Consider the following 214,160-nt stretch of genomic DNA (forward strand, 5'->3'; position numbering starts at 1 on the left):
CCCAGGCTGGCTTTCTACTTGCTGGGGCCCAGGCCCCACCACCTGTGGCCGAAGCCCAAGCCAGAGTCCTGGGCAGCATGGCTCAGGCTTCAGGTTCAGCCCTGAGTGGTGGGGCTCAGGTTACAGGGCCCCCACCCAGGGCTGAAGTCCTTGGGCTTCAGCGCCCCCACCCCGCCAGGGGTGGTGGGGCTTGGGCGGGCTCAAGCTTCAGCCCCCTCCCCCTCCTGGGGTTGTGTAGTAATTTTTGTTGTCAGAAGGGGCTCGCGGTGCAGTGAAATTTGAGAACCCCTGCTCGATTCTATCTTGCCATGGATATGTACCAAGCTTCTGATATCTCTGCCACTGGTGGCTTGCTAGTCTCAAATGCTGCGTTTTGATTGGTACACTAGTAGTCCTGGTCTTAGTGACATAGAGGACTGAAGGCAATAAGGCCTCATTTAAAGGCACACTTGTGGCAGGTTAAGTCATGTTTTTATTAAACAGGCTCCTCACCTAGGAGTAAATAACACCTCTGGTTAATAAAACTGAAAAGGCGTAATCTAAAGTGTCTTTCATGGACCCAACTGAGAGACATGTATAAGCAATGAAAGCAGGCTAGTGATTATAATCAGTTTCTAGTCAGTTTCACTTTCAGGCTCTCAGCCACTAACACAAGGATGCAGTGTTTGGGTTGCAAGTGTCTTTCCAGAAATTATTTAATTCATATGGAAACACGTCTGTTGATCTTACAAAAGCCTGGATTTTGAGCCAAACTTTTCCAGACAGTGTCCCGTTTAAAAACATACTGCCTCACTCTTAGTTGCCCTATGCATTGTCATCGCTTGCACCAGTGCAAAGTGGCGGGGGGGGGGGGGGTATAACACTTCCGCTCCGCTCTGCTTTGGGAGCATTTTACACATGCTTTGCACTAGTGCAAATGACCACATAAGGCGCAGGGCAATGGAAAATTGGACTCATGTTCTCAATAGAAGTAGGACTGAGTAGTCCTTCCATTGTGCAAATGTCAGCACTATTCAAGCCTGTGGTTTTATCACTCGCAGCCAGCTCTTTCTTACCTTTTTGAAATGTACCAAAGATCAGAGCCTTTTCCTGCTTCAGAATTTAACTTGCAGGTGTACAGCAGCTGTGAGGACCAATGCAGCATTCCTGTCTGCCTTGGCCCCTCTTTACCCAGCTTGTCCTCACAGAACTGACTAAGGCCTGCTTCGGTGGTCTTTACTCATTATCCAGCACATCACTCTTTGGGAGAATAGAATAGGGGGCTGAGGAAATGGTGTAACTTGTTTAACGTTTCAAAGCAACTAAATCCTCAGGATCTGTTGTGGCTTTTACCTCATACGTATCCCTGGAACGCTGTTCTGGAGCAGAGCAAACAGCATCTGGACTGACGTGCCAAGTCCTTTACCCTGCCAGAGCTTCTGACCCTATCCAGAGCTCTGGAACTCCCCCCCCCATACTGAAATGTGCCTACTCTGCGTATACACTTGTATTCCAGTTTTTATTAATGGAAGAGTAAATTGCAGTTGAACAGTGACAGAAGACTTCGGTCTTTGAGAACATGGTAAGCCAGCTTGGACTTCTTGTATTCCAGTACCTGACCCAATGCCGCCCGTTCGGCACAAGCCAAAGCATTACTTGTATGTTTGGAGATGCACTTTTATGAATGTAGTTTATATCGCTCTTTTTTAGCTCTTTTTACATCATGTAAACATTGATGCCTCATACTTTTATTTATATCGTAAAAGATCATATTTGGTGATTTTTATATATATCGACTCGACTGTTACAGGGGGGAAATAAATTTGACACCTTTATGAATTTAAAAAGGAAAAAAAAAAGCAGCTGGTTTTGCAGAGAATTTGCTGATGGTTTATAACGAGTAGTGCCAACCCAAAATGCCGCCTTTGGTTCCTCACTGGGCCTGTCAAGCACTCACCCCCATTCATGCAAACTGAAAATCTCAGATCCTCAATCTGTCCCAAGTGGAGCAACCTTGAGGACTGACTCTCATTTACACTAAGCCTGGTCAGCATAAAGGGGCCTTAGGGTGGGCATCAGTTGCATTTGTATCCACTCTTTTAAGGCGTCTTGGCATTGCCAGAGCTGCGTAAATCACAGTGGAGACCATTTGAGGGGTTTGTCTGCCTAAAATTAAGCAGTTGTGACTATCCCAAATCTCATTTTACATCTTCAGCTGCTCCTCCCAGGAAGGGAGGGAGACTCAATGCTTGTTATGAGCTCTAGGATCCTCAAGTGAAAGGTCCTGCAGTAATGAAGAGAATTAGAATCGCTGAAGGATAATCCTATAGTAAACCATTGCTCCTGGGACAGTTAAGACCTCAAATCATTAAGGTGAAATATCTGCAAAATCCCCATTAGAAAGGAGATTGCAGAATGCCTCACCTGCATGTTCCATGCAATCAACTAGCATTGGAACAAACCAAGCGTGGAGGGGATTTAATACCCATTGAGCTTGTGAGGAAACAAAAAATTGGCATTTTGGTCTTGGTGTGACGATTCTGTGCATTCTAGGTTATCCACTTGCTCTCCAGTAGATCTGATTTCTCTCCCAGTCACTGTAAATTTCAGCAATTTGGCTTCTGTGCATGACACAAAATATTCCAAAGGGATTCAGTGAAGCTGCAGATCACAAAAGCAGTTCCTTTTATTTTGCTGGTAATAAGCAAAACAAACTGATCCATAGGGGAATTGGTGCCTGCTTTGGTGACGCACATTATTTCTGAGGTACCAGCAGGGCCTGTATAATTGTTGATGCCTCAGGAAATGTATATCCCCACTGTGTAACTCCTGCCTGGTATGCAAAGGCCAGGTGTCCAGCACCATACAGCAGATAGGACGAATGCCCAGTGATTGGTGCCTAATCACTGCAGCTGCTGTGGGCAGTTAAGTGGCTGAATGTGAACTGAAACCTGTGTACAGCACCCAGGCCCTGTCCCTGCAATTGGGAATTGACTGGGTTTTTTTTCAGAGGCCTAAGGGAGCTAAATGCCCAGTGGGATTTGGGCACCAACTCCCAGAGGCTCCTGTGTCTATCCCAAGCACCATTAGGCGCTGATCACACTGAATGGGTCTGAATTTCCCAGCTGGGAGGGAGACGTGCCTGGGAAGCAGTTTAGAGGATTCTGGAGTCCGTAACCACGTGTTTGACACAACATATGGATAGCAGGGAGATATTACTGTCTTAACCTGGATTGTGCAGAAGACCTTGAATCAGTAGTTTATCTGATTATGTATACCGACCGGGGGCTTGCAGTGCAAAGCCAGGCCAATGTATCATTTATTTACAATAAAATTATCATTTATATGAAAGCTGGCTTCTCGGGTGATGTAAATGCTCATGTGCGTTTCTTATAAACGGAAGCGAGAAGGTGGGTGACATAATATCTTACTGGACCAACTTCTGCTGATGGAATTGACAAGCTGTCGAGCTTCATAGAGCTCTTTGAAGCTCAGCTTGTCCTTTGCATTAACAGAGCTTGTCCCAGTGAAAGGTATTGCCTTGGCCACCTTGTGTCTCTCGTATTTTAGGCCTAACGTGGCTACAACAACACTACAAACAGCTCCACGTGCTGACGTACTTTCATCCACAAGGCCAAGCTTGGTCTGAGGAAGTGTTTTGCCCAGTGACTCTCCTGGGGGATAGAGGGAGAGAGATCCTTACTGTGAAGCATTGAACAAGGATCCAGTGATGGAGCCAGGTTGGTCTGTCTCCTCTGGCCAAATCCCTGCCACTGCAGGGGGTGGTGAGCATCTGCCCTTTCTGTCGTCTTGTTTCTACAACTCCAAGGGAGGTGACAGAATGGGACAGAAGAGTGTCTGCACCTCTCTAAGTACTTCTGTGGTCCCCATCACAATGGTATCTGAGTGCTGTCCGAGTATCGAAAATAGAAATACCATTCCCTTCCTCTCCAGCTGGCAGGAGAACAGCTTGACTAGTTTATCAGGCTTTTAACTGAAAGGTGTATTGAGAGAAAGCAGAGTCAGATGACAGGCTCTGCATTTAGCTCTGAAGGGGGTGATCCCTATGTTCCCATCCCCTGTGACAGGGAGTTCCATAGTCTAGGCCTGGCTCCTATGAGAGCTCTGTCTCCTGCACTATTTAACAGTGTTATGGCTGTGGGGGGAGGTCATAGTCGGGAAGGGAGAGGGGGTCTCTTGGAGAGCTTAGGTCAATCCCATGGAGGACTCTGAATATCGGAACAGGCACTGAGCTGGACTCTGATCCATGGTGAGACCATGCGGAGACCTGGGGTGATGTGCTTATGGCACCCTGTGGTGGTGAATTGGCTGCTGTGTTTGGTCCCAGCTGGAGCTCTCGGGGGAAGTAACCTAGAGAAGCCTGTGGTGCTTCTAGGGCAGTTCTCACCTCAAGTCAGACGCTGCCCACTGTGCACGTGACCTAAATAGCCAGCAACAATGGCAATCTCCAGACCTGCTTTCCCGTGAAGCAAAAACAAGGAGGAGTCCTTGTGGCACCTTAGAGACTCACAAATTTATTTGGGCATAAGCTTTTGTGGGCTAAAACCCACTTCATCAGATGCATGGAGTGAACAATACAGTGAGCAGTATAAATATTAGAGAACATGAAAAGATGGGAGTTGCCTTCCCAAGTATGGGGTCAGGGCTAACGAGGCCAATTCAATTAAGGTGGAAGTGGCCTATTCTCAACAGTTGACAAGAAGGGGTGAATATCAAAGGAGGAAAATTACTTTTGTACTGCTAATGAGGCCAATGCAATCAAGGTGGATGTCACCCATTTCCAACAGTTGACAAGATACAGACTAACAGGGGTAGCACTCTGAAACCTTTCCCTTGAAGGTTGCTAGTTGGTCCTTCCGGGAATCAGAGTCCGAGAAGCCAGCCCATTGTACTTGGAGCAAGTAAGGAGACTAGAGAGCGCATACAACAGGGGCTTTGGGCTCGAAAGGGAGGAATCCATCGGTCTTGTTGGAGCTTGCTAGCCATTGGAATGAGACTTTTAAAGCTGCCTACAGGATTTAGATGCCAGCTCCCACTGCTGTCAATGTGTCTAAATGTCTTCAGGCTTGACTTTCATTTACGGTACCCCAAGAGAAAGCAGAACCCTTAATCCCCTGGGAAACTCGGCTCAAATTGTCACTGGCTTTTTCTGGTGTCTTTTCAAACTGCTCATCATGTTCTGCTCTTGTCTTAGTCACTTCAATGGTGCCAGGTTCTTCCTTTGAGTTCCCCTGGCTTCCCTGAGCAGGACCCAAATGCGTCCAGGATTGCTTTTCTCCAGATTGTCCCAGGCCAGAGCTCTCATGCAGTGCAAGAAATCACCCCACATCTAACTCTGTTGTGTGTCTCATTGTAGGGTGTCTGTCTCCAATGTGGCCAAATAACATCTTTGTACCACTCCACCGTGGTCTAGTCCCCTGGGAACTTCCCATTCCTGAGTGTTCGTCAGCCCCTCCAGGTCCTCTGGACAAAATACTGTTCTGGGGCTAATTTTGATCCTTAAATTCCTGGTCTTGCAGAATGAAGAACCTGGCACCTCTAGGGATGTCACTAAAATCAGGAACCCTCTTCTCTTTCCTCTTATCTTATTTTAGGTCTGGACAATAGACACTTTCTGTCCCTCCCATAACACTGGCAGCTTCATTCTACTTGGTGTCCAGTAAACATGACTGGTAGCTTTTTGTGGTATTAGAGCACACTTCACAACTGTGGTCCCTGAGTCATCTGATTCTTCTACCAAAGTGTAGGTGACCTCACCATCATTGTCCTATTTCTTAAATATTTGCCCCTTTCCTACTACCACGTGTGGAAGTGAAGATACGGGGGGAAATCACTGACGGGGGGGGACGGCAGTGAAAGTGACTGGACACCGTGCTGATAGATTCATACATGAAATAATTTCTCTGCCTTTTGTTTCTTGTAATGGGTAAGTATTACGAGTAACAGTGATACAACTATGCAAGTGGGTGATTTTAAGGTGACTTTCCCTTTAAATACAGCATTCAATTGCTCTGAGATTAAGGCAAATGTTATAAACCTTTAAAGTGCTACTGTAGCTCACGAAAGCTTATGCTCAAATAAATGTTAGTCTCTAAGGTGCCACAAGTCCTCCTGTTCTTTTTGCGGATACAGACTAACACGGCTGCTACTCTGAACCCTAATGATTGTTTCTAGTGGGACAATAACTCCTGAATTGGGAACCCTTGTTTTCTGGCTTTAATATGGCTTTGTGTGTATATATGCATGCCCATCGACAGCAATTCCGGGCCCCAGGGCAGAACAGTCAATGGGCCCCCTGGAAAGGGATGGCTGAGGTTTATGACACTACTTTTGATCCTATTGATAACACATTAGAAGAACCCACTATACGTAAATTGTGGTGTTGCCTGATGTAGTTACAGCACCGGTGTCAAACAAATTGTGAGCCTAAATATAAGATGTAGAATTGGTTATTTTGAATTATACATTTAAATTAAATAAATACATTATGGAATGAAATTGGAGAGAGTCCAGCAGAGGGCAACGAAAATGATTACGGGGCACATGACGTACGAGGCGAGGCTGAGGGAACCAGGCTTATTTAGTCTGCCCAAGAGATGAGTGATGGGGGGGTTGATAGCAGCCTTCAACTACGTGCTATGAAATTCATTCTTTGTAAGATCTGGAGGATCGCATGCAGTACATCTGCTATGGAAGAGGAAGTTGAAATAAAACATACAACACATTTTCATTACTAAGAAAAATCTCGAGAGCAGAAGTCATTTGTTTGCATGTGCTGAATGGGGGGCTTTGCATCTTTGGACAGAGACCAATCTTATCGCTAGTGATCTACTCAACTGCCTGAAAACATCACAGCCAAAGCTGCTTTCTTGGCTATTGCTAGATATTTTTTTAAGATACGGATATGTGAAGTGACCATGGCAGTCACTGAATTGTGCGTGCGCTGTTGCCGGCTGCACCGCTGTTCTCCCTCATGCGGCTGTGATCTTCGCCAGGGGCCTGGCTCTTGTCATGACTCAGGGTTAGCTCTTGACAGTATAAACATTCAGCAGATTCTTATTATTTTTTCCCTCTGAACTCGACATGGCTGAGAACTGGAGCACTTTCCTGTTTCTATCCAGAGTGTCTCATGGCTTGGCTTGGCTTCGGATCTGTCAAAATCCCTCTGCCGGGCAAAAACCAAGGCATGGAAAGGGGAGGGGAAGCTTGAGGCTTGTGAGGAATTGCAACAGAAAGACCCTGTGCATGAAATGAGCTGCCATGAAAGGGTTAGTGTGTTGCTCGCAGTTGGATCCCACGACAGACACAGAAGGCGCAGCCCAGGAGCAGGGGAGGCCAAGGTCGTGTTATGCCACCTTTTCTGCCTCTCAGATTCTGGGCCACTTTAGGTGCTGCAGCAGCCCCAGGTGTAAGATAGAGCAGCCCCAGGGCTGCTCATACAGCAGCCATACGCAAGCTCCATCTCTACTGCTCTGGAGCCCCAAACTCTGGGGCTCATGGTGTCCGGCTCCTCATCTTTCACCCTGGCAAGCCTCTATGCTGGGGGCTGTGCAGAAATGTAGCATACGTCACTGCTGCATTGGGGACATTCCTGTATGTGCCCTTGCAGCCCCCTTCGCTGTTGGGCTGGAATGTGGCTCCAGATGCTCCCCTTGAAGTAACCTTTGCAGCACTATTGGGGTCTGGACTCTCTGCAAGTACCTTGAGTCAGGAGCCAGGTCCGCCTTTCTCTTCCCCCAGCTCTTGTTCTACTCGGCAAATACTGCCAGTGGCTTTCCTCGCTGTGGATCTGAAATGAGCGTTTCTCTCCCAGCCCAGCAATGGGACTCCCCTTAGTGCAGAGTGGCTGCAGATCCACCAGGGGAGCACAAAACTCACTTTTCCTGTGCTTCCTGGATATGCTGGCTGGCTTCCAGCTCAGAGATGGAGTTTAAAATGAAAAGCCCAGCTTAGGCGTTGCAGCCTTCAGCAATAATCCCTGCCGAGCTGCTGCCCTCCTGAGAGGCAGGATCACTTTTCATGGTAGATCTTGGCCATTTACACGTTGGCCTAATTTAGGGACCCACAAAATCCTGACCACACTCTTTGCTTCCAGGCTTTGGCCGGCACCAATTATAAGCAGCCAGCTAGCGCTATGTTACAAGCCTGCAGGAGCCTAGGGAGGCTTCTTATAGCTGGAATGGGGTAGGATGAATTCATGCTTCAATGTCGAGGCTCAGAGCCAATGGGAATGACCATCTGAAATAGAGCAAGCACTCCCAGCTGTGGCATTAGCTGTTAACGTGGCAGGTAGAACATGTGAGTTGAGCCGAAGGGGGGAGGGATCTCAAAGGTGGCTCTTACTTGAAGTTGACAGCTTGCTTCTCCTGGCTGCGAGTGCGAGGGATGGTGTGGTTCAAAATCAGACTGTAGCTTAAAGCGGTGGCAGTATCTTCCACACCTGGCCATTGAGAAGACTCCTGCTATAGGGCCACCTGTATTAACGTAGTCCCCATTTTACAGACTGAGTGACTGAGCCCAAAGGAGGTGCCAGTGGGGGAGCCAGGGACTGAGGCCAGGCCTCCTTGTGCTCCGTTAGCCGGAGGAGCAGAGCAGCGGGCTAACAGATGAGAGGTCTGAGCCTGCTCTCACTGGGGTCAACTGTGTCTGGGCCTGTCTAAACATTGCCACAACGGTTGCCTGTCTAAACATTATCACAAGTCTCATACTAGTCAGGGCTTCTCTTAAAGCCCCTGCTCCTGGAGTCGCCTTTCATTTAATGTAGAATAAACTAAGTTTCTAGTCCTCATGAAGAAAAGAACTTGAAAATGTGACCCAAGGGTGACCTAATCTCTCCACAACCAGAGGGCAAATTAACCACTGCCCCACTTTGTAACTGTGTTGCAAGGTGACAATGAGAGAGAGAGGGCGGTCTTGGATCCAAAGACCATCACAGACCTCATTCAAACTATCTAGTAGGAGCAGGGAGCTTGTTCTGGGGTCCCTAAGTCAAGAAGGAGGTTGAGAAATTGGAGAGGGTTCAGAGAAGAGCCAAGAGAATGATTAAAGGATTGGAAAACCTGCCTTCGAGTGATTAGACTCTAGGAGCTCAATCGATTTAGCCTAGTAAAGAGCAGGTTAAGAGGTGACTTGACCCTTGTCTATCAGTTCCGATAGAGAGTACTGAAATTAAATCAGAGGGTTCTTCCACGGAGCAGCCAAAGGTCGAACAAGCTGCAATGGCTGGAAGTTGAAGCTAGACAAATTCAGACTAGGAATAAGGTGCAAATGTTTGAGAGTGAGGATCCGTAGCCATTGGAACAATGTACCAGAGTGAGGGGTGGTTTAAATCATCCTGGGGGTGTTTTCCTACAAGCTGTGCCCAGGAGGGAATGCAGGGCAATCCTATGGCCTGTGCTTGAGGACGTCAGCACCGATCATCACAAGGGGCCCTTCTGCCTTTAGAATTGCTGGACACCACGGCGTGGGCCTAGCCCCTCTTTCAGCCTCAGCAGAAGGAGCAATCGATCCCCTGGAGGTAGTAAAAACAGCTGAGCCGTGCCCCTGGGGCGCAGGGCAGGTCTCCTGGGCCAGGGGCACGGAGGGGTTTCCCAAGGGAAGGGCTAGGATCTGGGGCGCAGGCCCAGTGTGCCAGGGGAGGAGGGCGAGTCCAGCCCAGAGGTAGCTGGAGTAGCAGAGGTGGGGATTTCTGAGCCAGGAAACGGCCTGCTTTCTGTTTCTGCTCTGCTCAGCGAAACGAGCCTTCATTTACAACACCACGAACGCAAACCCGTTTACGGGGAGACCAGAGCTGACTCCTACCGCTGTCTTCTCCTCCGTGTGCACACAACCCTGCAGGGGCCCGAATTCTGGCTCTGGGCCAATGGGAACCACTGTTTTAAGTCTCTGTTTTAAAAATTCCCTCCTGATGTATCCTGAGGTGTGATGGGTGATGTTGGCAGGTTTGGGGCTGGCCCCGCTGATCCCTCGCTCCCTGGTTCTTGCTGATCCTCTAAAGGAAACCTCCCCAGGTTACAAATGCAGTGGGGGAGATGATGCAAGCAGCGGGGCCGAAATTACCCCCCTTCCCACCCCCAAGGCCTTGGTTTTCCCCTCACCAGCCCAGGTGGTGCCCCTGAGGGGCAGCAGGGCCTGTGGGGGTTTCAAACTCTTCCCCTGCATAAGGCTTCTACTCAGCATGTAGCTGTCCTCTTCGTCAGTCTTGGTGTCTGGGGCTGATCGCTGGATGCTGCGCCCGCCCCAACCACAAGCTGAGGATCTCGTGCTCATGGAAGCAGGGCCGGGGTAGGTCCGCTCTCCTATTTCTCATCCGGACATGTACACGTGCTGCTCATCCCCCAGTGCCCCATGCGAGTTCCCTGCCCACACTGAACGGGAGTGGACAGACGCTGCACTGGGGGCAGGATGAAGAGAGAGCGGGGTTTACTGCCGTGGTTAAGAACGAGGGCTCGGCGTTTTTATCCCTGTTCTTGATTATTCTTTTGGGGGGGGGGTGCGGGGGGGTCAACTTAAGGCCCCAATTTCTGCAATGCTTTCTTCCTTCCCTGCCCCGCCCCGCCCCCGGAGCTGTTACAAAATCTAAAATGACGCAGAGTTTTTCAGAATGGCAACAAACGTGCACACTCGCTCTCTCTCTCTCGCTCTCTCTCAAATCCTCCTTGGCTGTGTTGAGAAACCCCACCAGCAGTGCCCTGTGTGTGCCAAGTGGGAGGATGTGAAACAGGCTTTTGAAACTATCTTGTCTGCTTTCATCATCCAAACCAAGAAAAGGTAAATGAGCTCCACGGAAAGTAAAAAACACATTTAAAACCTCCCCCCTCTCCCTCCGCCCCTATTTATTCATCTGAAATGGGGTCACGGGCACCTGGGGCATGTTTAAATTTTTTCTTCTAGACGCAGACGTTCCATGAGAGGCGAACCTTTCGTCCACCCAGCTTTGGCAGCGTTTATTTGCAGTTGGGTTCTGGTAGCACGGATCTGTTCCAGACGAGCCCATGGCCCCACTTGACTCGGGGCTGTCAACCACAGAGCGAGAGAGAGACCCCGGCCTGGAGAGTTTACAATCTAAACAGACCAGCCCGAAAAGGGTGGGAGGTAAGAACAGCACTAAGCTGGGACATGATTTACCCCAAGTCACCCAGCAAATCGGTGGCAGATGCAGGAAGAGACCCTGGGTCTTATCTCAGGCCAGTGCTCAGCTATATTACAATAAAAAACCCGCCCTACGGAGTCTGAGCCAGGGTGAATTGATTCAGGCTTGCGAGGCTCTGGCTGCAGGGCTAAAAATTACCATATAGACATTTGGGCTGGAGCCTGGGCTCTGAGACCCTCCTCCCAGGATTTCAGGGCCCTGGCCCGAACATCAAGGCCAGCTGACCTGGGCCAGCGGGGCCATGCTACAGGTCTTTCAGGGCCGTACCCGAGCCACACTGTCTCCCTGTTGAATCTCTGCATTACTGCCACATGATTCACGTAGCCTTGACCTCAGAGGGTTAATTTCCACTGGCAAGAAGTTGTCCCCCATTTGTATATTTTACAGCTGCATCCCACGCCTTCCCAACACGCCGAGGTAATTAGGAGAAAAGCGTAGCTCCCATACAGAACGGGCCTTTTGTAGCTCAGCGGCAGCCCAGAAGCTGTGATTCGTCTGCCATCACCTCTGCAAGTCACCGCAAATAAGACTTTAGTCAGCCCCCGAACGCTCCTGGGAGTCAGCTGCATTCCCACGAGCCCGCAAAGTCAGAAAGGCAACTGGCCAGGGACTGACCCTGCTGGAGACTTCGGGAGCGCTGAGTTCGATTTGCACGTCTCTCATGAGGTGGGCTAAAGGTGAAGCTGCCTGTGGTACGGCTCTGACCCTCTCTCGCTGTGGCATCCGTACATCTCCGCTTTCTTAGCTCTATTAACCCCCCTTTGAGGCGGGGCAGGGTTACCAGCCCGACCTCACAGCTGGGGCGCTGAGATCCAGCAGTGATAAGACCAAGGTCACCCACGCAGGGTGTGGCAGAGGGAATGGAACTGGGGCCTCCTACGCTCCAGCTTAGCATCCTAATCACGGCAACGAGAGTTGTCTGCGAGGTGCCTCATGGGCTGGGGAAGATGGACCCTGCAACCCCTCAGTGCCACCATGTTTTCTCAGTCAGGGGACAGGGGGTGCAGTTGCACCAAATGGTTAGTGGCTGAGGGGCACCCTGCCAATATGCATGCCAGCATCCCACCCCTCTCCCCCTCCCCGGATTGGAGTTCTGTGCCCAGGCTGGGGTGGTCAGCACGTGCCCATACCACACACCCTGGGCAGCACCATCCCAGAAGCTGGTGTCGAATTTCTCATGCCTGTTGTATGAGGAGGAAGGGGCTCACTAAAGGGGTGGAGAAGGGGCAAGAAACAACTTTCCTATACGTGACTCAGAGCCCAGTCCTGTGAGATGCTGTACACCTTCACTTCCAGCTGCAGTCAATGACCCCTTGGGCTAAAGGGGACTCCCCAGTGGCAGTACAGGACCTATGACATGCAGCTCAACTGCACCAATTCCATCCACTAAAGCACAATGATATACATTCCCCCACTAGCCCGGCAGTTACACTATCATCTTCTAGTTCCATGGGTGGGGGCACAGTGATCACAAAGGGCCCTCCAGGGAGAGGTGAGAGAAACACCTTCCTTGTGGCTCAGAGAGCTGTGGATGACAAGGATAGGCCTGCTTCTGGCCAACTCATTTGCTTTTCCCGTTCTGTGTTCCCTTCCTCCTGCCTCCATGATGGATTCCCAGCCAACACTGCCCTGCACTGACCTCCGGGGCCATCCAGCTGCAGAGCCGAATACTGCAGCTGCCCCAGCTCTGCCGAGAGTTGAACCCCACCGAAGGCGCTGTGGGGGGTGGGGGGGGTTCTGGCCCCTGAGGCAGAGCGGGCCGGGTGTGGCATGGCCCTAGCCCAAGGAATGCGTGTGCAACGGAGCCAGCGCCCGGAGCGCGGGGCCCACGTCACGCGGGCCTGCTGGATGGGGCACTCTGGCCCCTGCTAGGGCTGGCGGCTGGGCATAGATAGGGTGAGGCGCCCGGGCCCCCCTCCACCAACTGAGCTGGGGCTTTTAACTGAGCCAGGAGAGGCTGCTGCGGTTGGATCCGGCGGGCCCAGGTTTAATCAGTGCTGCTGCCCCAGCCAGGGGGCCAGCATTCACACAGGGCTGCTGTGCGCAGCGAAAGTCAGTCATTCAGCACTCCTGCCTGGGCCAAGGCACGGCCCCTGTAGCACGGGGGACGCTCAGGCCTGTCTCCAGGGGATGCGTGCTGCAGCTGGGCCCTGCCCCAAGCATCTGAAATCACCTGCCCCGCAAATGGGGCGTGAACTCCAAAGACAATTCCCCCCTTTGCTGGGTGCCAAGCCAATCGGTGTCTGACCAGCACCAGTGCCTGCCTCTGCTCCCTGGGCATCCTGGAGCATCGGCCTGGCCCCCCTGGCCATTACATGCACCCGCTGCAGCACTCACGCTGCGTGACCCAGGCATTAGGGGTGGGGGACGGCGAGGAGAGCAGGCTGCCTGGCCCCTGCACCGAGCCCAGCACAACCCAGTTAGCTCAGGCCCTGGCTGGCCTAGCCCCAAGGCTTTAGGACACACGGCGTGGGACCCAGCACTGGCCAGGCAGGCCCACCCTGGAGGTTCAGGATCCCTCGCCCACCCCCCGCCGGAGCTGTGACAAAGGGAGCTGTTTAAAGAGCTTCCGCCCCTGACTGGAGCTCAGCCCAGTACATACAACGCTGACGCTGACAGACGCTTGGCATGTACTGGGCAGCGCCTGGGCTGGGCTCGGCCCTCATACAGCCCGTGCGCCTTCCGGGCTTGGGCCGAGCCCGCGGCTTAACCTAATGGAGCCTCACCGCTGCCCCTGGAAGGTGGGTCGGGCTCACTGCGCCCCAGTTTGGTGATGGGGAAACTGAGGCACAGAGCGGCCCAATGACTTGCTGCAGGAAGCCTGTGGCCACACCCTGTAGCTACCTTGGGCTCATCAGAAAGCCACATGGGTAGGATTGGGTCGTGATACTGTAAAACATGGCTTTGGCGAACAGGGAGAGGGCTGCAAACCATCTCCCCCGTCCCCACCAGGGGCTGAGCTGTTCACGGGGGAAACGCGCGCTGGTCTGCAGCTGGTCTGTCCAGCGGTTCTGGTTGAATGGGGAAGGGGGGGGGGAGCCTCTCTGGCACGCCAGTCTCTCTTACACCAGCGCCGCGCTTGGGTCACGGCTTGGCCTCTAGCCGCTAGCCAGCCTCGCCCGTCCGTCTCTAACCCCGTCAGGCACCTTGCTCTGCGCGTTCTGGAGGGCAGCTCTTTGTCAGTAGATTTGTTCTGCTTTGTCTGCACCCACCCTCCGCCAGAGGCGCATGTGTACACTTGTGCGTGCGCACACACCGTTGTGCAATGCACACGCTGCAGCCTCCACCACTTCGCTTGCTGCCTGGCCCCTGCTCAGACACCCTGGCTGCCGTTCCGGAGACGGGCTCAGCGCTTTGTGGCACCCGTCGTGACGGCCAGGTCAGCCCAGCGCAGTCATGGGGAGTCTCCCCTGTGCCTCGCTGGTAGAAATGCTACCTGAACGGTCCTGGTATGAATGCCAGGCAGGGGAGGCACCAACCACCCCACCTCCCGTCCATGTGGCCGGCAAAGCGGGGGCTCTCTGGGGCAGTCAACTCTAGCATCTGGCCAGCAGGAGGCAGCCACACCCACCATCGGCTCTGACCCTCCGCAGAAAGCAAAATGAGGCAGGCAAGGCTCAGAAACCTTGTATTACAAAAATAATCAAAACAAGCGCGTGGCCGGGGCCGTGTGCGGCAAGCCGCCAGCCCGGGCTCTGGTGCAGAACGTACCAATCAACGGCAAATAGAAAAACCAGACAGACAACGTTAAACAGGCACGGGGCAACATCGTGACGGCTGATCAACCCCAGCTGACCTGAGCTGCTGCAAACCAAAGAGCGACCCGCCCCCCCGCTTCTCCCCCCTCCTGCCAGCACCAGCAGGCAGGACGGGAGTGGGGGCGGGGGGGCGGTTGACACCACGGCACTGGTTCTGTGGACTCCAGCTGCCCCCTTCTCCAGGGCAGCAGACACCTGGGCCTCGTGAATGGGGACGGGGGTTAAAGGCAGTGCACGTTGCATGCTCGTCTGGTGGGCGCCCAGTGGCTCTTCCCTGATTTCTGTAAGGGGGGGCCCTATAGATATTAGCAGAACCACCACATATGCCCAGGCCAGCCCTGACCGTCTCCCACCGAGCACCTGCTCTCAAGGCTTATGCTCAATTCAGGTCGGGCCCCTCCAACCGTCCCCACTGAGCCTTGCGCTTCCCAGAACCCTCCCGCCCCAGTCAGGTCCTTCACCTGCCAAAGGACACCCCACCCCGGCCGCGGGGCTGCTTGGAGCCAAGTGGCGTCTGCCTGGCCCCAGCCGGCTCTGCGGGTCGCCTTTGCTTTACATCAGCTCAGTCAGCCCTCGCTTCAGCTTTACGCTCCACGTTGCCCCTTCTGGGTTCGGTGCGGGGGGCAAGGGGGCGGGAAGGGGCCCCATCACGCCGTCTTGGTCCCGCTCTCCACCTCCTTGTGCACCCACAGCTCCTTATGCTGCTTGCGCCCGAAGCCCTCGTCGTAGTTGCCTTTGCTTTTGAACAGCTGCTGGAAGTGGGGCTTACAGTAGAACTCGCCGTGCAGCGCCGCGTAGCTCCCCAGGCTGAAAGGAAGGAGGCTGGGATCAGCAAGCCCTTGGCCCAGGGGGGGTCAGCCGAGCGCCGGGAGACGCCGGCAGGCCACAAGGGGGCGCAACGGGAACTCGAACAGTGACCGTGCAGCAATTTCAAAAGGGAGAAGGCGAGGCAGAGGGGAGCAGGGAGGGAGCAGAGCAGAGGGGCTTGGGGAGCGGAGATGGTGGAATTGGTGAGGGGTAAGACGGGAGAAAAGGCCTGTCATGTCTCTGCACTGTCACCGGGCACGCAGCCTCCACCCCCGGCTCGGAGACGTGGCCTTGCTCCCAGCGGGGGCTCGGTTTTTAGGGTAGGGTGTCTTGGAAACATCCTTCCAAACTCCTGACCCAGCCTTTGGAGAACTAGCGACGCTCCCACGACTCCCGGCTTTCCCTCTGACCCAGCGCAGGCTGGCCTGGGACCTGGGGCGCGTCAGTGCTCGGAGGCCCACTGGTCGCATTCAACCAACATTCGAGTTTCCTCCCTTAATACCTGTGCTCCAGCCACGCCAGAACACCTGGGCAGGCCACTCCGGCCGGAGCAGCGTTCCGGTCCTCGGGCACCTCCGGGAGAGCTCTGGGCAGTGCCTCGCCTGGCACGGCTTTTCTTAGGACTCCAGCACTTAATCCCGAGTTTGAGCAAAGGGCTGTGACTCCGGGAGGCTCAGCCCAACCTTCTCCTGCCCACCCCCCTCCTCACCTGAGCTTGGCATGGCAGTGCTTGCAGCAGAAGCAGGCGTTATGGAAGACGAATTTATCGGCCACCAGCCGCTCCATGGGGTAGACGGGTTTTTGGCAGGTCGCGCACATCTCCTTCACCTGGGCTTTCAGGCTGAACGACTGAGCCGCACAGAAACCAAAGGGAGACGCTGCTGAGCACCCGACAGCATCAAGGAAACACGGGTGTCTCGCCACCCCCACAGCCCTCCCGCTGGGTCCTTATCACCATTTCAAATTAGCCTGAATGCTGGGGCACTGGGCCTGTGCAAACCAGAGCCATCCACCCCCTCCAGCAAATAGCTCTTCCTTGGAGGTTTCCATCCCAACTGTGACCCAGCCCAGCCCCGCTTCGCTTGACAGTGGCTATAGGCCCAGGGGACAAGGTGATGTGGGTACCGGCTGCCTTGTGATCTGTTCTTTCCATATATCACCTGTCACGCTCGCCGGGCAAAAGCCACCCTGCCCCAGCCCCCGGCACGCCGGACCCATCCATTGCCTTTGCGTTATGCCTCCGCATTCTGAGCGCGCGGCGGCTGCCCCGAGCGTGGGGAACGGGTATGAGACGCTCGTGCGGGTCAGGTACCTTGGAACGCTGCACCGTACTGCCCCCAGAGGTGCCCTTCGCCTCCTGAAAGGGGGAGAGAAATCAAAGTGAGAGACTCCCCCAACATGCAGCAGGAGAAGGAGCCGGCCAGGCAGCAAAGAGACACCTCCTGCCTGGCTGGGAAGCAGGGAGACCGTGGCAGATTAGACAGGTGTGAGAGGGCGTTCGTTTTATAAGGAACTTTTAGGTTTGATGACACACCGGGCTTTATTTTTCACGCTCCATGCAAGGAACAACCGACTTCCTCCTAAGGCTTCTGGGTAACGTAGTCCAACGGGCATTTCCTGTACTAAGTAGTACTGTAATTGGAACTACCACTAGAGGGCACTCAACATGCTCAGGTCAGCATTTTCAAAAGCTCAGCCCCCCGCAGTCAGGGCCAGATTTTTCCAGGGCTCGGCATGTTGGGCCCACTTTTAAGAAGTCTGGCCTTTACTCTGACCCCTAATTGGGATCTGAGCGCTTTTGAAAATGTGCCCTCACCCCCAATCAACACGGGTACCAGACTGGCAGACACAGCCCTCAGCCTCTGAATCCTCAGGCATTGCAGGCCAGAGTTTGGGGGCTAGAGGCTTCACCCCACTCTACCTGCTGTCCCTCGTCATACAGGATTCATAATGAGACAGGCCAAGCAAGAGCTTAGTGTATGATGGCCACCCTTAATCCATGGCTCGGGAATTATGCTTGTTGACACATTCACCCACGACTGCAGCCCATAATCCGGCCAGTGATGTGACTGGCTGGCTCCTCTTATTCTTTCGTTGTATTACAGCCGTGCTGAGACACTGCAGCTGAGCTCAGGGCCCCATCGCACTAGGCGCTGCACAGACCCCCAGTTGCTTCCCCAAAGAGTTCCCCAAAGCCAAAGAGAGAAACCGGCTGAAGGGTGAGAAAAAGGAAGTCTTGGAAAAAGGAAGTCTACATTTTACAGCTGAGGAACTGAGCACAGATCAGTCAAGTGATTTGCCCAAGGTCACCCAGCCAGCCTGTGACACAACCGAGAATTTAACCTAGAGCTCCTGAATCCCAATCCATTATCTCAGCCACAAAAGCAGCCTTCCTCTCTGACTCCTTCACTCCCCCGCCCCCCCCAAGCACAGACATTAACACAGGCACTACTCAATGTCAGCTGCATTAAACAGACGGCAGCTCATTGGAGAGTTACTTGCTCTGCTCCATTTGCCTCCCACCAAAAGGATCGACCCGGTTAATAATCTCAGCGAAAGCACAGACACAAAGGAATATAGGGAAATGCGTCATTCAGCTATTACCTGCAAATAAAAACATGCTAACAAGTGCTAGGTCTAAAATATATCTAACAGCCTATCACCGGTACGACGTTTTTACAGGCTGGTCCCCGACCTCTTGGGGCACATTGTCTATTATGTCTCACCCGTTACTAGTTGCGTTAATATTGTCCAGTGTTTGCTTGCTGGACGTGTTGTACGTGCTGTTGAACAAAAAGAATGTTTGTGAAATTACAACCACCAGCTCAAATGGCCTCTCCGGATATTGCTATGAACCAGTTGTATAACACATGCCCCCCTCAAGAATTGGTCTTCAGGGATCAAAAAGGGGGCCAAGCAGTAGCAAAATTTTATATTTTGTATTTTGTATCATTTAAAATAAAAAATAATAAATTTCATTATTAAATGTAGGTTTCAGAGTAGCAGCCGTGTTAGTCTGTATTTGCAACAAGAAAAGGAGTACTTGTGGCACCTTAGAGACTAACCAATTTATTTGAGCATAAGCTTTCGTGAGCTACAGCTCACTTCATCGGATTAGTCTTCATTGTTAGTCTCTAAGGTGCCACAAGTCCTCCTATTATTAAATGTATTAATGTATGATTTGACCATATCCTGCCAGCCCCCGTTTTTGAGTAGCAAAAAGGAATGGCCTAATGTGCCATTGGTAGAAATGTATCAGCCAGAATTTCTTTGTGTCTGGACTAATTTCAAGGCAGTAACAAACCTTTAAGGGTCACCACTTTGTTGTAGGTTTAGCATTTTAAAGTAAGTAAAAGAATGACGTACTTGTTTTTCTTTTGCATTGCAATTTAATGTTCCTGTTCAAAATGTTTTGCGTAGATTAATTCTGTTTTGTGTGTAAATGAAAAATGTATATTAAAAAGTAAGTGCAAAGGCCATCACTCAACCAAATATTCAAAAAACAACAAAAAACCCAGAGACAAACGCAAGAGCGCCAGGAGGCTGCAACACGCCCCTATTAAAATGTCAAAAAAGGGCAAATTAACAACTCAAAAAATAAAACAAGCACCTATCAATAAAAACAAAATAGTTATAATCAAAACCAGTGTAAAATAACTCCCTTAAAAACTTAATAAAAAAACAAAAACAAAACAAAAGAAAAAGCACTTGTCAAACAACAATTAATGACGTGCAAAACTCATTGGTCCCAATAAAAAAAAAATCACTATGTAAACAGGGTGCCTTGCCATAAAATTTTGGGTTCGTCCTGCCAAGACTTCCCCGGAACATCGTGTCGTGAGCGACAGAACCCAGGTCCTCCCTACCCGTGATCAACCGAGCTGGCCGCTAATTGATCCAGACTCTGGACTGGTAACTATAACATCGACTTGCAGTGCTGTGTGTGTGTGTGTAATGTAATTAAATGCATATGCTAATTGTTGTATCTTCAATAAACGTGGTGTACTGCCTTTTCCCCTGAAAAGGATCCCGTGTGCTTAACAACACTCCGGTGGCACACAGGGCCCTGCACCCTGGGGCCGCCGATGTCAGCTGTATCATCTCCCCCAGCCCTGGTTACCAGAGATTCTACTGCCACTCCACCCCTGCTTCATCTGCCCCATCACCTCACCCGCTCCACCCAGTGGCCTGACTCTGCTCACTGACAGTGCAATGCGAGTGTGGCTCCCAGTGGGATCTGGGAGAACTGGCGTGAGTGACTGTGTGTTGCGCGTGGCGAGTGGAGAATCAGGCCCACAGAGTTCATCGCTCAAACAGCCGTTCAGGAACAAAGGAGTTAATGGGCTTCTAGCAAGTTACTCAGCAGCGTAACTCAACTCAGGATGCAGGGAAGTCAATGAACTGGGTAATGAAAATATGTCAGTTTCAGCCCTGCTTGCTATAGTTTTATAACTCCAGGCTTGGCTGCTGCTTCAAAGACACCCCTGACCGACTCTCTCCTTCCCCTCCCTCCCCAGCCTCCGCTCTGTCCCCCCACAAGAGCCTGATACTGAAAGAGTCTTCTCTCCAGTACCTGCTGTCTGGAGCAGCCTCCCCCTCTCTCTCCAGCCACCCCCTTGGTTCTCCCTCTCCTTTCCCAGCACCGCCTCTTCTCCCTCTGGCTCCATCGGTATTGTGGGGGAAACAGTTTGTGTAACACACATGCTGGAAATGCCCATTTCCAGGAGCCGCCTCTGCAGACATTTCCCAGCTGTTCTCAGTGCCTGGCACAATACAGCTAAGGCCAGGGGCCAAATTCCTCTCTCAGGCCAGGTCTACGCTACAGCCCTATATCGGTATAACTATGTCACGCAGGGGTGTGAAAAATCCACACCCCTGAGCAACGGAGTTACACCAACCTTACCCTCCATGTAGACAGCGCTGTGCCGACCGGAGGGCTTCTCCCGTCAACATAGCTACCACCTGTCGGGAGACGCCAACGGGAGAGCTGTGCTGCTGTAGGTGAAGACAAGCCCCCACTCACACCAGCCCAAGCCTGGAGTCACCCACTGACGATAATGGAGAGAGATCTGTAGGAAGGAGAAGAGAATCAGGCCCTGTGAAACCAGATGGACTCCCCTGGCTGGGCAGAAGCAGCTGCAGGATTTAGAAAAGAAGCTGCCCCTTTGCAAGGGGTCAACTGCAGAACGAAACCTCCACGCAGTCCCACAGACGCCCATGTAACTGACCTGCACATCTCGTCATTGATGGGTAAATGGGTCCAGATCACCCTGTGCCTGGCTCCCGCTCAGACTACGCACAGTCTGCCCAGACATCTCTGTGCCTGGCCAGCCCACTCAGTGCCCCCAGGAACAACTTCGCTGAACCGGGAAAAACATCATCACTTTGAAGCTGAAATACACCCCTGGGCAGATCTAACGGCAGTGTCCCATGTCTCAGCGCTTCTCAGCAGCCTCCGGTCAAGTGCACTACGTGTTAATATCCCCGGGAGAAGGACTAGCTCCTGTCCTAGCAGGGGATGTTCTCAGGTCTTTTTCCATCTCTGCCTAGTCTGATCCTAAATGACACATATGCTCCTGATGGAGGTCACAGACTGCCATGGAAACACAAATAAGCACTCAGCACCAGAAGGCAGGAAAGGGGGGAGCGGTAACATGGCGGGCCGGCCACAGACCCAGCTAATCAGATTTCTGCTTCCTTGGGGTCAAATTTCCGATTGCTTGTCAGTCGCAACTGGGGGGCAGATTTTCCAAAGTACTCAGCAGTCCCCACTGTGATATTTAATGGCCCGATTTTCACCAGTGCTCAGCACCCAACACGCTGAGCTCTTGTGAAAAGCTGGCCCAAAAGGCACCACCTCTGGTCAAACCCTTCCTAAAGACATCGCTGATCCCGATTCTTTTCTAACATGGTCGGTGCTGGACAGTATCCTCCAGATAGCCTGGGCCCGTTGTTTGCAGCCAATGGGACAGTAGCGTAGGTGCTGGAACTAGGAGTGCGAGGGGTGCACGCTTGAAGTGGTTTCTATTACATACAGGGTTTGCAGTTCGGTTCAATGGCTCTCAGCCCCCCCCCTATAAAAACTGTTCCAGCACCCCTGGATAGTAGTGAATTTGTTGCTCAGACTAGTCACCGTCCCTGTTGTCTGGACGGTCAGCCCAGTCACGTGGCGTCATCTCTGCTCCCTGATTGGATGACTGAAACATGGTCAATGGTGACCGATGCAGTTTTGGAAGAAGACACGGTCATGCTAAAGAGGGTGAAAATGCCAGGGATCACGGCCACGTCGCGACCAGAGTGAGGAATACAAGCCTCCAGCCCAGGGGGCACGCGAGCAGATTTTTAATGGCTCACTGCTGCCTGCCGGGTCCCAGCCGCCGGCCCTGTTCAGCCCACTGCCAAACCCAGGCTGGGACCCCGGCAGGCAGCAGCGAGCCATTAAAAATCCTGCCTGCCCCGACCCGCTCTTCTCCGCCCCCTGCCCCCCACGCGGGGGCAGGGTGAAGAAGCTTGGTCCTGCCAGCTGCTGCTGCAGGGCAGCCAAGCTCCCCCCTGCCCCGGCCTCTTCCCCCAGCCTGCTGGGGTCCTGCCCCTCCTCCTCTCCCCGCTCCCCGGCCTCTTCCCCCAGCCTGCTGGGGTCCTGCCCCTCCTCCTCTCCCCGTCCCCGGCCTCTTCCCCCAGCCTGCTGGGGTCCTGCCCCTCCTCCTCTCCCCGTCCCCGGCCTCTTCCCCCAGCCTGCTGGGGTCCTGCCCCTCCTCCTCTCCCCGCTCCCCGACCTCTTCCCCCAGCCTGCTGGGGTCCTGCCCCTCCTCCTCTCCCCGCTCCCCGGCCTCTTCCCCCAGCCTGCTGGGGTCCTGCCCCTCCTCCTCTCCCCGTCCCCGGCCTCTTCCCCCAGCCTGCTGGGGTCCTGCCCCTCCTCCTCTCCCCGCTCCCCCTCCTCTTCCCCCAGCCTGCTGGGGTCCTGCCCCTCCTCCTCTCCCCGTCCCCGGCCTCTTCCCCCAGCCTGCTGGGGTCCTGCCCCTCCTCCTCTCCCCGGCCTCTTCCCCCAGCCTGTTGGGGTCCTGCCCCTCCTCCTCTCCCCGTCCCCGGCCTCTTCCCCCAGCCTGCTGGGGTCCTGCCCCTCCTCCTCTCCCCGCTCCCCCTCCTCTTCCCCCAGCCTGCTGGGGTCCTGCCCCTCCTCCTCTCCCCGTCCCCGGCCTCTTCCCCCAGCCTGCTGGGGTCCTGCCCCTCCTCCTCTCCCTCCCTCCCTGCTGGGGTCCTGCCCCTCCTCCTCTCCCTCCCTCCCTGCTGGGGATCAGCTGATGGCCCTTGCCAGGGAGGGGGAGTAGCGGAGCCGCAGAAGAGGCAGGGGCGGGTCTTGGGGCATGGGGGTGGAATTAGGGCATATCCCCTCCAGCCCCCTGCCGTGAGCTGCTCTGGGCAGGGGGCTGGGAGCACCCCCACAACGCTAGCCCACACCCCCCGCCCTGACCCTTACACCCCCCCACATTCCCACCCCCACCCTGAGCACCAGACGGGAGCTCCTGCACCCCCACCCCCACATTCCCACCTGCACCCCTCACACCAAATGGGAGCTGCCCAGGAAAGCACTCCACACCCAAACCTCCTGCCCCAACCCTGAGCCCCCTCCCTCATTCTAGCTCCTGGCCAGACCCTGCACCCCAACCCCCAGCCTGCTCCTTCACCCCCAGCCCTGTGCTCAGTGCACTCCCACCCTCAGCTCAGTGCGGAGAGAGGAAGAGAATGGGCTAGAACCAGGGAGAAGGTAGGTACCCCTCTATGTGGGCAGGGCCGGGATCCCAGACCAGCAGCGGGGCTGAGCGGGGCCCTGGCTGGCAGGAGCCGGCGGCTGGAACCCCAGACCAGCAGTGGGCTGAGCCGCTCAGCCCGCTGCCGGTCTGGGGTCCTGGCCACCGGCCCCTTGCCAGCCGGGATCCCGGCCACAGGCCCCGCTCAGCCCCCTGCCAGTCTGGGGTTCTGGCTGCCGGCCCCTTGCCAGCCGGGGTCCCGGCCGCAGGCCCCGCTCAGCCCCCTGCCAGTCTGGGGTTCTGGCTGCCGGCTCCTTGCCAGCCGGGGTCCCGGCCGCAGGCCCCGCTCAGCCCCCTGCCAGTCTGGGATTCTGGTTGCCGGCCCCTTGCCAGCTGGGATCTTGGCCGCAGGCCCTGCTCAGCCCCCTGCCAGTCTGGGGTTCTGGCCTCAGGCCCCGCTCAGCCTGCTGCCGGCCTAGGTGAACGGAACCCCAAGCCAGCAATGGGCTGAGTGAGCCGGCGTCGTAAGATCAGCGTTTTAATTTAATTTTAAATGAAGCTTCTTAAACATTTTGAAAACCTTGTTTACTTTACATATGACAATCGTTTAGTTATATAATATATAGACTTATAGCGAGAGACCTTCTAAAAACCGGTAAAGTGTATGACTGGCACGCGAAACCTTAAATTAAAGTGAGTAAATGAAGACTCGGCACACCGCTTCTGAAAGGTTGCCGACCCCTGCTCTAGTGTCGCATCAAGCTGCATTCCCCAAAAACGCCTCCCACATGGAGCACTCGCCCTGGGTGGATCAGCGGGCATTGAACCTTGGACCTCTGGAACTAGCATACCCAGCGCTCTTAGCGAAGACTGCAGCAGCCATGTCAAACTTGGCCCAGCTGCCCCTAGATGGCATGACACTGTACGTTTGCATTACACCTAGCAGGGTTTAACTATTCAGCCAGCTGCAATAATGGCTGACTGATCACCCATGACCTGAAGCATCTTCCCAAGTGCTCAGTGCATGCTCTCTGCCCCTGGGAACCGAAGGACACGCCGTTCCTTTGTGGGAAGGGGGTTTCCGACTCTTGCTGTGTGAAATAATAACTCCCAGGGGGGAGGACACTTACATGAGCGGAGGTCGCGCTGGCTGGTCCCTTGGCCTGGAACATGCTTCCTTCCCACTCTGTCTTTTGCCTTAATCCTGAGGTTGATGTTGGTGGCCAGGCTGCTGTGGCTATGTCTGGCCCCTCGCGATATCTGGGGAGGAAACGTCAAGAGGAGCACGGCTCGTTGGGGCAGACCCGCTCCCTCGCCCCAGACAAGCTGCCACCCGTTCAAGGCTTGGCAGGGTCGGTGCATAGAGCTTGTGTGCTTGACCCCGACCGGGTGACTCCGCAAACGGGGTCCCGGGCAAATATGCAGAGCAGCCCCGGGGGGCAGCAGCTCCAGGCTTCCACGGTGTGACGTGGGGAAAGGGTGCTGGTAACTGAGGGGGAGGGGGTGGTTCAACTCCTCAGTACTGTCCCTGGCCTGACAACACCTGCCTCCTTCCCCAGGGTCCAGCCTCTAGGATCACTGAGTAGCTGCACTGGGTCACTGGGCTTTCCTTAATAGGGGTCAGTTGGAAAAAGGCAAGGGCTCTAGATAGTAGCCTCCCAACATGCCCTTGGGGGCGATTGTACGGTACCTGGCCCATGACTGGGGCTCCGAGGTGCTACAGATAAATAATAATAGCAGGCCATGGCCGAGCTATTCGCAGTTCACATGCCAAGTCCAGGCTCCAGGCCGGAGTCACGCAGATGTTCTGCCCAGGCAGGGAGCCTGGCCATCAAAGGGACACTGGACGTGGGAGGGCGGGGGAGTTGTGAGTGATCTGTCTGTGGGGAGAGCAGGCTGACATGGAGACAGACAGGTCCTGTGGGAGCATTGGAAGCGGTGGGGGCCTTGCCCAGCCCCCGGGGGGTGCTAAGCTGTGGGGAAAAGCAGGCACGCCCACAGACTGTGTGTGGTTTTAAGAGCCCTGGTGCTGAGAGCACCAGGAGAGCTGGGGTCGCCCCCTGCACAGACCCTCAGCTCTAGCTCTAGGAGGGGCCAGGTGGCCGAGGCCTCGCCCCGCAGGCTCCACGCTGTCCTCAGGCTGAGCGCACAGGATTTGCAGCCCCTGAGAAAGTGGCTCCAATTTTACGCAACTCATTTCCCGTCTCCTCTGTGGTTTGCTTGTTATTTCCTGCTCCACCGAGCCGCGCAGCCGGAGTTACACTTGGCCAGACGCACGTGCTCAGCGGGGTCAGAGCAGGCCAGCCACTGCCCGCCGGAACCAGGACCCTGGATCCAAATGCCCACTAACAAGGGGGTTCACAAGCCAGACCCACCTTGTGGGGCTCAGGCCCCATCCTGGGGCTTGCCCTAGGGCACGCACCCTTGAAAAGAAAACCAGGGCCCTCTCTCTCCTTAGGAGCATCAAAGGGGTCTTTGGACCTCCCGAGAAGCTTCCTGTTCCAGCCAGAACCAGGGCTGCAAAGGAAATGAAGCTCTTACCAGGCTCCGCCAAGCTCCAGCAGAGGCCGCGGCTGGGATGGAGCCAAGCGACAAGCTGGGCCGCTTTGCCCCTAGTCAGGAGATTGGCCCTCTGGGGACGGGACGTTCTCAGCACCAAGGAGACGCTCGGGGCTGGGGAGACCTACAGAGAAAACACAGAGATAGTCTGCCCTGGTAGAGCAGTGACAGCATTGCCCAGTGCGGTGAGGGGGGCGCGGGCTCCGATGCCGGGGGGCTTGGCACTGCCCAGTGCCCCACTGCCCTGATGTAAACCCACTCCAGACAGGGGGGCCTACCCTGCCTGTTCTCTGGGGTCATGGGAGTGTCATCCCCGCTGTCTCAAAAACATGTCCAAAGAGCGAGACACCAACGGATGGGGAAACAGCTGCCAAGACGTGCAGAAAGCCCCTAGGTTTCTCACCTACCCCCGCCCTCCACATACCTCTCACCATGCCCCACACCTTCAATCACCCCTCTGCCTCCTCTCCTCACACCCCTCAACCCCCGCCCTACACATACCTCTCACCATGCCCCACACCTTCAGTCACCCCTCTGCCTCCTCTCCTCACACCCCTCAACCCCCGCCCTACACATATCTCTCACCATGCCCCACACCTTCAATCACCCCTCTGCCTCCTCTCCTCACACCCCTCAACCCCCGCCCTCCACATACCTCTCACCATGCCCCACGCCTTCAGTCACCCCTCTGCCTCCTCTCCTCACACCCCTCAACCCCCGCCCTACACATACCTCTCACCATGCCCCACACCTTCAGTCACCCCTCTGCCTCCTCTCCTCACACCCCTCAACCCCCGCCCTACACGTACCTCTCACCATGCCCCACACCTTCAGTCATCCCTCTGCCGCCTCTCCTCACACCCCTCAACCCCCACTCTACACATACCTCTCACCATGCCCCACACCTTCAGTCACCCCTCTGCCTCCTCTCCTCACACCCCTCAACCCCCGCCCTACACATACCTACCCTTAATGCCCCATTCCCCCACACCTCCTCATCCCCACCCCCTCCACACCCCTAAGCCCCACCCAAACACTCCCCTCACCACTCCCTCATTTGCACCCCTCAACTCCCACCCTCCACACACCCCAATGCCCCACTCACAATACCCCCCTCAACTCTGCTGTCCACACTCCCTTCAATACCCCACTCATACACACACCTTCAGTCCCTACCCTCCACACCCCCCAGTGTCCCACTCACACACACACCCTCGGACCCCACCTTCCACACATCCCAATGTCCCACTCACACACACACCCTCGGACCCCACCTTCCACACATCCCAATGTCCCACTCACACACACACCCTCGGATCCCACCTTCCACACACCCCAATGCCCCACTCACAACACCCCCCTCAACTCTGCTGTCCGCACTTCCTTCAATACCCCACTCACACACACACCTTCAGTCCCTACCCTCCACACCCCGCAATGTCCCACTCACACACCCCTCTCAGCCACCTCCCTCAATGTGCCCCCACACTTTCAACTGCCCCTCAACCCCACACTCCCATCAACCTGCTCCTCCCCCTCCCTCTCTACACCCCTCACCTCCCCAACCCATCCCCCTCCCTGCCTCCGACCTACACACCCCCTCAACGTCTACCACTCCCCTCACCCCACTTCTCCCTCTCCACCCAGATAACCCTCAGCCTGCCCCCCACACTCCATATACACCTCCCAGGCCCTGCTCTGAGGCTACTTGTATCCCTACTTGACCTCTCTGAACACCCTCATTCAACCCCCCCCACGTGCGCACACACACACACACACACACACACACACACACGCTTTATTCAGCCTTCCCCTTGCACCTCTCCATCTCCCTCCCTCCTCATCTGCCCCCACCACGTCTACCCCTCTCGCCCTCCTTCCACACATCTCACCAAAGCTGCCCCTGCATCCCCTGCCCTGCACAGACCCCACACAGAGACCCTCCCCTCTGTGCACGTACCCAGTTCGAACCCTCTTGTCTCAGTAACTTAGGCCCAGTGGAGGGGCCCCTCAGGGCACAGCTCTGCGGGGATTGAACAGGAGATGTTGCTACACATCCTTCCTGCCAGAGGACCGGGAGGCAGCCATGAGAGCAGCAAGGGGAAGGGTGTGCTCAGGAGTGTGGGTCAAGCATCCTGAGTTAGGTCAGGCCCCACAGTGCGGCAGCTCCCACCAGGGGAGGCGCTAGTGCAGACCGGGCTCAGGGGTCGGGGTCAGACGATACAACAGTAAGAACGCCGGCTCCCTGTCTACACTACGGCCTCTGCTGCTGGGAGCTGCACAGATGGTGGCTGGCGGGGCCCATACTTGCCAGCGTAGATGCCTCCAGAAGGGTTGTCGCTGTCCCAGCCCAGAGAGGCTTTACCCATGTCTCTAGAACAGCCTTTCGGGGCATGGCCCCGCTGCTCTAGAACAACCCTGCCGCTCTAGAACAGCCTCTAGAGCAGCCTTTCCATGCACGTTATCGTGGCCAAGAGCAGCATTACAGGGGCACTCCCCCAGCTCCAGAACTGCCTTCCAGGCTCCATCGTCTTCCGAGCCATTCCAGAACAGACTTCCCATGTGCCACCCCCTCTGCTCTAGAACCGCGGTCCAGAGCACAGTGCTGCTGCTCGAGAACAGCCACCTGCTCCCTGCGCTTTGCCCACGGCAGCCACTCATCAGTCTGTGGGACAGATCTGGCTAGACATCCCTGGTGCGCAGCAGGCGGGTAACGTGCCGGGATCCTCCAACCGGCCTGGCCAGTCACACAGGGCCGATCGGCCTGGCAGCACGGGGCCGGCACGCTCAGCCACGCTCTCGGGCGGGACGACAGCCTTAAACAAGCAAACTCTGCGGGTGGCATCAAGGGCCTGGGTTTTCCAGGCTGGATCATTCCCAGCTGAACTTAGTTGCTGAGCCCAAAGACGTCACCTGGCAGGGTCACTCCAGGGTCTAGCCGCTGGGCCGCACTGCCTCTCAGTTCCTATAGTTTTCCAGCGTTATTAGAACAGAAAGAAATAGTTATGGAGCAGGAAGGAAGCATGGTGCCGTGGGCAGGGACCCCACTCTCTGCTCCTGCCACTGGCTTCCCGTGCGATCTCGGGTAAGACTCTTAGCCTCTCTGTGCCTTGGTTTCCGGTCTGTACAATGGGGCTAATAGCACCGCCCTGCTGCCCAGGTCTGCTGTGAGGATAAATACACTAGAGACTGCGAGATGCTCAGACACTACAGCAACGGAGGGCCAGATAAGTACTTAAGAGCATGTGTGGGAAAATGACAGCGGGCGAACAAGAGGGGCTGAATGAAAGAGATGACGAAGCAGAGAGAGAGAGAGACAGGCATGGCAGGAAAAGGCAATCCTGTGTGAGGGAGAGCAGGTCAGCGTGAACGGAGGAGAGGGAGAGGAGCAGCCATATGCAGAGTTGCTACCTGTGTGGGTGTGCGTTACACACCGAGACGTGGGACTGAGTTGCGGGTCCCTGTCCACACATCGCCCTATGCCCTAGCGAGAGCGAAGAGGAGGGGGATTGCGACTTGCTTCCACCCACTACAGGGGACACTTCGCTCTTAAGGTCACTCCTGCTGGAACAAGGCCCAGCTATCAGTGATAACGCAGGAAGTAGCAAAAACCAGCTAGGTAACGGAGCTTGTCTTTTCATGGAGGTGAAGGGGACTGGGCCAGATTCATCCCTGGCTCAACTCCACTGACTTCAGTTGGGCCCCCAGTCTCCCAGCACAGGAGGTTGCCCAATCAGGGTTTGGCTGGCCTGTGAACCGGCATTGTCATGCTCTGCAGCAAGAGGTGCAGGGAATCGGCAAGTCATGCACATTAGAGCATACAGACAGCACCCCACTTGTGCCTTATGGGTCCGCCTTTCAAGGGCTCAGTGCACCCACAACGGGAAGGCTGCATTTCCCAAAGAGGCCCGCACAGCGGGTGCACGCTGGATGCTGGGCTCTCGAAAACTCGAGTCCTTGTTGCCTAAATGGGAGTTGATCTCTCTGGAAAATGGGGGTGCAACTGTAGGTGCCGAGCACTTGGAAACCTGGCCCTTAGCGCTGTCAGAAATCTGCCTCCCCCCCCGCTGCCCCCCAAGGCACTGGGCTTCTCTCTTATTTAGATTAAGGCCCATGCTACACCCCTCTGGCAGTGCCATTTACACCCCCTTTATGTGCAAATGAGAATCAAGCCCACTGCAGCCTAGTGATCACGGCTGGGTTTGCAGTGACTTCTGCTAAATCCTATCGTCATTTCTATTCTTGGCTCTGCGACTCATTCACTTTGACACCTTGGGCAAGGCATCTTCCCGCCGTCTGCCTCAGTTTCCCCACCTACACGGTGAAGCTTGTGATAGTAACCAATGGGACCTCACATCGGGGGTGGGGCGTGCTTTGCCAGGCTAATTCTGTCTGTAGCATACAGCTGGTCAGGAACTTTTCAACAAGTTGTTTTCTCGTCAATAGACAAAGAGTCGACACCGAAACAAAATGTTTTGAAATGATCAGAATGTCCTGACTGACTCAAAGCGGGGGAGAGGGGATCAGTTTTTTGTTTCAAGAATATTTTCGAGATTTGGACTTTTCATCCCAGTCCGAGACAGGGAAAAATGTCAATATATATTCATGGGACTGGAAACCTGTTTTCCACCAGGTCTAATGTAGAGCACTTTGAGATGCGGAGATGAGAGGCTCTCTGTTAGTGAGTGCTAATTAACGATCGATTATCCCGTCGAGCCCGGGCAGCTTGACACACTGGCAGGAACAAAAGGAACGACTTTATTATTTTGGGTTTAATAACCAAGCAGACTCGGTGCCGCTTTCTCATGGCCCCCGTTGACGTTCTGCGTCGCATGCTCTTGGGAAAGGGAGGGCTGTCGCCCAGCTGCCGCTGGGAGTGGATTCCCCCGAGCCAGGAGCAAGTCTGGGCTGACCCAGCAGCAGTCAGGGAAGCTTGTCAGAGAGTAAGCAGGGCTGGCCGTGAAGGGGAGACATGGGAAATGTCTCCTGCGGGGATTCTCACCCTGCGGAGCCCCTCGGGGCTTTGGGGCATCTTAAGTCCTAGCACAAAATCTCTGCCGAGGAAACTACGTGTACCCCACTTCTCTTTGCCAGCTGGAACATCCTCTCAGGCCAACGGTTGCTGCCACCGACGCCTGTTTGGGAACCTGTGTGGCATGAGTTGGTGGGTGCTCAGCGCAGACCCCACAGTGGAGCAGTCACCTCCAGCCCCTTGTCAGGAGTGTCACCAGAGAGAGGACAAATGGAACAGACAGTGGTGACCGACCTGCCCCTTCACCATTACAGGGCGCCCCTCCAGGTCAGGGTTTTACAAAGGGCTGGAGGGGGCACCAGGACAGCACAAAGGAAGCCTGTGCTCGTCCATGACAATTCGCCAACGCTGGACGTGCTCAGGGCAGAGTCCTGAAGTCCCGGCTCCAGCAAACTCCCAGAGACTTCAGCAAGGGTGCGCCAGAGTCAGGCCCTCAGGGTCTGGCCCTTCCGTTCTTTTATTTAATTATTGCCTCCGTAGACAAGCTGAAGGTATCTGCAGGGTGGGAGGGGCTCCGGCAACCACGAATGCCGTGCGACAAAGCCGAGGCACCACAAAATGAGTCACTTTCTGCTGACGCTGAACAAGGAACTTTATTCGAATAAGGAAAACAGCCCGATCCCTTAAGCTGCTCTGCCTTTCCGCTTCACTGCAGAGTTTCTGCCTCGCATCTTTCCCACCTCCCCCCCTCCCCACCCCCGGTTTCCTGCTACAGATTTAAAGAAACAGGGCCCGATCGTCACAACGAACAACCTCCACACGCTCACGGGCACACAAACTCGGTAGTCTGCTCACCGTCGCCCCACGTTGGCGTGTCACTCGGAGGACATGATCGGCCCCGCCACAGTGAAATCTGCACCTGCCATTTACTCCGACAGGACTAAGGAGACTTCCTGCAGTATATTTGTGAGGGGCAGTGGTACCTCTCGGCACGGCAGAGACGAAGATTTCCGCCCTCCCCTCACTGTGTTCTCTTCTCCCAGGCCACTCGGCATAGGCCTGGAGCAATCTCTGGCCAGCTGGTGAGCGGCCCTTCGGAAAGCCAAAATGCTTCCTGTAGGGCCAGCGAGCCAGGCACCGGGCCCCTCTCAAGCATATGGTTCCCATTACAAACACTGCGAGGAGTATGTTTACTGGTGGGATAATCCTGCCTTTGCGTCAGACTTTCCCAAGGGTAAAGCGGAGGGCAGGAAGGCTCCCCCGTATTGCAGGTTCCATGAGAAACAGCGCCACGGTGAAGGGCGCCTGGCCTCATTTGCTAACTTTGAGTGAATTTCCGGGTGGTGAAAGGCGGCAGGGATCCAAATCAGCACAGGTTCTGCCAGAACAGGGGGCTGATTTGCACTCAGTACCTTAGACGCAGCTCTTCCCTCTGCACCAGGGAGGCATCTGTGAAAGAGCCCTGCCTGACGGCCCTTGGGGTTGATTTTCCTGGCTTAGCCATTGTGTGCAAGCAGGGTCAGTGCAAATTTCACACACACACACACACACACACACACACACACACACAGAGTCATAAGTGTGCCTCTGCCCACCCTGCTTCCAGGGCCCATCCAGCCCTCGCCCTCTGTGCCATGACTGCCAGCCAGGGCATCAATTGACACCAACTGAATTTTTGTGACCTACGGAGCTGATCTGAGACCCACCAAACTCACTGCACCCCGGGCAGAGGTGCCCCCCATTTCTATAGCGTCAGTTTTGGGGCCTTGACTGGCCGGGGCTAGATCGTCCACCCTGAGTGCCACAGGGCTGGGAGGCTGCACTAGCCCGAGCATACGCTTTGCTGGGTCCAGACGGACTCGCAGAGGGCGAGGGAACACATTGGGGACCTCACTGAGTATCCGCAGCAGTGAGGTTTTCCTTCCGGCCCCCCCACATTAGTGCAAGGTGGGAGAGAGCCTGGGTCTGAGCACACTCAGGGCTCACGTGCGAGCTCTCACGGGACGCTTGGAGGGGTGGGCGGGCGGGCGAGGGGGAGGATAAGAGCAGCTGGAGCAGGTCGCAGAAGGGCGGGGTTAGACTGTGGCAGACTAGGAGCGCCCCCGAGTGCTCTCTGACCTGTACTGCATGTGAGGCACTGGGAATATGGGCCAGGAATGAATAGCAGATGGGTGATTCTCCTTTAGAGCCAAGGTGGGGAGACCAAAGATGCGCCCAGTGGTGAGGGCCCTAGGCAGGAGATGCGAGTTCAAGCCCCTGTGCTACCAGCTTTCCTGTGTGACCTTGGGCAAGTCACTTAGGCTTGCTGTGCCTTGGCTCTGCGTCTATAACATAGGGATAATAGCCCTGCCCTACCTCAGAGGGGTGCTCAGATACAACAGCGATGAGGGCAGATGCTAACCCTGCAGCTACCATTGACTTCAGCTGGAGCCGCTCAGCAATCTTGCAGGACTGGGGATGCAGATACAGTGCCCCAAGCTCACACTTCCACCAGTTCATCCCTCCAATCCCTTTTCCAGCCACATCTTGCTGCCGAGTTGCCTCTTGAAAGACTGCCCGTGGGAAGGAAATCTGCAGATGAGCTGCTGAAGGACGCTGAAGAGAAATAGGTTTCTAGGAGAAACAGGGCTGCCTTTGTCAGGGGCGACAATGCACCAACCACCTTGGAACGGAGTGAGAGGAAAAAACCCTCCCACTCACCCCCAGAATTATCCGTGGAAGCAAAATGGGAGAGGCTGGAGCAGGTGTCTTTGGAAGGACACCAGGCAGATGGGAATGTTGAGATCCATAGCAACTGCCTTTCAACAGTGGGATCTCAAAGCACTGTACAAGCCCCTCAGCTCCCTGTCAGATGGGGGGGGGCGGGTTTTATACTCCCCTACTTTATGGCAAGGGGATACTGAGGCACAGCAGAGAGGTCATTTTTTTAAAAAATGACTGTTATAATTTGTATTGCAGTAGAGCCTCAGCACTCTGCTCAAGGCTTGGGAGCTCACTGTGCTCGGTGCTGAGAAACGGGTAGTCAGAAGACAGTCCCCAGAGAGCTCTCAAGCTAGGTTTCTGACAAGACAACAGAAAAACTGGGGCAGGAAGAGGGCAGATGTGCTGGCACTAAAAACGCAGGTTTCCCAGAAGTACTGTTCATCTCCGCTCGCCCCGGGCCCAGCTGTGGGCATCCTGTGGGCACTGCAGCAGAGACGAGTCTTAAGGAGGGGTCTGGAGAAAGCGCTGCAGTTGATGGGCGCAGCGTCAGCTGGACGCCCGTGGAATTGGCGGAGTGGAGCAGGGCTTGCACTGAATGCAAACACCAGCCACCAGGAAACCAGGTGCCCGTAATCGACGCTGGAGGGATGGTGGGGACAGTCTGGTCACCGGGGGAAGCAGAGTTGCTTTGAGGAGATTTGGGACTTGGACATCAGACTGCAATGTGGTAATTACTGCGGCTAACTGACTCTCGTGAAGAGAACAATTAAGGGCACTGTGGCTCAGTCCGTGCCATAAGGCCCAGATCCTCAAAGGTATATAGGCTCTTGATGCCCATTGATTTCAGTGGGATTTAGGCATGTAAATACCTAACTGGCTGGTGAAGGTGCTGGGCCACATCTGTTTATCGTAGTTATCGCTGGGTAAAGTCCTGACCCCCCCCACCAATGTGGCAGAAGGATTTTCTACCCCCACCGCCAGGGGGGGTCAGAGGAATTTGGAGCCAAGAGGGGAACCCCCACACCAGTTCCAGCCATCTCGCCAGGAGGAGGCCAGAGGTACCATGGGGTTTGGAGGTGAATCTTCTGCTGGAGTTGACACTTTCTGATGTCTGTCCGATAAGCATCAAGACACTGGCACGTTCCTACTTGGGGTGCCCCAGAGCTCTACGGGACATGGGGCTGCCCCGGAGACAATCCCATAAACTCTAGACCACTTTTGTCCTTTTTCACTCCTCCTTGCATCACTGTGCCCCTCCCTCTGGCCAAGATGGACTGCACACTGCTCCCCCTAGGCCCACTGGCTCCCCAGAAAGTGACCCAGGACTCCCTATGCCCCTCAGAGGCTGAGGAGGCTTCCCATGATAGCCTCACCGGCTGATCCCGAGAGAGAAAGATTCCCCCCTAAGCAATCGCTCGGTAAAGCCTCCCGGCAACCTTTGGGTGTCACTGCAGGGAAACCATCTCCTTGGGAGGGTCCACACGCTATCGTAGCTGCACTTGGGACTATTACCAGCCAGCTGCAGCCCATCTGGGCCTGATCCTGATGGCGGACACTGAAGTGAGTGGGAGTCAGGAGTGCTTGGCTCATCTCAGGATTAGGCCCTTGTTGTGTAGCTCAGCTAATTAATTAGACACGAGCCAACCCATAGAGCATTAGCTTTGCCATGCCAAAACACTGCTCCATTTGGTGTTCTGCTCTTGGCAACAGCCATTACCTAATGCTTCAGGGGCTGGCAAAAGCAATATACCTAATGCAGCCAGACTGGCATACGTTGCTGTTTATGGGCGCACGGGATTTATTCCTGATCCCCATAGCTGCTCTCAGCGCATGCCGTGCGCCCGGCAGTTTGAATACCACAGTGCTGCAAATTACACTGGCCACAAAATCATTCGTCCCCTTTTAGAATCTTCCAGTGGTATCGGACTTTCAGTCATACTGTGGCTAAGAGTTCCACAGGTAGATGATTAGCTGCATGAAGAACGAGAGGATCTGCAGTAGTTGGGTACAGGCAAATGGCTAAGACAACGGGACAGACAAGGCATTGAGCGGTTAATTTGCGGTTCTCTCTATGAGCCTTTCTGACATATATCTTAAGGTAGAATGTACTGGTTTTCTGGCACTGAAAAAAACCCAAATACCACATTCTCCTAAGGTGCATTAGCAGAAGCCACTGGTCCATCCTGACAACAGTAACTAGATCTTAACAATGTTTTTGTCTGGGAATTTCCTTAGTTTTTTCAGAATGTACCTAAAGATGCTCACATATGAAAACACACTCAACACTTATACTTTCTTCTGCTAGAGAGATTATAAATAGATACAGGCTTGATTTGTCAGACATGCTGAGCACTCACGAGTCCCATTAAAGTCAATGGAACATCGGAGTGTTCAGGACCTCAGAAAAAAAGGCAAGATTTTCCATGGCGATTAGTGGTTTGGGATCCTTCATTTTTGGGTTGTCCGGCCTGAGACATCTTAAAGGGGCATAGTTTTCAGAACATGAGCTCCTGTCCTCTGATAATCAAGCCTCTTCCTGGGTTCCCACTAGTTCCCACTGAAAACCTTGCCCATCATTTGTAAATTCCACATGAGCTAATGGCCCTTATAAACTGTCTGAGAGTCCCCCTTCAAACACCATGACTGGGCTTCTCTTTGGCTCCAGGCCATCTCTCCCAGCATTGGACCTCTCAGAGTTCTTCAACTCCATCTCCAGGGTGGCTCGGCTCCATTCACCCAGGCTAGCGTGTCTCCCAACAAAGGCTTGCAAGAACCCAGCCAGCCACTGATGGGAGTTCTGGAGGGTCACAGTTTGCAGGGCTATGCTATTGAACTAAGCCCTGTCCCACACCTCTCCAGTACGGAATGGTACCAGTGCTGATGAGACCAAACACAAACCACTTGGGATTTCTTGACCAAGGTGATTTGGAGACTAGACACGAAAAAAAAAAAAAAAAGTAAGAGACTTTAGAGAGTGTGGAAACCCAGTCATTCTATAAACTGGCTTAATTCATCTGAAACTCCCCTGTCCCCTTCAACTTTGCCGCTCTCTGCTTTTCTACTAAACTCTCTCTGCTTCGTGGTTCTCACCCTTTCACCCAATGGGTCTGTTGCATCTGCCAGTTGCATCCTGTCTAACATGCAGATGGAGCACTCTCAGGGGCTGTCTTCTTGGTTTTTTGTTTGCACAGCAAGCTAGCACAATGGGGACCTGATCCTTGACTGGGGGTAACAAGCCTACAAGTTGGGCCTATAAGTCATTTCCTGTCAGTTTCAACTGGACTAGGTTTTAAATGATCCATTTGAATCAAATGGGTCAGTGTGTCATCTCTCTGTGCTTCCTTTTCCCCCCGATCTGTAGCATGGGGATAATGATCCTGATCTCCTGGGAAAGTGTTTTGAAATCTATGTATGCAAAATGCTAGATATGAGCAAGATTTTATTATTAAAACTCTTAGACCTGGAACAATCTCCCAAGGGAAGCCATGAAAGCCCCTCGCTCAAGGGGTTTAAAGCTGGACTGGATGAGACATTAGGAAATGCACTGTCAGGAATAATCCTGCATTAGCCAAGGGGGATAAACTAGTTATGACCTAACAGCTCATCTTCCATCTCTGGTTTCTCTGATCACATTAAAAATGAACCCCTCCAGCCCCTCCCTGGTGTGTACTGCAGCATGTGACAAAGACCTGCTGAAGAGGTTACAGATCAACCAAGGCTGGGAAATTCAAGGGAGGAAAAAACAACCATGCAGTGCAGACAGTGGGGGTGAGGAGGGCTAGCTGGAAAACAAGAAGGGGGGGGGGGGGAAGAAAGAGCATGAGAAACACCTCAATAGCCCTGGACTGTGGGAAAACCAGATTCAGTTCCCTGCTTTGAATTAGGCAGAGCAGGACCTTGAACTCGCATCTCCCCTGACCCATGTGCAGGTCCCTACCACTGAGTGGGGGGTGGTCCAGACAAGCTAGCCAGGACCCGCTGACGTTTCCATCACAACCACTACATTGCCACCAAACGGTTCAGTTTGACCAAGAAGGCATTTCTGGTGGACCACAAGTTGGAACCAAACCGTTCCAGCCGGCTTCAGGGCTGAGTCTCCAGCCCAGCCGCCCCCCAGCCCAGCATCACCTCTGGCTCTCGCTTCTGCTCACCTCCAGGCCAGCTCCTGGCCTTGCAAGCCCAGGCAAGGCTCGGAGAGGTGTCCTGTCCATCTCCCCAGAGGGCTAAGGGTTCACGCCGCCCGGCCCCTGGCTGACCCCATGTCCCGGAGGGGTCCCCCAGCAAGGCTCAATTTGTAATGAAAGCGGTGCCGGGGCTCAAGCAATTGTTTTACTTTCATAACTGACGCGGCAAGCCCAGGGGTGCCGGGGGCTCTGAACGGCCCGGCGCAGGGGTGCCGGGGGCTCTGAACGGCCCGGCCCAGGGGTGCCGGGGGCTCTGAACTGGCACATATTGAGCCCTGACCACTGGCCAAAACCAGACACCCCTTGGGGTTCATGCAGCCTGAAGACTCAGCCCCCAATGGCCACCCATCTGGACCTCCTCCGAAACCCTCCCCGGAGAGCAAAAGTTGTAGGCGGCTTCCCCTTACGTCTGGCCTGTCTTATGAACCCCCCTGCCCCGAAATCGGTCAGGGCTGGAGCCCCCCTTTCCCCTGCTGTGCAACACAGTCCATGCGCCTCCTTCTCCCCGGCTCGGGGTCTGCCTCCCTGTGCATCTCTCCATCCCTCTCCCTCCAGCCCTCCGGCGCCGGGGGGCTGCTCCCCGCTCCCTCCCTCCCTCCCCCAGCTGGGGGCAGAGCCGGGGCTCGCCGAGAGCAGCAGCTCCCCATCACCCCCCAGCCCGACGCTTTGTCTCCTCCGGCCGGGGAGCTCGGGCGCCCCGTCGCACCCCGCAGAACGGGGACTCACCCTGTGCCCGGCACGGCTCCTCGCGGGAAGGCAGAGCAGAGGGAGGCTTCCCCGGCAGCGTCTGTCCGCCCCTCCGGCCAGGAAGCGGGGGGTTGGGGGGTTTGTTGGGGGGGTTTTCTGCCCAGACTCAGCTCTGGGAGCTGCTTCCTGCCAGCTCCCTCCAGCCGCCTTGCTCGTCCTTTTATCACCAGGCTGCTGCCTGTGATTGGCTCCTTGCTTTTCTCCTTTGTGTGAAGCAACCTATAACCCCCAACCTCCTCCGAGCCCCCCCTCACCATCCTCTCTCTGCCCCCCCGCCCCCGCCAAAATAAAACTCCAAGTGGCTTTCCTGGCCTGTCCGCAATGTGAGCCTTGCCAGAGCAGATCTCTCCAGGGCACATGCCTCAGGTCCCTGCCTCTCTCTAGGAGGGCCAGGGCAAACAATCATTCCTCCTCCCCTGCTGTCAAGATGGGGCCGGTTCTCCAAACAGCCCCCACCCCACAAGACCCCCTGGCAAAGTTCTGGGGTTTGGGCTCAGCCATCTCTGGAGAGGCGGTCAGCAGTGCCCTTTGGCTAGAGACCCTCAGGCCCCTTAGCAACACTATGGGGCACGATTCTCTCTGCTCATTGCGGCCCCCCTGACTCCTCATGGCAGCCCCCCACCGCCCCCAGAAGTTCCCTCCTTCCCATAGCCCCATTCCCAAGTTCCAAGGCTTGCTAAAGCTTGTAGGGATTGGGGGACCACAGGCACAGCCGGGGGGTTGATGCATTGCCTTGGGAGATCCCTCCCCCTAAGGTTCACAGCAGACACGCTCCCTTCCTAAGGATCAGAGAAGGCATCCATCGAAGGTGCTTACTGCTGCCCATCTCCGGGGTGTCTGAGCACCTCACAAGCTTTAATTCATTCACCTTCACGACCTCCCTGTGAAGACAGGAAGCGTTATTATCACCCCTCTGCGCTGAGGCACTGAGAGACTAAGTGATTTGCCCAAGGGCACCCAGAAAGTCTGCGCTCAGCTCCAACAGCTCTTTTGAAATTCGCACTTTGTTCACTTCTTTCCAGTGTCACACACCAACCGGTCGTGGAGTTTTGCTTTGTAAATGTATTGAGAGCCCCAGTAAAAAACTAGTGATAAAAACGAAGCTTGTTTCACGTAATGGTCCCCAAAGGAGCCTTCGTAGTAGCATGGTTACAGTGATAGATCTGTATGAGGACTCATACCATTTAAGTATAGTTTGATGCCATGCAGGAAGTCCCTGGTGTGTTTAGATGAAACATCCATCTGCAAATGCATCCAGGTGACCTAACAGGGGCAGAATTTGTCTACAGAACAAAATGCAAAAAACAGGAATGAATTTCCAGAGGTGTTTAATGGGCAGGGATGTAATAACAAAACAATACATCACACTGATACAGATACAGATCCCACTGTATGGCCTGAAAGACATGTATTACACAAAGTCCCATCCTTCCCCCCTATGACTACAGCGGTGTTAAGGGGCCACTTCACCTTGAATGAGCCCTTGAAATATGTGTTAACAAGTTATACTAAACCATCTGTTCCCCCTTTAGCTGTGACACTGTGAGGATGTTTCCCAGGCCTGAAGAGGAGCTCTGCGTAAGCTCCTAAGTTTGTCTCTTTTATTAAAAAGATATTACCTCATTCACCTTGTCTCTAGTCTCTCTAATATCCTGGGAAACTACATAGCTACAATAACACTGCATACATAACGTTCCCTTATCACTGACACAGCTGAGCTTGACTGGATGGTAAAATTAGACGTTGCTGAGCAAATACAGACACTAAATTACTTGGTTAAGGATATGATCACTATAATAAAGTCCACACAGTGTAAGTTCAGAAATACTACGCATAATCCACAGTGCCCATCTGGGTAGTGAGACGTAAGAACAGAGCAGGAGATGCCTCATTATGTCGTGAATGCTGCCATGAAAGAGAAGATATCATAGAATCATAGAATCATAGAATCATAGAATCATAGAATATCAGGGTTGGAAGGGACCCCAGAAGGTCATCTAGTCCAACCCCCTGCTCAAAGCAGGACCAAGTCCCAGTTAAATCATCCCAGCCAGGGCTATGTCAAGCCTGACCTTAAAAACCTGTAAGGAAGGAGATTCTACCACCTCCCTAGGTAACGCATTCCAGTGTTTCACCACCCTCTTAGTGAAAAAGTTTTTCCTAATATCCAATCTAAACCTCCCCCATTGCAACTTGAGACCATTACTCCTCGTTCTGTCATCTGCTACCATTGAGAACAGTCTAGAGCCATCCTCTTTGGAACCCCCTTTCAGGTAGTTGAAAGCAGCTATCAAATCCCCCCTCATTCTTCTCTTCTGCAGACTAAACAATCCCAGCTCCCTCAGCCTCTCCTCATAAGTCATGTGCTCTAGACCCCTAATCATTTTTGTTGCCCTTCGCTGGACTCTTTCCAATTTATCCACATCCTTCTTGTAGTGTGGGGCCCAAAACTGGACACAGTACTCCAGATGAGGCCTCACCAGTGTCGAATAGAGGGGAACGATCACGTCCCTCGATCTGCTCGCTATGCCCCTACTTATACATCCCAAAATGCCATTGGCCTTCTTGGCAACAAGGGCACACTGCTGACTCATATCCAGCTTCTCGTCCACTGTCACCCCTAGGTCCTTTTCCGCAGAACTGCTGCCTAGCCATTCGGTCCCTAGTCTGTAGCGGTGCATTGGGTTCTTCCGTCCTAAGTGCAGGACCCTGCACTTATCCTTATTGAACCTCATCAGATTTCTTTTGGCCCAATCCTCCAATTTGTCTAGGTCCTTCTGTATCCTATCCCTCCCCTCCAGCGTATCTACCACTCCTCCCAATTTAGTATCATCCGCAAATTTGCTGAGAGTGCAATCCACACCATCCTCCAGATCATTTATGAAGATATTGAACAAAACCGGCCCCAGGACCGACCCCTGGGGCACTCCACTTGACACCGGCTGCCAACTAGACATGGAGCCATTGATCACTACCCGTTGAGCCCGACAATCTAGCCAGCTTTCTACCCACCTTATAGTGCATTCATCCAGCCCATACTTCCTTAACTTGCTGACAAGAATGCTGTGGGAGACCGTGTCAAAAGCTTTGCTAAAGTCAAGAAACAATACATCCACTGCTTTCCCTTCATCCACAGAACCAGTAATCTCATCATAAAAGGCGATTAGATTAGTCAGGCATGACCTTCCCTTGGTGAATCCATGCTGACTGTTCCTGATCACTTTCCTCTCCTCTAAGTGCTTCAGGATTGATTCTTTGAGGACCTGCTCCATGATTTTTCCAGGGACTGAGGTGAGGCTGACTGGCCTGTAGTTCCCAGGATCCTCCTTCTTCCCTTTTTTAAAGATGGGCACTACATTAGCCTTTTTCCAGTCATCCGGGACTTCCCCCGTTCGCCACGAGTTTTCAAAGATAATGGCCAAGGGCTCTGCAATCACAGCCGCCAATTCCTTCAGCACTCTCGGATGCAATTCGTCCGGCCCCATGGACTTGTGCACGTCCAGTTTTTCTAAATAGTCCCTAACCACCTCTATCTCTACAGAGGGCTGGCCTCTGTATCCAAGTGTGAAATCTACAATGAACACAGGAAACAACGCCAAGCTGAGTAAGGGAGAGAGAAGGCTGGATTTCAAACAGAAAGTGTCTAGCAAGCGGCAAAGGCCACAGCTGTAGCAGCCACCCACACCAAGGTGATGTCAGACCCACTGCTGTGGGAGACCCCTGCAGGAGGAATAGAAAACACCGAAACAAAACTCTATCCATGGTACTTATCTGAGCCCTGTGACCCTGCTACCCAGGCACCTCTCAACCGTTAATATACGGATCCCCATCACACCCGTGAGGCAGGGCAGTGCTGCTATCCCATGGCGCAGGTGGGGAAATGAGGCACAGAGAGTAGGTCTACACTGCATTGTTTACCTGGGCCTGGGGGCTTGTGGACTCAGTGTTTCCGAGCCCAGGCTTGAGCATCTGCACTGCATTGTCAACCCGGGTCTCCCACATTGCACTACACAGACCTTCGGACTCGGGTCTGCAGCTTGACCTGCATCCACACTGCAAAATGACCGGGCTTGGATGTGCATCCTAGGGCCCTTCCCCTGGTGAGTCCGAGGACCCAGATCCAAAGGGCTTGCTGACCTAAGTCAGAAAGAGTTGTGTGTGGGTGGTAGGGAGGGTTGGGGTCAAACCTGAGTCTGAGCCTTGGTTTACAAATGCAGTGTAGACATACGCAAGGTCACACAGAGAGTATATGGTTCTTGAGGACATCCAGAACGCAAGCAACTTTGCTCAGGTGCTTAGAGAGGAAGCATATCTCCCACGCACATACCGTCATCAAAAAACAGCCAAAGCAGCAAACCCAGCCTCTAGGACGTGGCCCCACCTCAGCGTGGGAACTGAGCGCGGCAGAAGGAACTGTTCTGAAAAGAAAGAAGCAGCTGTTTGATCAGAAAGCCACTGAGAGCTGTTCCTGACAGACACCCAATACAAAGCAGAATAAGGAAGTTCCAGAGCTGCCCTGTACCGTATGTCATCGTTTGCACCAGTGTGAGGATGTAAATTGTTACCCTTCTGTAGCGTTTTGTGCTCCCATTGTGCTGTGTAAGTGATGACAAAAGGTGCAGGGCAATGAAGAATCAGGCCCCTTGGCTCCGGTGCAGGAGACGTGTGTGTATTTGGGTGTGTTTTACTACTTGGCCAGGTCAATTTGTGGGCAGTGGTTTAGGTTTTGTGTTAGGAAGCTGGAAGCATAGCCACTGGCATGAGTCAGACCCCTGCCGTGTGCTAGGGGTGTCCATTTTTGCACCCTGAGCCATCCTACATGACTGAGACATGGAAACCGATTAATAAATAAAAATACCAGGCTCTTACACAGCATGTTTCATCAGATGATCGCAAAGCACTTTACAGAAGAGGCCAGTATCATTAGCGCCGTTTTACAGATGCACAGAGAGGGGAAGAGACTTGCCCAAAGCCCCCTGGCAGGCCAGTGGCAGAGCCAGGACTAGAACCCAGATCTCCTGTGTTACACTGTGGCCCCAAAAGGCCAGGAGCATTCTAGACAAGGGGACCCTCCTCAGCTCATTAATCTGATCTCCGGGTGCTGGCTGCTCTCAGGCTGAGTGAATGAATGCACAAAGGGCAGCATGGGTCCGCGTTTATATCATCTGTGTGGGAAGGACCTTAGCTAGAAAGCGTAGCAGCCCACCCCCCTGCTCTGCTCCACACCCCTCTACGCCAGGACACCCTTCCTTTTCCACTGTTAAAGGAGTCGGGGGGGTGCTCCAGGGAGACATGTTGTGGGGGGCTCACCCAGGTCTCTGACAGCAGGGTGGGGTTGCAGGTCAGGATTGAAGTGGGGGCAGGGAGGATTGGGGGAAGGACCAGAACAGCAGTGGAAAGGCTCCAGATCAGGAAATTAGGTGCATCGGCAGGAATTGGGGTGAAGGAGCCTTAGCCACCCAGCTAAGACAAAAGGGACTGAGTGGCCCTGCTGCGTGTACAATAAAAGGCATTCAGCATCTCCTCCCCTGTTACACAGGGCATCCTCGAGAGCTCGGTAACCTGGCCTTTCCCCCTTCACGGGGATCCCAGGCTGGATTCTCATGCCCCATGGCAATTCGTGGTTCCTGCCCTCCTCTCGCAGCCCCAGCAAGGCTCATTCTTCCGTCTCAGCCTCCACCGCACCCAGCAAAGCTCCAGAATGATGCTCAGCTCTATTACTTGTTGCTATGGTGACGAGCAAGGTGCCGGCCCTGGTGCATGCTGAACAGCAGAGCTGGGAGGAGGTGGGGGGGGGGGACGTGTGTAAATCGCATCCCACGTTCACCTGCACACGCTTCTGCCTTCCTGATACTGTCCTGCCCCAGCATCTTCCCCTCCCCAGCAGGACGGACACCATAAACATCCATGCGATGGGACGGTGCTGGTCAGAGAACTCTCCACCCTGGCCAGAGCCAGCTTTCCGCTGTGTTGTGGCTTCCAGGAGAGACAGAGAACACAGAACAGAGCCAGGACGCCTGGGTTCTATTCCCGGCTCTGCCACTGACTCCTTGGTGTGACCCTGTCACATCTCTCTGTGCCTCAGTTTCTCCAGCAGAAAAACGGGAGTAGAACATAAAGGTCAATGAATGTTCATAAGGTCCTTGGGTGCAGAGGGTTAACACAGTTTGGATAGGCCTGGGTTGGATGGTGCTTACATTCTCCTCACTGTTACTGGCCAACAAGCATCCTGATCTCTACTCAAGCTGGTCCAACCACAGGGGAGGAGTGGGAACAAGGTAACCCAGGGGATGTGTTCTTCTCTTTTGCTCCTTTGTACCAGTTTGTCCTGTGATTGTCTCCTCCCCCTATTTGCTCGCCCCTGTGGTCATATTGGGGAAATCAAGCAGGCTTGGAGCCGCCACAGTTCCACCCAGAGGTCAGAGAGAGATTTCATCAGGTCAACAGGTGTGTATGTAAATGGAGGGGGGGAGGAGGGAGATTTGGGTTGTGTTTCTCCCCTTTTTATTGTGGCCCCTTCAGAAGCTGGCTGGTGGTGGTGGTGTGAGCTTTTGAGGGGGTCGTATAGCTTCCAAGCAGAAATTACCAGCCCCTGGGCCACTCGTTTTCATGTGCCCTCCTCTTCCCTGGGAGTTTCTGTTGGCACATTTATTTGCATCAATTTGTGCTGTTTAGTTTGTTGTGCATGGGGGGGGGGTGCATATACACACAAGACTGAGAGAATCCATAGCCCTGCCGTTTGCTTCCCCCAGCCCCACTGAGGAGTCCTGTGGCTGCAGCACCCACTGAGGAAGCCAGAGCTCAGGCAGGCTGCCAGCAGTAGGCGCAGCTCTCCTGGGAACAGCCATTCTTAGAGGTTGCTCTTCAGAGCCCCGCCCTTCAGACCCTCACTGAGACAATACTCACCCCCCATTCCCAGGCCAGGAGCCCCACAAACCAGCGCATCTGAGCACATTGTCTGGCTTTGTTGCTAGTGGGGATGAAATTATGGACCACGGACCTGCTTATTACAGGAGGGCAATAAAAGGAAGAACCAGGGAGTGACAGATGGTCCTGAGCAGTCCATTGTTTGATCAGAAACCTGCTCAATCCCTAAATAGCTAAAGCCCGTAACATCAGTTAGCGGGAACACGCTGCACCTTCTGAACAGTGACAAGGCCAGATTCGTACACATTTCATTACAGCAAAACAAGGCCAGGAAGAAAGGATTCAGTCTTGTTAAAAAAGAGGGGACTGAGGCCAAGCCTCAGTGGGGAACCCAACTGAGTTTTCTAAAGAACCAAGTGTAAATCTGTCTGAGAACAAAATGGAAAAGGATTCTGGGGTTCCTACAGAGACATGGTAGATGAGGGGATATCTTTTATTGGTCCAACCTCTGTGGGAGAAAGAGACAAGCTTTCAGACTACACAGAGCCGTTCTTTAGGTCTGGGAAAGATACTCAAAGTGTCACAGCTAAATACAAAATGGAACAGTTTGGCATAAGTAGTTAACACATATTGTAAGAGACCATGCAAGATTCCTCTCTGTTTTATATTAGTCCATCGACAGAGGTTACTCCAGAGGATGCCTGCATAACTGACATTAGAATCTAGCCCTTTTTATAGTCCTTAGCGGGCATGATCCACAACACGACATGAGAAAAGTTCAGGAGGGTTCTGCTCAGATATTACAGTGGTGGGACCGTATAAGCACCAGAGAGGGAGGAGTGAGGTGCATCGGCTGAACTGAGTAAAAGCTCATGATTGGAGTATCCGGGGATGCTGTAGGTCAGAATGAGATGCCTGGGCAGAGGCCTTGGGGCTGGAACAGCACTGGATACTGCAGATAAGGACTATGTGCCTTGGCAGAGCTGCGGTGGCTCTGAACTAGAATAACAGAGACCATTGCAGTCCAGGGTTGAGGTGCATTGGCAGAGCTGTATCTGAGGGCTGTTTACAGAGCACCTGACCACACAATGTCAAGTGAGTGTTTCCAGTCTCTCTCATACCGGGCACTAATATACCTTAAAACTGGGCATCTCCTCTAGAAATGAGAATCAACACCTCTAGGAATGAGAGATCCCACCTCTAGAAATGAGCTTCTGTCCTTTGTACCAGCCGCCCTGTTGGCAGCAGAATTTGGACACGTGTCCACGGAACCCACACACCTTCTGGGTGTGGTGTTCCGTCCCATCTAGTGGCACCGAGACCACTTAGAGAGCAATTAATGAGGCTGCTTTACAGCCTTAGCTAACGGCCGGTTGGCTTTTAGCTCCTGTGGTAGAGGCTCATGCACTAAGCTCCAGAGGTACCCGGTTTGATCCCGCACACCAAAGACTGGGGTCTGTCAGTGTTACAACTGCTCTTAGCAGAATGCACCAATTTATTTCACACAGGACACCAAAGAAGAGAAAGACTTTTGGTTACTTCTAGGGCGACCAGATAGCACATGTGAAAAATCCGGATGTGGGGGAGTAATTAGGGTGGGTAATAGGATCCTATATAAGACAAAGCCCTTTATATCGGGATGGGCCTGATAACATCAGGCTATCACCTTAGTTACTCCTGACCCAGAGACAAAGGGAAATAAAACCCACCCCTCTCCCAATTCTTTGAGCCATCCAGGATCACCAATAAATCCCCTACCAAAGACACTAAATCCTCTGTACTTGAGAATGGCACCCCATGCTGCCAGCCACGCTCTTTGCTTGAGCAATTCAAGATCAGGAACCAAATGATGTGCATTGGCGAGGCTTTCTGCTCACAGGAAGTGAGGCAAGGCACAGAGAAGAGAGGGGTGGTGGAGATGAGACACAGGTGCAGGGAGGAGGAATTAACCTCTCAGATGCTGCAGGCATCGTGGTACACATGCCTCCTCAGCATGCATTTAGCAGGCTGGAAAACAGTAGTGTTCTTAATATTCAGAAACAGCTGCTACTGACTCAGTGTAGCCTATAATAATCCCTTCTATTAGCACCTTTTGTCCAGGGACCGCAAAGAGCTTTACTAACCCAGACACGGAGATGGGAACGCAGGCACCTGGAGGCTGGGATGTGGCAGCTGTCTCACAGGGGCAGCAGCTGGGAATTGGCCTGCTGTACTGTACCTACAGGGGGGCGGGATGTAATAGCCAGAGGTGGCATTTGGCCAGGACAGCCCGGCTAACACCCAGCACTGTACCTAGAAGTGCCAGGGGATCTTTCGTGGCCCCAAGTGGCCAGGAGCTCGGCTGTCCCCCATTCAGAGGAGAGCGGCCCTGGAACCATGGAGGTGCTTTGCTTCAGCACGGCCCCAGCGGGAAGGAGGCCCCCTCCTCACGGCACACACGGCTTGCACCAGCCACTCTCACCTGCAGCGGTGGGGTGGGGGGGCATTTCCCAGCCTGGCCCCTTGGGCTAGGCTCATTAACGCCCCCAGGAGCCACAGCCTGAATTAGAGCCTCCCCGGGGGCTGCGTCAGACCCACCCGGTGCTGGGCAGGGAACCTGCCCCCTCTGGGGCAGCCCCTGGAAGGTGAAAGCTCCCTCCTTGGGGCCCCAGTTTCTCCCTCCCCTCCCCGGGGAGCTCCTGCCCCCTCCCCTCCCCGGGGCCCCAGCTTCCCCCTCCCCGGGGAGCTCCTGCCCCCTCCCCTCCCCGGGGCCCCAGCTTCCCCCTCCCCGGGGAGCTCCTGCCCCCTCCGCTCCCCGGGGCCCCAGCTTCCCCCTCCCCTCCCCTCCCCGGGGAGCTCCTGCCCCCTCCGCTCCCCGGGGTCCCAGCTTGCCCCTCCCCGGGGAGCTCCTGCCCCCTCCCCTCCCCGGGGCCCCAGCTTGCCCCTCCCCTCCCCTCCCCGGAGAGCTCCTGCCCCCTCCCCTCCCCGGGGAGCTCCTGCCCCCTCCCCGGGGCCCCAGCTTGCCCCTCCCCTCTCCGGGGAGCTCCCCGGGGCCCCAGCTTGCCCCTCCCCGCCCCTCCCCGGGGAGCTCCCGCCCCCCCCCCTCCCCGGGGCCCCAGCTTCCCCCTCCCCGCCCTGGGGAGCTCCCGCCCCCCCCCTCCCCGGGGCCCCAGCTTCCCCCTCCCCGCCCTGGGGAGCTCCCGCCCCCCCCCTCCCCGGGGCCCCAGCTTCCCCCTCCCCGCCCTGGGGAGCTCCTGCCCCCTCCCCTCCCCGGGGCCCCAGCTTGCCCCTCCCTCCCCGGGGAGCTCCTGCCCCGCCCCCTCCCCTCCCCGGGGAGCTCCTGCCCCCCCCCCCCCCGGGGAGCTGCTTGCTCCTGCTCCGCTCCCCCCTCCCTGCGGACACTGCTCCGCTCCCAGACAAGGCGAGCGGGAGGCGGAGGCGGCGGTTGCGGTTGCTCCTCCCCGCCGCGAGGGGGCGCCGCGCGGCGCTGCTGCCGGCCGCTCCCTTTCCTCCAGCCCGGCCAATCTCGTTGGCGCCGGTGGGTCCCTCTCTCCGCCGCCCGGCCCGGCCCGTCTCGTTGACGGCGGAGGATGGCGGAGGAGACCCCAGTCTGCAGCTTCCTGTTCAAGAAGCGGGGCCCGGCGGCCGGCAGGGGGCGGCGCAAACGCCCGGGCAGCGACCAGGAGCAGGGTGAGGATGGGGGAGGGGCCGAGCCCCGCTCCGGACCGTGCCATTGTTCGGGGGGGAGGGGGGGAGGGTGTGTTTCCTGCTGAGCCCTTATCACTGATGGATTCTGGGCTATACCATTTGTACCGCGGGGGTGGGCGCTGGGCTGGCCCATTACCTTCGGGGAGGGTTTCTGGGCAGGCCCAATATGACGGGGGGAAGGGTTGTCCCATTATCGGGGGGGAAGGATTTCTGGACTGTCCTATTATCACTGGGGAAGGGTGGGGGACGGTTTCTGGGCAGGACCAATATGACGGGGGGGGAGGGGTTGTCCCATTATCGGGGGGGAAGGATTTCTGGACTGTCCCATTATCACTGGGAAAGGGGGGGGACGGTTTCTGGGCAGGACCAATATGACGGGGGGAGGGGTTGTCCCATTATCAGGGGGAGGATTTCTGGACTGTCCCATTATCACTGGGGAATGGTTCTGGGTTGTCCGAATATTATGGGGATGGGGAGGGGTCTGGACCGTGCCACTCTCCTGGCAGGTGGGGGAGCCCTGACAGACTGGATGGGCCTTGGGGGGCCCTGCACTGTGCGTAGCCCCATGATGGGAGCTGAGCCAGCTTTGCCCCGAGAAGGGGCCGGATCCCCCTGCAGCCTGGTGCCCAGCCCCCATACAGGCTGAGTGGCCCCCAAGAGCCCTGTGCCCAGGGCCTGGCCTGTGGGGAGCGCTCCTTGGGGGGAGGGAATGGGGCCCCACTCTGAAGACCTGGCCTGGCTACTCCTGCCCCTCCAGTTGACGGCCTCTTTTGCTCTGCAGGGAGCAGCAGCGATGAGGGGAGCACGGTGGTCCGGAAGGAGAGGCGGCGGGAAGCCCACAACCCCATGATCCAGAAGGTGACAGAGCTCATCGCAGAGATGCCCAGCTCCACGCACTGTCCAGTCACTGCATCCCACTCCCTGTGTAACAGGCCTCCCCGTGGAGTGCGGGGCGGGATGGGTCCCATGTTCGGACCCAGGAATCCTTGGGGGAGATCTGCAGAAGGCGCTGTGCACCAGCACCACGAGACTGCCCACCAGCATCCTCGCCGAGCCATGGCGGTGCCATACGCTCCTCTGGAGTGGATCCAGTCAGTTTATAAGATTTATCTGGGCCCATGACAGATTCAGATTATGCAGGATTCAGATTCTCACTTAAAAAAAACCAAAACAACCCTATGTTTTGGGCCCTTCTGGTTGTGGGAAAATCTTTTCAAAGGTGACCAGTCAGTAACTCGTGCAGAATTGTCTTTCGGGGTCTGCAGGCATCCTCGGCCAATGCCCTGCTGTGAGAGAGGAGAACTTTCCGTCTTCTCTCAAGGGTGTAATATCTTTTAAAGCCTAATGAGGACACCTAAAGGACCTGATTTTACAAATCTCGGTGTGCAAATGCACAGATTGGGTAGATGCATATGAAAATGACCAACAAAGGGCAGTAACTGGGAGATCTAAAAGTGCCCCATGTGACTTTTACCCAGAGGGATGCAGTATGCCACAGTAACTTTAGTAACTGAAAATTTAGGCCAGGGCTACACCGGTAGTGCTTTGCCAGTATAACTATACTGGTATACTATACCAGCAAAGGGCTTCTAGTTATTTGCAGCTTATATCAACACAGCTCGCTCTTTTACCAGTATAGCTTATTTCACCCCCACCCCACTCCAACTGAAAAAAAAGTTATACCAGCACCAACGCAGTTTGGCCTGAATAGCGGCATCTACCCTAGGGGCTTCTGCCGGCACTGCTATAAGGGTCAGGGATCACACCCTTGATTGACAGAGGCATGGTGGCAGAAGTCTGTAATGTACGTACAGCTTTAGTTATTGTGTATGGGTGCTATGGCTCGCTTGATCTTTTCACAGACCTCCTATTGTTACCCATTGGAGATGCACTGTAGATTGAGGGAAATGAGTGGTTCTGACATTGCAGGCCCACAGATCCAAATTAAACCTATCACTTGGCTCTCTTAACACAAGAATTTAACTTTGTGGTGCCCCTCTCTTGGTCTAGGAGAACCAAAGGTGTTTTGCTCCGCCTTCCTTCCAGCCCAGAGGTGGCTGCATTAAACCAGTGCTGTGTCTATATGGGCCCTGATTTCGACAACTCCACTGGTTTGCCTTCCTGGGCTGCAGCACTATCTCTGGCCAACATGTGATGGGGAACGTGTCCGGGTGTTGCTGGTGGTGGATCTTTCTCGGTTCTTCAGATATTTGCCCTCCCATCTTTCAGACCAGGAAAAGTGGTAAAGAGAAGACCTCGTATGGGGCAAGCAGCAGTGATGATGAAGGAAAGTCTCAAGGAATCGGGGTCGCTTACAAATCAACGAGATCAGCGGTAAGCACAGTGCAGCACGTGGCTTTGAAAGGGGCCAGAAGGGAAAATTAGATCACTTAGTCTGCATAACAGAGGCCAGAGAGTGTGTTTGGTAGGTTTTATGATTGGCCTCAGGATCAGGTTTTGTTTTTGAAACTCTATTTAGTGTCCATCTGGTGCTTTTCTCTCTCTCTAATGTCTATCTTATCTGGCCCCCATCACCATAGTATTTGAGTGCCTCCCAGTCTTTAATGGATCTATCCTTACAACACTCCCATGAGGAAGAGCAGTGCTATTATCCCCATAGTACAGATGGGGAGCTGAGGCACGAGGTGGCTAAGTGACTTGCCCAAGGTCACACCGGAAGTCTGTGGTGGAGCAGGGAATTGAACCCAGGTCTTCATTGTCCTAGGCCAACACCCCAATCGCTGGAGCAAGGAACTCAAAGAACTTTACAAGAGGTCAGTAACTTTATCCCCATTCTGCTGATCGGGAAAGTGAGGAACAGAGAGGAGAAATAACTTTCCTAGGGTCACACAGAAAGTCAGTGGCAGAGTGGGAAACAGAACCCAGGAGTCCTGATGCTCAGTCCAATGCCCTAACCGTGCAATTACAAAAAGAGATGTGTATGTGACTACAAATCCTTATTGGTGTAGAAATTTTGACTGTCTTCCCAAATAAACATCACTAAAGGCCTTTTTGCTTGTAACATAGACTCTTCTCTAGTACTGGAGATCCAAACAGCGTGGTTTAGTGCAGGAGAAGCAGACACTGCCCTATCTAGTTTAACTGCCCTGAGCTGAACAAAAGCCTAAAAGGAACAGTCTACTCGTATGGGAAATCAATTGGATTGAGTTTAATCTGAGGAGGTGCTAGTAATGCAAACAGACTTTTTTAATGCTTGCCATGTTGTGGTAGCTGAGTTGGTCCCAGGATATTAGAGCGACAAGGAGGGCGAGGTAATAGTTTTCATTGGACCAGCTTCCATTGGTGAAAGAGACAGGCTTTCGAGCTACACAGAGCTCTTCTTCAAGGCAAGAAGTGGTACAGATCTCGGCTTTGACATGCATTCCCGCTCACTTCCCCTCTCTGTGCCCCCATTTCCTCCTCTGTAAAACAGGGATAGCGCTGAGCTGCCTCCCACAGGGGTTGCAATTATCTATTAGTTCATGTTTGTACAGTGCCTTGTGACGAGCTCAGGGCTGCGATTATTATTCACCGCTTGGGTGTCAGGGAAAGGTCTGTGGCTGTCAGTTTCACACCCCCCAGCAGAAAGTGGGAGGTGCTGGAGAAGAATGTGGCTTTTTGTTCATCTGCTGGAAACTCCAGAGCTCAGTTTATTTGTAATCAGAGGCCGGGAAGCTCCCACCTGGATATAATTGTACTTAAGTCTCTGCACTGTGGGACTGTTGATAAAGGGTTGATGAAGCCCAGTATTAATAGAAATGTTTTCACGATATTAAAAAAACAGATGTATTAACTAAATTAAATGGTAAACCTCCCACAACTGGGTTAGAAATCCAGACAACAGCCTTTGTAGGAAGCATGGTTTAGTGGTTAGGGCACTGAATTAAGAGACCTAGGTTCAATTCCTAGCCCTGCCATCGGCCTCCTTGGGCAACTCCCTGCAAAATAGGGGTAAATGCTTCCCTATCTTCGGGAATAAAATCCATGAATGAGTGCGAGGTGTGATAGAAGGACCGAGATGTTAAAGAAGCAGGAAGTGAAATGGGCTGTAAACACAAAGTGACACCAGCCTGGTTAGGTTCATTGTCAAGGTACCAGAGTGAAGTGCAACAAGCAACCAACTGATATCAGTGGAAAGTGACTGCCATAAGAACATAAGAATGGCCCTACTGGGTCAGACCAAGGATCCATCTAGCCCAGTATCCTGTCTTCCAACTGTGGCCGATGCCAGATGCCCCAGAGGGAATGAACAGAACAGGTCATCATCAAGTGATCCATCCCCTGTCACCCATTCCCAGCCTCTGGCAAACAGAGGCTAGGGACGCCATTGATAGGTCTATCTTCCATGAATTTATCTAGTTCTTTTTTGAACCCTGTTATAGTCTTGGCCTTCACAACATCCTCTGGGAAGGGGTTCCACAGGTTGACTGTGCATTGTGTGAAGAAATACTTCCTTTTGTTTGTTTTAAACCTGCTGCCTATTAATTTTATTTGGTGACCCCTAGTTCTTGTGTTATGAGAAGTAGTAAACAACACTTCCTTATCTACTTTCTCCACACCAGTCATGATTTTATAGACCTCCATCATATCTCCCCTTAGCCATCTCTTTTCCAAGGTGAAAAGTCCCAGTCTTATTACTCTCTCCTCACATGGAAGCTGTTCCAGACCCCTAATCATTTTTGTTGCCCTTTTCTGAACCTTTTCCAATTCCAATAGATCTTTTTTGAGATGGGGCGACCACGTCTGCACGCAGTATTCAAGATGTGGGCGTACCATGGATTTATATAGAGGCAACATGATATTTTCTGTCCTATTATCTATCCCTTTCTTAATGACTCCCAGCATTCTGTTCACTTTTTTGACTGCTGCTGCACATTGAGTGGGTATTTTCAGAGAACTATTCACAATGACTCCAAGATCTCTTTCTTGAGTGGTACCAGCTAATTTAGACCCCATCATTGTATATGTATGGTTGGGATTATGTTTTCCAATGTGCATTACTTCGCATTTATCATCATTAAATTTCATCTGCCATTTTGTTGCCCAGTCACCCAGTTTTGAGAGAGGCCCCATTCCTTCAGCATCGTGCATTTATCCTGTGCTCCTGACGGCAGGATCTGAGCAGCTTTCTGCACCGGGGGAGTCTTCTCTTGACTGTGAATGGGGAAATGTGCTTCTTGCATTTCAGAAACCTGTAGGTCCGGAGGACATGGGAGCGACGGCTGTGTATGAGCTGGACACTGAGAAGGAGAGAGATGCCCAGGCCATCTTTGAGCGCAGCCAGAAAATCCAGGAGGTCAGTCAGCCATCACGTGTAAAGCTAGAGCTCTGCGGGGGGAGATGATATGTTCATCTGTTTAGTCATACACTTTACCCTGTCTTCTCATTGTCCAGGGTTTGCTGAGGGCTGAGGGGCTGCTTCCCAGTTGAAGTGTGTGTGGGGTGGGGGTAAGGGGTTAGTAGGGGAGAAGGGCCCGGTTTCAAATCGACCTGCTTAGTGCAAGCAGTGGGAAGCAGTTTAGCCACGGGTGCCTGGTCATTTACATGGGACCTGTGGTTGAGAGGTCTAAGCCTGGAACAAGGGATGCTGCAAATCAGGCCGAAGCGGCTTTGGCAGAACTGACTGGAATAACAGGGTTCTGCAGGTGTGCTGGCAGAGGGGTGTGTGAGAATGTGTTGGTGGACAGGACTGAGATAGCAGTGGGGGCTGCAGGTCAGGAGTGAGGCGCACTGGCAGAGCTGGGTGTGGGGAGCCCAGGGCTGGGATAGCAGGGGGCTGCGGGTCAGGATTGAGGTGCATTGACAGAGCTGTGGTGGGCAGCCAGTCCTGTTCCACGCCTTTCTTCCAGGAGCACCAAATTCGCCCACTGATTTTGAAAAATGGAAGTCGGGGGAAGCTTTATTTTCCCTAAGTTTGACAAGCCAAGTATAAATCCCTTTCCCTGGTTACAGTGGTCACCTCCTGGCTTTCATGGCCATCCCTCATGCTCTGAGAAGGGAGTTGCGGGGGAGGATGGATCGCAGAGAAGGTTGGGGGCTGGCGGGGCCGGGAAGCAGATCTAGGAGACTGGGAAATGGAGCTTTCTTCCCTGTTTTCTTCCTCTCCCTATGTAGGAGCTACGAGGGAAGGAGGACGATAAAATTTACCGGGGGATCAATAACTATCAGAAGTACGTGAAGCCCAAAGATACATCGATGGGGAACGCCTCCTCGGGAATGGTCAGGTAGGTGGCCTGACTTTTTAGATCGGGGAGCCATGCTGTCCGGGCAGCATGTGGAGAAGCTTGCAGCATGGGCAGCAGACATGCGTCTGTTCTGGGGACAGGGCGTCAGTCTCCAGTGTAGCAAGCTGGCCCCTTTCACCAATGCTACCCTCCTTTTGAAGACTGATTCAAACCGGAACCTGACTGTCGGCGTCTCAGATGCACCCGTTCTAAGCATTCTTCCGCCCCTTTCAGGAAAGGCCCGATCCGAGCGCCGGAGCACCTGAGGGCCACCGTGCGATGGGACTATCAGCCCGACATCTGTAAAGACTACAAGGAAACGGGCTTCTGTGGCTTTGGAGGTGAATGGACCTTTCCCTTTCCGCAGCACCCCAATCCCATCCTGAGTTCCAAACTAACTAGCTGGCCCCTTTTTAAAAAGAACATCCAGGCCGGCACAAGTTCTCCAGACACTGCCAGACTCACAAAGTGGCGTCAACCCAGCCAAACGCTTGTAGAGGCAAACGGCAGCATTTAGATGGCTAATGACCTGAACTTGCAGTCCATGAGTAGAGGATGTCTACGGATCTAAGCAGGACATTTCTGGAGGATGGCCACAGACTTCAGACAGCCTGTCTCTTTGTTTATATAGTGCCCTAAATGCACAAGGCGCTGAGTCAAAGGCAATTGATTTCTACAACTTGAAATACAGTAATCACCTGACAAGGTGGATCTTAGCCAGAGGATCTCAGCATGATTGTAAGATAAAAGATGTGCTATAAAAAGAAGAGGAACCTGTCCATTCAGTGGGTATTATTGACCGGGGTGACGGAGTATGGGTGTGTGGTTACAGCTTTGGACTGGGAGTCGGAGGTCTAGAGTCTATTTCCAACTCTATCACTGAGTGTCCCTCTGTAACGTTGGGCATGTCTCCCCTGGCAGGGAAGAGAAGGTGTGAGGGGATGTGCTCCGCCCATTCCTTAGCGTTTGTGTGTCCCATTTGTGGCCTTGTTCTGCCATGACGGGGTGAGGGTTACATGTTGGATGTGACACTTCAGTGCTTGGGAGCCCCATTGATCAGATCAAGATGTAAACTGGGCTCTGTAGTCTCCATGAGCCACACCCCTGCATTAAACAGGAGGGGGGGATTGCACGCTGATAAGTTGCACCTCTCTTGGGCAAAGCACAGTAGCCCCTGCAGTACAGCAGCCATTTATAAACCACTTGCAAAAGACGGTAACTGAAGAGTAGTGGGAGGGAATGCTAACTCCTTGTCTGTTTGTCCTGCTGCAGACAGTTGTAAGTTCCTCCACGACCGCTCTGACTATAAACACGGCTGGCAGATTGAACGGGAACTGGACGAAGGACGCTACGGAGTCAACGGTACAAAAGCAGTCCTCTCCCTTCTCTCCCTCAATTCCATTCTCATGTGGTCTTGCAGCGTTGGTATTTTAGAATGGGCTAGACTGAGGGCTCTTAGGTGATGACGGGTAAAGGAGAAGTGATCAGTGACTCTTTCCCTGTCTCAAATGACATGCTAAGTGGTGGGTGACAGGTTTAAGTTAAAGATAAAAAGGACAGTCCTTCATTGCAGCGGGTCACAAAACTGTGGAACTCCCTGTTGCAGGACTGTAGAATCCAATCCTGCAGCTGGATCGCTATGTCCAATAATTGCTGCTGTTCCGAGAACTAAGAAAGCACTGAACAACTCTGCTGCTTCAGGATGATGGCTGGTTGCCACGGGGGCTGGAATGAATACCCCTTCCATGAGCAGCATTGCCCAGTGGGCCAGGTTCATCTCCCGGGGGATGGGGGCAGAGGAATTAGGCTTTCTGTGAAGTATCAGGTATGCCCTAGTGCCAGAGGCAGACTGTGGCCAAGAAGAATTAATGGCCTGATCCTCTTTCTGAAAACTTCACCCCAGGTAGTCTTACCCCTAAATGGGTACTGATCTGCTGTTGCTCACGGCCCAGGAGCGAGCTATGGGTGGGGCTGGTGGGACATCTCCCTGCCTTTCGGCTGCACTCTGGCTGCTGCACGTTCACATGTATTTCCCCACGTGAAACAGGGCTATTCCTTGCCGCTCCGCCGCGCAGGTGCTGGCAGTTGCTGCGTCTCCAGGCCACGGGCTGCGTGGCGCTTCTGACCCGTGGCAGAAAATTCCAGGGGCCAGGCTGTGTGTTCAGCGGATGGGTTTGGAGCCGAGTGGTTCAGTGGCAGCTAGTCTGGGAGGAGCACGCGGAAGGCAGCCTCGCTGGTGTCTGCTTATAGGAGTGAGTGGGCGAGGCAGAGGAACCTGCTCCTTGGGGGATGAGCAGCGAGCATGTTCGCTCATTAGACCTAATTATATCTCCTTACCACGCAAGCTGCTGACATCCGAGACGCCTAGCTGCCAGAGCTGGGTTATTTCTGGCCAAGGACCGGGCCCACCTGCTGAGTGATTCCTGCGCTGGGGGTAGTGCGTGCGCCGGGCTCTGGCGGGCTGACTGGGGTGCCCCTCTCTGACCACAGTCAGGCGGCAAATTGTTTTCTCTCCTGCAGACGAGGAAAACTATGAGGTGAGCAGCGATGACGAGGACCTGCCCTTCAAGTGTTTCATCTGCAGAAGCTCCTTCAAGAACCCTGTGATTACCAAGTAAGCAGCCGCCTCTGGTGCTGGGATGGGGACACAGTGATCTGGCTTTTAGATCACTTACTGAGTCCATCCCTCGCTCTCCGTGGCCAGTGTTATTGCCCTCCTCAGGGTGACGCTGCATCTGGGCCTTTCAGTTTCTAGCTGTCTGGACCCTTCCCTGGCGTTTTTCCAGCACCTTCCCTCCAAGGCTCCCAAAATGCATTCATTGTCCATTGTAAAGCACTTCCCATTGTGACAGCAGCTGTTTTATTCTGGCTTTTATCACCAGCCTTGAGATTTTTTTTCATCCCAATGCTTTACCGGTGCTTCATAAGCATCATTATCCCTACTGTACACATGGGGAAACTGAGGCACAGGGCAGTGAAGGGACTTGCCCAAGGTCAAAGAGTGATTTGGTGGCAGAGCTGGAAATAGAATCCAAGTGTCGTGATGGGCATCCCACCCTACCATCCCGGCAGTGATGAGCTGGGAGATCTTTGTGCCTCGATTGGGAGCCTCTCCTCTGATTTGACAAGGTCTTGTGAGCACGTCCAGGGGTTTGGTCTCTGGAGCATCAGCCCGGCTTCCGTGTAGGACTCCTGGGTGCAGTTCTCAGTCATGCTCCCTGGCCTGGGATCACTGCAGAAGCAGCAAACCCAGTTCTTGGGAGCAGGGGCAGATCTCTTGGGTGTAGCACCTTGTGCCTTGTTCTCGTGCGGGAGGGTCTGCAGCTGGTCCTAAGGCTGTGGGACGTTTCTTCTGCTGCATTTGTACTGTAACAACCCCCCAGGCCAGGCCTTGCCATAATGCCCTTAGCAGGTGCAGGCTTGCTGCTATGGGCTAGGGAGAACGCTAGCTGCTCGGTTCCCCCCGGGTCCCAAGGGAGTGAGCCATCAGTGCCCTCCTGTCTTCAGGTGCCTCTCAGAGATGGTGACTTTGGGTCTGTCCCCTGCAGCCACTCCTTTGTGGGAGACTTACCCTGGCCCCCTTGTTCCCTCCCGGCAGGTGCAGACACTACTTCTGCGAGAGCTGCGCCCTGGAGCACTACCGCAAATCCAAGCGCTGCTACGTGTGTGACCAGCAAACCAATGGTGTCTTCAACCCAGCCAAAGGTGCCTCACCCCTCCCGCCCTGCCCCCTTCTGGGATCACAGGCCTTTCTTTAATGCCAACCGGGGTGGATGTTACTGCACTGAGTAGGGAGAGCCACCTCCTTCTCTCCAGGTGGCGTGGCTGAGCTTAGCACAGGCTGGATCACTCCCCTTGCTAAACAGATCGGAAAATACAGATGCCCTAGTGAGTTGGGTTAAAGCTCTGAGCTGGTCTCCAGCCTCCATCTTGAGGCGCCAAGAGCTGCATGCTCTTCCCCTGCGAACAGCTGGCCAAGTGGAGCCAGCAACAGAGAGGACCGGGAAGACCTTCTGATGGGCCGGATCCAGTTTTCTGCCTTGGGTGGGACGTGCTGGGCAGGGGAGCAGCCTGACTGGACACAGTAACCAAGAGCATCCAGAGGGTCAGTGCTGTATATGCCTTTAGGTCACCTTGTGGCAGGAGGTGGTGGAACGTCCTAGAAATCATGTTTCCCTCTGTCTGCTGGGGATTACCCAGGAGCCATGAGGCGACTGCTCCCACCCCTAGCCCTGCCTGAGCGATCGCAGCTGTCTGCCCGAGCCCGCCTCTTGGAGGCCCCAGCCCCTCTCCCAGCTGGCCCGACACCTTGATAGCCCCTTCACCTTACTGGATCCTTGCCTGAGAGCAGAGCTGCAGTTCCAGGGCTCGTTTCAACCCAGCTGCACCTCCCAACAGCCAAATCTACCTTCCATGGCTGCTGCTGGCCCGGTGAGGGCCTTAGCTGGCACTGAGGGCTATTTACGGTTCTTTGGGGAGAAGCAGCCCTTGGGAAGCTCAGGGCCTGTTCAGAGCCTCACCCCTGCTCCTCTTGTCTTTTGCAGAGTTAATGGCAAAGCTAGAAAAGCACAAGGGTGAGGAGTCGGATCCCTCGGAGCATGGAGATGAGCCACAGTAGCACAACTCTCTCCCCTGTTCTTCCTCCCACACCCACCCCTCAGGGTTTGTAATTATCCCAATAAAAGTTTGTAGAAAAGACCTGTCTACTTTGGATTTTGCTTCGAGGAGACTGTCACAGGCAGGTTATTAGCTTGTTAACCCAACCACAAGGATCACTAGGGCACCCCCTTGCGCTGAGCTGCCAGAGTAGGTCCTTTAGGTGTCAGCGCCCCAGTGGTCTCAAAGTGGGAGACTAAGGTGAGGAGGGTCTCCCAGCCAGGCTAATGCACAACACAGCCTCCAGTCAGCTGCTAGAGAAAACGTGCCAGCCAGGCCCTTGCTGTACTGCCAGGACTCAAGTGGCAACTTTCCTGTGCTAGAAGGTGGTGGTGGGTGGGCTCCTGCATGCTGGGCTGCAGCATTCCCCCCACCCTCCATGGCTGTAGGACCACGGTGAGGCTCTATCACCTCCAGGCTGGAGCAAACTGCATTTTAAATCACACAATGAGACCCTCACTTTACAAGGAAGCCTTGATTTGCCCGGTGAGCATGAGACACTCGTGGTCTCTGCTCCCTGCCAAGCATGAACCCAGAGATGCTTCTTCCCCAGCTGGTCCTAGTGAGGTTTCTTTAAAGGGTGATGCCGCTGGGGTGAGTGACAGCCCAGGAGCGAGAAGTTCTCGAGCTCTTTTAGAGCAGGGGGAGGAGGCTAAACAGGTCGAGTAGAGCAGGCTGAAGGATGGGAAGAATTTCACAAATGTGAAGGTGTTTCCAGTTCCCAGGGTTCAAAATGAAACTTTCAAAAACCTCAATCCCTTGAAATTTCAGATGTTCCCCCCTTTCTGGCGTCACTGTGAGGGATGTCTAAAGGATTTTACTTTGTCCATTTCTCTTTCCCATCTTGCTTTTAAAAGAGGTGCCAGTCTCACATTTATTTATTCACCCTGCTCTGCTGTGTGTGTAGCATTGATTGTGCCTGTTAGCAACCACCCCTCTGCTCGGTCATATCCTACAGCCTCTGGGCTTTGCCCTCGGTGTACCTGCTTTTGAACCCTCCACAGCATGAGTCAGGGGTTTAGGTTTCCACAGCAACCTCCTACATGTTGCTCACAACACTATAAGAAAACAGCCTAGCACTCCACTCTTCATTGTCCTAAGTGCAGTGAAAGGGAGCTCAGGCTGGAGCCTCCCACTGAATTTAATCTGGTTGCTTAGCGCTCTCCCCGCCCCACCCCCCAGCTACAATTTCTTTGAGCATTTAAAATCTAAACTCAATTACAAGAGTAAAAGGGCATCCGATCAATCTTCTTCAGCTAGACGGGCTGTCACCACCACACCCAAGCCAGAGAAACTTCAGCTCACAGGTTTGGGGAGCTTTATGCCTCTGAGAATAGGGGTTGGGTATCCTAAGGTTTTCACTTGGACTGTGGAAGTGATGCCATAAACTGAGGGAGGGGGAAGCAGGCTGGATTTGTCATGCACAAAGGATTATTTCTGGCATTTACTAAACTAAGTTTAATCAGTGTAATTTCCTGGGGCTCTTTTGTTCCCCGAGATATCATCACAGGCTGGTTCGATATGTGAGTTGAAGAGCCCTTTCCCCCCTAATTCCTAAACCTCTTAAGAGTCCCAAGGCAGGGTCTTGATTTTTCCCCTTCAAGAAAGCCCCATGATGATACAGTAACAAGGGTCCCACTGTTGGTCATTAGCTGGAAGTTTTAGGTCTTCCTACTTCTGACTGCTGCATCAGTACAAGGCCCATTGCCGCTGTGGGAAAACACAGCCCTTTGGTTTCCACACAGGTTCAAATAAACCACCTCCCTTCCTGCACTGTACTGTGCCCCTGGCAGATGTCACAAGCTAAGCTAGTCCTTGCGGTTAGAGCTGCACTGCTTTCCTCCTCCAGCAAGTGCTTCCAGGCTGGCGTTGGAGAAGGAGGGGGCTGTGCTACTGAAACGGCCATCATTTCAGGCAATACAAGCTGACCTCTGGCCAAGTCTGTGCTCAGCCACGTCCCCTTGCTCTTTTTGCAGAAAGGGGGGCTCTGGACTGTGTCCTGGGCATGTTCCAATTCATGAAATTACGTTCTGCCTCTAAACTCCCCCTCGCTCTGCTGCAGGTTGAGTGGTGCTGTCAGGGAAGAGTTACAATTTAGCTAAGAGCAAAGACAAAATCTGCAGAACAAGCAGGAATGATTTTAGTAGCTCGAAAGGCACTGACCATTGTAAACCGCTGATAAGTTTATGCCTGCCCAGTAATACAAATGAAGATCACAGGCCACATTATTCTGTAGCGATTAGCATGTATTATACAAGTCCGGGTCTGTTTGAAACTGCATTTACAATTATTTTTCAAATGCTAGATAGTAAACAAAGCTAAGCTTGAAGGGGCAATTTCAAATGTAAGTGCCTCTTGTAAAGACATTATGTATCTTAAACTCCACTTCAGTGCGAGAATTCTATTAAAATGCAGTATTCTGAAAAAAAGAAAAAACTCAGTTCTTAGAACAATGCTAACCCTCCCTTCACAACCCACTGGATATCTGTAAGCACTCATCCCTCCCCTGCCTCCTTCCCCTGCAAGGTAGCCATAGATGCTTGATGCAATAGGATGACCTCTCTACATATGTACTGTTCTTAGTTTTATCTTTGTTTAGGGTTCTCTCTGGACTTGTAGCAATGCCTGTCTCTGTATGTGCAGATAAATGCAAATGAATTGATAAGAGAATGTATATAACTGGCCACTGTGGCACCATATCTTTGAAGCTGCTTGTCAGTCTTCCCGGTACCGGGAATAAACCCCCTTCGGTATTGTCCGTGCTTGCCTGATTCTTGGGGAAAAGAATCTTTCTGCCGAACAGCGTTGGTGCAGCGAGCAGGGTGTGATTGGGAATCCTCAGAGAGTTTCTCACAACCAGGGATAGAGGTGAGTACCTTTCTACTTCCCACCTCTAGCGCACACCTTGGTTTGGGACTCCCTGAGGCACCCCTCCGCACCCCTTTTTAATACGAACCACACATAGGATGCACAGGCAAGAGGACTGAACGGGACTGTGTTTGTGTCCAGACACCGAGCACCAGGGTGTGTGCTGCAGGGATCGCTGGAGGCGAAGGCTGCATCGCCAAGGACTGAGCACCTGAGCGTGTGGTGCAGTAAACTGAGAACAAGGGGGTGCTCAGTCAGTCTCCCCTGAAGCGCCGCTTAAGTGGGTTTCAGGAAGCTGGGATACAATGTCTTATGAACCCAGAATGTGTCAACGATACCCCAGGGTGCACAAGTGATACCCTCCAAAGGAGGGACACTCATTGACTGGCTCCGGGGAACATCAGCGATGCCCTCCACGGGAGGGAGACTCGTCGAGTTTTTGAAAGGGAAACATGAGAAGGTTCAAAAGATGATGGCAAAAGCTGGCTGGAACGAGGGTACGAGTACAATGGATAGCATGTGGTGGTCTGGTCAGACGAAAGGAAGGTTAGGGAAAGGGATCGTAATAATGTATTGCGAATATGAAAGGAAATTACAAGAACTGGAAACACTTTACGTCAGAGCTGAATCAAAAGACAGATTGCAGCCGCGAGCTTGAAGCAGAGAACAAGGCTTCAACAGCAAAACTAAAACAAACCAACGCCTCTGCACGTGTATTGTTGACAGCACACAACAGAAGGGTGATTTTACTGACCCTGACTCAAGCAGCGATACTGGTAAAGACCAAAATGAAATGAATTGGGAACTCCTTGAGAAACAAATTCAAAATTGGAATCTGGCACACATGGGGGAAGATCAAGATAATTGTCCCCCCGCCCCAACCCAAAATTAAGTGCCAGTGCTCCCTTGGCCTCTCTCCAAGTGACCACTCGGTGGTCAGGGACAGGTGAAAACAGAGTGGCTCATAATACTTATAAGCACACTCCTCTCAGCACAGAGGAAATGAGGGGCTTACTAAAAGATCTCCCTGATTTAAAGCCCAAAGACCCAAATTTGATATTCTGGAAAAGAATAAACCAGATGATTACCACCTATACGTTACATCCCATGGATCTTCGTTTCTTAACAAAAGCTAAATGCCCCGACCTATCATGGGCCAAGGTCCCTGCAGAAGGACACCGAAAAGGCATTTGGGCCTCTGTTAAATTTGAATCTGAAAATATGACATGACCTGTGCCTGCACTGAGTTTAAGGAAGCTGTCCAAGAATCCTTGGGGAATGGAGCCGGTAATTGGGGACTGATCGTGGGCTGCGTACAAGGCAAGGACGAGCCTGCCTCTCAATATTGGGAGAGAAAGTGGGAGATGTATTCCAGCAATGCAGGGACTGCAGGCCCAAAGAAACAGATCAGGCATTTTTAAAGATGTTAAAGGAAGGTTTTAACTCCCACCTGCAAACAGCCCTTACTTTGGGAGTGAACCGAGGCTCTGATTATGAATCCATCTGTATGAAGCCAGACAGGCCAAAGAGATAAAAAGCCGAGTCAGGGGCAGAATCTCGGCCAGTTGAATCCCTGCGGTACCCCCTTGCCCTTTCAATCTGGTCCTGGTCCCGTCCCCACCCTCCCCCTACCTCACAGTGTTCTGTATGTGGGGAAACCGGACATTGGGCAGCTGGATGTCCAAGCCGAGGAGCCCTGGGCAACCGGCCTCAACTGGTATCTCAACCAGCTGCCAACCCTTACTCACACCTAAGCAAAGAGGAAATGGCCAGGCTTTTAAATTCCATAACCCGCGAGGATCCAGCGGCCCCCCCTTGCCTGTCAGTACCGATGATGCTGATACAAATCCCTCAAGGCCACACTTACAGGGATAGATAAGGGGCCAGCCATGCACAATTCTTGTGGACACAGAAGCATCTGTTTCCATTACTGACCTCTCCCTCCCCGCTACTAAATATACTATTTCAGGGGTAGGAGGTGCACAACTCATGGCTTACAAAAGCTATCCTGTTCTTGTAGAATCTAATCTATTCTTTTGGACCCAATCCTTTTATGTAGCTCCAAACGCAGATGGGACTGTTTTGGGCCTGGATGCCCCCTGCGACCTTGCAGCAATTCTCAATCATGCTCAAAGTAGTGACATTTACTGATAAACTTATGCATACTCAGACCATTCCCCGCTGCAAGGATCCATCCCTCTCTTCGGTTGCAACTGCCAAATCTGTGGCTCTTACTTGGGACACACCTAACCCTTTTCAAGACCTTATGTTCCAGATTTCCCTCTGTTTGGGCAGAAAATAAGCTGCCTTGCAGTTCGATGCCTGGTCATCTTTGCCCACCCATCCAGGTTACCAGTCAGCTCCCTCCACCTACCAAGCAATACCCTCTCAAACCTGAAGCCGTGGATGCGGTAGGTAACAGTATTTACTCTTTACTTCAGCAAGGCATACTAGTTCCTTATGGAAGTGCACCCTCTTAAGCCCAGGACCCTCCAGAGATCCCGTCTTGGGCGGACGTACAGGGGGGAGATCAGGTCATGGTAAGAACATACAACCCCAGAGTACTTCTGTCAAAATACTCCGGCCCGCACATGGTATTGGCCCATACAAATACCTCTGTGAAAGCGCAAGGAATTCCAACATGGGTCCATAAAACCAGAATTAAAATGTATAAATAAATTCATTTTGTTTATATTGTATCCTTTCAGGTAACAACTGGGACTCCCCACGTTAATCCTCCTGGCAAACATACCTGATGCAGCCTCCTGGGACTCGCCCTTGGTGCGTATCACACAAGATACCTGCTTCAAAGCTGGCCAGTATGTGCAACTTCCTGCAGGAGGCAGCAGCGAATGAGTTAAGAAACCAGACACTTGGCTTACCCCCAGACCGGACCACCTGGGACCTATCGTGGTTACATCTCACCTTCAGAAACACCCAGGCTCCAAAACCTCAATCCGACTACCGCAGCCGGGAGCAGCCTTCGGCTCCCCCCATGCATTTCGCCAAATTGGGACTGTAACTGGGTTTTTGGCCTTACGGGATGTGGGCCCACACACATAGGACCCCCAATTCCGGGGTGCCCTAGCACAGAGTGTTGGGAACAGGACCATGGGACAGTGTCAGTTTGAGAACACCCCGCTAGAATACTTAACAAATTATTTTATTTCCAGGGCCTTGGATAGATCAGTTGAAATTCACAATATTTATGAGGCTGCAAATGGGTTGGGAGAACATAGGTGTCAATGTGAGCAAGAGAACGTGGTTATCAGTGCCATGACAACCACTATAGCCGCTAATAGTCTGACAGTGTCTGTACATGCAGGATGGATGGACATTCCCCCTCTGTTATGGGAGCCTGGGATGGAGGGGCACTACTGTCAGGAATACTGTGTACACCCGGTTAGACGTTTACTGATATACGATGTTATAGTCTGGCCACTTTTAGATACTCCCCCCCTACTACCTGTCCGATATTGTACCTTACCCCCTCAGACGGCATTATTCAAGTAGGCCCGAACAAAACACTTCTGCATGATGTTCTCATGGTCTCTGGTCCAGTTATATATGATTTGTCCAATTTTTCGGCGCCCTTGCAAAATGTATGTTCAGATCACCCTAGCTCGCTGCAATGGCTGCAGGACCAGCTACGTTTTTTAATGCACCATTCGAGCCCATACAGCCAAAAGGCTGAAACGTAGCATTCTAGGGGATGTTGGAGGACTTTTTGGAAGCTTCAACTCTATAATTCATACGATTAATTTAAATTCTGAGAGATCATACAACTCTAGGGCCAAGCCACCCAAGCCCTTAGACATACCAACACTGGGTTGTCTTATGCTCTGACTGCAAGAGAGGATTTTTACAAAATCATTGAGAGAACCTCAGATGTAATAGTCAACCTGGCCAAGTCACAGGCTAAAGGTCGTGCTTGCGATTTGCTTAACATTGCAAAAGAAGATACGTTAGATGTATGCCTGGGTTTTCCTCCGTCCCCTACCCTTTCCTCCCCCACTCTTGCCCACATTGCAGGTATTCCTACACAATAGTAGCTTCTCTACTTTCTCCAGACTCACCCTTCACCTTCAATTTCCTTCTTGCGTATCCCTCTGTTGTTCCTACTCACGTGTTTCCTTCTTCTTTTTGTTTTAAGTCTGTTGGATATGTGGCCAATACTATGGTATATAAAATAGGGCTGTCTGGATACTGGACACCATCCCCTGACAATGCTACACTGATGACAACCTCGGACTGTTGCACAGAAACAGACAATTACATCGTGTGCTCCTCTTCTACCCTTTGCCCTTGTCCTCTTCTGTGGTTGTGAATGTACTTCCTCTTGCAGATGGTGAAGTTGCTATAGGAGTATCCGCTACTCAGTGGTGTTTCCTCACCGCTGCATCTTATTACATGTACGGACCCTTATTATAGCGCCAGGCAAACGCTTCCATGTGCCTGCAGATTACTGACTCATTGACCCTAGGTGATATGCACTTCCCTGGCTGTGTGTCACTGGAATGACAACAGCTCCTCGGTGGTAGAACAATCTATACCTGGACAATACACCGGTTCAACTGGCCAAGAAGCTACTCCTCAAAGTGGTCCTGGCTGCTGTGTCTGCGTTTACCACCGTTCATAACCACATCACCAAAGGTAGCATTCAAGTCCAGCTCTCCAATCAAACCATCACCCCACTGAAAGATCCTATTCGTAATGCATCTGTGATGAAGTGGGGCTGTTCTTAATGTTTCCTCTGAATACTGTAGGGGTGCCTCGGTTTCCCCTATGCATTTCTTAAGTCTCTAGGTGGTGGGATAAGGCAGGGGGTGTAATTGTTGCAGAGCAAAGGGCCGGTGTACATAAATGGCCGACACTCTGTCTCCTGTTTCAGAGTAACAGCCGTGTTAGTCTGTATTCGCAAAAAGAAAAGAAGTACTTGTGGCACCTTAGAGACTAACCAATTTATTTGAGCATAAGCTTTCGTGACCTGGGCCCTTCCCCCCTGCAAGGTGATAGCTAAAGGGTTGGAGAACAAAGGAATCAGGAAAAGAATCTTTTTGCCTAACAATACTGTATTTGTTTCCTGTCCTTCACACTGCTATGTTGTTAAATGACTGCATTTCAGTGGTGGGCAAAGTTACCCTTTCCTAGTACTTTACCCAGCAAAAGTGAGATGTTTAGTATATGTACAGTACCCAACAAAAACGAGAATCTCTAGCTCTTTTATAGCACTTATCAGTCTCTCTCTCAGCGCTTTGCAAAGGAAGGTCAGTGTCATGGTCCTCATTTTAATATGTTGCCACGTATAATGGCAATATCCGCCCACCATCACCCACCGCATTTCATTGCAACTTGCTCCTTCAGACCAACACGATTCACAGATTAAGGCCAGAAGGGACCATTGTGATCATCTTGTGTGACGACCTGCATAACACAGGCCAAGTTGGGCTGGTCAAGGAGGATAGGGACCCTTCAGCACCTCCACAGAGCTACGGAAATAAAAGAAACACTTCAGAAATACTTACATTTTTATTTGTTTTGGCAACAAAACTAGAGTAACAAACTTTATTTGGGTTCAAGTACAGTTTATACACACAAAAAGGACCTGTTGCCAGCACCACTGCTCTCGGTGACCACCAGTACAGGACCGGATTCTCAGTGCTTCATTGAGAAGGAAGATCGATGATGCACATGGTGCTTAGAAAGGATGAACAAAAGGCCTTAAAATGCAGTCTGGAGAACCTGAACGCCACAGTGAAGGGAGAGCTGCCACAGCAGCAGAGAGGTCTGCCAATGGCAGGGCACAGAGAGAGCGCAAGCTCCAAACTTACCTTTCTTCCTCCCATGGTAGGTTCTCAAAAACAGAAACTGGCCAGCACGTTTCATGCAGTGACATTAGCCTTGCTGCAGTATGGGACCAGCCAGATAAATGGCATTTATTGTAAAATATAGTATGGTGCAGTTTCAAAGACTTTCAAAACTACATCTTACTTTTAAAAAATGCAGCTCATCCTGGCTAAATGAAGAGACAGGAACAGCTGGTTAGTTCCAGAAAATTGGGGTGCCCTTCTGACCTGCACTTCAGGGCATTCAGCACCACATGGCAAGAGTTTTAAAAAAACAAAGATCTACGGGTCTCCTTAAAGAGACGAATGCAGCCTTGCAGAGGAATCTCCTAACCTCTGAGCATGGCTGGAATAGATAGGGGACCCCTTTTTCCAGTGCTGTCTGATCTTCCATTTTCCTCTCAATAAAGCAGCAGGCTAAATTTGTTATTGCCAAAAGAGTGACCCCATGAGAAGAATGCCACAGTGAGAACTTGGCGGTCTAGAAGAGAATGTCCAAGTCTAAGAAGAGTTGCATTCCTTCTCCCCTCCTCTACATTTGTCTCAAAGGCACCCTTGTAAAGGAACAAAACAAAGGGTTTATCTAAAGATAGGCTAAAGACACACAGAACCCTCTGAACTAGGGACATTAGAGAGTCAGTAACAGGGGAAAACGATGTGTATGGAAACCAACAAATCAGGATTGCCTCAGCTCTGGTGAACAAAACTCCTAATACAGCCTATCCCTGGTGCTCAACTGCAAGAGCTGGAGGGCTCCTGGCACCTAGGAGGAAACATTCAGCATTTCCTACAAACAGATCCCTTTTTCCAGCTAATTTCTGTCCAAGGGTGATTCCAGGCTCTGCTCAAGTAAACGACCAGGTGAAGTTCCTTACCACAGTCATGTAAACTCTTCTGCATGTAACATTCATCCCGGCTTCATTTGAGAGGGGCCAATAAATTACTATGTCCAGAAAGCTCCTTCAAGGGCTTTAGAACCGTATATTTGCCACATTGCTCTAGAATTCCCAGTCATCCACCTCTAGCTGTTCCAGACTGGATACCAGTCCAAAAATGCCACTGGGATCCTGTGGCCGCGTACCTTCAAAGTTGGTGATTGGCGTGACAGGGCGCAGTAGTTCAGGAAGTGCTTCGGATGCACGGCGTTTGATCTGGGGGCAGAGGGAGAGTTAGTTTTGGTTTGAGCTATTCTCACATGGGGAGGTTTTATGGCATTAGTAACATTCGACCACACGTCGGACATCACAATATAGACTGGGCTAATAGGGGCAGCATAACATACCAGCAGGCCCGGGACGTCAGTCAGTCTAACCCAATCTTCTGTTGTCCGAGTTAGGAGTGCTGCAGGGTTGGGCACTGTGCCCTCTAAACTTGGAGATAAACCTCCTCAGTCTTATTCTAGTGACACCTCCCTGCCAATTCAGAAACAGTGCTGGTGGCACTCTGCCACTAGGAGAGGCTGGCAGAGTTTGGGGGAGGGCAAGATCTTTGGCACTGCTGCCAGAATACCCCGTCCTCCACTGACCCCAGGACTTAATGAAATCGAAAAAAGTCATTAGGAAAGTGGGGGTGGGGGGAAGAAGGGAAATCCAATGAGATTTCTTTTGAGTACAGATTATAATTGGAGAAAAAAGCTAAGAAGATTTTGTGCAATAGTAGGCTATCCCCAAACATACCCATGTAAGCCAAGCTCTTTGAAACTTGGTCCTTCCTGGCTATAGGCATTTAGCCAGAACCCCCAGTCTAAATGGTGCTTTCAGTGCTGAGCTATCCAGAGGTGAGGAGTCAACAGCAACATCTTCCCACCCCCGTCCTCAGAACTCTGCTCCCCACAGCTGAGGAGGCAGCAAGGGGGTTACCATGGGAAGGCCACTGCCCTCTACCAGAAGATTAAATGAACCACTTTACCTGCTTGAAAAAGGAATGATTCAGCAGGGTGCTTGCACTTGGCCTGTACAAAAGAGAATGAGAAGGGAATGAATCATCATACAGGAGACCTGAGTGTGATTAGCGTAAATGCCATGACTTTCTAACAGCTTTCCTGTGTCTTTACAAGCTCTTTACAAACACTCACCACCCTGTGAGATATAGGTCAAGATGATTCTTATTTTACTGAGGGGGGAAATTGAGGCACAGACGGGGAAGCGACTTAACCAAGATCACATAGCAAATGAGTGAAGGTGGGAACAGAATCCCCGTCTCCTGACTCAGGACTGGACCTCAGCCACGGGCTTCACCCTTTTATACACAGTAGTAGGAACTTTTATCCTCTAGGCATCCCCGGGGGGGTTGACAAAGGAAGGAGTTAAGCGCCTTTGCCATTAGAATCTGCTTCACAAGAGGCAAAGTTGTTGGCCAGAATGACCAGGTTATCCCCCAAAGATTTCTCAAAGTGCCATGGGATCTGTAGCTCCTTTCGTGAGACAGCAGCATGAATCATAGAAGATCAGGGCTGGAAGGGACCTCAGGAGGTCATTTAGTCCAACCCCCTGCTCAAAGCAGGACCAATCCCCAACTAAATCATGCCAGCCAGGGCATCCCAGCACGACTGAAGATAGCGCAATCAATTAACTGAAAAGCCGTGTGATGCAGTTATCACAGGGACAAGCATTGCCCTGTATACTCCTCTCCCCTGGACAGTGAAAGAAGCTATACACGGGGACACAGCAAAAACTTCTGCTAGCCAAATTATGAATAGCCTATTATAGGTACAGAGACGTTTGCCACAGAGTAAGATGACAATACACGGTCCTGGTGAACTAGAAAAGGAAATGCTGTTCTTGCTCTGTTCTCAGCATTTATTCACTGAAGTCTCAAGATGAGCTCTCCTGGTTGGAGAATGAAACTGCTTCTGGGACAATGTGGTCTAGTGAGAATGGGAGTTGCCAGTCCTGAGTTAGTTTCCCCAACGTGCCACGGACTCGACGTGTCGCATTGGGCAAGACATTTAACCTCTCTGCCTCAGTTTCTCCACCTGTAAAATGAGGATAACACCTCCCAAGAAGCTTGTGAGGCTTAATAACTGAAATTCTTTGGGTTCTCTGATGCAAGGTCCTATCAAAATGCTACATATTCTTACGGCTTTCAGGCTATATATTTATAGCTATTCTGGACAGCTCTTTTGCCGTACATATGGGGCATCTCTTCACACAGCCATGCTTTTAATCAGAGATCACTGAACAAAACACCAATACTGAGACTCAACTCAAAAGCCATGGTGAGAGATCGGGATTAAAACAATCTTTAAACCACACAGAGTCCACAGTTACAGTACCCAGGCCCCGAATGGTGTTTAGAGCAGATCTGTAACCAAGCATTCCCATTATGGCTGTACCGCAAGTCGGAATTACGCTGCAGGCACTGCTCCACGAAGTGATGGAAGTGGGGTGAGAAGGTCCGATGGTAAGGGTGCAGTGTTGACTCCCCATTGGCTGCCCTCACGTTGCTAACTGCCATCCCTTCACCAATCCCGGAGTTAGCACATGAGCGGGATGTTTTCATGGTCAGCTCCTCAGCCGGGATCGTGGTGGTGTCTAGCAGGCATGGAACAGTTCCGTTCAGCTTCTCCAACAGCATCTGAAATGGAATTGGATGAAACGACTCACATGCATGATACAGAGTAGACACATTTAAGAGAGCAGGCAGGACTCTCTACAACAAATGTATTTAAACTTCAGATACTCTATGCAACAATCTTCAGTTGTGTCCTGCAAGTGGTCCAGGGTCTGCACGTGTTGTATGTTCATTCAGCATTACTCTTGCTGCAGGACTTAGACACCAGTGTCCTTAGTTGCTATTCTAACATAGATTGTATTACGTGAACTCTATGGGCCAAATTCCCTTCTCACACACGGCCCGATCGTGAACGTTCCAGAGCGCTCTCAACTTGTCAGCAATTCACAGTATCAGGCCTTTAACTGCTGCGTGGTTGCATTAAGTCACAGCAGTTACACACACGTTACAGTGCAGCATTTGGCCCCTTGCAGCAGTCATATTTGATGACAAGTCTGTTAGGTCTCCTACTCCAACTGGCAGGCAAAGTTCTTAATTCTTTGTTATAACCTGGAATGATGCCACGTCCAGTTGGTCAGGGCAAGGGCTGAGGTGGCTGTAGGGAGATCAGGGCACCTCTGCTTTCATATTAGCTTCCCCTGATTTTGGATAGTAGTTCTCCCAGAGCACCTGGGTATCCTGGTTCCCTCAGCAGCATTCAGACCCCTTCATTCCTGCACCAAGGTTTCATGAAGTGGCTCAATGTGAAAGTTGATTTGGGTTAAAAAGCAGAAAGGGGAGAGTAGATCAGGTGAAAGCAGCATGCCCAGGCCCCTTTTACATAACAAACCTCCAATAACCCTACACTTATCTAGGAATGCACAGAACAATGCTTTCTGTTTGGGAGTGATGTTATAATCTGGACTGGACAGCAGAGCTCAGGAAGCATGAATGCTCTAACTTGGCACAGGTGACATGTAGCAACCCATGTACCACTGCTCTCAGTAACCTGTGTGCAGAAGGTTGTTATAAAATGTTAATCAAGTTCTGTACCTGGACTTTTCTAGCGGTAGGATGGTACATTAGAATCATAGAATATCAGGGTTGGAAGGGACCTCAGGAGGTCATCTAGTCCAACCCCCTGCTCAAAGCAGGACCAATCCCCAACTAAATCATCCCAGCCAGGGCTTTGTCAAGCCTGACCTTAAAAACTTCTAAGAAAGGAGATTCCACCACCTCCCTAGGTAACGCATTCCAGTGTTTCACCACCCTCCTAGCGAAAAAGTTTTTCCTAATATCCAACCTAAACCTCCCCCGCTGCAACTTGAGACCATTACTCCTTGTTCTGTCATTAGCTACCACTGAGAACAGTCTAGAGCCATCCTCTTTGGAACCCCCTTTCAGGTAGTTGAAAGCAGCTATCAAATCCCCCCTCATTCTTCTCTTCCGCAGACTAAACAATCCCAGTTCCCTCAGCCTCTCCTCATAAGTCATGTGTTCCAGTCCCCTAATCATTTTTGTTGCCCTCCGCTGGACTCTTTTTAATTTTTCCACATCCCTTGTTGTATGGGGCCCAAAACTGGACACAGTACTCCAGATGAGGCCTCACCAATGTCGAATAGAGGGGAACGATCACGTCCCTCGATCTGCTGGCAATGCCCCTACTTATACATCCCAAAATGCCATTGGCCTTCTTGGCAACAACGGCACACTGTTGACTCATATCCAGCTTCTCATCCACTGTAACCCCTAGGTCCTTTTCTGCAGAACTGCTGCCGAGCCATTCGGTCCCTAGTCTGTAGCAGTGCATGGGATTCTTCCGTCCTAAGTGCAGGACTCTGCGCACTTGTCCTTGTTGAACGTCATCAGATTTCTTCTGGCCCAATCCTCTAATTTGTCTAGGGCCCTCTGTATCCTATCCCTACCCTCCAGTGTATCTACATTTCTAATCTGTCTTTCAAGGTGTGCCCCAGAACCCTACTAGTGTTAAAATGTTTCCCTGGGAGGGTGACACCAAGATGCTCTGGTCAATCTGCAAAGGAGGACTGACTTATTTTGAACTGAATGGACCTGCTCCTGCTCCCACTGAAACCAGTAAGAGATTTGATAGAGACCTCAATGGGAGCAGGATCTTGACTGGTATTGGAGGAGACTAACTGTAACGATCTTCAATTCTCTGTCTATTGCACTGTTTGTAATATCAGATTCTCAGGTTTTATAGAAATCCACACAACATGTGGAGAGAGGTATCCCTTCGAGTTGTGGATTTGATTAAGATTAACGGAATGGCTGTAGGAAAGAAAGGCAGCCCCAAGAGGGGAAAAAAGGGAAGGTTTTATTACACATTAAAAAACTCCAAAAGGTGTCAAGTCAATCTATAATAATCCTACAACAGAGGCCTTCAGAAGAAACTCCATATTTTGGAACATTTAAAAGAAGACTGGAGACAGAGCACTAGAAAATTTACTATAGGGAACTATTCTGCGCTGGTGAGGAGATAACCTAATAGATCTCTTCCAATGCTAATTTCTATGTATGCCTTTATGTACCTCAGAGATGCAGCCTCTGGTAGAGTGGAAGTCAGCAGTAGTTTAACAGGTAAGAAAGGAAAGAAAAGAGGTGAGGGTTATTACCCTTACTTTTGTGCAAAGAGTGCCATTAGAGATCTTTCATGACCTCAAGAGCTCAGAATCTGTCACATCTCATTACAAACACAGCTGCCGCCAATAACTCGGTTCCTTGCATTTAAGTATTATTAACAGATACACAACTCAATTTCCTAACTCCACAGCATGCAGTTATAAAGCTGGGGTGGAAGGAGCGCCCAAGCAGCTTGTAAACCCTACCTGAGTAGCAGGCATATCCTTGAATGGGACGTGTCCATTTGCCAGTTCACAGGCCGTTATCCCCACACTGTAAATGTCGGATTTTGCATCATAACCCTGGAGATTCTAGAACCAAAGAGCGGGATGGAGAGAATTAGCTATAAAGTCAGTTATGTGTTATGCTTATCCTTGCGGGAATCTGATCAGGTACCTGAAGGGGAAGGACAAAAACCAAACAATTAAACCAAAGTGCCCTAGTGCCCACAACGGAGTACTTGTACATGTTTCACTACCAAGGCAACAAGGTTTGCGGTGTTTGTTTTTAAAAGAAAATGTATCTGTCTCAGTGTTGGTGATCAGTTTCTTTGGAAGGAGACAGAAGGACTGCCCAGTGGTTAGGGCACTAGCCTGCAACTCGGGAGATCCAGGTTTAGTTCCCTGCTCTTCCACTGACTTCATGTGTGAGCTGGGGCAAGTTACTTAATCTTTCCATGCGTTAGCTCCCCATCTGTAAAACGGGGATAATAGCACTGCCCTACCTCACAAGGAGTTTGCAAGGACAATTAGACTGTGAGGTGCTTGGGCACTTGGTAATGGGGTCCAGATAAACACCCAAGATACATTCTATTAGATACACAAAGAGAATGACCATTTAATGTAAACCGTAACACAGAAACTAGCATTTGGGGAGAGCTCCATGCAGTTCCCCTCCATTTCACACAACTACGCAGACTCCCCTCTGGAGCTTAGCCCCTGCACTGGCGCAAAACTCCATACCCAGCGCTCTAGTACGGACCTTTCTGAAGGCTTATTTTGCCCCCATTGAACACCCACTTCCCCCTCAGGCCGGGCTGATTACACTGCTGCTATTTTTAAATGAAAAAAAAAAGAGAAGAGAATGAATGAAAACTCATCAGGAGGAAAAATGATGCTAGAAGTCTCTGCGGGTTTAAACTTAGCACAGCAGCTTTAAACAGCGAGCAGCTAGAAACCCACTTATCACTGAGCAGTGTCACAGAGAGCCATGGGAACAGACTGACAACATAAGGGAATGCGTATAACGAGATCAGAGACTAGCATTATTACGCTCGTTAACATGCTACGGTGACAGCATGAGTGCTGTTAGCAAGGCCTCAGCGACAGACCTGGCATTCAAGATTCCATCCAGCTTTAAGAAGTCTGTTTTAGCTGCTCTCCTTCCACCCCAGGTGCCTATCTGTGGGCGAATAAACCGTCTTCCTCCCAGTTGCCATGGAGAGACCGCTGAATACAATGTCCTAGGGCAGGGGTTCTCACCCTTTTTCCTTTTGAGGCCCCCCCAACAGGCTATAAAAACTCCGTGGCCCAACCATGCCACAACAACTGGCTTTCTGCATATAAAATCCAGAGCCGGCATTAGGGGGTCGCAAGCAGGGCAATTGCCTAGAGCCCCATGCCCCAGGGGCCCCCGCCAAGCTAAGTTCGGCTTCAGCCTCGGGTGGCGGGACTCAGGACCCCAGACTTCAGCCCTATGTGGTGGGGCTTTGGCTTTTTTCCCTGGGCCCCAGCGAGTCTAACACTAGCCCTGCTTGGCAGACCCCCTGAAACCTGCTCACTGCCCCCCCCCCAGGGGGCCCCAGACCCCTGGTTGAGAACCACTGCCCTACAGAATGAAAAGATGCCTCTGGGTGCAACTCAGAAGGCTCACGTTCAGTGTTATGGGGGCAGTACGGCTAACGGGCTGCGCTTGCCACCAAGATATGAAATGTTGAGTTGACATGAATGGGTGTCTGGCATGAGGGTCCAGAGCAGTATGACCCACTCAGGACAATAGGCCAGTTTTGTCATTAAAATGCCAAAGGCCCAATTCTCCTGCTTGCCGAATCAGAGTAGCTCCCACTGAAACCCATGGTGCGGGAGAATCAGGCTCCAAGAAGCTCTGTTCTGCCTTTTCCAAGAACCATGATACAAGTTTTGTTACACGATCAGATGCTCTCCTCAGGCTACAAAATTAGCCTGAAAATAGTTCCTTGCTTCTTGGCAAGAAATTCCAGCAACAGTGAAGGATGTGGGGGGGGGGGGGGTCGGGGGAGGGGGGTCTCTGTCCACAAAAGTGAGAAAGTCAACAATGAGGAAGAAGAGGAGAGTGACCCATAAAATGACATACCTGCTGTAAGACTTCAGGACTGAGCCATGGTAGCACCTTGATACTATACTTGGGGAAGTCGTGGACAACTCTGAGCCGCTGCCCGTGGTTGATCATGCTTAGGTTACTGCGCAGGCCTGAGAGGTACACCTTCCCATCCACAGAGATCAGGATGTGGCTGGCTTTCACACTCCTTAAAGCAAAGGGGATCAGAAGTAGGAGGTCAACACATGGTCAAGGATCATCATCTACCTTAGAAGGACTTTAAATTCCTTCCCAGCATCCATGTGAGAAGATTATTCTATAGGGATCCTGTACAGGATTTAAGGAAGGCATATTCTGAAGCCTAGGCACATTGAGCATCCAGTGAAAATATGTGACAGAGTGAGTACCAATAGCCTAGAATAATCAGGTTTTGAAACTTACGTCCAAGTATGTGTGGCAGCCATGTTAGTGTTTATCAGGAAAAACATAAATCTTAATAAGGGTCTGGAGGCACTGATTTAAGAGGAGAGATTAAAAGAGATAAATATCTGCTGCTTGGCCAAGTGATATTTGCATAAGCATAAATAAAGCCTCACCTCTTAAAAAAAATAAATGCAACTTTGTACCATTAATCTAAAAAAGCTAGGAGAGAGAACTAAAAGTGAAAGTACGAAACTGTAATTTATTGGCCATTCCACTGGATGAAGGAATAGGCTATCACCTCCCTAACATGACACTGGGACTGTACAGCGAACAATGATGGAAGGATAGGAATAATGCAACCTGCTCATTCCCTTAGAGGTTGCGCTTGGATGTTGTGTGATGTCATTACAACCACCATAAGATACAGATGGACCTGCTTCACTGAAGCCTCAACAAAGAGGTGTAAACTACATCAGAAAGACCCCTCTGCATGCCAGGGATACAGAAGAATATTCACCCAAGGGAGGGCAGACGGTTGCCTATCCACTGGAAGGGGCAGCTTTAATTCCAATCTGGAGCTCCATGGAAGTTAGTATATCCCTTGAGTATGCCCTCTTCCCAGCCCCTTCCAACTTCCCTGGCAAAAAGGAAGATGCAGCTGTTTTCTGCTGTCACAACTTCCCTCCTCTCATCTTCCCACCTTGGGGACCCCATGGAAGGATTTACTTCAGCAAAAGCTTAACCTAGTCCTAAATTACTACTACACTTTGCCTCAGGAACATTTTGCGATTTGCTTTTTTAAAGTACTACTTCTGTGGTAATGAGAAGTCCAGGACCAAGGGCATGGACAATGAAGCTCTCTACAGCAGCAGTAGGGCAAGCTAGATGCAAACCATATTCTTATTCCAAATCCCTTGAGATACCTAGTCCCAGCTGGATGAATATTGTTTGTAAGCATTTCCTACAGAAAGTAGGATAAGTGATAAAGAGAGTGATTTCCTTTTTACCTATGTACATAGCCCATATGGTGAATGTAGTCAAGAGCCTTCAGAACACCCTGGAGGATATAAGCAATAGCCAGTTCACTCATTCCATCCATGAAATGGGTACAGATTAAATCCTTTGCAGAACCTAAAGAGACAAAGAAACGTTTTTTGATGGAGCAGGAAAAACAGAGGACACTTCACCTAAATAAAGATGATTTAACAGAAGCTAAAGCAGCCTGGTCAGATAGCAGACGTATTCTCCTCTCCACCTACCATAAGCCATGAAGGAGGTCACTACCCATAGCTCATTGTCAGCTATGAAGGTTGCTTTATATGGCACAATGTTAGGGTGGTTGAAGAGTTTGGACACATGAAGTTCACCCTAAAAGCAAAAGGATATTTCAAATCAATACAAAATAAATAAATACAAAACTCCAGATATGGTACAGAGGGTCAGCGCTCTAGGAAGGTTAGACTGGACAAAAGGTAGCACTTTAAGGATTGTCTGCCAAAACACTGACTTGAACCTTCTCTTCATCTGAGAAGTTCCTGTCTCTCCTTTTGCAGATAAAATGGGAAGATATGACAGCTAAAATAATCTCTCACCAGAGTTAGATTTTCCTGGCATGAGGTCTGCGCATAGGCAACAGTTGCTTAGCACTGAAGTCAGGAGCTCCTATGTCAGTGCAACATGTCTGGCAATCCCAACTTCCAGCAAAAAGGAATGGTCATGCAGGGACATTTTACATAAATTCAAAGAACACACATACTAAACCCCTACCCCAAACAGCTGTTCTGACAATCTCTGCACAAGGGCTACTTGGTGTTTACATCATGATGTGTCAACGTTAATACCTATTTGAATGAATTTGCTGGAGAAGGATAAACAAATTATGGCATCAGAGCGCCTGTGTTTGGAACTTGATACAATATTTCCTTGCACTAATCTTATTTTGAAACTGAGGAGCTCATAGGATGCTATTACAGCAGTTTGGTATGGAAAGATCATTGGGTTCTTCCTCTTCAAGTGCATCCTTTAGAAGAGAAAGGATTAGATGCAAGTCTTGATTTTAACCAGAAGAACAATCCCCTTAGAACAATGGTTCTCAGTCAGGGGTACACATACCAAAGGGGGACGCAGAGGTCTTCCAGGGGGTACATCAACTCATCTAGATATTTGCCGAGTTTTGTAACAGGCTACATAAAAAGCACTAGAGAAGTCAGTACAAACTAAAATTTCATACAGATAATGATCTGTTTATACTGCTCGATATACTATACACATATATATATTCCAATTGATTTATAATTCTATGGTAAAAATGAGAACATAAGCAATTTTTCAGTAACAGTGCGCTGTTACACTTTTGTGTTTTATGTCTGATTTTGTAAGCAAGTAGTTTAAGTGAGGTGAAACTCGGGGGTATGCAAGACAAATCAGACTCCTGAAAGGGGTAGAATAGTCTGGAAAGGTTGAGAGCCACCGCCTGAGAATAACACTCTGCTTTCATAGCACCTTCCACCTCGGACCTCAAAGTACTTTACAAACATGAATCACCTCACAACATGCTCATGAGGTGGGCAAAGATCCCCATTTCACAGTTCAAAAACCAGGCATAGAGAAGTGACTTGCTCATGACCAGACAGCGGCTGAGCTGGTTCCAGAGAACCCAGAACACTAGAAACTCAGTCCAGTGCACTAATCCCTAGACACTCCACCATCAGCTTCAAAATAATTTTAGAAGTATCAGCCAACTAACATTTACAAAACTATAACTCAGTCTGAAGGAGTATCTACTACCAGCACCTTATAATGATTTATTTTTTAATTTGACCATTTCTTCATTAGGATAATTGGTCTTTGTGGGCCAGTAATGCAACTACTATGTTAAAGTTGTACATCATCCAGATGCTTAGCAATGGGCACCTTAGAAAACATTAAATAACCTGAAGCTGAGATCCTAGGAGTCTTGTTCTTTCAATATACATGAAAGATGCTGTGCCCCATTCTAAAGATTGTAGCATCACCTGCAAGAATGTCACCATCTCATTGGTGCAAGCTTCCAAGTTAATCCTTCTGACTGTGACATACTCTCCTGATGGTTTATACCTGGCCAGGTTCACAGTCATCAGCTCCTCAAAGCCATGACCTGAAAAGAGAGAGTGAGATTAACCCCATAAGCGCGAATACAATTGACTATGTGTTGTGCGAGAGCTTCCATCAACACTTCCTCCTTAGCAATTACCCTCATTCCCTCTCTCACCTTAACTGTTGTTGATGGTCTTGTCTAATATAAAAATTTGCCTGTTCTACATCACCTTCCAATTTCAAGTACTCTACATACAAAACCAATTACTTAAAAACCTGCTGGGAGATAGGTCAGTAATATTCCTATTTTACAGATTTGGAAACTGAGGCCCAGAAAGATTCAGTGACCTGCCAAGAGCCATACAGGGAACAAATGGCAAAGCCAGGTATGAGACTCAAGAGTCCTAGCTGATACCCTTTTGCTTCAAGCTCAAAACCATGCCTCCTCTCATCTAGTATTTATCTTTTACTTGGATTGTAAGAGCTTCAGGACAAGAAACCACCTTAATTTACTTTTTAGACAGTAATTTTACTACTACTAAAACAAAACAAGAAAGAAAGGATATTTTGCATTTTACATTTCAGAAAACCACCATACAAGAAAAATTCAGTACCTTACAAAGGAAGCATACATGGAGAATGAAAATTAGGTGTTTTTCTGGGAACATTACCTATTATGGTGAGCAACTCATAACAGCTGCTGTCTGGTAAAAAGGTGCTCATGGTGTCCCTTTTAGGGGAAGATGCTATCGACTCGGAGCTCGCATCATTGGTCTAGAAAAGCAAGATAAAAATCAGAAACGGATATTAATTACATCTAGTAGAGAGATCTGTTCCACATTATATTTTTGCACATGCTCATAATATCAGGACATATCTGAGTATAAAAGCTAGCTGTGTCTGCTGTAAATATCTTAATACAAACTGAAACCCAGGAGATGTCTGGGTTTTCTGGAATGAGGTATCTGCTTTCTATGACATGTAACCAAACAACATAATTTACCATCTACTATAAACCAGGTGGTCTTTTTTAAGACACATGACAGCACTACTCCACCCCTTTGCAACAGCCACCTTTCTCCCACGCTTTACAAACTTCTGCATCATAATCTGTTTGCTTGTGCAGCAGTGACAGACTGAAGACCTGTCTATGGTGGGTTTTTTTGCACTCTGGCAATAAGCTTTTCCTGGCTGAGGTTGCTACTTTTCAGCCACTTATCCATTCATGCTCTCTCTGTGGCAAAGGCTGACAAAGTTGAACTTGTTTTGCTGCAGGAAGAAGCGATGAACCAACTAAGAAAACCCCAAGATGCATAGATCAGACACACAGGGAAAGAAGCTCCAAATGGGAGCAAGAGTTTAGCTGCAGCAAAGAGCTAGTACAAATGAACACAGGAGCAGCACTCCCACGTCTGCCAGCCTGCTTGAGAGAGGCTGCATCTTTTCACTACAACTGAGAGAGCTCCCTGCCATATCCATATGCACAAGCTGAAAAGAGAAATGTTCTTCTCTGTTCATGCTGACTCATGCTTAAAACTGATTAAAAACAAGCTGTGCAATTCAATACAGAGGCATTACAGTCCGAGTTGCATTACAGGAGCCTGTCACAAAAACTGACAGATGATTTGATATGCACAATCTCTGGCAGCGTTGGCAGCACAGTTGAATTCTAATTCTCCTTGGTGGGGGGTTTCAGAGGAGCAAGAAAAGTCTATACACAGTGTTCAGGCATATTCCATTATTGCAGTGTATTTTGTCCTTCAGTTACGCTTATAGTTAGATGAGTGACACAGGGAGGCTCCAGATTTCTCTCTCTGCAACAGACAGACCAAATCTGTTCATTTTATGTCAACTTTGAATTAGGTGAATTTTTCCTAATTTGCCAGAAACACTAACTCCATCTGGGAACTGGAAACCCAGGCGTGTTCTTTCTGTCTCAGATCACCAGCCATAAATACTCTACAATCAGACTTTCCTGACAATTTTGCTACTGATGCATGCAGCAGGGAAAAAAAACAAAAAACAAAACACAACTCATTTTCTCGTAGCTGCAATGGAAGTGGAAACACAAACTTGTTTCGGTCATTGAAGGAAGGAGGTATGATGCAATGACAAAGAGCTATTAAGTAACAAGAGGCTATTCTAACCATATCCACACTATGGCTTGGTCTACACTACAAAGTTCTGTTGGCATAACTATGTCAGCTAGGAGTGTGAAAAAAAATCTCACACCCTAGTCAATACACCCGTGCCGGCAAAGCCCCTGGTGTAGAGCAATTACATTGGCAGAAGCGTACTTTTGGTCGGTATAGCTAATGTCCTTTGGGGAAACGGTGCAGCTATGCTGGCAGAACTCCTGTGGCTGCTATATGCTGCATCTCCACTAGGGGGCTTTTGCAAGCATACTGTAGCTATTCTGACAAAAAAGCTCCATAATGTAGATAAGCCCTAATTGTTTCTCCAACTGGGGTCTGCGAACCCCTGGGGGCCTGCAAGGGTGCTCCAGGGGGTCTGCAGGCCCCGCTGATCAACTCAACTCCCCCCCCACCCTCCCCGCACTGCCTGCACACCGGGAGCAGCTGTTCAGCGGGATGCAGGAGGTGCTGGGAGGGAGGAGCGGGGATGGAGCACGCTTGGGGGAGGGGGGCGGAATCATATCCAGGGCCACCAGCCCACTGATCAATTCCTCCCCCTCTCTCCCAGTGCCTCCTGTACACCAGGGAACAGCTGTTCAGCGGAGTGCAGGAAGCGCTGGGAGGGAGGGGGAGGAGCGGGGATGGGGTGTGCTCCGGGGAGGGGGCAGAAAGAGGTGGGGAAGAGGAGGGGCAGTGGTGGAGCAGGGGCAGGAAGAGGTGGGGCCTGGGGCTGAACGGGAGGCTTCAGGGTCCGCAAAAAATTTTAAATCAAAATGGGGGTCCTTGGGTTTCTAAAGTTAGAAAACCGCTGCTAAAATATATTCTGAACACTTTAGTTATAACTTATTTAAAACAAAACCTACTCCATCTCCTAATGATTGTTTTTAAAGCATTCTTGATGCAAATATTAAATACTTGCTTCTTTAAGCAACAGCTGATAAGTACACTACTGAGAAGTAAAGGGGTCCTAGAAGCATCCTGAATCCACTGGTTCTAAAGACAAAAAAGTTTTTTTCAACACCCTAACATTAACAGCTGACACCACTTATGTGTTAGAAAATGGAGTTCTCTTTAAAATGTTATGCATGAATTTGGAAAATGATTTTAATGTTCTGAAACTGGATACATAAGCTTCCCAACCCCATCCACATACCTTAGTTCTAACCCGCAATGCCCTCTGTTATTCCCGTCCTGGCCTCACTTCCCACAGATCTACAAGGCCACCTCATTACTGAGTGCCGCATTCTCTAATATTACAGTTCTAGGCTCTGTTAATGCACCTCCATCCCAAGCCGAAGCTCCACCACCTATTCCCCCAGTTCTGGAGACTCTGGCTCACAATTCTATTAAACCTGCAGTGCTCGTGTTCCAATTGTGGGGCTCTCTTAAGCAGATAGCTAGAACCTGTGGCAAACTGACTGAAGCTTTGGCAAGATGGATAAGCGTCCACTAGGAATTAGGTTTAGACCAAACTTATCTTCATTTATGGCTTAACGCAGTTTTAGACTCGAGTCTGAAGAAGTCTTAAGAAAATCCGATTTGGCATAAAAACTTGGCTGGGACAAACTAGAGACTAACTGACAGCTTCTGAAACAATTATGCTGGCTAGAAAGGCAGAATCCCTAGAAAGTTGCAGGCAACAACACAGCTTTTGGAAAACTTCAACATTCTTTGATGATTATGTTAGTTACATGAACATATGATCCCAATTTTTCTACCACAATTAAAGCACTGGGAGGCAAGGAAACCAGCAGTTTACTCTTAAGCGGGAAGAGACAGTTTAGCAAAGGGTAAAAGTTTGCCAGAAGTCTCCAAGGGCACTGAAGAGAAATGAAAAAGAACGCATCTACTGTGCACTCACTCATCTGTGTTTTGGCCACATGGCAAGGCAGTACATTTATATGTAAATACACTCTTACTAGAGAAATGCTAAGGGCTCCAATTCTAATTTTAGGAACATGGGTGAATAGGCTGTAGCTTGTAAAACCTACTGCAATGCATTCACAAGATGTAGGCTGATTGTATAGATTATATACCCTGTGTGAGATCAGACACTGGGCCACTAGGTATATATGAGATTATACTTCCAGCTGCTGATAAACTAATGGTCAAGAGGGGAAGCTACAGAACGGGCAATTTCACACCTGCCATTCGAACAGGAAAAACAAATTGGGACTAAAACGTTTCAAAGGTTAAAGTCGTGTTTCAACCAAACCAGAACCAAACAGATTTGACACTTCAAATTAGAGTAAAGAGATCAGTGGTGGAAGTTTACTTGATATCGGGAATCAGACGAAGGGAAAAAAAAAGAAAGAAAAAAAAAAAAAAGGATGGTAGTACGGTATTCAAGCTCTGCTCATAATTCCAGAATGGCTGGTTGTTTCTGCTAAGATGATCGACAGTGAACCAGTAGACAACAATGGCATTATTGGATATCAGAGTCAACACTCTGTTTGAGGGGAAGGGGAGAGTATAAACCTCAGAGACCTATCGTTTCAGTCAGCCTACATACTTCAAGACAACATTGTATCAAAGGTCTGGAAGCTTAGTTTAAAATTAAAAAAAAGCTGAAATACTGAAGAAACTAATGGCACCACCAAATACTAGCTTGATCCAACACCTGCTTGGAACTCAAAACCTCACATCAATGAACAGGCCAAGAGTGACCGTCACTAATAGAAACTGAGGAATCTGAATTGTTCAAATTATCTGCACATTTTAAAATGTAAGCTAACTAGAGTTATCAAAATACAAATTATTATTTGGGGCATGTAACCCTTAGATCATTTTAACCTTGAAAAATTAAAAAAGAATTCTTAAAATCTCTTATCCTCGGTGTCTAGGGCAATCAGTGCTGAATTAATGCATCAAAATGATGGAAGATTTCCCCTATGTCAGGAATTGTAGAATCACTAAAGTTGGAGATGGGAAAGATCCATCAGGTCATTGAGTCCACTATCCTTGGCCACTGAAAGTTTGTTTCCTACCATAAATTAGCCTCAGTTCAGATGAAGCATCTAGTTTTCTATAAGCTTTCTATTTTTCTCTTGAATGGAACTGGGAGTCAAGACCCCTGGGTTCTAATCCAAGCTCTGTTATACAGACACACTATACCTCCCTTTTCCCATCTGTAAAATGGGGATAATGCCTACCCCAATGAGAGAGAGGACAAGGTTTAATTTTTGTAATAACCTCAGTGAAAGGCACTATATTATTTCAGCTCATGCAACTGAAGCACAAAGAGGTAAAAGCTAATCTCTGGCTCAGCCATGATTGGAATCTAGAATCCCAACAGTTCCAAATCTTTTGCTCTACCCACTATGTCACACAACACTATCATTTGGCTATGAATTGAAGGCTGCTACCCATTCTTATTTCTAGATTTCCATTAAATATTCCTACCAATTCTGACTTTCACAGTTAATGCCAAGTTCATTACATTTTCCATCATCTCCACTCACCCCTGTCAATGGCAGGACTGACAGGAAAGAAACAGAGGCAGATGGAGTCCTGTGAAGCAGAAAGGCACCACCAAGAAAATGAAAATTATTCTGCAGCAATGACAGCTGCTCTGAAACTGTGCATTATGTAGGTGGTTTGCTTTAATACAATGCACTCCAAATTTAGCAGAAGCCAACACATGCAAAAAAATGAAATAAATCTAACACGTTATTTTTTAACTATGGTGCAGGCTGTTTCAACCAAAATAGAACATATCATCTGCTCCCTTTAGCAATAATTCAGTACATTAGAGACCTTGATTCACCTCTCTGCAGATAAACATTGAGTTTGAAAACTCTACAACTAACCACATTATGCAGAAGGGGCTCTACTCAAAAGTTAAACACTGTATGAGATTAAAAAAAAAATTAAAAAGAAGTTAAACTGAAATGTTATTTATGAAATATTGCAAAAAAGCTCCTCGAGAGTTTCACACAGGATAACTTTTGGTGTACAGTTAAAAATCATGAAAGCTGTAAAATGAAGAAACGTGGGATTAGCTGCATGAAGTATGACATTCACTAAGGGCTAACATTTCAGGCCTTTTGGTTAGGTTTTAAATTGGACATATGTTTAAGGAAATTAGTTTTTGAAAGATAATTGTACTGTCAATGCCATTAGGAAACCAGAGCTATGCAATGCCAGCAATGATTTGCATTTGCCGAATCTAACTCCGGTGGATTATATTTTGGATTCAATGCCTGGTGGAAGATAGGTGGTTTGGTTTTGTTTTTTACTTCCCAAGTTTCTCTTGCTCACTTTTGACTCAAACTACAAAAATTTCCTTTCCCTGATTAACTAACTATTGCCTTGTTTCTACAGCTATCTAGGGGAATAAGATTTGTTTTAAATGAAAGAAAGTCAGCATCAATACCGCAAAGATGTCTAAAAGCCCAGAATAGCCTCCCATTTAGGCTATGTCTACACTGTACACCACTGGCGCTTTAATCGGAACCATGAATATGACATAGATTACAGGTAAAGATTCAAACTGTCCTGTTTTGGACTACACTACGTATTTTTAGATGGCCATTTCATAGCTCTGTAGGGAATTAGTCCTCAAGCAGAAAAGATTTCTCTAAGCAGATAGCAGCACCTGTTGAAGGCTTAAGACTGTTCCTGTGGGCTCTGAAGGGAGTCAAACAGCTATGCCAATGGGTTTTCAGCAGAAGGTGAAGTCCCATTTGAAACTGAAGATTATCTAATTCTCAGTTTGATGCTGGGGTCTCTTTTGCAGATGTGGCATAGAGAAGAGAAAGGAAATCAAATTATTTAAAAAAATGGGGACTGGTTTTGAATGCCCAACCTGAGACAATTTGGGCCCTGTTTTCAGAACCACTTTTGAAAACATGAGCCTAAGGAATTAAATCTCAGATTTACAGCTAAAACGTCACATGCAACAGCTTCAAAACCACACACCAAAATCTCCTTTCCAGGGTGAAACTTGTTTTCACACATGTAAAGCTAAATATACAGATGAAGTATAAATAAGGTAGAAAGAAAATCAAACTTCCACAAGGAATAATCTCCATGCAATGGACCACAGCACCACAGCCTGCAAAAATCACTTACTTTTCTCCGAGAGTCACCCGGAGGCTGCTCTGGAGTAAAGAAATTAATTGTTCACCATGTTTTCTTCAACAAATACCCATTCAAAACATAGTTTGAATATATATATTTATGAAAAATAAATAAATTAAATACCCTCAAACCATAGTTTAGGTACTGGATAGGTATAAGGATATATTCCCAGGCAAAATCTTTAACTTACAATTAACATCATAACAGTAAGTAACAGACATTAGAAAACATATCAAGAAACCCAATTCTAAAAGTTACACAGATTCAATTAGCCTTAGGTTAGGGAGATTTGTTTTGTTTTTAGATTGTGAACTTAAACTCATTGTTTAAAAAGAAATAGATTAATACATCTGATGGATTTAAATATTTGGGATAAGCTATTTTGGAAGTTTAATGAGGAATGCAACCCGTGAAGAAAGTGGCAGTTAAATTCTACATAATTCCAAATTTCCCGAGGTAACAAAAATCCACATTTCGACAAGGACACTTATAACAAGATTTCTGTGTAACTAGGGGCTTAGATAAAATGGTCCAAATTTAGCCCTGGTATAAGCAAGTACAATTCACACTGAAATCAAATGAAACAGTGCTCTTAATATTGGGATGAATTTTCGTTTAACAGCTTCATTTCAGGGCAAAGTTTCTAATCAGATTTGTACATTAAAACATGCAGATATTTTTTAAATGTATTTTCTTCCTAGAAGTGCAGTTAAGTCAGAAGAGCCACTGCAAAAAACCACCATCCACATCAGGAGCAAAAAGATACTAGCTACAGCTAGGTTTGAAAAAAAGATTCTGGTAGACCCATCCTTAAACACGTCTGAAAACTGCTGCAGCTAAACTGTTTTCAGTGACTGGTTTTAGGCAGGGATTAATTTTAAAAAACAGTGCTAGCCAAAACCATGCATAGCTTCCAAACATGGTAATAAGAAAAGGAGTACTTGTGGCACCTTAGAGACTAAGTTTGTAACCATGGTGAGAATGGACATAGTGTAAAAAAGGTTTGCTAGAAACCCCATCTGAAATGGTTTCAGAGTAGCAGCCGTGTTAGTCTGTATCTGCAAAAAGAAAAGGAGTACTTGTGGCACCTGAGAGACTAACAAATTTATTTAGCTCACGAAAGTTTACGCTTAAATAAATTTGTTAGTCTCTCTTTTCTTTTATCTGAAATGGGGTTCAACATAACTACAAAACTCAATGTGGAAAGGCAAATCTGCAGAATTTACAAGTCAAATGGAAGATTTTGCTAACTACTAATTCCACCTGGGATCTAATCATCTAGCTAGCTTCTTTTACATCGTCTGTCACAAAGATTCTGCCATCAGAATTTAGCTGACAATTTTGCAAATGATGAAAGTAGCAGATTAAAATCCAGTTTACACTGTTGTCTCAACCCTGGAAAGCTAAAGTGTTACTGTTTTAAAACTTTTTTTTGCCAGTGAAGTCAGCAGGCCCAATTCAAAGATACTCAAGGAGCAGATCTATTGTGTAAGGTGGCACCATATTTACATAGTTACTTTACTGACCACAGTTACACTTAAAGGCTTCTCTTCTATCAGCTTTAATACTTTATTTTAACTAGACTCAGCAACAAAACATTTGGAAAATTTTCACTTTCTGTAATTATCTTTTTCAAGTTCAAAATCTGTATTTAACAGAGGAAAAAAATGGTTATTCAGGAAAGACCAGACTGCACTAATTTACTGCATTACAAGGTTCTGAAGTTTGTACTACTACTGACTTTAAAATGAACTGCTGTACAAAATCTAAGTTTTTTCTTTTAAGTTTACTTTTGTTGGCCAATTTGAAGACAGTGCTATAAACCAATTTCTTCATTCATGTAGCACATTTACTTATACCACACTAATGGGTGCTTTCAAGTTTAAAGTAAAAGATTTCTACTGAAGCGTCTAACGAATGGAGTACTTACCTCCAAACAGTTCAAATTCTCTCAAGCCTTCTACAATGAACTTTTCGGACACCCACCGCTAGAGAAGAAAGTCCAAAGCCAATTAGTTATTTCCTCTAGACATATTCCACAGCTCATCCATTTTTATTTTATGTCAACCAAAACAGAATCATATAGATCACTCCGACCATTCTAACATGTGTCTCCTTTGCAATGAGGGGAAATGAGCTAAAATTCATTCAGTAGCTGTAAATATTAATATTTAAACAGTAACAGACAACTGATAAACTGTTATGCTTTCATGTTCTGGAAGAAACTAAGTCAAACAATGTTTAAAACTCAGAGCACCATAAAGGCTGCTGTGACACGATCTCTATCCACTCAGTTCAATTTTCGATTCACATCAAGATAGATTAGATATTAGAAATAAACTAAAATCCTGGGGGCACGGACTATGTCATCATAAGCTTGTATAGTACTGAGTACACTGTTAACGCTCAGTAAATATTAGTCATTTTACTACTCATTTATGGCAAAAATCTTGGTCAGCTTGCTGAAGCAATCAACACGTTTACTTACATTTATGTTAAACTACCTCTATTTGAAGAAGGCTGGTATGAGAAAAAGTCCACATTCAATTGAAAAGTAAGCAGGATTTCATTGTATCAGTATTTAGCACAATGTGAATGACGTTAAAATTTCAAAAGGGTCATTTTTACACCATTCACAGTGATCACGTCAGAGATTCTCTTCTGTCACACACACACACACTTTGCTGCTGACTTATGAACCTTAAGGGACACCAGGTTTCCAATCATAAATAAATACATTTCCTTAACTGCGTTACTGTTGCTTTATATTAAAAAGCCTTTTTAAAGTGTATTGTCATCCTCTGCACATTTCATTCTCAACAATGTATCTTCACTACTTAGTTTACTTCCTGTTTAAGTGCTATACACAACAGCTTTGTTATGGAATTCCAGCATTTAAAAGGAAACATTAAAAAAAAAAAAGGACTTCATTTTAAGTTTAAAAGACACTTTAATATATACAAAATATAAATTAAAAGACACTGTCAATTTAGTTAAGTTTCAAGACATTTCCTCCATCTCTCTTTCAAAGGTACCATCAACTCAGTTAAGTTTCAGCATTTGTTTTTTCTGCAATTTCTGTACATTATAAAACAATAAGTGATAAAATCATTTTGTATAATACATAAACAGAAAAAAGATGTATTCAACAATTAGCACTATCTAAAGAGAATGAACACTGAGCTAAATGCACATAATAAGCATTTGGCAACACATCTAGCTCACAGATACATACCTTTTAAAAGTAACTCTCTCTCATACATCAAAATAATTGTATTTAATTAAAAATCTAGTTCTCCAGCAACAAGATAGAGTATGGTCCCAATCCTGCAACAAGAACTGTGCAGGCAGGCCCCTTTGGAGCTCCAAGGAAGTCAATGGGATGGGCTCCACCCCACACAAACTGTTGCAGAATCAGAGCTTATCTCCGTGTGTATGGAAAGATTTACAAAACCAGTTGCTTTTTGGAATAATGCTAGAAGCTAACACTCACCCTAATTCGTTCTGGGTTACTTACAAGAAAAGACATGGAATCCAGATTTGTAATGCTACTCCAAGTTCGTGAAATTAAAAATATCCTGAAAATGAGAGCAAGACAATTGTTTTAAGAAGGCAAAGCAAATGAGTTGTCTCCACAATAAGCCTTTCCCGCAAATGAGTTACTGCTCTTGTTCCATTCTATACAGCATGTCTCCAGTTGCACACATCAAAACCTAGGTAGCTCTGCTGACTGTTGAAAGATTAGAGCGCAAAGGTTTTGTATGAATTAACTTTAAGAAGCTCCGCCACAGTGACAGCAAGTTTTGCAAGGTGAATTTTCCCCAAACAGGTTCAGAAATATCTGAACAAACCATTTAAAAAAAACTTTAGAAAAGATATTTCACAGAGGTGGATATGCAGTACAATATTTGGTAGACTACAAGTTCCACAGGGTAAGGACCCTTACCCTACAGCAGTACTGCAGCTGTACAAACAACAGATTACTGTTCTCTGGCGATTCAAAAAAAAATAGGGAAAAATCATTTCAGGCCAAACTAAACATTTAGTTTTGATTTCAAGCTTTTAAATTTAAAAAAAATAAAATTAGAGGAAATTTCTAAAAGGAAAGTCATTTTAAATAAAAAACCAAAACATTTTATTTAAAAAATGTCAAAACAAAACATTCTGATTTTGAGGTGTTTTTTTTTTTAAAAGGCTTCCCACCCACCGCTACTGAAACAAGTAAGTGAAATTCACATAAATTTGCAAAATGTTTCTATGTAACCTGCATTTTTCACCAGTTTTGTTCAAATACTTCATCCAGTTCTAGCTGTACAGAACCTCACATAATGGGGCCCCAATGCTGTTTAGTGTGTCTAGGTCCTACCATAATACAAATGTTTAATAATTTCCCAGAGAGAATAGCAACAGAAAGGTACACAGCATGTTACACAACTGTTAAGCAAGTAGCTGGGAATAGGAATATCTGACTCCTAATTCTTCTGACTGAGTCCTAATTCTGCTATTGATTTGGTGCATGACCTTGGGCAACTCACTCACTTGTCCTGCTCCTCAGTTTTCCCCATCAGTAAAATGGGGATAAAAACACTCATCCCCCTTTGTAAGGCCCCTCAGATTAAAGATGCTGTATAAGTATCATTATCTTGCAGGGGATACACAAAGGAAGCTTTATAAAAATAGAACTGCTGCAGTGTCTCAGCGTCCAGAATACAGTATATATCGTCCCCACTGACAGTTACAAGAAAAAAGTCTGGCCGCTCCCCAGTGGACAAACCCACACAAACTTACTTAATCATAATATCAACTGCTCCGGGGGGAAAAAAAAATGAAGTGAAATCCTTAAACATGACATCCATCACAATCTCTTCACCACCGAGAGGATAGCTATACACTATCTGAAATCCATTTCATCCTCACCCATAACACCTTTACATTAACACTTTGGCGAAACCATGGGAACAGCCATGGGTACTAGGATGGCTCTCCAATATGCCAACCTCTCCCTGGCCACATTGAGGAAGAATTTCTGGAAAAATTCACTGCAAAACTAATGCTATATCTAATATACATTGATGATATTTCATCCTCTGGACAGATGGCCTAAACTCCCTCATGGATTTCTACCACCACTTCAACAACCAACACCCAACCATCAGACTCTCTCTAGAACATGCCAGCATCAACTTTCTGAACACCATGATCAGCTTCAACAATGGAAACCTACAGAAAACTATATACAAGACGCCCACAGATCACCACACTTACCTCCACAGATTCAGTTATCATCCCAGACACAACAAGAAATTTGTTATCTACAGCCAGGCACCCAGATACCATAGAATACGCACCAAAGTCCAGAATATATATCTTAACACAGTGGTTCTCAACCAGTGGTCCGGGGCCCCCTGTGGAGCCATGAGCAGGTTTCAGAGGGTCCACCAAGGAGGGCCTGCATTAGACTTGCGGGCGCTCGAGGCAGAAAGCCAAAACCCACCGAATGGGGCTGAAGCCTGGGGCTTCAAGCCCTGCCACCCAGGGCTGAAGCCAAAGCCTGAGCAACTTAGCTTTGTGGAGCCCCCTGTGTCATGGGGCTCTTGGAAACTGCCCTTCTTGCTACCTCCTAACACTGGCCCTGGCTTTTAGATGCAGAAAAACAGTTGTTGTGGCACAGGTGGGCCATGGAGTTTTTTTTGGCATGTTTGGGGCGAGGGGGTGACTCTGAAAGAAAAAGGTTGAGAACCCTTGCCTTAACACACTTAAAACAGCCTTCACTAAACAAGGACACTCCACCAGAGAAGCAGATGACATCATGGAATGGGCCGTCCAAATACCAGGGAGAACCTGCTTCAAACTCGGGGGAAAAAAAACCCTCCACTGATCACACACTCCTAGCTGTCACCTACCACTCCAAGCGAGATACAGGGTATCATCAAATAACTACAATGCATACTTGATGGAGGCCACATCCTGCATGAAATCTTTCCCAAACCCCCTCTTCTGACCTTCAAACAACCCCCCAATCTTGCTAAGCTCACCTATCAGAAGCAAGCTCCTCACAGACCAGAACACACCAACTAAAAACAGCACCAGACCCTGCCAGAACATATGCAAAACCTACAGACATATCTTCACTGCTATGATGATCAACCCCCCTCCCAAAACACACCTTTCAGGACCCATGAGTCCCACATGTTGTGATAGGCCTGTGTTGTATACCTTACCCAGTGCATCAAATGCCCCATCAACAACGTGGGTGAAAAGAGACTTTGCTCTCACATGAACTCACACAGAAAAATGATAAAAGACAATAACACCCTATCACCCACAGGCAAACACTTTTCACAAAGTGATCATGCGATATCAGCTCTCTCAGTCCTCATCCTTTAAGGAAACCCGCACAACACCTTCACAAGATGAGCCTGGGAACTTAAATTCATAACTCTGCTGGACACTTAAAAACCCTGGACAGACCAGAAACATTGGTGTTATGGCCCATTACAACAATTTGTAACACGCTGTGCCGCCTACTAACCCTCCTTTGTCCTATAACTGCAAAGATGTTAATTACCCACTTCACTTTAAGTAGTTTCCTACACCACCTGTGAATCTCCTATGCTTAATAACCTGTCCCACCTTATATTTAGCTTAGGGCTTGACTACACTGGCACTTTACAGTGCTGCAACTTTCTTGCTCAGGGGTGTGAAAAAACACCCCCCTGAGCGCTACAAGTTTCAGGGCTGTAAAGGGGCACTGTAGACAGCGCTCCCAACGCTGGTAGCTGCAACTACACAAGCCACGCTGAAGAGCTGCCGCAGCAGCGCTTTAACGTTGCTAGTGAAGACATGCCCTTAGACATTGTGGCTACCTTTTCCAGACCTGAACAAGAGCTCTATGAGGCACAAAAGCTTGTCCCTTCCACCAACAGAAGTTGGTCCAATATAAGAGATTACCTCACTTGCCTTGTCTCTCTAGAATAAAAGGGGACAGGCAGAAGCTTCCCTCAATCAAAAAGAGCAAGATGGGGTGAGAGGCCCATGACAGCAGTGGCTCACACTGTCCAACCCTGCAAAAGCAAGCTGGGCTCCGAGCAGGGGTAGGAGCCCAGGGGGACAGCACTGAGCGGGATGCACCATGCGCTCTGGGGAAGGGGCAGCAGCGGGCAGGAGAGGTATAGGGGGCAGGGGGCACCCAGTGCACGGGAGAAGGGACAGTTGTGGGCAGGGAAAGAACAGGGGGAAGGTGCACACAACAAGCTGCGGGGAGAGAGGCAGGGACAGCTATGGGCAGGGAAAGGGCAGAGGGCACCCAGTACGCGGGGAAAGGGTAGAGATAAGGGGGGGGGGGCACCCAGCACGCTGAGGAGGAGAAAGGAAAGGGGCATGGACAAGGGGGAACACAATGGGGGGAGGAGAAGGAAAGGGGCGGGGACAAGGGGGCGGGGAAAAGACAGGGAGGCACACAACGGGGGGGGGAAGGGGCGGGGACAAGGGGGCGCACAACCGGGGGGCGGGGCACCCAGCGCGCTGAGGGGGGAGGGGCGGGGACAAGGGGGCGCCCAATGTGGGGGCGGGGCACCCAGCGGGCTGAGGGGCGGGGACAAGGGGGCGGGGCGCTGAGGGGGGAAGGGGCGGGGACAAGGGGGCGGGGACAGGACAGGGAGGCACACAGCGGGGGGAAGGGGGCGCCCAATGTGGGGGCGGGGCACCCAGCGCGCTGAGCGGGGACAAGGGGGTCGGAGATGAAGCGCAGGCGGGGGGGGGAGAGCCCGCCCCGCAGGGAACACGGCGGGGGGGGGGGCTGTACGGAGACCCCCCCGCCCCACTCACTCACTCTCTCTCTCTCTCTCCTCCGGCTCCAGGCGCCGCTGCCGCTTCCCCGAATCCCCGGTTACCTGGCGAAGGGGAGACGCTGGGTGCGTGACACGATGACGTCACCGCGCAGCTGCGTGGCCTGCGCACTGGGCCTCTGACCCACCCAGAGGGTGAAGGGGGGGAACAATCCCCAACCCCCGCCCCCCCCGGGTAAATAGGGGGGGCGCAATCCCTGAGCCAGGCCCATAGCCGCCCCCTCCTACACAGGGTGTATGGGGGGAGGGGTGCACTCTCTGAACCAGCCACATAACTAACCCCCCCGTGGGGAAATGCGGGGGGGGGGGACAATCCTTGAGCCAGCCCTATAGGAACGCCCCCCCCCCCACACACAGTGGGTAAATGGGGGGGGGGGCAGTCTCTGAGCTAGCCCCATAACACCCGTGCCCACACTCAGGCTGAATGGGGAGGGGAGGGGTGAAAAGTCCTCAAGGAAGGGGGTGCAGAGAACCCCTGAGCCAGTTAAATAACTCCACCCCCATTGTGGTTTGAGCATTGCCCTGCTAAACCCAGGGTTGTGAGTTCAATCCTTGAGGGGGCCATTTAGGGAGCTGGGGCAAAAATTGGACCAGATGACCTGAGGTCCCTTCCAACCCCGATAGTCTATGGTCTCCATGCTCCAGTGGACTGAAGGGAAGAAACCCAAGCTTCACCCCTAATTGTGGAATCCTTTAGGTGAAGCTCCAAGGGAGATCTGGCATTTTGCCTCGGAAAGGGTTGCAGGATTGTCCAGCCTCCTATGTCTGAAACCAAATATTGCAGCCACCGGAGGTTGAAAAGAAAAGGAGTACTTATGGCACCTTGGAAACTAACAAATTTATTTGAGCATAAGCTTTCGGGAGCTACGGCTCAAAGCCATCTCAGGTTTGTATGGATGGGATAATAAACTTTCTCTGCACACTTTTGTATAGTAGTAGTCCAAAATAATGCAATAACTGCAAAACTAATGTTTTTCAGTATTACCAACTTTTCTTATACCCCTAGCTTCTAGCGGCATATGGGAGAATTTCAGTTTCCCTTTAAAATAAATTTCCAGCCCAGCTGAGGGCAGAATAAACAAAAAACTGGAAAATGTGAGTTCATTGAGTCTACCTAAAAGCACATAAAAAGAACCCCCAACCTATTATTTTTAATCTTGTGATGTTCAAGCCAACCATGATTTTAGGTGGCCTGATGCATGCTTTTGAAGGTGTGGACTGTGACATCAGAGTATGCTAGGAACTTTTGTAAAAAAGATAGCAACAATTTACAAAATCGTGTTCATGGACGTAAGTTTCAAATATACAAAATATTATTCAAAATAATAATTGTGGATAAGAAAATGAGCATTGGCTAGTTGGGATTATTAAAATCTCATACTTCAAAAGTACATAGATGAACACTCCACGCTGCGGTCAAAATTCCAACTTGAGTAGTTATTTCCTATAGTAGTACCCTGGCAGTTTTTGATTTACAGCAGGGGTGGGCAACCTACAGCCTGGAGGCCGCATCGGGCCCTTCAGACATTTTAATCTGGCCCTTCGAGCTCCTGCCCAGGAGTGGCGTCGGAGGCACTGTTCCCTCTAAGCTGTGTGCGTGTACATAGATCCCAAACCCCGTGCACACGACGAAACACCACGCGCACAAAAATTTGCAGGAGAAATTTTTTGCGCATGCAGCCTGCCAAAAATTAGAGGGAACGTTGGTCAGAGGCTTGCTCTGCACAGCTCCCGGAAGCAGTGTCACGTCCCCCCTCCAGCTCCTACGTATACGGACAGCCAGGGGCCTCTGCACGTTGCCCCCGCCCCAAGTGCCGCCCCTGCAGCTCCCATTGGCCAGCAAATGGTGCCAATGGGAACTGCAGGGATGGCACCTGCGGACAGGGCAGTGCAGAGCCGCCTGGCTGTGCCTCCATGTAGGAGCCAGAGGAAGGACATGCTGCTGCTTCCAGGAGCTGCTTAAGGTAAGCACCGCCAGAGCCTGCACACCTGACCTCCTCCCGCCCTCCGAACCCTTGGTCTTACCCTCCTGCACCCCAGAGCCTCCACCCCCAGCCGGAGCCCTCACCGCCCTACCCGCACCCCAACCCGGAGCCCCCTCACATACCCTGAACTCATTTCTGGACCCACCTCAGAGCCCGTACCCCCAGCTGGAGCCCTCGCTCCCTAACTCCCAATTTTGTGAGCATTCATGGCCCACCATACAATTTCCATACCCAGATGTGGCCCTCAGGCCAAAAAGTTTGCCCACCCCCGATTTACAGTATTCAGTATTATTCCCTTCCCCTCAAACTGTATTCTTGATGCTATGAGTTATTAAATACTTCAATAGCTGCCACATTCACTAGAGGGGGTGGTGTTATGGAACCAGGCAATGACCTTTATACCCTCATAGCACATTCCATTGAAGGATCTCAATGTACTTTACAACCAAGAGGACGAGGTAAGAGTTTGCCCAATTTTACAAAGGTTAAATTTTTTATCCAAGATTACATGGTCTGCATCCAGGGCTCCTGCCTCCTAGTCCCCTTTCTTCAGCACAGGCTCTCCTTCATGTTAACAGTAAAGCTTGTAAAGGGCTGCAAGCATCTTTTAGAGGAAAGATGTAGAGCAAATGCAACTGACTGCAAACCAAAGCACTCAGAAAAGAATAAAGACAGCAAGACACCAATGTGACTGTAGAGGTTCGTAATGCAGGAGAGCCCCTCTGTGATTCAAGAACCATCAACTTACCGCAGCTCTCTCTTCCAAAAAAACTGGTAGGGACACAGTACATGAAAGACATGCCCTCAACCCCTAGGTATGGGTTGAGGGCATAAAAGGGATAAAAGACCTGTGGGACAGCTACAGTTGGCGCAGGTCAGCTGTCACGCTCACAGGGCTCAAGTTCTGGGGCAAAAAAATCACCCCACCTTTGCAGGGTCCCAGAGCTTAGGCTCCAGTCCAAGCCCAATGCCCCCGCCAGTTCTTATGTTCCCCTGCTCCCCACCAATTGTCTTTTCTCAAGACTAAACATGACCAGTTTTTTTTATCCTTTCCTCATAGATCAGGTATTCTAAACGTTTTATCATTTTTATTGTTCTCCTCTGGACTCTCCAGTTTATCCCCATCTTTCCTAAAGTCTGGTGCCCAGAAATAGGCACAGTACTCCAGCTGAGGCCTAACCAGTACCGAATGGAACAGGACAATTATCTCCCATGTTTTACATACAACATTCCCGTTAATAAACCCCAGAATGAGTGTAGCCTTTTTCACAGCAGCATCACATTGTTGACTCATTCAATCTGTGATCTACTATAACCCCCAGATCCTTTTCACCAGTACTCAGCCCATCGTGTAGTTGTACATTTGATTTTTTCTAAGTATTTTGCACTTGTCCTTAATTAATTTCATCTGGTTGAATTCAGACCAATTCTCCAACTTGTCAAGGTCATTTTGAATTCTAATCTTGTCTTCCAAAGTACTTGCAACCCCCCTCCCAACTTGGTGTCATTTGCAAATTTCATCAGCATACTCTCCACTTTATTATCCAAGCCCTTAATGAAAATACTGAATAGAACCAGACCCAGGACTGACCCCTGTGGGACCCCACTAGCAATGTTCTCCCAGTTTGACATCAAAATATTGGTAACTACTCTTTGAATACCATCTTTCACCCAGTTGTGCACCCACCTTACAGTAATTTCATATAGACTACATTGCCTTAGTTTGCTTATGAGAATATTGAAATATACAAAAATATTCCAAGAAGCAGGAAATTCAAATCCTCCAATTCTCTGCCTATTTACAAGAATAGCCTGGTTTGCACCCAGAGACCAGCACATGGGGGTATGTCTAATTTTAGGCCTTTGATTCTTGGTTTCTTACAAGGTCCTAAAGCGCCTGATGTTTGAAAGGCTACAGCTTACGTTCTCTTCCCCACATCTGGAGAACAGGAGAATTGAACCTGTGTTTAGAGGGCATGCAAGATACTCTACCTGCCTAAGGATTTTAAAATCACAATAGATAAATCTTAAGAGGTATGGGTGGGCCTACATATGGAGGGTGGGATTGGGTATGGGAAGCAGAGTTAAACTGGTGTCAGAATCTCAGCTGAGATGAATTCCCTGACTCAAATAATTATGAACCCAAAAATCTTTTTTTTTTTTTTTTTTTTTGGGGGGGGGGGGGGGGGAGTTCAACTTAAACAGAATATGAACCACCTTCCCTGGATCCCTCCCCTCCCTACTGTGGGAGTACTAGCACCATTTTGAATTTAATGCAAATGGATTTTAGATTTGGGGTCATCAACCCTTGATTTTGCAGTGTTCTGGCCTATCCTCGGAACTACTCAAACTTCCTGAAAGTTTAGACACAACCTCTAGGGATGCTACGTCTATTTCTTTAATAAAATACTGTTATTTCTTCCAAGATCAATACTCCATGACTAATGAAACTGGAAAGATTTAAGATATCTAGTGACTGAAGAGAGATCCATTAAACTGTCCTGTGACTAGTCTTACCTCCCAAAATATTAATACTGTTGTAGATTTCACCCATGCCCTTGTCATCCAAAGATGGGCTGTTGCCTAATGCTCTATATTCTAGAATCTCATTTTCCCCCGCAAGGTCTCAGCACGACCAAGTGGAAAGGGCTAGGACACTGGTATTTCATCTATGGCAAGCAGGATTATATACTGTAAGGCTGACAAAAAGGTAATAGCTTCTCTTAGGAGACAGCACTCTTGACAATGACAAGTTTACTGGAGCAGAGTGGAAAACCAGAACTCTAATGAGCTGGTTCAATGTAAATTTTTTAACATAACAGGAGTACTCATAGAAGATACGAGGGTTTAATAGAGGCTATACTCAAAAGGAACAAGGAGTCCACCAAAGTAAAGAAGGCAGTTAAAATGTTTCAGTTATATTTTACTCTTTTCATAGATAGTTCGTATGAATGTTCATATTACAAAATTAGCTGCCATGGCCCAAAAGGGTATGGAACTTCAGCAAAGCATTGTATTTACTCAAAAGAGCACAAATGCTTTCTTTAAAAAGAATTTTGTGAAATTGTATGACTTGCACCCTCTCAAGCTAAATAGAGCTAAAAGAGTAAAATTACACATAATTTTATGCTATTTTTGGCTTTAAATTACTTTTCATCAGCTGTTATAAAATGATTATATTTGTATGTCTATCACATTACAGATTTTTGCACTCAAATCAGTGTAAGATGTCTCATGCTGTAACAAAGGCTTTTAGCACATGCTGTTTCAACAGCAGCTCATTGTTATTGCCTCAGAACAAAATTATTTACACAAAGCATCAAACAAGAAAATGCAAGAGAAAGACATCCAAATTATTTCCCCAAAAAAAACAACTGCAGAAAGTAGGTTACAAAAAAAAAACAAAAACAAAAAAAACAAAACAATAAAATGCTTTCTAGGTAGGAAACATCAATAAAATGCAGCAGACAGCAGCGTACTAGTACAATTGTGTCCATTTCTTCCCCCTACCTCCACATGCATCTCTCTCCCCACCTCAATCTTAAAATCCTGAAATAAATAACTATTTCAACAGATCAAAAAACTATATAACCTCTAAATATTTTTTTTCCTTGCTTAGGGAAAAGGGAAGTTGCACAGATATTTAATTGCAAATCTAGCCTCTTGCTGAACATTAAATAGGCAGCAGCTGCTATCAAAAAGAGGAAAATATTTAAGAGGCAACTTTGTACAGTTAAGAGTATTCAAATCTAGATGAAGTTGCCAACTCACCATGCATTCGCTTCTGAAGAAGAAACACAAAGTACAGAATTCACATTGTATTACACTTTCAACATTCACAATTACAGATAAGAAACAGTACTTATGTATGCCATTCCCTGATATCTAACCAATCTACAGCTTTTATCTTTATGCCAACCATAGCATAGATTGTGCAATACTGTTTCAGTGCCCTATGTTTGCAAAAAAAAAAAAAAAAACCACTTATCTTTCTAAACTATACTGGTTTTAAATCCCTGAAATATCCATACCATTTTTGGAAGGCTCTATGTTTTGTACCTTTACAAGCTTGATGCAGATATAGAAACACACCAATGTTTATTGTGCAATTTCACTAACATGGGGGGGCTATTTTCCTCCCCCTAAATTAAGTGGAAAAAATTACCTGTAACATTAAAAATCTAAATCAAAGCACTGATGTAAAGTTACTGGTAAAGATTAAAAGTTTTATAATCTTTTTTTTGTTTTAAAAATCACAAACGGCGGTCACGGGATATTGCAAGTTTGAGTTTTGTTTTTTTTTAAAGCATCAGAAGTAGCAAAATAATCAAACCACCTGGAAGAAAGTTGCAGAGACAAAACACCCTCTATACATATCTGTATGTTGCTGTAATACCCAAATTAATTGTTAAGTAGTGTGGATGCAAAGAGCATTTCTCTTAATGGCCAATAGCGTTTGAAGAAGTGTAAGATTATGAAATTAACTAGTTCTTTGTACCCTGTGAATTAAAAGTCTACACATGGCACTGAGATAGAGTTTCCCACAACGGTTTCACATGGCTTTCACTTTTATTTGCTTCATCTTCATCTGCTTCTTCTCAAGTTTTTTCTGCTCACGTCGCAAAGCAGCTTCCTGGAGAAAAGGATACAGAGAACTGAATGAACATCAATACTCTCACTGAAAAAGCAAGCTGACAATTTGAGAAGGTCAAGATAACACAGCTAATTAAGGTATTGTGTTCAGGATGCAGTCTCCTCTAGAGAGACAGACTGGCAAACAATTAACAAATCAATAAATAAGTGAAAGCCAGCTCCACTTTTATGCCAGATCTCCAGCAGGACAGAAGATAATACACTGCCATGCTTCTGGAATACCTACAAGTGAGCCTCAATGTATGGGAGACACTTGCTGTTAGTTCTTTAGCTGTTCTGAAAATCCATTATACCTCCAACCGGCGCTGTTTCTCCGGATCTTCCTCGTTCATAATTCGCTCCTTCTCTGCCCGTTTCTTCTCTTCCCGGCGGGACTGGGCAGCCTCCTGCCTTTGCACGTGAGTCAATTTAAGAAAGTTCTCTTCTACTCTGGCCCTGTTCTTATCAGCTTTTTGTTTACCCTTTCCCCCAAGAGACAGAAATAAAAACAGTTAATACAGATAAATGATTGGCACTAAGGCAATGTTCCAACAAGCAAAAAGAGGGACAGTGTCTAGAATAGCTACAGACACTAAAAATAGCTCCTCTCAGTATTTAAATGGCAGTTCTACTCTGAAAGAGTGATTCCATATGTATCGCCTCCAGATTAAACCTGTCTGGTTTATGTGTTCCCCCACCCTTCTCCAATATTGGTCAGCTGTACAAACTCAGGACCTAAGTATTAAACTGGATTCTTTCCTCATTATTTCAACAGTAGTAAAGATTCTGCAAGTCAGGCTAGGCCCACAGTCACACAAATACAGTCCCATTGCACCAGTGTAGTTGACTGGAACCTAGTTCTGTGTGCCTTATACATGGAGGAAGAGAAGCCAGTTAACTCTCAGCTGTACTGGCTTTGCAGAGCTAACAAGTGTGAAAAGCAATTACAAAAATTTTGTTACTAAAGCAAGTGGGTCTGACTAATACATGTATGGAGCAGATCTGCTGCTGAATAAAATGGGGCTACTTTTCTTTTTTTTTTTTTTTTAATATAGTAACTTTTCAGAGTGGAATCACACATTAGTAAGATATGGGCAAGTATATTGTCTCTTTTACTTCAAGAAAGCTTTAAAAAGTTTAAGAGGAATTTTCCTTACCACTATGCATCCCAGGTATGGAGGTTTATCATCTAAAGGCAATAAATGTAAGATCCTTATATACCGCCTTACATCTAATTACCTCTTAAAGTTATTTGCAATAACCTTTCCTATGGTCTTTGTGTGCATTGGTTCTTGATCATCTGAACTCATCACCTTCTCTTCAGACTGAACTACCTCTTTTTTTTGCAGATACTCAACTGTACATAACTGTTGCCATTTCTAATCACCTCTCCCTGCCTCCCATGGCCAAGTAAGACTGTGGCTGTATCAGCTTCCTTGAGTTAAGTGTGCAATAGTTTGAATGCTTTTCTTACGCAACAGGTAGCAGAGAATACCAAATCCAACTGATATTCCCCATATGTTTTAAGGCAAGCAGAATGTAATCACCATAGATGTTACAGTTGAATTTTAAGGCTCCTCACCTTACAAAAGTTATCATGGGACCTTTAACCATAAGTAGTTTTATATCTTATCTGACAGCAACACATACAGGAGCATGTGACTTACTTCTCTATTTAGACGGAACTTTTTCGCTTTGTCAATAGAATAAATAACCATGTTCATCAAAGGCAGCAAAGCCTCCATATCCTTTGGGGAAGTGTTGCCTGAACCAGGCACTGTAAAGCAAAGACATTTTCTTCAGATTAATTCAGGGACATTGGCAAGGCTTTTGCTATTAATTAGAACGTCCTCTCCACATTGCTCAGCCTGCTTATAAAAGTCTGCAAAGAAAGATGCTCTAATCCTCCTTTTAAAAATGAGTTAATTAACAGAAGTATTTGCTTTGGAGATTAAATTCAGATTCTTCAGATGGCAGCAGGCACATTTCTCTCATACTATACTTCCAGACTGATTAAGAATACAGGCTGCAACCATGTTTTTATACTGGTATGAAATTGCTGCTTTGACCATTGCAAAATACAATTTAAAGGCCACGGCTTTGCCCTCTGACATGCCCACAGCTTCCTCTGTAGTTAATGGGAGGTGTGTGTATTCATTTGTAGGAAAAATGTGGTCTTTGCTGAAAATAACTGGAAGCCCTGTAGGTTAGTTTTTAAATTTAAAAGGTGCTAAGCCTGGCAGCCCTGACAGCTTCTATTAATCCAAAAAAAACTAGCACAGCACAGATAGCAACAGGCATGACCATAAGCTGTCCCCCACTGTCCTAATACTGACCTACTGGGATCACCATTAGGGATGACATTCCATTCTTGACTTTTGGCAAGTTGGTTGTTTAGCCCTCATCGCCACTTGTGGTGATGGCTTGTGGAATATGGACATCTGCCCACAAAAAGTGGACAGAAAACAAATTCCTTCCCCAAATACCATAAAACTGCAGTCAGACCAGAATGACTTTTGATCATTATTGACCTGGGCTGAATCTGAACTGGTGACCTAGAGAACTGAAGCTCCATTATCACTGTCATATACCACTCAGTCCCTTACGGTGCATTATTGCATCCCTTGTACTTGTTACTCAGGGATCCTGTACCTTTATCTACTTGCATTTAAGTCACTAGAAATACTGTCTACTATCCCAAAAGTGACATGCTTTGGGCACTGTGATCAGACTTTGCACAGATAAGTTATTGGAAACCTTTCCTTACCATTAAATGTAAACAATAGTGTCCTTTTAGTGTCGGGCAGTTTTAAAGGCTGACCCTCCCTGGCAGAAGAGAGGAAATAAAGGAGTAGTTGGAATAAGAGAACACAAAATACGGACATAACATTGTACTGTGTATTTCTTAACACACACTTGACCAGTGCAGAACTGATAGCCACTTGCAAACGGCTGGTAGCATTTAAAAACAATACAACTGATATTCAATTATTTTTTCATTGACACAAACAAGGTTTCAAACAATAGTTTCCCTGAAGTTAATTTTCTCCCCCATCCAAAAGACATTCATAAAATAAGTGTTAATGTTTAAGTAGGTAGGCAGCACCACCCATTCAGTAACTGATGGAGGCAATCCAAGATCTGATGTGCTACTGAGAAGATTCATACATTTGCTCCATTTCTGGGCTCTATGACTCATGTCACAATCGAACACGATGAGAGACATAGGTGCCAGAAAATTAGAAGTGAACAACTCCTATAAAATCCAAGTCTCGTCTATCACATAACCACGCTCTCTTCATTCAAAGCGCCCCTTAAGGCCAGCTTCTCCAGGAAAATCCAAATGCCAATCCACCACAGAAAAATACTTCATTCCTGTATGGAATACTGTACCTCCAAAGGGCATTCCATCTGTGTACTCCTCACCTCATGCCTTTTTGTGGTATCATCAGCCTAACTTTAGCTTGGTAGCCCCTGGGCACAGGGAGCTTGTCTTCATATTTATCAAGTACATACACCCCATGATACTATGGAAACCAAGTCCCTAAATTTCCACAGGACACTCAGGAGCCTAGCGCTTTCAGTATTTTGCACACATGCTCATTTATATTTGGATCAGATAAAGTTGTTTGTTCTCTTATTGCAATGTGGGAATTATATGGGCTTCATAATAAATTATTCACAGCATATCGGGCCCGTGTATTGGTGCAGCATTTGCTTCAGATTATTGGATATATTGTTAGCAGGTGCCCCAAGTGACATCACTTTGAAAAAGGAGGCCTGACGCCTTGAAAAAGTCAGCGAGTCTGTACTTCTACAACACAGGTGAGAACCATGGAGGAAAGACAAAGCTAAGATAAGAAACCAAGGGCAGAACGGTAAAGACAGCTTCACGTGAGAAAGGGTAAGTGACCCTTGGTTTTCTTAGAATTGTCAACCTCAATGAAACAAAGAGATGCAATATCATTTCTAGGATCCACAATGCACGCAAACCATGGTTTTCCAGCCACGGTGTACATGGTTTGTGATTGGTATTTCTAGGTTCTTCATCTTTACTTGACCGAGACCCTTTGCTGTCAGCTGGTCACTTCCCAAGCAGCGGTGCATGCTATACCTGGCAATTGTTAAACTGGGTGGAGCAACCCAAGTTCCAGTGAAGTCAGATCACACAACTGAATGGAGGGCAACAGACACCCTGATCTTAGAAAACTAGTAAAGCATCTGAAAACGTTGGGAACTTCTTGTTACCTGCTTCACCTTTACGTCCTATTTCTATACGTGTCCCCCAATGCAACAGGTAGCCTGCTAGAATACTCTCACAAGTATGTCAGTCTATACTTTGTCTGCTGCTCTGTTATAAAGCTATTAGAAGATGTCTAGTTTCATACATACTCTTGCATAAGTTTTGGACCGGAGAACTGGTCTGAAAAATGGACGGACTCGATCTTGTCAGCATAGTGTGTGAGGAAATGTACCATCTGAAAGAGAAATAGAGGTTAGTTTTTCGTACAACCAATTCATCTCCGACCTGTTTCCTGAAATGGTTTGCTTATAGCGTCTCTGCGTCCTGCTTTTTGACAATTCTTGTGCTCAAGTTACCACCCTGACTTAGTGACTCTTGCTAGAGAAGAGCGCCATGCGGATAAACTACATCCCAGTCCTGAGTGAATGTTAACAACTCAAGGACGTAAGATGGAGAGTTCTCATTTGGGGCATGACATTTCATCCAATGATCAGCCACAACTTCAAAGGTGTATACTGAAGGTCCTTAACACTCCACCACTTTGGCAACGCTTCTCTGCCTACGTCAGCATTGCAAATGACAGCTTAAGTCCCAAGTTTACAATGGATATGCTAATATATAAAAGTTAATACAGATGTTTTCTCCATTGACAACCGTATCCATTTTCTGTCTCTTGCATTTGCTTTGGGATCTTTGTTTCTCAGGATTCTCTAAGGGAGAGAACTATGTGGCATTCAATTCCCTGCTGTATCATCTGTGAGAGATTCCACACTGAACTCCAGCCTTAAAATGGCCAAGCCCATCAAGAAAATGCCTGAGAGTTTCTACTCGTTCTTTCAAAGTTACCTTTGTGTCCATCATTCCCTCTGTGATCTCTCCCATCTCTGACAGGATGGCCAGCGACTCTGGAAGCCCATACTTTGCCCCAGACTTGGGTTTGTCACTACAGAACTCACTCTATTGGAAGGAGAAGAGAAAAAAAAAAAAGTGTCTCTTTTATTGGGGTTGAACAGTGCCTAGCACAATGGGGATCCTGGACAGTACTGAAATACAAATAAACATGATTTACTGTTTCTTAATTCCATCTGACTGAGGACAGACATTTTCAGCATGAAGTACACTCCCACAATACCATAACACCCCAGATGCTAACATATATATTGTATTCTTAATTTAGTATCTTTTTTTAAGTTTTGAGAGGTTACTTGGAGTTGATTTTTACAGATGAGATGAAAACTGACTGTAGGGACATGCTGACATGGATATATCAGGGAACTGATGCATCTTACATTGGTTTTGGCAATATAGCAAAGCCTGTACAATGAAGTGCAGCAGAAAAACTGACCCACATCTTGCAATTTCACTTTGCTGCTGCTGTTTGGGGAAAGTTAAAAGCAGCAGCAGTGGCTCTAGAGTAGTCTAGAGAGTTGGTCACATCAGGAAAGATTCTTTGAAAGTATCAAGACTTAAGAGTGGATTTTTTTTTAAAAGAGGGGATTGTTAGTGAAAATTTAAATTCTGCAGAAATTAATGGCTTAGGCTAGCTGACTTGTCAGAGAAAGTTCCCCATTCATCACTAGTGAGTAGATTTTTCGAAATCGGACAAAGTAATTGGTGCTGGATTAAGAGAGATCAAGCAAAAATTTAGAGCACCTGTCGACATATCTAAAACTCGATTTCGAGAGACCCCTTGTAAAGGTAACAAAAGTTTCCTTTCCCTTCTGCTAAAATTGCCAATATAGAAGCAAATCAGTGCCAGTTTTAGGATGTGGATACTTGTCCACTGGGAACAGGACTGAGAATGCACTTCCCAAATTAATTCTAATAGGCCACTTAGCCTTCAGATAGTAACAACTTTCAGTTATTCCGAACTGGCCCTGGACTTGAACAAGCAACCTAGAGATGAAAGACTTTATACCTCATTACCAATCGCCTGAACTATCCATTTACTTCCAACTTGAACACACACATACCAGGTCCTGCATTTCCTTCTGAAGTCGCACTAAGGCTTTTCTTGTTCCAACAGCAAACACATAGGTATCCATATCTTCATCATTCATTGTTACTTTTATTTGCTGAGAAAAAAAGAGAAACCAGTAGTGACTGGATTTATACTATTATTAATTATAGCATGGCACCTAGAAGCCATAATCATGGACTAGGCCCTGACAATAGACTCCCCCAGCCATGGAGCACTTGCAATGGACAGATCCAAATCTTACTGTGGAACAAATGTTTTCACTACAAAAAGTTAGCTGTACATTTTCTTTTGAAATATCCAGGTGTTATTTCAACAGGGATAAAGCTATTCTGTTTATGTCTGGACTTAATGGCTTCTTTTCTCACTCCTAAAACCATACGGTAACTGTCCAACAAAATTAGAAAGCAGAGTTCCCAATCTCAGGGTTTATTGGCAATGGGCAACATAGCAGAGCTGAAGAACGACTCAATTTGAGCGCATACTAGATAGCCAATAGCAGACTATTTGCATGCATTTGCCACTTCTAAATGAGATAGAATAAAGAATACATCAACAATATAAAAACTAAAATATAACAGAAAATATATTAAAAAGTAAAACCTAGTAAGTACTAGCAGAGCATACCCCCCCCCCCATTTTTCCTTACAGCATGCCTCATAGATACTGTGTCCACTGTGTGGATACTGGCATTTATACTTTGACATGATGATATAGGCTCCCATTGTCCCTAACACTAACAGCTGTTCAACACCAATTAGCTTTATAAGATGCACAATACCGGGCAGATAACAGATTACCGAATGTGATTAGGCTACACTCATAAAAGGGTTCAAAAGACAGAACAACTGTTCCAGAGGGCAAGTCACAAAAGCAAGTTGTGTCAAGATGAAGTCGAAGCATGACAGACTTGCTTCACAAAACCACATGAATAATAAAACCCACGGATACACCAAACTTCTGATGACTGGTGACTTGTTTGTGTATCATGAAAAAAAAAGAGAGAGAGAAAAATAACGTGAATGGTGTTTGCAGGTCGTTTCACAGAGTTACTTTGTTTGAAGGAAGATGGAAGAAAGCTGCGTTTCTCTATGAAGCCACTGTCCGGCTAGTTGTGGGAAAGACCAAAAGCCTAGTGGAGTTGAAGGAATGCAACAGGAACTATGCACAGTAAATCTAAAGAACTGAGTGCATACCACTTGGTCACAGGCTGGCCTCATCATACGAGCAAGTACATTCAGAAGGTCTTGCCTCTTGAGAAACTGAAAGAGAGAATGTTTTAGTACAGTAGACAGTGCTGCAGTTTTTGCATATTTAGCAATTTACTGGAGCGTAGTAGCATCTACAGGCAAGCTAAGGTCTTGTCTGCATACACAAAGATTCACTAGATTAACTTAAATTTGCTTAGTTAAACTGGTGCCACTTTGTGTGGACTGTTGGTTTAAAACTGGTTATATCAGTTTAGCTTGAGCCACACAAAGTTGCACCAGTTTAACTAATTGGTATAAAAATCAGCTTTAATTAAACTGGCACCGCTTTGTGCAGAGACCAGGTCTTAGAAACCAACAAAGCTTTCCATTCTGCATTTGCTCCAGTGATCACAAAAAGCATGTATTTAGCACTACATATATGAATCAAATATTCAGCTTTTTAATATGGAAGACATCTGAGTTTCTTCATTTCTCATTGGAATCTGTTTCTATAATACTAAGAGCTCCTTCTGCTAAGATGGAAATAAATGGACATTAAGATAAATAAATGTAGTTGTCAAAGTTGCAAAGGGACAGATAATTTGGGACTGGCTATCCTGTATCGTCTGATGGGAAGTTTGTGGAGGCATTAGTTAGAAGTTCAAAGGTTAAAAAAAAAAAAATTTGGCAAAGGCAATTAAAATGGAAAATTTTAAATATCCAGTTTACTTTTGACCATTTTATGCTATTTTTTGGACCATTTTCATTCTCCAAGCTAAACATAAATGCTGCAAACACTTACTACTGGGGTGCTTATTATTAGATTCATGGTTTCATTTTTTGGTTCTCAAGTGCTAGCTCAAATCTGTAGTGTTCAGCCTGTAAACACTGCAGGGAAATATTTACATCCAAGCACAAAACTTTTCATTGAAATAGGGGAAAAAATCATGGAAATATTTCTATTGATCTTAGGTTGGACTGGCTCTGCCAAACTAATAGGAAAAAGACAAGTTCTCCCCTCTCCAGGTGATGAGTATTCCACTGGTTCAAAACCCAGGACTTGATATATTCAGTGACCAAAAAAAGCCCTACTAGACTGAAGGACCACTAACAGTTTTACAGTCCAATCTCTTATCCACCATCATGACCAGGAACAATTGCCCCACAGCACCAGACAGTGGGAGTTCTCCACTTTCCAGAAGTATTCATTGGTACTCTTCTCAGATCATGACAGATTGAACATTGGAGAGATCTTAAAATGCTGGTATAATAATAAAAGTGACTATATAAAAATGGCTACTACTCATTCAGCATATCTGCTTTCTGAGTGTATTCAGAATCCAGTCTGCTGACCTGAATGATTAAAAAGAAAAAGCTGTACCGAGGCCTCTGGCTACCCAACCGGGGGGGGGGGGGTGCGGCCACCTGGCCAAAATTTGAACTTCCACATGTTAGTTAGTGGAACAATACTGCAAGATTCCCCCACCCTTACCTTTAGCTGAATAAGCATTCCCTCACAGCACACCCTGCCAGAGCACCATAAGTTGTATATGTGTTCGTTTTCTTGGTTGAGCTTCCCTGTGCTTGTGGCTTCTTTATTTGTCCCATCATCCCCTGAAAGTAAGAATATATTGGTTAATAAAAGGAAGTATAATCTAATGGTCGGTGACAAGTAGTGAAATGGCATCATTAGGATTAGAATGCATGTATTCCTGGGTTATTCTATTGGACTACAGTGCCATCTTAATGCTCGCTTATGCAACTTATTCTACACCATTATGGTCGCTGCATTTAGATAGCTTTTCAGCATTGGAGGGGTGGTATATTACTTCACAACATGCAGAACTGCCATTAATATTAACAAGTGCTGCCAGAGGAAAGGCTATTCCTCTCCCCAGCCCATTCTCATCAGTAATATAAACCAGTCACATTCAAAGCAGTGAACAGTTGGGCATAGCAACTGCAAATACTTACCAACAAGGGCGAAGTTACTTTCCAGCAACTCCCTGTGAGTGTTGAACCAGGCCTGAGCTAGCCGGTTGTTTTTATTCTTCCCAATGATGTAGTTCATGATGTAAGCAAGAAGACCAGTTACCATCAAGATCTCCATGTAGTAACTCTCCCAACTGTTTTGAAGATGTGCAGGGACCTGTGGTGAGCGAATTAAGTAGTTTTATTACAGGATGTAATGGATTCTGCACAATCATGTGTTTTGAAACGTGTAAGTTACCAGAGAAGCTTCATCCCTGAATGACAGTGATAAGCTTTGCTAAAGCTTAGCTATAGACCAGAGCCTGCTTAGGGCCAACTTCGTTAGTGACACATGGCTTATTTTGTACTAGCAGCAATCATGCTGGAAGATAGCGGATACAGTATTCTGTGACCTTAGGCTCCAAGCATTTACACTCTATAAACACTACTGCAATAATATTTGTACAAAATATGCCTTGTGTGGTACCATATGAAAGCTAACACCATTCTGGTTATTAATATAATTGTAAAATGCTATAATGTTATATGTGAAGTTACGAATTCCCTCTGTATGAAGTTTCTAAAATGTGTTTGAACCAGACAAGACTGGGGAATAGGTAAACAGGTTTTTCCCCCAAAAGAAAAGCCTCAATCCAGGTGCAATCACAGACAATTGGCCATCACAGTCAAGTGATCCTCCATTAGCATATTGGAAGCTGAAGGGACAGATCAATTTACATTGCAGAGAGTACCTCTGGGCAAGAAACCAGCATGGAAAGTTCTCCATCAGACTCCATTGCACTTTTCGTCAAAGGAGGGGCACTGAACTTTGAGAACGATACATTTCAAAAGTTCACCGGACAATAAAAGAGAGGGGCAAAGAACCCCAAATTATCTTTCAACTCAGACAAAGGAATTGAGCACACATTGAGTATTTTGTGGGAGATCCTGACCAAGCTGATGATCAGCCATCTTGCTGGAAGGAAGTGTGGTAAGAACCGTACCTTGAACCAAGACTGTAGCCTGTTAAGTTTTAGTCACTAGAAAGTGTTTTTACTTTTGTTTGTAACCATATCTGACGTTATCCTTTATACCTGACCTCACGTAAAATCTCTCCCTGATTAAATAAACCTGCTTTACTTTTATTCTAATCTACCGAGTACTATGTTTGATTTGAAGTGATTATTAACTCCAGTTAAAGCAACAAGCTGCTGTGCTTTGGTCTCTTTAGAGGAGCAACGGACCTTATTACTCCTTTGAATATTCCAGAAGAGGGCTGGACATTTCTGGGCACACAGTTTTGGGGTCATTTGGCTAGTAGCAACCAAAGCTAGTGGAGACCAGAGTGTGACTTTGGTATTAACAACCAGGCTGCTGATATCAGAGTTGCTGAACAAGAACTGCTCAACACACAGACACTCAGTGCATGCTTGTACACTGGCTGGAAGTGTCTAGACAGGGAGCTACAGAAGCAGACCATTTTAAGGCATGCAGGATTACAAGACAAGCGGTGACAATGTCTCGCTGGTCTGAATTGCAGTCTAGAACATAGCATATGCCTAACACAGGTTCCCTGACCAGTGTGAAGAAAAGATTTCTTTTCCAAGAGCCAGACTGTGCTAACTAATAATCTCCAGTGTAGTCAGCCTAACACCTCATCGCAATTGTAACACTACTCTGTTCAGGTTCTTACATCATGCCCATCACTGCATTATCTGAGCACCACCAAAGGTGTGACTGAAAGATGCATTACAACTGTGCTGTAACCAACTTTTGAAAGTGCTTTCAGAACACAGTTAGGAATTCTAGTGCAAATAGTGACCAAAATCTAATAGGAAGATCCTGCTGTCTCTCTGTGGAGTTCTCTTTTTGAAGTCATTAGAGGGTGGTTATTAGTTTTACTGCCAAGATATTGCCCCTCAGTCAAAAGAGATGAGGTATTTCCCACTGGCACATTTGATTACAACATTTTAAAAAAATGTAACTCTGCCCTTTTTGTCTCTTAACTGCTTTATAAAAGCCTCAGGTTTTTTTGGAATCAAGAGGACTCAATATTGTATATTTCAAATCTGCAATGTTCAACCCCCGTTACGCTTAAAACACCCAAAAATTTAAATACAGTTGTTATAACTATCATTAGAACATGTTCTTTTGTTGCCTGTGTAATCAAGATACACAAACATGTTAGAGAACCATGTTTTAGCTGTGGTACACACTAACTAAAACATGATTTGTACTATGGTTATAGCATGTTTTCTCTCTCTAACGTAAGGATAAACCATATTCAAAAATGCTTTGGCCAAAACCCATGTTTAAAATATGGTTACTTTTGTTGCAGAGACATTTGCTGATCACGGGCATAATATTAAGGCAATCTGTATTCCATGTGATAATAAACTAGACCAGAAGATGACACCAATTCAGTTTGAGTGTACACGAGTGGGAAGTACTAGCAGTTTTACATAGTTGTTAACACATTAAGGAACAAGCCATCTACAGTTGAATACGTCAGTTTCAAATGTCATGATATTACAATCTGTGACAATCAGCATAATCCAGTGCATAGGAGCACTGGAATGGAACTCAGGAGACCTGATTCCAATTCTGCTACTAACTGGCTATGTGATGTTGGACATGTAACATCTCTGAGCAGTTTCCTTTCCCACCCTTTTTCTTGTCAATTCAGATTGTAATTTTTTCAGGACAAAAGACTACCTTTAACTATGTCTGTACAGCAGCTAAAACAATAATGCCTTGTTCTCTGCAGGGCCCTCTAGGCACTACAATACTACAAATAAATCAGAGTGCTGAATGGAAAGACACTCAGACATTTATACCTACATCAACAATTGTTATGGGGTCTTTGCTTTTGCTGGGAGATGCGTCTGTTTTTTCTTCATAGCCTTCAAATTCCTCATCATCATATGGCTCACTCTCAGTATCTCCTTCCTAAGGGATAAGAGCACAAGCCGCCTAAGCATCTCAAGCCTGATAAGCAAGCGGCAAACACAACAGAGGTGGGACAGAAAATAAAGGGATATGCATCATCCCTCTAAAGCAGCAGTCTCTTTTACAATGTTACAGCTGAGATTTTAAAGTTAAGATAAATGAAAATTGCTGGGGTACAAGTGTTTTGTTTTGTTTTTAATTTGGGACATTTTTGAAATAAAATGTTTATTCACAATTTTATGAAGATTTAACAGCCATTTCAACCCCAAGGATATCAAAGTGCTTTATAAACCAATACCCAAATGATTCTCAAAAGACTGTTATATTTATCACTGAAATGCACCTACCTCTGCAGTGAATCATAGCAACCTCTCAACAGGACACAGCAAAGCCTTACAAAGTTTATGATGGGAAGAGAAGATGACTACATGCAACTGAAACTGTATGGGACATTTAGGGTGATTATATATTGCCTCCCAAGTTAGACCAGGATGCAGAAGTTAACATCTTTACTTCTGCAGAAGTGCCATGGGATCTTTAATGACTGCAACTGGTTGGATCTCTGTTTTACAGTTCACTAGGAAGACGTTACATCCAGCAGCAGAGCTCTCCCTAGCACCACAATGGGTTCACTATCTACTCTAAAGGAAGAGTACCACTGTCTGAAGACCTTAGGTGCTCCTTTGAAATATTCCATCTAAATATCGACCCTGCCAGACTCCACATAGCTTGGAAGATCTGATGGGATCACAGCATAAGTACTGCAGTGGGGTATAGTACAAGAACAATCATGGATCTTGGTTTGATAACTGAAAGAGCATTTCAAATGAGAGGCTAAAAGGGGCAAAGGCATGAATTTGACATTACTTGTGCATCTGCATCATCAAAGTCCTCCTGATTTTCATCTTGACCTTCAAGCTCTACAGTAGCCTCCTCCTCATCATCTTCTGTAGTTATGATCCTCTGGGGAGATTCTGTGGTTACATCTTCAGTAACATCTTCAAACTCAGCAAAGTCATTATCATCGTACTCCACAATGTCATCTCCGTCCTCAAATTCATCGAACTTGGCCAAAGAAAAGCCCCATGGGACGAATAAAACAGTAAGGAAGATCCACAAGCTCTTCATTGTCACTGCAAAAAATTCAAATACAAAACAGGTTAAAAGGGGGCATTTATTTAGTTCTCCTAAGGTCCTAATGCATTAAACATCTGCCCAATTATGGGAAAGCAGAACAAGGAGGGTACAATTATAAGACATTGTCTAATCAATTTCTGAGCTCAGGCTCCCTAAAAGGCAAAGAGGGGGGTGGATTGTGAAAATATATCTAATGATTAGCACGACAGACAGACAGAGACAGGACTCCTGGGTTCTTTCCCAGCTCTATCAGAGATTTTGGGACAAGTTACTTATCTATCAAAGATGGGTGAACTGAGGCTTACAGAAGGTAAATCATATTATACTTACATCACATAGAGGCTCATTTGTAAAATGCTTTGAGATCCTGGCATGAAATAACACTATAGAACTGCCAAGTCTTAAATTAACAGGCATTAGCCCCAAGGAAAGAGAGACATTCTCATACTCCTATTCCTCCCCACAACTAAGAGGAGTTCTAGAGATTCCCCCCCCCCCCGCTTTTCTTTTAAAAAAATAATAATAAATAATAATAATAATAATGCAATTCTTTCTCTACTCAAGTTTTCCAACATGCAACTCACACCTCTCAGGTTTGAGACGGGGGTCTTTGCAGTTCAGGATAAATGACACTGACATCCTAGTCCCTATATACTAAAGGCACTTAAAAAGTATACAATGGATCACATTAGCAACTTACCATGAGCCTGAAGGCTGCATCCAATTTGCATGGCATGTAGCAGACCCTCTTGCTTAATATGGAAGTGCAGATTGCAGAGATTCCCTCCCAGACAATCATAGCAAGTAACTAGGACTGACAGAGCACTGAATTCGGAGAACTGTGGTCCCACAGACCACAGTCTGGCTTCTCCTGCTAAAGTCTCTCACCAAGTGTTCAAAGAGGAGGCAAAATTCCTTTTTATCTTCATATACACACACACACATATACACACACAGACCCTCAGACAAAGGGTTGAATAATGGAATGGAGGATGTACAGGTGTCTGACCCGAGTATGCATGCTTCTGGTACCTTTATCAAGTGTTTGCTTAACACCCAAGTATGGGTTCCCTCTCTGCGTTGGTATGGTACATCATTTAAATACACATCTGATAAAGAAATAAAAACAGTTGTACAAACAATGCCTAGACAATTGGGAAGCACAGTCTGACCTTAATCAAGTCAGTTTGCTTACTAACAGTGGTGACTTATACTGAAAAACCTTCCCGCACCAGATTCCTGATCTAAAAGACACACAGCAAGGGAATGTGCACATTAAAATTAAATAATAGAGAAATCAACACAGATCATTGAAGCTAAAGGTGGAGTATTTGCTACTGTTTATTTAGCAAATTTGCCTATCACGGTGTCCTTGGGAACATATACAATATGTAAGTTAGATAGCTACCACTTTACCCATGTCCGGATAAAAAGATGGACTCCCAATAAGACACTCTCTACAATAGTATCACTCATCAAATGTCCAAGTGATCAACTCTCTCCATTTTTTGTTCATTTTAAAGAACATAAGAGACTGCACCTGCGATGGTTATTACCCAGGTATTCAGGTCACTAAATGGAAAAATTAGGTAGCAATAGCACCATCAATATCACAAAATACACTTGATCTAATCATTTGAAACAGCAGAGCAGCAATCGTGTTCTGTTACTTTCAAACAACATATCCTTGATCATTCTAAGATGTGCGTTCAGGAATGGGTCCTGCTGAGCAGTTTCTGCTTTTCTTCTGGACCCATTTGTTATGTGTTTAACAAAGAAAACTGGGAAGAGTATGGCTGTTTCACTGGGAGGCAATGTGGGCCATTGAATAGAAGACTGGACTGGGACTCAGGAAACTTGAGTTTTGTTCCCAGCTCTGCCACTAGCCTGTGGTGTGACCATGGGCAAGTCACTTCACTTTCAGTTTTCCCGGTCTCCACTTTGTTTTGTCTACTGATCATAAACTCTTAAAATAGTACAGTGCCTAGCATAATGAGGTCTCAACTGGGGCCTCTAAGAGCAATATTAAGTCAACCACAGCACTTCACAGACACTCGTGGAGAATTACCACCGAGTTTGATGGAAGTAAAGCTCATCTTCTCATTCTCACTGTGGCGCTGACTTGAATGTTGACTTTTGTTTTAGTTACCCGAAACTAACAGAAACCATTTTTTGTTACCATAATGTGCTATACCTTTGAGTACTACTTGTATGGCACCCAGAGCATTCCAAGTATTTTAGAGATAACAAATGAGTCCCTTTCTTGAAGGCCTTCCATTCTAGATAGACAGCCTAAATACGAAGTGTACAAGGGTGCGCATGAGCAAGATACAATGCAACTAGATAAAGCACTGAAGTTTAGAATATTCCTTAGGAGCTCCACAAATTTTATGTGAATTGAATGAAAAAGGTGATGCCACTTACGAAGAGAAAACGAGCATTGTAAGGGTAGAAACATTAACTCAGCCGGGCTATATGATCAGCTGAACATCCCCCATTCCTTTGGAATAAGGAATCCTGAGACTACTAAAGCAGATCCAATTACCAAGTACCCTGCCACTTCTGTAAAGTTAGATACCTCTTGGGAATCACAGTCATAATCCATTTTTCATATGGCTTTACAGATTTGGGTGTCACAGTGAATATATTTTCAGCAATGGAGGCCTAAGCACAAAACTGCTTGAAGCGCCCTACTTCATAGTGCTTCCTGTGTGGTCACCACAATTCATATGGTGCACAGTTTCCCCCTTCAGAGGGGACAATTTACCAATTGATCTGCCTCTGGTAGAAAGAACAGAGGTGGCAGTAACTCACAGCTTCCACCACTGAAAAATGACTCATAGCAATGCCCTGCTCCACAGGGCACAAAGCCACAGTGCTATCTGGAATTTAGGACCATATATTATGGGGTGACACTGTTTCTTGTAGGGAGTGCTTACTGCTCCGATATTAAATCTTTTCCCTTCCAAACAAGACAAGTTTCCAGGATCTCATGACAAGTCCCTAAAGGCACACAGTCAAGGTTAGAGTACCTAAAATTAGCTGTGCCCTAGTTCTTAGGTGCACATCACGCTCTGTTCCCACCTGTCAGCTCTGTTCTTAGGAGCAGGCAGGGTCCCAAAAGACATTGTTGGCTCACCCCAATGGAGCAGCTGGGCAGAGCAAGGCTCCACATGCCCAGGGCACACCCACCATGGCTCAGAACCCCAGCGCCCTTAAGGGGGGGAAGGGGGGGCACTGCCACACATGGCCCAGCAAGAGAAATCAGGAGTTTGGAAGTCAGCATCATTGGAAGTGGTGGGGGTAAGAGAAGAGATTTCTCCAGAGCAGTGTTTTTCAAAATGTGGGTCACGACCCAGTTCTGTAAGGCACTAGGTCGCCTTGCCCTAGTCAGCACCGCCAACCGGGACGTTAAAAGTCCCATCGGCTGTGCTGCCCAGCTAAGACAGGCTAGTGCCTACCTGTTCTGACACCACGCTGCGCCCCAGAAGCAGCCAACAGCGGGTCCAGCTTCTCGGCAGGGGGGCCACAGGGCTCCACGCGCTGCCCGTGCCCTGAGTACCGGCTCCATGCTCCCACTGGCTAGAAACCGGCCAATGGGAGTGGAAGAGAGCAGTACCTGCAGGTGAGAGTTCCATGAAGCCACTTGCGTGCCTCCACCTAGGAGCCGGACCTGTTGCTGGCCGCTTCCGGGGTGCAGTGCGGTCCACGGTGCCAGGACAGGCGGGAAGCCTGCCTCTACACCCCAGCTGCGCCGCTGAACGGGAGCTGCCGGAAGTAAGTCCATGCCCCAATCCCCTGCCCCAGCCCCCCCCAAGCTGGAACCCCTTCCTGTACCCCAAACCCTCCACCCCAGAGTCTGGACCCCCAGCCCAGACCCCCTCCCGCACCCTATCCTCCTGCCTCAGCCCTAGGCACCCCCCCAAACCCAGAACCCCTTCCTGCAACCCAAACCCCCCTCAGCCCCAGCCAAGGCTGCACCCCCAGCCTAGACCCCCTCCCACACCCCATCCCCCTGCCTCAGCCCTGAACCCCTTCCCGCACCCCAAACCCCTCATCCCTGGCCCGGAGCCCCCTCCCGCACCTCGAGTCCCTCTGCCCCGGCCCAGAGCCCCCTCCCGCACCCCGAGCCCCTCTGCCCCGGCCCAGAGCCCCCTCCCGCACCCCGAGCCCCTCTGCCCCGGCCCAGAGCCCCCTCCCGCACCCCGAGCCCCTCTGCCCCGGCCCAGAGCCCCCTCCCGCACCCCGAGCCCCTCTGCCCCGGCCCAGAGCCCCCTCCCGCACCCCGAGCCCCTCTGCCCCGGCCCAGAGCCCCCTCCCGCACCCCGAGCCCCTCTGCCCCGGCCCAGAGCCCCCTCCCGCACCCCGAGCCCCTCTGCCCCGGCCCAGAGCCCCCTCCCGCACCCCGAGCCCCTCTGCCCCGGCCCAGAGCCCCTCTGCCCCGGCCCAGAGCCCCCTCCCGCACCCCGAGCCCCTCTGCCCCGGCCCAGAGCCCCCTCCCGCACCCCGAGCCCCTCTGCCCCAGCTCCGCTGGGTCGCGGGCATCAACCATTTTCTTCAAACTGGGTCCCCAGAAAACAAGTTCTGAAAACCACCTGCTCCCGCGGAGAGCGCAACGGGGGTCAACCTGGGGCCTGTCGACCCCGCCCCGCGGGGAGACCGCGCCAGGGGCGGGGCTGGGGGGTCCCCACTGGACCCCACAGGCCTGATGCAAGTCCAAAGGGCTCCCCCCGCAGGGAGGGGGGGCCCAGAGCCGCTCCGGGGTCAACCCCCGGGGCCGAGTCCCAGCGCGGGGCGGGGAAGCCGCGCCAGCCGGTCCCCCCCCGCCGCCGCCGCCGCCGCCGCCGCCGCCTTTACCTGCGTCCGGCCGCCGCTCCCGCCCGCCACCTAGGCCCAGCCTCGCTGCGCTCAGCGCCCCCCTCCGCCAGCCGCGCACCCTGCGCGCTTTGCGTAAGTGAGCGCAGGCGCAGTGCGAGCGGGGAGGCGGGGTTCCGGGTCCGCCGCCGCTCCCGCCCTGCCCCGCGGCCGGGGAACAGCTGCCTCGAGGGAGCGGGGGCCGGTGCCTGGGGCCGGGTGACCCGCGCTCCTGCCGGCCACGCACACAACCCAGCACGCGCGCTGCCCCCCCCGTTCAGGTTGCCAGGCAACGGCGCGGCCCCTTGACATCAGTGCCACCCCCAATCCCCACGCTCCGCAATCCCCGTGGCGCTATGACGTTACATCAAGGCAGGGCTGTGACGTAAGGGAATGCGGTGACGTCCCATCAGCGCCACACCTTGTCACGCGGAGTGATGTCACTGAGAGGTCACCAGGTTGCAGGGCAGCAGCGTCAGGGCCTGGTGAGCGGTCGTAGGCCCCACGCTGGCTTTGTCCCACCTGAACCCATTCAGAAGATACTGGGTGGGTCAGACCGTTGGTCCGGCTGTCTTGGCTCCGACATTGGCCAGTGCCAGGTGCATCACAGGGAACGAACAGAGCAGGGCAAGAGCGTGTGAGCCATGCCCTGTCATCCAGGACCAGCTGTTATGTGAAGGGGAAAGAACGCTTCCCTGTTCACTTTCTCCGTACCGTCTATGATTCTATAGGCCTTTCATCGTAACCCCCTGTAACGAGGCGTTCGCTTGCCTTCTTATTTGGAGCTGGGCTAACGGGCTGGCTCAGGACTTCCTGGCCAGCACCGCCTCCCCACTTAAGAGCCACAAGGTCCGGCTGACCTTGGCCCCTCTGCCCGGGGGGCTCCTCTGGGGAAGTTCCCCACTCTTGGCCAGGCGATCCCCGGCATCCTCTTCTGTGGTTTTCTCCATCCCCCTCCCGCAAAACGTACACTGCTCGGGGAGTGGCTGCACCCCTAGTTCCACCTCTGCCTGAAGGATGTCACACCAGTTGCACCCCCGTACACCCTTCCCGTGGGTCTGCTTTCTCTGGGCTCTGTTGTCTAGGGTTCACTTCTTTGTTATTTCTGGGACTTTGCTCGTCTTCCCCACTTGGGATCCTTGGTTTAGGGATATCTGCCCCCTCCTTCAGGGCACCCCTCCACTTCTTTTTAGGTAGTGGGGCCCAGTCCTTACCTAATACCACTGGGTATGGTAGCCCCTCCAGCACCCCAAACCACTTCCATTTGAAGTGGCCCCTCACTTCGGCCCGAGGAGGACCTCTTGTCCCCATGGATACACTCGAGGGCCATCCTTGCCCCCACAATCAGCCAGTGCGGCTTCACCAGCCCCCTCTGTACAAGCAAACAGGCTGACGCTTGGGGCCTGTTTGGGGGTTCTGCCCAATCCTCACTGGGATGGTGTACAGTTTCTGCCCCCCTTTTCGCTCCCCAACTTGAGTCCAGCCACAAAACTCAGCCCACCCACACTCCATATCAAGGCAGTCATGTTTTGTGTGTCCAGGTCTCCCACACTGCCAGCAAACAAGCTTGGCGGACCTCTAAGGTGCTTTTTGGGGCTCCCCTTTCTCTCTGGGCCTTTCCGGGAAAAAGGTTCCGCCAGTTTCTTCCCCGACTCCTTGTCTTTCTGGGGTCGGTCCTCCCTCTGGGGACCTTCTGCCTCGATATATTCCTCGGTCAACCTGACGGCTGCCTCAACAGTGACAGGCTGGTGACGCCTCACCCAGACGCGTATGTTCTCGGGGAAGCTCTGCAGCAATTGTTCTGGGACCAATGTGTCCATCATTTCTCCCACCGTGCGCATTTCTGGCCTCAGCCAGCGTGCGGCCCAGTCCATTAGTCTCTGGGCGTACACCTGGGGCCGCACTGCCGCCGTCCATTGGGCCGCCTGGAACTTTTGGCAGTACCGCTCTGTCGACAGGCCCACCCAGTCTAGAATGCCCCCCCGCACCACCTCATAGTTCTGGGCTTGCTCATCGCTCAAGGTCATATAGGCCACTTGAGCCTCTCCTGTCAGGTATGGAGCCAGTCGGAGGGCCCAGGTTGCCTTCTCTCACCTGGTGCCTGTGGCTACCCGCTCGAAGGTCCTGAGAAAGGCGTCCGGATCATCCACTGGGCTCATTTTACAAAGTCCCCAGCCCGGCAGCCGGGTGCCATCCCCTCCCACAGGACTCACCACTCGTTGCAGAAGCTGTTGTTGTACGCCGGTCTGCTGTATGAATTCTCACAGACTCTGCTGTTGCTCAACTTACCAGGTCAGTAAGGCCTGTCTCTCGGCCTGGTGGGACTGCTGAAAACTTTGCAGGACCTGCTGCATCTGCTCCTGCTGTTTGACCAGCCATTGCAGGGTCTCCTCCATATCCAGGCTGCCAACCGCGTTCCCTGGCTCTTGGATCCTGGACAAGCCCCCACGTGTAACGAGGTGTTCACTTGCCCTCACAACAAATCAGCCAGAGACCTCTTCTGAGTGCAATCACCAGTGCTTTTTATTTTCAGTGTCAGCTCCCACTACCTTCTGTTTACAGTCTGCTCCAAACCAGCAACCTGGGGGACAGCTAGCATCTCCAGCCGGCAGGGCAGGGCAGGGCAGGGATGCGATGCGATGCGATTCTTTTCTCCTCTCCTCCCCCTGCCTGCCTGCCTTATATAGCCCCCTGGCTAATAAGGCCCGCAGGTGCTTCTAGCAATTAGGTGTGGCATACTCAGCCAGGCCCAATTAATGCTTATTAACTGGAGCTGGGCTAACAGGGGCCTGGCTCAGGACCTCCTGGCCAGCACCCTGTTACACCCCCACTTAGTCATCTCTGAAGATCCTTGAGGGACCCTACTATTTACCTTCTTTCCTTGTGAAAACTGACCCTTTATTTCCCTTATTGACCTTTGTTTCCTATCTTGTAACCAGTTACTAATTCATAACAGGACCTTCCCTCCTATCTCATAGAATTGGAGGACTGAAAGGGACCTTGAGAGGTCATTTAGTCCAGTCCCCTGCACTCATGGCAGGACTAAGTATTATCTAGACCATTCCTGACAGGTGTTTGTCTAACCTGCTCTTAAAAATCTCTAATGATGGGGATTCTACGACCTCCCTAGGCAATTTATTCCAGTGCTTAACCACCCTGACAGGAAGTTTTTCCTAACGTCCAACCTAAACCTCCCTTGCCGCAAATTTAAGCCCATTGCTTCTTGTCCTATCCTTGGAGGTTAAGAAAAACAATTTTTCTCCCTCCTCCTTGTAACAACCTTTTGACTCATGACTGCTTAGTTAGGCTTTCTGAAAGTCCAAACACACTATATCAACTGGATCACCCTTGTCCACATGCTTGTTGACACCCTCATTGATCAGGGAATGTGATATATCCCCAGGGAGAAGTATGATGACACCCACCAGCAGCAAAGATAGGTGGTAGCCTTACCATGCAGAATCCTGCTCATCATGTATTAAAATCGCACAGTTACATTTTCTGTTCAGATTAATTAAGTAAAGTTTGTAAAAACACTTTGAAAATCTATAGGACAGCATAATAAATCACTATGATTTTAATTTATTTTCACTGGTTTTTGTGGTACAGCCAGGCAGAATTTATTCCTGCAACATAATTGCTCCTCATCACTCCTATTTTTGGTTAGGAATGTCTTTGTGTGTGTAGGGATCCTAATCTGACTATAACAGCTAGGTGTTAATTTTTATTGTTTATTCTAATTAATTCATTATTTATTAATATTGTTGGCTTGCCCTGCGATAATCATATCGGGCCATAAAGGGAAGTTAATATTATTATTATTATTATTTAAGTCAAGGCTGAATGACATAGAGTCTTGTGGTTCTCCTACTCTCATTCTGTAAAAAACAACAGTATTCAGTATTGCCTACCTGTCAAATATCATGCGTCGGGCCTCAAAAATCAAGAATTTTTTTTAATCGCTTTTGTGTCTTTTTATTTGTCTTCTAGTTTTAAGCCTTTAGGGTTCACATTTCTTTGCAACCATGAGGGATAAGAACATCTTTAAAACAAAAGCTGAGATTCTCACATATTTACAAAAACAACAAGGAGTCCGGTGGCACCTTAAAGACTAACAGATTTATTTATTTGGGCATAAGCTTTCGTGGGTAAAAAAACCCACTTTTTCAGGTGCATGGAGAAGTGGGTTTTTTACCCATGAAAGCTTATACCCAAATAAATCTGTTAGTCTTTAAGGTGCCACCGGACTCCTCGTTGTTTTTGTGGATACAGACTAACACGGCTACCCCTCTGATACTTGGTCACATATTTATGTAATTTCAGGATCTGGGGCTGTGAGAAAAATGCTAAATCTCGTGACACTCAAGATAAATTGAGATTTGGACACACTATGTTACTGCCCTATTTTGGGCCAGGGCAGTAAGGGCAGCAGCAAGCCTCTCAGCATGGGTCCACAGACTCAGGCTCCTACTAGTGCTCTAAAAATAGCGGTATAGACAGTAACTGAGAAGTCGCAGCTGAGGCTGAAGCTCGAGCTCTAAAGCCCACTCCCTTCCCTAGGCTGCAGAGCCAAAATGGCCATGTCTATGTAGCTATTTTAGCACGGCAGTGCAAGCCCAGCCTGCCAACCTCGGGCTAGGAGGCCCACTGCCACAGACTGTGAAGACACACCCTAACACCACTGCAAATTAGCATAAGGCTACTACAGACTGGGACAATTGTTGTAGACTAGTCTGGCTTTTATATATAAGGCCCGGTCCAGCTCCTTTAACCAATATCTATAACGAGGCCTCACACTTCAGCTATATTTTGCAGGCTCAGGGTCTAGGCAGGACTCCCTGAAACTGGCTTAGTGTCACATCTGTTTGAGACCAGACACTGAGAGACATCCGGCTGCTGCAGAGATGAGGGGGAGAGGTTGACGTTTGTGTCCCACATTCACCCTGGTGTGGGGGGTTATAGGGTTTTTTAGGACTATAGCTCCCTCCCACTCACCCCAAAGGGGAGGGGGAGCTATAGGGCTGCCTTAAAGTTCATGCCTCACTCCCACTCATCCATGAGGCTCTCTGGGTTTGCTTCAGGGCCTGTGCCTGCCTTCTCATCCAACCTAATAGAGCAGTGGTTCTCAAACTTTTCTACTGGTGACCACTGTTCCCTGTAAGCTGTGCGCATGTGCACACGCACACAGATCCTAAACCCTGCACACACGGCAAAACACCGCACGCACATTTGTCCCGCATCCCAACCACAAATCGGTCGGGATGCCCTTTGTCCCGTTACCGGGGACCACTCACCATCGCCACCAAAGTCCCAGGGCTGGTGTGGCGGCGCTTCCTGGGGCAGCTCCCGGTGGCACGCCCGCCCCCCGGCAAGAGCCCGCAGTGCGGGCAGCCCCTAGGCACAGATGCGGACGGGGTCTCAGTGTGCTGCACCGGCTCCCTCCTGCCCAATCAGAGCTGCGGGGGCGGGGCTTGCAGGCGCTGGCAGCGGGCTGAGAGCTCTCTGCACCCCCCCCCCCCCCCGACCCAACCCGCTGGCTCCTCGGGTCTCTGTGCGCTGCCGGCACCTGCAAGCCCCGCTCCGTGGCTCTGGCAGCTCCCATTGGCGCTTTTCCCAGCCAATGGGAACCACGGAGCTCGCGCTTGTAGCAGGCGCAGCATGTGGAGAGTCTGGAGATACTTCCCCCAACCCTCGCCGCTCTGACCCTAGGAGCCAGAGACCTCCCAGCAGGGCTGGTGAGTGCGGCCAGGGAAGGGGGCACGGTGGGATGGAGTGAGTGTCTGGGAGGTCTGTGCTGGGGTGCTGGATTGTGAGGGTGTGGAGGGCGCTGAGCAGTGGGGGAGGTTTGTGTGTTTTGGGGTGCTATGCAGTGGGGGCCTGTTGGGGGTGCTGGGCAGTGGGGGAGATCTGTATGTGTCAGGGCACTAGGGGTCTGTGTGGGGCACTGTTTAGTTGTGGTGGGGCTGTGGGGAAGGGCACTGGGAGGGAGGGAGGAGAAATCTGTGTGTATTGGGAAACTAGTGAGTGGGGGGTTCTGTGTGGGGTGCTGGGCAGCTGTGGTGGGGCTGTGGGCGGGGGTGGTGCTGGGCAGGGGTGGTGGTGTGCACAGCACTGTGCATTTGTGGTGGAAATGTGGGAGGGTTGTGGCGGGGCTCTGGGCATAGTGGGTTCAGGGGTTGCAGGGCTGGGGAGCTGTGTGGCTCTCTTCCTCCCCCCATCCCCCCCCCCCCCGCCCAATATTTCCTGATATTTCACTCTTGCGATCGCCTATTTACCTGCCATCTATCACCCTATTTACCTGCCATCTATCAACACAGCCAGATTCTACTAGCTGGCAAGGTGGGGAAAGGGAAAGGAGGGCAATGAATCATACCCCTCCTCACCAGCATTTTGAACATGGAATGTTGATCACATCAGGACCCACACATCTCCTTGTAGTCTGTTCATTTGGCTGTGTACAAACTCAAGTACGTACGAATAAGTCAAAATGTCTGGCTGTAGTTACTAAGGAATTGCAAAGATTTCCCAGAAATGAACAAAGGTAAGTGTTGTTTTCGTGATTGAAATCTTTCAAAGGCATTGGACTTCATACATTTACTTGTGATGTTTTACCATTTTCCCGTGTTTTTTTGCCACAGATGCATGGACATGATCAGAGCTATGCACAAACTTCCCATTTGCCCTTTTGTCGAGTGACGCTGTTAAGCGCATTGAAATAGTAGCCATATAATAAAAGTATTAATTTTAAATAAACCAATCTGGTAAAAAATCAATCCCAAAATGTCACTGTCTAGAGGTCTAAAGCGTAAAAGAACAGCGACTTCATTTAAATCTGGAGGGCTGGATGAGACTATAGAGACAGTTACACCGAGGTCACATAGTGTAATGCTTGTTAAACTTCGTGAAATATTCACACATGATGAAGACAACAGAGTGGTTTGTGTATATTGTCGAGATGCCAGAGCTTCGGGAGAATTTTCAACAGGAAGAATGTGGAATGATGTATGGAAGTTGGATTTCTTAAAGTGTCATCTGTCAAGTAAGTCTCATATAGATGGGTTTCAGAGTAGCAGCTGTGTTAGTCTGTATTCGCAAAAAGAAAAGGAGTACTAGTGGCACCTTAGAGACTAACCCATTTATTTGAGCATAAGCTTTCGTGAGCTACAGCTCACTATCCACTACTGCTGTTGCAGACATTGGCCCGGGGTCCGGGTCCATCACCTCTGACCAGGTCCTGGTAGAAATTTCCGGAACAGCGCTAGGCGTGACGGCTGGTTTAGTCTGGCTGCGGGTGACCATTCCCACCCTCTTGGCTGACTTCATATGATTGGCCAAGTCTTCCCCCAACAGCATGGGGATGGGATAATCATCATAGACTGCAAAAGTCCACGTTCCTGACCAGCCCTGGTACTGGACAGGCAACTTGGCTGTAGGCAAATTGAAAGAGTTGGATTTGAAGGGTTGAATCGTCACTTGGATCTCTGGGTTGATTAAATTGGGGTCCACTAAGGAAGTATGGATAGCTGACACTTGTGCTCCGGTGTCCCTCCACGCGGTGACCTCTTCCCGCCCACACTCACAGTTTCCCTCCGCTCCAAGGGTATCTGGGAGGTATCAGGGCCTGAGGACCTCTGGTGTGATTCCGGTGCAATGAACTGTAATCTGTTGGGGTTCTTGGGGCAGTTGGTCTTTACATGCCCCGGCTCGTTACATTTAAAACATTGTCCAGCTGACGGGTCACTGGGGCGAGGTGGGTTGCTGGAGAACGGTGTGGCGGGACGATAAGGAGGCTGGAGGGTTCCTTGGGGGGTAGGTGGGGCCTTGGGCGGCCCCCGGTAGTAGGGTATGGTCTGAGGTTGTCCCTTCTGGTATCCGCTCCAACTGCGACCAGTTTTTTTCTTCTCTGCCACCTCCACCCATTTGGCTCCAATCTCCCCCGCCTCGATTACAGTTTTGGGTTTCCCATCTAGGATGTATCTTTCTATCTCCTCAGGAACACCCTCTAAGAACTGTTCCATTTGCATTAGGAAGGGCAAATCTACTGGAGATTCAACACTTGCTCCTGATATCCAGGCATCCCAATGTTTCACAATGTGGTAGGCATGTCGGGTAAATGACACGTCTGGTTTCCACCTTAGGGCTCTGAATCGCCGACGGGGATGGTGTAACAAGACTTAGAAACAAAAAACCTTCATTGTGGAGCGGATTGCTTAGCATGATTCTTGAAAGTCCAGCTGAAAAGCAGAGGAGGCAAATTAATCTTGAACGCAAGCGCTCAAACCCAGAAGAAATCAAAGTACTTATTGACAGTGTGTTGTTGGCTATTAAAATGAACAGCTCAAAGCTTTCTGTTCAGGATATTAATGACCATATGGAAAAGTATGTGCGCATACCAGCGAGCTGGAGAAGTAAAAATTATGCTTTTGAATTTCTTGAAATTATCAACTGCATTGTTCAGAATGACCTCATCCATGAAATAGCATTGGCAAAGTTTCATACTCTATCTGTTGATGAAAGCACTGATATATTCATTAACAGATACTTGATACTCTACTTTAAATATAGATCCATAAATTCTGCAGACTATAAAACTTTGTTTGGTGGACTTATGATTGCAAGAATGTGATGCTGTTTCAATAGTGTCTGCAGTCAAAGAGTTTTATAAAAAACAACTTGATCTAATGAAAATGGTGGTGTTCACATCTGATGGCACCTTTGTGATGTTGGGCAAACTCAATGGTGTGGCGGCTCAGCTGAAATGTGATATTCCACACTTAGTCCAGCAACATTGAGTTGCACACCGGGAAGACTTGGGGATTTCTGATGCATTGAAAGAGGTCAAGCTGATAAGAGACATGGAAACCTTAATGAGAACTGTCAACATGGTGTTCTGTCAGTCATCCAGGAGAAAATGCAAATTTCAGAAAAAAATTCAGGATGCTTCTGAATGTGAGTCAGCGGCTTTCAGGCCACGCAATGAAGTGTGCTGGTTATCTAGGCACTTTGCACTTCGAGCAATTATTCACAACTATAATCCTCTTCTGGAATATTTTGAGCAAGACAAAGATACTGATCCAGTTTCTAAATACTGCCACAAAAAGCTGAATACCATGGAATACCAAGTAACATTACAAGTTTTGAATGATGTTTTGTCGGAGCTGGCTTCACTATCCACGCTGCTCCAGAAACGGGGCCTTACACCTCTTGAAGCATTTCACCTTGCCCAAGGTAAACTGAACAAGATCAGAAGACAGTACCTTGGAGATTCAGTCTTATGGAATGACAAAGTTAAGGCTCTCTTGGATATGAGCTTTCAAAAAAATAATGAAATTGATACCAGTTCCATAATAACTTTCATAAACATCTTGTGTGCACATTTGGCAGACAGATTTCCAGAGGTTTCAGAGTAACAGCCGTGTTAGTCTGTATTCGCAAAAAGAAAAGGAGTACTTGTGGCACCTTAGAGACTAACCAATTTATTTGAGCATGAGCTTTCATGAACTACAGCTCACTTCATCGGATGCATACTGCGGAAACTGCAGAAGACATTATATACACAGAGACCATGAAACAATACCTCCTCCCACCCCACTCTCCTGCTGGTAATAGCTTATCTAAAGTGATCATTAAGTTGGGCCATTTCCAGCACAAATCCAGGTTTTCTCACCCTCCGCCCCTCCCCCCCCCCCACAAAATCACTCTCCTGCTGGTAATAGCCCATCCAAAGTGACCACTCTCTTCACAATGTGTATGATAATCAAGGTGGGCCATTTCCTGCACAAATCCAGGTTCTCTCACCCCCTCACCCCCCTCCAAAAACCACACACACAAACTCACTCTCCTGCTGGTAATAGCCTATCCAAAGTGACCACTCTCCTTACAACGTGCATGAAAATCAAGGTGGGCTATTTCCAGCACAAATACAGGTTTTCTCACCCCCCCACCCTTTTTTCCAAAAAAAGCACACACACACAAACTCACTCTTCTGCTGGTAATAGCTTATCCAAAGTGACCACTCTCCCTACAATGTGCATGATAATCAAGGTGGGCCATTTCCAGCACAAATCCAGGTTTTCTCACACCCCCACCCCCATACACACACAAACTCACTCTCCTGCTGGTAATAGCTCATCCAAACTGACCACTCTCCCCACAATGTGCATGACAATCAAGGTGGGCCATTTCCAGCATAAATCCAAGTTTAACCAGAAAGTCGGGGGGGGGGGAAGGAAAAAACAAGGGGAAATAGGCTACCTTGCATAATGACCTAGCCACTCCCAGTCTCTATTTAAGCCTAAATTAATAGTATCCAATTTGCAAATGAATTCTAATTCAGCAGTTTCTCGCTGGAGTCTGGATTTGAAGTTTTTTTGTTGTTGTAAGATAGCAACCTTCATGTCTGTGATTGCGTGACCAGAGAGATTGAAGGATGAAGTCCAGGAGTGGTCTGCTTTTGATTGTGCAGCAATAGTTAAGTGTGACTTCAATTTTGGAACTCATCAGGCCAAATCCTTATGTTCAAAATACAAAGACTTTCTTGCTGAAGAGATTGTTATAGTCAGTCAGTACAATGCCTTCAAGTTTGCAGTAGCCCAAAGAATCAAAAGCCAATTGGTTTTAAGTTTCCCGGATACGGTGACATTTGCTCACCAGAACTAACAGTTTCAGGATCTTGCAAAGTTGATCGATATTGGAGGAATATTCCTAGCATCAAGTGCAGACTGTGAGCGTGACTTTAGCTTAATGAACACTCTAAAAAACAAACTATGGAATCGTTTACAAGTAGATCTTTTGGACATGCTGATGTGTATTAAGAGTTACCAGCTGGATGGAGGACTGATAGATCTGGACAGAGTTTATATTGAATGGGCAAACGAAAAAGATCGCAGGGAAAAACACTAAGGTTAGTTCAGCAGTCTTTGACATTTCGACCAACAAGGAAATTAAAATGCATGTGTAATTACATATCTTATTCTTGGCGGATAATCATTTATTGATTTTTTTAGGAAAATTTTAAATTTAAAACACAAACTTGTTTTTCTTTTACTTATGATGTCTCTATCTGAAAACCCATGTAAATTGACACAAATTGCAAAATAAAACTTTTTAAATATATAAGCATTTTACTCGCTTGGGCGCATTTGCCTCACGGCGCACAAATTTGAACTCTGCTTCAAAAATTTGCACAGAAGAAACTTTTTGCGCACACGGCCTGTCAAATACTCGATGGACGGTTGCCGGTGGCCCCGTCACATAGCGAGCCTCTGCGTGTGACCCCCCCCCCCCAACATTAAACACACTTTTTATGTGTTAACACCATTGTAAATGCTGGCGGCAAAGCAGGGTTTGGGATGGAGGCTGACAACTCACGACCCCCCCCATGTAAGACCCTTGTGATCCCCGAGGGGTCCCGACCCCCACTTTGAGAACCCCTGGAGAGCGTCTATGGGGGCTGGGTGGCTCCACTGAGCCCGAGGTCACCTCCGCCCATCCCCTCGCGCAGCCTCAGCCGTCCCCAGTGCGCATGCCACGCAGCAGCGCGGTGACGTCATCCCGTCCCATCCGCACGCACGTTCCCCTCCCCCTCCCGGTAACGGGGGAAGAGGCGGCTGGAGCCGGCGGAGCCCGAGCGGCGAGTGAGTCGGGGGGAGGGGAGAGCCGCGGGGCGGCCCCGCATCGCGTTTCTCCGCGGGGCCCGGCGAGCGGCGCCTGCTTCCGGCGGGTGGGGGGCCGCGGCCTAGGGCGGCTGGCGGCGCCCGGGCCTGCCCCGGACAAAGGGCCCGCCCCCTGCTCGAGGCTCCCCGCGTCCCTCAGCCTTAGCGGGCGGCGTGTGGGGGTGAGCTGCCCCCTCAGCCCCCGGGCGCAGGGCCCCCAAGAGAGGGGACGGGGCCTCCTGCTGCTGCTTCAGCTCAGCCACCCCCCCCGGGGCAGCGCGGGTCTCTCCCCCCCCCCCCCCCCCCCCCGCGAGCTATAGCGGCCCCCTCCCTCTCCCCCACCCCCGCACCGAGCTACAGCCCCCCCCCCCCCGGGCAGCGCGGGTCTCACCTCCTCCCCCCCCCACCGCGCACCGAGCTGCAGCGGCCCCCTCCCGCCCCCCCCCCATTGAGCTATAGCGGGTTTCAGAGTAGCAGCCCTGTTAGTCTGTATCCGCAAAAAGAAAAGGAGGACTTGCGGCACCTTAGAGACTAACAAATTTATCAGAGCATGAGCTTTCGTGAGCTACAGCTCACTTCATCGGATCCAATGAAGTGAGCTGTAGCTCACGGAAGCTTATGCTCTGATAAATTAGTTAGTAGTCTCTAAGGTGCCACAAGTCCTCCTTTTCTTTTTATGAGCTATAGCGGTGCCCTTTATCCCCCAGGGCAGTGCAGGTCTCATCCCCAGCTCGAGCTAGGGCAGCCCTTCTCCCACCCAGGGCGGCATGGATCTCACCCCCAAACTGAGCTGCAGCCTCTTCCCCGCACTCCTTAGGGCAGCCTGGATCTCACCCCCACACCGAGCTACAGTAGCCCCCTCCCTCCTGAACAGTACCTACCTCATGCCAAATCGAGCTACAATGTCCCCCTTTCTCCCAGAATAGCATGGATCTCCTCCCCAAACCAAGCTACGATGTCCAACAGACCCCATGCAGGGCAGCATGATCACTTGGGTGGGGGGGATGTAGGATATTCTCACTCACTTGCCCCACAAGCTTGGATCATGGGGTAGGGAGGGGGAGACAGGTGATGCGTTTAGCCTTCCCCACTGTGGGAAAGGATGCTGCAAGTGTAGTTTTGCTCTCTTCCCCCATCCCATTTCCCCCCCATCCATACCCAGTACCTGGCTGGGCAATCTTTACTGCGGGAAGGTGGAGGGGTGCAGTGTGGTTCTCTTCTCTTTTTTGACCCTCCCCCCATACAGACACCATCCCCAATTGGGTGATTTCTGGCGGAAGGAGACTGCAGTGTGGTTGTCCTCTCTTTCCCCATATACACACCATCCCTGACTGGGTGACGGGGAGAACAGGTGGGTGCAGTTTGTTGTCCCACTCCTTCCTCAAATTTAGGATGATCCATGAGAAGGAAGGCTGCAGTGTTCCTTCCTTTCCGTCTTTTCAAGGCAGAATGATCTGGCGGGGGGATACTGCTGCAATCCCATTCTCCGTCCACCCACCCAGTGTAGGATCTTTCACAAGGCAAAATGATCTTAGGAGTTAGGAGGCCAGAGTGTCTGTCCCCTTCCCAATCCTCAAGGCATATAATCCCAAAGGGACAAAGTTTCACCCTCTCTTCTCTTAACCAGTACATTTTCTAAAGTGGTGAACTGGGGGTGTGGAGACTGCTGTGGTGTTCCTGCTCATAAAGGCAAGGTGGCCTCCAGAGAAGATGCGGTCGTCAGCGTCTCTTTTCCCAAAATTATGTTAATTGGGGAAATCTGCACACACCTCTGTCTATCTTTAGGGTTTTCTACTGCAGCTTGTCACTGTGATGTCTGAGCACCATCCACATAAAAAAAATCAATAGCAAAGACTTGAGTAGACTTCATAATCAAGTGTAGCAGATTGTTCTGCAGAGTGTTGTGTTTCTGATTGTACTTGATATATGCTTTTCCAGTTTTCTTTTATTCACACAGTGAGAAAACAGCCTTACAAACTGATTTAATATTAAAAAATATTACAATTCATGAAGTACAGCACAAGCAACAAAAGCCAAGGGTTCCACAGTTCAGGCGTTTGTCACATATCAGCAGGTTTGAAGCTTGAGAACTGTGTTGATGTAAGTGGGAAGAACAGATTATTGGAGTCAAACTTCTACCATGGAGAGCAGAGGAATGATTTTTTTCCAAAAATGACCTAGAGAGCTCCATATTCTAGACTTTTAGATTTGTTGAGCAGATTCCAAACTGGTAAATGCTTTGTGTAGGAGGTAGTATACAGAATTTACTCTCAGATTTGCCAGTTATTTCTCTTAGCTATGCACCTTAATGTCATTGAAGGGGTCCCAGTGAATGCAGAGAGTTGTCTAATAAGACTGCTAAACTAGGAGCCCTCTGACTATAACACACTTGAAAGGGCTGTGCATCATGCCCCCGCCTTTTTTTTTTTGTGCCTTGAAGGTATGACTTTAGTTGCCCAAGCATTGGCAAAATACTAAACTTCATGGAATCAGGGTCAAATCCTAGCAGCATCAACAACTGAGCCCTTCATCCTCCTGACATGGAAAAGTGAGTTCTGTGCAAACAGATTGGGTGGGAGTCTTTCAAATGTGACCTCAAGAACTGAGGTGCTGTCTACTCTGTGTGTATCTTAAATATCCTAAGGCACACCTCTTAAGTGAGGCTTGACTTTTTGTTCTTGACCAACATTTCCCCTCCCCCTACGGTGGTGTGGTTTGCTATGTGCTATCTGCCCTCCTCTCTAAAGGTGGCTGGATTTCAGCTGTGCAGTATTTACAAAGCTATAACACATTCAGGGATGGGATTGTATAAAAATACAAAATATTTATTCAGTTGACTTTCCATTTCTCCTCCCGTATCAGTTCTTGTGTTCAGGGACCTTGCCTTGGGTTTATTTGTCTATCTTGGATTGTAAAATCTACAGGACAGGAATGTTTGTTAAGCATTGTGTTAACGGGTGATAGACTATTTTATCTATAAACCTGGTAACATGTATTTCTTTTTGATTGATGTAACTTTTTGAGCAATGTAATATTTTGGACAGCAACCTGTTCATTTTTCTTTAATGAAAAGTGAATATATTAATATTTTCAGTAGAGGAACAAAGCCAAATTCCTAGTTGGGGTTATCTTCTCAAACATCCATCTCCAGATGACTGTAGGAAGCCCTGGTCAAAGGAATTTGTGCCTTTTGTATCTGGCAAACTATAACAGAGGGGATGTTAACTTGTATATTCTGACCGTAACAGAGAGATTGCTGACATCATGAACTGGAACAAAGGTGGGCCTGGCACCAAAAGAGGCTTTGGTTTTGGAGGATTTGCCATAGCCCCTGGAAAAAAAGAGGAACCAAAACTCCCTTCACAGTCCCATAGTGCTTTTGGAACACCTGGCTCTTCAGCTGCGTTTGGGAAGTCAGCACCGCCTCAGCTCCCTTCTTTCTATAAAATTGGATCAAAGCGAGCAAACTTTGATGAGGAGAATGCGTAAGCTGTGCTACTTTTTTTGTGTGTGTCCTGTTTTAGATTTGGTTGTTTTACAGGTTTCAAGGAGCAAATTTCATTGATTGAAACTAACAAGCAGAGAAATAGTTTAAACTGTCTGAGCCTGGGTTTTCTTCTCAGTGAAAGGGGAATAATACCCTTCTCTATGTTGAGAGTTGTTTGTGAAGCTTATTTTAATTATTTAGATTTAAAATAATAAGAAGATGCCTATTCAAGGATCTAGGCACAGTAACACATCATTAGTGGATATAATAAAATCCCAGTACATTTTAAGTAATCATTTCAGTAGGAACTTAGTCAGCCAGCCACCTACAAAAACTCCTTTCCACCCTTTCATCATTGTAGGAAGTGTGCCTGTCGCCTCCTCCAAAAGCCCAAATTGAATGTCTTTTGCAGCATGTTCAAAAGGTCACCAAATTCAGGCTATTTTAGACCAACAGGGGGACTAAGTTCCAAAGTCTTGGAGCTCCCATGTCCTGCAGCTTCCCCCTCTATTTTTTACAATGAGGGGAATCCAGCTTGAGCATCCGTGCTGACTTCAGCTGTGGCAGAATGGCATGGGGAGAGAGGCGATTCCTCCAGTAGGCCAGTCACAGGCCATACAGGGCTTTATAGGTCATAACCAGCACCCAAAATTCCAGTCAGCCAGTGCAGTTCCTGCAGCGCTGCTGTCGCATATTCCCAGCAAGATGCCCCATTCAGTAAGGAAGCCACTGCATTCTGCACCTACTGCAGTCTCTCAGTGGTTTTAAGGTGTGGCTCCATGTTGAGCACTCGCAGTAATCTAAACTGAGGTAATAACAGAATAGATAACAGTGGCAAAGTCTCCATCCAGAATGAAAAGTCACAACCTCTTAGCCATATGCACATGGTAAAAAACTGACTGGAATACTTCTGTAATACAATTGTCAAGTAGCAGCTGGGAATCTAAAATCACCCTTATGTTACAAACCCTAGCAAGATATACTCCTTCTGTCAAATGATCTGAAGTTGCCTCGTCTATAAAGAGAGAGGCTGGTCCATTCCGTAGGGCACTAGTCTAGGACTTCGGCGACCCAGGTTCAATTCCCTGCTCTGCCACAGACGTCCTATGTGACCTTTGGCAAGTCATTTAATCTCTGTGCCGCAGTTTGTTGTTTGTAGAACGTATTTAAACATATTAAAAAGATTGTGAGGCTGTCAGACACTACAGTGATTGATAGATGGATCACCACTTGCTTCCCCTTGCCCCTATCTTGTTTGGGTTGAGTTTCAACTAGCTCACTTTCATCTATACTTCAGTCTCAGCTAGACACTGGCTGAGGCACTGATCAGCATCATCCAAGTCGAACAAGATACAGTTGGGTGTTGCCAGCATCCTGAAAACATTGGCCTCCTTACTAACCCTTCTTATAGTCCTATACACACATTGAGGAGGTAAAAGAATAGTGCTCTGTAGCAGAACCTGACTCTGGAGAGGGCTTGGGAAGAGGAACAGTTGTCCGTAACTGCCTGCCTTACTTCAGTTACTAGCTTAATGCATTTGAACCCATATCACACCTCAACGTCCTTCAATGGAAAAAACTAGATGAATACAAAGTTTTGCTATTCACTCCAGTCAGTTATACAGAGACTCAAACCAATGGCTCTACAAACAGATAGACCCACTGCATGACTTGTTATAGCTGTGTGCTGACTTGGCCCATTACTGTGCTATAAACTACTCTCTCTTACTTGTCAGATACTTTGAGGATGAAGAGGAAGATTCCAGCAACGTTGATTTGCCATACATTCCTGCAGAGAATTCCCCCACTCGCCAGCAGTTTAATTCCAAATCGGGAGACTCTGACAGTGAAGATGATCCCTTGGAAGCATTCATGGCTGAAGTGGAGGCAAGCCCCAACTCATTAAGTGTTTATGAATTTAGGTGTTAAACTCCTCTCCGGTTAAGAGCAGGAAACATAGATAAATATACAAAAGGTTAAGGGTTATATTAGTGCTCTTCAAGGTGCTGTTTACAATAATATTGTTACACGTTGACATGGATAAGGCTGTACTTTGTATATCGGAGTCCTTGTCTATTATCTTCATGAGAATTTTAAAAAAATCCCAATATGTGTAAAAACCATTTAAGAGTGACTAAAGCCAAAAAAAATTACTGAAAGAATCATAGACATGTAATTCTGGAAGGGAACTTGAGAGGACATCTAGTCCAGCCCGCTGCATTGAGGAAGGTCAAAAGTATACCTAGCATATCATCCCTGGCAGGTGTTTGTCCAGCCTGTTCTTAGAAACTTCCAATGATGCGGATTCCACAACCTCCCTTGGAAGCCTATTTCAGAGATTAGGAAAAACGTTCTAACTATAAGGGTCGTTAGAACGTTTTTCCTAATATCTAACCTAAATCTCTCTTGCTGCAGATTAAGTGCATTACTTCTTGTCCTACCTTCAGTGGACATGGAGAACAGTTCATTCCTGTTCTCTTTGTAACAGCCCTTAACATATATGAACACTGTTATCAGGTTCCCCCTTAATTTTCTTTTCTCAAGACTAAATATGCCGTGTTTTTTTTTCAATCTTTCCTCATAGGTGAAGTTTTCTATACCTTTTATCATTTTTGTTCTCTCTTCTGGACTCTCTCCAATCTGTCAATCTCTTTCCTGAAGTGTTGCACCAAGTACTGGTTACAGTACTCCAATGGAGGTCTCACCAGTGCTGAGTAGAGCAGGACAGTTACTTTCTATGTCTTACGTATGACATTCCTCTTAATGCATCCCAGAATAATATGAGCCTTTTTCACAACTTTTTCACTACCTCCTAGCCAGTTTATCCCCATTTTGTAGTTGTGCATCTGATTTTTTCCTTCCTGAGTTTTTTGCGCTTGTGTTTATTGAAAATCATCTTGTTGAATTCGGACCTGTTCTCCAATTTGTCAAGGGCAGTCTGAATTCTAATCCTGTCCTCCAAAGTGTTAGCAACCCCTTCCTGCTTGCTGCTGTCTGCAAATTTTATAAGCATGCTTTCCACTCTATTATCCAAGTCATTAATAAAAATGCTGAATAGTGCTGGACCCAGGACAGTCCCCTGCAGGATCCCACTAAATATGTCCCCCCAATTTGACAGTGGACCATTGATGACTACTCTTTGAGTACAGCCTTTCAGCCAGTTTTGCACCCACCTTACAGTAATTTCATTTAGACCACATTTCCCTATTTTGCTTATGAGAATGTCATGTAAGACTGTGTCGAAAACCTTACTAAAATCAAGACATCATGTTTATAGGCCCCCCACTAGAACAGTAACTGTGTCAAAGAAGGAAATTAGGCTGGTTTGGCATGATTTGTTCTTGACAAATCTATCTTGGTGGTTACTTGTAACCCTATTATCCTCTTGTTATTTACAAATGAATTGTTTAATAATTTGTTCCAGTATCTTTCCAGGTATTGAAGTTAGGGCTGACTGGTCTATCATGCCTTGAGTCCTTTTTGTTCCCCTTTTTAAAGATAGGTAATTTGTTTGCCATTCTCCAGGCCTCTGTGATTTCACCTGCCCTGTAAGGGTTTTCAAAAGTAATTGCTATAGGTTCTGAGAAAGCTTTAGCTAGTTCCTTAAGTACCCCAGGGTGAATTTCATCAACTCCTGCTGACTTAAATACATCTAACTTATTTAAATATTCTTTAGCATGTTCTTTCCCTGTTTTGGCTTCCATTCCGTCGTCCTTGTTGTTAATATTAATTGTTACGTTTCTGATCACAATTAACCTCTTATAGGGAAGACTGAAGCAAAATAGGCATTAAACATCACAGCCTTCTTGATGTCACAAGTTGTTTGTTCTCCTTCCCCTCTAAGTAGAGGACCTCTACTTTTCTTCATCCTTCTCTTGCTGTTAATGTAGTTATAGAACCTCTTCTTATTGCCTTTTATGTCCTTTGCTGGGTGTAATTCTTTTTGTGCCCTAGCCTTTCTGATTTTGTCCCTGCGTGCTTATGCCGTTCTTTTGTACGCCTCCTTAGCAATTTGTCCATGTTTCCACTTTTTGTAGGATTCCTTTTTGATTTTCAGGCATTAAAGAGCTCCTGATTGGAGCCATATTGGCTTCTTCTTTCCTTCTTCCTATCTTTCCCTTCTATTCTTCCTGTCTTTTCTTTGCATCAGGGTAGCTTGCTGTTGCACCTTTAATATTCTCTCTTTGAGAAACTGCCAGCTCTCATGAACTCCTTTTTCCCTTAGATTTTCTTCCCATGGGACCTTACCTACCAATTCTCTGAGTTTAACGTCTGCTTTTTTGAAGTCCATTGTCTTTATTCTGCTCCTGTCCTTCCTTTCCTTAGAATCATGGAATCTATCATTTCATGATTACTTTCACCCAAATTGCCTTCAACCTTCAGATGAACTATAACATCGCCAAAGATCTAACCAGGCAGTACAACACCATTCATTGTAAGTAATAAAGGTAGTATTTTAAGCTTTTTTGTTACTTTGATCTTAATGACTTATGCCTTGGCATCAACTCTGCTAGCTGCAATTATGTTTAAAGACAATTGGTGCTACCTGGATTCTAGCACAGCTTTCCTGATCGATGGGTGAAGAAAACTGTTTTTAAGAACAGCACTGGAAAACGTTGGCCTGGGGACTCCCAAAGGATTAGTCAGTGGCATGATATAGTTAGCATAATAGGACATGGAATGAGAGACTGTTGAATCCCAAAAGTGCTGTTCCTGTGGCATGATGGAATAACCTAGCTCTGATTACTTCGGTCCTATTACAATATGACTGACTCTTTTTTCCCGCTTCAGATTTATCATCATGTTTTGCAAGGTCATTCATCACTTTGTATAAACAACATTGCAATAAGGATTTTTCCTTTCCAAGCTTTATCCTTGTGGTTGTTATGTGATACAATTCTGTGTCCTCTTAGGATCAAGCAGCTCGAGACATGAAGAGACTTGAAGAGAAAGACAAGGAAAGAAAGAATACAAAGTAAGCTCTCTTATGTATCTCTCAGATCCTGCCTTGTAAGGGTGTTTAGAGCATTTCAAGGCTTATAAAAACCATCTTCTCCATTTTACGTTAAACTTAATTGGTTCTTTAGATCCATGTCATGTAAATATAGTGAATAACCAGAGCATAGAATCCCTTCCAGTGGCTGTAAAGTTTTGTGCAGTAAAATAGCATCAGATGATAGATTAGCAGAATCCTTTGAGGCACCCCAAAACAAAACATATTGGAAGATTTACTTATAAGAAAACAAACCAGGCTTTTATTTTATTTGGGAAGGATCACCAACGCCTTTTCTTCCCTCCCTGTACTCAAAGTCCCTACATTGCAGCAACCATCTACACAAGCCAAGGAAAACTGGGTATAGCTCCCTACAAAGCCAGTCACTGCCTTCCTGAGCAATATCCAAAGGACATTGTTCCCAAGTGTGATTCAGGTACTCTTTGCCCAGCAATCCCAAGCCATGCAAACCTAGAGACTGAGGGATTAAACTGAGATCCTTGCATGCCAATGCATTGCATTGCTACTAGCTTGCCAGACGGGCCCAGATGAAGCTATTTGTTCCCCAGTGATCAGGAATGTTTGGTTTTGCCTAAAACCATATTTATTAGAATAGATGGCTCCTTTGGGATCATCTGGTGAAAGAACCATTGCAGCACAGACAAATTTAGAAATAAACAAACACAATTTTGCAATAAATACTGCGATTCTTCTAAACCTAGTTCAGGGGTTAAGAACAGTGCCACATGCTGCTCCCCACAGTTGGGAAATTTTGAGCTCAGAAGCAGATTTACAAGGGGGGAGATTGCTTGTCTGTCTTGATCAAGTGAAATAACTATGTACCATTGATACTTGATGTGAACATCAAATGTGTTAATATAGTCTATATTGCATGGCGTTGATCAGGTTGTTCATAGGCCTGAAACAGAACACTGGATCCAAACCACCACCGACTTTGGGGAAGCCCTGAACTGGATTCAAACTTCCTGGTTCCTGTCCCTCTCTAGTTATGGGCTTGTAATAACATCTTTTGGTAACGCCAGGGACTTAAACCAAAATGCTCACTTTTCAAAAACTTTCACAGTAGAATCCACATCAAAGAATTCCTAATCTTCAGCCATGCTAGTGGAAGTAAAAGAAGCTTGTGCAGGATTATGTATTATGAAAACTCCTGTGGGTTGGGATTATACACTGATTTAATTGCTGCTTGATATTGTTAGTGTTGTGTCTTCCACTAAAGCATGGAGCTCATCACTACTCAAGTGACAATACAGAGCTGGGTATGTGGAACATTTGCAGGGAAGTTTGTTTCTCCGCTTGTTTTTCCAGGGGTATTCGAGATGACATTGAAGAGGAAGATGACCAAGTGAGTTCCTATGCAGTCTTTCTATCTATTTTATCCCCCCAAAATCTAACTACTTAGGTACAAGCAAAACTTGAATACCATTTGAAACAAACTTGGAAGTTCATCGAGAGAGTCTACTAGTTTCCCTTTTGTCCCTGGCTTTCCAGATGCTTTAGAAAAGAAATAAAGAATATTGGGAGAAAAATCTCACAGTTCCTTAACTTGTATGTGAGAGGATCTTTCAGCTGATATGGTTTAAAATACACATAGTTTTCAATACCTCTGGGCCTCATCTAAACTGGTTATAGTAATATCTTTTATTTATATTGGTTCCACACCCTCCCCCCGCCACCCCCCAAAAAAAGAGAACAGAAAGGAAAAGAAATGGGAGGGAGAGGAGAGTGATGTCTCGGTTTCCATCTGTTAGGAATAAATGAAAGGTTTCTAGAAAGTTAGACCAAATCTTTTTAAATTTGTCTGAGATCCCTCTTCCCAGAAACATTACCCACTCATCAGCTGCTAGGTCAGCCAAGTTGCTGTGCTGAGCTTCTATGCCTGGAGGCAGTTTGTTCTTCCATCTAGATCATAGTCATCTAATACAGAGCTACAGTGGAACCATGGGAAGTCACTCTGATGACTTGTCAGCCAAATTTTGTCACTCTTTGGGGGCAGAGATCATCTTTTCCTCTCTATGCATAATTAGGACCCCAGGCCCGAATTAGGCAATACGATAAGGTCATGTCTACACTTACGCTTACTGTGCAGCAAGCTGGTGTTTGAGTCAACAACACACCAGCATGCTGCTTACTAAGTCTTTGGGTGAACTCTGCTGGAATGTCCTAAAAGTTCCCTGCTATGCTTTGCAGTAGGGTCCACATGGACACTTACTGTGCAGCATGCTGGGACTGCTGCAGTTTTACACCCTAGCTTGCCGTGCAGTAAGTGTACTTGTAGATGTGCCCTAACACAGATAATAAATGAAGAAAAGAGACTTCATTTCAAAATGTACTTTATTCATTTATTTGACATGTCCTAATTATTTGATACTTTGTGATTTGTTAGTAACTATGCTGTTAGTTTCAGTAATGTAGGACCACACCAATGTGCTGTAACTATATACATTTGAGTGAAGCTAATTTATGCATGCAAATACCTGACACTATGCAAATTATATGCACAGATGGTTAGTTAAGCAGCTAAGTGGCCTGTTGAATGCACATGCGAAAGTTAGACAAGTGCAAACATTTGCATGCAGGTACATGCACTGGACTTTGGAAATCTGGCCCCTGAATCTTTGCTGAGAAGTCAGATGAGACGCCCATTTCCCCATGAGAATGTTTTGGTTTGCAGATTAACAGTGAGAGCTAAATGAGTCTCTACAGTAGATGTGCATCTCTGTTAGATGTGTAGGGTGGGATCTTCCAGTGCCTTCAGTGAATTCCAATTTGTGCCTCTCTTTTGGCATTGTTTCTTTCCCATTAAATGCGGGTGTTGACGGTCCATTAGTACATTGAAGCAAAACACCTTTTCCTCACTCAGAGGATGGTTGGGGGAGGTGAAAAATAAACATTGGAGGCATTTTAGGGGGGGTGTTTAAAAAATAATTGAACGTATAGTGACTTTTTGTTCAAAATTCCATGTTTAAAAGGCGGCAGCATTTGTTCTGTAGTCTTTGTGGATGTAAGAATAGACCCTGCCATTTAATAAAGCATAACACGTGACAGTTCTTGGTACAAACATTTCTTAATCAGTCTTTTGAAGAAGAAAAAAGTTTTTAAAGCATTTTGTGGTATTAAGTGAACATTATAGCAGCTTTCTTCATTTCTTCTGATTCTTTCCTCTGGATTTTACTACTATTGCTGTTTACTAGAAGAGCCAGTTCTAGTGAACATGTTGTCCTTCAATGGTAGGTGTTAAAGCAAGCGACCATGTAATATATGCACCAGTTAAGCAAAAATACAGTAGTATTTCTCCCATTGTATTTGGGTGTGATTTTACTGATGTGTTTTGCTGCAGGAAGCTTATTTTCGCTACATGGCAGAAAATCCTACTGCTGGTGTGGTCCCAGAAGAGGAAGAGGATAACTTGGAATATGATAGTGATGGGAATCCAATTGCGCCATCCAAAAAAGTCATAGATCCTCTTCCACCTATTGATCATTCAGAGGTAGGGATGGAGTTTCTTCTCCTGGGTTTTAACTTAAGGAATTTGTGTGTTCGTCAGCCTAATGAGCCAGATTTGTGGAGCACCTCAAAATAGCTACCTGATTGAAAGGTTTGAGTTAGCTAACAGTTATTTTAAAATTCATCTTGATCTGTTTGAGGTAATTGAGCAGAAAAGAACTAGGGGATTACAGGTGAGAGTTAAAAGGAAAAGAGTGGTAAGAAATTAAGGTAGTATTTTACAGAATGATGAATAAGTGGCAGGGATGTCCAGGGCAGTAGTGGAGTCAAGAATTTGAAATTAATTCAAACAAACAATCATCCTCCCAGCCCAGCTGTGGGCTAACTTCAGGGATGATTAAGACTTTGCTCAGAAAAGGACAAACCTTCCTGCCAAAATCTAGTGTACAGAATGGATTCTTGACTCGTAGACTAACTGTGAGTATTTGAACCTGCAGATTGAATACCCTCCATTTGAGAAGAACTTCTACGAGGAGCACGAAGAAATCAGCAGCCTCACCCCACAGCAGATAGTGGAACTACGACATAAATTGAATTTACGGGTAAGCTGGAAACAAGACCATATTCCCAGGGCCCCTCACTTTCACCCCTTGGGATTACTTTAGTAGTTATTATGCCCAAGACTTTCACAAAGGACAGTGATTTTGAGACCACTTGAGACACCTAACTGGGTCTGATTTTCAGAGAGCAGGTGCTCAGCACTTCCTGAAAGTTAGGGCCCTTTGGACACCCAAGACCATCAGTTACATTTGAAAATCTTAGCCAATGTATTTCAAGTGCAGTTTACATTTCCTAAAGGGTTTGTATGTACTCAATATGGGTATGGTACATGTCTGCAAATACGAGGAAAACAGTGTCCTTCATTTATATTAAACATGCTTGCCCATTGGTCTAGGCACATTATAAAAAAACCCCATCTCATTTATCTAACAACATTAAAACTCTGTCTAGCTCACTCAACCTATGCATAGAAGAATAAAGTAAAATGTATTAGTATATGCTTTCAGAAGTTCCACACTAGTTTAGTGGCATAGTTAAGTTTAGGGATGTTGCTTTGTGTTTATAAATCTGGGAGTTTAATAACTCTGGTTCCCGAGGAAGCAGTTTGCTTGCCATTGAAAACAAAAACAGAAGTAGTACAGTGACATTCTCCTGAATTAGACTAAGGTATTGTGTCTTGGAGAAATGAAACTATAGTAATGTTTGAGAAGGGAATCCGTGCTCTGTCATTTGTGCTCTGTCCTGGGACGCCTTTGGAATTCAGATGCTCAGTGTCATTTATTTTGAGGTTTGGTTTTTTTTGTAATGGTAAAATATTAAATACAATTAACCATTTCAAACCTAATTTCATTGTTCAAACTCATTCCTTCATTATGCAATAACAGTTCTGTGTTGAATCCAGAGCAGTAATCTTTTTCATGCTGTGTATGCCCAGTTCCGCAGTGTTTTATCCTATGCAGTAAATAAAAAATAACTGAGATGGTCTACCTCTGAGAGTCAGAATGCCTGGATATGGGTCCCAAGTAAATCACTGTATGAGTTAGGCAGACTATTTAACTTCTCTTTCTCATTAGTTTCCCCGTTTGTAAAAAAGTTGTATTATCCAGCTACCACACAGGGGTTTGAGAGTCTCGGGGCTTGTCTGTGCTGCCCCTCGGTTCTGGACTGTGGGGCTGTGCATAGCAGCATACCACCAAAGTGCTGCGCTGTAACTCCTCCAGTGGACACTTTAATGCAAACTTAGGAAATCTTGTACTTTGCTCCTGCAACATCTACCTGGAAGAGTTACAAGACAAAGCTTTGGTGTACGCTGCTGTTCGTGTTCTTGTAGTCCAAAATGCTCCAAACTTGTATCTTATGGCTTTTACACTGCATTGACCTTATGTCTGTCAAAATGAAAATGTGCCACCTTCTGATACAAAAATGTTATGTTAATTTTATGTAAAGACTTCTCTGCTTTTTTCTTTCCAATTCCTAGTTTTTATTTTGTACTGTACATTTATCTCTTTATTTCTAGGTCTCTGGTGCCGCTCCCCCCAGACCTGGCAGTAGTTTTGCTCATTTTGGATTTGATGAACAGCTTATGCATCAAATTCGGAAATCTGAGTATACCCAGCCCACTCCTATACAATGTCAGGTGAGTACTGTTACTTCCTATTCCTCTAGCACTAAAAGCAGAAGAGCTGTGGGCAAAAATGACCCTTAGTCCACATGAAGCTGTGAGCAGTTGTGATCACCTATATTAAGCTATCCTAAAGAATAATTCACGTACATCCTTGGAAATCACTTTAATCTTATTTTTAAAAATAGGTTTACCTGTTACTTTAAATATCAACTGTAAATAAAGTCCCCAGTCTTTTTTTAATTGGCCCCCCCATGAGGATTTGTAGCAGGTGTGAGCCATTATCCTGTTGCTAAGGGGAATATATAGCACTGCTAAATGTTCCCTTTTTATATTTACTGTGTTGCTTTAAAAATAAGTGTTGAACAAAATGAACAAAGAACAGCACATTGAGAACCTTATACTAGCAAACAGTTCACACCTAACTAGCACCATGAGCAGGACTGGTAGGCTACATGGCAAGTGGGTTTTTTGGTTTTGTTTTGGGTTTTTTGGCTATTGGAATTGTATCCCATTGCCTCAGTGAAGTGGGCCCACCTGTATTGCAGTGCATGTGCAAGGGATTCTACTGCATACACAGCCGGTTAGAACAGGAGAGCGAGACTGTCAGTCAGTAGCGCAAGGTTATAGCGAACCTTGCTGTGGTTGCATTTTTTTATATTTTAAGAAACGCAGTAAATATATGGTTTCAGAGTAGCAGCCGTGTTAGTCTGTATCCGCAAAAAGAACAGGAGTACTTGTGGCACCTTAGAGACTAACAAATTTATTAGAGCATAGATAGATCCGATGAAGTGGGCTGTAGCCCATGAAAGCTTATGCTCTAATAAATTTGTTAGTCTCTAAGGTGCCACAAGTCCTCCTGTTCCTTTTTTAGTAAATATATGGGATTTTTTAAAGTTAAGTCTAACATTGATAAAATTCCTCAGACTTTGCTGTGTTTAGGAGTTGGTGTATGCCAGATTAGTCTATATAGCGGCGTATAAGTGTCTCTGCTGCTGAAAAAATGCTGGATTGGCAGCACTTAGGGGTAAAGTGAGTACATCAAAGATTAGTACTGGTGTAGTATGGTCAGGAGCAGTGAAAGTTTCTCTTCACCACCTCACCAGTGTGCCTGCATCTGGACCAAGAGGGAGGGGACACATCCTAGAGAGTGTTGTTCAGTCTCTTGACCCCTCTGCTAAGATTCAAAAGGAATTTCAATTGTGTTTGTGATATGCATATTTATGCACTGTGTACTGTACTGAACCCTTGCCATTTATTTCACATAGGCCACAAAACGGCCCTGAAGTGCTAATAACTTCAGTCCTCTAACAAGTTCATCCAGACTGAACTTGGCAACCTAGATATGGAAGTGTGTATAGCCTGTTACCAATCCCTTGTGCCATCTTGTCCCCCTGGTTGTATGGGCTTTCAATCTTTCTGCTTTATCAGGCTATATATGTGTTAGCTGACACATGGGCTTAGAATGTGTTTTTATTTTCAGGGTGTTCCAGTTGCATTAAGTGGCAGAGACATGATTGGCATAGCTAAGACTGGAAGTGGGAAAACCGCAGCCTTCATCTGGCCAATGTTGATCCACATCATGGATCAAAAGGAGCTGGAGCCAGGGGATGGTCCCATTGCAGTGATCGTGTGCCCAACCAGAGAGCTTTGCCAACAGGTAGGTACATAGTATATTTGTTAGCACTGTTTCCTCATAGAACATGGCAGATCTCTGTGCAAGAGAAATTAGCAGATAAACTGCAATAGTCTGTTGAAAAAGATGGAACTGTGTGTTATAACTGGTTTATAATTAAGATAATGCTCTACACTTGTAACTCCTTTCATCCTGGGATGTCAACCAACTTTATAGATATTAACTAATTATCTAATATACCTATGAAGTGGGTTGATACTACCTCTCTTTTACAGAAGAGGAAACAAGTATAAAGAGGTAAAATTACTTGCTTGAGGTCACCCAAGTCAGTGAAAGCTGGGACTAGAACGTGGGAATCTGAGCTCCCCGTCCCCTACTCTCATATCTAGACAGCACTCTTCTTGTCATGGAAATATTTGTTTGCAGTATTTTGGAGTGAATAGCCCCAGGAAGCAGGCGTCAAATCTATAAAAAATGTGTATGTTAATTACGGATTGGTACAATGCTGACCTATGCTGTATCATATTGATATTGGCATGCCCTAATACTACTAATGTCATATTAACTAATAATAATGTTAGCTATGTTTTTCCTGAATGCTGAATATACAATATAGCAATATATGCCTCAAAAGGACATTGCTGAGGTTAGGTTTCAGAGTAACAGCCGTGTTAGTCTGTATTCGCAAAAAGAAAAGGAGTACATGTTTGTAAAATTATCTGAAGTCGAAAAGTTCTGTTTAAATGCTATGGTCCAAATTCTGCAGCTGGATGCATGGATAGGTTTCCAAGTAAAGTTAATGGAAGCTTCACATATGTATTTGAGCACAGAATTCAAGCTTGAGGATTTGTAATATGTTCCCTTGAGTTACATTAAGCTCAAATTTGAGATGGTGGGATTTAAGAATTAGATGATATTTCCAAGAGTGAGAGGCCTTTTGTTTGAGTGTCTAATCTGAGCTGTGCTTTGCTTTCTTTGCAACTTTCAGATCCATGCTGAATGTAAACGCTTTGGTAAAGCGTATAACCTGCGCTCGGTAGCCGTGTATGGAGGAGGAAGTATGTGGGAACAAGCCAAAGCTCTGCAGGAAGGGGCAGAGATAGTCGTCTGCACACCAGTAAGTATATCTTAACGATGATGGAACCTTTCTCTTTTGCCTGCACTGCAGCTTAGGGTCCTGGCTTTCTTTTAAGTTGAAATTGAGAGACATATTTTTGAAACTTGGTGATGGGGAACTCTTTCTTTAACTATTCAAGCCCTGCAGCTTTCCTTAGTACCAACAGCTTAGGAGGTGCTTTAACAAACATGCCGAAAACATTGCTGAATCTGGAAACTTTGAGAGGGGTAATCTCTAAATAGGACAGATGAGAAAGAACATGGTCAGATTGAGTCAGTACGAGGCATGCTTGGTACCAGCACTTGATTTCTTATCCTTGAGATTGTGATGAAAACCTTTTGAAAGTGACCAGCTCCAGTGTTGTGTTCCTGAATCAGCAGACAACGTGCAACAATAATACTGAAAGGCGTGAACAGTCCATTACCTTGCTTGTGTGTTAACTCTGAAATCTAATGATAGTAATTTGAAGTTACGTTGTTAACTTTGATTCACTGTTGACCAGTTAGAAACAGCCAGCTATTTTGTAACTGTGGGCAGAACTTGAGCAGCATGCCCACCACATAGTTTACACTGATTCCTGGGAGAAAGAAATAAGTGGGTAGCCATTATATGTCAAAAATATTCACAAGTCCAATGATTTACATTTTGATAATTAAGATCAGTATTCTGTGGGTAAATGAGAAAGGACAAACTGAAAGAAACACTAGTGATTATCTGTTATGGACAACCAGAGTGAAAACAAAACATGAAAAATTTCTGGACCAATTATTGAGGAAAAGCACAGGGTATTTGACCTCTATCTAATCTATCTAATAAAGCTACATGTCTACAATTTGAAAAGTAAGAAGAGTAGAAATGTACTCTACAGTGATCCAAGGTGGTATAACTAAGTCTAAAGAGATGCAGCTAAGCGAAGGAAACTGTAGGTGGAATATCAGGGAACATTTCCTAACTGGGAGATCTGTTAGATTGTGGAAGTGGTAGAAATCATTTAATATGAGTCATTTAAAACTAGAGTGTCCAAAGTACTGAAATATACTGTATGGGAGCACTTTTGTATTGCCCACCAAAGAGACCGTTTTTTCCCTTTATTTCCATTACTTTGTTTGTATCCCCACAAAGCCTGTTATGATCTTCTCGCTGGTGTCAATGAGTTCAAAATTGGGCCCATTTTCTCAAGGTTTCCTGAAGTTTCTTGCATATGCTTCAGATATTCCCCTAACGTCCATTTCACTGTGCTGAGCCCTCTGAACTCTTCTGTGTACAGCGGACACAGGTCGTGGGTCAGTTCTGCAGGATCTGTTGCTATATTTAAATATATATAATCTATGTTCATTGTTGTAATATATTTTAAAGCCTGGATGTTTTATTTCTCTGAATAGAGCAGGTTTCCCCCCCAGATGTCCGTTTTATTTCTATATTGTACCAAGCCATTATGACACATTAGCCTAGACAGGTGCTGTATATAGCTCTTCTCATGAAAAATGAATAATTTAGCGTTTGCTACATTTTACAGAGTAGCAGCCGTGTTAGTCTGTATCTGCAAAAAGAAAAGGAGGACTTGTGGCACCTTGGAGACTAACAAATTTATTTGAGCATAGGCTTTCGTGAGCTACAGCTCACTTCATCAGATGCATGCAGTGGAAAATAATATAGTGGGGAGATTTTATATACACAGAGAACATGAAACAATGGGTGTTACCATACACACTGTAACGAGAACGATCAGGTAAGGTGAATGCATCCGATGAAGTGAGCTGTAGCTCACGAAAACTTATGCTCAAATAAATTTGTTAGTCTCTAAGGTGCCACAAGTACTCCTTTTCTTTTTGCAGGTACATTTTAGGGAATCCAGATTGCTGCAACAATCATTCATTTTCAGAATGGAGATGGTTGCAACCATAATCCTCACAGTGCTACGTTGTATCTTACTCACTTTCAACAAACAAGCTGCATTACTGCAACACAGTTCTATAATTTAATGATTGTGTTGTAGTGATTACCAAAATAATGGTCTGGCAGGAGTTTTATATAAGAAACTGTAGACCACTGGGCTTTGCCTCATCAGACAAGCAAGAATTCAGTCATTAGTATCCCCAAAGTAAAATTATATTTAAATAAGTCTCAAGTGAATATACAGGGCCCCAGCAAAATTTAGTGTTCCAGGTAGCTATGCCTTTAAGATCTAAGAAAATTATACTGGCATGTGTCTAGTGACAAGGTAGTGACCAGTTTAAACACTGGGTTGTCTGTTGGATGTGGGGTCTCTAGTGCATGTTTCACTTAAAACATGAATGAAACTAAGAGTAGAGGATCATTTTGTATTGTTGCCCCTAAATGCTGGGATGGGAATTTCAAAGAATTGTGTCCCTAATTCCAAAGGTTCTTTTGAAAATCCCAGCCTTAAAACTTAGTCTACCAGGCACACTAACTGGATGTATTCGGAATCTTACTTGCGCTGACTTGAAAATATAATTGATACAGAACTGCTGTATGAATAGCAATGGTCTGTTATAGACTGAAGCATTGAGACATTTTCTATTACAAGTCTCTTTTTTAGTATCATGATGATTTATACTGAGTGAGGATTAAATACCAGAGCAGTAGCCACTTTCCTCAAAGATGCCGCTTGTTAACACCAGTGGTTCTCAAACTTTTGTACCAGTGACCCCTTTCACATAGAAAGCCTCTGAGTGCGACCCCTCCTTGTAAATTAAAAACACTTTTTATATATTTAACACCATTATAAATGCTGGAGGCAAAGCAGGGTTTGGGGTGGAGGCTTACAGCTTGCGACCCCCCCGTGTAAGAACCTGTGACCCCCTGAGGGGTCCCAGCCCCCAGTTTGAGAACCCCTATGTTACACTTAAAGGCTTGTGGATTTTAATTTTTGTTTTCTCATAGGGTCGCTTGATTGATCATGTGAAGAAGAAAGCTACCAATCTTCAAAGAGTCTCCTATCTTGTGTTTGATGAAGCAGACAGAATGTTTGACATGGGTTTTGGTATGTATTGAATGAAAGCCTCCATACAGCATAAAGTAGGGGTACACAATTTTCAATCTGAATTGGCTGCATGGAACTCCTGTAGCTTACCAGAACTTTGAAATCCATTGAGAAAAGTCTGTTTGGACAGAACCCTGGCTAGGTATGCATTTAAAGGGCATGACCTTTTAGCACTGATGAAAAGGGGCCAGGCAGGTCTAGCAAAATGATCATGGGAATGGGATTAAGGAACTGCTAGGTTCTAATCCTGACTTTTACCTCCAGCTTTCTGGGTGGCGTCGTGCCACTCCCTTCACCCCGTGCCTCAGTTCTGCATGAATAAGTTGGGATGCTGTAGTAACACCTGCCTACTTCACTGAGATGTTACGTGCTTGATCAGTGCATTGAATTTGTGTACAGCTTTGCAGTGTCATTAAAGAAGGTCCGTGCCTTGATGTAGCACAGCTTTGACTCTCCAGTGGCCGAAGCAAACCAAAGAGGAGAGAGGCTTGCTAGTGTACTGTAAGAGGTGCAGGGACTTGCACTCAGATTAATTAGGAGCACAATTGAAGGGAGCTATGAAACAGCATTTTGGCAACAAACAAATGCAACCGGGAAGCAATAATAAAATAAACAACTCTTCAATCTGTTTAACTTAAATATGAAATATGGGGCATAAAAATTGCTATGGAATTGCTGTCTGAGCTATTCTACTGATTGTTGAGCAAATAAAGTAAATTAGAGCATTTTGATAGCCTCACATTTTTACTAATAACTGTGTTTTTTGCTGGGTGAATAAAATGTAATTAATTTTTTTCTGTGATAATCATCATGGGAACGAGCAGGCAAGGTTTTGTGCTTGTAAATTTCCATGATAATTTGGTAAGTATGAATTACTTTTTTTTTTTTTTAAATGTGCCCTAGATAGTTCTTGTTTGTTTTTTCTTTTTATATTGCAACTTCAAGCATGGGATTGCCATTGCTTTGTGCCCCCCATCAAAGATTATTGAACTGGAATGCTTACCTTTCCAAGCCAGTGCCTATTGTATTAGGGCCATTCAGAGTTAGGAGTGGAAGGAATTGGAGCACTACACACACTGTTCCCTCATTTTTGGGAAGCAGCCTTGCTTAGTCTGTATCTCAGGTTAGCTCTACAGTCATGGCACTAACACTTAGGCTAGAAGTCAATAAGCCCTCTCAGAAGCTGTAATGAATGCTGTTTCACAACCAAAGGCATACTCTTGCTTTGCAAAGTGCATCAATTTTCTGTATCTTTCTGCCAAAAACCATTTACTGTGCTATCTTCATCTGTTTCATCAGCTGGCCTGAAACACTTGCGTACTGAAGTCTCAGTTGGAGTAAGCTGGCTTCTAATAAACCATAAAAAGAAAAGGAGTACTTGTGGCACCTTAGAGACTAACAAATTTATTAGAGCGTAAGCTTTCGTGAGCTACAGCTCACTTCATTGGATGCATACAGTGGAAAATATAGTGGGGAGATTTTATATACACAGAGAACATGAAACAATGGGTGTTACCATACAAACTGTAACAAGAGTGACCAGGAAAGGTGAGCTATTACCAGCAGGAGAGCGGGGGGCGGGAAATAGCTCACCTTTCCTGGTCACTCTTGTTACAGTTTGTATGGTAACACCCATTGTTTCATGTTCTCTGTGTATATAAAATCTCCCCACTATATTTTTCCACTGAATGCATCCGATGAAGTGAGCTGTAGCTCACGAAAACTTATGCTCTAATAAATTTGTTAGTCTCTAAGGTGCCATAAGTACTCCTTTTCTTTTTACGGATGCAGACTAACACGGCTGCTACTCTGAAACCTCTAATAAACCAATGATTAGTGAGTCTGAACAGCAAGAAACCTCTTCAGATTTTTGTTTGCTAGGGCAAAATAAATAAATATGTATGTATGTATAAAAAGTACTATGGATCCTTTATTTTATTTTTTTTAAATCCACTGAATGCACAAAAAGCTTGACTAGATGTCCTTCCACTCACTAGTGAAATAGTACTAGGTTTTGATTATATGCTGTTTTTCTCTTTCCTTTCTCAGAATATCAAGTGAGATCAGTTGCCAGCCATGTGCGCCCTGACAGACAAAGTAAGTACAAGCATGTTTCAAAACAAACTACCACAGGGTAAAAGCTAGGAAGAGGCATTGATATTTAGTAGTTAGAGCAAGAGTCTTGGAGCCAGGATTCCTGGATTCTATTTCCAGCTTTGCCACTGACTCATTCTCTGACCTTAGATAAGTCACTTGGGGCAAGACTTTCAAGAGTTCAGCTCCAGTTGTTTTCAGTGTTGTTTAATACCTAGCTCAGAGAGGAGTTGATAGACAGACGTAATATTTGATTTGCTGTGAGATCCTCTGATGGAAGCCGCCATGGGAATACAATGTGGCATTACCGTCTTTCCACATCTTGTTTTTGGATAACTGAATAAATGCTCTTATTCTAGCCATTTTCCTGTATATGTATTTAAAGTATTCTGGAAAATTAATACAAGCCTGAGCTGTTTGTGCTAAGGGATTTGATGGAAATTTGCCTTAAACTTGGTAAAAGATTGACTATGACTCAGAATCCCTAATACCTAGCACAGTTTTTTTATTTCTTTTGTACAGAGCTTGTTAATAAGATCTATACAGAAGTGTTTTCATAGTACAGAAAGGGAGTGTACTCTTCAGAGAGTTCAAATAGACTTTTCCTTCCAGCTCTCTTGTTCAGTGCCACTTTTCGTAAAAAGATTGAGAAGTTGGCCAGAGATATCCTGATCGACCCGATTCGAGTGGTGCAGGGAGACATTGGAGAGGTAATCCTGCAACATTGTTTCTGAAAGAGAATTCAAAGATGGTGGAGGAAACCATCTTATTCTGTCGTCTTATGTTATTTACATTAAAGCTTAGACTACAGCTGTGGTCATTGATTGCCAGGAGGAAATATTTTGCATTCTTGAACACGAGGTCTGGAAAAAATAAGTAATGTAATTTAAAAAAACTTGTATTCTAATTTTACGATAACTCAGAAACTTTAAGGCCAGAGGGACCATCATGATCATCTAGTCTGACCTCCTGCATGTCGCAGGCCACAGAATCTCACCCACCCACTCTTGTAGTAGACCCATAACCTCTGGCTCAGTTACTGAAGTCCTCAAATCTTGATCTAAAGACTTCAGGTTACAGCCATTTACTCCAGTTCAAACCAGTAAGTGACTCATGCTCCAGAGGAAGGCAAAAAAACCCCAGGATCTCTGCCAGTCTGACCTGGGGGAAAATTCCTTCCTGATTTCAAATATGGTGGAGTTAGATTCTGAGCATGTGGGCAAGAGCCATCAGCCAGACTCCTGGGAAAGAATTATCTGTAGTAATTCTCTGTAGAACTAAGCATCCTTACTGTGATAGGAGCTTTTATTAATGCCTGGAGCAACACTGATACTAAGAAAATTGCTCTAGAGAAAAAATAACTCATAAATTGCTAAGTTAAAGTCTTTCCCAGTTTGGCCATTGATTGTATTCACCATCATAGATCTAGGTGCCTAAGGTTTAGATACAGGCGTTTAATGAAAACATAATACAAGAAATAAATAAATGATAGTATTTGGTCTTTGTGGCTGTATCCGAGTACTGTCTTAGGGTTCAGTACTGCTTCCATCAAAGTTGATAATTCTGCCATTACCTTCAATGGCTCAGGCCCTTAGTTCCTGGTGTAGCCTCTGATTGCCTGGAGATTAACAGGTTACTAGCCTTGTTACTGAGCTAGAAAAGATCTAGACCCCTTTTTTTTTTTAACTTAGAACTTCGTTACATTTTGTTCTAATAAAAGTCTTTTTTTTTCTTTCTTTTAAGTTAGTATATGTCTAATCCTGGCAACCCAACACAAGTACATTTTCAGCACAGTGCATGGCAGTTTGGCATTTCAGTTTCTGTTACTATGAGACTCATATGGATGAATTCCTGTGTTTTGCCCTGAAAATGTAAAGGATCAATTAAACCTATGCACAGGTTTTACAATTGTAAGGCTCCTCATGAAACTAGTAATATAACAGCTTCCAGCTGGTTTATGTGGGGATTTTGGCTACTTACTCGCTTGGCAACAGCAAAACAGCTATGTGTCAGCTAATTGTGCAAACAGGTGACAGGCATACATCTGCTTTGAAGAAATTTTGCAAGTAATATATGCAAATTGCTGAGATCTAACTGTACAGCAGGACATTTATAAGAGAATCCTTCCCTACGGAAATCTGTACACACGCTTTCTAAGGCAACACATCCTGCCTTATGTTTTATTAATAAAGAAAATTAATGGCTGATTAAAGCCCTTTGGTTTTCAGCTTCCTGGTCAAGCGTTCTGCCTTTGAGAAAAGGAACCTCTTTGCTAGCTCAGCCAGACAGTGCCCCTTCTGTTGCTGCAGGGCAATGCAGATATTCTGGTTTCTTTGGGCAAAATTATGACTGTTTTGAAAACATCCTCCTCCTTGGGACAATTTGTATCAGAGTGTGCGCGCACACACACACACCCCAAATGGTGCCATGTCCCCCACTCCTATTGGTTCAATATAGAGTTTGTACAGTGAACCCCACCAACACCACGATTTACCCTGGTTCAGGTGAAATGTCATAACTCCTAGAGGAACCTTCTTCCTCAGATCCTGCACCAGTGATTTTTCTGATGAGTGCCCCTCTCTTCATATCCTTAGGCCTGATTATTCCCTTGCTCTCTGATCCTTGTCTTGCTTAATCTGTCTGTTTTAAATGGTAAATGTGGTGCTATAGAACATTAGAAGCATCCTGGCAAGGTCTGCGCTTTGCCTCTCCCACACTGATGGTTCAGCCAGTCCCAGCCTTCTGTGCCCCATTGGGTCAGTGTATTCAGAGACAAGGCAAGGGAATAAATACAAACTGAAACTGAAACTTCTTCAAAAGGGGAACTTCACCCCATTTCATCCTACTCCTACCCCTCGCCTCTACACTTCTGATTTGAATCCCTGTGCTGCATTCAGTGTCTGCCTTGTACTTGTTGTGCCATCCTTTACCACTCTAGGTTATAACTGTTGTCTTCTCTTTCCTTCCAATAGGCAAATGAAGATGTTACACAAATTGTGGAGATTCTCCCCTCTGGTCCTAGCAAGTGGAACTGGCTGACCAGGCACCTGGTGGAGTTCACTTCTTCTGGGAGTGTTCTTCTCTTTGTCACCAAGAAAGCAAATGCAGAGGAGCTGGCCAATAACCTTAAACAGGAGGATCATAACCTAGGGCTGCTTCATGGTGACATGGACCAGAGCGAAAGGAATAAAGTCATTTCAGACTTTAAGAAAAAGGGGATCCCAATTCTGGTTGCTACTGATGTGGCAGGTAGGGAACACGTTTCTCATTAGAGTTAATATATACAAGCTGGCAGCCTCAACAGAGAGGCTAGTGAATCAGCATAGAAACTAAATGCTGCCATGTGCACAGTTGACCCTGGTGAGAGCAACATGAGGGAAACTTGCATGGCAGCTGACTGACTATACTGCAGCTAAACAAAAGACTTTTTTTCCAGCCTATCACCTAGTATCTTACACAAGATGGACATTTTAATATGATCACATGAAAAACAAGTTAACCAGAGTACTAGCATTCTGTTTTTCAGCAGCTTTTGTTTTTTGTTCCCCATTTAATGAAAACAAAACCTTTGGAGTGTTTTCTTAAAAATGAATTGTGTTGCGGGGGGCGGGAAAGGGTGTCAAGTTATAGGCCCAAGGTTAGGCCACTGGCTTGGGATGAGAGAGACAGATTCAAGTCCCTGTTCTGCCTAATTCAGAGCAGAAATTTTCATCCCAGATCACTTCAAATCAGGCTGAGCTGGGACTTGAACCTGGGTCTCTCACATCTCCTGCATCCCAGACCAGTACCCTAATCCCCCAAACATTTTGGCTTCATTGAAATTTCATTTAGGCAAAAATATTCCAACCACCTCTACATACAAATCCATGTGTGCTACCTGTTAGGCTTTCCCTATTGCTCTGTTTCAAGATGTAGCTAAAGAGGGAATTTGGACTAAGCTGAGGTCAGCAAGCTTTGGGTTCTGATCTACTGGCTTATGTGACCTTGAGCAAGTCACTTTGCCTTTCTGTGCCTCAGTTTCTGCATCTATAAAATGGCTACTACTCACGTCACGGGATTGTGAGCTCTCTGAGAAAGTCCGATGAAAGGGGATAGAGAAGTGCAAAGTATTAATACTAACTCTCTCTCACACACACGCGCGCGCGCACACACACACACACAGAGTCTTCACTGAGGGAAGCACAGCACCTTGCAGTTATGTGCATTGCTGCTGATGATACTTTTCCGTGCATAGAAATGGAAGTAAACAAAAGGTAGCAGGGTTTGCTTCTGTAGCCTTGGGAACAATAGTCAGATGTTTTTTCAAAAGAACGCTGTACTAGGAGAGGCGTCTTATTTTCAGTTCTAGCAATACTAGACTACGGATCTGCTTGCCAGCTGCTCTTAGAAAAGGTTAACTGCTCCCTTATGAAGTATTGACTGTCTGGTAGCTTAAAATCAGTTGGGACATTAAATAGTCTTCTAGGAGTGGGGAAACCGACATCAGAAACTTTCAGGAAAACAGTTTTTAGATCCTGGACTTTTGACTAAAACAGCATGTTGTTTTATCTGCTGTATTCTCTAGTAAGGCACTCTTCCCCACCCTTATAGGGGACATACTTGACTGAATGGGTCTCTTCCATCTCTAATGTCCATGATCCTGTTAACCTGATGTGTAGTGTTGTCCGAGTGGCTGTCGTTAAACTTCAGCTAACCAGTGGTTTCAGCTATAACAGGGTTGGCTTAAATGGGTTGTTGTCTAATGCAAAGCGCTCTCTTGTTTGAGCTGTGTAAAGTGGCCCAGGTCCATCTGGATGGGATTTCTTCGTGTTAATTCAAGATAATCAAGCTGATCGTCATGTTGCTCTATGTTACAGCTCGTGGTCTGGATATTCCTTCCATTAAGACCGTGATCAATTACGATGTGGCCCGTGATATAGACACCCACACGCACAGAATTGGACGTACGGGCAGGGCTGGTGAGAAGGGAATAGCTTACACTTTACTGACTCCCAAGGATAGTAATTTTGCTGGTGATCTTGTCAGAAATATGGAAGGAGCCAATCAGCATGTTTCAAAAGAACTCTTGGACCTTGCAATGCAGGTACAAACAAAAACATATCTCTCAGCTAGGGGGAGCATCGTCATTCAGTGGGTAGAACTGGGCAAGGGGGAGATGAGTTCAGGAATATAGTCCTAGCTGCATCACAAACTTGCTCTATTGTCTTTTGTCTCACTATGTTTCAATTTCCCTACTGTAAAATGTAAACATCATACCTGTCCACTTTTCCGGGGTTTGTGAGGCCTAAAAAGACTGACAGTGCCAAGGAAGCCAGGACCTGCTGATTCCAGCTGAGCACTGCATGGGTTTAAAGAGGCTTATTACGATCAAATCCTCACACACTTTCTGTCTTTATGGCAGGGACCTAGAAAATGTGGCTTAATTGAGAGTTGTGCAAGGCAGCCATTGCTGAGACATCTGCTCTGTGAAATAGTTCTTACCTGTTCCTGGTATCTGCTCAGCAACACTGTCCGTCCAAGCTATTCTGGCATTTCCACAGGAAGCATGCTTGATAGTCAGGGTTGTAGCATCGCATTCTGGGATTCCTTAAGTACTTTTCCCATACTGCCCAGCACATCAGCTGGGAAGCAGGAGATTTGGGGATGGAGTTAGTATTCTCATGGCTTCATCTCTACATAGGTTAGACATTGTATGGGTAAATATTTTGGAAATGTCTGAAAGGCCCAATTTCCAGTGTGACTTAGAGTAGGGCAGTGGTCACCAATCTTTTTCTCTTGGCGCCCCTGCCCCACCCCTCCCCAGTTCCAGAGCGGAGTTGTAACCAGGATGAAGGCAGTGTCCGGGAGTGGCAAAGGGTGGGAGCCAGGAGCCAAGTCGCAGCTGGGAGTAGGGGCCAAGAGCAGAACCATGGCTGCAGCCAGGGGCTGGGAGCAGGGCTGGGGGCAGAGCGGGGCCGGGTGGTGCTCCCTTCCCACTCCCTCATGGGGGCTGGCCTGGGTCCTGCCATGCCCCCCTGGATGTTCCTCTATGCTCCCCCTGCTCCCCCCCCCCCCCCCGCCCCCGACAGTTTGTGGACCACTGGAGTAGGGAGAGTAAGTCCACTGACTTTCAATGAGGCTTAGGTTCCTGGGATCACTTTTGAAAATGGGACTTAAGCTCTTAAATCGCTTAGGCACTTTTGAAAATTTTACCTCACTGATTCCACCAGACCTGAGCAAACCAAGCCAGGCATTTGGCAGGTGCAACCAATGCTCATAAAACCCTGGGACGGTGCTTGTGTGTAGCCGTAAAACTTTGCAAACTCAGAATGTTCCAAGTAATTGTGGCAGCATCTTTTTGCCTTCGGGACCGTAGTTTCTGCTTAGCCTGTTGCTGGGGTGAATTGATGGGATCAGTGGATCCCAACAGTGACGTGTGGAAGGCCATAGACCTCCCATGATGAAGGTTATTAGAGAATGTCTTTGTTCCTGTATTTTTACAGGAGAAAAAACAAACCGTGAACATGGCATAAGCGTTTAATAAACAAAACCAGTGCTCACAAGATGCATAACATAGAGGAAGCATCCAGTCACAAACATGGCATGACTCCATCTGCAGTTTAGTTTCAGTACTGCTGTTTCCCCTATCCCATCAGCTTGTGACAAGGTCTGTTTTGGGGCAGGAAATAAAACTTCTCTGTTTTTCTTTCAAAACGATCAAACTAAACCTTTCTCTTCCCACACTTGCATTACTGAGCTGTTTTTTTGCATTTCAAGGAGTTGTCTTTGTTTCGTACAGAATGCCTGGTTCCGGAAATCCCGTTTCAAGGGAGGGAAAGGCAAGAAGCTGAACATCGGCGGTGGTGGCTTAGGGTACCGCGAGCGGCCTGGCCTGGGTTCAGATGGCTCTGTAAGTAGAGAACTTTAAGGGGCTAATTTCAGAGCCCTGAAAACGTTAAACTTAGAATTAGCATTTCTTATCATGAAAATCCAGGCTAACATTGGAGCGTAACGCCACAGGGCCTCTACACAGGATTCAGCTTATCTGGTTTCAGACTGTTGCACAGCTCAGAATCTTTGAGATTTAAACAGATCATAGAAAACTCCTTGTGCTAGCCTTGGTGACTTTGTTTAGAGCCACAGAGTAGGTCTGAGAGGGATGCGATTCTAATTCGACTTGCCTTTTCCTGAAATCGACATTCAGCACAAAACCTGTACATCCTAACTGGTCCTGGGAGTGGTGACTGCGCCACGATAACAGGATATAGTTAAGCCAAGAAGCTCTGCACAGGTTGGTTCCTGACACCAAAAAATGTATGGAATTCAGTTAGACTGGCTGGGAAGAGTCATTAGAGCCCTGTCTGTGCTAGAAAAACTACTTGTTGCTGCCCAGAGGGTCTGCAACAGGTGTAGCTGAGCCGGCACAGAGCACAGTTTAGCTTGAAAAGTATCGATGATGTACCATGTGCAGCACCAGTACAATAACCAGGGTCAAGGCCGGGTCAGCATTTAACCTTAGCTGCTGCAGATTTTTGTTTTCGTCTGCTCTTCCAGCTAAATCATATTCAGCCCTGGTTCAGCTGCAGCTGTTGCTCAGGCATACATAAGCCCAACTATACGTATAAAACGATGGGGTCTAAATTAGCTGTGACCACTCAAGAAAGAGATCTTGGAGTCATTGTGGATAGTTCTCTGAAAACGTCCACTCAATGGGCAGCAGCAGTCAAAAAAGCGAACAGAATGTTGGGAATCATCAAGAAAGGGATAGATAAGAAGACAGAGTATATCATATTGCCTCTATATAAATCCATTGTATGCCCACATCTTGAATACTGTGTGCAGATGTGGTCGCCCCATCTCAAAAAAGATCTATTGGAATTGGAAAAGGTTCAGAAAAGGGCAACAAAAGTGATTAGGGGTATGGAACGGCTTCCATGTGAAGAACAGTTAAAAAGACTGGGACTTTTCAGCTTGGAAAAGAGACGACTAAAGGGGGATATGATGGAGGTCTATAAAATCATGACTGGTGTGGAGAAAGTAAATAAGGAAGTGTTATTTACTCTTCATAACACAAGAAGTAGGGGTCACCAAATGAAATTATAGGCAGCAGGCTTAAAACAAACAAAAGGAAGTATTTCTTCACACAATGCACAGTCAACCTGTGGAACTCCTTGCCAGAGGATGTTGTGAAGGCCAAGACATAACAGGGTTCAAAAAAGAACTAGATAAATTCATGGAGGATAGGTCCATCAATGGCTATTAGCCAGGATGGGCAGGGATGGTGTCCCTAGCCTCTGTTTGCCAGAAGCTGGGAATGGGTGACAAGGGATGGATCACTTGATGATGACCTGTTCTGTTCATTCCGTCTTTGGCACCTGGCACTGGCCACTGTCAGAAGACAGGATACTGGGCTAGATGGACCTTTGGTGTGAACCAGTATGGCCATTCTTAGGTTCTTATATAGGCTTGTAGACAGGGTCCATGTGACAGGCAGGGACCGGTTTTAAGGGGACTCTTCTGTTCTGGATTCCTGCTCACTTCTCCAGATGTGGAAATGAGAATATCCCACAAATGCCTGTTTACCTGAATTAAGGGTGCACCTTCAGATATAAATTTTCTATTCTTTCCCTCCCCGCTATTAACTCTTCTTTCTTTATGGACAGCTGCATCTGGTGGTAATGTTGCCTAGAGGTTAGAGCAGGGGACCAGACTCCTGAGTTCTAATCTTGGCTATTTCCCCATCAGTAAAGTGGGAATGACTCTGCCTCTCACGGCTGTTAGGGAGACAACGTGGGTGAGGTAATATCTTTTATTGGAGCATCTTCTGTTGGTGAGAGAGCAGAAGTTGGTCCAATAAAAGGTATCACCCCACCCCACCCCTGTCTTTCTACTATACTGGCACCCACACGACTATGACTACACTGCATACAGTCTCAGGGCTGTTGTGAGGCTTTGCCATCTTCAGGGAAAAGGCACTCTAGTACTGCAGAGTAGCATCCAGTCCCTGAGTTTGGAGGTAGGACGAGGTGAAAAGTGTGTAGTTTAGAGAGATCAGTTCAGTTTCCCCTTTGCTTTCTCCTCAGGACCGTGGGAGCAGCAGCAATGTGATGAGTAACTATGAGGCGTACAAGCCATCCACTGGGGCAATGGGAGACAGATTGTCTGCAATGAAAGCAGCGTTTCAGGTTTGTTTGATCACTCGTGTTCCCTAGGTCAAAAGAAGAGCTCATGAAGTAAACACTGGATTTTTTACTACTGATCAGAGACAAAGCTATGGGCTTAGTTTTTTGGAGGGGCAGAGACCCTGTTGGCTTCAGTATGAGTTGGGTACTTTAACACCTGAAAATCATACCTTTCTCTGTTTTTAATTCTGAGTGGCTACGCTGGCTGTCATACAAACAGAATACATGTCCTGTGCTATTCACACCACCTCTTCTTGGCTCTAGTTTCCCTGTGCAGTAAAACTGTGAAGCTATCATGGATTGAGAGACTTCACCAGCAACCTGTTCTGGAAACTTTAAAATATGCTTTTACAATTCAGTTCCTCTTGCAGCTTATTAATATTGCTTGTGTAGTGAAAACTTCCATTCCCTGCATTTTGTTCTGTGGTGTGGGTGCTCTTCGCATCCCTTCAGGAACTATTCCTCAGTAGCACAATCCCGCGGTTTGATTGCTGTCAGGGAATTGGAGTCTTTGGCGTATCGTCCACATGTAACTAAATTCTTGGGAACACTCTGGCGTCCTGTTGCAGTCCTGAGTAGAAGAGTTAATTCAGGATTCTGAATGGCACGTTATACAAAGCAACTTTGCCATGCATCTTCTGTTTGCTGGTAGTCATCTGACCAGTGCAGCTGCATTACAGGATGGCCCTTGCTTTCCATTCTCCATCTGGGCTCTGTTCCCCAGTATCAGACATGTCCTGCATCATTAAAGGAGTCTCCTTTCTTTCCTGTCTTCTGTGTAGATTGCTTGGCACCAGTGTTGTACTGGGAGTTTTAAGAGTTAATGAGATAGACAGTCCCTTCGTGACAGGGTGTACAAACAAACTCCATAATAGAGTCCCCTTCTTTAGCTCAACATATATTTGTATGTACTGCCAGCAGGTGTGTACTTAATTCACTCTTGTTCAGAAGCACAGAACTAATGTTCTCTCTCAAAGACCGGCTTCTTAGAGGAGCCCCTTTCACATGGGACCTCCCCAGAGTTCAGGCCAGAGCTATGTGCGCGTTGGTTCGCGAGTTCCCCTGGTGCTGTGTATTGGCTAACACTCTTTTCTATTTCCTGCAGTCACAATACAAGAGCCACTTTGTTGCTGCCAGCTTAAACAACCAGAAGACTGGTAGCTCTGCTGCTGGGGCCAGTGGATGGACCAGCGCTGGGAGCTTGAATTCAGTACCAACAAATTCAGCACAGCAGAATGCTGCAAGTCCTGACAGTCCGATTGCCGCTGCTGCAGTAAAGGGAATCCCAGGCTTTACCAGTGCTGGGAACCTGAGCAGTGTGCCTGCCTATCCAGGGCTGGGAATTCAGGGATACAACAGCACAAGTGCCAGCATCAACAGCAGAGAAGGCGGCAACGGCGGTGGGGGTGGTGGAGGCGGCGGTGGTGGCGGCAGAGAACGATACAGTGACAACAGAAGCAACCGGCACAATGACAGTCCTGCGCGCCATGGAGATGGTAGTGGTCGCCACGGTGACAGTCAGCGCCATGGAGATGGTGGTGGTCGCCACAGCGATGGCTACCGCCAGGGAGACAACCGCCATGGGGACAGCCACCGCCACGGTGAAAGCCGCCATTCTAGTGGTGGAAGCAACAGTAGCCGACATGGTGACGGCCGCAATAATGGTGATGGCCGCAATAATGGTGACGGCAGGAACAACGAGGGTAGAAACAACGAAAGCAGGATCAATGAGAACAAGAAAGATGGCAGCAACCGGGACAGCAAGACGGATGGTTTTGCTGTCCCCGAGCCCCCAAAGCGCAAGAAGAGCCGATGGGACAGTTAAAAGCTGATGCATCGTAACCTGGGATCCACGCAGGCAGTGATGTCTTTTTAAGGAAGATCTTGGGTTTTGATAACTGGTTATTGAGGAGTGGGGAGACGGGAAGGAAACTTCCCATATGAGTCGGAGTTGGTACATCTGCAGACAGCTTCACTCTAATGACATGTAAACACAATGCTTCTGTCAGGGAGAAATCATTTTGATAAAGCTCCTGGGTTCTGCATTTAAATATTCGTCCACTCAAGTGACTTTCTGCTGGATTTAAAAACAGATCTCGTTAGGAGGAAAGAGGCCATTTGTTCCACACACTGAGAACATTAAGAAACTGTCGTCCAGAAAAGTTTAAGGTAGTCTGTTTTCTTTAATCAATGTAGATGTTAAAAGCCAGTCCATCTAGAGATGCTCAGGACCCACCTGTTTAAGCATAATCTTTCAATGAGTTGCGTGATACCAAGGTCTCTGATCTATTCCTCCCCCATATTCTCTTCAAGCCCCCACAGAATTTGGTCTCAAAATCACACCCCCTCCCAATTAAGAATGTATCCATGTGTCACTAATGGCCAGATATAAAAGGTTTATTTCATCAAGCAGTTTAAGGGATTTTTGTCTGGTCCAATTTACCATAATTCTACATGTAATGTAGGACAGAATCCCTAGCCAGTTTGTAGCAAATTCTCTGTTGCCTTTGCACGAGCTGGCTTTTATTTTTTTAAAGAACCTCTTATGTAACAACCTTCATCTTGGTGGAAGCCTGCATAGCGAGTGTGTATCTCTGCTGTGGCTGTTTGCTCACTGTGAGAGGGCTAAATGCTTTCTCAGAGAAAAGGGAAGCCCTTTGATATATGCCACTTTAATCATGGTCCAGTGTCCCCTTATGAGACAAGACTAACCACAGGGGAGGGGAACTCATTCTTAAATCCAGGGACCTGCTGCTGATAAGCCTTTAGGAAGAACATAGTAAGCAGTAAAGTGGGATGGCTCAAAAATCGCCCAATATCGGAGACGTAGTAAAAATGTAAAATCTCGCTTTACTGATTTTAACTCTTAACTGCTGTTGTGTGTATTCCCTGGGTTTTTTCCTTCCTTTTTTCTTTTTTTTTTTCTTTTTTTTTTTTTTGCCATAATGGTAGAAAAAAAACCCTTTTTGCTGAAACAGTTCTGTTCTCATCTCGATCTTGTTTCTACAAAGAGAAGTATCGGAAACTGTCAGGTTTTTGTGACATTGTGATATTTTCTTTATCAGCTGTTCATTTACTTTCTGCTTGCTCTAGTAAACGTTTTATTACTGGGATACATACCTAGCATGTGCCTTTTTTTTTCTCTCCGACCCATCTGTTCCTCTTCAGCTATTTTGGGATTTGGATAGAGACCTAGAAGAACTGCAGACTATACACCCTTCTCATCTAAATCCTAAAATGGATGAACTAGAGTGCCTGGCATTAAATGAGGATATTGATATGTAATAGGCATCACAGAAACTTGGTGGCATGAGGATAATCAATGGGACAGGGTAATATCAGGATACAAAATATATAGAAATGACAGAGTAGGTCACGCTGGTGAAGGAGTGGCACTGTAGAAAGCATAAGGTCAAAGTCAAAATCCTAAATGAATCAAATTCTTTCCCAGGTGTCTGGCTGGTGGGTCTCACTCACATACCTAGAGTCTAGCTGATTGCCGTATTTGGGTTTGGGAAGGAATTTTCCCCCAGGTCAGATTGGCAGAAACTGGGGCAGAGGGTTGCCTTCCTCTGCAGCAGGGGCCATGGGTCAGGTTTTAAATGGTGGATTCGCTGTAACTAGAAGTCTTTAAATCATGATTTAAGGACTTCGGTAACTCAGCCAGCGGTTCGGTGTCTCTTACAAGAGTGGGTGGGTGAGGTTCTGTGGCCTGCAATGTGCAGGAGATCCGACTAGATAATCATGATGGTCCTTTCTGACCTTAAAGTCTGAGTCTAAAAATTGTACCACAGTGTCTCTATGGATAGAAATTTCATGCTTAAACAATAAGAGTATAGCAGTAGGAATATACTACCGATCACCTGACCAGGATGGTGATGGTGATTGTGAAATGCTCAGGGAGATTAGAGAGGCTACAAAGGCAGAAAACATAATAATAATAGGGGATTTCAACTAACCTCATATTGACTGCACATCTGGAAGGGATGCAGAGATAAAATTTCTTGACACCGTTGATGACTGCTTCTTGGAGCAGCTTTTCTTGGAACCCATAAAGGGAGACAATGCTTGATTTAGTCCTAAGTGGAACATAGGATCTGGTCCAGGAAGTGAATAAAGCTGAGCCACTCAGTAATAGAAACCGTAATGTAATTAAATTTAACATCCTTGGGGAGGGAAAAATGTCACAAAACCATCACAGTAGCATTTAACTTCAAAAGGGGGAATGACACACAAAATGAGGAAGCTAGTTAAATGGAAATTAAAAGGAACCAGTCATAAGGATGAAATGCCTGCAGACTGCATGGAGACTATTTAAAAACACCATCATAGAGGCTCAAACTAAATGTATACCCCAAATAAAAACTAAAGGACCAAAAGAATGCTACCGTGGCTAAACAGCAGAGTAAACATTGATTAGAGACAGAGGCATCCTTTTAAAATTGGAAGTCAAAGCATACTGAGGAAAATATAAAGGAGCATAAACTCTGGCAAGTCAAGTGTAAAAGTATAATAAGGCAGGCCAAGAAAGTTTTCATGTCCTTCAGTAGTTGATTTTCAAATTCTAACAGCAATTATTTTTTAAGAACCCCAGAAGCAGGAAGCCTGCCAAACAGTCAGTGAGCCCACTGGGCCATCGAGATGCAAAAGGAGCACTCAAGGCAGACAAGGCTTTTGCAGAGAAGCTAAATGAATTCTTTGCATCAGTCTTCATTGCAGAGGTTGGGAGGGAGATCCCCACACACAACCATTCTTTTTAGGTGACACATCTGAGGAACTATCCCAGTGACACTGAGGTGTCAGTAGAGGAGATTTTGGAACAAATTGAGAAATTAAAGAGTAATAAGTCACTAGGACCACATGGCATTCACCAGAGAGTTCTGAAGGAACTCAGATATGAAATTGCAGAACTACTAACTCTGGTATGTAACCTATTGCTTAAATCAGCCTCTGTACCAGGTGACAAGAGCATAGCTAATGTAATGGCTATTTTTAAACAAGGTTTCAGAGGTGATCCTGGCAATTACAGGCTAATAAGCCAAACTTCAGTACCAGGCAAATTGGTTGAAACTATAGTAAAGAACAAAATTATCAGACACACAGATGAACACGGTATGTTGGGAAAGTCAACATGGCTTTTGTAAAGGGAAATCACATCTCACCAATCTACTAGAATTCTTTGAGGAAATCAAAAAGCATGTGAAACAGGGTGATCCAGTTCATACAGTGTATTTGGACTTTCAGAAACCTTTGACAAGGTCCCTCACCAAAGACTCTTAGGCAAACTAAGCAGTCAACGGATAAGAGGGAAGGTCCTTTCATGGATCAGGAACTGGTTAAAAGATAGGAAACAAAGGGTCGGAATAAACGGTCAGTTTTCACAATGGAGAGAGTTAAATAGTGGGGTCCCCCAAGCATCGGTACTGGGATCTGTGTTGTTCAATGTATTTATAAATTACCTGGAAAAGGGGTTTCAGAGTAGCAGCTGTGTTAGTCTGTATCTACAAAAAGAAAAGGAGTACTTGTGGCACCTTAGAGCCTAAGAAATTTATTTGAGCATAAGCTTTCGTGAGCTACAGCTCACAAAAGCTTATGCTCAAATACATTTCTTAGGCTCTAAGGTGCCACAAGTACTCCTTTTCTTTTTGCTGGAAAAGGGGGTGAGCAGTGAGGTGGCAAAATTTGCAAACAACACAAAATTACTCAAAATTGTTCAGTCCAAAGCTGATGGCAAAGAGTTTCAAAGGGATCTCATAAAACTGGGTGATGGGGCAACAAAATGGTAGATGAAAGTCTATGTGGATAAAGGCAAAGTAATGTACATTGGGGAAAAAAGAATCCCGACTATACATACAAAATGATGGGGTCTAAATTAGCTGTTACTGCTCAAGAAACAGATCGTGGCATCATTATGGATAGTTCTCTGAAAACATCCACTCAATGTGCAGCAGCAGTTCAAAAAGCTAACAGTGTTAGTAGCTATTAGGAGAGGAATAGATGATAAAACAGAAAATATCCTAATGTTGCTATATAAATCCATGGTACGCCTACACCTTGAATACTGCGTTCTGTTCTGATTCCCCCAAAAAGAGAGATTAGCATTGGAAAAGATGCAGAGAAGGGCAACAAAAATCATTAGAAAGATGGAACATAGCAGGAGAGATTAAAAGGAAATCTGTTCAGTTTCGAAAAGAGACATTTAAGGGCGGATGTGATAGAGGTCTATAAAATCAAGAATGGTCTGGAGAAAGTGACTAGGGAGGGGTTACCCCTTCAGGTATCCTGAGAACTACGTGGCACCTGATTAAATTAATAGGCAACAGGTTTTAAACAAGCATAAGGAGGTACTTCACACAATACACACTCCTCCTGTGGAACTCACTGCCATGGAATGGTGTGAGGGCTAAAAATATAAATGGCTTAAAAAAAGAATTAGATAAATTCACAGAGGATAGATTCATCTGGGGCTATTAGCTAAGATGGTCAGGGATGCAACCCTTTGCTCCGCGGAGGTGTCCCTAAATCTTCCACAGCCAGAAGTTGGGACTGGATGATAGGAGATGGAGCACTTGAAACTACCCTGCTCTGTTTATTCCCTTAGAAGCATCTAGCATTGGCCACTGTGGGTGACCAGATACTGAGCTAGATGGGCCCTTGGTCTGACCCAGTATGGCTATTTATATGTTCCCCCTTATTCCCCAAAAGTCCACTGGGTTTTAGTAAAGGGTGAGAGGAGTTTTTGTGTTTCTCCTGCAATATTCTGATGAAAGGTGCTAATCGCTTTACAAACATTAATTAAGATTCAAAGCCTGTGAGCTAGGATAGGCCTTGTTTCCATTTTACAGCTGGGGAAATAGAGGCACGGAGTGGCTTTGACTTGCCCAAGCCATGCATCAAGTCAGCTGGGAGCAGAACACCAGCATCCTAGCTCCCACTTCCCTGCTCTAGCTTGTAGACAGTTTAAGCTAAGACACCTGTCTTATTACCAAGGCATCTTAGTATCTTAGTCTGGCCTGGCATTCAGAGTAGTTTCTGATTGATATGTCATCTAACCACCGTTCTCTTTCATCAAGACAAGCAGAGTTCACAAAGCTTTCCTCAGAGCTGCCATCTAAAAGAGCAGATCAGACTCAACCAAAACACTGAGCTGAGCCCCTCTTTGGTGCTCTGCCTAGGAGCTGATGGTTCTGGTTGAAAGGGAGCACCAGTATGGGGGTAGTCTCCCAGACCACTTAAATGGAAGCTCTGAAGTCTACACACCATGAATCTAAGCACAAAGCTTTGCATTGTCTCAGGCTGCGCTCTGCCAGGTTCCAGCTGCCTGGAGGAAATTGGCATGTCAAAGGTTCGGTATGGAGAATGAGAAGATCTGGCACTCCAGGGGTGGATGGGCGCGATGGCTGGAGTGCAGGAGCTCTTGCCATGATTTGCGTTCCCTTATGCTACTCAGCGCCTCATCCCACTCTGCATCTTTGGAGTATTGAACAAACCGTGGCAGCTCGGTGCTATGAAGTTTCCATCTGCATCCCCCCGATCTGTTACCGTCCCTTCATGTGGCTCAGCTTGTGGTTGGAGGACCAAGCCGTGGATCTGTCAGGGCCTTTTGTTTCTCTCCTGTTTCATCCTGCCCCTTCGCTTTTTTGATACCACTATTGAAATTCCTCACTGTGGTCTCTAAGCTACCAGAGGCCTCTCAGATTTTAACGAGCAAATACCGAGCAGTGCCAGGGAACTATAAAAGTCAGCTCACAGGCTTGTGTTAGATCCACAAAGGGGCTGGTGCCTTCTCCAGAGAACAAAGTGTCAGTGTGTTTAGTGCGTTGCGTGTTGGCCAGTCAAGAAAAGAATGTGCGTGTAAGACAGGAGGCCCTGCTGGAGTCGCTCTAGGAACTTGTTTCTTCCAGGAGAGTGGGAGCATGATCCATGTTAGAAGAAAACACTTGCTGGGAGCATGGGCCGGTGTCTAAATCAGGGTGCTAGGATTCTCTTTCTGCCTCTGTGACATCAGGCAAGTCACTTCCCCTCACTGTGCCTCAGTTTCCCTTTCTGTAAAATGGGGATAAACTCTTCTAGCTGCTAGATGTGATGTGAAGGCTCTGCTGCTATTTGTATAGCAATTGGATCCTTGTATGGAAGGCGATACACATGTGCGTGATTTTCAGAGGTACTGAGCAAACTTTGACCATTTAACTGCAGTTGTGGTTGCTTAGCACTCATGAAAATAGGCCCCATCATTCCACTTGTGCAGCCAGGTTAAAGGACCACCTCTTGTCAAAGCATCTCAAAGCACTATGTGCCGTTGCTGTCATTAATTGAACCTCCCCTCATCACTTGGGAGACAGGTCAGGAATTACTACTGATGTGCCACCACGGGCAGGATGGAACATTTACAACGTACACAGCAAGGAAAGAACATTCCTGTGTCCAACTGAATCAGCAAGTGTCATTTAGCAAGACGGGGCAATTAACTGCATCAGAAGAGGGCCCGGCTCAGTTTTGTATGTATATGTTGGTGATAGGTAGAGGCCCCCAACAGTGATCAGGGCCCCATTGTGGTAGGCACAGTAGAAACACAGAGACTCCCTGCCCCAGCAATTTTGCAGTCCAAATAGACTAGACAGAGGGGAAAAGGCACAGGGGAGAGGGAGCGACTTGCTCAGGATCACCCAGCAGCAAGTCAGTGGCCGAGATGTGAACATAACCACATCTCTTGACTCCAAGTGCAGTGCCCTACCCACTAGACAACGCTGCCTCTTCCTAATAGAAAGCACTAAAGGAGTCACTATTTGTGCCTGGTTTTAATAAAAGCTTCCGGGTGAGAATGTCTGTGGGCTTCCACCCCCAGAGCAGCGCCCACAGCAGTTGCCCTTACTAGCATGTCAGCTGGAGGAGCGGGGGTGGGTGGGGGGTCACCGTTCAGCATAACCCACTGCTCACTTGGGTCGGCTGACAGACTGATACTGAACTCCTCCCCAAGCACGCTCCAGCTTGCAGGCTCGTTGGCCTGCACGATGGTCCAAGCCACGTCCATTCCACCGGACGGACCTGTCTGACTGCCCTTGTTTGTGGGCTTGAGCTGACAGCCTGCCGCCTCCTTTCTTTGAGTTTTGTAGTGTGAAACTTAGCTACCAAATGTTCTGGGGTTACCCTCCACCCTGTCAATCATTCCTCTGAAAACCAACATGGTGGGGAATGACCAAGCTTTACTAATTTGCTCTCAAAGACCCTGATCCAGCAAAGCATTTAAACACATGCTTCCCTTTAAAATCACAGTAGTTCAGTGGATTTCAAGGGGCCTGCTTGTGCCTAAAGTTAAAAGTACAGTGCAGAAGAGGACTACCTCTTTAGGCCCTATGGCCCCAAACCAGCAGATTCCCATCCCCACGTTGCCTCTTAGCTAAGCTGTCCAGTTTGAGCTCTTTGCATCTTTTCTCCTTTGCCAGTCCCTTGATCATTTCTCTTGCTCTTCTTTGACCATCCAATTTCCCCACTTTTTTATGTGGTAGCATGTTGCCTAGCACTGAACCTTGTACTCCAGGTTCAGTCACAACAGAGCTACAGCCAGAGGGACCATCGCAACCATTCTGCTTGGCATAATGCCTGTTCACAGACAGCCCAAAACTACAGTCACCCTTTTGGCAGCCACATGACACTACAAACTCTTTCCAGACCCGTCTGGTTGGAGACATGCTTGCTCTCTTCATAGCATAGTCTCCACCTCTTTACTCAGGCTGGAATGACTTTGACCCAGGTCTGGGAAACACACAATGTCCTTGGCATTCTCCCCAGGGGCCTTCTGGGGAATCTCTTGGGTTGGGGAGGGCACAGAGTTGTCGGAAGCAGAGGAGCTCGGGATATATCCCAGCAGGCTGGTGTGTGGGGACAGTGGCAGGACCCGGTGCTTGGCACTCTGCTGCATCCCTGCCCCTGCTGCCCCCCGTCCGGTGATGCTCATGCTGAGGCTGTTGGTGGTGTGTGACACCAGCCCACCATAATAGCAGCTCCCCCCTGTGCTGGTGACTCGTGTTTTCTGCTTGAAGTCCAGCGCCAGGCTCCTCCGGAAACGGGCTTTCTTAATCTCCGCCTGCACCTGAGGGAGAGAGCCGGCCTGTCAGGGCAGGGCAGTAGAACAAGACAATTGCACAGGCATTGCCAGCCACCAGGCCTCTCAGCACACACCTCACAATACCCCAAGCCTGAGAACAGAGATGGCAATGAGATTCCAGGGCCCCCCAACGGGGTTTGCTATGGGGAAGGGGGCATTTCCCTGCAGCCCCACCCATCTCCTCAGTGTCTGCTCCATCCATCCCTTGACCTTCCCTTCCAAGCTGCATTGAGGGAGGGGGTTACTCAGGGGATCTCTCTCCCATACTGGTGACCAGGAGGAGGCTGGTCAGTGGACTCAGCCGGCACAGAGTCCAGCCTGCACTCCACACGGGCTCAGCTTTAGGGATCACTGGGCAAGCGAACATCAGGCAACACAGCGCCAGAGAAAACGCTGCCAGGTGGTGAGCAACTCCGAGGAGGAGTCGACTGCCTTCATCACCCCTTGGCTTCGGGTCAAAGCAGGCACTCGGATCCAGAGAGCTCAGTGTGGGTCCAATCTCACTCCCATTGAGGGCCAGGGGCACAGGATTGGGGCCAGGGTGAACTCAGGAGTGTTCTCCAGTCAGGCAGCAAGTCTGGTGTTTCCGTTCACACAGAGTGAATTGCATGAAGCTGGATGGCCCCCGGTTAATGGCCCGGGGAGTAGACTTCTTCTCCCACAGACCAGGCACCCTATAGGCAGGGGCAGTAAACACAATCCTTAGGCTGCCTGGCTGACTTGACTCATCTCTGTTCCTGATTGATCTCCTATAGGGCTAGAGGGGGGAACTCAGCCTCTACAGTCCTTAGCCTGAGACTATCAGCAAGGGGGCCAATGAGGGCCAAGTTAGGGTGACATACACACTACCCCCAGTAGGGCCTGGGCTTAGGCTGATGCTCCGCACCTCAGTGCAAGTCGAGGGCAGTTTCCCTCCTGCTCCATGAGGACTGTGCCAAGTCACGTAAGAGTCAAAGGTTATTTCACAATCTGTTCCAGGGACAGGGGTTCCACAAGGTCAGAGGGAAAAGGAGCTGCCTCCCCCCTGAACAGCCCCAGAGGGAGAAATCCCATGGGTCCCCTTGGGCTCAGGATAGTAGCTCTGATCTGCACTTCCCACAGCCCAGGCTGAGCTCCCACATAAGATGACAGGATTGGAAAGGCACCCATGTACCTACCAGAGCCAGGGACAAGCTGCAGGGCTGAGCCCATCTCACTTACCTCCCCGTTGCAAAAGCAATAGATAAAAGCCACAAAGAAACCCTGCCGAGAGACCAAGAAAGAGCGAGTTTTCACCTGGGGGTGCTGGAAACAAACTCCCAGCATGTGCTCAGTGCTGCTCACTCCCTGGCAGGTCCAGAGAGCTCAGGGCTCCAGGCACCTTGGCCCCATTTCTATTTGCTTTATGCATGTCTGTGGCCATTCCACCGGGACAACAGCCCCACTCGGCCCCCACATGGCTTTCTCCCCACTCCGTGCACTGGTCCTAGCTTGTTTAACAGACCAGCTCTTCCACTGGCACCATCTATGCAGGGCAGCTACAGCCAGACTGTGGTGCGTGTCCCAGGAGGGGGCTCTGTCACGGGGTGACTGTCCCTTTAAGGGGTAATGGTGTCACCTCTGCCCAGGTGGGGAAAATGAATTCAGCCACCTGATGGGCAGGTCATGTGCTTAACTCAGTCCAGGGCTGGAGATAAAAGGGAAGCCTCCAGAGATGCAAAGAAGGAGAAGGGAGGTGCCTGCTTCTCCCAGTCTAGAGCAAATGGCTGGACTTCCAAGGTGCTAGCTTGGAGATGGTGAATGAGGGCTGCAGCCAGCCTGAGTTATCAGCACAGTGCCTAGGAGGAGGGCTGTGGGACCCCTCAATCAAGGGGAGAACAAGGGTTGGATTTGAGGGGTGAAGGAACAGCTTTGTTAATACACTGTAAGAGACTTAATAGAAGAGACCCGTAAAGGGGGAATTGGGCGGAGCTCTGACAAGTGCCAGAAGAGGGAGCTGAGGGCAGTGCACCTTCAAGGCTGTGTTGCTCCACAGGGAGGCGCCCTGCAATGCTCTTATCACAGGCTCCAGGAAACGCACTGAACCACTTGGCAGCCACAGCAGGGGATTGAGGGGGGCTTTCAAAAGGGCCCTTAACCCATGAGCACATGGGAAGCGAAGGCGCATTTCAGGGCCCCTCAGAACATGCCTACCGCTTCCTCTGCCAAGTGCCTCACAGACCATCTTTCTGCCTTTGGAGCCAGCACTGGACCATGCAGCGAGAGGAGAGCTGGGCGAGAGCAGGAGGGCTGCAGACGTACCTGCGAGGAGTTGAACAGCATCTCGTAGTGCATCTGTATTTGCCATAAGACGCCGGAGACTTCAGTGTAGGGCATTGCCATGAACACCACGTAATGGACCCCAAAGAGTGGCATCAGCACCAGGGTGGACTTCAGCAGCTTCCTGAAAGGTAAAACCATTCCACAGGTTTGTCTGCAGCTGCTCTCTCTAACCCTCTGTCCTCAGCTTTTCAGCCACCGCCTAGGATTTATCCTACAATACCCTGGATAAAATAGTAACAACCTTACATTTCTTATAGCATTTTTCCTCCCCAAATGCTCTTTCAAGTACTTCACCTGCCACTGCAAGGCAGCCACCTCTCAGGCAGAACATGGCAGCTGATTGACAACACACAGCAGCAACAGACAACAGTTTAGGTTAAAAAAGGAAGTGAATCCTGTCTCCAGGTGAAACTGCAGGGAGGTGGGGTTCGAAAAGAAAAGACTAGGATGCTGAGGCTGCCCCTAATCTCACAAAGAGGACTCGGGGATATTTAATGCCCATGAGTGTTCAGCATCTGATTTATGGCACAGTGCCCCCTAGCAGCTGATGCACTGGGTCAGAGAACACTAGCACCACTGGGTTTTCCTTGCAATCTCCCATTGCTTACTTATCTTGGGAGCGCTGCTGAGTTTCCAATCCAAGGCAGGATGTGCATCTAACCCAAATCCTAAGTGGTGCTATATGGAACAAAATAAAAAGCTTTTGGGGGTGTGATATTTGCTACAGCAAAAAGTGACAAAGCACTTTGTTCTTCAGGGGAAAGCAGATTGGCTGTGGGGGGGCTGGGAAAGATTCACAGCTCCCTTTGCCTGGAATAAAAATGCATCGCTCAGGTGGCTGAATGGGCATGTCCCACCCCACTCTAGTGGCCTCGTCTACTGGCCAGTGCTGGAGGCTGGATGCTACATGGCAGTGGATAGGACAGTGTGTGGGAGACAGAGGTTCTCGTCTTGCCTATACTGTTTGCCAGCAGGGTGACCTTGGCCAAGTCAATTCCCTTCTGTAGAATGGGGAATAGAGATCCTGACCTCCTTTTTAAAGCACTTTCAGATCTATGCATGGGACGTGCTATGTTAAGAGCCAGCTATTAGTACCGTTTCCTCTGCTGCACCATAGTCTGGGCCGAGATGCTATCTCCACTCAAGCGGAAGGTTCATCAAGTCAATTGGCAGCTGCCCATTGCTGCTCACCTGTACTGCTGCCGAGGGTCTAGCTTCCCCGTGTTTGTCTCCCAGAGCTTCGACGCCAGAACCCGCACAATGTTGAGGAAGAGGACGAAATTCACCTGCCGACACACACCCACAATCACCTTACAAGCCATGCACGCAGAATGTGGCCAGTTTAAGGGCTTGTCCGTGAGGGGAAAGTGACCAGCGTAACTATTGTAGTTGAGTGTCCACATAGGGAGCTATTCCAGAACAGCTATAGTGCTTTGAATTCATACCCAGAATAAGTTCCCTGTGTAGACACACCCTAAGTTATCTCCTCTAGCTAAGGACTGGATATAAATGTCCTCAGGGAGGATCTTATATTGGGACACTGTCAAGATTAAATTAAGGGCCTGATTCTCCGTTGCCCTGCACTTATACCAGTGAAATGGGAATGCTACCCAATTGCAATGGTGGTATTTTGCACTCCCTTTGCACCAATGTAAGTGACTGTACACACACAGAGGGGCAACAAAGAATCAGGCCACAATGTTTTTGAAAATAAACCCCGTGTCTGGGTGGCTAATAACCCTTCTCATTGAAAATGATCCTCGTTTGATAGTCTTGTTCGTCACGTAGCTGGGATGGTGAGCCCTCAAGTGGCCACCAGTGCCTCCAGTTAGTGCTGATCCTGGTAGCTCCTAGGAGCCCCAGTCCTGGCCCAGGGCCCCACTGGCCTAGGTGCTAAGACCCTTTTCTTTTTCTAATTACGTTCTTTCAAATGACCCTCTTTTCTTAAGCTTGTGAAAATACGTCTGTGAAAGCTTCTGGTTATGAAGCCAACATGTGTGGCTCAGAGCACTAAACAGCGCCTCTTTCAAATATAAATGAAACAGTGATAAGAATTTTCTCAGGGTAAGTAAACCTGTAGCATGCACAACTTCTAACCACGAGAGAGTGGGACACCTGCCTGTTAAACAGAGATCATGGGCTCAGTCCTGCTAGGGGTGATGGGCTTCAGCAAGTGTGTGATTAAGGGACAGGTTTAGAAAGGTCTTTAGGCACTGAAGGATGCAGATAAGTGCTAAGGGGGGGGGGCGGGGTGTACAAAAGTCCCCAAGCAAGTTAGGTGCGTATCTGTATCTTTAGACTGTAAGGCTCAGATCCTCAATGGTGCTTAGATGCCCAGCTCCCACTGATTTCAGTGGCAGTTAAAGGTTCATAGGAGCTTGTAAATCTGGCCCTACATGCTTTGTTGAATCAGGCCCCAGGGATCAGCATCTCTCAGGACTGAGCCCTGTAAGAGATGACAAAGCAGACATTGCCAAGATACTATGGCAAACAATGCACGGATTGGAGAAAGGAGATTAGCCCATTTCTATATCTACTGAATCCAGCTGGGCTTTTTAGGTGACTGGGATCAGGACAAGTCTGCCAGGGAATTCTTACCACAATGGCTGCTAAGATAGGGACTTGATAAATCCACTTCATATTCCCAGCGCTGAGGTCCCAGCATCTGAGGAGACCAGTAAGAAATGCTTTGGAGAAACCTGAAATAAGGGGTGAGGAATATAGCCCGTTGATGGCTCCCCCTTTCCATCTTGGACCGAGCCTGGGCGGGCAGAAGGCTGATCCTACAGCTGGGGTGATTCTGCCACACACATTTGCACCCCAAAACATAACCAATGAGAGTCACGTATGTTACTTTAAAAAAAGTCAACAAAATCCAGATCCTGGGTCAGATCTCTCCCCTGGCAGAACTCTGTTCTGCATGCTGCAGGAAAGAGGAGAGGGCTTTTTCATAATAATAAGACTGCTTTGTATCAGTGACCTGTCTTCATTATTTACCCCACCCACCACCACCCATCTGTCAGCTGCAAACTCTTATCAGCAATTACATTATATTTTCTAGCAGATCATTAAGAAAAGTAGTCAATGGCGTTGGGCCCAGAACCAATCCTTGTGGGACCCCACCAGAAACACACACCCTCATTGATGATTTTCCATTAACAATTATGGTGTGAATCTAATACATTGAATATGGGCCATATTGATTTTGTATAGTACTAATTTTTTTTATCAGAATGTTATGCTGTACATTGTCAAAAACCTTACAGAAGAATATTACACCAACAGATACCTTTATCAATCAAACTTCTAATCTCAGCGAACAATATCATGTTTATTTGACAAGGCCTAATCAACAAAATTATGCTGATTGGCTTTAATTCTTTAGTAACTGATTCACTTATCACTTGTTCCAGTATTCTGCCCACGGTCAATGTCAGACAAACTGCCCTATATTTGCCTTCTGTAAATTTTGGCACAATTTCTTCCAGTCATCTGGAGTTCTCAGTTTTTTATAAGTAGTTTAAAAATTAATGTCAGAGTTCCTTAGAACATCTTGGCCAACTCTTTATTTTTAAAACTCTTAGGTACAACTTATCTAGATTTGGTTACTTTAAAATGTTTAATTTTAGTAGATACCTTTTAACATCCTCCTTACTGTATTTCATCATCCTTATATGATATGAAAACATCATCTAGCTTCATTCTAAATACAAACCAAAAATATTTATGGAACACCTGCCTTTTCTATATCATTACTGAAAATTTTATCCTAATTTTGTTTGGATTCCTTTTGTTCTTGACATGTTTAAAAAATTCCTTTTTATTCTCCATAACCCTGTTGGCCATAGATTTTTGTTGATACCTTTAGCTTCCCTTATCAATTGCCTGCATTTTTAACCTTCTGGTATGTATATGTTCTAATCTCCCTCTCCTCCATAAAAGCCTCAGTCAAGCAATTCAGAGATTTGGTCATCTGCAGATTGCAACCACCCAATTCAATAGGATCAGGCAGAGAGATTTGCACTACAGGCCAATTCTCACCCTCCCAAATGGTCCTTTGGAAAAGAAGTTGAACCTACGTACTGTGTATCCGCCAGGGAGGCCCTGACACTGGCCCAAACAGACACAAATACAGCAGGGAGACCTGGAGGGAAACAGAACAGGCAGTATGGTTGAAGCATCAGGTTTGCAAAATGAACCAACGCCAGGAATTTAGGTGTCCCACTGCCCTCTCCTAGCTGGACTCAGAACTGCTGACCTGCGTGACATATGCCCTGTACTGCTCAGAATAGATTCTCCTTTAGGGCTTGTCTACACAGAGACTTAGTGTGTGTCAAACCAAGGTGCGACTCTACAGAGTACTCTCTTGCAGTGCACTAACTAGCCATGTGGACCCTGCTTTACCATGCGCTACAAATTTCACAGTGCGCTTTGATGCTCTGGAGCTCCCAGTCAGCATGGCAGGTGGATGCGCTTTCGGTGGGAGCAGTGTCTGTGCTTACCCCAGCCAATGACGGTGAGGACCCACAGGTAGTTCTTGTTGGAGAGGAAGGCCATGAAGATCAAGCTGTGCAGGTAGAGCCCCTCCACCAGAATCCAGTAGTGGTTGGTGGCCAGGAAATAAAGGAAAAGTGTCACAACCACCTTGCAGCCCACCTGTGGTCATGGAGAAATGGGAACCACATTAGGGCCTCAATTCCTCTACACGTCCCCCCTCCTGAGAGATCAGGGCCATGATCTTAGACAGGGAGGCCCCCTCGCTACTCTCCTTTAGGTCCCGCCTGGCAGCGGTTACTCTGGCTTTGACCTGCCTCCTGCCCATAAGGGAGGAAGCTGTCGGGGTAGGAATGGGGAAAGTTCCCACCCACTAAGAGGTTGGAATGGAGGGGGCAGGGCCGGCACAAAACCAGTGTGATGCCCAGTGTTGTGAAATAGCATGCAATCCAGCAACCAAAGCGTCATCTGCCCTCGGTCACGCAGCTCATGGTTTTATTGGGATAACAGGTATGTGCTGTGTTCCTCTTAGCTGGAAAGGCTAGGGACAAATTGTGTAGGTGTTGCCCCTTCCCTCCCCCTCCCCCCAGCCCCTTAAGGGCTAACAGAAGCCTTTTAAGCCATATCACAGCACTGGCTTCCCTGAGCTGTGCTGAGCACTACTGTGAATGACAGCGGGCAGCTGTGCTGATCTGCACTCTCCTTGGATGAGCTCTTTGCTCATTAATTCACCCTTTTGTTAAAGCGGGAGCTGCAATCCTCCACACTCATCTCTTGCAAGATAATAGACACAGCTGCATCTCTCTGCTTCTCGGCCTTCCAGGGAGAGATTGTCCCCCCGCAACCCCAGACTCTGTACAGACATTGCTTCAGTGGCAGCCAAGGCACTGCAATGGGCGGAGGAGACATTCCCTCAGACTCAGGCAAAGTGTAGGGCAGTAACAGGTGGTCCTACATTGTCCCCGCAAGAGCCCATAATGACACAGCCCGGGTAAAGCTGCCATAAATTAGAGCGACCCCAGAGGCTGCTCTACTTTATAGTGGGGGCTGCGCAAGCAGAATCTGGACAGCTCAAAAGTAGCTTAAAGCCCCCTCTCCCCACCCTCTTCCTGGTCTGCACCTTCCTCCACGAGGTGCAGCCCAGAATTCCCCCCACTCCCCCCGCATCTCTTCACACTTCTCCAGGATTCCTAACTCCTCTTTCCCTCCCCTTTATTCCCTGTGGGCTTGGGGAAAATGAAGAGGGAAGATGAGTTTTTCAGCTACTTGCCAGCTGGGTCCGGTGTCCCAGAAAGGGGCCCAACTCGCCCTTTAAATCATCCACTCGCATCTTCTCCGGCTCCTCGGGCAGCGAGCCGGAGTAAAGCACCACGTCCTTCACGAAGATGCCTGCGGCCCGGCAGATGAAGGAGGCGAAGAGGTGAATGTGGATGTAGTTCCGTGTACAGTGCAGGTGCCTGCCCCCAGGAGGGAAGCACGTCAGTGACAAACGCCCACCCAGTCAGCAACACGTCAGTGACAAACACCTGCCAGTCGTCACAAACAGCTGAGGAACTGAACCAGGAGCCGTGAGGCTCAGTGCGTTTGGGGGCATGGAGAGGGGGCGGAACCAAGGTTTTGGGGCTGGCCCATTGTAAATATAGGCTCCATTTATAAAAAGCTGGATCTGGCTTGAGCTTTGCATGTCAAGCCCCCAGAAAGCAGGGCTGTTTGGCTCTGGCCATCTGGCCCAGCTCTGTGAGAAATGCAGAATAAAATGGATCCAGATGTTTCTGGACTTTGGGAAATGGTCTGTGGTTTGGCCTGAGACTTGAGCCACTGTTTGGGTTGGGCTTTCTTTGATCTAATCTGGCTACCCATCCCTGCTGGCTGGTGACTCTGTGCGGGGCTCTCCTGGAAGGCAGGGTGAGTGCAGGGGCTAGAGGATGAAAGGGGAGTGGTCAATTGCTCCTTCTTACTTGAAGTAGCAGAGGATGCCCACGGCAACGATGAGGGAGGCCAGGGAGACAGAGTAGCCGATGGTGTACATCATGTGCAGGCGGTCAAACACCTCCTGGAAGGGAAGGACACAGGATGGTCCCCGACGGCCCATGCTCACAGCTACATCACAGGAAGCAAAGTAGGACATGCAGAGCCCTAATGTACCCTACCAGCTTGGACAACGGAGATGGCCACCAGGTGAGACCAAACTGGCATGTCTCCTGCCGGCTCAGCCATGGAAAGGTGACTTCTAGCCAAGGCCAGCTCACCATGGGAGGAGGCTCCCAGCTCAGCTCCTGTGTGACTCCACCAAGGGGGAGGTTCTCATCTGCCTGCCTGGGCACGGCTGCTGCCTACCGCTCGTGGGCTTTCAGACCTGGAGCTTTGGCTGCTCTCAGAAGCAGGATGCACACGAGACCAAGCAGCTGGCCAGGCCTGGGATTCTGCTGAATCAGCTCTGGCATCTGGACAGCAGGGGGCAGACACAACAAGCCCGCTTCCCACCCTCCACCCCTCCCCAAACTGCTGGGGGCAGAGGAGGAAATCTTCACCTTCCCCCACCTCTGGTTTTGAGTAGTTGGAGGGGTAGAATCAGCAAGCTGATCCCTTTGGCTGTCGCTGGAGGAAGATGAGCAAATAGAAGCTCCCACCAGCACACGGGAGAAGGTGGCAAAGGCATTTAATCAGGGTGTGTGATGAGCACCGGGTTCGTAGAATCATAGAATATCACGGTTGGAAGGGACCTCAGGAGGTCATCTAGTCCCACCCCCTGCTCAAAGCAGGACCAATCCCCAATTTTTGTCCCAGATCCCAAATGGCCCCCTCAAGGATTGAGCTCACAACCCTGGGTTTAGCAGGCCAATGCTCAAACCACTGAGCTATCCCTCCCCCCAGTGAAGAGTCTGGAGCTGCCTCTATCCACCTGCGGTAGAAGGTTGCTTTGCTGCCCGCAGTCATTCTGAGCTCAGGGGCTTCCCCAGCCTCCAGCGGCGCCTCTCCTCAGTTACCCCACCCCACGTCCCTTCCCTCTGGCTGTGGTTCACCTTCTCTCGGCTCCGGCGCTCAGGGGTGAGAAACTCAGTGCATTCCGTGTAGTTCGCCCACGTCTTGTTGATGTTGAGCGCTAGCTCCCAATTCCCATAGGCATCACAGTGTCTGTAGGCGTGGCCTGAAAACAAGGACAGGGTCAGGGCGGTTGGACCTCCAAGAAACCCAAAGGGCCAAGCCATTGCAGAGCAAATCATAGGACTGGAAGGGACCACAATAGATCATTTAGTCCAGTTCCCTGCACTCAAGACAGGACTAAATATTATCTAGACCATCCCTGACAGGGGTTTGTCTAACCTCTTCTTAAAAAATTCCAATGACAGAGATTCCACAGCCTCCCTGGGCAATTTATTCCAGGGTTTAACCACCCTGACAGGAAGTTTTTCCTACTGTCCAGCCTAAACCTCCCTTTCTGCAATTTAAATCCATTGCTTCTTGTCCTATCCTCAGAGGTGAACGAGAACAATTTTTTCACCCTCCTCCTTGTAACAGCCTTTTAATCCCATGTTCCTGCAACAACCCATGGCTCCAGACCTCAGGTGGGATCAAACCATCAATCACAGGCACACACCCCAATCACCGTTAGCTGTTAGAGACGGCAGCAGGCTGCGACAGTGGCCAGGGGCTGAGTGCTAGGGAGAGACATGCACATGGGTACTAATCCAGGATAATATGCTTAGGTGTTGCTCATACCTGTTAACTAACTAGGACTGGTCTGAGCCTGTCCTCAGCTGAGCTAGGTTGTACTCATCATAGCAGTATCAAAGCATCTTGTCTGGGATGTTCAAAGGGGTGAAATTGAAGTGATCTGAGCTACTCTCTCTGAGACATCTTTGAAAACCATCTGTTGAACTTGCAAAGCCAGTGAGGTGAAGCTGGGGCAGACAGGGATGTTTTCCAAGTGTACCTTTATGGTTGAAGTCGTAGATGTACTCTGGACACGGGACCGACACCTGTTGGCTTGGGGAGCCCTCGGGCCAGCAGATAATTCCGTCCCATTCCGGAAAGCAGCTGGCATCTAGCCAACAAGCAAAGACCCGGCTCATTACTGGTATCATTATTATTTCATGTTTATGTTGCATGCTCTGGCCACAGCGAGCTTGGACCCCATGATGCAAGGCGCTGGACAATCATAATAAGTGGCAATCCCTGCTCCAAAGACCTTACTGTGTAACTAGACAAGCTGGAGCAGCTAGATGAGGCAAACAAGCAGACTGGGGTGGGGTGGGAGAGACAAGATAGCAAATAAATAGAACGGGATGTCCTCAGTTCTTAGCTGCTCAGCAGCAGTAATCCCAGCTCACCTCCTGCCTGCCAATTAGCAGGCTGTCCTCTACTGTATGTAAAACCAACGAGGAGTCCTTGTGGCACCTTAGAGACTAGCATATTTATTTGGGCATAAGCTTTCGTGGGCTAGAACCCACTTCATCAGATGCATGGAGTGGAAAATACAGGAGCAGGTATAAATCCATGAAAGGATGGGGGTTGCTTTACCAAGTGTGAGGTCAGTCTAACGAGAGAAATCAATTAACAGCAGGATACCAAGGGAGGAAAAATAACTTCTGAAGTGGTAAGAGAGTGGCCCATTACAGACAGCTGACAAGAAGGTGTGAGTAACAGTAGGGAGAAATTAGTATTGGGGAAATTAAGTTTAGGTTTTGTAATGACCCAACCACTCCCAGTGTCTATTCAGGCCTAATCTGATGGTATCCAGTTTGCAAATTAATTCCAGTTCTGCAGCTTCATGTTGGAGTCTGGTTTTGAAGTTTTGTTGTTGAAGAATTGCCACTTTTAGGTCTGTTATTGAGTTGGGTTGGGTCTTTACAAAACCTAAACTTAATTTCCCCAATAGTAATTTCTCCCTACTGTTACTCACATCTTCTTGTCAGCTGTCTGTAATGGGCCACTCCTTACCACTTCAAAAGTTATTTTTCCTCCCTTGGTATCCTGCTGTTAATTGATTTCTCTCGTTAGACTGACCTCACACTTGGTAAAGCAACCCACATCCTTTCATGTATTTATACCTGCTCCTGTATTTTCACTCCATGCATCTGATGAAGTGGGTTTTAGCTCACAAAAGCTTATGCTCAAATAAATTTGTTAGTCTCTAAGGTGCCACAAGGACTCCTCATTGTTTTTGCTGATACAGACTAACACGGCTACCACTCTGAAACCTTTACTGTATGTATTATTTAATTTTGCATTAGTGTGTTCGTGAGAAAGGTCAAGGGGCCCCACCTTGCTATTCAGAGCTGACTGAGCACATGCAACTTGCCATGCTGGACTAGTCCTCTGGAGCACCTGGCCCAGCGTCTTGCCTCCAGCAGAGGTTAGTGTTTGAAGTGTACACACCACATGTCAGCACCTTGCACCACAAGCTAATTCACCTGGCTAACTCTAGCCTCCACATGCTACTGCCCCGGGCACCGGGTGCTATAGACCAGCTGCCTAGAAATGACCCAGACCAGGACACTTCTAGATGCTGTAGGTTTCTTATACAGAAACACTGGTTCCTAGGCAATTACTACAGGCAGGCATCACAGCACATCTGCTTACAAGCGCCTCACTCCGATGAGGGAAAGGCTTCCAGCAGGACTCCCCCTTGCTGGGGTTTGTTTGTGGCATTGCGACTGGTGATTTCAGGATGAGGCCAGCAAGCTGCAGATGGCCAGCCTAGCGTTATTGTTATTTATTTGTAGCATCGTGACGGCTAAGAGCCCTGCAGAGCTGTACAGAAAGAGAACAAAAAGATGGTCCCTGCCCTCAAAGAACCTGCAGCCTAAAGTATCTGGCCCAGTGTTCACTGAAGGTGATGGACAGATTCCCACTCACTTCCGAGGGCCTGGAGTAAAGCCCCCGGGTGAAATCCTGCCTTCAACAGGAGTTTTGCCACTGACTTCAACAGAGGCAGGATTTGCTCTGTGTGGTTTAACCACCTCTCTCAACACTGACTGAGCACAAAGGACACAAACTGGGACGGTACCTTTGATTTTCTCCAGCTGGGTGTTGACATTTGTTTGACATTTCTCCTTCGCTTCACCCAGCAGATAAATCTGCTCTTCCTTGGTGAGAACGTCGTCCGTGTCAACCTGCCGAGCCAAAAACAAAGAGATGGGGCTGCAGTCCTTGTGCTGCCTTGGGGCGGTTTGCAGAGGGAACAGTCAAGGCTTTCCAAGGCCTAGTCTACACTATAGAGCTAGGTCAACACAAGGCAACTTATGTCATCCTAACTCTGGAAGTGTCTACACTTAAAATTCACTCCTGCCGACGTAATTGCCCTGCTAGGCCGACTTAATAACTAATAACTTAATAATGAGTGGCATAGAGTCAAGGGCAGCACTGCATTGCTTACACTGACTGTTACTGGCTTTCGTCCCACAATGCCCCACACTGACAGGGGGCCATGTCCTGCCAACCCAGTCCCCTCCGTCCCAGCTCCCTGGGACGGAGGGGACTTGGTTGGCAAGACACTGAGTGAGTGTAAGTTATGTGGCTTGATAAGAAAAACATAAGTGTTATTAATATTGTTGTTAATTATTTGTATTACTGCACTAGCTAGGAGTCCCAGTCATGGCCCATCACCCCATTGCACTAGGCACTTCACAAACCCAGAACAAAATGCCCCAAAGAGCTTCCAATCTAAGTACAGAGCCAGACACAAACATACAGTAACCAAAGCCAAGTGCCATGTACGTAGCACTGCCAGGAGCCAAGACTCAGTGGCTAATTGCATCTCTCTAGTTAGCCAGTCTTCTGTATTTTTAAACAGTGGGAGACACCAAGCAATTAAGAGATCTCGGTCACTCCCTCCCTGTGCCTCTGGTTCGCTTCCTGCCCTTTGCCTGGCTATTTAGGTTGTTTGCTCTGTCTCTCACTGTGTGGCCCCCTAGCACCAGGAGGCCTCTACACACTGTTGAAATACAAATAATCATAAACAATACCAGGGATTCCGCGTCATTTTTTTAAACTAACGTTTGCTAAAGCCTGATATGAAATCAAAGCAGCGAAGGTGGCTAACACCAGTAAATGCGACCCAGCTCGGCCGTTCTTCCCCTAAGTTTTGTTTTGCTTTTCTGAAAGGTGACAGGATCTCTCCTCCCCCTGCCTGTTTCCACTGTAATAGTCCCTCTTGCGTGTCCTGGCAGTGGTCCCTGAGGGGCATACATTGTATCAATACCCCCCCCCCCAAACAAACCCCCATCCATGTCCTGTGGCTATCGCCAGGCCTTACTGAACATGATGCTTGTGGTTGTGACTCTGTGTGAGCCTGCAATGGAAACGCTGTGCGGTTTTAATCTTTTGTAACTCATAGAGTCAGTCATAGGGTTTAAGGTCGGAAGGGACCTCAGATGGATTGGATGAATGGACTATAAGGTGGCTAGAAAGCTGGCTAGATCATCGGGTTCAACTGGTAGTGATCAACGGCTCGATGTCTAGTTGGCAGCCGGTATCAAGCCAAGTGCCCGCAGTCGGTCCTTGGGCCGGTTTTGTTCAACATCTTCATTAATGATCTGGAGGATGGTGTGGATTGCACCCCCAGCAAGTTCGCAGATGACACTACATTGGGGGGAGAGGTAGATACGCTGGAGGGTAGGGATAAGGTCCAGAGTGACCTGGACAAATTGGAGAATTGGGCCAAAAGAAATTGGATGAGGTTCAACAAGGACAAGTGCAGAGTCCTGCACTTAGGACGGAAGAATCCCATGCACTGCTACAGGCTGGAGACCGACTGACTAAGCAGCCGTTCTGCAGAAAAGGACCTGGGGATTGCAGTGGGTGAGAAGCTGGATATGAGTCAGCAGTGTGCCCTTGTTGTCAAGAAGGCCAACGGCATATTGGGCTGCATTAGTAGGAGCATTGCCAGCAGATCGAGGGACGTGATCGTTCCCCTCTATTCAGCACTGGTGAGGCCACACCTGGAGTATTGCGTCCAGTTTTGGGCCCTCCACTACAGAAAGGGTGTGGACAAATTGGAGAGAGTCCAGCGAAGAGCAATGAAAATGATCAAGGGGCTGAGGCACATGATTTATGAGGAGAGGCTGAGGGAACTGGGATTATTTAGTCTGCAGAAGAGAAGAGCGAGGGGGGATTTGATAGCAGCCTTCAACTACCTGAAGGGGGGTTCCAAAGAGGATGGAGCTCGGCTGTTCTCAGTGGTGGCAGATGACAGAACAAGGAGTAATGGTCTCAAGTTGCAGTGCGGGAGGTCTAGGTTGGATATTAGGAAAAACTATTTCACTAGGAGGGTGGTGAAGCACTGGAATAGGTTACCTAGGGAGGTGGTGGAATCTCCATCCTTAGAGGTTTTTGAGGCCCGGCTTGACAAAGCCGTGGCTGGGATGATTTAGTTGGGGTTGGTCTTGCTTTGAGCAGGGGGTTGGACTAGATGACCTCCTGAGGTCTCTTCCAACCCTAATCTTCTATGATTCTATGATTCTTCTATGATTCTATGACCATTAGATCATCAAGTCTGACTATCTATAATATCAGCCACACACATCCCGCAGTCCCGCACCAAACCCACTGAAGGAAATGGGACTCACCGGAGCCTAGGCTAGTACATGCCACAGGCAGAGAGTAGGAGGGATGGAGGTGCACCAGTGCCCGAGGCCCTGGCAGTGACAGGGAAATGATTAAGTGAGATATACCCAGATAATCCTGGCAAGTGACCCGCACCCACACGCTGCAGAGGATGGTGAAAAACCCCATGGTCGCTGCCCATCTGACCTGGGGGGCAATTCCTTCCTGACCCCACATATGGCCATCAGCCAGGCCCCGAGCATGTGAACAAGAATCAGCCAGACAAGCACCCAAGACGGAGACCGCTCGATACCACCTCAGAGCTCACCCCCTCCACATCTCCAGTCGGGGCCATTTCTGATGCTCCAGAGGAAGGAGATAAAAATCCTCCCAGGATACATTACTGATGAGCGAAAAAGCACATGAACAAACCCACTAGGGTTAGTCTGATGAAGGAGAGAGATGATGTGAAGCAGAGTTACAGGTCCCATCAATTACCTGAACCGGGCAGAGCTGAATCCTCCTGCAGAGACACCAGCACCGTGCAAAGCCATCTGGCTTCCTGAGTGAAAGCGTCAGAACTGGAGCCTCTCCCAGCCTGCTCTAAAACGCTGTCCACCCACCGTGTAGGGTCAGGCATCCCTCCTGGGGTGTTGGCCTTTTTCACAAAGGGTTAGATTGTGCCCTAGTCTTACTACACCAGGAAGGGAAGCAAGGCCCCTGTACCCCCTTGCACAGCCTACCCAGATCTTAGGACTAGTCTGAGGCAGAGAGCAGCCCCTGTTTCTGAATGCTCCTCCCTGGGACCACGGAGGAGAGACAACACTTTCAAGGGCTACAGTAGCTTATTTCCACCCCTGGAGCAGAAGGGAGCAGGACAGGAATTGTGACTGAGAGTCATAACTCCTTCCTGAAGCTGCTCCTGGATCAGAGCAGTTGAGCAATGCACCCCAAAAGAAATTAACTTTAAACATAGAGTCCAGCTCAGGCCTCCTCCCTAGGCTTGGCTGCTCATAGGGCTCCTCTTCTGCAGGTCAGCTCAGCCCATACCCTAGATCCTCACACTCCCTAGAGAATCACTCCCATCTTCCTTATTCCTGGCTGGGATAATGAGTCAGCAGAGCCTGCTTAACATCTCACAGCAGGATTTACACCCGCTGCTAAGAAAGTGGGATCATGGGATAACATGGAGAGCACCATATTACTGTAAGGGATCCAACCAGCTCCTCACAGCCCCCCGTCATTCATTATCACCCCCCTGGCTTTACCTTTGCCTCCCAAGCCAACCTGCAAGAACATATGCAAAGGCCAAAATAATGAGTAACTGGGACGTTATTATTGGAACTTGATCTCTGGTCTCGGACATGGGGTCGTATAAACTTTTAGCCTTGTGTTTCCCTCTGCGTCTCTCCGTTTTTTGCACTGTGCTGTGGAAAAACAGCATCACCCCTGCTTGGTTTTAAATAGGCCACCATTCAGTTTCCCCTGAGAGTGCCCTGCAGGCCTGGACTCAGCACCATGCATTAGGGCCTGTGCCAGAGACAGGCAATAAAGCTGGGAGAAAATGGAAATGTTAATGAGAAAAGATAACTGGCCAGTCAGAGAGGAAATGAGGCTGCAAGAGCGAGGATGAGGCATATCTGTCCGAACCATGGCCAGGCGCTGCAGGTATGAATGGCTTGTGATGGTGTCTGATAACCTTGGGCCGGACCTGGGCAAGAGAGTACGCACACGGTTCACTATTCTGGCTCTCATCCTTTCTCCTGCAAATAGGCAGGAAATGGATGAGCAAGCAGAGATAATGGAGGCAACAGCTCTGGACCTGCAATCAAGGAACAGGCATATAGAGGGGCAATTAAAGCGTCTGTCGGGGCAGGGAGCCCAAGAAATACCGTGTGGCCGATTTAACGGGGCTCCAAGGAGAGATGCTGCTGCATTTTTTAGTTTCCCTCTAAATCCAGGCTGCCCAGATAAGAGAGGGGAATTAAAAATGCTCCAAAGAGAGGCTCAAATATAAAGGGCTTATCATTGCTAGGAGTGTGTGTGTGTGAGGGAGAGAGATCTGCAATCAGAAAGCCATGCACAAGGTGAATTCTGTCCGGGACAGATTGCAATAGCTCAGTTGCAGCTCCGCCCAGTGCCTCGCCATCAAAGGGAAATAGACATTCCTTCCTCCCGGCTCCATGAGCCGTCCACAGTCAGTGATTTACCAGAGTAGCTTCCATCCACAGAGCAGTGTCTCCCAGCCAGCGCTGCCCCCTCCAGGGAATACAGCCCCAGCTCCATGGATCCCAGCAGAGGGGGTTCATCAGCATTGCGGGGAACATGTTGTGGGAGCATCTCTCCTGTCTCTGAACCACCACCTGGAACCCATGAACACAATCTCCGCTCCACTCATGGGTAGAACGTAGCCCCTTGAGTCTATGAGAATGAAGGGCCCTCAGAACTTCCCAGAGAGGATGGAGATTCCACCACCTCTCTAGAACTGACTTTGACTTTTAGTTCTAGCCAACTAGTCGCACGTGTGCTGAGCAGGGGAAAGATCCAGAATGGAGTGTGGCTTAGCAGTTAGAACAGGGGAGCTTCTGGGACCAGGATTCAGTCACAGCGGACATGAGGCTGACAGTGATTTATCCTGAGCGCTAAGATGTGGCCAGCATCAAGTCATCTCATTCCGTTGTCCTGGGAGTCAGGACTCCTGGGTTCTATTCCTGGCTCCGCTACAGAGTCTGTGCACGACCATGGACAAGTCACATCACCTCTCTGTGCGTCACTTTCCCCTGTGTGAGATGGGGCTGACTATCCCATGGTGTGAGGCTTGGAGATCCTTGGAGGGGTTCGGATGAAAAGGAATAAGAGTCCAAAGCCCCAACTGAGATGATTTCAGCTTCCACGGCCCACCTGGTGAAGTCTCAGCAGTGGGTCTCGGGCTGTGGTGAGCAAAACTCACAGTGAAATTCAGCTCCGCGTTCCTCCTTGCCTTGGCAGGGTCCTCGTCTGGCCCAGATGGCCTCCTGGCAGCAGATCATGCTGTCCAGGCTTTTTAGCCCATATCGATATTAAGACGTTGTTTCGTTTTATTTATTTATTTAATACCTGCACTAACGACCCCTCTTTCCAAAGGGAGCAGACGCAAGACCCGGGAACATAAGTGATTGCTTAGAGGCAGGAGAGGGTAAATAGCTCATGAGCAAGCACCAGAAGTGGATGTACTGAGTGCAATTAATCTCTGGCTATAAATTAGTCTATTCAGTAATAGCCTGAGGTGGGCGGAAGGAACAAAGTGTGCTAGCGTGTGCTGCCAGTTACACGTGTGTAAATCCACAATGACTCCACTGAAGTCTGTGGCGTGACACCAGTGTAACTGAGAGCAGAACTTTGCCCTTTGGCTTCTATTAGAGGTTGCCACAAAAATGTTTTCTTCGTCCCTGCTCGCCCCCAGATCACACTGGCTCAAGATCGGTCCTGGAGTAGTCCCAGATTTATGGGCTGGTATCTTGAAGCTCGTCATCCCTAGAAACATTGTTGTCTTTATCCCTTTGTGGAGCTGGTATTCTAGGCTTTCCGGTGGCAGCAGCTTGTCCTGCCTGGTGCCATGAGATCTTTAATGATCACAAATCAGTCCAGATCTTGGTCTTACCTCTCATCCCAAAGACGCACTCCTAGCAGCCGGGCACCTCCTAGCAGCATGCTGGCCCCTTGATTCAATATCACAAACCCTCAGATTATAAACTCTTTGGACGAGGGAAGTCATCCTACGTCGGATTTTAAAAAACATGCGAGGCAGTGTGGGCTAGTGTGAAGAGGTGTTGTGGCTATGACCTGCCAAGCCCAGAGGTGCCGGGGCTCAGCCTCTGCAAGCCCGGGCACAAATTAAGCCCTGGATAAGGCGCTGAAAGACCTGGACTCTGTTGCTTCTCTGCTACTGACCGGCTTCTTGGCAAGTCACTTCACCTCTCTGTGCCTCGGTTCCCCCTCTTACCCTTTGTCTGCCGTGTCAATTTACATTGTAAGCTCTTTTGGGGAGGGACTGTCACTGTGTGTTTGTACAGTGCCTAGCACAATGGACGACCCTGATCTCAGTTAGGGCCTCTAGGTGCTACTGTAATATAAATAATAATAACGTATAGCCCTACATAAACAATTAGGATAATATTGACTTAGGAGGGAAGCGTGCCACCCGCTGAATCACCAAGAGCTTTCTATAGAGCACCAGATTATCTCTGGAAATCTCCAGCCCCAAAATACTGACCAGGCCCAGCTCTGCTCAGGGTGGAAAGTCAAGAGGGTAGGGAATGAAATGGTGCAATGGAGATGCTCTTGCCTGATTTAACATGGTCCTTTCCTCTCCTCTGCTAAATGCCCATTCAGAAATATTTGTCTATTCCATGTGGCATGTCAGGCTTCTGCACAGGCTACTCCTTATTCATCCCTGCTAGCAAACTGTATTTTCTTTCCCAGTGATTGTGGAGCCTTTCACTGCACGACCAGCAACAATGAATCCCCCTGTAGCTTTAATTTTTGACGACACCATGCGAAAGTTAACAGACTTTGCAGCCCCGTGGAGGAGAAAGGGGAAAACGAAGCGTTCATGCTGCCCTGCTCAAGATCTTCCTTTGAATTATTACCCAGCTTTCGCCTCACAAAGAATATGGGGGGCGGGGGGGTGGCACAGGAGCTCACTGCTTGGTTAATTTCACTGGGCGTCATCAGGGTGTGTAATCGCAGCAGGTGGTGCTGTGCTCTAATCCTGGTTGGGCTTGGGGGGCTCCCATGCCCATTTCATGAGACCTTGCAACTTGTTTTGGGGACTGAAATGGCAGAAGTCTCATAAACTTAGACGAGCCGGTGAAACTTCTGCCATCTTGAATGGTGGAAATCTGAGCTCAGCAGCTCTTGCCCGATTTCGGACACGTCTGAAGTCGGACCCAGAAACTGGCAAAGAGGCTCCTTCTGGTTATGGATCTGATCTGGAACCAATGTGATGGGAACCAGTTTGGATCTGGGGGTTAGAATCCAACAGCTCCCGAGTTAAAAGGGGGTTGGATACCAGGTTCTAGTCAGCGTGAGTTACAATAGCGGTGAAGCTCCATCAGCATAGCAGCGGCATGGGCTAGCCCCACCAGCCCGGGACCTGGGGTCCACATGCGAGCAGCTGCCAGCCCATCCTGCCGCGGCTCCACGGCTTACTCGAACCAGCTTTGATCGCGCTCGGGTATGGCTGCAGGTGCTGCAATCGCACCTCCTGATCGCACCACCCGTTCCCCAAGTCAGCCAGAGCTGGGGAAGCCGCCTACTCAGCTGGCGTGGGAAGGGGATGGGAGGCGGGAGCGCATGCAGAGGGGCTGCTCAGCATGAGTTTGTCAGGTGTATTTTTGGCTTTTAATTGCTCGGGCATTGGCCCCGCACAACCTGGGCAGAGGCGTTTTAGAAATGAAATTGTCCTATGGCCACTGTTCAGCCTTGCGCTCTGCTCTGCCGGCTCTTGTGAGCTAAGCCAGGTTGGTATATGGATGGGAAACCTCTAAAAAGGAGCAACCAGGAAGTGGTCCAGTGGATGATGTCCTCTGCCAACGTCATGACACTAGGGGGCACCATGGTACTGCGTGGGGCCTTTTGCATGGCACAGATAGCTGAGGTCCTGCCCACCTGCAGTTATTAAAGATCCTCTTTGTGCAGCCTGTTAACCAGGGTCCTGGTGGGAATCTAAGCCAGCTGATTGCATTCCACCCCGTCAAATTCCCTCTTTAATTTCAATAGGTTATAGGATTCTTCTTTCCTTCCTGTCCTATACTGCTGTGCAGTTGTGGGTGGGAGCTGTTAAACAGCTGCCGTGTTCTACCCCAGAAGTGGCTGCATTTCAGTGGCACATGAACGGCTCCCTGTGTGCAGTCTGTGAAGTGCTGTCGGATGAATGATGCTGTAATAAGGATCTGACAGACACACAGGAGTTCTGGTAAGAAACTTTAGTCCCCGATCACAGTTACCTGCCCTGGATGAAGGTTAATACTCCAGGCACATGACAGGGTCAGCTCCCAACCACTAAAGGATTATTATGCAGCGTTTTTCCAGGCTCATTTTGTGTATTCGCAGTGCATTAACAGCCCTGTCTGCTCCACCTCTGCGGGAAAAGATCTGAGACCCATCGCAGTCATTTCAAACTGCAGCTGGACTGCTCCTATTACGCCCTTGAACTCATGTGCCACGTGCTCTGGATCTAAAATATAGCCAGATCTGAATGAAGCAATGAAAACAATGGGAAAGTAAACTTTCCCCCGGATATGGCCAGTTTCATGGCCTAATCAAGAGCAGCCCAGAGTTAATTGCATCCTATTATTTGAATCTAGCCTTGTGCTGGGGGTATGGGGGACAATTGCTTTTCCTATATAAAATTAAAATAACAACAGGTTGCAGATCACAGAGCAAACAGTGGGGGCGGGCTGGGGAATTTTTCTGGGCTCATTAGAGGTAGGAAGGTCTTTGAAATGACCAGGGATGGTCATTAGCCCCGGCATTTACACCGCGGTTTGGATCCATGCTTTTGGTTCCGCCTCTCACAGAGAGCAGCTGTGAGTGTTTGAAGTTGTGCCCATCGCAAAAATACCACCAGTTTGGCATGAGTGCTGCGGCCTCTGTTCAGTGGAGACCTAGGACTGGCATTTCAGAGCCTGGTGTCGGACAGGCTCACGGTGCACTGGAAGAGCTGCATGAGGGAAGCCTGGAGCCAGGTTTGTAAGGTGCATTGGGAGCAGCGCCGCTTGGATCAAGCTAGTGCTATCAGCCCCTGAGTTTCAGAAGCTCTAAATTCACTCAGCCATAAATGCTCTGGGGGCCCTCCTGTCTCTGAGGTTCCTTCCAGGCAGGGGCAGTGAACTCTCTGCCCCTGGATGTTTATGAGAAATGGAAAGAATTTTCAGTTCGTGATATCACTGTCTCTCATAAAAAGATTTTAGCAGCTACATGAGAGTCCGCCTGTTTCCATCTCCCCCAGTCAAGCCTGGCACATTCAGCTGCCCATGGTCAGCTCTAAGCTCCAGCTAGCAACATGGTGAGAAGTCACAAGAGAGGGGAGGTGACGGCTCCTCCCAGCGGGAGCAAAGGAAGCCAGAGACCTGCCGTTACATCCCGCTGAGCACCGCTGGCGCCAGGGTTTGTGCAGCCCCAGGCATGCGTCTGAGGAGGGGGCACAGCAATACCCCTGTGCACGTACTTTCTCTTCAGCTGACTGGTGATTTCACCTCCTTTAATGAGGTCACGTCCCATCAGCTTTCAGCAGTGAAAGAAGGGTGGTCTAGTGACTAAGACACTAGACTGGACTGCAGGAGAGCTGAGTTTGATGTCCTGCATATCTCTGGGCAAGTCACTTAATCCGTGCCTCAGTTTCCCTGTCTGTAGAACTGGGATCAATAACACTTTCTCCCACGCATTGCCTGCCTCGTCTGTTTATATTGTAATCTCTTTGGGACTTGAACTGTCTCTTAATGTTATATATACAGCGCTTAGAGCTATGGGACCCTGATGTAGGCTGTGGCCTCCAGATGCTACTGGAATTTAATTAATTGAAAGACACGAGGGAGGAAGAGAGAGAAGAATATCCAAGTCAAACCCTTCTCAGGGTCAACTTTTCCAAGAGTGGAATTTTGCCCTGAGACGATCTCAAAGGTTTTCATACAATGCAGCCCATCAGTAGAACGACTGTCCTACGGACACCTCCCACTCGCTATCCCAGAACAGCTCTGAGACAACAGCAATTGCTTCTGTGGAAAAGTAAATGCTCAGATGTACCCTCAGCTTCTTTGAATGCAATTTAGCAACTCGAAACAAGGAGGATCCAGCATCATGTGACCAACCACCTGTACATGGAAAACCAGAAAGTGTTCCACGGGCCACAGCCCCGGGACCCTGCCCTCAGAGATGTCTGCACAGCAAGCAGGCCCCACCATTGATGGATGTGGGAGGGGCGGCGAAAAATTTATAGTCGGGTTATTAGGGAAAAATCACTTTTATTTTATTATTAGATATTTTTGTCTTGGAAACTACCTACTTTATGAGCTTTAAGACTAAACTTTTCAAAGGCATCTAAGGCCTTAGAAATTATTCATACCCCAGCAAACCCTCCTAGTGTAGGCACATCTTATGCTGGTAAAAATGAGTTCTTCTGCCAGTTCACTTTAGACCAGTTCCCCGATCAAAACAAGCTATATCGACAAAGGCACTGGTTTGCTGCATAACTGCACCTACACTCTGACTTTTGCCAGCACTAAGTCAGTTAGGGGTGATTTTTTTCACACTCCTAATTGCCAGAAGTTATGCTGGCAAATCTTTTAAGTGTAGACCAGACCTACAGGAGTTAGGTGCCAACTTCCATTGAAATTCAGTGGGATTTGAACACCTTAACTCTCTTTAGGGCTCATCTACACGTGAGTTACACTGGAATAGCTATTCTGGAATAACTCCAAGTGCGGACACCCTTATTCCAGAGCAACAGTGTTCTTGTCCCAGTTACCTTCATTCACTTTGGAAGTGGATTAAGCTAACCTGGAAGAAGACCCTCTTAGTCCAGAAAAGGAGTGCCCACACTTGGAGTTCTTCCAGAATAGCTATTCTGCTTTAAACTCACACCCTGCCTTATTCCAGAATAACCTTCCTGGGGCAGACAAGTCCTAGAGGCTAGTTGCTAACCTCAATTGCTAGCCCTCTTTTCCCCACTGCCCCACTACTTCTGAATACCCTTACTGTAATTCTCAGTAATGAGCCACTCATCACACTCAGGCAGGCTGGCGCTCTAGGGGGTTAGCAGCTTGCATTCAACCCCAGGCTCCCTAAACGAGCTCTCCTGGCCCCACTGGGTATGTATTCCCATTACTAGCACACACTGAAGCCCACACCACCACGTACTCACTGCCATTTTCAATGAAAAAGCTAGATTAAAGCTATTTTGGGCATCTTTACGTAAACTGCAAGTCGCATCCCCACTTGTAATGTAGACATAACCTCACAGACTTCAACTCCAGCGGCTAAGCAGGGACAGTCTGTTTGTTCTGTGTTCCTACCGCACCTAGCACAATGGGGTCCCGGCCCTCGGGTAGGGCTTTCAGGGGCTGCTGTGATATAAATAATACTAACCTGAGTTCCTGTCTTCACTGCTATGTTAACCCGAGTGAAGACCACACCTTGGTGTGAAGTGTAGCCAGACCCGAAAGAAGGACGGACCCTGGGAGAGCGCAGAGAAGCGGACTTACCAACGCACAAACCGAGCTCAGAAGACAGCCGCAGAGGAGAGTAGCCAAAACGCTGCTCCCATGGACCGACCCCGCCATGGTCCCCAGAGCAGGCTGCAGGTGCGGTGCGAAGGGAGAGTTTGGGGCTCAGCGACACACTGGGCGAGCCCTGCTCCAGGCAACAGCCATCTGTTCAACCCAAATCACTCCGGGTGTGGACGGCCGGGCTGGTGACAGATCTGCTGGAATTGAGAGGAACGAGCATCTTCCGGTCTTAAACAAATTCTGCCCCAGACTCCCCTGGGGTTCTCCAAGAGATGCAGGCTTAACCCAAACCAGAAATCTTGCTTTTCAGAGCCTGGGGCCAAGCGTGGCGCTCGTTCCAGCCAGTCCTTCTGCAGGATGCTGCTTTCTGCGTCCTGCTTCCAGCTGCATGCGAAATTATCAAATACGGGGGGCTTCTCTCCCCCTCTCCCGCCCCACCAGCATGCACGCTTCTTTCTATTTGGTCTCTTTGTCTCTCCTGCTCTAACCGGCTCTGGGAGCATTTGCAGACACACTGCTGCTCCTTGTTCCCGGTCAGATCTGGATGGCAGAGGTTTATTGGCTTAGCCCTAGGTGCTAAAATCCTGTCCACTCAAGGAAGATTCCCCCTCCCTTTTCAGCAACTTCTCCCACCGCCTGGTGGGTCATTTCTCAGCTGTCAACCTTGTCCCCCACTGCTCTCCATGTCTCCAGCTCCCAAACTGATCTCCCCAAAAGCAGCAGCCAGGGTCCCTAGGAAACAGCTTGGATTGGGAACCAGAGGAAAGAGTGTGTGAGCCTCTCCACTTAGTCACTGGGTGCTCCCAAGGTGGGATGGGTTTGGGGCAGATTCCTGTTTCACTTGTTGAGTTCTCTCCACCCCTCCTAGGTTTTGATGGGTAACAGAGACGCACTGTACCATGTGTGGGCAAGGACTTGCACTGGAAGCCGATCAATAGGTCATCAATGAGCACACGCAGGGCTTTCATGCTTGGATGGCATAATTTTCATGAAGTTTTTTGGTTAGGGGATTTCCCAGATTATTATTATCTTTCTGTGGGGGCACCTCCCAGCCTCTGCCATGGACCAGGACCCCTTCAGGCTGGGGGGGGACTGTACAAACAGACCCAAGAGACGGTCCCTGCAGCCAGGAGGTTACAATCTAAGCTGAAGACAAGCGAGAACAAATGGATGCAGACAGACAAGCAGGGCAGCACAAGGAAACTGATCGCCCCTGGGCTCAGCTCACCAGCTTCTCTCTGTTGCCAAGCGTTTTGTAGACATCCTGGCAAAGGGGAGTTTGAAGGAGGGATCTGAAGGAGGACACTGACATGTTTGGTTGTTGCTCTCTTTTTCTTTCTGGAGATAAAAGCAGCGGCAGCCTTTATCATTTTAACTAAATGGGACGGCTGAGTGGAGGCGGCTGGGCTAATTCTGGCTTCGGTGCAGCGACAACATACCGGACACGTGCTCCCAAGGTAGCTCAGTTGGCTACGCAGTGCAGCCGCTGGCACCCTCCCGCTCTATAGGAAGAGCCAACAAGCCATTGCAAATGCAGCCAGGCCCAAGACAAGCCCCTGGGTTCCACTGCCAATGCCCCACTAATTCATAAGACCGAGATGCCTCTTGCTATCTAATGTACCTATCTGGTCTCGTCACCATAGTATCCGAGAGCCTCCCTAGCTTTAAAGCATTTATCCTCGCAGCTGCCCTCTGAGGCAGGGCAGTGCTGTTATTCCTATTGTCCAGATGGGGAACTGAGGCACGGATCTGCAAAAAGATTTAGGTGCCTCACTCCCACTGGAAGTTAGGTGCCTAAATACCTTTGAGGATCTGGGCCTAAGTGACTTGCCCAAGGTCATATAGGAAGTCTGAGGCAGAGGAGGAAATGGACTCCAAATCACCTAAGTCCTAGGCAAGCGCCCTAACCCACTGGATCAGCCTTCCTCTCACCAACTCACTGCCTCTCTCTAGGCCTTGGCTACCCCACGGGAGAAATGAGGCTGAAAATAATGCTTTGTTCTTACCCAGCTCTTCTTCCTCTGTAGATCTGAAAACATTTTACGCAGATGGGCATCATGCACTGGTGTCCCCCATTGTATAGCTGGCCTAACCACAGAAATTCGAACCCCTTGGCGTGAGAGACCCCATGGTTTGGGGATAAACCATGGGCCTGTGAGATTAGACGTCTCTTACCACAAAGCTCCCATGTGACCCTTTGGCAAGTCACTTCCAAGGCCAGTTATCCTGTCTGGAAAGTGAAGCTGTGCGTTTCCCCCAAAGCCAAGCGGGCGTTGAGGTGGGGGATGCAGGAGGAGGAGTCATTTGACTAGAGCCTGGAGTTTCTTTGGACCTTTGAACCGCGGCTCTGCTCAGTTCGATGGTCAACGAGAAAAGTATTCCATCCCTATGGCTCTTGTGCCATTGATTCCACAGAGCACCCCTCCTCCCCCACTGTTCTCTGCAGCCTTAGCCCCATATCACAGCCAGAGAGGGGGCGTGACTGACGCAGGCTGGCACAGCAAGCCAGACACAGAACTGGGAGGAGAAGTCAGGCCTTCCCCTATTGACTGAATTCTGCTACCTCCCATTTAAAGGGGCCTTACTGTTTCTGTACAGGCTTTGGTTTGCAACAGGTCTCTCTCCTTTCTCCTCAGACTTTTCTTTCTGTGGCCCTTGCTGCAATAATATCCCCCCAGATTTCACATGATCAAAGGGATTTCTTGTTCCTTCATAAATCCTCTGCCAGGTAGATGGCTATTACCATCCCCACATTCCACAGAGGGAAACTGAGGCACAAAGTGACTTGCCCTGTGTCACACAGCAAGTCACAAGAACATAAGAACGGCCATACTGCGTCAGACCAAAGATCCATCCAGCCCAGTATCCTGTCTACCGACAGTGGCCAATACCAGGTGCCCAGAGGGAATGAACCTAACAGGTAATGATCAAGTGATCTCTCTCCTGCCATCCTTCTCCAGCCTCTGACAAACAGAGGCTAGGGACACCATTCCTTACCCATCCTGGCTAATAGCCATTAATGGACTTAACCTCCATGAATTTATCCAGTTCTCTTTTAAACCCTGTTATAGTCCTAGCCTTCACAACCTCCTTAGGCAAGGAGTTCCACAGGTTGACTGTGTGCTGTGTAAAGAAGAACTTCCTTTTATTTGTTTTAAACCTGCTGCCCATTAATTCATTTGGTGGCCCCTAGTTCTTATATTATGGGAACAAGTAAATAACTTTTCCTTATTCACTTTCTCCACACCAGTTGTGATTTTATAGACCTCTCTCATATCCCCCCTTAGTCTCCTCTTTTCCAAGCTGAAAAGTCCTAGCCCCTTTAAGCTCTCCTCATATGGGACCCGTTCCAAACCCCCAATCATTTTAGTTGCCCTTTTCTGAACCTTTTCTAATGCCAGTATATCTTTTTTGAAACGAGGGGACCACACCTGTACGCAGTATTCAAGATGTGGGCGTACCATGGATTTATATAAGGGCAATAAGATATTCTCCATCTTATTTTCTATCCCTTTTTTAATGATTCCTAACATCCTGTTTGCTTTTTTGACTGACGCTGCACACTGCGTGGACGTCTTCAGAGAACTATCCACGATACTCCAAGATCTTTCTCCTGATTAGTTGTAGCTAAATTAGCCCCCCTCATATTGTATGTATAGTCATTATTATATGTATTATAGTAGCACCTAGAAGCCCCAACCAAGACCAGGGCCCCATTGTGCGAGGCATTGTGCGAGGCACTGTACTCATACACAGCCCATGAAATAAAGCCAGGAATGCCATGCTGCGCCTATAAACCACGCTGCCTCTCGTTACGCACAGCTAGGGCTGCCTCCAGGTCTGCACAGATCCTGCCCTGGGCAGAGCCCCTGAAGCTTCTCTTGACATTTTCCTGGACATTTTCCTTTTCTCTTTGGAGAAAGCCAGACCGAATACTTGAAGGAGATTCAGACTCCGACCTACAGTATCCAGTGGGGCAATAGCAAGCCAGGCCTCAAGAGTGCGCTTGTAGCCTGTCTGCCATGCTGGGGGAAGGCTTCTTAGCCAGTTGCGAGAGGAGGTCAAATTTAAATGACAGCTGTTCAGGAGACATGGCCCTTGCACCTTTGAGTAAATCAGAGAGAAAAAAAGACACATCTCTTGTTTTTTCTGCTACAATATGGTTTGATCTGGCAATCTGGGTAGAAGGCAGGGCACATGGATTAACTGCCCATCTCTCCAGATCCAAACATACCATCATGCCACCCAAAGGTGCTGCCAGTCCATTGTTAGGATGATAATAGTCTTACACCCATATTCCTAGGAAAGATCTGATCCCTTCATTGAGCACTGAAACGCAACTCCTGCTGATGTGGAGCATGACAGCTATTTAGCAGCCCGCAGTTACGCCCTACAGCTGTTTCAGATGTTTTTATTGTATCCACTTACACGGCTGCACTCTTTTTTAACTGGGTTTCCTGATTCTGGTCTGGAGGCTGAAAATGAGCAGGAATGGGGGGCAGGAGCAAGGCTGTTGCTTTTGGAATATGGGATGTTACATTTTACAGCAGTACATTTATTTTGGAGATGCTGTGGACAGTGATCACAACGAGGAGTCCTTGTGGCACCTTAGAGACTAACAAATTTATCTGGGCATAAGCTTTCGTGGGCTCAAACCCACTTCATGGGATGCATGGAGTGAAAATACAGGAGCAGGTATAAATATGTCTGTCTACACTCCTTGGTATACAGACAAAGCAGCAACCTGAACGTGTACTGACCATCTAGCACCTCTCTCAACCTGCCTTCTCCAGAATCTCAGCTTTCTTTCTTTCTTTCTTTCTTTCTTTCTTTTTTCTTTCTCACTCCCTCCCTCCCTCCCTCCCTCTCTGGCTATGATGGTTGCAAAGAAAATCTTTCAAATGTGCCCTGAGTGTAATCGATCCATTGCAAGGGTATCGGGCACTGGTGCTCCTCAGTCCTCTCTGTTCTCTGCTTGTGGCATACAATACTTTAGTCTCCAGATAGCGGTAACAGTTTAACCTAATCCAAGTGATTGGGCCCAATACAGGGGTAACTGGGTGGGTTTTCGTGGCCCATCATGTGCAGGAGGTCAGATCAGATGATCTGTCTCTCCCTTCTGGTCCTACGCTCTATGACACTATGACTCCAAGTCTGCCTGAATTTACAGAGAGCCTGAAACAATAGCTCCAAGCGGCTTGAATTGCTCCATTCATCACAATGCCCAGATGCCCAGTGATGAGACTTTAAATGTCAAAATAGCTAACTCTTCTGCTTTTGATCAAAACCCGTGAAGGAAGAAGAGGGAGTGTCATATTATGAAAATCTAGACCATGTATTCTGAGGGCATGGGCTTGAGGGATTTTGCCACTTGTTCCTTTCCCGGTCACATCTTCTTTTAAATGGCTTCTAGCCATATTGCCCATTGAGCCCACCATGGCATCGGAGCCCCACCCAGGTGAAGCCAAGTCAAAGTAATCCAGCAGAGACCACAGGTGTATCCAAGTCCCCAGTGAAGGGAAGCTGAGCCCAGACAACATACATGATCATATTTTGAAGATTTACACAATCTTATTCTGGCATATCAAGTGGGTGGATTTTATTTTGTGGGTGGGGCATGGAAGAGAACCACTATTTTTTTCTTTTTTTGGTCAATTCATCCTCTGCTATAAAACCAATTTTAAATCAAGGTGACCGGATTATTTTAAAGCAGCTTTTTGTGGCTAATGTGAAGCCTACACTCCGTATCACCTTTAGCAGGCACCCAGCCCCACCCAAAAATCTGGGCTCGCACATATGAGGGATCCTGTAGGTGTTTGTAATAAGCATTGTCACGCTTCTGCCAAGTGATAACAGATGTCAGGGTCCTGCAAATTGGATTCCCATTGGAGGAGAAATCTGACACAGACCCTGCATAGCTTCTTAGTTTAACTTGCTTGGTTTATGCTGTCTACATCAGTCCTGGAACAGAGGTGGTGACAAACAGCACACAGGCATCCCCTTGTTCAGAACTCGCAGTCCAAATCCCAGTGCCTGGTGCCCAGGAAGCAACTCTGTCCCAGGAAGTGATTGGTTAGATTAAAGCAGAGAGCAAATTCTCCAGCTGTTTGCACCAGCTCCCCCAGAAGGAAATTGCATCACAAAACTAACAGCAATGCAGCATCTCGTCAAGGGTGGAACACAGCTTGCAGGCTAGGCCACAGAACTTGTTCTGCTGTGTGTAAGCTTGATGTTTCATTGGATATCTATTATTTCATTAGCTCTTTGCTCCAATCTCACTTTCTGTATCTGTTTCTCACCCTGTGGGCTGTGCTCTTATTTTGAGCCTTTTTTTTTTTAATCTCCCGAGATGGGGCTAGTATTTGCCCAGAGCCTTGGAAGACTCCACTAATAATCTATAAAGTTGAGATATTTGGCGAGAAGAACAAATTTATTATTAAACAAACAAGTAACCCAAGCTCCAGCCCTGCAGCCGCCTTGGAAAGGAGCTTGTCCAGGAAGTTCTTCCTGGGCCTGTTCAGCTCTGTATATTTTCATTCTTCTCTGTTTTGCATTTAGAGCCTCATCCTTGTCATTGGCCCAGTTACTCAGTGCCCTCCCAGGACGAAGGAAGTTCTCTGGGTTCATTCTGTATTCTCTGATTGCTTCATGTAGATCACAGCTGTGCAGCTACTTGAATGTTAATTTGCTGCCGGGATAAAGCAACTGGGTTTGACTCCTGAAGCCAGGGTCCCACGCCACCCCCACAGAACCTGTAGGAAGCAGCAGACCTTGCTGGAGGAGGCAATCACAGCAAGCAGCTGAGTCGGGGTTGGGATCGCTTGAGGCTGGAACGGCCTTAGCCCTATACCAGCCAAGGAGTCCCTAATACAGCTGTATAGGCCCAGAACAACCCTCTCCCAGGAAGCAGCCATAGGAGGGGGCTTGGGAGGAAGGTAATTTTGCAAGGATTGCCTAATCCTTCTGCACTGCAATTTCCCCACCCCCAGAAGGAGGTGTGTATCTGCTCCAATTTATGCACGTGTCCTGCCACCTGGTGACTGACCCCTTTAAGGGGAAATGGGACCAGTCCCAACTGTGGCATAATTAGCTGTCTCCCCATCTAAGGGGGTGTCATGTACACCTGGTACATGGTTGGCTGCAGGGCTGCTACTGACAGGCCAGGCTTCTGTACCAGCTATGGCCTGGGCACAGAGCTTCCTTCCCAGAGAGATGCACCAGATGTGTTCAATACAAGATCCTTTTAAAGCACGGCCTGGAAGGGTGGGGGTGGGCAGGCTTAGGTAAGGTATGTTACGCATGGTGCCACTTGGTGCCGACCAGTGTAATACAGTTTGCATCCCATTCCAGGGGTCCAAGTGACAGCCTGAAACTCTTGGGCCTCGCCAAGGGCCGAGAATGCGGTTTGGTGAGTTTGGCAGTGGAATCACAGGGAGTCGGTGGAAGGCCCTTTAGGAGGGCCTGGAAGAAGCAGGGCAGTCCAAGAAAGCAGGCTGAGAGTCAGGGCCTTATCCCAGGGCAGGGAAGACTGAAACACAGACCCAGTGCTTAGAGGGGTGTGAAAAAGCATGTGGGGGGCAGTGGGGTGGGGAGAGTCTGTCAGGAGAGAGAGCTCATCCTGCTTCCTGCAGCGCTTCGGACTGGCTGCTCGCACTTCAGGAGGCGGGGAAGTGGGGGAACCAGCCAATCAGAGATGAGTTCTCCCCTGTGCAGTAGTAAAATTATTATTTGCGGGGTCTGAGACCCCTTTCACACAGGTGTACCTTAAACACTGGGTAGCTCAGAGGGGCTGAGTCTGTGAGGGGGACTGCAGGGAAGCAGCCCGGGAGTCTGAGAGCCATCCCAGAGCAGAGAGGCAATGGGCGGGAAACTGAGCCCAAAGGCTGGGCCACATGAATCCCTGGAAAAGATGGGAGACTCTGCGAAGGGGAAACTGAGGCAATAAGCACTCTGCTGTGCCACACTTAGCCCATAGGGGGGGTGCCCTGGGTCAGCCACGCCTGTGACGGCACCAAAACCAGTGGTCAGATTTTTCAGAGGCGCTCAGCGTGCTGGGTGCTGAGCTCTTTTGGAAACGTGGATTCAACTGGGGGCGTTGAGACCTTGAAAATCAGGCCCTGGGCTCTTTGGACAAACGTTGGCCCTGTGGGTGTCCGAACCCAGCAGCTGCTTTTGTAAATATTGGCCTGAGTAGCTCAGAGGCAGGAACAGAAGGCAAGAGAACCACGTGTCAGTTGCTGGTGTGAGAGCATCATGCCCAGCAGCAAAGAACGCTTCATTTTTGAGCGAATCTGATGCAGCTCTGAGAAATTCCCAGCAAAAGGGGCTGATAGGTTTGCCCGCTTTGGGTGGACATATTCCGGAGGTTTCATCAGATGACATCATCTTTAATTAAAGATAAATCGTCAGTTCCTGGAGACTCCAGGACAATCCTAGTTGGCAGCCATAGGGGCTGATGGAAATGCCTTCTTAACCCCTGCAAGGGCTTGCATGTCTGCAAACCGAGAGCAGGGGCCTGCTGTGGAGGAAAGAGAGGGCTCAGGTGCAAGGGTCCCATAGCTGCCCAAAGCTCTCTGGGACTGTGATCCGGATGCGTTCCCACAGGGCCCTCTCCACAGGCCGCTGTGACAGAGCAGTTTAGGGGAGCAGGGGAGAGACTCTTATAGTGAACGCTGAGCGTTGCAGCTGGGTGGCCCCACTGAATGCCTCTGAAGAGGGGGGCAGATTTGCATTATCTATCCTGCCCAGGCTGTGAGCATCCCTGAATTCCCAAGGGGATGTCCCTGCAGTTACCACTAGCCAGGTGAGAGATACTGGACCATAGGTCAGAATACCCCCCCCACACACACACACACACCTTGTTCCCTCTTGGATCTGAGTGTTACAGAGGAGGGGAATGTCATGTATCTTTTAAACCCCCCGGGACACTTGCTATATCAACCCCACCCAATGCATCCTTCTGGTGCATAAGGGCTACAGCACCACCTAGTGGTCTGCAAATATCTCTGCAACACACGCTATCACATGCATCGGACGAAGTGAGCTGTAGCTCACAGAAGCTTATGCTCAAATAAATGTGTTAGTCTCTAAGGTGCCACAAGTCCTCCTGTTCTTTTTGCGAATACAGCCTAACATGGCTGCTACTCTGAAACCTATAACTACACTAGTCCTGTCCGAGGAAATCGGGCTATGCCATGCTGTGAACTAGCAATTCGTAAACTCCAGTCCTTATCCCTGCAGTAAAGTTCTAGCAAAGCCCCAGTGATAGCTCTGATCTTGGTGGTAGGAATAATCAGGCAAAAATAAAGGTGCTAAGACCTGAATGGAAACGTAGGAACAGTGACTTGACTGTCAGTGTCGGCTAGGCAGAGAGTTCACAGCTGACTCCATTCAGGTGCGCAGAGCAGAGCGGCCGGCAATGGCTGAATCATATAAGCCCTGGGTTTGACATACTCAGGGCTGGTTTAAATCCCATGGAAGGCAGCTCAGGCTTTTGTCCTTCTGACAGAAATGTACTGAATTCCAGGCGCTTTGTGCATGGGTCCTTCTGATGAGACCTTCCAAACCGAGGTTCTGTGTGAACATTAGGGATCCCATGGCGGTTTTGCGTAAACTAGGGATTTGCTCTCCTATCATTGGCTAAAATTTCCCCTCCCTTCCACCATTATGCTGGTGCCGGGATGTATATCAGCCACTGATTCTGGGTGCCTCTGTTTGGTGTGATGGTTTTTGAGGCAGGGTTGAGCACCCAAAGCTCCTGCTGACTTAATTTCAGCTTTTCTGAAAATCCAGCTCCAGGTGTCTCAAGTTAGACACCAAAAATGAAGGCATCCAAAACCACTGGCCACTTTTGAAAATGTTGGCTGGAGCATTTGGGCACTTCGGCATCTTCAGGGATGAGCAAAAGTTAAAAACTCTTACAACGAGGATGACTTAGCGAAAAACAGATGGAAAGTGTAAAATTACCAGCAGATTGGAAAACTCACTGCTAACTCAGTGCAAGCTTCCCGGGTTTACAGGGCTCCCAGGAAAAGCCCAAGGGAGATACAAAGAAGGGAGACCTGCCTCCCCTCCCCAGACTGCCAGTGTGACAGAGATGGCAATTTCCTGCAACATCCTGAACAAACCTTGGGCTTGAGTATTTTAGGAGTTAATTGTATTAATGCACATGTTTGTGTATAGTTGTGAGATTGCATGGAACTTCTTTCAGGGGGAGAGTGAACTAATATAATCCCAGGGAAGTTGTTATGAGCTTCACAGGACTCTTTGAAAACAATGGGCCAGACAAGACTGAATTTTTAGTTGAGCGAGTTTTATAGGAAAATGCTTGGGAGGAGGGGAATGCAAATTACCCACCTCCGGTCTCATCCTTTAGAAGCTACACCATGAGGAAAACCCATTGTCTGGCTGCTGACCTATTCAAGTCTCTGCAGATCAAAGACACTAAGCTGGATAAAGACATGACTCAGAGATTCAGGGAGGGATGCTTGTTCTGAACTACCAGCTGTTATGAACTTGTGATCAGAGAAGAACCTCTGGGTGGGGTTTCCAGAGCCCTTGCTGGAGCTGGGGTGATCTCTGGTGAGTTTATTAACAGGCATGGAGGTTCTTTGGTTGCTTTAATATGTTTTCTCTGTCATGCTTTTACCGTACGAGTTAAAGTGCTTGCTTCGAAAGAGCTGTGTGGGAACTTGTGGCTATGGTAATTACGCACTGCGGAGAAAGCCAAGCAGGCCTGCTTAGGCAGTCTACATGGCTGGGGACCTCACAGTGTAGTCAGGGAGTTGTGCACGCTGGAAATACCCCAGTCAGGAGGGAGAGAGGTGCGTGTCTCTGTCCAAGCAAGGTGATGGCTGGGGACCCAGGAGCCTGAGCATGGGTACCCTTGCTGGACCATGAGGGGGGAAATACACGTGCAGTTGCCTTGAACTGTGACAGCCAGGATGAAAATGTTTGCAGATGCTAACAGTCCAGACTGAGGCCCTAATTTGGAGCTGGGTAGTGTGGAAGGACAGGGGCCAAAAATGGCTGTGTGCCATTCATGATTCTGGATCCAGCCCCTGGTGTAAACTAGAGCAGCCCCAGGGGCCTATCCGGCTGAGAGCATTTTGACCACCACCCCTCCTACCTCCAACTTACCCCATTGCCCTAAGAGCCCCTTTGCACATGGGGGGGATTCCCCAGTGAGTTAATCCTGCTGCTTCCTCACCACTCTAGGCCCACTGGGTTGATCAGAGGGACTGGAGCACGGCTCAGAGTCGGGGTCTCCCTGATGGCTCCAAAGAGTCAGACGCAGTGTTGGAGCAAATTCTGTTCAGTGGCATGAAAGGGGGGACACTAGCAACCCTAAGATGAGGTTACCGTCTGAAAAGCATTTACATCCCATTGATGCAAACAATGGGGGGCCCCCCCAAACGTGGCTGAAAGTTCCCAGGTGTGTAGAGCTGCAGGTGGGTGCTGTGGGGGTGCAGAGGAGTGGGGGATGGGCTTCTGGAACTGGATGAGGAACAGAGATTTTCTGAGGTGAAGGAAGGTGGAGGTGGATTTTGCAGTTTGGGTGGGTAGAGGAGGTGACATTAATTCAGGGGAATCCTATGGCCTGTGTTACACCGGTGCTCAGATTAGCTGCTCACAACGGTCCCTTCTGGCTTTGGAATCTAGTAGTAGAAAAGAGAAAGCGTGGCGAAAACCTTGATCTATATTTTTTTCCGGTTTGCTTGACTTTGTTCATCTGAGAGTAGTTTGGGGTATAACCAAGTGTATCCTGATTCCATCAACCCTGAGTAACTTTACTCTTGTGAGTAGTTATATGCCTCAAGTTATTCACAAGCAGGTGTCCAGATGCGCGATGAGTTGGCCTGATTTCAGTGGGCGCAGCACAGGGCACTGTTTAAAAAACCCATCCTTGTGTATGCGTTCACAGGGTGCGGGCCTTTGTCAATTTCCCCTGTTTGTGTGGGTCGTTCAACAGAGTCGGGGAAAACACTTTATTTTAAATGAGGGACCTGTGATTGGAGAAAACCCCATTGAAACTGGCACCTAAAGCTATTTTAAAATCATGTTTGTAATTGATTAGATTTCAAGAGAGGAGATTTTAATGTTAAAAAAAAAAAACAGCCACCCACAAAAAACTCCCACAGGGACAAAAACCAGCAGGTGGTGCTGTCAGCTGAGATACGGAACTAGAGTCATGGGCAGTGAGATTTGGAGAGTTTTCCATCCAAAGAGTGACCAGCTTATGAAGTTGCAGCTAACCAAAGCCGTTCAAGAGGGGACTTATTTTATTCCTCTGATTTTTTTGTCACAAAACCCAGCCTAATACCTCCCCAAACTCACCCCGCTTACTAGAGGGCCGAGACAGAGTTTTTGGGACAGTCTGAAGTTCTGCCCCGACAAGTGATGCCAATTAAGAATGATCCAGTTTGGAACAAATTCCCTGGTTTTATTGTGTTTCTTTAGGTACAGCTAGCTTAATATTGTCAGATGCTACCAGCCTCCTCCACGTGCAGATGTTGACCATAGCTCCTGTGTAGGTGCTGGATTGAACTGTGTATTCATACAAAGCATTTATTTACGTGTTTGTTCATTACTTTTATTTCATGCCAAGGCCTTTGACAGACACTTTTAATGGGGAAGACCTGTTACTACAATGGCCCCTCCATAGAATGTGTTCAGACAGGATCACAGCCAGGGTTTGCCGTCTCCAGAGCAAGACGCCACTCAGCAGGCTAATCTGCCTTGTGGCTGCCTTGGGATCATCTCCTCCAGCCCAGGCCATCTGGTCAGGAACTCACCTAGGCTTGCTTATACCCCAGAGACTCACACCCGAGTCACTTCACTTTACTAATAACACGTTGGTGGCACGATAAGCTGTACAAGTGTTCCCAGAGTCTGAGAGAAGCAGGACCCTTAGGTGGCTGTCAGCGACAGGGACCATCTGCCCAGGCTGGGGCAATATTGCCAGGGGATAAGCTGTTTCTGCAGGTCAGATCTGCTCTTTAAGCTCCGACCTATGCAAGGCAAGTGCTCAGACTTGGGCACACACGCAGATCCAGCCCCCCCCAGTCTCAAACACACATGTGGTGTCAAGGCATGTGTGTGCTGACACACACAGATTCAGGCGCACACACACATGCGGGTGTCAATGCTGGTTCATAGGCACACATACACACACTGAGTACATGGTTTAATCTCTCTAATCGCACACATTCATGGGAAAGGCTCTGTCCTGTCTTGCATGTGGCCGGTGCATTATCAGCTTCTCTTGCTGCCTCCTTGCTGATAGATGGATCTAATTTGTCAATAACAGTTTCTCAGTGTGGGGCTGGAACTAGGGGTGCTGGGGGGGGCTGCCGCACCCGCTTTCTTGAAGTGGCTTCCGTCATATACAGGCTTTACAGTTTGGTTCAATGGCTCTCAGCCCCCGTCCCACTATAAAAATTGTCCCAGCGCCCCGGGCTCCATTCCTCTCCTTGTGTCCTAACAAAGCTGATGCCCTTGAAATGCCTGAAAGTGGAGTCTCATCAAGCCAAGACCTTGCAGTTCGAGCATCCGTGTCAGTCACTTGCCGGCTCTCCCACTCCTGTCTTTCCCTCCCCCTTCTCCCCTTCACCCCCTCACTCCGATCGGCTCTCTCCCAGGTGTCCATCTCCTTAGTACCCCAATCTCGCCTCCTCCTGACCCCTCCCAAGCCCACTTTGGCCCTGCTTATTCGGGATGGGAAGTTTGTGGGTCTGATTCTCCATTTCCCGGCCCCTTGTATGATCATTTATCCATGCATAAAGTGAGTGCAGGGTGCAAAGCACTGCCATTCTGAGCCGGTAGCACTTGAGGATGGCTTTGCTGTTTTGGAAGTGACCACCCAAGGTGCAGGGCGGGGGAGAAATGAGCACCCTGGACTTTTGCAAAGGCTAGAAGGGAGGGAATCATCCTAAATGCCTTTTTACTTCTGCTCCCATGCTTTCTGCAGTGGCTGAATCTGCCTTTCACCCCCACGAGGCCCCATGCTGCCACCTGACCTTATCTCCCCTTGCATTGCCTTGCCCTGTCCTTTCCCAGGGGAGAAAGTGTATGCTGATCCCCATGCCATTGTAATCTCTCCACTTGAGTCGTGTAACTTGGTGTTTAACCCCTTCCCTTCTGAGTCACCGAGCCCGTACCTCACTGACAGTTCCTTTCCACGAAAGGAGTTAGCTATTCAAGTGGACAAAGGGGTCCAGAACCAGAGCTTGTTTCCTTACTCCCCCACGGTCGCCTCCCCAAAAGTGAAAAGAGATCGGAACCAGCCAACCCACAGACCTTTCCCCACCCCCGGCCTGATCCTCATTCCCTGCATCGTAGCATTATTTACAATGCCAACTAGGTGTCAAACGCTACCCAACGCTGCCTCTACACAGCAAGCCGCACGCCGGGAGACAAACAGGAGTTCTCCTGATGGGCCGTAAGGATGAACTTGTGTCACAATAGAGAAACATTTAAATGTATCTAGGCTTAGGGTTGTTTGGGTTTTTGAAGGATTATTTTGCTCATATTGAAACAAGGGCCGGGGGGAGAGAACAGTGTGGAAATCGCTTCGGCCCATTGGTGTCCAGTCTGTGAGCTTCTCCAAGAGAAATATCTTGCAGAGCCTTTGAACCAAGCAGCAATAGCTGGAGCTTTCTGTTTCCAAAGCGCAGCTGGGGAGCCCGGAGATGAGCGTGGCATTCTTGTGTGTGTAGGCCCTTTCTTTCTCCCAGGAAAGAAAGGTCAGGCTCGACAAAGCCCTGGCTGGGATGATTTAGTTGGGGATTGGTCCTGCTTTGAGCAGGGGGTTGGACTAGATGACCTCCTGAGGTCCCTTGCAACCCTGATCTTCTATGATTCTACGATAAGGCTTCAAAGCCTCACCTCAGGCCTTAATGGAGCTGTGCTACAATTCAGTCCGGGAAGCCGAGCCAGAACATAGTTCCCTTTGGATGCTCTCCGCCCAACCTGCCTCTTCCCACACCACCCTGCTTGAAAGCTATTTGACTGCGTGTGTTGTTCTGTACCATCCCAGAAGAGAAACCACCCATGTGCCACCTTCTGGGCCAGAAATGGTCACATTGCCCACCCCTGCCAGCACATCGACCTTTCTTAGGTCAGGTGTATGCGAGCAGTGCTTTGCTGGCCGTGACAGGGTGGGGAGCCTGGGGCCAAGGCAACCCTGATTACAGAACGAACCCTACAGGCAATTTCCTATCAAGAGCAGAAGGTGGGTGCAGTCAGGGGGAAACGGCTCAGTATCTGAGTCTGCTTCACCGAGAAGAGGGAGGGGGAAAAGAGAAGGAAAAAGAAGAGCATTAAGCTATCTAGTGGTGCTAAGGGGAAAGCTTAGGCAGATGTAGTGAGACGGCAGAGAGTGAGAGAGGCTCCTGCAGGGAAGACCCTGAGACCAGAAGAACTGCTCCAGCTCGGAAGGGCCAGGCGTAGCTCGCTGAGCCACAAAGGACTCTGCCCAGACCAGGGGAGTTTGAAACTGAAGGCTGGTGGGCAGACGTTTGTGTTTAGTGTTGAACTTTAAGTTAATAAATCAGACCCCTCACGAGGGCTGTTGTGAATGGACTGGAAAAACCCTGTGTGGAGTTTATTTGGGGATCCAAGAAGGGAAACTGAGGTGCGGACTGTGTGCCAGGCTGCCCTGAGGCCACCAGGAGGTGGCCATTTCTCTACACTCTGCCGATAGACGTCTGGAGCGGACACCCAGCCTTAGGTACATATGTGTCCCCCCGCGTTGGAGCGCATATGCTCTTTACTGTAGGTATCCCAGGAGAGCAGGGCAGTGCTGTTAGCCCATTGTACGGCTGAGGTACACATGAGCTATACGATTTTCCAAGGTCACACAGGGAGTCTGTGGTAAAGCAGAGAATTGAACCTGGCTGTCCCAAGGCCCAGGCTAGTGCCCGGACCATGAGCCATCCGTCCTCT

The 214,160-nt window shown here is 48.1% G+C and overlaps 6 protein-coding genes and 1 long non-coding RNA gene across 42 annotated transcripts; 3 read left to right on the forward strand and 4 right to left on the reverse strand.

The window, feature by feature from the left end:
• Nucleotides 1-14,764: 14,764 nt before the first annotated feature.
• LIMD2 (LIM domain containing 2) lies at nucleotides 14,765-39,010 on the reverse strand. 3 transcript variants are annotated; one of them, XM_037887085.2, is made up of 6 exons: nucleotides 38,610-39,010; nucleotides 26,007-26,148; nucleotides 24,596-24,725; nucleotides 17,030-17,074; nucleotides 16,427-16,566; nucleotides 14,765-15,717 (listed from the first exon to the last, which is right to left on the reverse strand). In XM_037887085.2, the coding sequence occupies exons 3-6, from the start codon at nucleotides 24,635-24,637 to the stop codon at nucleotides 15,558-15,560; spliced, it is 387 nt and encodes a 128-aa protein (XP_037743013.1). In that variant the 5' UTR covers nucleotides 24,638-24,725; nucleotides 26,007-26,148; nucleotides 38,610-39,010; the 3' UTR covers nucleotides 14,765-15,557. The 3 variants fall into 3 exon arrangements, with proteins under 3 accessions (XP_037743013.1, XP_043392816.1, XP_037743012.1); XM_043536881.1 differs by lacking the exon at nucleotides 38,610-39,010 and adding an exon at nucleotides 27,985-28,139; XM_037887084.2 differs by lacking the exons at nucleotides 26,007-26,148; nucleotides 38,610-39,010 and adding an exon at nucleotides 25,156-25,958.
• A 9,860-nt stretch (nucleotides 39,011-48,870) lies between these two features.
• Nucleotides 48,871-60,104, forward strand: LOC102934851 (E3 ubiquitin-protein ligase RNF113A). 4 transcript variants are annotated; one of them, XM_037887010.2, is made up of 10 exons: nucleotides 48,886-49,166; nucleotides 49,966-50,042; nucleotides 51,414-51,518; nucleotides 54,373-54,480; nucleotides 55,299-55,408; nucleotides 55,643-55,749; nucleotides 56,681-56,770; nucleotides 57,929-58,022; nucleotides 59,007-59,113; nucleotides 59,953-60,104. In XM_037887010.2, the coding sequence occupies exons 1-10, from the start codon at nucleotides 49,067-49,069 to the stop codon at nucleotides 60,024-60,026; spliced, it is 972 nt and encodes a 323-aa protein (XP_037742938.1). In that variant the 5' UTR covers nucleotides 48,886-49,066; the 3' UTR covers nucleotides 60,027-60,104. The 4 variants fall into 4 exon arrangements, 3 of the variants coding, with proteins under 3 accessions (XP_043392806.1, XP_037742938.1, XP_037742940.1); XR_006287676.1 differs by lacking the exon at nucleotides 59,953-60,104 and having other exon boundaries at nucleotides 48,881-49,166; nucleotides 57,929-58,324; nucleotides 58,858-59,113; XM_037887012.2 differs by lacking the exon at nucleotides 48,886-49,166 and having other exon boundaries at nucleotides 51,195-51,518.
• A 5,174-nt stretch (nucleotides 60,105-65,278) lies between these two features.
• LOC122463904 lies at nucleotides 65,279-81,065 on the forward strand. The gene is made up of 3 exons (XR_006287637.1): nucleotides 65,279-65,343; nucleotides 65,641-65,788; nucleotides 81,018-81,065. It is a non-coding gene; the product is annotated as an uncharacterized LOC122463904 (long non-coding RNA).
• STRADA (STE20 related adaptor alpha) lies at nucleotides 68,443-95,886 on the reverse strand. 24 transcript variants are annotated; one of them, XM_037886911.2, is made up of 14 exons: nucleotides 95,744-95,825; nucleotides 93,807-93,808; nucleotides 91,438-91,498; nucleotides 89,851-89,908; nucleotides 87,912-87,940; nucleotides 81,375-81,477; nucleotides 80,643-80,764; nucleotides 78,888-78,996; nucleotides 78,636-78,759; nucleotides 77,242-77,413; nucleotides 75,117-75,221; nucleotides 72,053-72,354; nucleotides 70,687-70,729; nucleotides 68,443-69,929 (listed from the first exon to the last, which is right to left on the reverse strand). In XM_037886911.2, exons 3-14 carry the CDS (start codon nucleotides 91,447-91,449, stop codon nucleotides 69,777-69,779), a joined length of 1,332 nt encoding a protein of 443 aa, XP_037742839.1. In that variant the 5' UTR covers nucleotides 91,450-91,498; nucleotides 93,807-93,808; nucleotides 95,744-95,825; the 3' UTR covers nucleotides 68,443-69,776. The 24 variants fall into 24 exon arrangements, with proteins under 24 accessions (XP_037742839.1, XP_043392534.1, XP_037742838.1 ...); XM_043536599.1 differs by having other exon boundaries at nucleotides 91,414-91,498; nucleotides 95,744-95,805; XM_037886910.2 differs by lacking the exon at nucleotides 93,807-93,808 and having other exon boundaries at nucleotides 95,752-95,886.
• Nucleotides 95,887-100,657: 4,771 nt separating this feature from the next.
• Nucleotides 100,658-123,371, reverse strand: CCDC47 (coiled-coil domain containing 47). 5 transcript variants are annotated; one of them, XM_027824423.3, is made up of 14 exons: nucleotides 120,710-123,371; nucleotides 116,553-116,961; nucleotides 115,583-115,848; nucleotides 114,608-114,715; nucleotides 111,770-111,944; nucleotides 111,288-111,409; nucleotides 109,802-109,867; nucleotides 108,601-108,702; nucleotides 107,474-107,584; nucleotides 106,777-106,862; nucleotides 105,152-105,210; nucleotides 104,052-104,161; nucleotides 102,699-102,866; nucleotides 100,658-102,385 (listed from the first exon to the last, which is right to left on the reverse strand). In XM_027824423.3, exons 2-14 carry the CDS (start codon nucleotides 116,581-116,583, stop codon nucleotides 102,305-102,307), a joined length of 1,485 nt encoding a protein of 494 aa, XP_027680224.1. In that variant the 5' UTR covers nucleotides 116,584-116,961; nucleotides 120,710-123,371; the 3' UTR covers nucleotides 100,658-102,304. The 5 variants fall into 5 exon arrangements, with proteins under 5 accessions (XP_027680224.1, XP_037742797.1, XP_037742798.1 ...); XM_037886869.2 differs by having other exon boundaries at nucleotides 116,885-116,961; nucleotides 120,710-120,832; XM_037886870.2 differs by lacking the exon at nucleotides 116,553-116,961 and having other exon boundaries at nucleotides 120,710-120,940.
• Nucleotides 123,372-132,220: 8,849 nt separating this feature from the next.
• Nucleotides 132,221-166,617, forward strand: DDX42 (DEAD-box helicase 42). 4 transcript variants are annotated; one of them, XM_037886759.2, is made up of 20 exons: nucleotides 132,225-132,342; nucleotides 133,607-133,711; nucleotides 134,801-134,908; nucleotides 135,609-135,845; nucleotides 137,584-137,734; nucleotides 140,761-140,822; nucleotides 142,170-142,206; nucleotides 144,202-144,351; nucleotides 144,806-144,910; nucleotides 146,386-146,505; nucleotides 147,974-148,150; nucleotides 149,115-149,243; nucleotides 152,148-152,247; nucleotides 154,297-154,344; nucleotides 154,954-155,051; nucleotides 157,314-157,590; nucleotides 159,198-159,424; nucleotides 161,120-161,230; nucleotides 163,404-163,505; nucleotides 164,608-166,617. In XM_037886759.2, exons 3-20 carry the CDS (start codon nucleotides 134,901-134,903, stop codon nucleotides 165,325-165,327), a joined length of 2,859 nt encoding a protein of 952 aa, XP_037742687.1. In that variant the 5' UTR covers nucleotides 132,225-132,342; nucleotides 133,607-133,711; nucleotides 134,801-134,900; the 3' UTR covers nucleotides 165,328-166,617. The 4 variants fall into 4 exon arrangements, with proteins under 4 accessions (XP_037742689.1, XP_037742687.1, XP_037742688.1 ...); XM_037886760.2 differs by lacking the exon at nucleotides 134,801-134,908; XM_037886761.2 differs by lacking the exons at nucleotides 133,607-133,711; nucleotides 134,801-134,908 and having other exon boundaries at nucleotides 132,221-132,342.
• Nucleotides 166,618-172,287: 5,670 nt separating this feature from the next.
• LOC102935087 (parathyroid hormone/parathyroid hormone-related peptide receptor) lies at nucleotides 172,288-189,138 on the reverse strand. Its single transcript, XM_007061996.3, has 13 exons — nucleotides 189,106-189,138; nucleotides 186,413-186,518; nucleotides 184,337-184,447; nucleotides 183,426-183,550; nucleotides 182,361-182,455; nucleotides 181,673-181,859; nucleotides 180,411-180,564; nucleotides 179,992-180,052; nucleotides 178,507-178,573; nucleotides 177,100-177,194; nucleotides 175,888-176,029; nucleotides 174,808-174,849; nucleotides 172,288-173,592 (listed from the first exon to the last, which is right to left on the reverse strand). The coding sequence occupies exons 1-13, from the start codon at nucleotides 189,136-189,138 to the stop codon at nucleotides 173,203-173,205; spliced, it is 1,608 nt and encodes a 535-aa protein (XP_007062058.2). The 3' UTR covers nucleotides 172,288-173,202.
• Nucleotides 189,139-214,160: the final 25,022 nt, after the last annotated feature.

This window comes from Chelonia mydas, chromosome 27, assembly GCF_015237465.2.
Source record: "Chelonia mydas isolate rCheMyd1 chromosome 27, rCheMyd1.pri.v2, whole genome shotgun sequence".
NCBI classification, from domain to species: Eukaryota; Metazoa; Chordata; order Testudines; family Cheloniidae; genus Chelonia; species Chelonia mydas.

What these genes read in the sequence shown, in the direction of transcription:
- LIMD2 (XM_037887085.2), bottom strand. Translation starts at nt 24,637, where the DNA reads ATGTTCCAGGCCAAGGGACCAGCCAGCGCGACCTCCGCTCAT. An exon ending in CCAGCGCGACCTCCGCTCAT is followed by an intron (nt 17,075 to 24,595) that starts GTAAGTGTCCTC and finishes TCCCCCTTTCAG; the next exon opens with GAGGCGAAGGGCACCTCTGG. An exon ending in GTACGGTGCAGCGTTCCAAG is followed by an intron (nt 16,567 to 17,029) that starts GTACCTGACCCG and finishes TGTGCGGCTCAG; the next exon opens with TCGTTCAGCCTGAAAGCCCA.
- LOC102934851 (XM_037887010.2), top strand. Translation starts at nt 49,067, where the DNA reads ATGGCGGAGGAGACCCCAGTCTGCAGCTTCCTGTTCAAGAAGCGGGGC. An exon ending in AGGACGCTACGGAGTCAACG is followed by an intron (nt 56,771 to 57,928) that starts GTACAAAAGCAG and finishes TCTCTCCTGCAG; the next exon opens with ACGAGGAAAACTATGAGGTG. An exon ending in AAGAACCCTGTGATTACCAA is followed by an intron (nt 58,023 to 59,006) that starts GTAAGCAGCCGC and finishes CCCTCCCGGCAG; the next exon opens with GTGCAGACACTACTTCTGCG.
- CCDC47 (XM_027824423.3), bottom strand. Translation starts at nt 116,583, where the DNA reads ATGCAAATTGGATGCAGCCTTCAGGCTCATG. An exon ending in ATGCAGCCTTCAGGCTCATG is followed by an intron (nt 115,849 to 116,552) that starts GTAAGTTGCTAA and finishes AATTTTTTGCAG; the next exon opens with TGACAATGAAGAGCTTGTGG. An exon ending in TTGATGATGCAGATGCACAA is followed by an intron (nt 114,716 to 115,582) that starts GTAATGTCAAAT and finishes CTTATCCCTTAG; the next exon opens with GAAGGAGATACTGAGAGTGA.
- DDX42 (XM_037886759.2), top strand. An exon ending in CATTCATGGCTGAAGTGGAG is followed by an intron (nt 137,735 to 140,760) that starts GCAAGCCCCAAC and finishes GTGTCCTCTTAG; the next exon opens with GATCAAGCAGCTCGAGACAT. An exon ending in CAATGAAAGCAGCGTTTCAG is followed by an intron (nt 163,506 to 164,607) that starts GTTTGTTTGATC and finishes TATTTCCTGCAG; the next exon opens with TCACAATACAAGAGCCACTT.
- LOC102935087 (XM_007061996.3), bottom strand. Translation starts at nt 189,138, where the DNA reads ATGGGGTTTTTCACCATCCTCTGCAGCGTGTGG. An exon ending in CTACGACTTCAACCATAAAG is followed by an intron (nt 183,551 to 184,336) that starts GTACACTTGGAA and finishes CCTTGTTTTCAG; the next exon opens with GCCACGCCTACAGACACTGT. An exon ending in TGCTGTTCAACTCCTCGCAG is followed by an intron (nt 174,850 to 175,887) that starts GTACGTCTGCAG and finishes GTCTCTCGGCAG; the next exon opens with GGTTTCTTTGTGGCTTTTAT.
- STRADA (XM_037886905.2), bottom strand. Translation starts at nt 91,449, where the DNA reads ATGTCTTTTCTTGTAAGTAACCCAGAACGAATTAGG. An exon ending in GACCTCCTTCATGGCTTATG is followed by an intron (nt 78,760 to 78,887) that starts GTAGGTGGAGAG and finishes TTGTCTCTTTAG; the next exon opens with GTTCTGCAAAGGATTTAATC. An exon ending in GTCCTGAAGTCTTACAGCAG is followed by an intron (nt 75,222 to 77,241) that starts GTATGTCATTTT and finishes CTTTGGTTCTAG; the next exon opens with AATCTCCAGGGTTATGATGC.